The sequence below is a fragment of the Aptenodytes patagonicus genome, chromosome 1, assembly GCF_965638725.1.
Source record: "Aptenodytes patagonicus chromosome 1, bAptPat1.pri.cur, whole genome shotgun sequence".
Lineage (NCBI taxonomy): Eukaryota > Metazoa > Chordata > Aves > Sphenisciformes > Spheniscidae > Aptenodytes > Aptenodytes patagonicus.
In genome coordinates this window covers 65,709,078-65,960,274 of record NC_134949.1, presented here as the reverse complement: position 1 = coordinate 65,960,274, position 251,197 = coordinate 65,709,078, and the positions used below count along the sequence as shown (strand labels likewise).

The 251,197-nt window shown below is 41.9% G+C and overlaps 1 protein-coding gene across 4 annotated transcripts; it reads right to left on the bottom strand.

Annotated features, from left to right (window-relative positions):
• Window positions 1-15,499: 15,499 nt before the first annotated feature.
• On the bottom strand, window positions 15,500-245,620 carry DGKI (diacylglycerol kinase iota). 4 transcript variants are annotated; one of them, XM_076340326.1, is made up of 34 exons: window positions 245,211-245,620; window positions 167,322-167,430; window positions 156,178-156,273; window positions 151,954-152,028; window positions 148,975-149,031; window positions 147,661-147,726; window positions 141,233-141,304; window positions 140,561-140,677; window positions 134,261-134,356; window positions 133,886-133,960; window positions 132,570-132,665; window positions 130,636-130,718; window positions 129,102-129,162; window positions 125,467-125,580; window positions 124,754-124,891; window positions 123,508-123,586; window positions 119,682-119,737; window positions 118,747-118,809; window positions 118,454-118,527; window positions 116,829-116,940; window positions 113,463-113,662; window positions 96,913-97,013; window positions 85,883-85,962; window positions 83,996-84,040; window positions 78,723-78,792; window positions 77,170-77,210; window positions 75,481-75,608; window positions 74,780-74,905; window positions 56,048-56,073; window positions 39,986-40,023; window positions 37,771-37,891; window positions 30,100-30,136; window positions 28,119-28,218; window positions 15,500-26,704 (listed from the first exon to the last, which is right to left on the bottom strand). In XM_076340326.1, exons 1-34 carry the CDS (start codon window positions 245,618-245,620, stop codon window positions 26,588-26,590), a joined length of 3,279 nt encoding a protein of 1,092 aa, XP_076196441.1. In that variant the 3' UTR covers window positions 15,500-26,587. The 4 variants fall into 4 exon arrangements, with proteins under 4 accessions (XP_076196441.1, XP_076196458.1, XP_076196468.1 ...); XM_076340343.1 differs by lacking the exon at window positions 134,261-134,356 and having other exon boundaries at window positions 245,211-245,378; XM_076340353.1 differs by lacking the exon at window positions 156,178-156,273 and having other exon boundaries at window positions 245,211-245,378.
• Window positions 245,621-251,197: the final 5,577 nt, after the last annotated feature.

The window sequence follows — 251,197 nt, the reverse complement described above, 5'->3', positions numbered from 1 at the left end:
TTTTGTCATGGCGTTTCAACACTTCTGGTTGTAGTGGTTGCTGGAGTTATATCAAGGCTTTCATTTAGGAGCAGGCTTTTCCAAGTTTTAGGTTCATTACATCCATTGAGTAAGAGTGTTCCCCAATCCACAGCTTAATTTAAAACTAAGTGGACTTGTTCCAAACTCCAGGCAATTTCTGTGTAATTCCCGATCCCCAGAGCAAGTCTCTGCCTTGATTTGAAAGACTGAGCCCGTTGACTGCTTGGGTCTCAGCTGGGGTTGCAGCTTGCAGCTCCTGCTCCAGGTTTGCACAGAAATCCAGTTCAGATTCTTCTCCTGTTTCCAGAGGAATGAGCTAAAAAAGTAATTTGTCTGGCACCGTACACATTGCATCATCTAACACCTACCATCTGTGACAATGAAAAGCACTGTGCGGCTAGTCCCAGCGTGGGCAATTGCACCCACCTGGAGTCTTTCTCAGTAAAGTAAACTACTCCCTTCCATCCACACCTTGGCATCTTCTTTTCATCACACAGTTATGTGTTTAGTCCTGGCGTGGCTGTTCAGGATTTGCACCACCGGCAGATTTAATGACAGTGATGTAATTTAAAACAACAACTATGATTTGCAGTGTAAAGTGGTAGCTTGAGATGGAGAGAATATTCTTTCTGGCAGCTGGACGAGTGGAAATGAGCTCTCAATAGTAAACCTAGTCTTTGCGTTTCAGACTATGCAAAGTTGAACGGATCCTTGATAGCTAGCTTGCACCTTCCTAAGGGCTTCTCAGTGAAATCCTGGCATCACGGTGCTAAGCACCAGGAACATCTACAAAAAAGGCCCTTTCCATCAAAAAACACCTGGTAGTGGTCGACACTTTAAGCCCTCAGAGTTTCTCCACACAACCACAATAGTGCATTCCAGATGGTCAATCATGTCTGAGTAACAAAGAGAAAGTAGGAAAGAGGACAAAGGCTGATCTGTAAGTTCACCTTGATTGAAACCAAAACAGATTGCATCGAAGTGAGTCAAGAGATCCCTTCCTTTCCGTATGGAAATCTACGTCTTAGCTACAACGCTGAAAACTTAACATTTCCAGCTTTTCGGAAAACAATGGAAACTTTCTGCAGAAAGCAACTGCTTTTCACAAAGAGGTGCTTGACGTTAGAAGCCTCATTTGTCCACTAAATTTTAGAAGCAATGCCAATAGATGATTTTTGACCAAATTTGCTCACAGCTTTTCTCCATACCTAGTTTTCCATAGCTCAAAAATTAATTTCCTGAAACTGAGTTTACATGCACAAAAACTAGTTTTGTGTGATACGGTTTGGGTTTTGATTCAGAAAGTCCAAAATAAAACTGCAGACAAGGTTAACACAGCTGCTCAGAGGACAGATTATGGTCTGAAGCACCCATGACTGAAAAAGAAAGCATCTCAGTTTTCAATTCACAAAAAGTAAATGTGTATTAATATTATTTCTGTCTCAATGGCACCTTGAGGCTTGACTGAGGTTTCCATTGCAATAAGCACTGTACAAGTACAGAAAGATATTCTTTGCCCCAAATTGCCCTCTGTGTTTGATGCCTTTGATATTAATGGAGTATAACACTTGAATTTCTTGACTGAACCTTTGCTATTGAAATAGAACTTGTAAAGACGTAGAGGGAGGTGAGACAGTTGGTGAATACAGCAATCTTGGGAGGACCAATGTAACTTCTTTTGCCAAGAAAAAGTCATGAGCTATATGTTAATCACAGCCTCAAAGGTGCCTATTGTGCTGGTTCCCAGTGGGAAAGAACAGGACAGCATGGAGAAAAGGGGTTGATGGAAGATAAGCTATGACCATTTACTTGCCACAGGGCTATTTTCCTTATTAAAAAGAACTGTGAAGTGGGAGAGGCTTATTTCAAGAATTACTCTGCTGTTTTGCCTCTTCTGACTTTGTTTTCCAGCCAATGCTTTATTTCCTACATGATGTCTGGAACTACAGGCTAATCTACGTTTCTTGTGACATATAGACAAATCCATACTGAAAAAATAGTTTTTGACTCTTACTTTTCTAGTCTGAACACGCAGCTAACCTAGAAAGGAGAATTTGCTTGCAGATTGCCAGTGATACTTATCTTTAAAATCCTCGACATTTGTTTACAGCTGCTGGTTCCACTCCAATCAAAAAACAGAGGTGAGGAATGGACTGGCAGCTGTAGAAGTCCAGTTTCTACTTTTATGTATCCTCTTTGCTACCCAAACAAAAATTGGCAACCTAATGAAAGAGAGAGAGGGGGCTGAATTTTCTTTTAAAAAGGAAAACTGAGGGTTAGGGCTATAGGAAGTTATAAAGGACTTCTGATTGATGCCACATGCAAATGCTCTCATACACAATCCAAAAGTATTAGATCGCAATTAGAATCCTAATTCAATCAGTAAACGTTCAAGTCAATTTTGGGGAAAGAAGCTCCCAGCATTAGACGTGGTTTGTGCCAAATGTAGAAAGCCGCCCTTACTAAATTTCCTCTCACTGAGTTCTTTTTCCTTTGAAAAGAACCAAATTTTCCCCTTGAAGCTGGGTTTTTCAGTACTTTTAGGCAGTCATTTCACAAGCCACCTGAAGGAGATAGTTACTTGGATCTCACCAGCTTCTAACAGGAGTTTGCACTTTTTTCCAAAGATGCCCTTGAAAAATTCTGACTCTAAAGCTCAGACTACAAAGTTAGAGGACAGGGCTTTATGCAATTTGCTCCCAAGAAGCGCTTCACTGTTTTCGGTCCCACTGCTGAGTAGAATGAGGCTGTACTTTTCAAAAAGCAAACACCACCCCTTGCGCATGAGTTAAAAGGTCAGCTCGAGCTGAGCTTGCCTTGTTTGTGTCACATACACTGTAAATAGCAATTGCTTTCTCTCGCCCTCCCTAGCCATCAGCAGCAGCAGCTCCAGGAAGATGTAACGTGATTCCAGGAAAGCAAAGAAGAGAATTCGATAATAGTGTAAAGATTTTTTCACCTTTTGCTCCATTGTTGTTCCCAAGCTATTGAGCTGCCAAAACCTGGCAACTGAGTGCCCTGCATCCCCACCCCTGTGCTAAGATCAGATTTCCATTAGTGATACTGAATTATTTAGTGAATGCATCGAAGACTGAAATCAACTACTTCTGAGCTGTGTACCTTCTCACTCTATCTTTCATTTCAAGTCCGCACAATGGCAGGCGTATTGTCACAGAGGCCATCAATCCTATAATTAGAGTAGAAAAATCCATGGAGTTCAAAAATGATAATTCATACCTCACTCTCCAGTATTAAAGTAATCCAGTATATAAAAAAATCAGATTTCCCAGATGTATGCGGAAGAAGGCAAACAGAGCATGAACCCAGAAGAGTTACTCTTTCATGCACATATGCGAAAAACTTAAGATATTTGAAAACAAAGTCGGTGTCCCAGAACTTGGTCTTAAGCTTCAGTCACCAAACTGTGAATACATGTTGTAACTTTACACATTTGACTGATTCTATTTTCTACAAGGGGATTAAAGCTCTTGTGCTCAAAATTATTCATGTGCATACATCTGCATGTTGCAGTTTGAAATCCACAAATATAATGCGACACAGCAGGCCTTTCCAGATCCCCAGCATTTAAAAGACTGCTGTTCATATGTTGGCTTCTCTCGCTATTTTCTTCTTTTGTGCTGGCAATCCTGGGAATGGAAGTCCTCCATATCCAGGATTTGAAGTCTATTATATATAAAAAAAAAAATCTTAGCTATATGTTAAAAAAATTGCTGCTTTGAGTACACTATCGCTTTTTTTTCCTATTTAAATAAACACGTTCATTTCACTCCGGTTTTACAGTTTGGGGTGACGTATAAACCAAAACAAAATGGCATTCTATTTTGAAGGGCTGAGTAAAAGCTACCATTTTTGTTCTATTTTCTGGATTTTTGTCACTATGTATTTCTGGGTAAAAATCAAAGCAAAGTGCAGAAATAAAACATTCTTCCATTGAAACAGAACCAATAAAATTGACATTTTGATTTGGTTTCAAACCTCTGGCAGAAAATTACTGAACAAATAGAATGCAAATTTCCTTTTCAGTTTCTCTCAGGAGGAACTTGATTTGTTAATACCTGTTTTTTCTCAAATCACTATACCCACACGCCTAACTACGCTAGGAAAGGACTGGCTTTAGAAATAGAGAAGGTAATATTTATAATCCCACTGAATCAGTCCTTGATACTTCGTTAAGACAGTCAGCTAGTATCAGTCGCAGTACTAAATAGCTTTCACCTAGGCACTGAACTGAAACGGTCAATTTTATTCTCAGTGACAAGCCAGCAATAACAAATCTGAGGCGCTAACTACACAGCAGGCAAGTGACTGGAAAATGAAAAGTATTCTGATCATTTGCCTATGAGCTGAATCATAACACACAACCATTTTCCAGTTAAAAGGAAAACTATGGTAACCACATTTTGAAATACATAATCAGTACCTTTCATTCTAATGATGCTTATATAATTAAAGAAATAATTCTTAATATATTCCCTTAAGAATGAATTACTACTATTGTGGGGAGCGACCATTAGGACACTCTCTGCATCCACAGTATGATGCACCCAGCACAACTCTGAGCTGAATGTATGAACAAAGAAGAAATTCCACTTATCAAAATGTCCTCTTACCTTTTGAAATGATTTGTTTGTCAATTTGTAAAGGGTTCACCTGTGTAATTATAATGATGCTAAACTTCACATTTAAAGACAAATATAAGTGGTTTTGACAAGTTTTCCTTATGTGCAATCAAATGATGAGATGTTCTCCTTCAGTGCAAGTGCAGAACAGACAGCTAAATCCTTGATTATGAATTTTAGTCAAATCACAGCGCTAACAGGAACACTGAGACTATAACATTGACAAGTAATTATCAAACATGTTCAGAAATACCATTACCAAGACTTCTTTATAGCTGGCTCTTCCAAGACTTCAGTAGCTTAGCCTCAGTCCACAGTTGAGCTCATCAGCTCACTATTTCAATGGTTACAGTACAAGCTTGCATATACTAACAAAGGTTTTTTTCTTCACTTTAGCTAGTAGCACTCGCTGTAGTAAAGTCAAGCCTGCACTGAAACTGACAGTTGTTGAAGTAACAGCAACTCATCCATAAAGTAGGACATAATAAAATTCAGGCCCAAAAAATGGTCGCTCCCGAGGATGATAGGGTCGCAAAAATCTTCAGGTTCTAGCTTGCTAGCTAGATATTTTCACAAGAGAATAAAATTAAAAGTGAAATTGTATTTAAGTTAAGTAGTACCCTTTTCCTGCTACCATTTTTAGAAATAACTATGGCAAATGGGAAATTTAGGAGATATATAATGTATAGAGGTACACACACACATGCACAAAATGAGAAACCAACATAAAGGTCTGTTGTCAGAAGCATAGGAACTGGAAGACTAACAGCTATAACCTGCGCATGTGCAATGCCTCATTAGTTAATGTAATGGCCATGATTTTCCCCCCATAAGAACAAAATTAGGTACATCTGTTCTTAACTTCCTGGCAATTTCTTGCTTGAGATTTGAGCCAGTTGCATGGCCCTCATAAAGCACAATACATCTTTGATGGAAACTCCTGTGGGATGCTGTTGGCTTCAATGTCAGCTTGATCTAGGTTTTCACGCTCAGGAGTTTAACAAAACATGGCATCATCATTCACAGACCTAGACCTGGACTGGTTGTTATTAAAAAAAAATGAACACATTAAAACCCTTTAACATTCACATTAAAAATTTCATACTGGTGTTGAAGTATGGGGACTACTATGGGCAATGCTAGCACTTCTTGCTAAATGACTCGAGTTTTTCCCCAAAGACCTAGTTCCCAGCATTATGTGATTGCATTAGACACACAGTTTTCAATAGCAAAAAGTGAACAAGCAAACAATGGGGAGCAAGTCCTGATCCTTCCACTCCTGCTTTCTTACAGGAAAAGTACAGAATATAAGTGTTAAAAGGCTGTTAAAAAATCCAAAGTTAATAAAAACGTTCAGAATATGTGTTAAGATCTATAACATAAACTTATATATCGTAATACATAACACATATAACTGTTTAAAATTTGGAGCCTGTCTGATGAGGTCTTTTTTTCACATTTTTAACTCTTGGAACTGTCAATATAGTGAGAAAGACTTAAGAAAATAGCCATACTTACATGACATGTTGTTTTCTTTTGTTTTCTCCTCCAGCACATTCTTTACTTCAGTGGTTCCTTCTGCATATCAGGAATTTGAAGGGGGTAGGTATCTTCCCGTGCAGAATAAATTCTGATGTCACTCAAACAATCCTAATTTTAGGCTTATTTTGACAAAACCACTATAGCTATTGCTGGTAATCATTTTGCCTATACCATTCATTTTTAGAGTGAAATTATGGAGATTTTAAAAGGAGGTGGGTCTGATCAAACATACTTGGTTTTACTTTGAGCAGCAGGAACAATCAGGGTAACTGCACAATCTACAGCTCTTTTGGTCTTTGGGCTTATTATTTCTACTGACAAATGGATAGGAAGCAGGGTCTCATCCTCTGCCTTCTGAGATCCATCAGGAACTTTATGCCTTTTGAAGATCCCATGAACTTTTAGTATTATATATGCAATGTTTAGAACAAAGGAACACAATCTTAGCTAAGGTCTGTAGTCCCTTTTGTCCTAATTTTAGTATTAATGCTAATTACTGTATGCCATTATTGATGAAATGATATTAACGGGCTTGCAGAACCTGAGAGGATAGATGAACTTGTACCTCAGTAGCAATATTCTTGTTTTTGCAATTTGCTTTTCAACACTACAAGAGATTGCATATACTTTTACTTAAAGCTCTTCAGAATTGTTTTTGCCTCCCCAGGCTATTCTTTTTCCAATTATTTGGGCTAAACACTAAGATATTGCAAAGTAGACCTTTCCAAACAGTTAGATTGAGCTCCATCTCCCTCTCTGCATCTCCACCCTCTTCACCATTCTTCCCACCCTCTTTAAATAACCTGCGTCCTTCTCTTTGTCTAAATGATGCTAATGTAAGATCCTATTAGGACAGCGTAAATAATGCATATCTAGAAATTGCACCATCGTCAAGGAGTTGGAAGCAGCAACAACACAAGATTTGTGTTAGGAACCACTGTTGACTGCCTAAAGGCAGTATGATATTTAATGAAATGTTCACAGTATTATAACAAAATGCTTATGCTCCCGGTATAATTTGCCTATTTACGTTTCCCCCATCGTATTTTTTCAGGAGGTAGAAAACATGAGTCTTTAACAAGGAGTTTGTATGAGTCTATGACCCTGCATCACTGTTGTTGTCTGAACTCTTTCTTTAGTGACATGGTTTAGATTTTGATTAACTTTTTTTTTCTTTTTTTTTTTTCTTGTGACATCTGTTTTGTTTCAGCTGTCTGGGATAGGAAATGAGGAGCACTTTCATAGTTGGATTGCCTGTCTTTATGCTAGCATCTACAGGTACCATTCATTTTCCAGCTGAAATATTGTTTTGGAATGTTGTAAAATGATACTCCCTTTATGTCTCAAATTATTCCTACAGTGTTGGTCAAAAAACTGAGAAACACCTAATTTTGAAGCATAGTCATAGGACCAGATCACAAGTGTAATTCAATGCTCTTTATATAATGTTTTTCCCCTGGTTGTTCTGATGATGAAAGAAGTGCTGGGAATTTATGAACTTGCTTAGCAAGTGTGTTTTTTGTGGGTTTTTTTAATTCATGAAATTGAAAAGTGAAGATGGGAGAAGTCCCTGCAAACTTATATACTACCTGATCTGGCCAGGAAAAAGTCATCGTCATGGGGTCCTGGTTTGTTAACAGGGATAACATTTTTATTCAATCCTATATGAACCCTCACAGCTGGATTTTTCCCCACAGCCTGTCTGATACTCAGGTTCATCCTGTAAGGAATGCCCAGATCAGACTGTAGGCAGACATGCGTTCAAACGCTCCTCACTGTGGCACCTATTCTTACCTATGATTTTCCCCAGTAACATAACAAGCCAGCTGCGTGAGTGAGTCAGAAAAATTACCTAGCACTTTGCTAGAAGAATTTATCTAGGAAGGGGGTTTAAGGAAAATTTTGCTGAGTTTACTGTTATTAAAGAAAAACAGGTAAATCCACTGGAATTTGCACCTTCTCAGGCTGTGATAACAACATGTTCAGAAAACTTCAAGATCGCAGGTACTCAGATTCACTGAACACCAAGCTATTGCTCAAGATGTCACAAAACTATTATTGATTCAAACTCGCCTCTGATTACAACTTTTCAAAATTCAAATCTCACCCACTAAGATTATTGAACAGAATTTGAGAAAGGCCAACAATACCGTTTTAACATTCAGGTGCTTTGTTATTTGGGACAGTTGAGAAGAGGAAGAGTATTGAATCTGAAACCACTTCAGAATACAGACCACTGTTAAGCTCAGGCTGTCTAAAAAATGAAGACAAATTAAAGAAAATGGAAAGTGATTTCCTGTTCCCTGTGTGCAGAATTACTTGACCAACATTGTGAAAACTCTAACACTCATAACTGTAAAAGTCATTAACCAAATGTCCTCCAGCTTGAAGAAGTCTTGTTTCCTACATCTCATCAATACTTAAGATGTGGGACAAGACTGAATTGCTATTTTTGACCACCATTCTTATGCCAAATTTTGTGTTATGACGTCTGAAAAGCATTTGCTTAATTAACATATGAAGCAGACTAAATTAGTCACTTCTGCTTAAGGTTTGTTTCTTCATGGTGGAGAACAGTTTTTTGTGGTGGTTTTTTTTTTAATTAATACTTCAGAGCAACAGCTAAGAATGGGCATATTTATTTTGAGAAGATGAGTTTGAAAGGTTGAGGCAAATGGAGAAGGAAGGCTTCGAACCATAGCTCTACCTTAAGTATAATTAGTTTTATTCAATTGTTATTAATAACTGTAGCACATTTCATCTGAGAACTGAAAGCTTCAGCAATATTATTGCCTGCTGTATGCTGGTGGTAAAACTGATGGTTAGGAAAAGTTAAATCCAGCATTTACTTTTTTTTTTTAAATTAGTAAGTAAAATAAATGCTGAGTCTTAAGTTCAAGCCTCTGGATGCTAGCTTGCCTCTGTGTGTGTGTGTATGTGTAGGACACAAACTGGACACTCTCTGCCACCAGAGTTTCAGCCCATGCATTATGCCCGCTCCCATCCCATGACAAACAGCAGTAGGCACAGCTTGCTTTTTTGTCTTGTGGCTGCATCAGACCTCATTAGATTCCTTTATTTCATGGTTACGCAAGAAAATGATGACAAGAAAATGACTGAAAGACAGTGGTGGTTGAGGTCTGAGTCAGACTGCTGAACTGTATCTACGGCATGACACCTGCATAGGAACCTACACCTAATACCCTTGCGGCAGGAAAACAAAGAATTACTTACCTGCTTGCCTGGAAATTGCATTTGCTTCTTCCAGTCAAGCACACTGCTTCTCCATGGCCACATATAGGTAAGCATGAACACAGCTGTACCCTGGAGCAGATCATTTTTTAACTGTTACGCTTAGTTCACACTGAGATAAAACCATTTTGTTGTTGTTGTTGGCCAGTAAGCTGGTATTTGAACTGGTGGGGTAAGCAACTCTGTCTTATTCTATGGACTAACAGAGGACACAAGCCCTAGACCAGGCTCTGTAGTGCTTTTCAACTCTATGCTCACTTTAAAAGGGACAGAAGAAAAACAAAACAAAAGGGAAAACATTTCCATATCTATTGTTTTAGGGGCTCAGAATCAGACTTTTGCCTGGTGTCATGTGTATCAATGGAAAGAATGTGGCAGGGCTGCAGGCTGTCCCCTCCTTCTCCTCCCAGTTTCCATTTAAAGGCCCAACACGTTTGAGAAGAACAAATCTGTTTCCTATTTTCTGCACAATAGGGATGCAACTTTTAGCTTCAGGGGACAAAAAAACCCAACAACTCAAAGCAAAGTGCATAAGTTCATGAAACAACCCTCAGCACAAGAGAGACTGCAGAAACTAGAAAATTCAATAGGAGACACATAGTGCAATAAAATTTTCCAGATGTGAAGTTAATGTAGTGCGAGCCAGGGGACTTGAAGGTCTGTTCTTTTTTCTAGCAGTTATTTCCTGGGTGCCTTTGAGTAAGTGAAAGAAACCTCTCTCTAGCTGGCTGTGGTGTGTTCAGTCCCTGACTCTACAAGTCACACACCTTTCATGTTGCCTCAGATTACCAAAGTGGGGGCAATAACAGTCCTTTTGTTTATTCATGTACCCAGTTCCTTAGAGCAAGTACTTTTTTCTTTCTTTCTATTTTTATATAAACCCAAGGAAGGCCTTGGTAAGACCTAAATAATGGTCCTAAACACAAGGATCTGATCCTGATCACCCTGACCTAACGTAGAAGTTGACCCTGGTTTGAGTGTGGGGTTGGAGCAGATGTCCCCACCAACCTAAATTAACCTATGTTTATATTTCACAGCAATAGAAATTCAGTGTGTGTTTTAATAAGCAGATAGGTTTGTCATGAAAGTCTGCACATTGCCAAACTGCAGCTTTGGGATCCAGACAGCTTTCTACAGTTCCTAAAGCCTTCTTGTGGGAGGTTACTCCTGGTGACTCCCACATCCATCTTGGATTCCACAGGCTCATAGAGCTGTGTACAGTTGGTGAGCCATAACCCATCTCTCACATTAAACAGCAGGTGCAGTTAAGCCTATTTCTGATGTGAGATATCTAGGAACAGCAAAGACAATTTGTGAAGGCAATCAGTCACTCAGTGAGAGCTAGCCCCTTCCTTCCCTCCCCAGAAAACTGCGGGTAAAGTAGAGATTCTCTGACTTGGAAAGGCTTTGAGCAAGTCTCCCAGTGGTGGCAGACCTGGAAACCTTGAGCAAAAAACTTACCCCCTGCAATTAAGGAGCTCTGCTGTGTTTAGCTGAAGAGGATGTTGCATGCATTGCCTGTGAGCAAACAGCCACCAGAGAATATACTGAATTTGTAGCATCCATCTCCCCTCCCCATGAAACAATCCATCAAGTGTTGACTAAATGCTGTGGCTGCAGAACCTAAGTGAGCTTTCTTTCCACATGAGTAGAAACAACATCTCTTGCTGCGTGTCCGAAGGAAGCCTGTAGTCACCTGCTTTTGTTTGCTTGTGCTGTTTCTGTGATCTAGTGAGGATACATGGCAAAGAGTCGCAAAAAACTCTCATACTGGTTAGGAAAGAAGTCAAGCAGCAACAGGGAGGTTCAATATGTCTGGGTAAGACAAAAGTGGAGAACTGAGACAATTACAACTAAGCATCACAGTCTGGAAGCAGAAAGTTCATCGCTGACATCAAAAACTTCATCTCCCCAAGAGATAGGTAGCAAGAAAGAATCTAACGCAAAAAAACTACCTCTGGCCAATTGCAATGATGTTTCTGAATTATCCACCAATCCCAAGTCTTTCAATCCAAGGCCTTCACATGCATATAGTAATTTTTACAGATGTCTTTTTTTTGGATGACTGAATTGAGACAGTGAAAAAGGCTGTAATTTAGAAGGATCTGTGAATCTATATTCTGGAAAGATTAATATCAGTGTTTGCTAATTGGGGGGGGGGGGGAAAAGGATACTCCAGATACTGTATTGCTGGCTTTTCAAAATCAGAATACAGAAAATTATAGAAGCTTTAAAAAAAAAAAATCTTAAACATGAGAAGGTTGGAGGGTATTAATATTCCAAATCAAACAGTGCCTCATAATCCTAATTAGCCCTTATTCTTTCCCCCACATATGCACACAGGTGCTTAACTTCTGGCTACAGATCTGACCTCCTTCATTATTAAAGGGGGAAAAAATCCCAGATGATCTGCAGAGCACTGCAATACCCAACTAGGTCTCCCAGGAGGAGGTGACTTTTTAGAGATGGGCACTACAAGTACAATTCAGCTTGGCTGGAAATCCAGTGTAAGAATTTCAGGGTGACTTGTGGAGTCATGCACTCATGCAGCTACAGACATACTGCTCACATGGGTTTATATTAGGGGACATTTCAATCTACAAGCTTCAATCTGCAAGCTGTCCATTGGTTTACCATAACATTAATTCTGGTCACATCTGTGAATATTCAAATTTCAGGCCCTCACTGCAACATTAGGTGGTACATAACTGAAAATTAAAATGGAAAAGCTTAAGTGACTGAAAAGACTATGGAGAACTTCTAATAGCTGTGTTGCACTGAGAAACTGTTAGTTATCCAGTGACCCCTTATTCTGCAATCATCTCAGACACAACTGATTATATCTGCCCTTCCATCTTACATTTGGTAGAAGGCAGAAGGGAGAAACAAGGAAAAAGAATGAACAGCCAGAATAACGAACCCTTAAATTTATGAGGCGCCTTACATCCCAGTATTACCTACTGCAGGGATGATACTGAGACCCATTAGCAAAATGCAGCTACTCCTGGAGATAAATATATATTCATAAATGGAGTGAGAAAGATCAGAGCTTGTTAGAATATCATCAGTTCTGTCAGCAAAGAAATTTATGTGATACATACATGCATTAACAGAAGCAGGCAGGTAATCACACCCTATTTCTAGCAAATACAATCCTCAGCCTGCTGGCTAATTATGTCAGCAACAAACCCCCAAATTCTAGACACCAAACACTAGTCTTGAATCACATAACAGCATTTTTTGACGCATGGTGGTTCGGGCTGGATGAGGCTTTAGGATCCAAAATACCATTCAGAGCTACCTTTTTAATCTTACTGTTTCAGTTTTAGATCTCTTCTTCATTCTCCTATACCCTTAAAAAAAAAAACAAACAAGCAACAACAACAAAAAAACCCTCCAACTACTATGTGCCTTCCAGCTTTTGTCCAGCATAACAGAACATCCAGCTGAACTGACCTACACCCACCCTTTGGTGAGAAGCCTCCTGCTTTCCTCTAACTTCTCCAGAATGCTGCATCCCAAAGCCGAAACTTCTCAAATGAGAGTGAATCACCCTGTGCAGTTTCTTGCCAAGCCGTTAGGTGCTTTGGTGTCAAATGTTGAACAGGCTAGGCTACGGTCAAAAGTTCTTCTGACAGTCAGTGCTACTGATTTTTGTTAGCTCCCTGATTAGATAGCAAAATTATTACAGATATTAACCAGGCAGTGCTTCACCTGGCTTCCTATCACACTACAGATTGTCCATCTGAGTTTAAGTCCCAGCGGGTAGCTCCCATTTCATATCCATGGGACACAAAATCTTTATTTTTCTGGATCTTGGGATTCACAGCTCATCTTCCTACCTGTGGGATTGCTTGCCTTACTGAATGAAAGCAGCAGGATCCATGCAGTTGGCACACTCACTTTAACTCCACGTTCACAAAAAAAAAAGTTCCTAACAAACACACAGAGAAGACACACACTCACACATCCCTAGTGCCACTTAAAATTATGGACAGATGAGGCAAAGGAAGAGGGGGAGCAGTTCTGAAGGTTTCCTTGTCCTGTGGTATGCCTGCTGTGAACTAATATGGCTGCAAATATAATACTCATGTATCAATATCAACCCTTGAACGTGAAAATATGAGACCCAACACCTTGAAATTATGGGACCACTTCCAATATTTACCTATTTTTAAACTTAACAACCTTGGCAAAATCTCTTACAAGCATCACTACCTAGTTTAAAAGATCCCTTGTGAGAGAGAGTCACATATTAACTGCAGGGAAATACTGAAGTCACTTGGCTGCAGTGAAACTGCAGGGGTTTTGGGTGTGGGGTTTGTTTTTTTTTTTTTTAAGCAAATTATTCCTGTCAGGGTTCTTTTTTTTTTTCTCTCAAGAATGGATTTTTTTCATTGTAGTTACATTCCTACTATGAAAGGCTTAGCTTTTTAAAGAAACAGTTAAAAGTTATTACATTTCATATGTAAAGAAAGGTTGCATGAAAAAGGGAATTCCCCACTTAAGAAAGTACATTAGCCTATGATAAAGATATTTATATAATGTATGTGTATATATAGATACATATATGAATTTCACCAGCTTCATGAAAGATTTTTGTAGGGTAAGTTGGCTAGAAATCAGCCCTGAAGCAGCTAACAGCTGAAATGCTGAGGAACAAGGGCAAATTACAATGGATGAGCGAAGCAACAGTTGGACTCTCTTCAGAACTACATACATGTGCAAGGCCACACACATTCAAGAATTTGTGGTGCAAAACCGGTAGGATGTAAAGCTGTACTCTCATTTTTTTTTAAACGCACCACCGAGCAGCTCTGCCTGCAGGTGGTGGAACACCTCCAGATGTTGCTATGAGGGCAGCTCTGAGTACATCAGAAAGCATCTCTTCTCCATGGGCATTCCCAGAGAGCAGCTGGCAGCCATTTGGTGCAGCTTGTTACTGCGAAGGACCCCAGGGAAGTTAATGCTTTGTACCACAGGGCTTATGAACGCCAAAGCTGTGCTTGGTAGCGCTTTCTCGCTGTGCAGAAAGGCCCAGTGTGACTCACAACTGGACTACATCCTCATCCAGCTCCGGCCAGTCCTGCACAGGCAAAACAGTTAGTCTTTTTAGCACTATTATTATTAATAATAATACTCCTAGGCTGTCTGAGACAGCAGGAAAAGGGGGCTTAAGACATCCTTTAAAAGAGACAAGCACACAGCTGGCTGCTGGCAGCAGCGGTGAGCATCAAAGGGCTTGGGGTGGAGGGGGGAGCCAGAACCATGTGCGAGGGAGGTGTTTTTGTGGCAGGCACTGTCCCAGAGAGACAGGGCAAAGAAAACATCACAAAATGATTCAGAAATATGATTTCAGGATGGGAGAGCAGAGGCAAGGGAACTATTAGGAAATATCGACTTGTACGGGAAGAGGCCATGAAAACTTGGTGTCAGAAACAGCGCGGAAGCTCCTGAGTGGGGCAGGGAGGGCAGCTGCTGAAGACAAGAAAGCAAGCAATGGCCATGACAGAAATTTCTTCAATCACGCACAGCTGGGCAGAAACAAACAGAGCCATTATATGCTCATGGGTTAGTCTAAAACAGTGTTAAACTGAAAACTTAAGCTAAATTGGGGGGTGAATCAGAGAGCGGCTGGAGAAACGCTCCTGAGACGCATAGCTAAGACCCTGAGGTGACCTATATGCCTACGTTACAGTCCTGCTAACCTCTGCTGGATCTCTCCTGCACACACTGAATGCTGTGCTGACAATCTGAGCTTACTTGAGGGGCTGAGAAGATTTCCCTGGAAATATTAAGGGTATTGTTAACCTTTTTTTGTTACCATGAGCTTGAAGTTGGCTTATCCAAAGGCCTAACACTCCCTTCCCATCCACTCCCGGCCCCAAGACACACACACACAGAATTTTGACCCTTGCATCCCTTTCCTCCACTCCTCCTAACTCTTCACAGCTTTTGAGTCACACCAGTCTTATCACCCTGCCAGAAGCAGCAACCCAGCTCCACTGGCAAATAACACAAGGAAACTCAGCCCAGCCAAGGCATGCGCTTCTTCACTTTTATTCTGTACATTTCCACACAAGTCACAATACAGAAAAAGTGTCCAAAAGGAACAGTAACCAGCTCTTTCACTGTATACAGATTTCCTCCTTCCCCCAGTTTAAAATCTCCTTATTTAGCAACACAGTGATCAAGATACTTTGTATAAATAGGAAATGCAAGAAAATCAGGGAAGAAAATACTTTCTCACTTTGTTACAAAAAATCCCTTCCCCTTCCTGTATCCCCCTTTACTGCTGATTACCTGGACCCTGATTCCCTGTTAAACATATAGCTTCATTTCATGGGTGCTGCTGCATGCCTTGGGTTCCTTTTGCCAGCTGGCAGCCTCATGATGCACAGCTCCGGGGCATTATGCATGGGGTCAGGCAGCATAAAAGAGCCCTTTGTGATGTTATTACAACTCCTGGAACAGATGTGGGTTCAGATAATAGGATATGTACAAACACTGGAACTCTGGATGCCCATGAAATGTTGGCTGAATATGCGCATTTGTTATTTGACTTTACTGCTCTACTAAGGGGACTAAACACATTATGGAGCGGTCCAGATTCTGACCTCCGTCACACCTTGGTTCACCTGGAGTGAATTCAGTGCAGAGGAGATCAGGATCTGTCCTTTATCCTTCCTTCATCATCTCCAGTGGGCAGCAAGTGAATATCCACTACGTAGCCTGATGGAAACTCAGCCTTTCCATCATGAGCCCGTTCATCACCATCCCACGTGACGATGACTCCTTCTTAGCCTTGTTTCTTTTTGCAGGAGACACCTCCAGTTCCCTAACTCTTCACTAACTGTTGTCCTCATTTTTTACCAATATTCATCTCTCGTTTGCCAAGTGGCCAGAGGAGATGCTAGTGTGAAGGCCAGAGAGTCTGCTCCCTCAGATGTTTGGCTTCATTCCCCAGAAACCCCATCAACAAACTCAAGTGGTGACTTCTGGGCTGTTGGACAAGATACTGTGATACCTCAATGATAGGATAGAGGTGATAGAAAGAGGTATTTCTGAGATGGGCTCTCCCAAATGAAATACTCTGTGCACAATGAACTCAATGTGATGGAATACAACTGCTCTACAATTCAGCAAAAAAAATCCTCTGGAAGGAGGGCAACCACCTGAATGCTTTCATTGACTGGAAATGTCACCTGAGTTAAAATTTTTAATACAAGTGCAAACTAGCTCATTAGAAACTTGTCATCCTCCAGCACTCTTTACTATCTCAATTTAAGCCAGCTAAACTAAAAAGCATGGGACAGGGCTAATTCCACCATCCTTCAAAAAACGGTTCCAAAAGAACCAGGATACTATATGAAAGCAACATTACAAGGCACAACAAAAAAGTCATAAATGGTTAATATACAGCAGGTTTTGGCCTTGCAACACAAAGCAAGGCTCTTACCTGTGTGTGTAGGGGGAGGTGATATTATCCCCATTTTACAGATTAGGAAACTGAGGCACAGGAAGGTTAAATGACTTACCGAAACTGACTCAATGACAGTGGCAGGAATAAAACCTCAATGTCTTGATTTGCTACCTTCTGCTTTATCCCTTTGACCACAGCACCTCCAAAGAGACGTGCTGGTGAATTATAACACACAGCACGTGCTTTCCCTATTCTGTGACACAACCACGTGACACACAGTTAGACTTGTAAACTATCATAAGACAGAAGCATATCATTAAACATAGTGATCATTTTTTTGCATAACCTTTATGTTTCGCAATAAAACAACAGGTCAGTTCTTGCTCAGAATAAATCCCTACTGAGCTAGCTGTGACAGTCTCATAAACCAGGTTCAGTCCTTATGTACATTGCATTTCCATCAGCACACACTTGCAACTTGATGAGCATTTGTGTCCAAAGGAGAATCATGTTTCCCCACAATGCATCCTGTTTTTTCCCAGTGAAAGGCTGCAAAGCCATAGCTGTTCTAAAAGCTGTGCAGACGCAGAGTAGCAGTAACAGTGGCACAGAAGAAGGCCTGTAGTTTGTAGCAAAATGTTCTGCTCACTGACTCACAGAGGACACTGAAACCTCCATGGACTGCCAGAAGGTTTGTGTGGGAGGTGCAGAACACGAGTCCTCAGCTATATCATTGGCTAGACTTTCCAAAATCCTTCAAAAGCCTCCTGCTTCCAAAAAGCCGGCTGCATCCAAAATGACTGGAACAGGGTTTGCAGCACAAAATAATACGGGCAGAAGAAAAATAACCTTCATTTCCCACTGTGAAAGCACGTTTCACCTTGCGAAGATTTCTACAGAGAAACGCTGGTAGTCATATTCCATGTTCCCCTCCCCAATGCACTGCACCCTGACGGGCCAGCGGCCAAGGCTGGCAGCTCCCAGGTCCATTTGGAAAGGGATTTTAACCCTTGATTCTTTCATTGTCCAATAGAGTTTCAGGACATGGAGCATATGCAACCCATAGTGTGAGGGCAGCTAGACAGCACCCGTTACAAAGGGCAGTCCCACGCTGGCTGCTGTGAGAGGAAATGGGCAGGAATCTCCGCCACCGCTGGAGCTGCCCTGGCACCAGAAAGAGAAACACATTTGATAAAAAGAGCTTGGAAGAGCCCTTAAGAAAGGAAGGCAGCTCCTACAGGCTTACTGATATCCGTATGTATTTTACCCTCCGCCTGGCACATGGTGGGGTGTCTGGAATAGGTAGCTTCCAAAAAGATGTTACTTTTGCCAGTAAGGTGATAGTTGGATCTTTCTGCACAGAAGGCACCCCCCCTCCCCTTCCCTTTCCCCAAATCTGTGAGGTGCAGCAGTAAGCTAGAGAGAGACAAAGCTCCCAAGAGCTGTTGAGTGCTTTGAAGGCTCAGCCACTTATTTTCTTTTCTCCCAAAGCTGCTGCATGATCAAAGGAGGCAGATGGAGGAGAATCGCTCTGCAGTGGTGTGTAAATGGAACAAAAAACCTGATAAGCCTCTGCCATCTCCCTATGATTTTTCTGAGATACACGTTGAGCAGAAAACCATACAGTGGCAGGGCCAGCCATTTTGCATGAGAGACCAGCACACTCTCTCAACACGTTGGAAGCAGCTGCCACTTCTCGCAAGCATGTTACGGAGCAACACAATCACATTTGCCCAGGCAAAGATTATTTAACAGGAAAGTCGCAAAGGGAAGGAACATGAGAGTAGACCAAAAATAATAAAAAAAAAAAATTCCCTATTGATATTAAAACTAAGTCTGAAAAGGTTGAAATCAACCCCTCAGGTGTTAAATACCCAAGTCCATCATGCTTCCCATCTGCTTAATCTTGAGACATTACAGCTACCCTCAGAGGTGCCTTTAGTGCTGCACGTCCAACTCACCCCTAGTACAGCAAAATTTCAACATTCCCTACCCATGGCTGGGCATGGTCAGAGGAGATCCAACTGTCTGTGACTCTAGTCAAGCAGAAGTGTCCCAGAGGCAAGCACATGAACAGGATTTTGACCTTTCCAGTCAAAAATTAAGGTAGCATGAGCTAGGTGAAAAAAAGAGGTCATCGAAGAATAAAGACTTCAGTAAGGTAGGTCTGAAAAGGACAGAGCAAAAAAAAGGAGGGAAAAGCAAAGAGCATTCAAGATTATTTTAAATCAAATTTAAGTAAAATTATGTTCCATTTTCTTCCTGCCATTAGCTGCCAGCAAGCTCACTTTTTTCGTAGCTTTGACACGAATGTACTGCTCCCGCATGCCATGGAGATAAGGACACTATTACAAAAGCGGCCAGACCACAGGAGAAAACAACTCACAACTGCGCTCATCTCCTATTAAAACAAGCACATCAACGACAGTTTTCCCATTCAGATCAAGAAAAAAAAAACTGGTCCTGGGAAAAGGGCTGAAGCACGGGACAGGAGAGGGAAGACAGCTATTCGCTTTGTGGCCTATAGCAATCACTGCTTTTGACATGGCGTTGTTCCCATCCATTTGGAAGGAAAACCTCCGGTATGGCTAAGGAGCAGGGAGAGGTGTCATTGCATGACTTAGGGCTCACGTCTCACTTCGCGAAGCCTCAAGATTTGCAAATAGAAGGGTGTGCCCCACCAGCCTGGGCAGTGATCCCTGCAGGGGCAGGAACAGGATGCCCCCTGCAGATAGATGACAAATATTGGGAGCAGTGAGCGTGGAGAAGAAATGCACCCATCTCACTTTATCAAAAGTGGATACATCTAATTGTGGTACATAAATACTCATTACAGTGATATTCAGTAGCTAGCATTGCAACTCCCTGACCAGAAAATAGCAATGCTTATGGAAACTATTCTGTAGGGTCCCCATTCCCAGGGGCCAGCTTAGCTTTGCTTTTCTAATTTTGCCTTCGTTCATTTTTTGTGTCAATGTCATACAGGAAAAAAAAGCCCTAGAAAAGTGGGACTATCAGTTAGAGCCTAATTAGCCAAGTAGAAATCACTCATGTCTGCTGCATCAAGCTCAAGACCTTCTTGAGCTACTTCTCCATACCTACAAACCTAACTGGTTCCTGCAATTCCTAGACAGGACCTGGATTCCTGAATACGTGTAGGAACAGGGACTGCCTTCTCCCTCTGCTGGGCCACAGACTGAGGAAAAAGTGATTATTGAAGGTCATCAAGTTGGTTGGAACCAGAAGGCCATTTTTCTCATTAAAATAAAGTGTAACACTAAGAAATTAATTGCTACTGTAGTTCATGCATTAGTAGTCAGATAATTGCTGCAGCACTTGTAACGGAGCACTGGATTGCCACCATGCACACTTCACTGACTGGTAAGTTACACATCAAGCAGCCTCCTAGACAGGGACTAATTGAAGAGCCAGGTGTTACACTTTGCCAGCAAAAGGAGGCTGGCTCTAGATGAAGCAATTACATATGTAGTACTATATTGCTAAAAGAAGTAGTGCTTATTTCTTGCATGTCAAAATGCTACAGCTTCTACGTACTTTATATATGAATGCTGGAGCTGTTAACGTATTAGTGAACTCTGAAATAGCATTCCCAAATCAGGGTTCTGTTTCTGGTGGATAAGGGCAAAATAATACAGACAAATTTCTGAAGAAAGTATGTCTTTTGCTTTCTCGGATATTCACCTTCTTGTATGTGTGTGTCAAAAGAATCACTGCCTTCTTAGATTCACAAAATCTCCTCCATGTAGGGGATCCAGGAGCATAAGTTGACTGCTTTTAAGGGGCTAAGCATAAAATTATTTCCGGAATTATAGATGCGTTTATGTTGAAACAATTGCTTTTGTTGCAAGGCATTCTCCTGCTTAGACTTTCGAAGTCATCACGTGCTACATCAGAATGAAGAGTTTTTAAAACGAGCTGCCTGTCTTCCCCACTTTCTGGGTAACTAGATACATGTGTACTGCATAGGATAGATTGTATTTTCTTTTTTTTTTTTTTTTTTTTTTTAAAGCAGTCTGAGAAACAAGAAACTGCAGCTGAGACTGGAATGTGGCACCTTATAAATAAGGCAGGAGACAAGATGCACTCTGATGGCGGAATACAGTAAGGTTATTCAGCTCCAAGCCTGCCTAATCACTGAAGTCAAATGTAATGAATTTACTGGTGTGATCAAGGCCTGAGGGAGGGAATTTTTCCCTTTTGCAGGAACGGCACCATATGTGACCAGGAAATCCCTTGGCCAAGGCAGGGGCCATTGCTCCAGTGCACATGTACAGGGGATGAGAGAATGCCACTCTCTGTGGGCACCGGCGCTGGAAACATGCTGGGGAAGGAAAGGGAGGCCCCTGAGCTCTGGTACCTACAAGAGGATCTCAGGTAGGCAGTCCGGAGAAGCGTGGTGCCATGGCACAACTTGGAGTACACTTAGCCACGGTCACCGCTTTGACTGCTGGGTAGTCCATCCCTTATAAGCCAGCTTTGAAATGGAAGTGAGGAACTGCCCAAGTACTTGGCCTACTTCTGGGCAGCCCAAGCCAAGTGCCGAGCTGCTGCAGCCTGTCTGCACCGGTAACTCCTCAGCAAAGGCTGAGACATCCTGACCCCTCTATATATTCTGTTCACCCCAAGAGCTGGGTGCAGGGCTGGGCTATAGCTCCTCTTGAGGCGTTTCCACAGTGCAGCCATTATCTGCATCCTGCACTTCCAAAGGGAGTTAAAGCACTGAAGCTCAAAACACATACTCCACATAAAATTCTGGTCTTCATCAATATGCTAGCAAGTCACTTTTAGCACACTACTGAGTTGCCGTTGCAATCAACAGATTTTGGCAGGCGGCTCACGGGATTTTAAAGCTGTAGCTATCCTTTACTAAGAAAAATAGTTGCCTACATTGTTGTTAAGAAAGCCAAATGAAAAGATTACCACAGTGAACCCTGTAATACTGTGTCCTATAGCTTCACAGGTATCCAGAAAGGCACAGGTATATAATAAGCTGTTACCAGGACTGCTGAAATGACCTAAGATACTCACATTTGATGTTTTAGATTAATTAGGAAGCTAATAACTCAATGTCACTTTGGCTCAGATTCAGTGAGGAAAATAGAGGGGAAATAATGTCTGATGAATGGAAAAGAATAGCTATAATGGAGATGATAGAAATATTACTTTCAACAAGCTTAAACACCATTCTTATAAAATACTTCTCCATGGATGTTAGTCTGGTGCAAAAGCAGCAAAAAGGGAGGGAAAGAAAGTGATAGACCTCAAATGGATCAGCAAGAGGAACTGCTTCCTTCTTGGAGTACATGGAGTGCAAGGACAGAATTGTCCTTGGACTGTTTTCAAGGCATCCAAATTCCCAGCTTGTCCATACATTTCTTGAGTACCATTAAGCCCGCAGCAAGCTTAAAGCTACCAATGTACCTTGCCCATTTCATAGCTTTTGCCCAGAGTCAGATCATCTCAACAAGCTTTTGATATACTGGAAGGGTCAGCACATAAGCACACCCCACAGGAGGCATCTGGGATGGCTGAAAGGAAAATAGCCACCTTCTAGGTGAGGTTGTGTGTTAGTGACTTTCATGACCATGCATGTCACTGTCACGGCAAAGACAAAGACAAAAATGAGCAAAAGAGGCCATTAAATACTACTCAAACCAACCTCCCATGGCCACACCACCAGAAAAACTATCTGCCCCATCTATTCATCCACAACACCACCAGCTCTACAAATATAATTGGGAAGATCAATGGCAACAAAACATCAATTTTGTTCTATTTCATTTATGTCTTTGGCGCTTCTATATGACAGTCCTCATGTAGCAGGGGACATCTCATGTAGTCCGAATCCAGGCTACGGCACCACAAGCTGAGACTGAACAATTCTACTGCTTCTGGGGAAAAGCAAGGGTGACAGGTGTCAGTAAAAACATCTACAGACATCTGAAAGCGCTAAAACACAGACAAGCCATCACGTGAAATAGTGAAAGAGCCACTGGAGTCTGAGGGCCATTTTGTAACGGGCAAAATTTGCCTTGAACTCCTGTCTTACATGAGTCGCAGCCTCACACCTCACAATATTGAGCGATGCTATAATTAGTGAGAAATGTATGACATCGTCATACATAAAGATATCTCTAGCATTGAAACATGAAATAATAAGAGTAACTGATGCTATTAAAAACAAAAGTAAGTTTATTTTATCAACATTATAAATATTTTCTTTCCCTCCATTTAACTCCAAAATGAGACAGTAAATCCAGTACAATGGAACAATTCAGGAGCTCCTCAGTTCTACTGAAAAGGGTCCCCTTTAATAACAAATTAAAATGGAAAATGACATTTCGTCAGTCCAGCAACCCCAGTAGCTGAGCATCCCTAGGTACTTTGTCATTCAAATGGCACAGTTCTAAAAGTGTGCGCCCATATGTGTGTGTGAGTCTATATATATGCATACTGATATTTATAAATATACATATATATAGTAGTATACACACTTAATAGACACAGCCACAGAACAGACGCTTTTAGTAAATCAAAATGTTTTACATGTAATTTAAAGTTCCCAGCTGCACACTAGAATTTGGGCCCTGCACAGTGCAAACAAAATGATACTGTACTAAGCTAGAGCCCAAGTGCTCAAGAGTTTCAATACGTACGTGTCACCTTTAACTGCTGCAGAGTCTGCCTGCTTCTGGTGGCTGTCCAAAATCGAGAATCCCATGGCACTTGAAAAGGGGTAAGAAAGAATCCTGCAGCATCCTGGCCCCAAATTCCTTCCCTCAGTGAACCAACTTCTGATATTCGTGGCTGTGTGTGAGCCATTGCAGAAAACAATACACATGCTCTGTTATCTACAAATACAATACATCGTCAATATCTAATGCATCATGTGTGCAGTGCTTTGGGACACCTTGAATATTAAAGGCACTACGTACAGCCAGCTCCTGTCCTATCTCCAGTGCTGGGGTTTATTTTCATCCTACAGTAACTGCCTCCTACTGAGCACATAGCACGGGCAGCTTTCCAGAGGCACAACAGGCTCACCCTGATCATAGCATCGTACTCCAGCTGCTGGTCAAAAAGGCAAGCCAGACTCTCTCGTGTGCTCTAAGCTCCTTTGAGCAGTCTGAATGGCACAAAGGAGCTCAGGAAATCTGCCCATCCTGCCAAGCTGCTCCAGAGCCAGCCCCTGCTGCAGCCACCCCCCGGGCACGAGGAATGTTTCACCGAGGGGAGGACCGCTGGGGACAGAGAGGGACCAGACCCAGCTCCCTTATCATAATTCACATACGGCCTCTGGAAGCTACCTGTGATTAGAGCAAGCCTTTACTGCTCCACCTGCTTCATGGGACTAAAGGACCAGGGAGCTGCAACGGGCTGACTGACTGTCTTCTGCTCAGGCACCGGTCTGGCCTCAGCACAGGACAGAACCCAGCCCCTGCTGTCACTGAAGCTTCCTCCATTTCTCACTTCAGTAAAACAAAGCAAAAAGATAAAAGTGATACTAATATAATTCTTATTTTTCATCAAATATATAGAAATTTACAGCAATGTCTTTCCTCACAGCTGGGAAATGATACAAGGCCTACCATGAAACCACAGCGCAAGGATCTTCCTTGTGGAAATTTCACATACACCAAAATTATACTCTGATTTTTTTTATTTTAACAGTTGCCAAATTCTGTTCTAATATATACACATACTGACCCTCGCCACAAGCCCCTGGATGATTATCAAGGGAAGGAATTTGGCTTTCATATTTTATTTTTTAAACAAGAAAGGTAAAGACAGAAAATAAGACAAAATACATTTCATGTCGCCATTGATCTATAGATTACAAATATATAGTTTCCTTCCAGAGGAAGAAATACTAAAGAAATATTTTGCTCATATCAAATGAACTTTTGAAAACAGAAGAAAATAAAAAATATATTTTTCAGCTCCTCCCTCTCTGCCACAACAATCACTCTTGTTTAAAAAAAAAAAAAAAAAAATGAATCGCATTCATTTCATTTCCACAACTTTTATGAAGGAAGAAAAACTTATCTGAATAATGACCTGAGTTATTTTCATGGTTTCCAAACTGCACGTAATCCCGATGATCACCATCTACCAGAGACCTACACCTAGCAAGGCGCGTGAAAACACACACCGGTGGATCTTTCAAAACAAACAACAAAGCAAAATTCAAAAATCTATTGCAAGAATTATGCCAAAAGTGGTCTCTGAGCGTCTTCATGGGTCAGACAAAGTGGAAGTGGAAGCTCTGCTATTTCTGGCAGCTGAGTTGTCTGTAGTGATTGAAAACCTGAAGGTGAACATTTTGTGTATGCCTGTGTGTATGTGTTTTTGCTTTCTCTTCTTTTGTGGTTATAATCTTTGAGGTAAGACAGAGAACAGACGAGTACAGAAGACACAGCTGGCCTTTACAGCAGCTAAGCAACTTTACGTTTCCGAGCCTATAGTGGGTAACAAGGCAAAGAGCTGCCGCTTGTCCTTCTCCAGTGGGATAGCTTCTCTGAAACTTTGTTCCCTTGGGGAATCGGATAGTTTACAGGTTCAGCCAAAGAAGGTTTTCCTATCCCCAGTGTGACCGGGGCGGTGCTCATTTGTTTGTTGACGGCAGCAGGCCTAGGCTGACCGCTGGTGTTCTAGGTCTCCTTCCTACCTCTGGCTGTAATGCAAAGACGACTGGGTCCATAAGTCAGTCCATCAGAAACCCCTCCATCTTGCACAGATCTCTCCCCAGTGTAAAACCCATCTTTTCAAAAGTAAAAAATAGCTATCAGCTTTTAGGCAGGCCCGAAACCTGAGCAGAATCAGGTTGGTCATTATACATGCAATGGTGGTGTGAGAAACCTTACTGGTAACTTTCTGCTCTGCCATACAACGTGGTGTATCCCATATAACTCCTTTCCACACAAATGGCTGTCTCATGAGGATACTGTAACCATATACCCAGCAACAATGAGGAGGTTAGGTTTTGTTACTGCTGTAAATCTAACCATGTCCTGCGCCCTGGGAAACAAGGCAATAGGCAGAGTCCTCTCCAAAAGTGAGAAAACTCCCTGGTGATTGAGCACTGAGGACGCAGCTTCCGAGAGGACGGCAAGGGAGGTAATGCAGCTGGTAAAAACGTTGGGTTTTTCCTAAGGGCATCCAGAGCTCCTCAAATTTTTTGCTACTGCCTGACCATTTGTGAAAACTTAACACAGAGATAACAGGTACTATTTAACTGATGAGAAGTGAAGGGAATGGGAGAATAAAAGGAATGCAGAAAACTGTAGGGATGGAGGAGGTCCTGGCTGGGTGTTTTAATGTCCCAGTTAGTTTGGTTCCCCCACACCCTCTTTTCTCTTTCCTTTTTTTTTTTTTTTTTAAATAAATTGTACAGATGAACATGGGAGAAGTTCATGCTACTTGCTGGAAGCAATAAAGGTAAATTTCTGTGGCCCATGGATTCCACAGACCTTTGAGTGTCCCGCCTCATCCATCATGGGCTAACTTATGGAACCTAACCGTTCCGTGGCAAGACTCAGTAGCCCTTAGAAACTGGTGGCATGTCCTCAGGTATTTTCCACGAGAGTGAGAGACACATTGGTTCCATCAGCTTCTTCCTCACATGATGCCCAAGTGCCTCAGGTGCAGCCTTGCGATTTCCAAGGATCCTCTTCGACGTTTTCAGACATCAGACTGCTGTCTCCAGATCCTCATGGGAAACCATTTGGTAGTTTTGTCGACTCTCCAGGTAGGAGGCCAGATCTGGGTCACCAGCTTGCTGAGCCCTGTCACGAGGGGTCTTACCCTATAATAAAGAAACATGAAGAGAAAGTCTTGTGCTAACATATTTAGAAGAACAGATGAAAGCACGACCCAGAGAAATTACTACAAGAAGGATAGAAGCAAATTTGGAGAATTTACTTATTTGTTGTACAAGTTGGTGTTTTTCTATGATTAGAGTCACGATATTCTGAAGATTTTCAAAGTCCTTGTGTGGTTTAGGACAAATCATGCAGTTCTGCAAGGACATGCTATTTGATACATCACACAGAAGGGCTCACACGCTGGAAGGAACTGATTTTTCATTTTAGGGCTACAGTCCCTATGGGAATGAATATGACGCACAGTACTGTAGCTAACAATTGAAAAGTGCACTTCACAGACTACACACTTTGCTAAGGATGTGCAGAGAGACACCCAACATTTGAGATGAGTTCAATGTGTCTCATTCTATCTCAAGTACAAATCATTTTTCAGTGCATCAATTTGCTACTCCGCTATCTGAGCTACCTTAAGTTAAATTGGACCAAGTCTTAATCCTAAACTGTGAAAAAATATTGGAAACACGTTAATGTATCTCCACAAAAACACTCCTGATCCTTGGATTTCTGGGCAGATGAAGATTAACAAGTCAGAAGCCACTTGTCTGGATTTCAGCTGTTGCAGAAATTATCTTTTGCAATGTACAGTACTCTCACCTGAAAAAGATATGATCTCTCTCCCCCTTATAGGCTACCCCATGCAGCATTACACGGTAGGAAGTGTTTTTAATTGTCTTGCTGCAGTGAAGGTGCTTCTGACTCTGGAACCCAGAGATCCAACCACCTCTCAGCTGCTGACCACAGGATGCTTATGTTCAGAAATGCCAGAGGGGCAGCTTCTGGACCATGTTCCCAAGTGATCGGATTGTTGTATTGACAGAATATTCCTAGAGTTTAATTTTGCCCAGACTTCTTTCTCAGCCAAGCGTACACCGAGAGAGGGTTGTGGTTAGTGTCACATCAGTGAGCACAGGGGCAAGCGAGGGCAAAAGAAAATGGTTAGCCATCCTCACAAAGCAAATCAGCCACAATAATCAAGCCTCACAGATGCTATGCAATCACAAACCAAGGCTCCCCCAGGTGGTCCTTGCCCACAGGCCTCTCTTTTGACCACACAGGAGGAGGAGGATGCTGTGCCGTGGAGATGCCTCATTCACACCCAACACACCGAATAGTTTGAGGCCAGGCTCTCACTATGGTGAAGATGACCCATGTTGGGGACTGAAGTCTCTTGTACTTGTTTAAATCAATACAGTTTTCTAAATAAAAATAGCTTGTTTAAAAAGGGCTGCTCTTGGCACACACGAGGAAGCCTCAATCATGCACACAGCAGGGACGGATGCTGATCGGTCTCGCTTGGCGGCCGTATTTTATAACTGTTTGACAGGGCTGGGTTACCTTGGAGTCTGTCTTTCTCAGAGAGGCTCCCGCATCCACCAGGAGCTGGCAAACGGCACGATGGCGCTGGCAGGCTGCCTTATGTAACGCTGTCTCACCCCTAGACCAAAGTACAGAAACCAGCAGTGAGAGACATCACACCAATGTACATTTACGAAGTATGAGGTGCAGAGGACAGACAGAGAAGGATGCTGTATTTCTGCGAGGTTCCCTCTTGCTGGCAGAGGTAGACATGTGCACTCTCTCCCTTAGCATCTACATCCTTTGATTCAGTAGGAAAGCCTGCAATGCACAAATAGCAGATGAAGAACTTCTGAGGGGTGGGAAACAAACATGCACAGGTTTTATCCATTCAAAGGACTGAATGTCATGTTTCCATCCAACCACCAGTTCTGCTAACTGCTGCAAAGGCAAACTAGCCACCTTCTTATTTCACAGCAGGCAAAACAGCAACAGTGTTTGTTTCTTCCTGCAGTTTCTTTCCTCAACCTCATTCTTGGACACATCCTAGAAAAATCCTACCCATCAAAGTCACGACTGGTGCACTTGCTGCCCTGGTTCTGATACCTTGCTCTCTTGGATGTATGAGAGCAAGAGCTGTGTTTTTGTTTTCCACTGCCGGACTGGTGAGCTACTGGGGAAGCTTGAACACATGCTTTTCAAAAGTGAAGGCTGTGTAGTGGGAGCAGATTTATTGCAGAGTTCCTCACTCAGAATGGGGCTACATGTAACAGGATTCTGAGACTGACTGTAGTACCGAGGTTAAAGAAATCTATCTAGATTTGCCTAGGAAGAGGAGGAAAGTATGCTTTGAGGGGGTTGAAAAGGTGTCCTTAATACTAGTGTCCAATGAGTAGGGCCATTACATAACCTCCAAAATAACAAATGACAAGAAATACATGTAGTAGGACAAATCTTGCACCTACTTACCCAGAAAGTGAGAGAACATAAAGGAATTTCAGCCTCAGTCCATGACAGGGCAAGTTGAAATACTAATAGGCAACCTTGTAATGAATCTGTCTCTGCTGCATGAGAACTAGATTCAGAATGGGATACTATCTGATTTCCCCCTGAGGATCAAAAGACAAATTCATGCTGCCAGTTACAGCTCGAACCTCCCATTTTCAAGAGTTAGTGGTAGAGGGACCTTTGCAAAGGGAAGCCCTCATAGCCATGTTCACTTGCACTTTATTTCAGTGGCTGTGCTATGCTACTGCTTGAAGAGAAACAGGCAATCCATCCATACTCCATCACTCCTGGACTGCACACATGCACCTTGTGCAGAACCTTTCTGGTGTTCTCAGTTAGCAGAGGAGGGCACTGTGGGATGAGGAACGGTAGGTTTAACCACTATGAGAAAGGTTTCTTTTGCTTCCCATATATTCCATATACTTCCCAGGATTATTCATGCTTCCCTTATATACTATTTGTGACACCTTGATTATACAACAAGATGTAGAGCAGTTGGGAATTGGAAAGTAAAGTCTTTTTTTTCGTAATAACAGAGGCGATCGAGGTTCTAACTACTCGAGATAAATCTTCGACTGCACAGGTTGTGGCCACTTGGGACAGCTAAGGCAGAGCACTCTGGATGAATAAAGAAGGCACTGAAGAAAAGCCGTAGAGCAAGAAAAGTAATTTCCTGATTTCTGGAATTTACCCTTCAGGTTGCTTCCTCAGTAACTGGAGTCTGGAAACATCAAAGCACAATGCAGGACTTGTATTCTTCTAGAAAGATTAAGGAGGCATAGGAAGCAATAGAGAGGAAGTCCTTTTTGGAGTTCAAGAAACATTTGTTTTAGGCCAGAAAACCACAAATGAGGTAGTTGTTTGGGTTTGGGGGGACTTTTGTTTGCTTTTTTGTTTTTTAAAAGATGTGCCATTTTACAAGCTTTTTTATTTGAAAGTTTGCACTTGAAAAACAAGAGAAGTCTGCTAGGTTAATGCACATAATGGGAAGGGCAGGGTAGGTTGTACTTACGTTTCACTGTCTGTCATGTCCAGTAATTCAGATGGACCTGCAAAAGAGAGTCAGGTATGTCATATAACATTTGTCTGCATGACTGGAAGAGTATGACTACCAGGAGAAGATTCCCTGTGCAAATATGTAAAACAAGCCAACTGAAAGCCCAATTTGCACAAATATGCCAACCTTCAAGGTAATATTTGCTTGTGCAAGCCCTTGCACTAGCAAAATTCTGAACGCAGAGTCCCTGCTGGAGTGTCAGCACCCGGGAGTAGCAGCCTCTAAATTATACTGGGAATGAATATTCATGGAGTTTATTTTCTCTCTCTTCACCTTGCTCAATTAAGTGGTTCACATAAGTACAATGCATTGAAAATGCTGATACACTAGAAACCCTGATATATTGCAAGTTAAAATCTATTGTTAGTACTAGAGGGAAAATGTCATTAGGAAGTTGAAATTAGCCAAATTCCATTCTGAATGACATCCCTGTGCTACTCTATTTAATAGCGTTATGCAGAATGTAGATCGGGGTGGAATATTCCCAGCGGTCTTTATATTGATATGCAAATCCTGTACGCTACTGGTTAGCAATGATCAGGAAAGTAAGATTAAGAAAAACAGAAAAGATTTTTGTTAAGTGGGACAAAATAATGCATTTATGCTAATGTTCTTTTGTCCTTGATATTCATTACAGGAAGATGTTTATAGCAGCAAATTCCATCACTGAATTACAGTGATATGGAAAGGCTAGGATCTGGATAGCATTTGAAATGAGAAAAACTTTTCCCTTTGCAGTCTGGCTTATTATTCTTGTCTCCGCTGCTCTGGAGCATAGTGCCAGATGGTATGGGACAGTTAGCAAGGGGAACAGTGAAACTTTACAGGAATTTTCCTTCCTGTGCATGAATATTTCTCTCCAGCACACTTTGACTTTGAAATTCAAGAGTCCTCAAGAGCTTACAGCAAATCTCACCTGAAACTGAGGAATTTCACACTACTTGCTTACTAAGGCCTACACACAACCTCTCTACACTCCTTTCACTCTAAGTATGTGTCAAAATGGATCAGAGCAGCCTGGCTCTCCCTCACTCCTTTTACAACATACACATGCAGTATCATCGGGGCAGCCGGCTGCCTCAGCTTCAGGACCTGCAGGTAGCTCCTTCACTTCATCTTCTGTCATCATGAGAAAGGGGTGGTCAAAAAAGTATCATGCTTAGTCCCCAGTGCACAGGGCATTGCATACCTGTCACGGCAGTTCTCCAAACTCATTAGCCACTGTCAATTTTTAAAGCACAGCACCCTGACTCTACCGCCACACATCATCTCCTCACTTGGCAGTTATGTGTTCAATCCTCCCCATCAAAAAGAAGAATCACTCAAGACCTCTGAGCTCCCATAAGTATGAAGAAGGATACAGGGGGCTAAGCAGGGACCCTCATTGAGAGGAAAGAAAAATAATGCCTGAGAAACTAAAAAGAAAAAAAAAAAAAGAGGTGAACAAAAAGACTCCCTTACATCTCCCAGGAGAAAAGAAAATCATGTTATCTCAAAAACAGAGGCAATTCTCCATGGCTTGCTGCAATGCCACATCCCAGTGATAGGTAACCAGGAATGGCCTGCAGTGTGTTAGAAAAGACACTGCCAAGTAAACTATTATTTCTGTTCATGGATGGCACAAGAAAGGTTGTGATGCAAAGGTAGAACAGGGTGACTGGGCTGGCTGCATTGGGCATAGAGGTACTTGCCCTGGTAAGTGGAGGAGAACGGAAAAAGGTGTTAAAATATTAGGAGGAAGGATGGTGAGAAGTTAGAAGAATATGACCTGAGAGGGAGGAGAAGCTGGGGCAGAGGGGGTCTGGGGAGATGGGAAGCCAAGGGTGAAGGAAAACCAGTCTTAAGTAGGAAGAAACAGCAAGGCTAGGACAGAGGAGCTGAGTGCTGAGGACTGAGCAAGGCAGCCTGTGAGTACAGACCTGAGGAGGTGCCACGTACATCCTCCCTGTGTGCAAAGGGTGTTCTCCCAGATACTGTCCCAAATAAAGCATTTCATGGGAGTGCCCCAACTCCATCCTCATCATACGTAAGGGCCAGATATTGGGGTTAATCGATTAGCAGCACAACGTGGTACCAGGATTCATTCGTTTCATTCTTTCTGGCCTGTCTCTGAAGCTGGAATGTCCCAACTCACACACAGCCTGAGCTGTGCCCTTTACTTCTTTATTTTATTTTCACTTGTGCTTCTCTTAAACCATCTCACGCCCTCCTCCTAATTCCCTTTCCCCTCTTTTTTGGACCTCATTTTTACATCAGTCTCCCTGGCGCTGCCAACCGACCATTCCAAATCCCCCTCTGCCCTGGGACAAAAGCTGCACAGATGTGGGAAGGGCTGGCACTGGGAAAGCTAACGGCACTGTCATCCTGACCCAGCGGGGAGGCAGCTGTTTTACTCCAGGACAAGAGGCAGCGAAAGAAAAGGGGACCAAGGCGCAGAGAGAGAGAGGACAAAATAACCCAATAGAAATCCGGAAGGGAAATGCATGAGTGAGATTTCTATCAAGGAAAACAGCAGGGGGGGGGAATAAAAACAAAAGATAGAAATGTGTGGAGAGGTGGAGGGAGTAAAAAAAAGAGAGAGAAAGAGAGAGAACAACTCGGGGGCTAAAGAATGGCAGGATGGAGATGGGAGGGGGATGGGGGGGGATAAGTTCGCATGAAAGGAGCTGAAAAGCATGACGCACTGAGGGGAAGCCCAGCTGAGATCACTTTCTTTCCTTAACATCTCCGATAGACTGTCTGTGTAGAATTATTAACTTTTTTCCTTCTCTCCTTCTGCCCACTTTCACTCCACCAAAGCCCCTCTCCAGTTTCTCAGGAGGCAAAGCAGCCTGAGCTGGGGACGGGAGGAGGGAAGGGAAGGGAAGGAGATGCTCAAGAGCAGCTGCCCTTTAGCTGAGCTCACTACAACATAAAAGAGACACTAAATGACCATATTTCAGAGGCATTTCCAAAATATACAGCACCATGCAGTCCGAAAGGCCTCCAGGCCGGCAGCACACCCTGCCCTCTCCAATGGATGTGGTTACAGCTACCCACAGGAGACATACAGCTATTAACCCCTGCCAGTCCTTCACAGAACTGGGGAAGAAGGGTATTGCTTTAAGCAGTAACGTCAGACATTATCAGCGTTTCTGGGTGTTTATCTGTCTAAACTCTCTTTGTCTAATAACTTGACTGAGGTTGTTATGTGGGGGACAAAACTGGATTTGTTTCCTTACCTTCAAAGAGGAAATATTTTTAAAAGAATAGTATCTACTAAGACAGACCTATTTCAAGCCTTCCCCCAACTCCACACTCTTCATTTTTACCCAATGTGAAGATTAACAGTGTCTGGTTTTTACTGCTAGTATCTTTTAGCTCAGAATTTCCACTGTAACATAGAGGGTAGTCAGGTTATGGGAGCATGCCTTCCATCGTAACAGTCTCCCAGCCACGTTGACCTTAAGTTTGGTAAACTTGCAAATTAAAATAGACTATTTTATACCTTGTGTCTTCTACAAAAACTAAGCTGTTTTCTGCTTAGGCCCCTCACAAATGTCCACTACCCTAAAACATTCTGCAAATCTAGACATACTAGCATATGTCAGGCAAACTCACTCTCCTTCAGTGTTGCTTTCTGATGGCTATTCAAACTTTGTCCCTGACATACATCTCTCTCAAGGCAAAATTTGCTTTCCAAAAGCCTTCTTTGGAACTCCTAAATCTGGTCAGGATGCAAATCCAAACTCACTGATTGCTCTTCACTGTTGACTTTGCAGTGCTAAGAGTAATGAAACCATCACCTTTTTTACCAGAGGATGCTACATAATGGAGCAAGGACATCGAGGTTTGAGGTCACAGATATGTTCAGGATGGGATGCTCTACTGACTGACCATTCCATCAGAAGTTCCCACCACAAACTCCTAAGGCAACTGTAAACCTCTTTCCTCTCTTCTGTTTAAAATTAAAATACTCTAGATGAACTACAGAATTCTTGTTTGTCTTTTGAGCCTCTAGAGAAGAGGAGAAGACAAGGAGAAGGCAAACCTTGGAATGTCTTGTATACTGGTTAAAATTATAAATAGTTCAGAAATGCCAGATAAAGACTCCAACCCAAGTCTGATTCCAAATACAGCTGATGATTTAGGAGGTCCTTTTTCTAATGGAGCTTCTTAAGTCTTCCCTAATTCTGTTTGTGTTAAGCAAGTAAACAGTTAACTCTTCCCTAATATGTACGCATTAGGGTGTGAGACAGTTGCTGACTGAAGCAATAAACAGATGTGGTTCTGATACCTACTGAGTTTGGCCCTCAGTTTCAAGCTAAGTGTTCCTTAGCCCGGCTACAGACAGATCTTAAAAGGTGACCCTCCTACTACAAGCAAAAGACCCGTGATTTAGGAAGGCAGTCTTGAACAACATATAGGTCTGTGTATCTGCCCTTCCTGCACAGGGGATAGAGAGAAACTGTTTTGCAGGAACAGCAGCCAACACAACTGTTTCTGCAGCAGTAAGCAGCTGTTGTTCTGACACCTACTACATTGGTGCTTCAGCTGCTATTCCAGGCTTGTGCTAGTCCACTGCTAAGTATCTGGCAATACTGCACAGCAGTCTCCTTGTGTGACTCATCTCTGCTTTTTCTAATTTAATAAGGGTTATTTTCCTCCCCTTAACATCTGAAATCATTCTGATCAAGATCACAGAATAACCTCTTGCATTAATGTCCTCTGCATGTTTGCAGAAAGCATAAAGCCATCTCTATAAAGGACAGTCACAGCATCACTACACCATTTTCTCTCCTTCATAATCCCAGTGCTATGGGCAGGGGGGGATTCCCCAACTCCTGCATCATGTTCGATTCACCCCACTCGTTTCGCACTACGCAGTTAAAATTCCTGGTATGGTGGGTTTTGTTGTTGTTTTTTAAAGATATTCAGAAGATTTTCCCTGTGTGATTAATAACAGGTTTTCTGTGCTGTGTGCTGGAGGGTATTTTGCAGTGGAATTCTTGGAAATATTAACTATCTCCAGCCATGTATGGGAAGCAGACAAACTACAGAGGAAGTATGGCTGGGCAGAGGTAATTGCTAGAACAGGAGTAAGACCCATTTTTATCAAGGGTGGATATCAGCAGAAATGAGAAGCTAGATACAGGCAAAGCCTCAGATATTGGTAGCGTTGGATTGGGTCTTATACACTAATTAATGTTGAGAAGATGCCAGATGCCAGAGAACGCAACAGAAAAACAAGGACATTATGATGATGATGATTCAGCAAGAGAGCTCATTTGTGACTGAGAAGTGCCCAGGGTAGAAATGAGTTTCATTAATTGCTTGGTGGGAGAAGAGAGGAAGCCCCTATTAGAGCACTGTCCCATGCACTCTCTGATCCCCAGAGAATGTTAAACAAACAATGCATTTGGAGAAGCCCAGAGGACATATGTCTGGAAAGCTGCAAAAGCTTCCTGACATCCTTGGGGATAAAGGGGGGAGAGAGGAACTGAGCTGACATTTGCTCAACCTTCTGGTTTGTCTTTGTCTAACAGTCCGTAATCCCTCACATTTCTCTATTCACTTCAAAAATTCCCATGGATTCCCTGCTCACATCCTTACCAGCTTAAATGATCTCATTTTAAACCTTCACCAAAGGAAGTGTAACTGGCTCAGACTGTAAGTTAAGGTATATGTGCCTAAGAAAAATCCCGGAGAGGCAACCATGACAGTGAATTGGCACAGGTCATGTGCACTGTGAGAAGAGACCAGAGGCAGTAAGAAAAATAAGTGAAATTATGTCTGTCGACAGAATTCAGAGGCGTGTATATGCAATGTGACTAATGAGATAATCCAGAGAAGTTAAATAGGAGGTAGAGTTAGCACTGGTAAGACTTGTTACAATCGGGGAGAAAACTAGCCAATATTTGGATATAAGGCCAACTACACTTAGCTACCCACGTGAAGGTATCTCTACATAAAAGAGTACAGTAGCAATTCAGACCCCTTCAGTCAGGTATCTGGGGCACAGTTCAGTTGCCCACACACAGCTATTTTGTGCCATTCGATATGCCTACGGGCAGGTCTTGGGATGCATTTGGAATGACAGGGATGCTTGCTTGGTCTCCTGTATGTCCAGTATGGGCCAGTCCAGTATGGGTCTCCTACAGGCCTTATGTTATCTTGTAGACCCATGCAGGTGTCCTGGATATCTAAGGACAAATGACACTGGGTAGTTATGTTTAGCTAAATGAATGAAGCGCACAGGTAACTGTCAGCTGAATCGCTTGCTGGGCTGCAATGACTACTTTGATTAGGGTCTCCCTTGAGCTAGTCATGCTAGAAGTCTGCTGCTATTAAAGATGCCCTCCTCATTTCCATCTGCCACTGAAAGAGGACAGGTCTCCTCTAGTACCTCAGTCATACAGGAGCAAATTAATTGAGTCAGTTGAACAGTCTAAGTTCCTGTTGACAGTACAGGAACTTAGACCCATAGATTATATGACACCTATATGTAAACACCTAAATTTAGGAGTCAAGCTCGAGCTAAATCCCACCCCAATTAACACAAATGTTAACAGATGGATTATTGCCTCTTCCTTTCCTATGAGTTGTACTTTTTTCTTCTCTCCGTACAATTTCTGCAGTAACTTTCGAGCATTAGCTAACACTTATTCCAATTGCCAGAGGCAGTCTCTGTGTTTAGTGCTAACACTGCTGCTGAAATAATATAGTTGATTTTGACATCCAGAAGTCAAAATAGCCATTGATATTTTGAAGAGGGATCAGAGAAGAGTTACAAGAATGCTTAAAGGACTAGAAAACGTTTCCTACAGTGCAGGAGGCTGATCACTGGGACTTTAGCTCTGCGTGCAGAGCAGTGACGATATTACTGTACCACTCTCCAGCAACCCATGAACAAGATTACAGTAGTTCAACAGGCAGAAACTCCTAAATGTGACTGCCTCAAACGTATGTACACACACAAACTGCTGCATAGCCTGTGTAAGCATGCCTGCAGTCCTGTTACTGACAAAGATAAAGAGTTGAAAGGAAAAAAGGGAAATGGCATGATCACAGCCTATAAATTTAAACATAAAATGGAGATCATAAATTTTTGTTATCGTGTAGTCTTGAATCTAACAGAGACACAATATTGGAAGGTTGGAAGGGAAGCTAGGCAAATCCAGTCTAGAAATAAATGCACAGATTGCTAACCAGTGTGTTATTAAATACTGAAATAATACCAATGGTTGGATGGGCCCTCCATCGCTGTAAATGTTTTAATGGAGATCAGATGCTTTCTACAACATATGCTCTAATTGAAAAACAAATTAGTTTACAGGATTCCTGTGCCAGGGGTTCTAACTAGAGCATCACACTGCTTCTTCACAGCCCCCCAGCTGATGCAACTGTGAAAACATCCATCCTCCTCAAAAGCCATCTTTATTTTTGTTTCCACACTTTCCCTTTATCAGGAGCTATCACTGTCATTGCTACCACATTCCTAGCCTCCTGCTCACACATGCTGCAGGTGGACATTTTGCTGAGGGTGACGACAGATGAGTGAGGGCACTTCCAGCCGCACAGTGTGTTTTACCTGACTGACACTTGGCTGAAGTACAGCTCCCTGTGGCTTTGCCCACTGTGACTCACCATGCTCCAGGATGTATTTCACAATCTCGCCGTGCCCAGTCTTGGCAGCATGGTGCAACAAGGAGCAGTGATCAGGTCCTTGGATTAACAAATTGGCTCCTTTTTTACAGCATTCTATGAACTGGAAAAAAAACAAAACAAAACAAAACACACAGAGGGATAAGATGGTAGGAGCAGAAAAACAAATATGCAGGCAAATTATTTACTAATTTTCATAGGAGATCAGTACAAAAATGGAATAAAATGAAATAAAATATTACTTTAAAGCCAGCTTTGAGGCCCCAATGAAAAAATACCTGAAACTAGAAGTATTAACAATTATATGGGTTAAGAAAAGCAGTTTGTATTTCCTAAACAATGAGACATTGCTACTGTACCGGTGATGAATTGTTGCTTGCTAGCAATGCTTGCAAACCACTTCTGGTGAAGCTGTTGGGATATTTTAAAATATATGTATTTGATAGAAGATTCTGGCTTCTCTACTGAATATTCCAATTTTTCCTCAGCACAGGAAACAAACACTTTCTGACTAAACCAGAAAACTCCAACACAAAAATCTGCAGGGAGGTGGGGTTCAGCTGCCCCAGATCTCCCTTCTCACTCTCTGCCCCCTACCCAGGAGTGGCAGAGGGGGAAGCACTATGCGGGGTAAGAACGGGCAGGAAACAGCAACCGGCCAGGTCTCAGAAATGCTGCAAACTCTGGCGGGGGGGATTGCAGTGCAGATCACTGCAGAAAAGAGGGAGAGGATTGTGACAGTGGGGCATCTGTCCTGGTTTCGGCTGGGATAGAGTTAATTTTCTCCCTAGTAGCTGGAACAGTGCTGTGTTTTGGATTTAGGACGAGAACAAAGTTGATAACACACCGATGTTTTAGTTGTGGCTAAGCAGTGCTTACACTAGTCAAGGACTTTGCAGCTTCCCATGCTCTACCAACTGAGAAGGCTGGAGGTGCACAAGAAGCTGGGAGGGGGCACAGCCAAACTGGCCAAATGGACATTCCATACCATGTGATGTCACGCTCAGTACATAAACTGGGGAAAGCTGGCGGGGGGCTGCTGCTCGGGGACTGGCTGGGCATCGGTCAGCAGGTGGTGAGCAATTGCATTGTGCATCACTTGTTTCGTATATTCTTCTTCTTATTATTACTATTAGGATTTTATTTTATTTCAATTATTAAACTGTTTTTATCTCAACTCATAAGTTTTCTCACTTTTGCTCTTCAGATTCTCTCCCCCATCCCACTGGAGGCAAGGGGGAGTGAGTGAGCAGCTGTGTGGTGCTCAGTTGCCGACTGAGGTTAAACCACGACAGCATCATTTATGATGCAGTACATGTGAAGAAGGCAAGAAGTTTCCCTGTCAAAGCAAACTCAGGCAAAAAGTTTTCAAGAAGCTGAAAGGGGACAATATTTTTATGACTGCTGCTTGAAGGGCTGCTCCCTAGATGCTGCAGCCACAAGCACAGGGGTGGAGGTATAGAAGGGGCACATGCAGGCAAAGAGTTGGCCTAACAGTACTGCCATTTTTAAAATGGCTCCAAGCTTGGCTTCTCGCAGATAAAATTGCAATCATTAATCACAGTCCTCACCCAAATTCAAGGGCGTGTTTTCAAATCCTAACTTGGCTACTGAAAAACACAGCCTGAATAACTGTCAGACATGGAACTTCAGACTTTGGGCACAAAACATTGGTGCCTTTTCCTCCCAATAACTAACAATACCAAGACACTACATGTTTTGAGACATCCATCAGATGATAAAACAAGCTGAGGTTTGTTCTACCTGGTCTGGTGGTTGCCTAGGTAGAAGTTAAGAAGTCTTTAGCAACTCTAGGGGCTTGGCCACCAACCTCACTGCCATAAAATATCCTTTACTGTGTAAGGCTGTGTCAGAACTACCCTGCTGTTCAGTGTTGCATTTGCCAGTATAGTAATTTCCCTGTTAGTAACTGACACATTGCTCTGTGCAGCGCGCTATGAATCCTGGGCTGAAAGGTGCTGTCTAACACCAGATCCTATTCACTCGAATTTCACATCTCACCTGATTGATATGTTCCCCTAATATTCAGGGTTTCCTGGAAAGGCTGTAAAATGGCACTTGCCAGCAGTCCCTACAGCAGTCTATTTATGTTTTGAGCAGAGGTGTGATAAAATTTACAGAATATCAGACCTGCAAAAAGCTGTGAAAAAGTGGACACTCAGTGCTCTGTACTTACCTTCAGCAGATCACCAGCTATGACTGCCTGTAGAAGTGCTGGAAAAGACAAACAGAAAACTAATGTCAGGCAGAAAGCATTATGCATATAGCCTCACAGCTGAGAACATAGCTCACAGTATGTGCAAACTAAGACCAATGCCTCAATCCACTTGCATTCTCATATACTATCAAAACCAATGCAAACCCTGCACTGGCAGGCAAATGGAAGAGCGCCCATGTTGCACGAAAGCTGTAGGGACATCAAGCCAGTGTTTCCAATGCTGCCCTGGAACTGCATGCTTCTATCTGAATTTTTGCCTTGAGACACTTCAGGGACCTTTCAACAGCGTCCACAGGGTAGGCCCAAGTCTCTGGCACCTGAGCCTTCACTGAAGACCATCAGTGTCTGAGAGCCTGGAGAATGTCAATAGCCTGGAGAAAAGGAGGCTGAGGGGAGACCTCATCGTGCTCTACAACTACCTGAAAGGAGGTTGTAGCGAGGTGGGTGTCGGTCTCTTCTCCCAAGTAACTAGCGATAGGACAAGAGGAAATGGCCTCAAGTTGCGCCAGGGGAGGTTTAGATTGGACGTGAGGAAAAATTTCTTTACTGAAAGAGTGGTTAAACGTTGGAACAGGCTGCCCAGGGAAGTGGTTGAGTCACCATCCCTGGAAGTATTTAAAAGACATGTAGATGCGGTGCTTAGGGACATGGTTTAGTGGGCATGGTGGTGTTGGGTTGACGGTTGGACTCGATGATCTTAGAGGTCTTTTCCAACCTTAATGATTCTATGATTCTATGAATGTCAAACACAGAGAACCTGAAAGCATCCTCAGACCTCTCAGGCTTTATTCATACTGATGGTGGAGTGGTCAGTCAGTCTCAAATACACTGAGAATCTCAAGGTGCAGATGATTAGGTGGCAAAATAGAAGTTTCTTAATAATTTTTTTGTATTACAAAAACATTTTGACATGCCAGTGGGCAGCAAGTCCTCCAGGTTTGGCAGGCAGGATCAAACACAGAGCAGGAGCCAGTCCCCACCTTTTTAGCCTTTCTAATTTAAACAGACACAGAAGGAAAGAGAGACAAAGAGAGGCAAAGTGAACAAAGGCTCATAGCAAGGCAGGACATAGCTGTGCACAGAGCCAGGAGCTGCTCACTAGCCGCTACTGTCTGCCCCACGCCCGTTAAAAAGAAGGAGGAAGGCAAAAGCCTGGTACTCTGTACTGCCCTATGTATAAGGCTGCATTCAGCTAAAAACACCGTGGTGACAAGTAACCACAAACATGAGAAGCTGCTAGAAATCTACTGCTATGCGGCTATTTCCTCCTTTTTTCCTCCTTCTCCCTATCATGATATATATAGTAAAAAACAATTATGAATAATCTTTCTGAGAAAGCACTTACTTGGTTTGTATCTTAGAAAGCATTAAACATCTGCCTCAGTTCATACTTTTTCAAGAGTGCCTAAGCCCATTTCTATCTTCGAGTCTAGGCAGCGCAATCAAGTTAAGCATTTGCTCAAGTACCATCCTCGATGAAGATGCCAAAAACTCATGTAGGGAGGAACAAAGGGGAAAGAAAACCATAGTACAGCCTTGCCTCTGAAAAATAACACACAGGAACCTGCACAGTGTGAATTCCATGAGGAGCTTGTTACGGCTTAGAAACAACACATCCAGGCTAAACACTGCAGAAGAAGGGCGTGCAAAGACAACTCAAATGACCCTTTCCTTGAAAACACCTGGGGTTGTGCATGGCTTTCTGGTCTTGGCAATGCCTTACGCCCTGGCCATGCAGCAGTGGGAAAAGCAAAAACCCAGTCCAGCTAAGTTCTGACTCGGGAAAGCAGTAGCAGCAATTCTTGTAACATTGGATTTAGGGTAGTTTTGCAGTGACCATGAGTTAAACTAAGTCCTGCAAATCCCTCTGGCATCTGGCATCCAGATTTGAGGAATGGAAAAAGACAAATAGCAGCAGGTAAGAGCTAGAACTGGAAAAATACATGTACATATTTTCTTCAGATTTCAATTTCAGTGGTTTACATCCTTCTTTTTTTTCCCAATAATTCTAATACTGGCTCAGCCCAAATTAATAGCAGAGCAGAATTTAATCCTTGTGTCATTCATTTTATCTTTTTCCTCCTTTTTCAACAATCTGGTCTCACTGCCACATTTATTCTGTGGGCTACTGCAGTCTGGATTTGTATAAATATTTTGCTCTCCTCACACATGCGAAAATCAAACAAACTGGTGACACCAGCTTTTCATTGCCTTCTACATCCAGTATTTTAAGACATGGCTTCCCTGAAGTCACTTCCTAAGAGGCAGAGATACATTTTCTCATGCAAACCATGCTTAAGATTATAGTTCAGAAGAGCCAGGAGAGAGATCTAGAAAACTATGAAGTGAAAAGAAAAGCCTGGCAAGCTGTGAGAAATCTTCTGCGTTGAGTATCCATAACCAGAGGTTGGTCTGGTGATAAGGCTATTAGGATAAAGCAGCTCTAAAACACATTCAACATAATTAGACCAATCTTTTCCTCTCTTTCCTAAGCCTCCAATCCAGCAAAGCATTTAGGCAGGTGCTTAGCTTTGAGCTAATCACATTCTTTTCACCAAGTCTACCTGCACACTTAATTTTAAGTGCTTTGCTAGAGTAGAACCTATAACATAAAGGAATACATTACAGATCAACAAAACCAGCTGGCATAACAAGCAGATTAGACTACAGTAAAATAATTCAGTGCTATAAGCCAGGATGCTGGAAGACTTAGAAGCTATTGAACTAGAAATGGGGAAAGGTTCTTTAGAATAGGGAACACATTTACATAAACATATGAATATTGCTTAGCACACTAACCCCATAAACCCAAATGGGACTGCTGGGCATATTGAGGAGGAGGGTGAAGATGGCAAAAGTCACCTGGTTGTTAAAGAGGTGGTAAAACAAGCAAGCAGATGGCATTGACGAGAGAGAACAGACTGATAAATTGGACAAAAAAGCTGTTAACATGCAATGCCAGGCTAGCTTAAAATTAAAAACATTGAAGTGAGAATGGTTTTATTTCTTCTGAGCAACGCTGCACCACTGGTGTAATATATAACATGAATTATGCAATTGTTTTATCATATCATAAAATACCTTCAGGTCTTAAAGATGCCTCAAAAATTACTTGATTTAATAAATATTTAAATCAAGTCATTATTTTCTCAATTTCTCCTAAGACAAGCATTTGTCATGACTAATAAAAATGTTTTATTACCTTTTTCATTTATTTAGCAAGCAGACTTATGGCTGATGAAAGGTGACAGCTTGACAAGACTGGAGACTGAAGTGCTCTGTCCACATAACAAGGAAACACTCAGTCTGCCACAGTGGTAGACTCCCCAGGCTGCCTTCTCAGCGAAGCTCAACCCTCTCTACCGGTACACCCCTGCGGACAGCCCCTGCTCCATCCCTGCTCCATCCCTGACCTCTCTGTGGAAACTGTCAGCAAATGTGTCAATCACTGCCCAGGGTGATGGATCTTGACAGAAACAATTACCTGCTAGGATATTGACAGCCAGAAATGCAGACTATGTATGTAACAGCTGCTAGAGACTAGCAACTTTTAGTTTCCACTGCGTAAATTTTGAGACGAGGTTCTAACCACCCCTGCAGACCAACTTACAAAAGAAACCTCATTTTTAAAAAAACAAACAAAAACAAAAACCAAAAAACCCACTCCAACACAAACAAACCAAAAAACCCCCCACACTTGACTTATAAATTAAATATTGAACAGCTACAAGTGGATAATGCGCTAACAGAAAAAAAGCCATGTTAAAAAGGCTGCTCATTGAATTCTGGTAATGGTGCAAGCTAGTGTAGCTTGAAACACAGGAAAAACACCTGCTAGTACATCCACACATGCTGAAAACAATACCTTTCCTGTGGCATGTATCACTCGTTATTTCTATGTTAGTGCCCACTGTTTCTATTGGAAACACCTATTTTTATTTCATATTCTAAAAATATATGTTAGTGTCACTGAGTTACAATAAACATTTTTGTCTCCCAGCCATAAAACTAACCTACTAAATCACAATTGCTCTCTGGTTCTGCATGTGAAGTCAGCAGCATTAAAACAGCGCTGCAAAATCAGTCATTAAACACTGGGAAACAGATAAGGAAGGAATGAGGTATTTGTACCCAGTACCTTCAGAGGCTGCAAGATGCCTAGGAGGTCTCACAGGGCTGCCTGAATGGTCAGAAGAGAAAATAACCCTCCACAGAAAGCAACCTGGCATCCCTGCAATAGTTCCTGTTGCACATCTCCCTCCACGGACTACAGAAGTTCTAGGGAAAACGACCTCCAACTTGCAGTACCTAAATTAAGAGCCAAACTAAGACAGACAGGGGATCCTTCAGAATGGCATGATGCCAGGAGACATGTCTGATCACCTGCGAGAAGGACAACCAAATAAGGACAAAATGGGGGGTCCTCCTTTTAAGGGTTTCCAAGGTATGATACTCCTGGGACCAGGCAACGCTCATGGTCTCAGAAATTTTGGGAGGTCTTTGTATAACATACAGGTGCAGCATGAGAACACCTCATAAACGTAAGGGCTAACAAAGACAGACCCACAACTGCAACACGTCAAAAGAAAACAGCAGGAGAGGGGCAGAAAACATCGTTACCATCTCACTCACTTCAAAAGCAAGGAAAATTCTCAGAAGCATCACGAGTAAGGAAGACCTCAGCCAACAACTGCCCCTTCCCGTCTGCCCTGCAGGAAAATTCCCTCTTGATCACAAAGCCGCTGATCAGCTTAACACCAAGGACATAAGCAGGGCTCAGCACCAGGCTACCATCGTGCCAGAATTTTGCTGCTAAAACACTTTCAGAAGGAACATGGGGAAAAAAATTCTTATAAACCCTTGTAGGTAATATATCAGGATTACAAGGTTCTTTGTTTGAAGTAGGTTGACATGGAGGGTATTTAGTAAGTTAGTTAAATAATCATTAGTGAGTCAGTGAGAGGAGTTGGCTTTCACTGAAAAAGAAACTCAAAGAACAGTACAGTTCTGCAGTCTGCCACTGTCAGTGGTACAGGAGTAATGTGTCTTTTTAAGTGAGTAAAAGTTATTCATAAACCATAAACATCTTCCAGATTTTACCAGTCAGATTGCACACCTGACCTGACCCTTTCCACGCCATATTTGCACCCACTACCGCTATACAAACTAAGCCACAGAGAATGCTGATAAAAATGTGTGACTATTTTGAAGCTTTTGCCATCTCCAGGCGATTCTTTAGCAAGGGTCTAAGACCTGTCACTGGAGGGAGCAGAATTATTTAAAACTATGTTTTGAAGAATAAGTACCACACAAAGGATTTGTCACATCCATGATTAAAATGCAGCCACTTTGAGATCTATGAATGAAGTGCAGTGTGAGAACAAAGTATTATTTGCAATAATACATCTTACCATGGGTTAAAAAATACCAAGCTAACAATGCATCTGATCAGTGTATGACAACGTTTAAGCACATTGGAAATTATGGCAGAATTCAACTACCATAACTCCAACAAAATTAGGGATCATAACATCTTTAGCTCTTTCAAAAGACACAGTAAGACAGCTGATGATCTGAAGTGATCAGGACCTTGTAGAAACCTCATTTATCAGGCAGTGCCTGCAACTGTCCAAACCTTTCTAAGACACAGCTAACGCACCGATTCAGCACTTGCAATTGATATGCCATCTGCATTTCAGTGCTGGATGTTTCTTACTGGTTAGAGGCAGCTCATAAAAAATATGAGACATTAGAGCTTTGGTGTGGGGCCCCCAGAATTTGAGCCTCAGTGTCCACCACCATCTCCTGCTAGATTTGCTCAGGGGAACTCTTAAGGAACACCTCACGAAATACTGCCTCGCTCAAACCTTGCTGAGCTGATAATGAAGAAGAAGCTGCAGCAGAAGGTGACATAATGAAATTTCTTGAGAGTTATTAAACTTAACTTGGCCTATCATTAGCTTCCAGAATATTTCCAGCTCTTTACTGCTGTTGTAGACTTTGTGAAATTCAGTCAGAAATTTAGAGTAATTACTGTTTTACACGTTGAGAAGTTAAAAGCTGACCCTGACTAGAAGAGTGCTTTTACACAGCTGGACTCTTCTGAGCTGTAAAAGATCAGCATTACACAAATTATAAGAAAACCAGCCCTCGCTCTTAATTTCCCACTAGTTTTATAGAAATCAATAATAACTTCTACTTCAATCACTCAAAAAGCTACGCTCTCAAGTGAGTGTGGTCCATATAGATTATCATTCAGAAAAACATTCTTTTCTCTGTAAACAACAATTTGCTTGTAATAGCTTTGTACAATCTAGTAAAGATCAAATCTAATACGAAAAACTGACAGTAACATAACTTACCCAGAAATGTACAGAACTGACTTTTTTCTACTCTAGCCATGATCTTCAGCCTTGGCCTGCAGGTGAAAGGGGTGGAGGGCACCATGGGGAATTGGTTTGTGGACTACTTCCCTTCCAAGATGACTATGAAAAACAAGCATCTAAGATACAGAGCAGCGCATACACTTGACATTTCTGAAGGGTCTGCCAGTCCCATAGAAAAGTTTCAGGGATCCATGTGAAGAAAGGTTGCAAATCTCTGCATTTGAGCTTTTACAAACCCTTTACCTCTTCCCAATGTTTAACCTGCTTTTAAAGTTACAGGAAAAAAAAAAAAAAAACACTTTAAAATACATATGCCAAACTGTCTACGTAACTGAGAAATTAAATTACAAAATTAATAATACTTTGTTGGAATGACTGTGAGCTTGCAGGTCTTTGATCTACAGACAATCTCAAGTCCCACCAAAGCTGATGATGCTTAAACATTTCTCTTTGAAGCTAAGCTGAGTGGAAGGAGCAATTAAATGATTCTTCATGTATTTTATGCACCTGCAAGTACTGGAAGCAACCACTGAAGACCATGAAAAAAAGTAAACGGAAGTTAAGCCTTCTGGGTTGAGGGGTCCCCTAGATGCTGGGAAAAAAATGAGAAATAAATGGTTAAAGTTTTGTGTGGGTATAGGAGAGGCAAAAGGCTAGCAAAAATAAAAGCAACAAAAGCAAAACGTCTGCTATGAAGACTTGCTTGAACTTCTCCACAAGAAAAATCACTTCTTCTGTGTCCACTGAAAAAGGACTTTACATCAAACAGCTGTCTGACTCTCACAACCAAATTTTCCTCCCGATAGAATGGGGCAAAGGTCCCTGACTATAGGCTCACTGGTTGGGCCAAAAAAGCTGCACCAAGCCCCTATAAGGGAGACACACACACTTTGGAGTCTGTTATTATAATGGTGCACAACTTACGCCAAGATAAGGACACAAACATTTGGTCCTATCATAACCATCAGGACTGAATTTTTCCTTACAACTGTCCACAGGAAAAGCTGTGTTCAGGCAAAAATGTCCATTTTCATGAGAAAACCCTGTAAAAACAGCCCAAAGTACTGCTGGGGAATCTGCCTGAACATAAAGCTTAATAGTGCTATTTGATAGTAAGACTCTTGGGTACATGTGTGTCAGGTGTTAACCTCCATCTTGTTTTCTTTTTATGCTGATTTTTACCTCCACATTGAACTAAAGCTGCCATATAGTAAAAGAAAAAAATTCTTGCACGAAACAGAAGAGTATTTTTGCACAATTTTTAAACTTTGGTGCTGGGCAATCAAAATGGAACATCTTCAGCAAAAAGATGGCTAAGAGACCAAGAGAACCAGTTTCACATTTCAATGCTCAAGAAAGAGGCTGCATTATAACTAGACAAGGGACATTTTGATGGGGAACTTGATTGCCTGTAAGCCTGAAGAGACATCAACTTATAAACGCCAGTTATAGCTTAAAGAAAAAAAGTCTCTCACTAGCCATTTTATAAAGTCTAGCCCTATATGTCAGCAACATCTTTTTCTAATCTAACATCAGCCATGAGAAAGAAGATGCTGGCGGTCTACATCTGAAGGAACTGTCTGGCATGGGAATGGGGAAAGGTTCCTGGACTTGCTAGAGGAGTTCTGCCTCAGCCTGAAAACTGTATACAAACCACGATGGAAACACGACAGCAAAAATACATGCAGTTTAGAGGCTTCCTGCCTAAAACATAGTATCTCTTGTGCTGGCTAAAGTAATTGATTTTTAAGATTTTTCCAAAATGTATTTGTTCGCTGCCACTACCCGCTATCCTAAAGAAACAGATGGTAAACAAGATTTCCCCACAGGATTTCAGCTTTGGGAACGGCTTAGGCTTCTTAGGGAATCCGAGAGCAATGGCACCAGCCTAGGTAGCTCACGACAGCAGTGCTGTGAGGCACCACTTCCATGAAAGAAAACCAAATAAAGAGCCTGAGAGCTCAAAATGCTCCCAAGAGACCAAGAAAACCAACAGTGCGGCAACCTGCTGCAACCAAAAGCTCGAAAGCACATCAGCTGAACAGCAGCCAGACACAGTCTGATGACTATCCAGCAAGGGGAATATTACGAAGGCCTTCACACAGCATCTTGAGCTAATCCATCTGTACAGGAAAACATGTGCATAAGCACACATTCTCCTGTGCCTTGAGAGACACTTTTGAAGCATGCTGGCCCTCTGAATAAGTCATACCTCAATAACATCTATTTCTAGGATTGCACAAAGAGGTAGAAAACCCTTCTAAACATTTGTGGCTTGTCCTTTAGTTACAAAAGCACTGCATCCTGTGCAGATTCAAAGGACAGAATTGACACAGTTTTGACTGCACCTGTTTGCCTAACTTGGGAATAAGACAAAAATTTTAACATGCAAAAAATCATCTGTTACTCAGGTGGTTATAAATATGCATTACAAACCTTTTCCTTTTAAGAATTTTAGATTCAAACAACACACAGCATCAAACCACTGTTTAGAGAGGAAAAAAAAAAGTAAAAATAACCACACAGGCTTGCTGGAGGAAAAGAAAGGCTAAATTGTCACTTACACAGAAGTCCCTTCATACAACTCTGGAAGGATAAAGAGGCTTTCAAGCAGATGTAAATTACACTCAAGCTGCCTTTAAGGCTCCATTTGCACTGTCAGACTAGTTTAAAGGTACTTTGATGCCAATTAGAGTCCACCCTGAATTGTTTATGTGGCACTGGTGCTGAGCTGAGAGTGCAGTTGATAGTTAGGAGTGGAAGTATTCAGACCCTAATGCCAAACTTTTCCTACAAGACCGTTTAACTCAGATTTACAAAAGGAAGGGATGACCATAAAGAAGAAGGACTTCCTTTGTAAATAGTCCAAAAACCCAAAGGACAGTTGCAGATAAACTAAGTACCATCTGGCAGACATCGTCACTTTTTTCCTTTCCTTTTCCCTTCCACCATTTGTGTTTTTAAGCCAAGACAGGAACGATTAATGTCATTTTCAGGAGCAATGGGGTGGAGGAAAATGTCTCTGATCAAGTGAGAACACAAGGCAGGGAAGACTTTGGCTGACTAATGCAGCCACTTTATCAATAGAGTGGCATTACTTTGGCAGGAAGCGAATTCTAGGTAAAATAATTAAGCAATGATTTATATTTTCTTTAAAAATAAAAAGGAGAGCAAAAAAAGGAACATTGTGGGCCACACTGTTCCTCCCCCTTCCCTGACGTGGTGGACCATTACTATCACAGGCACTCCTACCACACTCCCTTCAGTTTTTTGCCACTGCAAGGCTGGCTGCAGTGCCTTTGCCTGGCAATATCTAAGTAACTTCCTCAATAAGCTAGGGCTTCACAGTAGGACTAAATAATCTGAAAGTCAGTTCAAGCATTTATTTGCTGGCCAGATTCTTCGGTGGGTGGAGCAAATTGTTTTCTTGTTTTACTTTAACAAGTTGCCACTCTTCTCTGACCATGAGCAGCCTCCATCAGGAACAAAAACAGGAGCAAAGTAGGTTGCAAGGTTACTCTGCTTGAAAACAGGTGCCCTGATTCAGACAACACACTCCTACTTCCTCCTGAGGGAAAAGGGATAATGGCAGTGGCCATCTGGAAAGAAACGTTTCCCAGTTTTCCTCTATTACTCATTCAGATGCCCACATCTGCCAGACCTCTTCCTCCCAGCTGCCTACTGACCCCTCAGCCTGCTTAGATGTGATGAGAGGTAGGGTGTAGGCACCTTTTAAAGGTTTTGGGCAGAGAGGATCCCCCTCAGCCCTAGAGAAGTGCTTTGACAGAATGCTTTCTCTTCCTACAGGTACCACAGCTCTGCATCGACACCAGCCTCAGCTGAGCTGAGAAGTAAATGAACAAACTCAGAGCAGATCCCCAGGCAACTGTTGGCTCAGCTGGCCACAGACATACTTTCAAAACGCTATCCAGGAGGGCTTTCTTCCCAAAGTGGCTAATTAATCAAAATAAATACCTGCAGTCAGGAGCCCCCCCACTGTACTGTCTTTGATTTGTTCAAAGAAAGCATTCCAAGACATCTCAATTTGTTGCTAGGTAAATGGCTGCAACATCACCCTGAAGAATATAGCTTCTCAGCTGGAGCTGCACGAAACCATCACTCTGTCTTTTGAAGGAATCTGGTGTACAAAACAGAGGTGCATTTTTTTTTTTTAAATTCTACCAGCACTGAGACATTTGGGTTCACCTGTAATTCCCTGCTCGTCCTTTTATTCAGAATGGCAGGATGCTTAAAAAACTCTCGAGGAGAACATCCCTTTGCAGACTACGACTAGCAAGACTAGTGGGCAGTGGCTTCAGAAGGAAGAAAGGAGGTTGAGAGAGTGAAGTCCACGTTCCCACAGGCCACCAGGGACAACAGGAAATCCCATGTATTGGAGGTCCCAGGAAGTGTTCTCAGCTCTTGTGCTCTTTTCTGGGGCTCCTACAGCCATCTTCCTCCTTGCACGGTTCAGACCTCCTCTCTTTAACGGAGCAGACAGCACTGGAGCAAATACCGTAAGGCACAGCACATTCTGCCTCCAAGGCAGGAGCAGATACTGTATAGCAAAGCATTTTGCTGTATAGGATGGAGCTGCCACTGCCTTCCATGCACACACTTGATCACTCCCTTCCTTATAATTCATACAGCAGCTCTCTCCATCCAGAGGGATATCTAGAGACAGAATTACACCTCCCACCCCAAGCTTCCAGTTTGAACCTGGGCCAAGCAATCCCTGTGGAAAACATCTAATAGAGACTAATTTGAAGGTCATCATTTAAACACACTTCACTTCTAATGCACTCCTGGCTCTGCACAAGTCCCTCCTAAGGATGGGATATCCAGACTGCATTACTTTAAGTATCATCATGGAACCACCACCTGCCAGAATCTGAAAGATCTTTGAGTGTTGCCATTCATCTTTCCAAGCAGAAATATCAATCCTTCATCTTCACCCTTTGTACCATATTATGATGATGTAATAACCAACTGTCTCCAGAACTTCTCTTTTGAATATATTTGCCTCTTAATTTCTCAGTTGTCCCCTATTCCCTCATGAATTTGGAACCTATTGCAGGAAAAAAAAGAATGCAAACAACAACTGAGCTTAATCCCAGCAAAGCTTGCTAGAAATTATGTTGATGCAGCAAAAAAGCATGCCTGCTAGAAGCAAACAAGGCAAAAAAAAACAGTTTCATGAGTTAATAGAGAAGCAAGAAGAGCAAGAGACCAGAGACATAAATATTTGGAACCTCCTGTCTCCAGATTAGAATGCAACTCAGATGCATAAGGACTGAGCATTGAGGTTGACTGCTACTTGAGATGCATTAGTACAGCTGTTTAAAACTTTGAGTAGTTCCATCAAAGGCAAGGTTCCTCTCTTTGAAGTTAGGCAAACAAATATTGAGCTGCATCAGCTCCAAGTTGCCATTAGAAAAATAATATGCCAATGTCCACACACCACTAGAGTTTGCTGGTATTTTTTTTTCAGAAGACTGAAATGGAAATGGAATTCATTCTACTCTTTTTAAGAGCATTTTCCTCAGTTGCTCAGGTGATGATGAAGAACAGCCAACTCAGTTACACAGGGTAACCAAAGAATGGTAAAGATAACCCAGATGAAGCTAGACCAAAGGTAATGTAAAATATAAGAATATTATTCAATGCATTAGCATTGGAATATTTGTAGACAGATTTCTGCAGGCCGGCTGTGAATAAGAGTGGGCAGGGCATGATCTAGCATACATACAGTGTACAGTGCAGTACTGAAAGGTGTTGGATGAAGGAAGGGTTTGGTAAACCTCAACCATTCACCCAACGATAATCAGGGAATGACTGTGTACTGGCCAGGCAACGCATTAGAAGTCTGCATTCCCATCACAGTACCATACCTGATCTAGAAACAATGGTTATGGTTTCTTTCAATAACCTCCAACAGCTTCAGGCCTCCTGAGCATAGGACCAGGATTTTTATAGAGTGAAAATACAGCAGGTGGTACCATTCACTAACAGGGGAGCTGCCTGTCCCCTCCCTCATGACATCCACCAGGTCTTCTGTGGCCCTGCCACTTGCCCATTGTTGATTTTCAGCTAGTCCCAACACCCAAAGAAAGACCATTGTCCTCCAAGGCTGCAGGGCATGTAACTGCACCAGGGCCCACCTGACTGAACAGGTAGCCCTTCCATTTCATTCTTCACAGCCATCACCCTAATCCCCTGTCTAAACTACTATGCTTTGGTATTTACTTAGCTTGTTCCACTTTGTCAGTCAGTTAGGGAATTTGGGGGTTAGGAGTTTTGTCTGCTCTTTTTGTGGTTTGGGGTTTTTTTAATTTAAAAAAAAAAAGGAAAAGGAAAGATGATGATGGATTTCACTCTTTAGTTATGTATTTCCTAACTACCTGTACCAAGAACAAAGACACAAACCTTCTAAAATCTTTAAGAGGTTTGTTTTTTTTTCTTTTGAAGTTTGGGATTTTCTAGCAGTACTGTTTCCCTTTCTATGCCAATTAAAATGTCTCTGTTTTGTATCTGATAAAGGTGCCTTTAACACGTGTGCACAACAAGGAGCATTGTGTGCTGTTACAATTGTTCAGTAGATGCCCAATCGCAGACAGATGGTGCTTTATCCTCACCCTCTCTTCAAGACAGCATAATGCATTGTCCTGTCAGGGACTAATGGAAGTGCCACTCACATTAGATGCTAATTCTGGTAGCAACTCTGTTGCTACACTACAGATGCTACAGCTACTGCTTGCAACTAATGCTTGAAGTGGGCAGTCCATGCTGAGGAGAGGCAGGACATTCAGAAGCCAAAGTGAGGAGCACAATGCAAGAACCTATGCAGAATGCAACCTCATGGTCAAGGGGAAAGAGACATTTGAAAAGGGAGACAAGAATGATGGAAAGAAACAAACACAGAGAAACAGTAGAAGAAAAAATGAGGACTGAAGATCAAAGAAGAGAAAACAAAGATCAGGAACCAAATGGGAAGTTAAAGCAAAAGATCCAACACAAATGAGAAAAGCACCTTTTCTCAGTAATGGCCAACACATCATGTCATCAGAAAATCAGCACTAGAAAAGTGCCCCACAATAGGGAAGAGCAGCTGAAACACAGGACATAGAGTGATGCCAGTGAGGGTAGGTTATTCTACAGTTGGATCTTGCCCCATTGTGCACCCCAAAGCATTATTGCCTTATAAAACTACGTATGAATGTTTAACATCTTGAATAGGCACACAGTTGAGTACTGATTATTAGTGAAAATGAGAGTCTCAAAACTGACTCCTGGATACCTACTCCAAGAAAAAGAAATATACCAGGAGAGGTCTGCATAAACACCATAAAAGACAGGAAACTCAGAGATAAGTTTTCAGCTCTGTCCTGGACCCTCCCTTTTTTGTTTAGATAAGAGATTTCAGACCCAAGACTAATTTTACACGCTTCCACGCATGCATAAAGTGGGCCGAGAAGGACCTAGGCTCAAAACAGCTTGTGCTACAGCACTTCTGTCATGTTTTCCTTCTAGTACTGTGGTTGTTTACCATGGTCTGTATGTGGCATAGTGGGAGAGAGGAAATCCAAGTATTGGACCTCTCTTTCTGAAAAGTCACTGGGGCATGTGAAATCTTTTGTGTTTGAGAGAAGCTCCTACATATTTACATTGATGACAAATCTAGTTAGATACTCCACGCAAAACTTCTAATAACTAGCACTATCACGTCACTAATTGGTCCAGGGAACATAGGCCCTTCAATTTGCATTTGAGAGGAGGTTTCTTATGGGAGAAAGGGAAGAAAGGGAAGGAAGGGGCTATTCAGAGATGTTTATCAAACCTGAAAAGCCAGACCCTGGCAGCAGATGGTAGACGGCAAGCAGGAAGATTTTGTGAAGAACTAGAACAGTATAAAAACAGTGGAAAGAAGGAAAGTATTATGACAGCAGGAAACACTAAAGTGTAAAGATATACAAGGAAATACATTTACACTGTCTGTTGCTCCATTAATAGATAAAAATGGAGCAATAGAATAAATGCAAGTGAAATGAAAAAGCAAGAGTAGTCTATCACTAACAAGCTTATGTACCAACAAGCAGCTTGAGTCCAGGTCTTGAAATAGTATATTAGAGGAAATGTTTTCAATTTTTTTCTGAGGGTTGGACAAATGGGGTATACTGTTAACTTCTTACAAGTCTCCAGTACTTTATATTAAGAAGCTGTGGTCATGGTAAAAAGTAGATGTGCTATTAAACAAGAAAACTGCCGCTGGTTCACAAAGTCAATGAGCTGTAAATCACGGGAAGTTGATAGGGTACATCAGGAAATACAAACTGTATACTTCTGCCATTCTCATGCCCTTATTTGTCAGGGGATCCACTGCTATCAGACACTAGGAATGGACTAGATGGGCTAAACATATCTTTGGTCTGACATGTTTGTCCATTTTTATGACTTTCTTTATAACTTTCTTTACTAAGAAATGACACGTCAAGGAGATAGAAGAGAATTTATTAATGACGGTATGTTTGACAGCCACTATACTGGACTAAAAAGATCTTGACTGGAGTCAAGGACAATGTAGGTAGGTATCTAACTCGTCACTCCACACTCCAAGTACACATACTTCAGCGACATACTTCCAGGCTCAGACCTCCTTACAACTCCATTTGCAATAGTCCTAACTATTCCCCATCTGGATCTTTCTTGAATAATACTTATTGTATTGTCCAGAAATTTTGCTGATTGTGTAAGTGCATACAAATTGAATGCCAGAAGAAAATAGGTATTTTTTTCTTTTGCGGTCCAAAATAATTTTCCAGATTCAGAGCTACATGATGAACTTTCCCCTCTCAGTCACAATTTTTTTTTTTCCATTCCTTGTGCAACTCTGCCTGTGCAATTACCACCTCACTTGCAGTACGCCTTTAGATTTCAGTACCAATGCAACCATACTTTAATGTACTCTAGAGGGATATTTATACCACCTAGCTCTAAGCACCTAAGTTGGTCATAGTTATTAACCAGCTAGTTACTGCAAACTCTCTCTTTAGTCCACAGGGAAAGATCAGATCCTTCAGTCTCCTTCAGAGCAAGTATATTACCATAACCTGCAACTCTTGCTACTCAAGCCATGAGATTTTTATATGTAAAAGCTCCTAGCGGCACTAAATTCCACACCATCCTACCAAACTGATTTTAGTGTTAACCCAAGATAACTTGGGTTCAAGCCTTTAAACACAATCCACTCTCCTCTGCTACAAAGGTGCTGTCCTATAAGAGTCATAAGAGATCAGCTCCTCTTCATGAAAACCATATATCGCCCTTCAAGCCCACACAAAATTTTTCATAGGTGGAGCCCTACACAGTTGTGTGAATAAATTGCAAACACTTGCAATAGTTCAGTTTGCTTGAGCAAGATTCATTTTACAAATAACTCAACACAGGCTTAACTTCTGCCAGCCCCAACTAAATGAACAAGCACTTGATGTCTAGGGGTGAACAAAGTTTGGACAACATCAAAGTTTCATTTTTTTAAAACCATTTTTCTCCACCACAACTGTGTTAAAACACCGCTTACAGCTAGTCTTTAGTCTCATTTTTAATATGCTATTAGTATCTATAAAACACATCTTACCTTGATCTTCTGAAGAGACCGGTGACCTGGAATAAAACAACAAAGTCCAGTCAATCTTTGGTATGGAAAGGCCACAAATAAGATTCAATGTCACTGTGGGGAATAGAATATAGAGGAATTGGAAGGTTTTATTCTTGGGCTAACTTAGAAGGGAGGGCTGGAAGGCATCTGACAAGAAAAGAGCAGAAAAGGGCAGAGACAGAGAGCAGGTTCTGCAGACCAGAGTGGCTCTATGGAGTCATGTCCATAAGACAGCTGGCAGCTGCACTGTTAAGCACTCATGCCAAGGGTTTCTGTAGGTACTTGGCAAAGAACTTATCTACTACTGTTACTGTTGGAAATAGCTGACATTACTGTTCAGAAAGTCCTGATCCTTCAGAGATTATTGAAAGGACCACAATTAAGCGTGGGCCAGGAGGAAACCTCACAGCAAAGGATGGTTGAGTATATTATAGCTTCAGAGGAACTTGCAGTCATTAAGGTGGACATTTTTCTTACCACGAGTCAATGTGGTGGAGAGCATAAAACCCTAGTCGTAATTAATACCAGTTCATGCCATCTTCACAAAAGCAACATAAACAGACAAAAAAAAGTCTGGACAGATATAAGTACAGTAAAAAGCAACATAACAGCAGCAACACAAGAGTTACAGGATACCCTAACCACTGGCTTAAGCCTCTGATAATACTCCAAGAGAGTGAGGGGTTATAAAACGTGAGGGACCTCTCAGTGCCCCTGCTGATGAACAGAAGGGCCCCACTGAATTCCAGAGATTTGTGTCACAGCTCCCATCACTCACGATCGCACTCCTCATCCTTTTGGTCAGCACCCACAACAAAGGAACATAAAGAGGTGTAAAGTTTGGGCCCTCCATTTTTCTCTTTGCTGCAGTAGCTTGGCTTAGCAAAACTGAGGCTAACTGTACAGCCAAATCTGGGATGTGCCTTGGTTATTTAGACTAGATTGACAGCACAGAGTGGATTGGACCATTGCCTCAGCACTTCCCCAACAAAGATTTTCGACTGCATATATAGCCTTCCCACCCAGGTAACAAGGAGTTTGTTCCAGCAGTGAATGGGACAACTCATGCTTCCTTTCCAAGATATATTTAATTTTGCACCAAGGTACAAAAAACAACAAATTACTAAAGATTTAAAAACGTTAGTGTTGCCAGCAAACAGATCAAAGCTGACATAAGAAAAGCAGCCACAGAGGGGTGAAGGGAAAAGAAGGAACAAAGAGGAAAAGAGCACATGTATATTTAACTGAGTCAGCAGGAGCTAGGGGTTGGAGGGGGGGGCGGAAAGGAGGGTTAGAAACCCTGGATTTAGAGGAATAAAGGAGCTGAGGAAGGAGTCATGATCTCATTCCATAACAGGGGACTGAAAATGAAGGTTGAGGGATTATAGGACATCAGAAGCAGATATGCAAATATGTAGAGGCAAACAGGAAAGATGGAAAGAAAAGAAGGAAACTTTCCTAATGAAGTATGCAAATTTTTATTTTTAAAAAAGAGAGAGATTTGCAAAGAAAGAGAGGAAAGAGTTACAGCACAGCTGGAGCAATGGTCACTGTGAAAGGAAAAAATGTGATTGCCTAATTAAGATTCTGACTGTGCAAGAAGCCAATGTGTCTGTATGGATCAGAATTAATTAATCCTCTACTCCCATTAAATCCTCTGATTGCTGCTGAACATCCTAGGCATGTATCCTGCTCCGCTGCTAACGGGGCCAGCTCTGCCCTTGCACTTCAGCCATGTCTGTGGAAATACAGTAGGAATGCAGGTAACCCAGAAGATTAGCAGGCATCACTAGGACTCTGTCCCACTGCTTTGACCAGTTAGTTACAGGCTTTCCTCCACAACCCCCAGCAGAAACTCTTCTGAAGGTCAAAACAACACAGTGTTTCCTGCAAGGTTAAACAGTGCAGAATGGGCCATATCAAGAGGTCCAAATTTTTCAGTACTTAAAAATATTTTTACATGCAGGAGTCATGCCAGGTTCCTTAGCTGACGTATGCTGACTCTCCACCCGTTGCTAATGCAGTATCCCACAGCATCAGTAGAATTTATTCCTTTGTTTTGTTTCTTAATTGCACAGTTTCATCACCTTTCAGATCTTTATGTGAAACAATAAAATAAACAGCACAGATTATCCTATAATTTGGCTCTTCTTTATGCCTGGTAAAACAGATGTCATTAGTTCCTTAAAGCATCAACAACAGGAGAGACACTATTACAATACCACCACCTTCTCGATTAAAACATTGACGGGAGGGATGAAAAATGTTTGTGCATATTTAGTGTGCCCAAAATTAGTATGTATTTTACAAAATACTACCGCCATGTGCCTTTGTTGCATGCCTTGAACAGTGGTTTAACAGTAAGAAATGTAACAGGTACTACTGTTGCACCTAGCAGTGTTTTAATTTGAAAGGCTTCATCAAGCATCTTTTGGAACTGTGTAGCCTGGTATCCTGAGAAAACAAGGGTTATATAAATCACAGCATCTTGATGTGTACGTATGCACCTCTCTGCCTCACCCTAATAAAGTTTGAGCTTGTTGACTTATTTCACCCACCATTAACAGAGGGGTTGGAGAGCCAATTCCTGCTTTTAAAAGGAAACGCAATAACATAAGCTCAAACTTTCTGACGTAGCTGTGAAGCCACAAAGAGAGGTTTTGAATATCTCAGCCACAGGAAAGCCTCAACGAGAGCTTCCACCATTGGAGATACCAAAGGTTCAACCACAATAAACTAGGCGTCCTTTGTTCCACTACTGACATAAAGTATTTTGGCAAAGAGTGGACAGGACTTACAACATTCTCCTACAATTTCAGGCCATACATTTTAGCAGGGGGGAGGTTTTCCAAACCGTTCAAGTACTGGCCTAAATACACCAAGCGGAGTCTTGCTTGTAACTAAAACGTAAGGAAGTGATGCTGCTGGAAAGTCCACACTAATAGTGTTGGGCATTTTATGCACTGTCTGGTCTACCCCATGCTTATGATAGGCTCTAAGGGAGGAAAGAAAGAAAGTCTAATGACCTGCTCTAAACCACATACACTCACTCCTCAGCCACAGGGGGCTTTCCTGACAGCAAAAAAATCCAGTGGATGCTCATATTTCCGGTCACACATCTTTCTCTCAGGTCTGCCAGAAGTGTGAGGGATATACTGTGGCAGCACTGGTCACCAGACGGGTGTCCTGAGAAGGGAAGATTCTCAGCTGCTGCTAACATCCACACAGTAACCATCTATCTAGCAGCCTGTCAGCTGCCCTCAGAGTGTGATTCTAGCTGTGTGTTTGTCAAAGAAGCAAGTTATCATTCCCACAACCTCTATGCCTTAAAAAAAAGAGACAAGTCAGAGATACTTCAGAAGAACTAATATACCATCAAGATCTGTGGTCCCACCTTGGTCAAAACACTTTGCCAAATGAAATCTTGAAGAGATTTTAATTTGCTTAAACAAAACAAAACAAACACCCAAAACCTTCAGAAAAAGGTTCAGGCACTGCAATATCCTGTTCTTGGCCATTTCAGAATGGAATCACTTATTTTTCATATTAACTGTTACTTGTTTCTGGTTTTATCTTGGTGTAAAATTGTAGAAAGAAAGGCTCATCACCCACCCCCCCTGCTCCCAAGAGAGTAAAGACAGGCCAGATTGTCTATGAATGGCTACATTTCCAGAATCATGAGATTAAATTAGCTCTTCCACCAACAATGCTCTTTTCCCATGCATAAGTGTGAAAGGGAAGCCCAATTTAAAATATTTTCACCAAAGGCATTAATCTGACTTTTCCCCTGCCCTGATTTGATGGATGCTTTATGAAGAGCTATTGCTGTAGTGACTAGTTAAAGGCAAGAGAAATACTACTATGACGATAGGGAAGGGGATCAGAAGGGAGGAGGAGGGAAAGTATGTTATCACCTCCATTTGCTTTCCATGCTGTTCATACCCCTCCTTTCGCTACAGGTCCTGTAGTAGTGTTCTCCTCCTGTTGCAGAGTGGCAAGCTCTACTCAGAAGAGGTAACAGCACTTGCAAGCCTCAGTCTGCAAGGGAAAGCTGCACGTTGCCTGTTCTACCATTCCTTATGCAAGCAAAGCAGTACCTTTTGTGCCTAACACCAAATGCACAAGGATCTCCCAAGAAATGAGGAACACACATTTAGAAATGCATAAAATAGCCTGAATAATAATGTAAAAAAACCCTACTCATACATTCACTAGGTGCTTCCAGCAAATTGGAAGACTTATGATACTGAAGGCATGAGACATGCCCACCTAAAACAGCACTGTGCCTCAGAGTTAATGGTCTGATCCAAAGCTCACTGGAATTTTTCCACTCACTCTTACAGGCTTTGGATCAATTGCTGGCAAAAATCTAATCCCCAGTATAGCCACAACAGCCTTCAGTATCATACAAGCCTTCCCCAAAGAGCCAAACACTCACAGCTGTTTCCAAGTGCACTCTCCAATGTGCAAGCACTAGATTTATTCAGCACTGGAAGGGTGGAAGAGGGAATATTCATTTCTAAGGAGGGAAGGGCAGGGACTGTCACAATTTCGAGCATAGTCAACTGAGGCTTAGGAACCTAAAGAAATACAGCCAGCCTCCAGCAGATGAATTCTAACAAAATTTCAGCAAATGGGTACATTATTCATGAAGACAAAAGCCTCTGGAGAAACAAACCCGGAGCTGATGTAAAGCAGCTATTTTAATCAATAAACCTGTAGCAGAAACCATCTGCACCAGGCCTATTTAAAACCAGCCATTTACAATTTAAAGGCCAAATAACAATCTGTGTGCAGCAATTCTGCTGGTTTTTATGACCGTTCCCCTTTTTCCCTGCTTAAGCAATGTATTTCTGCAAACTTTCTAATTCAGTCTGACAATAGCTGCCTGTGACCAGGGAAGGGAAAGAGCTTTCAGATTAAACCCATTCCTTCTCATTTTGTGTGTACATCTCTTCAGGACCGAAAGTGGCATCTCTATTGGGATTTATTCCTATATTCTCTGATTGTAATAGAAGAAAATTTTTAGCACATGAAGTATTTTTAAAAGAAAGGTGAGGAACCCCTGTCATTCAGCATTCTGCATCAATACCTCTGGGACTGGCGAGTCCCCTGCAGCCCCAGCTGCAGACAGTGCCTCGTATCTTACTGGCAGAAAGGCAGAACTGCTTTTTTCCCTGAGCTCTCAGCATCTCCTACTCGGAGGCGCCCAATAAGAGTTAAAGATAATGCTCAGCCTGGGCATCACCATTTTCTGCCACAGCACTTGATGAAAAATAAAAGCCTAAGAATTACCGAGAGCTCCCACACACTTCCACTTTGACCCTACACATGCCCAATTCAGAGTGACCTTGACAGGCTGGAGAAGTGGGCTAGCAGCAACCTAGCAAGTTCAATAAAGGCAAATGCAAAGTCCTGCATCTCAGGAGGAATAAACCCATGCAACAAGACAGGCTGGGGGCCTACCACCTGGAAAACAGCTTTGCAGAAAAGGATGCAGGGTGTTAGCAGAGCACAAGTTGAACGTCAGTCAGCAGAGTTCCCTGTGACAGTGAAGGCCAATGGCATACTGGGCTGTGTTTGCAAGAGCACAGCCATAAGGTAGATGGAAGTGATTTTTACCCTCTACTCAGCACTTGTGAGACTTGAGAACAAGACAGACGTTGACAAACTGGACTGAGATCCGCAAAGAGCCACAGAAATGGTGAGGGCATATGAGGAGAGACATATGAGGAGAGGCTGAGGGAGCTGGGTTCATTTAGTAAGAAGAGAAGGCTCAGGGAAAATCTTATTGCTGCCTTCAGCTATCTAATGGGAAGGTATAAAGAAGACCGAACCAGAGTCTGCTTGAAAAAAGAGGAGGAGGAAAAGCAACAGTCACAAGTTAGGACATGAGAAATTCATATTGGATATTAGGAAAAACTTTTTCACTATGTGGATGACCAAACAGGGGAACAGGTTGTACAGAGAGTTTATTGAATCTCCAGCTTTGCAGATATTCAAAACTCATCCAGACAAGGCTCTGAACAACTTCATCTAACTGGACCTATTTTGAACGGGGGTTTGGATTAGATGATCTTCAGAGGTCCTTCCCAACCTAAATTTTTCTGCAATTCTATGAGTCTCTGCAAAGCTTTCTGCTTTTACTATCCCAGCTTTCCTGTCATTCTTTCTTCTCAAATATTTCTCATAGACAATGGCCATACTGTCTCACACACGTGGGAAAATGCTGACCAGCAATGCTCCCTGAATCTAAAAAATTCCATTCAAGTTACTTATTATTTTGCAGAAATCTGTTTGGACATGTCCTGTTAATCTGTAACAACAAGCTGGAGAGCCTAATTTTTTCTAATTCTGCTAAAGGCAAAGATCAGTACTTTTTTTAGCATCTCTGTAACTTCCTTCTGCAGCCTCAGTCTCTACCTGCACGTAAACCATTGCCTCAGGCTGTTCACAAGCAGTCCAACATACAGGAACGTACCTTGGAGCTTCTTAGGAAAACAAGGGCAGCTTAGATGTATTCCTTGCTGTGTCTCAGGCATGTCTGTGTCCCTTATATTGTTCCATATCTTTTCTCATTACTGTCTAACTTTTTCTCTCTTACCATTTCTCTGTCCACTGTAGAATGCTTTAAGTGAAGGCTTGGAACACCACAATGCAGCTATACCTGAAGTTGTACTGACACCCAGAGGAGTTGCCTGGGAATTGCCGCTTAACACAGGAATAAAAGATTTTATTGCAAAATCAGATGTAAACCCAAACATGCTTAACCTTGATTTAAAAACGAAGAAAAAGAAGAGGAGAGAGAGATGTTCTAACATGTTCATCTTGAAACAGGTAGTTCTACCTTGGAATCAAGGTCAAAACATGACCTAAGAAAGCTGGCTTGTTATTTTCTTGAAAAAGAAGGTATTTCCAAATGACCAGCAGGATCACTGTAGGGTGATCGTGGGTTGTTTGTTGGGGTTTTTTTTTAATACTTGGCCTGTCTCTTATCACCACATGACACCAAAGTATCTCAGGGGAATGTAAGACATTCATTTTGAAGAGGGCCTGATACAAGCTTCTTTGAAATGCTATTCTTCCATTTCCAGATCTGAATTAAATCTTCAAAATCCTCACTGACCTACCTGTCAATTGCTTGATGAATTTGGGGGTAAAAGGCAAAGGAAAGGCAGTAGCTGATGTGGCTCTAACCCAAAAAGAAATAAAGCGAGATCTAGCCACACCATGTAATACTTTGGCGAAACAACAGACTGGACGTCAAAGGACTGGATGCTGTTTGAAACAGCTCTTTATTAAAAAGACCTGGGACAGGCACTAAAGGGGCTGAGTGTACATACTGCCTTAACATCCTACATGAAAAGCAAAAAAAGATGTTAGGCGCAATCAGGTAACAAAACATCTGACCTCTTTCCTCAACAACAGATCTGTGTACTTTTACTTTTTCCAGAAAAAGATTAACCCAGAGATCATTTTGCTATGACTAACTTTTTATTTAACCCAGAGAAAGGAATTATTTTGGTAACGACAAAGCCATGACAGCAAGCACACCAGGTATACTCTGATTCAGAAGTCACATCCCCACTTGGCCCTCGGGCTAGATGGAGATGGAGCACATCAGCTGCTTGGTATCTCAAGACACCACCCAAATAGTCTTAGGCCAGTTTGGGTTTCTAAACAATCTAGAAGCTACTCTAAGTGGCATGTTTGTTATCACAAAGCAAACCAGTGACTCCTGATAAATAGCCTTTAGTGGTTTTGGGAGAAGAGAGACTGAAACACAGGAATCCCTCAGAAACAGGTTCTTGCAATTATGTTCATAAATATGTGGCCTGATTTTCACAAGTGCTAAGCACTAAGCAACCCTCGCTTGCTTGCCATCTTTAAAAAAAAAAAAATCACCTCAGCTAATATGCATAACACACAGGTCCTAGGGCAGAGCAGAATTTCTGAGCCATTTACACTCCAGGTATAGAGTAATTAATGGAGAATAAAACTTGTAATGTGAGTTTCAGATACGGTTTTGTGCTGCATTTTTAGGTGCCTGGCACAGAAACAAGAACCTAGGAGTCAGGGTTACACTGGCTCCAAGCCACCTCTGGCTCTCTGATTTCAGCTCTTGGCATAATTTAGCCAGGTCCATCTGTCCATGCTTGCCCGTGGGCGGCAAACACTGCCAGAAACCTCAGCAAGGCTATGTGTTACGGCCCTGCTCCTCATGTACTTCCCTCCCATGCACACGCCTCTGTGCCAGAACTGCTAAACGCAGCTACCAAGACAAAGCTGTGGGTTTTAGTGTTCCTTTCCCAGCGCAGAGGAGCAGCAGGCAAGCAGGGACAACTTTTCTCCCTCCACATTTGAATGCTTTTAAGCTTTCAGAAGATTTTCCTCTTACCTGAGAAATCCTTTGGCAGGCATTTTAAGAAGACACAGCACCTTCTACACCCTGACATATAAGTCCACAGCCAGGGGACTAGGACAGGCACCCTAGACATGGAAGGGCAAGGGCAGCTCCCTGCAGAGCAGCCATGCCAAGACACACAGCTTGGGGAACGTGCTCCCTGTCCCTCAGCAGTTCCCAGGTGAACCGGAGAATTTCTCCCCAGCCAAGCACACTAAATCCAGCCCACATTCACAGGTCCTTTCTGTTTCAAGCAACATTTTCCAGAAGAAATAAACCTCTTTCATGCACGTCTCCACCAAGCAAAAACAGCTCACCAATATACTTTTCAAGCAGCCCTAGTGAAAAACCTCACTTTTCATTCAAGGAGTCAGGTGAAGGCTCATGTCAAGATATTGCTCCCAGACTCATCCAAACACGCTGAACTTTGTGGGTCTAAAATACTAAATTGCAAACCTCAAAAGATGACCTATTTTCACATGACTATGCTTTGTCTCTAGCTTTTTGTTGCATGGTATTTTGTCACTTTCCAGTTTCCAGCCAGAGCTGAAAGCTGAACATGCAGATACCTGAAGAATTAGAGAAAGTTAGCAAAGGTTTGACTTTTTGGAGTTTAACATTGTCAACTCAGGCAAAGTAGTACTTCTGTGTGATAGTCCAGAGCAGTTATTTTACCAAACTACATTTCTATTCTCTTTGCAAGTCTGTTAAACCAGAATTTAGGAATATGAACGGGGTATCCATAAATACAGTCTGAATGCATATTATGAGATGTCCTAGTGTGAAAGCTTGGACACACTATGTATTCTAATGTGTGTGTTACACATGTACAGGACTGTGTTTCGTACCTGTCCCCTGAAGCTTATTAGTTATGGCTTTGATAAGACAGCTTGGTACTGAGTGAGAGCACATTAAGAACCAGTCTCCTCTCCGAGCAGATGGCAGCTCCTTATGGCAGGGACAGAGCACATGGACACAGGCTTGCTATTCCTGTGCAATGCTTAGAAAACTAGGACCAGGATGGGTTTTTTTTTTGTCTTACTTCAACTTTTACAAATAAGTAACAAGTACACACGAATACAGACACATACTACCTAAAACTACAAGCTTCACTTCTTTTCCAGCTTTTATTGGACTGGAAGCCTGCTGTGCTAGAGGATATTCACCCTATATTTATAACAGTGCTTAAAGCAAGCCCAGAAGAATACAGGCTGCCAATCATCCTATATCACACTGATAAACCTAGCTAGCCCCTCTTCCCATGCCTTTAATGCCACTGGGGGCCATGGGTCTGCTATTTCCACTCCATAAAGCTGAAGAGAGGAATATTTACATTCTACAGTGGCATCGTCAGCTCTACTCTCTCATCTACCTTTTTCTTGCCAGGTGCAGTTACCACGTGCCTGATGCTTGCAGGAAAGCAGTAGGCCCTAAAGATCAAATGATCAGATGTCATTTTCTTTTGCCCAGCCAAATGAAAAACAATGGTACAAGAAGTAACTGTCTTGATATGTTCCCCTGCCTTCTTTGCTGCAGAGCTGCTTTACTTTTCAGTGCAGATTCTGCTTCTCAATCCAGGGGCTGATGTAAGCAAGGCAAGGATGGAAGCAAAGGGAAAAAAAGGGGAAAAGAAAGACTTGTAACAAGAGAAAAGGAAAAATGAAAGGACTCTATTACTTCTGCCTTGGCTATCAGCCAGAGAGTGGAAAGCAGATTTATAGCTGTTACGGTAAACAACTGAAAGAAAACCAAGGCACTCAGCTACCTATACTCTGTCAACATCAATTTCATCCCTTAAACACACTCCAACAAAAAAACCTTACATTCCACTTGGAAAACTCTTTGTCATCCCCTTATCTACTGGAATTATTCAGAAAGCATTTTCAAGCTAGGTGGTAGTTGACTTTTTCAACATCCGGGTAGGTAGGTCCCTTTGTCAAGCACGTGTGTATTCTGTTGCTTGAAATCACCCCAAGGAGAAGAGGAGAGCTAGACTGCTTGCATTTCTTTTTTGGAAAGTGGGATGCCAGTCAAGAAGCAAGATCTCTCTAAAAAAGCCAATCTGTAGTCTCATGGTGTGTGGGAGTGTTTTGTATGTCACTGTCTGCCAAAATAATTTGTCAGCAGGGTGAATTTCCTCAGCTGTTCATCAGGTGTTGAGATGCTACAAAAGTCATTAAGATCCCTCATTTTGAGGGCTTGGGGGCAGGCGGGTGGGAAAAGAGGAAGCTAAAATCCCACCCAGTCCACTCTGGGGAGCTACATTCTGAATAATAAAATTATTTGGTAATAAGTACTGATGAGAAAAAAAAACATCCTATGGGATGCAGTACAGGATGTACTCTATTTCTGCCACATATTGAAGGGGCAGAAACACAAACCCACCTCATCAGATGTGCCTACTGTTGTTAAAACCCCTTAGCAATTCAGCACCTCAATAGCAAAGGCTGGAGACTTAATTCTGGAAGAAAACAAGCACTATTTGCATTGCATTCACATACACAAGTAAGGCCGTACACATGCAAATCTAAACCAAATTCTGATTTCTTCCTTTTCCCATTACGGTTAACAAAAGCAGAAGTAAAAGACGATGTCTTAAAGCTCAGTACTACTGGGAAAGGGGTTGCCAGAAGGATGTGAAAGTACCAAATACTAATGACTGTTGCAGAAATTTTAATAAGTAAAAACCATGATTTTTCTACACCCCAGTTCTCTGTAGATAAGGCCAGACTTTGGCAGTAGTGACATAAAAATTCTACTAATTAACAGGGGAAGAGGTGATTAAATAAGGCTTTCCATGTATTCAATCACTTAAAGGCAACACCAGAAGTTGCTGAAAGTTTATTTTAAACAGTTTCCAGAACCATCTGATTCTCACTGTTTGCAAAGATCCCTAAGGTCTGGTGGGTGCAATCACTGTAGAGCCACGGCTCATCCCCTGACATAGCAGGGACTGTATGTGATAACACTTTCCCTAGTCCTGCTTCTGTATCTTCGGACATCAGAGCAAAATGCCAGGATCTTCCCATGCCCAGAACCATGCCTGAGACGGTACCAACATGGCTGAAGTATCACAAAGCCTCTTGAATCCTGAGTTGAGAACGTCTGTTCTCATGTTTACCTCACCTACACAGTCTGTAGGTGATACACTCAGGGTATACCAAAACCATCTCATGCGGGCCAGTCTTTGAAAAGATATTTTGGTGCAAACATTCCTCTCCATCCCCTGTGATTTTAGCATTGTTTTCCTCTCTAAACTGTGTTCCTTTTTTCTGCAGTTGAGTCAAGGTGTATCTACTAATCAGACATGTCCAGGAGTCCCTTCTCCTGGCTATGACAGGGATGAACATCACTACAACTAGAGACATTGCTTGGGAAAAGTGGACATGGATTAAGTGACAATGTGGGGGAGGCTCAAAACTAACTTTAATGTTTATCCAGGTAAAAGTCTTATTTCAAGTTTCATGACAAGTCATTTGACAAATTCATATATATTCTGTATCTACAGCCTTACTTGAGGTTGCTGTATAAGCAGCTCCAGAAGGAAAAAGAAAACAACTTCTAGAAAAATTGTAAAAGCTGGACACTCAAACTAGCTTCCAAATAGTAACAGATACCAGCAGCAGTAGCTGTCCTTAAAGAAACTTTTGAAATCCCACAGGCTGCAAAGCAGCACTGGGCACTAAACAAGATTTTTCTTTGCTGTCAATCTGGAAAGAGTATGAATTTCACTGGGAAGTATTTCTGTCTGCAGTGCTACAGTCTCCAGATTGTTCTTGTATTCAATGATTGTACCACAAAATAAAAATAAATCCTGTTTTTGAGTAGCTCTGTACTGAACTGACTATACAGAGAAAAAAAGAGATTTAAACTATTTCTGGAAGGGTTTGATTTTAAAAACATAAGAGATCTCACAGAGAAATCACGCTCCTTTTTGTCAGCCAAATCCCACCGTTTTTAAGAGCCTTCCTATTGTTTGTCAGGCTGAAATTTTTTTCTGGATGGCGAGAAATGAAGCTTCAAGACAAATTATTCAAGCAATGCCAAAATTCCACTAGATTTTCATTGTTACATTGTAAGTTTTTAAGGGAATAAGAAAGGGCAGAAATACATCTTTTCAAAACCACAGACACGTATATTCAAGGTAGAATTCCAAAGGAAACCAATAGTTATTCCTTTTTTCCCCACTGAAAATCTCCAAAAACAATGAAGGCGGCTAAAATCTTGAAGTATATGGAGAGCATTAAAATTCACAACAGGAACATCAAGTACATGAAATTCATTATTTACCACATCTGGGCACTAGAGTGTAAAAAAAATTAACAGGTGCCTTCTTTGTCAAGAAAGTCTCCAGAAATGGGGGTAGGGGAAGACTTACAGCAGCAACTGAAGATTCCCTAATGGTGGATAAATTGTAGCTTCTATCTGGAATGCGCACAAGATTTTAAGTATTGTGACTGCATCACGCTGACAATAGTGAGAGCTTTCAAAACACAGGACCAGACCCCACACTGAGATACATCACTTTTTCCCACTCAGTCTCACTCAGGGAACTTGCTTTCCCTCAAAACAATTTCTTATCCATTTGCTACATTCTTACTTTTTTTTTTTTTTTTTGCTTTCTTCAAAGTACTTTCCCTATTTAACCCATGTTTACCTTTCCCTGAATCATTCGCATTTCTCTTTACATCACTTTTCCTCTTCTTTGAGTCCACCCACATCTTTCCTTTCACTAACGCCCCTCCTTTTTAATATCACTTTCCTAGCGAGAGGTGGAAAACTGCTTTAGGCAAACCTTTCTCATGCTCCCCTTTAAGGTAGTAAGAGTGATGCCTTACAAGCTATTTGTAAAAGCATCTAAGATAACAGAAGAGAAAGAAAAGGGAGAGTCAAGCATAAACAGACACTGCGTTTTGTTATGCTCTAATTCTATTATAAGGACTACATAGGAGTGTACAGTGAAGGCGAGATGGTGATTTATGCCTTCACTCAAATAAGATTTGGTTGAAAGCAATCAGTACTCATGGAGCCTCATCTGGGATTTTAAACAATGGAAAGTAATTTGTACAAGTGTACAAATAGCTGGTTAAACCATACGCACTTCACTCTTGTGGCTTAATCTTATAAATGCAGCTTGAACTAACCTGAACCAGAAAACTAATTCAGATTTTGCTATCAAAACACACCAAGGTAGACTACTCTGCCTATTTAAGAGCTGATGCTGAGTTTTCCAATGCAAGAGTTTGGGGGGAACGCTTGAATTTTTCAAGTATTCACCAACCTTCGAAATTTTAAAGGTTCACTATCACTAGGGAGCTCCTGCCTAGCATGTTCAAATCTTAAGAGTGACCTCTCTATATTTTCTTATCTTTCACGAGATGAACATTCCCTCTTTCTACATGCAAACTTGCATCCCTGATGCTCTTCTCACCTTGTACCACAAAAAGATTTCTCTTAAAAAAAAAAACCAAAACCCAAACCACCTTGTAACATCTGTACTGTCGCACTGATTTCCTGGGCAATGATCTGATTCTTGTGGCTGAGTTAAAACACTTGGCATTCAACCTTTTTCTTCCTCCCTCTCAGGAACTAGGTTATTATTGCCTCATAAAGCAGTGCCTGGATGGTATTACTAGCTAATTAATGTCTATTTAGTGTAAGGGGCTGCAGCCATCTTCCAGCCCCTACAGGCATTTTTTCTTCTTCTCCCTGACAGGACCAGATGGCATTCTGGCCAACCTTCACCCACCCTTCAGGAGCCATACACTCGATTCAGACAATGCATCTACCAGCTTTAGAAACACATTACCATCACAGCTGGACAGATGCTAGAAGAGTGGTTGTTATTGCCCCAAACAATGGGAAAATGAATTACTTCAATTAAAAGATGTAGATTAAACCTCTACCAAGGTAAATACCAAAAATACCTTTTCATTTTCGTATGCTGCTGTGGTTTTTATTTTATTTAATTTTCCAGCTCTCATCACGTAGCAGGGTGAGAAACACATAACTAGGAAGAGAAATACATGGCCAACAATGAATGCTTACAGCAGGCTATGAGGGAATGGTCGTCCCCATTTCACTGCACCATTTGATCATAGGATAAATCAGGATGATGAACCCACTCATGTTCAAAGGAAGAGTCCAATTACATGTTTCAGTGGAGTCAGCCCAGAACACTTAGCTTTTTTCAAGATCAAGCACCAGCAGTCCAAGTAATTGTCTTCCCGTTGTTTTCTGTATGCACCGTTCACACTAATTTGATGTTCCTATTAAGCTACGATCTGCTCCAGCTCCTGGTTACTGCATCAAGATGCTGTTTCATGTCCTGCCCACTCCACACATCAGTCACACATCAAAGAGCCATCAGAAAGGGAGCAAAACACAAAATACCATCAATCAAAAGCCACCTGAAAATTAACTAACATGAAGCTCACTAATTAAAAACAAAAGCGTAAATAATTTTCTCTCAGAAAGACCTTGTCTCAAAGCCATTACATTCAAATTACTCTTTACCCCAACAGCTTGTGATCAAAAGCAACACCAAGCATAATTAATTTTAGATCACATATTCTCTTCTCTACTTTCATTGACTGAAGTAATTTAAGGGATCTCTCTATTTGCACACTTTGTCTTTTTAGCCACACTCCTCACGTCTCAGAAATAATTACTTCATCTTAAAGAGATTATATATATATATAGGTATACACACACATATATATATGTATATATAGTGATGCCAGAGACACTCTAAGCAGCCTGCAGCCATACTATGACCAGCTGGTCTGATCTGCTCCTAACATCTGAGGAGGGTCACTCCCAACTCCTGTTTGGGAGAAAAATGACCATTGAGAAAACAGCCTCAGTGGGTCAACTGATGACACTTTCTCTCACAGCAAGTCCCCTGTCACTTGCCCTAGTGCAAGTGACAAATATTGCACTTTGAGCTGGAAGTGCTGTACAGTATTTTGGACTAGATGTAAAACACTGGACACTGATGACTCTTAAAAGATCCACAAGAACTCCATGTACAGGAGGAATTGTCTCCTCTATGCTCTGCCATATTCCTTTTTGGGAATTTTGCTAAAATCCTTTCCACAAGTTTTATTTGAAAAATAATTTCCGAAGGGACAAACCTCTGTAAAGAACCTATGAGCTACTTCAGCTGCCAAAATATAATAGTGCTTTCTAAGTTTTTCTTTAAAGTGCCAGGTTAGAAAGATTTTTTAGGTTGCAAAGTCAAGCACCCAGAAGCTTGTAAATGCCAGAGCTTATGTCATCTGAGCATCATATTCCAGCCCTGCTGCACTCAAGCATTTTGACAACCTTTAATGACACTGCCACCTGCTACTTTCTTCTACTGGACTCTTGCCTCAGTGTTTAAGTAGAGACCTGCTTGATATCCTTTTGTATTTTGTATATGCAGTGCACAGCCTCAAGATTTATTTATTCCACGCTACCAAAACTGTGCACAGAATGTAAAATGGTTAATTTTCTCCTAAGCATCTCTGACAGAGTCTCCCCATTGTATCCAAGTTTCTTGTGACCATGAAATTTACCCTCACTGTGCTCCTCTAAGGTGAAGTTGCACTATTATCTGTATTCTGCAGCTGGGCAAATGAGAGTCAGAAGGAAGGCAGGCACAAACTTTCCATTAATTTTAGTAATACAACCTGAGGCACACAGAAAGCCCATTTCTCAGTTTCCAGCCCTTCACTCTCTTTCAAAGTCTCCTTGTAATGGCCTCCCAGGAGCCCATCCTACTTCACAGTGGACATGCACGGAATGAGGAGCCCGTTGTTACTGACCATTTGTGAAAAGTTTGTTGTAAATCTGCATCATTCAGAAATTCCGTCAGGGAAACTGAGGGGAGAAGACAGTCCTCCAGAGCAGCATTCAGTTGCCTTAACTGTAATAATACCTTGCTCTCTCCACTGCAATCCCCCGCCTCATTTACTATAGACCTTCCAGCTTGGCAGCAAATGAGGCAGTGCCTAAACATACTTCAGAGCTTGCCCACCGGTATAATGAATAATCTGCATCAGCCCAGAACTCCAGATTCTGGAGAGAAACAGCCACAGACCCTTTCCCCCATGCCCCTAACCTCTCTCACTCACCTCTTACCTATCTGCACCCCATGTCCTCCTTTTCATTATTCCCATTCTGATTTCCCAGACATCTGTATGTCCCCTGTGCTCCTAATTACCAGCTCCCATCCCATAACCCTGCTCCCCAACTTCCTGCACACACTCCCTTTTTGCTGATACTCCTTTGGCTCTTGCAACCTCTTTTCCCTGTTCCTCCATACACCTTTTCCTGACCCATCTCCATTTGACCACGACTGCCGCTTCCCTTTTCTCCTTGCTACTGGAGATCAGCTGGTGAGCAGTGCAGGCCCCCTTCCCTCAGCCCGGTGGGCAGGCCTGCAACCAGGATTAAGCACAGAGGGGCATAACTCCTCCATGAGCATGTGCAGACAGAAACTTTTGAAAGCAACACTCTTGAATCTGAGGTGTCTCCAAAGTGCATGGAGCAACCTCATCAGCAGGGCAAACGCAGGGGTACTTTTCTCAAGACAGCAAAAGGCATCTCCCTGGTATTATGGTGACACTTTATTAAATGTCAAGCCTCCAAAACTTAATTCCAATGAAGTTCATTCCACTACCAGCACCAAAACATCTCAGGAAACAACTGCTGGATTTATTTATTTTAAAGAAGGTAATTTAGAGCAGCACATTTCCCAGAAATCTTGTCTTTAGAAACAACTGACTTTTTTGTTAAAGTTTTAACTAAAAGAAAAAGAGAAAGAATCAGTCAAAGACTAATTCTTACCATGAAAAATTTCAGCCAAAACAATTAAAGTGTAGAGAAGCTATAAAGAAAACAATTCCTTATAGTAGGCAGTGACAGGTACATTTTACTCTGGCAGTGCTACTGACTTTGCTTGTAATTAATAAATCTACCAAACATAATTGTTCCAGCTAAGCAAACATTTCCAGTCACGCTGATGTAAACAAAATCATTCCTCTTATCAATTAGAAGTTAGTCCACATGTTGTCACCATCTCTCCACACTGCCTAAAGGTGTCTAAGCATCATTTTTCTCCCAGCTTTGCCAGCTCCAAATTTCAGGCCCTGCCATTCCAGTCTGTGGAAAACTGAACCTGAATTCACCATCCTTCACATTGCAAAGAGCATAAAAACAAGAACTGATCCAGAATCCCTCAGGGTAATGGGAGAAGACCAGGTGAGTGTCTCCTGGCAGTGCTACCCAGGTCACCCTTTCTTACTATGACAACTCCTTCTCCTGCCAGCAGTTTCCATTTTGCTGGAAAGTTTCCAGTTTGTAGCCACATGGCTATGCAGCCTCCTGTCCACACTGCATCCGCCCTGGAGCTGTACTCAGCAGGCACCTTGCAGCTGCCTTCCACACACATCCAAGACAGAAAGACAAACTGAAACTAGGACCACATGGTCACTGTTTCTAATTTTTCTATACTAAGTTTTAAAACCCGTTCATAGGGATCCAGATACAGTAGAACCAGAAATGTAAAGCAGAAGTGATGTACACAACTAGACATTACATACTTGGGGGGCAAAAACAACCCCCAAACACTAGAATTTTTCAAAGCCAGTAACACAGTTCAGACAGGTGCTTCCCGTCTAAACTTCAGTAGCAATTATGAATCTACTGCTGGTTTTGAAAATCTAAAGTGAAAGGACCAAAAAGCTGAGAATCACTTCTGAAATAGGCAAGAAGAATAAGAGATGCTCTTACACAAATCTGAACATGGCAAACAGGATTGCGGTGGTAGAAATCTCTTACATGGGGGAATTATCAGCAACAAAACCACTGTTTAGTCATCCTACACCGACAATGGTATCTCTGGTTCAAGTTTATATGAAAACTATTGCCTACATCTTTGAAAGTAAGCAGCAATTGTAGAAGTTTCTGCTTTGTCACATTGCATCAGAGCTACCTTAAGGGTGAGTGCTTCAGTCTTTCTCATAACCAGTTGCCATTCCTTAGCTGGAACTTCAGGCATCCAAAATAATGTATTTACTTTTGGAAACTTGGATCTAGGTTTAAGAGTGCAGGGTGCCACAGAGGAAAAAAACAAAGGCAAGAACATATAATAATGGAGAAAGAGGAAGAAACAGAAGGGAGGAGCAAAAGAGAAGAAGCAAAAGGACTTCTGTAATTTCAGCACGTCAGCACAATTCGTTAAGCTTAAAGGAGCCACTGGGAGTTGTCTGTGGTGATGGTGACAGTGCATCATCAAGCAGAGAAATGCAGAGGGCTCTTACTGCAGCATGTGTGTCTGGCTGGCGTCCTTTTGTTTGTCAGGTACCTCGTAGTGTGGGGAAATCTTGCCGAGGCCACTGTCACTCAGCATCCTCTTTCGAACCGCAGGGTTCCACCGATCTGATATTCTAGGGAGGGAAGAAGGAAGAGAAAGGCATTCACCCCTCAAAAAGTACCTCGTGTGCTCTACTTTGAAGCTGTCTTATGCTTACTGGTTCCCAGCATTTTTCAGCCCATAGCAAGTTAAAATAACTTAATTCACTATGAAGACGAGACTGTTCCTAAAGATGAATAGAAGCATTTCTGGTCTGCCCAGAGGATGAGAAGAAACAGAGACACTTCACCACCATTCTTAGGCACAAAGGGCTTCAGGGCCTTATACAGTGGTATCAGAGCCCTGACCATACAGAGAAGGGGTTTGTAACTTGATTGATACAGCTTTATGGTGGGGCAGATACAGTCGGGGGTGTGAGGAGGTTGAAAGGTGCCAAAGTCCATTAGCCCTGCTGTGTGCTCCAGGATGCCTAGCGGAGTAGACGTTATTCCACCGTCCTGTCATTACCATGGCTGCATCTGATCCTGTCCCCAGCTCCCCACCTAAGATCTGCTTTCCCACATCTCCCAATCCTTCAGAAAAGGGGACCAGAAAAGAGATGCCCAACTCTAATACAGCTGTTGAAAGCCAGATCCCAGCACCACTCACCCAGAGGCCTGCTCCACTACCAGATCAGGCATTCCTGGTGGCGTCCCCACCTGCTGTGACATTACCAGCTCTGGGTCCAGAATAAAAATCTCGTCCTGCGAAATTTCCGTCACAAAGTGCAAATGTTCCTGTTGGAGTGATACAAGGAACAAATAATGAACCTGCAGCATCACTGGTCTCTCAGAGCACCCAGCTGGCTATAGGAAAGCTGGGTGCACATCAGGGTCTCTGAAGAGCATTCATGGGACTCTGTCTGTGTATTTAAGTGCACACACATACACACTAAAACCAATGCCACTGAAGTCACCTATAAATACTTCATCGAGTTCAAGCCAAACAAGATTCCCAATCAGCGAGCTTCACACTCACAGCAACACTTAAAAGGCTGCTACTCAGTGACTCTGTGTCATTCAGCTGAAAAGTGGAGGTCTACCCAAAAAGCCGAGGTTTGCATTTCAAAATGAGGATCAATACCTGCCCTCTGATGATGGCTGACAGAAATTTTCATTGTTTGAGGGTACTCTCCCAGACCTCCATTGCTTGTACATTCTGGTTTCACATCTCCGTTACCAAAGCTCTCCTTCTCAGTCCCTCTTTTTTGTTATTGACACTGAAGGCTCACTGTCCTTCAAAAAACACCAAGTATGAGTAGGCCTGTCTATGTAGGCAAATGAGCAGGAAACTTCCCACCGTTTGTGCGCTGGGACGATCACTCAGGGCAAAGGAGTAGGAGGGAAAGATTACCATTTGTACAGAGTCAAGTATTAAAGAAATGCAGAATAAGCCAAACAGAGTCACATTGCCCAGTTAAACCTGTAGCAGCATCTTCTTCACCCTTGCTTTCCAAATGTTAAGGTACAACTTCATCAAAGCATTTATATGGCTGTGTGCAAGGAAGTCCCATGGTGGCTACATGCAGACACTGAACCTGGGACCTCTGAACTAAAGCCACAGCTCCTTCTGCTTGAACTAAACCACCAGCTGTTTTTGCTAGGAAGCAGTCATATGTTCATGTGATTCAGAAACAGCTTACGCAGTTCTCAGGGGGACCAGATACAAATGACCACTGTGTGAAATCAACAGTTTGCACTTAATGCTGAGCCACTAATTGGCCTGTTCTGGCTACAAATCAGAAACACCAAAAGCTCTGTAAAATTTTCAAAGTGTCTTTTAGAAAATATATTCAGATTGTCAAATCTATACCACAGGTTTGAATCCAATGGAGCTACACACTGTGTTGGGGTTCCTGGGGAATATTTGATACAGCTCTGTTCATAATTCTCAACTTGTAACACCACCTTAATTTCCATAGCTATTCCATGTCACACACACAGGATCAAGACTTCTGGTGACTAAAAGCATCAGTGAAAAGATAAACTCAAATACTCTGGTGGCACACACATGCCCTTAGCAAGACTTGACAAGGATGACAAATGTAGAAAATTCTGATCTGTACATCAGATTGGTAGTAAACAGAAAGGCAGATGGTCAGCAGATATAAAACTTCAGTGAAACAACGTGAATTACATCAACTAAAAAATGGCCCAGAATTTTTTCTCTGCTTTTCATTGGATGTGAGTAGCATTTTAGTATACACAGGAGGAATGGCAGATAATTCATTTTAAGCTGCATTTGACATAGCTTTAAAAAAAAAAAATCTGTAGAAATGGTAACTGAATAAAGATTTACCTGAGATCTGTCAATGCGGTAAAAACGATCAGCAGAAGTTGCTGCAAGACAGAGAAACAACAGAGCCGCAGTGAAGAAAACGGTCTGAGCAGAACTGCATGGACTGAGCTAACATCACTACCACGTAAGACCACCTCTGTGTCAGTGAAGTCACAGTGGTTTCACAAGAAAATAATCTGATTCATTCATTATGTCCATACTCCTATCCCATTAAATGGTGAATTTAAAGGTGAGGCTTAACAAAACACTATTCACTGATATTATTAACTTCAAATAAATATTAAAAAAACATATAAAATGGATTTCAGGCTTATAAGAAGAATTGATTACATCAAAATAGTGACAGAAAAAGTTTCATTGTTCCAATGAGAGTATAGCAAGCATATAATGAAATTGATGGGTCTAACAGGATTAATTCAAATTTTGAATCTAAAGAACAATAACATGCTTGGGAGCTCTTTGTAAATCAAATGCATGGCCACAGATATTCACCCTGAATTACCAATACGCTCAAGGAAAATTTATGCTACTCATGAAAAACACATGAAAATAGGGGAGATTCACTCAATAAAGCACCTAATATGAATCTTGTCACCCCCAAATAATTTATATTACTAAACCCAGAAGTATTTTATCACATGCAATGTGCTTCATCAGATGCGATTTTTTTGTTTCTGCTTTGCATTTAGTTTGGCCAGTGAAATCAGATTCATTCATTCTGGAGTTTTGACACAAGAGCACAGTGATGTAGCATTGTAGGTTTTGGCACTGCAAGGGAATATCAAATCCCTGAAGACAAAAACTGAATGCATCTACCCACCCAGCTTTCTCCAAAAACCAAACAGATTCTCAAAAAGTTTTTTATCAATTTCTCTCAGGAGAGACAAGAAAGAGTGATTATAAATTGCCAAGGAGAAATTGTTTTTGTTTAGAATAAAAATTTCAGTCTCCCCATGCCGAAGCTTTTGCAAAAGCAGATGCCATCCATTTTAGCTGCTAATTCCAGTGCTCTGGAGCCTGATGTAAAGCCCAGATAAGCCGTCTGCATTGACAAAGACTGGGTCAAATACAAGCGCGGCTCTCCAGGGAGCTACATGAAGTGCAGTCTTACAGGGAAACGGAGGTACATTTCCATCACCTAAACACTATAGTACCTAAATGCTATAGTACTTAAAGAGAAACCAGAGTGAAGAACGCAGCCTTACCAGCAGCAGCGCGTTGCCACAACCAGCTGTATTCTGAGTCCAGGCAATGCCATGCAGTAAGTGCTGCTCATCACATCAGAGACAGTAACAAACCAAACCTCTAACCACTCTTAGAAGAACATGTCTCCTTGGGGTGACAAAGCTACAGCAGACATTTTGATTGCTAGATGAAAGGCCTGTTTCATTTTTCAGAGGGGAAAGGGGGGCACTCAGCTCCTTTTTTACCTGCTCAGCGTAACAAGAAGGAACCGTTACCCCTCCATAGTAATACTCTCAGATGCGCTATCCTTCACATGCACACCAGAAGCAAGCAGCATGCTAGGCACAAGAGATGGGAGATGCACTTACCATCTAGGAAGCACCATCTAGGAGAGAGCCTCTGAACAGAAAGTACTCTGGGGAAAGAGCTTTCCTGGTCCTGGATAGGGCAGGGAAATGACATAAAAAATAACACTTTTTTCTCTAAAAAGGACTATTTTCTAGTCTCTGCTTTTTTCATTTTGCTCTACTGACATTGCCCAATGTGCAAAACCTACATAACCCAAACCCACTGGATTTGCTTCTCACTAACATCAGGGTTTGACTGTAATACAGAAAAGAGTAAACTGATACGGTTAGCTTCAGCCACATCCTCAGCTATCACCTTCCCTTCAGTTCAGCAATACCAAAAAGCTTTGCATCAAAAACAGCTTTCTCAGCTGTCTACAGACCCCTTTATTTGTGGGGACACAGGAACAGAGAGAGGTGAAAGAGGTCAAAGATACACATCAGTATGAAACAACAGCTATGAACTCTAACTACTATTTTTGTTTCTTGTGTGCCTGTCACCTTCCTTTACACTAGCTCAGCATTTTCACACTCTTTCCCTCCTCTACCGATCTGCCACTCAAAGCAATTGCCCACTTTGCCTGTCTCTGGTGTGTCCCAAGTGCACATCAGGGTAAAAAAAGCGTTATCCTCTGCACCCAGAATGCAGAGAGTGCAGACCTGGGGACCACTGCCAGCCAAGCAAACAGACATCCTACATCAAACATGTTCCCGTTCGAGCTAAAAAGCCCTGCTCCTTGAGAGCCAACCGGCGTTATTTCAGGAACCAAACCAAATGACTGCGGAGGAATGAAGACCTTCTTCCTGACCTGTACTCACCAAGGAGTCAAACAGGTTGCTCCTTGCTTTTTCAGCTCTCATTGAGCTGGAGAGGCAAAAGGGATCTCAGAAAGCAGAGGGTGGTCATGGCTCTGCTCCATGCTGCCAGTGGATGGCCAGCCAACTTCCTAAAGCCACTGGGACACAACATTTAAACACAAATAGATTTGCACAGCACAAAACACAACAGCATGGATCTCAGGCACACACCCCAAACTTGTATAGAGCCAGATTCTATCCTTGTTTACATCTTAAGCAGTAAAATCAGCACATCTGCAAATGATGTAAATTCAGGCACATACTAGCTCAAGATTAAACTTTACTCCTCCTTCAGACAACAGACTACAGAGTGGTATACCAAATCACAAGGCAAGAAAAGAAAAAGTAGAAGCAATGGGGAGGAAAGGTACCTTTGAGAAAAGTATTGCTCTGCACGGAAAGCACAGAATATGAGTAATGTATATATACATATATTCATAACATGGGCATAGATTGGTGAAAATAGACCAGGATACAATGATATCTCATTGGGACTTCTCAGAATATCACACAGGAGCCCAGCACCTTTCCTAACAGCAGGATGCAGGACAAACTATTTTCATATTGGGAATTGTACAGCTGTATCAGGTCAGTAGTTGTTTGAAGGTCCAACACCAGAAAGTAAAGGCTGGCTGAAAGATCGAGTTCCGAAAAGAGATTTCAAACAATCACGGGTTTTCAGCCAGAAGAGACAACAGGGCTATGAACACTTAACCCCTAGCATAACACAGAAATCCACCACTCCAGCCTGAGCTACAGCAGACCTTTTAGAAAGGCACCCAGGCTAAGTGAGAGACTCCAAGTGACACAAACCCCAACATTCCCTCAGGCAGCTGGCACCATGTGAATAGTTTGAAGGAGTATAGGAAGCAGCTTCACTTTCCAAGAAGAGGAAAAGTGCAGAAACACCAACACGGAGTTAAAATGAAAGTTTACGGCGTATCAAATGTGTCCAACACATCTGGAACATTCACAGAGATTCTCAAAGGTTCGCAGTTTCCTATATATTTTCCTCTGCTTTTACTGCCTAGTCCTTATATCATTAAGAAAACCTAAAAGTAATAGTCGTTTCTCAGCAATTTATCTTACTGTTTTGCAAATCCGACATATTTCTAAAATACTTCTTACCTAAGTAGCCACATGTCAGAAGAAATTAAGAAAAAAAATAAAGAATATATTGACAGAAAAATGGGAGTTTCATCAGTTCAATTTCCCAGGCTGCCCAGACATGTGTCAGTAAGACCACGGGGAAGAAGCAGTTTGCTTTCTTCAACCTGAGGAAAATCTCAAAGAATGCTGAAGTTGTCATTTCAGTCTGACTGGGCAAAACAATTTCCAGATTGATCACAGAGCAAATAACGCCCTCATAAGTTAAGAGGCAGATGTTGCACTCTTATTTATATAAAGGTATCTGACACTTTTTCAGCCACCTGAGAAAAAATGAGGTCACAATGATGTTGTACAGATACGCACAAGTTCTTAGCTTCCCCAGCCTCTCGGTCAGCAGGGTGCCTGCATGCATTATATGTTGTATTCAAGCAGCTCTGATGATGATTAACATTTTGCATTTTGATGGACACTCATTTCTCAGCCAGGTGAATGCATATCAGTGCCTGGCATGATGCTGATACAAATTGTTATCAATTTCATTTGGCATCTTGACAGCTTTTGCAAGATTCATCTTATTAGCTTCTGCCTCTGGGATTGACCGGAACCGTCTATTATTGCCTTTCTTTTCTGGTTATCCAGGCCAGAAAAACAAAGACATTCCAGACTCATCTGTTGTCTCCTCAGTGCCCTAGAGTTTGGCTATAGTCCTGGCAACAGATCTTGCCTGAAATGTTACTGCAGAAACTTACAGATTTTGCTTGACTAAAAAAAAAAAAATATATATATATACACATATATATCTTCTGATGCATGATACCTGCATCTATAGCCACCCTGATAAAACAGCCTCAATTCTTTCCCATATTTAGACTCAGGGATTTTATTTGATCCCATAAACCTTGCTTTCCTATACAGGTTTTGTCTCCAACCTCTGTGCATTACAGGAGAGATGAAGGCGACAACAACATAACATTCCATAAAGTGAACTATTTCAGCACATGGGGACCAGATGACATATCTCAGTGGTTTAAGCATCAGTTTTAAAATACACCTAGGTCTTTCTCTAATGTGGGCTTATGGAGTTGTGGGATGCTTAGGTTTGCCTGTATCGCATCTGAGGTGTATGTGGGAGAGTCAAGGGCTTTCTGAAATCCACTACGTTTGCTAATGTCTACGTATATACATGCACAAAGCTTTATGTATCTTAATATTTAGCCCACTATTTGCGGAAAGGTGAGGATTGGGATACAAAGGACAAAAGGAAGAAAACATCCAAAGACAATAGTGCATACTAAAAATGTAGATGATACAAAGAGGAGACATGAGTAAAAATTCACAGACCTAGCAGAGTACATAATGCTGGGAAAACGAAGACAGGGATAATGCTGATAAATGTAAATTCAAGTCACAAATTGCATATTGTGATAGGCTCTTTCCAAGACTTAATTATAGTTCAACTGCAGAACTAGCTTAGGAAGTCTCAGGCCCATAAGAATGATGTTTTATAAGCATTAAACTCATTAGAGAAACAAAACAGAATGAAAAACCACCCTAGCATCATTTTTCTCATTTGCACCTGGGCTTGCTGATGTTGTTTCTGCTGACTCCCCATGTTTTGAGCTGCAGAGGAATCACGCAAGAGAACTGCATCTATGAGACCTAAAAGTACCTGTAACACCTTATTAAGACGACAGTTCCATCAACTCAAGCACCTTATTCATGCCCTTTATCCCCTGCTTTTTCCCCTTTCTGTAATATGTAAAGGGATACCAACAAACATGGAACAAACCTCAAATTAACCTAACAAGACAGCTTGTAGAAATGACCCACTGAGAATAAACCAATATTTGAAGAATCCAGGATAAACAAGTACTGAAGACAAAACACAGAGGTGGGGGTGCATTCAAAATGTAGCATCATAAAAAACTGATAGCATGTTAGGGGTTTCACACTGATGTGCACCAGAGGAGATGGCTAGGCAATTAATTTATATACTGCTATAACTGCAGAGGTTAGAGCCAAATATGGGGCTGATTTCTGACATTTCATACTCTCTTTTGGCACTCTCCATACACGCAGATTTAGTTCTTCATTTTACCTCAGGCAGTTTCCTATGCATGGAGCAGTCAGCAGTCACTTAGGTTAATTTATAATGAGTGGAGCAGAATAATACATGCTGTTTTATTAGCCAATTCACTAGACACTAACACGGCTCTAAAACTCAGTTCCAGGGCAATGACTGATACAAATGTCAAAAATATGAGGTTAAAATTGGACAGGGAAACGCAGAAACAAACCATGAACTGGTATGAAGAAGGTAACTCCAGGAAAACATGCCAAATTGCATTTTCTCATGGTGTCTTCCTGCATTCAACGCATTTACAGGCATTCTGGCCAAACTGGAATTCTGTGTCACCCAGGTGATCATGAAGCCCCAAGAAATTATCTGCAATTTCACCACAATGGGTTCCCGTCAGCTGGATCTCTGCATGTTTTCTCAGTGAACTCATTCCTGCTGATCCCAACAAGACTTGCATTGTTAAATCTAGGAAAAGGCTATCAACACCATGCAAACTTGTCTTGTGATCTTAAGCGCTGTGTCATCGGACCATGGTTTGTGTCAAATCTCTGCACTAATGTCAGATCAGCTCAGGAGTCAGTAGAGTTAGTCTACTCCCAATTTAAGCACTGTGCTTATTTTAGTGGGAGAAATATGCATTCTTGAACAATACTTCCAAATGTAAAGCCAAGTTCTGTAATGCATAAATTGTACAATAAAGTTGTAAAATGCACAAAAGAGACCAATTTTAAAAACTAGCCACCTAAAACTAGAACCTGATTGTCACGTGCAAAAGACACATTTGTGCCCAGGATGGATTAAAAAACTACTCTGGAGATTATGTTAAACTAGAGGTAGATGACTGTGGTGACACCTTTTTTCTCAGTGACAGACTTTAGTACTACAGCTATGCAATATAACACGTTATTGTTCAGTTTCTCAGACAGAGAAACAATTTTACTTTTGTCATTTGTCCTACAGGACACATTCTCTCATTCACTTCAATATGCAAGGCACTGCTATTGCAATACCACTCGCATCATCATGCTGTGCTAATTTTAAAGATGATTCCATAAGGTTTGCAAGGAAAAGGACTGTCCAAGGGAAAGCAGAATGAACCTCCAACATTTGAGGGTAAATGATAATCAGAAATTCATCTAACATACGAGTGTCTAACAAAAAGAAAACCTGGGTTCAAATGCAAAGAGTGCAGTCCACATTATTAAGCCTCTTTTTGTTCTGATACTAAAAGGAAAGCTTATCTTACCTGGTAATGAACTCTCTGTGTAGTAGAAGTTACCGACTGTAGATCCTAGTAAGAGGATGAAAGACATGCCGATGATGAAAAAAAATAAAGCAACAAGAGCTGTTTGCAGTTCTACTATCCGAAGTAGTTGGGCAAACACAAATAACTTTGGAAGTATTTCTCACTGGTTTTAAGTATATTAAATAAACACCACAGAATAGTCATGGAAAGCTCAGTTTAAATTTGCATGCATTTGGTGAAAAAAATGGTTTTTAAAAATAGAGAGATTATGTTAATGGATCTTCACCATATCACAGACCTATTTGTTCCATGAAAACTATCTAAATTTAGAACATCAGCAATAAAATGAAAGAAAAGATACAAAAATCCAGAAATCTTTTTTGCAAATATTTCTGAGTAATTAATGCACTGGCATTAAAACCACTGGCAGCTCTCCCTATTCTAAGACAACCTAACGTCAGGGAGGTCATATCAGAATGACCCTAGTATTTAGCAGGGTTCAGGAATCAAATTTATTTTAACAGAGATTTTGTCAAATAGTTTTAGCTCATGACATAGCCTACCAAAAAGCCTGGCCTACAGGCCACAGCTCCCCAGTTGGCATGCAAATTGGCAGAGTGCAGAAAGCCTTGGCACCTCCATTCCCAGCAAATGGGTCTGAGCCAAATCACGCAAAAATAAGTAGTACAAACCCTGCAAAAGGTTGGAGAAACACAGATCCTCCACAACCGCTATGGGTAATTCAACCAGAACATCTAGCTGTGCTTCCTTCAGGGCTGTACAACTACTCTCCACCCAATACTGGCCATATTAAGTTGCCTGAGCTCAGTCTGAGATCACATTAGTAACCTGCTGAGAACATCATCCCTATTATTTCAATGTAATTTTCCATCACCGGATACCTCAAATATGCATCACCTTACAATATGGTTTTATGTCTGTAAATAATAGCCACACCTCAGGTCTGAATGTTCAGAAATGCATTTGATGAAGGGAATCCTGGCTGAAATGGAAAAAAGTGAAAGCCTGTAGTCAGATACTAAGTCCCATATTCAGGCTGCAAGTGCAGAGTTTCAAAACCGCAGGGAAGCCAGTGGCTCCCAAAGAGTTCAGTGGGAGGGATGAGGTTCATAGCTCCTATGAAGATTGGACCACCTATTTAGAAACCTACCTAATGTCCTCATGCTTGCACATGTTGTTGAAAGATAACAGTTAAAGATTAAAAACAGTCAGAGACAGTATATTAATGAAAATCCATTTGTTTTATCACTAAATGCATACACACTTAAAATTATTCAGGTAATGGGGCATTTGGAGTCTCCATTTCCCAGACTGTATGGTAGAATGAACTCTCATGAGGCAAGGTGTTCAAGACAATAAGAGCAACATCATTATTAGCTGCATAAGCATATATTTCTGTGTATTTGGAAATATCTAGTTGATATTTGTAGTGTTTATTGGTGTCTCAGATTACTCCATGACAGTATTAGAGAATGACATTTGCATAATTAGACCCACTCGAATACCACGATGTTTATCCTTACATAACACACTTTCTAATCAATAATTTGTGTAATTTCAGCAATGCATGTGGAGAGTCCTGGTATTTCATTCCAATTCAAGGAGAAGTAAACACACCCATCCACATCAATTCTGTTATCATTTTAAAGGAGTCAGTATGACTTTTCATTTCCTGTTTAGAAAATATTTTTCAGTGCTAGTCTTGCTTTTATTATCATATCATAACTCTAAAGTTTTGTTTTCAGTGGTAGGCAAACCGCAGTACTCTTAATATATGGTTGTTGCAACTATTAGACCTCTGAACTCAGAACTGAAAGAAGCATAACATAGATTAACATATGACACCTGAATTCACAAAAACCTCACCTCTTGTAGACGGTCAATGTACATACGACAAGTCTCCAAGTCACAATCTCCTCGTACCACTATAATTCCTAGGGGAATGGCTGGAAAATCAAAAACAAAGAACAACCTCTTTAACTGAAGTCTCTCGAACTTTAAAAGATTTGCAATATGCTGCTTTTTTTTTTTTTTTTTAATAATGTCCTCACAAAAGCTTTCTGCTATCTAAATCTTAACAGTCATTTAAAAGCAGGAACATATTATTCATCAGTAGTTTCACTCATTTATAATTATCAAAGATTCTGGTTTTCAACTGTCTTTCATACCAAAGAAGCTGAAACAGATTCAGTTAAATTGTGTACTTCATCGTCTGACGTCAACATCATTTATTAACCGCAAAGAAAGGAACATACCCCATAACAAGAGTTTAGGGAGGTGCTCTTATACACTGAAATAAGAGAGTGATATTTCATTTTCAGAACACTTAAAAGTCTACAAAAATTATTTAAAGTAATGAAAGTCACAGCCTGAAGTCACAGCCTGATTTCAGAGAAAACTGTCCAGCACCATGTTATTTTGATGTAAGGCTGCTTTCAAATCAAAACAGACATTATTCCATCTACATACAAAATTGACACAACTTCTCCATATTTTCTCAGGGAAAAAAAAAGAGAACTTGTAAAAATACTGCAAATAATTCCCCTCAGCTGAGAGCAGCATTTTTAATAACAGGGGATTTAGGTTTCCCCAACCATTCTGTTCTTGCAAACCCAAAACAAACCCACAAAAAGAACAAAAGAGAAAAAAGTATACGTGAGTCCACAAGGAAGGTACCGAGAGCTACCTACTAAGATCTCAATAAATAAAAAGGAAATAAGTGAAAACTCGAGTCCCTGATTTTCTAAAACTGAATTACTGAATGAAGTTCTTTTTTCTCCCTGGAGGGTCTTTAATCAAACAATGGCTCCAAAAAGTAGGGGAGCAGCAGGAAAGAGATTTATATCCTCATATGAAGTATCCCAGAAGGAGAGCAGAGTATCAACTCATAAATAATTTTGGTAACTGGATAACAAGAAGTAACATAAAGTCACTGACAGTTCTGAGATAAACAGAAAAAACAACTGTGCTGCAGCCCCTCCTGCCATTCAAAAGAAGTTGATTAAGAGGGAGAGATATTTTTCTACTGAGAAGTTTTTCATTCTGGTAAGAGAATAAGACAGTCCTAAAAGACAATGGGGAACGTGGCTTATATTTTTGTGGCCCACTGAGGCTAGAAGCACAAAGAGAAGCTCAGTGGTCTCGGGGAGAAGAGTAGGGGAGCACCTATGGCAGTCAAGGTCATTATGGGCCTCAGAGGCCAGTGCAGGGCTCTGGGGACACATCAACATTGCTGCCAGCATTGTATTTGGAAAGCAATTTGAACAGCAGAAGAGCTATGAACCCGGGAAAACTGGAAGCAGGGGGGAAAAAAAGCCGGAGAGAGAAACAAGAAATTAAAGAAGGGATAGGCAGGAAGACCAGGGAAGAAGGGAAGAGCCCGCACTTCTGAAGCAATGCTGATATCCAATAGTGATGCCCATCTTCCTGCTCATTTTCAGAAAGGCCAGAAGGGAACAGTGCTCATTGCAACCTCTCAGAGTTTTTCATTACAGAACAGAGACTGAGAGACAAGCAAGTGGAATGAGGGTCAATCGCAAGGTTTGCTTTACACGCTTCGATGCTCTGGGTTACAGACTGATTCTCTTTGCTTAGTGTTTATTATTGCTTAACCTGTGCTGACAGGAGAACCTTAAGCTCTTAGAGTACTTAATGGCTATTTAGTTTCAATTCAGCAGATCCCTCTGCAGACCTTGTTGAAAGAAGCATTTGTTAAATTCATTTATAGCACTAAAAAGTGAATTGCAGCAGACACGACTGCACCTCCAACAGCTACAGAGTACTAGGGAGCTACACCACTGGCTCATAAACTGTCACCCGTGATTTTGTCTCTTTTCTATTTAATTCCTTCCTTCATGGAGGAGTATATGCACTTAATGGGGACCAGAGTTTTGACCTGCTGAAACAATGCAGCTAACGCAGAACTGAAATCCATAATGATCACCATCCCTGACAGCCCAAAGGAGAAGGACCTTACGAACATTTGGAATTCTAAAGAAATCCACCAAAATGTCTGAAAAGAAAATACTAATATGCAATAGATAGTTTAGCAGTGACATTTATGTGCCTCATCTACACAAGTGAAGAAGAAAGTCATGATTCACAGGTTTAATTAAATTGTGTCCCATCTATTCTTGGTGGTCATAGAATGATTCTGGAATTCTGGGCTGGGTGACTTTGTTCTTAAAAAGAGATGTGTGACTTTTGCTGCCTAGAAATCCAGAATTAGCAGGACCTATGGCTTTATGGGTTAATGGCTAGCTAAGGGATAAGGTGCATGAGGTGGGTCTCAGATGGTTCCATTCCATATAGTTCATGCTCATTTGAAAAACCTTTTAAGTCATTACTGGGTAACACTACAGTATATGCTAAAATATTGCTTGCCAAAGGTTTTTTTGTTTGGGGTTTTTTTTGTTTGGTTTTTTGCAAGACCCATTTGGCTTTCAGCAAGGAAAATATTCCCAGTCCTCATTTTTATCATAAACCACAGTAAGTACGCACAATGCACCATGCAGCCAAGATTTTCAAAGTGCTTCACAATGGCTGCTGTTCGAAAACAAAAGCAAATCCTTAATGATTGAAATGATGGGATTGTTGCTCATTCTAAATATAGGGCAATGCTGTGCAACAGGGGCAAAATGAGGTAAGTTATGATATATCAGTTAAAGGCGTAAAGTTAACATGCATGGCATTCAATGTCATTGTGGACACTGCCATTCAGGAATAAATGAACTTCTACCTTTTCTGAATAGTGCTGTGTGGATGAGGATGTGGACAGTACAGGACAGTGCTGTAGGACACAGTGATTACTAGATATCCTCCCATCTCTCACCTGGCATAAAGTCTTACATTAAGAGCACAGGCACTGCAGAGCAACTTTCCCGTACCCCCATACACTGTCCACTCCTGTGAATACATGGATATATCCAGACATGGGAATATGCCAAAAATAAGGGATAGTCTCAGATCATGAGCCAAGCCACAGCTTTCAAGTGCCAGATATTTTTCTCCCGAGGCGCCTGCTCTTCTGGCCCCTTGCATCCAGCTCCCAGTTTCTTTGTTCTTCCTGAATGGTGGAAAGGACTTTGTCCAGGGAGCTGTGCATAGAGACTCTAACACTGCAGTGACGAGCAGCAGTGCAAGAACCCCAGGAGATGAGGCAGGCAGACAGTTGCTTCATATTCTGAACCAGTACTGTGGAAAGCTTTTTGTTCCCAGCTACACTAACCAAAATCGAGTATCAGCAGGAAGAGGGTGAGGTAGGTGCAGCAGTATGGCTAGCATTGTGCTCTAATTGACTGCAAGATTAGTAGTGATTTCCTAAGTCCTCATGAAATTAGCTATGGAATTTATAAACAAAGAAGAAATCTTCCACCTATTAACTGCCCATTATGCTGCATACTTAAAGCTAGTGAACTCTTTAGCAGTACTGAGAACAGAAATGGAAGAAGCCTGAATATACTGCTTATGACACCATGAAGAAAAAATAAAACTCAATTAACTTCCCCATTTATTGTTATGAAAGGATTCAATTTGTGATCTAAACACCATGATTAACCCACTCAAATCCCAAACAAAACAGCCTCAAGACAGATCATTAAGGTAGATGTGAATGCCAGGAAAACACATTCTGAGTCTGACACACCTCAGGGGACTGGAGAGATTAAACATTTACAACCCAATGTCTAATGTAGCAAATAAAGGATCCTCACTACTGAAGATGTTATAAGAATGTCATTTTCCTGAGGGGTTTCCACTGACATTAGAAATGTGAAGGACCAAGTAAATTCTTGGGAGAGAATTCTAAAATATTCAGACATTTTACATTAAGAGCTTTGGCTTTCCCAGTATGTTTTTAATACAACTGAGTTTGTACAAAAGGATTTTCTTACCACACAAATCTAAGCCATGTGTCTCTTCAGATCTCTTTTATTATACTGACAAAAACTAAGCCTCCTTAGGTTCATTGGTTGCTAGTTTTCTTGGCAGTAGTGGTCCAATTTTAGTGTCTTCACATGTCAGGAGGTAAAACACAATGGAAGTTATCAGACTAAACCAGACCACATTTGAGAAGGCGGTCATCCCCTGCAGGCTCTCAGTGACTTCTCCAATACCCTGCCATGAAAAGGAAGAAGCTGCCCAAGTCAAATGAAGAGAGAACTTGTCCCAAACACCACACAAAAGGAAACAAGTTATAGAAAGAAAACTATGAAGAGCTGGGAATCAAAACTGACAGGGAATGGATACCAGGACTAAGAGATGAAAGAAGAGGTCTGCCTGAACAATGAGTAAGGGTTTAGGATTAAGAAAAGGAACAGGAACCTGAGCTGTAAGATCTGCAGAAACAGACTAAGACAGGCAGGAAGGATGTGTGTGGGATGGGATAGCCAAAGAGGACAAACAAGACTGAAAAGGTAAGAGGAAATCAAATCAGAAAAGCAATAGGAAAGAAAACAGTAGAAGTAGAATATGCACAGAAAAATCTCACAGAAAAGTCTATACCAGAAAGACAAACTATAGCATGATTTCCTGGAAAGTCTGAAATGGAACTTAATATTCTTGTGTCTCCCCACTCCTCTAGGGTAAATATATATTTACATCTATTTGGAATACTGTACATCTCTTCTAGTTTAAAGGAGATGGCAAACTTACAGGTGACAGTTTCCCCACTAGCTCAAAAGGCAGAGGACTGTTGAATGTAAATATGCCCCATGTGGAGTCAAGAGAAGGTAGATTTAGGTTAGATATAAGAAAGAAATTCTTCACAATGAGGGTGGTGAGGCACTGGAACAGGTTGCCCAGAGAAGTTGTGGCTGCCCCATCCCTGCAAGTGTTCAGGGGCTTTGAGCAACCTGGTCTAGTGGAAGGTGTCCCTGCCCATGGCAGGGGGGTTGGAACTAGATTATCTTTAAGGTCCCTTCCAACACAAGCCATTCTATGATTCTGTAACTCAATGATATGAGATAACATTTCAATGTTTTGGATTTACTCCTTCCTCCCAACCCAGGCAATGATATACCATGTTAAATAAATGATACTATGACTACAAGATCAAGAGCTCAAAGTTAGAAAAAGCCAAGATTGAAGTTGCCTTTTTCAGCACCTGTATGTATATTCATTGTGCTGCTCCCTTTAATTATCCGATCACATCCTACTTTTTCTTCTGTTGTACTCCTGTGTCCTTCTAATCCTTGAATGTGTGTGTGTGTGTATGCGGGTCAAAGCGAGAAGTGTAATTCACTGTGCTGTCTGGACAAAGCCCACAAGGTTTCATCCATCAAAAGGCAAAAAGAGATACTTCCTTTGACACAAGCAATGCCTTTGGCAACTTCCTCTTTGTTTTTGTCATTTCTGTTTCAGTTACAAACATTTATCAGTGGTTTGCATCTGTATACACCAGCATGAGAATCTGGGAGCTCAGTGGCAGCAGAGTTGCCAATATTTAACTCACTGCTGGCTTCTAACCCTCTTGGTTTCATCTTGCTGGGTGACTTTAAGCAACCCATCCAACCCTCTCAGTTTCAGATCTTACTAAATCGCTGTGACAGAGAAATGCAGAAATTAGCTAATGTCTACACTATACAGGTTGAGAAAACAAAGCTGTTAGAGCAAGGCAGTGGCTTTTAAACAGAGTGAAATTTAGTAGACAGTCTGTAGGTAATGCTGCCTTTTACAGAGCTTCTACAGATAAGCCACCATGTCCCCTAAGAGACCTCCTGACAAATACGTGACCGTTGGTGCTTCCTTTACAGGACGGAATAGGAGGTTTGTAGCTACGCAACCCATCTCACCTAAACCCATCCAGATTAAAGTTGCTTCCCAACATGGGCACATTTCCTTCAGTGGCTAATCTCCCCTGTCCTGACTCCATCTGCTAATTCAGGTTTCCCTCATCATAGTAGTCACCTAGCAGGAGGTCCTCTGCTCCCCTATGCCCTTTACATTATGGATATTCAGGATGTAAATACAAAGTCCTCAATGTTGACCTTTTCTTATTTAGCTAGTTGCTCAAAGTCACATGGAATAGTCTCCAAATTAACCTCACCTGCCATATACCTGAGCTTTAAAGTATCAGAATGCATTTCATAGATCAGTGATTCCCAAACTGTGGTAAGTATATTGCTGGTATGAGGAAGCTACAGTATCTCTGTACATGTACACATCCCAAATGACTCACAAGCTTGTCACTCCATGTATCTCTGTGTACCTAGGATAAGGACTCCTACGATGACCCCAAAACCCTCAGATAACCCACAGAAATTAAAGGCAGAAACATATGCAATATAGACATCTGGCTAGATATAATCAGAGAGAGAAGAATTCAAGGTTAACATCATGTCACGTTACACCACGCCGCACTCCCACATACACACAAAGCAAGGAGGCTGCAGAGAAAATAATTGTTAGATTGCAGATAGTTCAATTGTTATACACATGGAACTAAGTTTTCTTCAAAAATTGCTTTTTAATCTAGTGTGCCATTTTATTCAAGAGGAGGGTTCTTTCCTTATTATTCAATTCCTTATTTCCTGATAAGGAACAGCTGCCTCTGTGTAAAAAGACAGCGTGGGAGACCCGAAGCTGTTCAAGAGCTGAGAGATATTTCTGATACTGCCACCACTGCAGTCAGGTATGATTCCTCCTTAATCTTAGTGGTATTGAACAAACTAAGATTGGTTCTCCATGGCTAGAGCATACAAAAAAACAAGTTAAGGGCAGTAAGAACCAACATATTCTATTTAAAAAAAAACCACCCGTGCAGCTACTGCTGATGGAGAGCTATTTCACAGCCCCATCTTCATGGTGCAAATCTACAGTAGTGTTGGCAGGAAGGACTAAGAAGGGTTGAAGGCTACTTGGTCACTACCTAGTCTATGGTTGGTTTGTTTGTTGATTTTTTTTTTTTTTAATATAATTAATTTCTGCATATACTTTCATTGTCAGGAATTTCTTAGTAACATTGGAAAGGGGAAAATAGGGTGTCACAAACAGAAAGATTTTGCTATTTTAGAAATAACTCAATTGTTCCCCCACAGTGCTGCTTTGGATCACACTTTCCTGCAATAACAGGAAATCAGAGAGAGTGCACAGAAGATATACAGGCAAGACAGACAGAATTAAGTTCTGTCCATCTAGAAACATCAATCCAACTCACTTTTTGAATACAATAGCCTTGGTTATGGTCATGTAATGTACAACTATCATATTGGGCAGAAGGTGGTGAAGCTGGTGACTAGGGTGACAAGTGCTTGGGGCATGTATAGGGAGGTGTTAGAGAAGACAACTACATTTGCAGCAAAGAACATTACAACATCACTAAAATGCCAACATATATCCCCTTCTTAAAAAAAGTGCATGGAAGCATTCACCCCGCCTTGCTGAAGGATCAATAAGCATCCTCTGTACCATCATCAATCATCCCACAGACAATACTGAGATGTTGACAGAAGAAAGAATGAAGGGGAAAAGAAGGAGCATGGGGAAGGAAGAAAGGGACAATTCAGAAACAGCATCTTGGTTAAATGCCAGCTGCAGTGACGAGAAAAGTAGAAAGCAACAGAAGGAGAATGGGCTAAGAACAGTCGTGCCCTTCAGAGGACAAAATGACATTCTTTAATTGCTCAGGAGGTTTTCAAAATGAGGTGTCTACCTCCAGCAGAGTGAAGATTAATCTTCATGGAACAGTTTTGTATGACAAGTTGTTATATGTCAGGAAGTGCAATTTTAGGTGAAGTAGTTGATAGAATCAAATCAGTATTTCAAGCAAACAAGGGGAACGAAATGTATTTACTGTGAGTTAAAATGATCCAGATTATTACACTGATGTCAGAGCTTTCAAAACTCTATTATGGAGACATGTAACAGGAAAAAACCCATAATAGCTTCTTTGCTGTTTTTCCTTCAGGGATAACAGCATGACTCGTTATTAACTGGCTTTCTTTTCCTGTTCAGATTGCTGTGAGATTCTGGTTTGGTTTTCAAATGATTTAGGGAGGTAAAAGCGCTTTTAATCCTTGTGGGCAGGGAATGCATAGTAAGTATAGTATTCTGGAACTAAGTTGTAGGTATTCTGCCAAAGCCTGGACAGATATGTAAACTGAGTCTCTTGCTAGCATCTAGTGAGACATACATGCGCCTGAGAGCTACAGTCATGCTGAAGGAAGCTGACCTCACTGACAGTGACAGGCCTCGTAGAAACACTATTGTAGAAACAGGGCCCAATACAAGTGCTCTTGTATTTTGCTAGTGCACAAGTATTATCTGCATTTAAGTTTTTCATTCAGACTGACAAAATTTCAGTTATTCACCTGCCATGGAAATTTATTTATTTCCACTCTCCTCCCCCCATAATCATTTTCTTTGGTAATGAAGGAGAGTCACTTCTCCTCCCTCAGCAATCCCCTCCTCCCCCTTTAGCCAACTAACTTTTAATGACAATGCTCCATGAGGTGATTTGCTGGATGAGCACGTAGTCAGCACGCTTATTTCACATAAGTATTTAGCATACGATAGAGACAGGCAGGCAGCAATCCATAGACCTGCCACCAGAAAACCATTTAAAATGTATACAATTAGCTATGTCAGAAATGCAATTAAAATGTCTATCTGCTCTTCTTAAAAGGAAGATTTATGTGATTTTTCAGCTTCCTTCCTCATAAAAACTTAAGTTATGTAGTCCTCTAATGTAACAATGCAGCTTGATGACTGGCTATGCCTCAGTCTCCAGAAGAGATGAAAGCATCTTGCAGAAAGCCACAGGAAAACTGGGACGTTAGGTCTGTGCTCAGTATTTTCCCAGGTATTTTCCATTTTTTACTTCATGGAATTCAAGGAGCTGGCTAGAACATTTAAAACAGTTTGGTTTCTGACTGTTTAGAGAGCACTTCTCTTCCCATATATAATTTCCTTCAGTCGTAATTAGTATCACCCAGAAGTCCTCAAATCAAGATCAGCCTCCTGAAAACTAGAGGTTGGACAATTCTGACAGGAGACACTTAAGCTATATGTCCAGAGAAGTAGGCTGATGACCATCAGTGTATGCTGTAAGTTACATGTTCTTACACGGGACACTCCTAATAACTGCAAAGGGTAAGGTGAGGTATCTTTTCTGATTTATTTTAGGTTGATGGGGATATTATTTGCTTTCTCATATTTTAATGTAAAACAGTAAGGCACAAGCATTACTGAGACAGCTAAAAGAGGACAGATAGAAAAAACAACTTCATGAAAAATGTCTGGGGAGAATACTCCAGTCCACCTATGTTATATTATCAAGCTGGCCATGCAGCAACTTAAAAGAGAGACAAAAGGGTCTTACTGCAAATGGCCTGCCAATGCCTGAAAGCAATCATTTTAACTCTTGATGGACAAATGTCTACTTTTTGAATGAAAACCTCTTAAGCACACATCCAGCAAGTGATCAAATGCATGTGTAATCTAAAACCAAATCTCAGAGGTTCTAGATCACTCTCTGGCATTTTTTATAAAGTTATCAGTATGGTTTTTTTCAGGTGACAACATAAATACTCACAACTGCAGTGACAACAATGTAAAAAGTTGTATATTTTGTGTCAGAACATGTAAATGGCTCTTAAGGACTACATAATATATACTAAATACACACACATAAAATTTATGTCCATAGTGAGGATGGATGAGGATAGTTCTCCTCAGATGGGAACCCATAGGACGAACCATCAAATGAACCAGATTGTTTCTGACAGGGTTGGATAAATGTGGGTTCAATATGGCCTGAAGTCTACTCAAAGTCAAACTCTCAATTTAAACTAGAAGCAAATTCCTCTCCAGTAAGCCATGATCCTCATCCTGTTAAAATTCTTCTCAGTCCAAGGATGAAGACTTTGATTGCTTTAATTATGACCAAAATCCACTAACAAACTTCAAAAAAGGCTGTCAGGACATATAGTAAAATTTAAGCCATTTCAGTTCTTCTGTTGGAAGGAGACCTGATGAACTGGGAGAATAAGGAGTGGTGGGACTAGAGGAGTGAAAGTGAAACAGTTTAACTATCTTTCAACAGTAAGATAAGCAAACCAGTTGAAAGGATTGTCATCCTGTAATTACCAGAGAGCTCTGTACTACAGAGGGAGCTGAAGCTTTGTTGCACAACAAACAGTCATGCTTGCAATTGAATATGAATAATGAGCCAGATGCATGAACAAGCAGCCATGTCCCTCATTGATTAATGATTCCATGTGTCACCAAGGAAAGGAACTCCATTTTTAAGTATGCATCGTCATCATCAATGTTGCCAAAGCAACTGGCTGTCTGCTTTTGACTTACCCCTGAATATGGCAATTAAACCATTATATGGGGAAACAAAACAGTGATTATTCTCTTATGTGGAAAACTGAAGGCTGTTAAAGAATAAGGGGCTGGGGAAGCCAGAATTGTTTCCCAAGATAAATGCACCTGTGCAAGAACCATGTTCAACGTCGGAGCACATTCTCAGTATGAAATTAATCATGGTCCCCCCACACTCAGTTTCAAATGTAACGCTAATCATAAAATCCTGAATAGTTTCATACACTAGTACAAACCCAGCAGAACCAACAGAAAGACATGAATTAAAAAAACAGGTGTGAAAAACACATTTTACAGTAAACAAAATCAACTAGCAGAAGGCAGTTAAGTAAGAAAACAGATGAATTCTCTATATATGCTTTTTATAGAGAGAATATTTATATAGAGAGAATATGTATGTGCATATACACAGATAGATATCCACTCTACGTGACTCATCCAAAAATGTATGCTTGACCCTGTGTTTGTTTTTTTTTTTGTTGTTGTTGTTGATTTGGGGTTTTTTTGCTAATGTAAGATTTATACAGAATGTTCTACCAAAAGCAGCTACAACCTGGCTTCTTCCAACTTACAAGCTTCCCGGAGTTTTTCCTTGTCGTAATGTAGCCCCTCATATTCTTGTAAATTAATCCTGTTCACTCTGATCCGCAGGCGATCTGGGATGGAATGAGGACTGCAAGAAAAGAAGAAAGCTTCTTAGACGAAGTGTTCCATGGAAGAGCAAAATGAAAATAGGATATGAAGTGATTTTAATCTTCTCTGAAAGAAGAAAAAGAGCAAGACTCTTCAAAACTGGGCCAACTCCTCACAGGCCCATCACTGCGTTTAGAATTATGACTACCCACCGCACAACAACATAGACATTAGACCGTAAATGACAAGCAAGGCCAAGAAGCCCATTTGCTGGCTGTGTGGTCTGGAATTAGGGAGCGTTTTCCGAGTTCTCTAATCTCTATATAGCTACCCCTCCCCTCTGCAGTTTGCCTTTTTGTACATCCCTAGGGCCCTACCACAGCCAGTAGATCTGCCAAGCTGTGTTTCAGGACACAGATGCTTTCTTGGGAAGTCTCTCAGGACAACCATTCCTCTGCCCATGCCACCCTTGTATCCCTGGAGGATCCTCATTCAGCATCTCTGTTCTGGGAAGCAGGCAACGGAAATGTGACTAAGAAACGGATTTCCACAGTAGTACAAAGAAAGATAAATAACCTGTATATTATAATGCATCTATCAAATATCTGTCCTGTAAGAACTGGCCCCTGGCTCAGTTAAAAGTAGATTCTTCATCCTGTGCTTCTACTGAAAGACTATTTTCTCTGTTTTAATCTAGTTAGTAACAGAACTCTGCCAGTGGTATGACCACCAAATACACACACTGCCTTTTAAAAGTTGAAATACTGTGCGCTGTCATAAATATACAGGCTTACTTTTTTCTTTGTGTCAATTTTAAGATATTTGACCCACAGCATTTGCACTGCTAGTTTAAACACCAATCAGGACAAGCCACATCTCAAAAATGTAAAGTTGTTCTTTCTTTTTAAACAAGCGAGCAATTTTCTTTTTGACCTGAAAATACTACAGACCTGACAAAACACATGGTTTGTGGCCATCTCTTGGTAGAGCCACTGGGATGGCAATTTGCAATTATTTCAGCATTAGCTTATTGCATGCTTTCTCTCTGTTGGTATAAACAGGTCTGTCACATCTGAACAGACAAAAATAAAGATTGAAAATCAAGTCCCAGTTAAAAAAAGCTCTATTGGCACAAGTATTTGCTGCCTAAAAAGTAACAAAAGATAATGAATTGAGGGTGCCTCCAAAACTGGAGTGTAAGATAACACACTAGAAGGAGCTGCACTGAAGAAATTCACATTCGGAACAGGAGTTTCTGTATTAATGATGAAAATAAACCTAAGATACATGGAGAATAGCTTAGAAGAAATCATAAATGCTTAACAGTGGCAGCAAGAGTGACACACTTACAAACATAAAGGCTGCCCAGTGTTTCTCCTGTGCTGATTGACAGGGACTATTGCATCAAAGTGCCCCAAGATATCAGCAAACCACCCATATTTAAGATAAGCTTTTGCAGTTTGATAACAGACACCTGGGATGGTAACTTCCAGCACAGCTTCAGGGGGCAGCTTTCTAACTCAGGTGCCCTTATGTCATCCTACAGAACAGCACTTTCCACCTGCAGGCTCTACAGCTGGCTCAGCAACCCGGAAAAGATAAGCGCATGGCAAATGGAAGGGAAAGGTGCATAGATGGAACAAGAACATAATATCACTGAGTCTGACACTTTTTTCTTTCTTGTCTTTTTAAGACAAGTTTAAATGTCACCCTGCTGGCTGAGAAATGAACACAGTCTGAGGAACTATGTTCTGTTCCAAATTCTAGAGAATGCAAATTTAAAAACTAAAATCATAGAAGATTTTAGTTTTAGCCACGAAAAGATAAGAAAATGTTTAAGTCAGAAAACATAGAAATTTAACTGCATAGTCTTTGTCTTAGGGGAGAAAAGAAATAATTCACTGCATGTAGTAGGGTTCTTGAAAATGACAGACTGACAGCTCTGAAAAGTGAAGTCTTTTATGCACTGGTGCAATACGGGAAGAAGCTACATTGTTTTTCCTATAATGTTCTGCCACCACGCGTTATGATGAAAGTAGCTCAGTCTTCCAGCCGATCGGTTCACAACCTGGTTGTTGGTGGGTGTGCTTGCGAATTACCTCTACTTCTTTGAACTCAGCTGGGAGGAAAAGGGGTGGGGAGACAGGAGAACACAGCAACTTCTTATTTCTGTTATAAGACTCGACCATGCTACAAAGACAGCCATCCTTGCTATGTGCTGAATTAAGCCAAGTGTAAACCCAACCCAAAAAACTGTCTCAAACCATTGTTTCTCCTGAAACCAGAACCAAATCTGTACTGTTGTGTTGAAATCTTTGAGCAACCCAAGCTGGAACTCTATAAAAAATATGCTTTCCAATCCCCGGTTCAAAATAACCACTTGACCAAAAGCTGCTACTCCTGCGCAGGAATTACTCAGCCCAGCACAAGGGATGTTTGCCCTCCAAACCAGAACCACACCATAGCCGCCCCCTACTTGCTCTTTTCCATTTCTTCCTTGCTACAGAGCTCATCCGCGTATGATGCTCAGACCCTCTCTTCCACTCTGCAACCCTGTGCTGCAGTGTCCAGTGCTGCTCTCCATACTAGAGGGGAAACAGTTTAGTACAGGAACTTTGCGTCTTCCCGAAGTAAACTGTAATTTTAATTCCTAATGGAAGATCACTGACTCCTTTTTCTCCTTGATTTGTCCTTTTAGATCTTCCATAGCAGATATCTGAGTGATACTTGTCTTTCAACCATCCATTGCATCCCATCAGCCTGGATTCCCCAGCAACTTACTGGTGTCCTTCACTGTTAAGAGATGAATTTGTTTATGTACTTTTGTACCTCTGCACTGTCTGTGCAGAATTTACTACAGCTATGAGATCCTTAATACTTCCCACTCACAATGTCACTTCCTCTCCTTCCACGCACTGGCCTTTCTCATGTTCCTCAGTGCATGGCAGGACAGGGTATAGGTAACCAGAGACAAGCCATGCTCTATTGTGGGAAATACTGGGGACAGGGCAGGTGATCCTCTCCCCAGCTTCCGTGTCTCCCTGTGAGCTTGTCTCAGTCATGCAATTGTTTCCATTTCCAGATGCTGAGGTGAAACAACTCAAGCAAGCTTGGGGTCACTAAAAAATAAAAACTGTAAATGAAATTTTTTGTCTGATCCAGAACAATCATCACTGAATCAGAAGTGATTTTAAAAGTTGCTGTTTCAAGATTTCTGTTTGGTACTTATATGTAACTATCATGTTTGAGCTTTCAGAAATGACAATTTTTTCTATGGTCCCTGGTTTACATAAAGAGGAAGGGGAAAAAAAAAAAAAAAAGAGGAGTGATGTAGCCAAGTTCACACACCTAATCTTTGACAGAGGCAAGAATTCAACAGAACTCTTCAGCCCAAAATTCAATCCCTTATTCCCAAGGCCATCTACCCATTCTTCCCCAAGGCTACCTTCATTAGGGTAAAAGTTAGGTTTTAAATAACAGTACAGTGGTCTCTTGTGTTGCTTTTTTTGCCGCAGAGTCCCACCAAGATTTTTTTACTTGTAGCTGAAAATGGAATGCCTGAAAATATTTGGATGATTGTCTGAATAGTTATTATTACAAATAATTCTAATAACTGTCTGTATTCTTTACTAAGATGTTCTTTAATTATCATCCAGACACAAGACTTTTTAGTTCTCTGGGAAGATAATGTAAGAAAAATCAGCAGAACTATCTTCCTTTTATAGTGCTTTGCTTGTAACAACTCATTTGGCATACTAGGAAAGCTGCGTAAAAGCAGTTATGGTAGTGCTTTTTGCTTCTCAGTGTCTAAGCACTAGTTCAAACGTGAACTTTCTTGGCAGCCATTATCAATGAATTAGTGGTAGACTTATGTCCTACCACACAACTGGTCTTATTTCAAACACATCATCGCAATGGATAATCTGGATATCTCATGAAAGGGGAAGAAGAAACGAAGACATGGAAACAGAACAGCTTCTCCAAGTGTATGTTTGGAGCCTTTATGTCAAGGTGAAGGGATGGTCATGTTGATCCTATATTCAGTGCTCAAGACCACCTGCAAAAAGGGGAGGGGGGAATGTTAAGCCTCATGCCAACATCTGCCAATCCTTAGTTAATTACCAAGTCTCCCTGCAACCTCCCCGTGAGGACAGCGTAGTGTTTGGACACCAAGGGGAGAGAAAGATAACACTGACTTCTGTAGCTATGCTGACTCACTACCTAATGCCATGCAAGAAAGAAAAATGTGCACTTTCTCTTCACAAATATTATTTCCTGGCTTGAAACCAGTGGCAACCTATTGCATCTCCGGCATCACCTTCTTGAGTCAAATTAGTCCTTTCATCTGAATAGGAGAAGTGAGCAAGCCCTTTTTATTTGCTTGGAACTGGAGGAGGAAAAAGGTCTAAAATCAACAGCAAATCTAAAATAATTCTGTTGCTCCAGGAGCCACACACACTCTCCAAAAGCATCTTTTAACTAGAAAATATCTAAGAGGATACTTCCCATGCTTTTGTAAAAAGTGTAACTTTTTGGTACATCAGTGCACTGTATATCTCTGAATTTGCTTCTATGGAAAAAAACAAGCACACCATCTTAAATGTAAGGTATTACGTGAGGAGAAATAGTTCCTTTCCAGGTCAAGTGTGGGAGGGTAATCAGCTGGCAAGTGTCAGAGTTTCCTGTTCTCCTGTTTCTCCTCCTGTTCACCCCATTTTTATAAAGACATGGAGCTACTACTACATAAGCAAGCTGTGTGTGCTAAAATATACAACTGGAGAGAAACAGGACTTGCCATTTTGCCCATTTGAAAAGTTTAGCTATCTTAGTCATAAAAATGTATCCTTGGAAACAGCACTTTCTATAGAAAATAAATTATTATCAGAAATATGAATGCTAAGAGGTCCTTTCTACAGTGTAGAGATTTTATATACTTAGCTAAGTCCAGTCACAGGTAATACATTCATAACTCACATACATATACATATGTATGTGCATACATACACCTATAAATATGTATATATACACACACACACAAAAAAACATTTATTCAGTGAGTGAAATCCGATGGTTTTGTTCATGATTTATTTGCAAATACTCTTTGCTCTGTCAGAATACAGTTGTTGGCTGACATTATATTAATGTCTCGCTAAATTTTATTACTTATTCAATATAGCTTTGGCTCTACAGCTCACTATGTGAATATTCATCTTTGTGCTATCAGAGATTGGCAGTTGACACCAGGGAATATTGTCCTCATCATCCAACTAATTAACTCATTCACTCACAGAACTCATGAGCTCCATACAGAGCTCTATCTAATGCAGCTGAGGAAAACACTTCCACCATCAATACTTCTGTAGTCTTCACAGATACTGATAATAATCCATATTATTATATGAATTGCACAATTTATCTTGTTCAGACAAGCTCAGCGTATTCAGAAACCACAAAGCTTAAGTACATAAGCATGTCCATGTAAAAGCTAATAATAGGGTGATGAATGTCACTGAAAGCAAACATTAGTACAGTATTAATAGAAACAGATGTTTCTAAACAGTGTATAAAACAACTTGCTCAACTGTAAGGAGAGGAAGAAAAGCTTTCCAGATACAGCAGTAGACAATGTATGAATTTGGGGGATTGCTGCGCTGCAATTCAACCTAAAATATTTAAATTTCTTACACCTATTATTCTTCAAAATGGTGTACTACATGGTCAATGAAAAGTAATTTAAAGTACAGATGAATGAATTCCATTACCTCCTAAAGAATCTAATTAAGAACCTCATTCCCAAACAGACCAATCCACAGAATTACATCTTAAAGGTCATATGCCCCATGGGACCATAAATACAGATTCAGGTCAACTGAAACATTCTGTTCATTCATGTTGATTAGCTATAATGGTTTCATTTAAACTCAAACCTAAATATCAATCTTCTCAAATCAGGAGCATAGATCGGCTAGTTTACCATATTGAATTTTATCTGATGGACTTTTGATTAGCATGGAGCAAAGTGCACATTCGGGGCATTATTAAATAACAATCCAAATGAGCCTTGTAGAAAAGCTATGCACATTATTTAGTTGGAACAAACTATGAAAGATTCTACAGAGATGTTATGAGGTCCTCTCAAAATTATTCCATTCGCATCAAAACAATATGTAATTTCAGTAATAGAGAACTCTTTTCTTTCCTTTTTTAGCTGCAAAATGGCTGAACAGTACAAGCAAATTGTATTACTTTCAGACAAAGCATTTGACTTTTCCACAAGAATACACAAGATATTGATATAGATATCGAATAATGCCTATTATAAAGAAAAGGGCATGCTTTCCGGAAATTCTTAAAACTTGTAGACATCCATTAACATAAAAAACCATAAAAATTAAATTAACTAAAGCCTACCCTTCTGTGAGAAGATATCCATCCCATGGTACACCAGGTTACACATCAGGATCAGAACCACTCTTTTTACAGGGATAGGTCTTAGAAAGCCAACATCATGCTAGTGAACTGTTTATAAGGTGAAGTCATTTTTAACACCACCCACCCCACTGCTGGAAGTTGCTTACCAAAGAGTATGCATTTGTTTCCCTCCTATGCCTGACCTATAGCATTTTTGGGATTCTAGAAATGTTACCATCACCACCGCCGCCTCCCCCTGAAAAAAAAAAAAACAAACCAAAAAAACAACACACCACAAAACCTAAAAACACAGAGGTTTGACAGGAAAGAATGAGAAGGGCTTATTTTTTTAAAATCCCTTTTATTTTCACCACTTGTTCAAACCCACAGAAGCAAAGCCACACGTACCTACTCTGAGACTACCAGCAGAACCTGATCTACTTCCATTCACCAAGAAAACACACTCAGCTTTTGATGAAGCCATGACTTTCTCCTCTCACCCCTATTAATCATCCAGCAACAGGCAAGAGGATGCCAGCCAACTCACTTGGAGCACAGCTGGTTTTCCTAAGAAATGTGCTCCTGCCTCCAGTCACTCAGGAAAGAGGACAGGCAGAGCGAGCTTGGATCCTGCCCTTGGCACTCCTGCACAGCAACCTGGTAACACTTCTGCCATGCCACAAGGTTGATTCAACTGAGAAGACAGACTTTTAAATTATATATGCCCTAACCCCTATATCAATTATTTATGAACCCTGTGAACCATTTCTTATGCTTTGTGTCTGCATAGAGAAAGGAAATAATAATAATAATAAACAGTCCAACAACTCTACAGAATCCAGCAACAAATTTCTGATAGATCTTCCAGAATACAGCCCACACCAGCCTACACATATATGGATTTTAATGTGATTCAGTAAACAGAAAAGGAAAAGGAAATCTTCTACTGCCCCTCCCTTGCAAAAAATAAACTTTAGGGAAAAAAAAAAACCACACTCTTCTGGGGCGTGTTTGCAGTGACAGATTAATGAATTACCTATCTCCTAGAGAAGAAATAAACATGCGAAATTAATTAAATGTTCCAGTGTTTAGAACAATTGGGAAAAGGAAAGCAGCAACCAGAGGAGAAAAAGAATTAATCTTACTTTTGAGATCTCATTGTCAGAGCTTGGAAATGATACATTAAAAATAAGTGTGTTTTTCACAGCATTTATCTACTTAAAACTTAAGAACTGCCACAGAGCAGAATCATCCAGCCTCTTCTGATGGACAAATTTCAGTGCTTCACAAAAGTCCGCTGCTATTTTAAGGCAAAGCTCTTGCTAAGCTCTTTACCTAAAAAAAATACCCTAAAAAATATAAGCTCCACCACATATTTTTCTTCTTCTGTTTGATGAGTGTTATCCCAGATAAGCCAGATTAACCCAACTGTACTAAACCCTTTTGCACTTTCGTACCTCACACTTGCTTCAGCAAGCGCTTGAGCGTTTTGCGGTATAAAGGCTAGACCCACACATACACTTAAACACGAGCCGAAGTGCCAGGTAGAATCCTGGTCTTTGTTTTCTTTCTCCTTCACCACGCTAGCTGTAGTTCTCTCGCACTTTACACTTCCAAGAACAGGGGATTCTCCGATAGTAAAGATCCCACTAAACAGAAGCCCACATGCTAAACAGGGAAAACTGACAAAGAAGAGATGAGACTCAATTCCCTATAATCATGTAATGGAGAAAAGGAAGAAGATACATATAAGCACTTTCATCCTTAAACTATGCATTTGGAGAATAGCTCACTCTAACACTTTCTCCCTTACACCTTGTCTCATACTATTCTTTACTAGACTCTCCTCCTACAGACAACACCCATATTCAGCCTAACCCACAAAGCTGATGGTGTTTAGCATTTGGATCTCTAAAAGCAAAAAATTATTTCCTATTACTCCTTTGCTATTCATACAGGTTTTATATGCATACCTTGCTGTAATCATTACTCTGTAAACTCTATAAAAGAGTATAAACTATTTACCAATAAGGTGATACTTGTATTTTCATTTATGGAGATTTTTGTAAAGAAATTAAAAAAAAAAAAAATCACAGCATATCCACAGTGCTTATTTCACTTGTAAAAGGACAGTAAGAGCTATGTAAGTCAATTACATTTTATTTTTCAAATGGTAATTTTTTTTCAGAACTCCTTTGCATCAACCACACAACGCAAATGTACTCTCACATGTGCATCCTTCTCAACTGAACATCCAGCTGGAAAATGCAAGTCTTTACCCTCCTTTTAAAAGAGCCTCAATTAAAAATTACAACACCTGTATTTACTTATGCACTGTGTATAAACATTTGAAATGGATCATGCTACAGTTCTATTGTTTCTGCAACAAAGACCGTATGTACCTAATAATTTTGGCTGCCGCAAATTCCCATGCATATCCTGCTGCAGAAAACCTGAAATTTATCTAAGACAAGCTGTATCCATCACCAGGTCTCGGCAGAATCTGCCCTGCTGTTCAGCACTAACTGGAAGTCAGGCTCTTTCTGTGTTGTTCAACAAAAAAAAGGAACATTTGCATCTCAAAGCCATCACAATCCAAATCAAATTTCCCTAATACCTCATGGGTTCTTATTGTAATTTGCCAGACACATTAATTGGCAGCCACAATGCAGCAGCATGTTTAATCTATTTTTACAGATTTTAAGATACAGAACATCTTTGACTTACAAATTAGTTTGGGGCTCATGAGCATCTCTCTCCCTGCCTTATCCTGACAGCTGATATCAAATGAGACGTTCAAATGAACTATCAAAACTTGGAGGTCATTTTCCAAGGGAAACTCAACTTGGAAACAATACCCATTCTCACAGACCCACAGCTTACTTAATGTTCTCTGTAAGCAATAAGGCTTATCTCAACTTTCTTCTAGAGACTTGCTTAGATACTGAATCAGTGAGACAAGTTATTTGTATTACTTTCAGTTCCTCAGCAAAGTACAGAAAATATGATCCAGGAATAAGGCACACTGAATTGGAAATCTTTCCTTGTTTGCAAAATAACAATGAGGAACTGCAGCTTTCTGAAATTTCACAGAATCACAGAATGGTTGAGGTTGGAAGAGACCTCTGGAGGTCATCTGGTCCAACCCCCTGCTCAGACAGGGACCACCTAGAGCAGGCTGCCCAGGACCACGTTCAGGCAGCTTTTGATTATCTCCAAGGATGGAGACTCCACAACCTCTCTGGGCAACCTGTGTCAGTGCTCAGTCATCCTTACAGTAAAAACATTTTTTCTGACATTCAGAGAGAACCTCCTGTTTCAGTTTGTGCCCATTGCCTCTTGTCCTGTCACTGGGCACCACTAAAAAGAGCCTGGGTCAGTCTTCTGTAGACCCTCCCTTGAGATACCTATAGACATTGATGAAATCACACTTGAGCCTTCTCTTCCCCAGGCTAAACAGACCCAGCTTTCTCAGCCTTTACTCATAGAAGGAATGCTCCTTAGTAATCTTCATCACCCTTCACTGGACTCTTTCCAGTAGCTCCATCTCTCTCTTGTACTGGGAAGGCCAGAAATGCACACAGCACTCCAGGTGTGGCCTCACCAGTGCTTAGTAGAGAGTAAGGATCACCTCCCTTTGACCTGCTGGCAACACTCCTAATGCAGCCCATTAGCCGCTTTTGCCACAAGTGCACGTTGCTGGCTCATGGTCAAAGGACCCCCAGGTCCTTTTCTACAAAACTGAAATTTGCTCTTAAAATTATTCCCAAATAACTCTGTTGAATATTTTATACGCCATCTATTGCACGTGCTCAGTCTTTAGAACAGAGGAGTGTTGGTGGGGTTTCTTTTAGCGTATACCATTGACTTTCTTCTATGACAGAATAAGAATCATTCTTGGAATCAAGTTTCTGCTCTGAATACCTGGATTTATAGATCTGAAATTTGTAATTTTCCAACATGTATTTCAAATTCATTTCTTTGATAATCCTAACCTGTTTGGAAAGATATCCATCATGAGAGTGGCAAAACAAGACGACAAAAGGGATGTCAATACAAAGCAAAACATGTCTTTTTTGACTGAATAGTAAAAAAGCATTTCTGAAGACAAACTACAGTGCCTGAGTTGACATGTTACATTAAGCTGGGTTTTGGTTTTTTTGCTTAGGTTGAGGGGGCGGTGGGGGCATGTTGGTCACACCACTCCTCTGGGGGCCTAGTTTCCTGTTTTGATCAGCTCTATCTGGAGATGCGGCTTATGGCTGAGTTTGCTTACAGTATGTGAACAAACAGTATGTGAACAAGGATTAAAACCGAAGGATGGAAAGCTCTCATATCAACTGTTTCCAGGGATGGTGCCTGGTGCTTAACTTCAGACCTGCCTGTTGCTATGAATTTGTCCGGTGAGCTGGACTCTTGGCTGAACCTGGTGACCATCACCAGACATGCCCTGCTCACCTTACTCGGGTACTGTGGAACTGTGCCTTTGCTGGTGAGGCCACTGCCCTATGCCTGCCATGCTGTCACCCGAGCTCCCGCTTCCCATTTGTCACTGGATTTTACTGCCCCATCTCCCGGTTGAATGACACACAGGGTAACAGCAAAAAACTATGGAACTTTGAAAGTAGAAAAAAGCCAGATACTCACACAGTGAAGGAATCGGGGGGAGCCGAGACTCTCCTCAGGTCAGCAGACTGCACTTTATGGATACTACAGGCAGCAGGAAATGAGTGGCCAGGAGAAAGGCAGCACACAGTGTGGACAGACAAGGAAAAAGGCAGGGGAGAGAGAGAGAAAGAGTGGAAGAGAAGAAAGAAAGAGAAAGACATACAACATTTAAACAGAAACAAAAGGAATGTGTCACACAAAAGTTGAATGAAGAGACATGCAGAGCTCCAAGTTCACACTAGGAAGCCAAGAGCAAGAGAAGACATGCAAATGGAGAAAATCACTGCTACGTGGCACACAGGAGCTTTCTAAAGACATGAGTGAGGAGGACCAATGGCAAGCTAGGCATACTGCTTATACAAGGAAGACAAGGAGCCCCAGGATTTGTTCCACAGGCACTGAAAAATTTCAAGGCAGCAGACTTTGGAAGCAGGTCCAGAAATGCAAACAAACATCAAAGCCAAGATCTGAATGGATGGAATTGTCTCCAAAGGTTTGCCAACTTTCGCTAATGTTTAAGAAAAAAAAATACCCTTACTGGAGATTTTGTATCCACAATGACAAATTGCTGTCTCCATTCTTCTTTCATGTACCTTAGGGAAACATGCATTTTATATATATAGTGACTCCCAAAAGACTGACTCTCTTTTAGTGTTTATACTCAGATGGTCCCTTTGTTTCTCTAAGGTATATGGAATATGTTTTTTATATAAGCTTTTCCCTCTTCTTTCTCTTCCATCATGCAGGACATTCTTCCTCAACCCAAACTAAAAGCCAGTGAAAGCAAAATACCATCTTTTGAGGTTCAGAAAGTGATCATTAATTGAAACTTACTGAGCAGCATACTAAACTGTAGTTTCTAATCAGAAAATGACTCCTGGAAAATTGAATCACAGCTTCTCTTGTTATTCCACACACATTTTGCTTATAGCTCACAAGAACCACATTCTTGGCTTGATCACAGAAAACCAAGCTATATGTTGTCTTTTTCACATGTTACCATGATCAACAGTGGAGAATAGGAATGAGAACTTAGCCAGCAAGTCTTTTAAGGGAAGGAGAATAAGAACATAATTCACTTTTGCAGAAAAACTGAGTCTGCTGCTCTGGCTGTAGCAAAAGTTTGCTTTTGCTGGTACAAATGGAAAAGACACATGAGAAGAAACCCACCTTTTTTCCCCACAACCCCACTATCTGCCTTGTTTCAATCCATAACCAAGCGTGAACAGCATCACCTTATCCTGTATATGCCTTGCACCTAAAAGGTTGCTTCTGGCTTGAAACACTTTATTGGATTGTTCCTTATGTCCATTGTAGAGCAATGCATTGTAGGATGAGGAAGAGATTATGCCTGCCTTTTACATTTGGACAGCCTCCATTAGAAACAAATTAGAAGCACTGTAACTGTATTCACCAAGTAACGACTTTCCTCCACTATGCTTCAACTCAAAATTTTAAAGCTATCAGAAGAGTACAAACCATAAACAGGTCATCCTCACCTATTCAAGAGTACTCATATAATCTGTATGTCACATCAAAACAGCTTAACTTTCCAAAAGGGAATATTAAAGAAATGAATGCTTGATGAACAGTAAGAAGAAAGATCACTAGCTGCAGCAACTAGTCCATGAATAGTTCAGGACAATTAATATACTGAGAAATTTGTTTGTAGGCAATTCAGCAGTGAAAGATGAAATAACTGAATAAAATACTAATTGCCAGTAATTCACCCAGCTATGACAAAATGCAGCACATATTTACTTGTTCCCTAATAGCTTGGAAGAAGCTTTTCGCGCTGCTGCTATGAACAGGGAAGGGAGGCTCCTTCAGTTTAAGGAGCCCCACAGAAACACTAGATTTTTATTCCTTAATTTGATTCCATGGCCCACCTTTTTTTTTTTTAAAGGCTAGAAAAGAATAGGAACTTTTAAACTGTCAAAAGTGCTGCTGAATTTTTCCCCACACCTTGAAAAACGCAAATTATTCAGTAACAAATAAAGCAAGGACTCTCAACATATAAGAGTTTCAACCTTGAAGGTCTGTGTAGAACCACATGAGGCAGTTTCTGTGCAATTAGAAGATGCTGGAAGCACAATAGTGGGAAAATGGAGGGAAAACCAGGTCAAACAAGGTCAGATCCCTTTTTTTCATATACAAGTGTCCTCTCAGAGCGTCTACAGGTTTTGAAGGAGAACAGCTGCAATCAGGAAGATGGGCAACTCTTACAGTCAGAAGAGAATCATGTGTGCCCCTGTACTCAGCACTGGTGAGGCCGCACCTCAAATACTGTGTTCAGTTTTGGGCCCCTCACTACAAGAAGGACGTTGAGGTGCTGGAGCGTGTCCAGAGAAGGGCAACGAAGCTGGTGAAGGGTCTGGAGAACAAGTCTTATGAGGAGCGGCTGAGGGAACTGGGGTTGTTTAGCCTGGAGAAGAGGAGGCTGAGGGGAGACCTCATTACTCTCTACAACTACCTGAAAGGAGGTTGTAGCGAGGTGGGTGTCGGTCTCTTCTCCCAAGTAACTAGTGATAGGACGAGAGGAAATGGCCTCAAGTTGCGCCAGGGGAGGTTTAGATTGGACGTGAGGAAAAATTTCTTTACTGAAAGAGTGGTGAAACATTGGAACAGGCTGCCCAGGGAAGTGGTTGAGTCACCATCCCTGGAGGTATTTAAAAGACGTGTAGATGAGGCGCTTAGGGACATGGTTTAGTGGGCATGGTGGTGTTGGGTCAACGGTTGGACTCGATGGTCTTAGAGGTCTTTTCCAACCTTAATGATTCTATGATTCTATTCTAAAGCCCTCCTGCTCCCAAGTGAGAGAAGCATGAAATCTCTGTTCTTCTCACTCAGCTACATTACATATGGGCTCTTCAATTTTAAAATACTATTATTCCCTGGAAACTCAAGTGCATCCACAAGGCAAACAACAAACTCACTATCCTCTCTAAACCCCCTCTCCTTAAAACCTCCAGAACAAAGGAGAACAGAGTAAGAAAACAGAAACACAGTGTAAGACTTCTTCAAATTAAGTCTTTTTCTACTTATGACACCGGACTAGCTAAAACTCCGAAGAGCATCCCTACAGCTCTCCTTATCTAGCAATAATATCAAAGCTGACAATAATAGCAACTCTGTGTTACTGTGATGTGAGATAGTTTTTTTAATCATTTCCCTGGGAAGGAGCTCGAGAGCAGCTGTCTAACAATTAGTGGGATAGCTCCAGACCCACTTACTTATCTCACACATCTAACATTCAGATGACAGTCGTAAGAGAACAATCTATCGTGTTCAATCAAATATAAGGCTTTCTGGGAGATTTCAATGGAATAGGGAGATATATTCCAGGTATCAAGTTAAGAAATGTAGATAAACATATTTAATTGAAGATTTTTTCTTGTGAAATACTGCAAATCAGCATCATGTTGAATGAACCTCTTACAATACTAAATGCTTCCTAGAGTTTAACCTTTAACATGCCGTTTACTTTTTATCACGCCAGGAGATTCAACTCCACTCTCTCTCATTCCCCTTCAACATTTGAGAGCAAAGTACATACACGCACAGATATATAGGTATAGATGTAGATATAAATATACGCACACACCATTTCTGATACGTGAGCCTAAGACTAGAGTCCCTGACAGATCATTTGTATTTTCCCAAGACATAGGTCTGCAACAAATATCTCAGCCAAATCAAAGGACTGACAGCAACGTAGTCTAGCATAGCACATTGAAATTAAACTAAACCACAAACAAGATCCTCTTGACAACTGGCATATATTATGAATCTGTATTTCCCTACCACAGTTTAAATTCAGATCTCAAAATTCAAGCCTAACCATGCTAATTTTCAGACGGAAATACCAGGAATTTTCATTTTACATTTGCATTAGCCTCCCTCAGTGTAGAAAAAGATGCCCCAGGATTGCTCTCTGCTCGATTCTAGCTTTCGCAAATGATTGAGTTGTGGTTGGATGAAATCAGGCATCGCTGCCCACAGGCAAGAGTCTGTTGTTCTTCACTGCTCAAGAGAGATGAGCATACCTTATATATTTTCCAGGCAAATAGGAATTGTACATTACATATATGGGCTTCTACTGAGGCTTAAAGCATTAGTCTCAGTAAGAGAACACAGAGTGCTAAATTGAACAGGAAGATGTTGGAAGTCACCAGGGAGACTTTGATTACATGAACAGATTGACAACCAGCGGATGACAAAAAGCTCTAAAGGGCTGGAGTCAAAGTTTGAAGTGAAGCAATATCTTCCACTAGATGATACACTTGAAAGTCACAGACAACCTTTAAGATACCTGAAGAGAAAAGGTGTGTCTGAGACCTTGTCTGTTTTTTCCAGTTATATGAGTTAGTCTAATGAAAGATATCACATCTCTTCATAAACCTTACCTCACCATTACAGCTGCAACAGCAAAATTCCCCACCCACCTGTCCAGAAAAATGAAATCCTCAGTGCATGGATGTTTGAATGAAATGTGGATCCCTGATAACTTTAGGCCTTTGGTTCGGTATCTTTGTAGAAGGGACAGACTCTTTTGCTTCACTTTAATATATAAAATCATCACTTGATGAAAAACAGCACAGGCACTTACTACGTCACTCATTTTCGCAGTGATGAAGTCCTATATGAGAAGTACAATAATCAGCTCTACAAAAGAATCTGAATTATTTTATTGGACAGGCATTTTCACAGGTCAAAATTTGAATTTTTTTGGTGTTAAAATATCTCTACAGTGCTTACAAATAAAGTTTAATTATGAAAAGGAATGTTAGTCCTGTCTTTTCTTCTTCGCATGTTCCTGGTTTCCAGTTATCTTAGCTTTTCTCTATTCATCTTTAGACTACTCATTTCTCATTTGCGTTTTTATACTAGAGCAGGATTCCCTACAAAGTGCAAACAGCCCTTTCTGGACCTCCAGGTCCTTCTCCATAAACAGTCCCAGGCAGCATGCTTCCACAACAGAGACTACAAGTTGTCCTGAGTAATTCTTGATTATGGCAATTTGTTACAGGATCTCCAATGGAGCTTAAAAAGCAGATCAATAAAGTTGAGAAAATGAATCAAAAGAATGTCAAAGACAAATGGCATACATATGCAGAACTGTCAGAAGCAAAGAGGCATACTGCTGAGCCTGCACAAACCTCTCTAAATAACTGAAAGATACACCACCTTTCTAAAAGCAAGACAGAGGGTAACCCAGGAGATAAAAGAATAAAAGAAAATCAGGTAAGTATTTACAATACAGTGGAAAGGGAGTTCAGAAGGTGTGAATTTTTTTTTTCTTTTTTTTTTTTGTAAATGCGCTGCAAGTCCAGTACATGCAAAATCCGTGACTGAATATGCTGCCCCAAATGGTCCTCCTGCCATTAGGACATGCACATATCCAACTCACTCATTCAGCAAAGGCATAGATGTTCTCCTCTTGCTCTTCTGCACCATGTTGGCTTGGTTCCTTAAGGAGATTCGAATGAGTGAGGGAGCCAATCGACAAGGTTCTCCATCCACTTGCATGGGAATAGACTTGTATGTTAAAAGTGTCACCTCACGGCACTGATGCAACCTCTCTCCGTGACCACCCACCTGGAGAGCAGCCTGGAAAAAAAAACCCAAACACAAGCAAAAAAAACCCCAAAACAAAACAAACAGGAAAGACAAAGAAAAGACACCTCAGAACAGATAGTTGAGGCAGTTAAATCTAAAATGCAGTTTTACTGACAGCATCCATTACACAGCATTCCATGTGTAAGGCATTCTAACGAGTCACAATGAATGTATTTTCACTCCAAAATTGCAAAGCAGAACTTAAAATTTCACAAGGAGAAGTGGTGGGCAACAAGCAGATATCTAACCATACGCATTGCATGTCTCATCACCTTGGTATGTGTCAAGCATATTACACACATGTGCATGCACAAATGAATACCTGTGTTTATTCTTAAAAAGTTTTCAATTTGTTTTGTTTGGTTTGTTTTTACACTAACAGTAATGCTACTAATTATTTGCTCTGTGAGAAAGAAAAATTATTTCCCCTTCGAAATCGAGTGCACCCTCAGTAAGTTTGCAGACGACACCAAGTTGGGCGGGAGTGTTGATCTGCTCGAGGGTAGGAAGGCTCTGCAGAGGGACCTGGACAGGCTGGATCGATGGGCCGAGGCCAACTGAGATTCAACAAGGCCAAGTGCCAGGTCCTGCACTTGGGTCACAACAGCCCCATGCAGCGCTACAGGCTTGGGGAAGAGTGGCTGGAAAGCTGCCCAGCAGCAAAGAACCTGGGGGTGCTGGTCGACAGCCGGCTGAACATGAGCCAGCAGTGTGCCCAGGTGGCCAAGAAGGCCAATAGCATCCTGGCCTGTATCAGAAACAGTGCGGCCAGCAGGAGTAGGGATGTGATCGTGCCCCTGTACTCGGCACTGGTGAGGCCACACCTCGAATCCTGTGTTCAGTTTTGGGCCCCTCACTACAAGAAGGACGTTGAGGTGCTGGAGCGTGTCCAGAGAAGGGCAACGAAGCTGGTGAAGGGTCTGGAGAACAAGTCTTATGAGGAGCGGCTGAGGGAACTGGGGTTCTTTAGCCTGGAGAAAAGGAGGCTGAGGGGAGACCTCATCGCTCTCTACAACTACCTGAAAGGAGGCTGTAGCAAGGTGGGTGTCGGTCTCTTCTCCCAAGTAACTAGTGATAAGACAAGAGGAAATGGCCTCAAGTTGCGCCAGGGGAGGTTTAGATTGGATATCAGGAAACACTTCTTCACCGAAAGGGTTGTCAAGCATTGGAACAGGCTGCCCAGGGAAGTGGTTGAGTCACCATCCCTGGAGGTATTTAAAAGACGTGCAGATGAGGCGCTTAGGGACATGGTTTAGTGGGCATGGTGGTGTTGGGTCAACGGTTGGACTCGATGATCTTAGAGGTCTTTTCCAACCTTAATGATTCTATGCTTGGGCAGAAATGTATTTTTTTAATTTGTAGTGTGACTATTAGCTCTCATCTATCAGATGCAGAAAAAACACACCTATATTAATGCACTACTAACAGAAAGCAGCCTAAACACAAGTCAAGACCTTAATCCTGCTCTGTGCGCTTAATATTATGGATCAACTGATAATATGGTCAATAATATTCATAATAACACTTCTTATAAAGTACTTCTCTTCCCTGGTCTCACAGACCTTCTTGGGTATGACCAAGCGCATCTGGGAGATGTATAGAGCAAGTTAGGATTATATCAACACAGTCTAGGGTTACAACAGTTCCTCAGCATCACAATCAATGTAGACTTGTAGACCCTCAGTTCTGAACTAGGCTTCCTTTGAAGAGAAACAGCAGCTCAAAGGGCCCTACTACTTAAATTCAGTCCCAGCTGAAATTGTTGATAGCTTTGAGATCACTCTAGCTACTGCGAGTGGCTAGAGACACATTAGTGGCAAACCCAAAAAAGATTCCAGCTGAAAATTGCCAGTTGGTACATGCTAAATAGACTTTTGACAGTGTTTTCAGAAACATACCCTAAAATCTGCAGGGGTGAAGTAACAAATGTTCATGCCACAAGATCTACTAGGCTAACAAACAGAATTCTACTTACTTGTAGGTTATTTCCCTAATCCACTAGATCCATCAAAGAAATGAGAGACCAAAAAAGAATCCTTAACCCAGACTTCTAAAGAAATGATTGCTGATCAAGGCAACCTTTTACTTTTGCTTACTTTGAAGATTAGATTTGTCTGAATTTCTCTTTGAGAAAGCAAACTCCATTATCACGGGTATTCACTGAATGCGATATGCACTGAGGGAAGGTCACACAACAAATAAACGTGAGTTCAGTGAAAACAGGCTTATCCATGTTAGCTTTAACCTAGTCCACACAAGACATAGCAGCAACAAAGGCCTAAGAGTATGGACTTAAGCATGACGTAAACAAACCTGCCAAGAAGCCCCGATATGTGCCTTCTGTTGGCCACACTAAGTTCAAGCTGCAGTGCCTTAGGTAGATTAACACCAGCACGGGGGTAACTGGCAACTCTCTCACTGCATGTAATCATCCTCTGAAGAGACTATCACTGTGTTTAACCACTGTGATAGTAGGACACTAGGGTATTTACAGTGAGATTGCTTTTATAGTAACTCAGCTTTAGTTCACTTTAAGGACAGCATTGAAAGAAAGCGCACTGCCAAATTAAAATTGTTGGTTGAATTTTCTTTCCCTAGCAGAATAAAGAGAGAGATAACATTTGTGCCAGAAATATTACTAAGTTTTCCACAGCTATTACTAAATTTTCACATTTTTAGTGGGCATATGGAAACTGTATGGGCATATAATTTTATACAATATTTCATTTGTTTCCAGTAGCCAGTTTTACAAAAAAATTTGAACTTTTATGCCATAGATTGAAATATACAAAAGCTAAAAAGAAACAGCATTAATTATTTGACCATAGAACATTCCCACAGTAAAAACGTGCATGCATGCTGTTTTTACTGTAATAATGCTGTTTAACTTCGGAGCACTGCACATGCAAATTAGCCATATTTTGCAAAGAGTACATTTTTATTATTAAATAACGCCTCTTTTATTAGAAAACTACAATTTGTCCCTCTCATTTAAAATCTAATAGCAGAGTATGTTCTGGCCTTAGCTGACTGAATATGTGGAATCACGGTGGTTCTTCAGTAACGAGGACAACTTTGCACTCTGTAATGCCACCCACAGAATTCACCAAGTCTGGGAGCACCTGCAGGAAGGGTAGCACCTGCTATATACACTCACCAGTGAGGCCATGGTGAACCCAATGACTTCAATGTAGCCATCATCATGGCGCTGAGGCTCAAAGTCTCTGTGATCTCCAGGGTTTCCCCAGGGCATTGTGCCAGCACAATACCTACAGAAAGAGGTTTGGAAAGGAAGCTTTAAGAAAGCAGTTTGCCCTGATGGGTCCTGACTAGTAGCCTGACTATAGCCTGTTCTGCTGTCCTCCAGAAATATCCAGATATCCATTCCAGGACTCAGTTCAGGGAGAACTAAAAGCTGTGCTGGCAAGGACTAGACAAAAGGGAAAAATCTCTTTTTTCCAAGCTGGTATACCATCCATAAATGTATCCATCATAATCTTTAGCAGGTTCCTTTGTGAGATGAAAATGGGGAAACACCAGGAAATAGATAACAGAGCAGCAGCGCTTTGTTCTCCCCACTTGCTTTGCCTTCTGCAGATGAGCTGTTGAGCCAGAAAGCTGCTTTGCCCCTCTGCTAAGCAGGCATGGGGCTGCAGCAGCAACTCCAGCCTTGGAGCTCCATTTCCTCTCTCCCTGCTGGCCCAGAAGCTATAACTGCATAAGGAATGCAAAACGTTTCATAGCTTGAGGAGGTAGGGAGAAACAAGAAGCAGGAACAGATGTAGCTGTGGCATCTCTCTTTCCTACCATTAAAGAATGGATGTAAAAGTGATCTAAGAGTGATAGAAGGGGAAACTTTAGAGAGGTGACACCAAGTAGAAGCTTGCAGTGAGGGCAGTGCAGGACTCAAAAGATCAAGTGCTTGGGACTGCATGTGGAGCAAAGTGGTAGGCTGCCTAAAGCAGTGGTCTCCAAAGTGTGGTGCATGCACCACAGGGAGTGTGCAAGAAAAATCCACAACTGACAAGACAATTAGGGTATGTGAAGAAAATACTGTTTGTACTTTTAATAAGTAAGAAAAAAAAACATTAAAATAGTGTTTGTTTCATCTTTATCACGTCCTTTCTTAATTTCTATTTTTGTGTATGTTTTATAATGTATGTAATATATTAGGACGGTAGTACATGTATATAATTTATAAATAAATATACATATATGGGGTGGTGCTCAAAAATTTTTTACTGATAGGGATGTACAATCAAAAAAGTTTGGAGACTACTGCTCTAGAGAGCAGGAGATAGACAACTTTTAAGAATACAGCTATATTTCTATTTGGGACACCATCTAACATTAAAAAAACAGCACTTTTTTCAACGGTTTGGTGTTCCTTTACTGGAAAAATATTGATCTTTGTCTCCCCCGCCCCCCACTTTCCCTCCCCCCTCTTTTTTCATAGTCTGCTTCTAATGAAGCAAAAGACCAGGCATCTGTGTCTTTACTATCTTCTTTGCAGGTTAGGTGCACAACTTTTGAAAGCGTGTTTGTTAATCATTTCTACTATATCTGTAACAGGATATTCAACTTTTTAAAGGATAGTTTAGCTGCACCCTGAACTCAGATCCCATTCCGTATTGCTAATTAACAGTATTATAAGCACCTAGCTCTCAAGAAGGCAGCACAGTGGCAATACTCTTCCTGCACATCCACCCAGTCTAGGACAACTTGTAGGTTTTGTTGGTTTTTTTTTTCTTTTATAACTCCAAACATCTGTCTTGAGCTTACCTGGGTATGTTTAAAAACACTATACACTGGAACTTCAGCTCCTGGATCTTTGGAGTCAGGTCTGTACCATCACACTACAAAGCCAAAGTGACAGAGCACAGAGAAATTGCTGAATGGAGCCACAGACAAGAGAAGTGTTGCTGCTTTGTAACAACTTTCCCAAGACTTTCCTTGGAATGTGTTGCAAATGTCATGCTCAAAACTGAAAAGTAACAGAGCCATTAAACTCTCACCTCGGTCTCTCTCCATTCCCCCCTCTCCCACAATACTATGACACAATTTCTTATACTTACCACAACTTTAACATGCTTGGATAAATCTCTTGAGCTTCTTTGCAGAAAGTCTGTAAAGGCTGCCTGCAACAGAAATAAGTGCAGGAATTGTCATCAGTGCGTCCCCTCTTCTCTTTTCTCATTTTCTCATTTCTTATCACACCACATTTAATTACCAAAATGCCATCCTTTTGTCAAACCTATTCTTTCTTGCTCTCAGGAGATATGATTTTTTTTTTTTTTTTTTTAAATCATGACACAACTCCTTTTGAGAGGTTAACCAAAGAAGGTCCTTCGGCACCCAAGGATTTAAATGCAAACTCTTGCTCACACATTTGTTTCCATGTTTAAGGCACATGGGTATGGTGGGAATCATCATCCAGAAAGACATCATATGTCATGCATTATCAAATTAGTATTTCTTCTCTTAATAACTGCATTTTAGAACAAAGCATTGTCCATGTATCTCCTGAATGCAGAGGTGGGTAATTTTATTTGCATATTCACATATGAAAATGAATCACTCCAAATAGCTGACCTCTGTCCTCCACTTCCCATGGCCCTACATCCAAGACTACTCCTCAAAGCTACAAAGATACAGGCTAACACTTGGGGAATTTCTCTAGGAAAGTCAATACAATGTGCTTCCCAAACCCTGAAAGAAGCAGAGCAGTTTCTTGAGAAGCTTATGAGCCAGAAGCAGGGGGAGCAAGACTTGACCAGTACTCACCTGCTAAGCACAGTAAAACAACAGTGCTTCAGGCACTTTCCAACAGACACGTGTGTGTTGGACATTGTGTGTGGCATTGCCAGAAACAGTATATGCACACTTTAAATTGCAACAGGCAAAATGAACTGGCATGAGCTCCTGATATGAGAAAGTGAGGGGGAAGGTACTTAAGAAAACATTAAAACAACTAAGTTGGCATTATTCTGTAAGATGAATTACAACTCACCCCTGCATAAAACATTTTATTTCTAAATCGGCTGTTGAATTTCTCTGGATTTGCTTCTGTGAAAGGATAAAAAGGAAAAATATGAACACCCTAATAAAACAAGTAGACTCCATTGTACCTTCACATTCCCTGCTAGCACTATAGTGCTTTTAGCACACATCATTCCATGAAAATATTAACATATAGTTTTCCTGTGCGAGAATCCCCCATCTGTGCCATTATCTGCTACCAGATTTCAAACACTGATATTGAATTCTTCCCCTTTCCTGTAGAGTGAAAATAGATGGAAACATGAGCAAAGAGATAACAAAAATACAATCAGTTAATTTAGCACCTCTCAGACTATCCATCTATGATCCCTCAGTACCATTTGTGAGACTTCTATTTATACCAACACAGAACAGACCTCTAAGAATTATTAGAAATCCATGAAACACTAACCCATACTTTGAAGCAGGAGTAAAGCACTAGTAAATTATAGGATGAAACAGACACTTAAATTCTGATGTGTTACAAAGAGGTACCAAGGAATAGGCATCTCTACCCAAATATTCCTGCAGTGAAAAAATAAGTGGTTACTCTAAAACCTGTTTAGAGAGCTGTTTCATTTTGACTAGACTCTAAGTGATGGAGAATTTTAATAGTCCAGTAGTAATGCACGTCTAATGGTTAATTATTCTCACTGTTAAAATAAATGTGGGTTTGTTTGGTTTTTTTCCTCTCTTGAACTTTTCAGACTTCAACTGCCAACTGCTAAATCTTATACTCCTCTGTCAGAGTAAAGAGCCCCCAACTATCAGATATCTTCTCCTTGAGTAAATACTTATAGGCAGTGATTAAATCACCTCTTAACCTTCTTTCCAATAAGCTAAATGGAGCTCCTTTAATCTCCCAGTATAAGGCACGCTTCCCAGAATACAGGTCATTCTTGTGCCTCCCTGGGAACTGCTTTCCTAGCCTGCAGCACCCAGAGATTTCAGAAGCAGCCCTTCTGACACTGTATTCAGTGGTAATACCAGCCACCTATCTTGCTCAGTAATTCTCTAGTGAAGACATCCAAGTATCAAGATAGCCCTTCTGGCTAAAGCATCATACTGGTGTGAACACTTCCAAATTACTTCTTCTCAGATGACCACTTGAAACAATGTTTCTAGTTCTCTTCAAAGTCACTATATCTCACAATATAAGGCTCCATTTTGTAAGAATTAACTACTAACTCTGAGTTTCTTGTTTGATTGTTTGCCCAGCTCCTGTTACCATCCATTTATTGTGTTGCGGGTGAGCCTGGAAGGCAGTCAGGGCCACCTCTTCTTAAAACGCTTAATTTAACTGCATAAGTAAATCTCATCTCACTTACTGAGCTCACAGCTCTTTACAGAAAGTCTCAACGTCCCATGCTAAGAAGTGAGAGGCTCCTCAAGTCTCAGTGCCCATGCTGCACGTTCTCTGACATGGTTATCACCAATGGCTCCGGGCAGCAGCCACCAGGGCTCTGGCTCTTACACGCATCTTACAACAAATACTGACCGGAACCAAAGCCCCAGTTTGGAACTGGCTAATCAGAGAAGGAGACTTTCTGAGGTCAGGGACCTTCAACATACTGAACTGTTCCTACCTCTGACACAGCAGATGAGCATGGGTAGGGAGGGAGGACTGCGGTGTAGAATAGAGCCTAAAGTTGATTAGAGTGCAATTTCAATTGTAGAAGTAAATCACTGACTGCATATCCAAGGCTCACTCCATCCTCACCCTTCTCAAGCCATCAAGGAAGTAGCAAAAGGAAAGTGTTACTCTGTGTGTGTGTGTGTGTGCACGTGTGTGAGTCGGGGGGAGGTGTCCTGTAAATGAACAGTCCTGGAGAGCTGAGGGAGCAAACAGCATGTCAACAGGGATAAAGTAAATTGCATCTCCCCTGATCCACCAAAGCATAAGGATAACAAGGGAGGAAACTGTGATTCTGGAAAGAGTCGCTACCCAGAACACTTCCTGAAGAAGCAGAGCTAAATACGTTAGGCTTGGAGCCAACCCTCAAGGTTCAATCTGATTAGTCACAAGCAAAGCGTAGAGGTTGCCATGGAAGAGGCCACATTCATGTACAGGTTCCTCTGAGACACTGCAATCACTGCTTATTCTAAATATAACAGTTGACCAATCTCTATTGCATAAAATGCCCTGATAGGCTGAGAGTTCAAATCAAACCTAATTTATTTTGGTTTGGAGGGGGAGGAGGCGTGGGGCATGGTATTTGTTTTAATACTATATATGTGGTTACAATAGCTCCACATAAGCAAGCGCATACGACCACTTATCTTAGTGGACCAAGTGCAGCCACCATGAAAGTGCTTTAAGTTTTGCTAAAGTTTTGCTAAGAGTTTATCTGGGTTGTCATCAGTTGTAAGTGAGATGCGAATCTGTTTTGCACTGCTTAATTGCACATGAAACACAATAAAACCCACACACCAGCAACACCTCCAAGCCTACAAGCTTTTATCTCCTAAAACACATAGAACTCATTTGTATATTTTAGCATTTGAGAGGGTAAGGAAGACACCAGCAGTAACGACTTGTAAGAGCAGACACTCATGCTATGAAAAGCTCTCCTGGCCACACATACCCGCTTACAGACACACAGCTTGCTCTGCCAAGTATTTTTTCACCCATGTAATTTTTTAGAACACTGGAATCTCTGGAACAACATCCATTCTTTATAAGGGTTCATTACTTAATAATGAAGTAATGCCTCCATTAAGTGAGAAAGTAGCCATGCATTTCATCTATACAATATATTCAGTCACATTAGCAATGCATAGTGATATGCATTCATTAAAAAATGCATACAGCTGTCATCGTTTCATTCCTTTTGTGCCCTTTTGTGGCCCCTCATTATTATTCCTAAAGCTTGAAGCAGTCTTAAACATTATTAAATATGCATTAGCTCATTCCATCATGTATCCTGCTCTTTATTTAGCATGGCATTAGAGTGCTATCTTTTCATCTTGAAATGACACTCTGATAGTATGAAAGTGAAGGGAGCTGCCATTCAGAAAAAATACCCGCTTATGAAGCTGAAATGACCAAAAGCTGAACACAGATAATTGAACAAGGTTTGTTTATACAAGCGTGCTTGCCTATACCATATAAATAGAGCAGTTCACATCAGTCCAAAGCCCACCTTTTAAGCCACATTTGGATCTGTATGGGGTGGTATAACTGTCATCAGCAAGGGGACAAACAAGATTCTACAGCAGCTCAAATTCCTGACAGTTTTGTGGACTTCATTAAAACCTTCCACTTGCATAGAGGCGCTCTGGGTCTGTACCAAGTCCAATGATATTATGCTGTACTCATCCATAGGTAACAGCCATTCAGTCTGAGAATACAATTATCCTCCTGCTACCCTGCTAATTCCACAGCCTCACAGCTTTTGTCCTCCCTCCACCTCCACACTGGAGGGAAAACTGGCACCTGACTTACATTTGTTTTTCTTTCTGCTCTTATTCTGACACTTCTGCATCAGCATAAACTTCCTTTATATCTGTACCTGGTATCTCCTTTAGAAGATCAAAAACTTTGAAAAGCTGCCCTTTTAGCCCTTTTCCTCCAGTGAATGCCCTTTTTTCCTTGTACTTTTTTCGTTTTTAAATCATGAAGTCCCTTGGAAACTCATGATACAATCACTTCCTTCCTACTTGTGTCTGTATCTTGGGTTTTTATGTTCCAGCTTTCCTTCTGAATTATAAGAACAGGATGTTAAATCCAACTCCATTTGTAATTCATAAAATAACTGCCCATTCCCAAGGCTAAGGAAATAAAAGGTTCCTATTACCTCTAGATTCATGGAACTCCAGTGTAACATGTGCATCAAATCCAAGACTGAAGTAATTATTGAAGACACTGAGTGGAAGCTGTAATTGCATAATAAAAAGATACGTAAAAATAACATGAATGAAACGTTCCATGACACACCAGGAATTAACTACTTTAAATCTGGCATCTCATGAAAACCTAATAAGAAGAAAGTGGAACATATTAGGAAAATGTATGCAGAAGGTTGCTCTGAAGGTTAGTAATAGCTTGTGGATCAGGTACAAAAGCCTAAAGAACACAAACACATCTACAGTGCTTTATGATCATATATGTATCTTTGTAAACACATCAAAGGGTTCCTTATGTAGTCATTGAGATTTCCCATAATGTTGCTCCACTTAACATGTCAATACAAAGGCTTTCCTAATTGCTGGCACATCAAGCTCAGCATCGCGAATGAAACTCAAGCTGTGTTCTTCCTGCTTCATGTATAACCAGGAGCAATGCAAGTCCCAGACAAGAAGCCCTAATTCTATTGAGGACACATGAGGCAGGGAAGCACATATCTGGCCTCTTCTTCCTTACACACGCCCAGCAGGGCTGTGGAGAGAGAACAGTAACATCCGATAGATAAGCTGGAAATTATAACTGAGAAGAGGAAAATGGTTCACAATAATTTTTTTTTTTTATGATTGCAACACTTTCACCATCTCCAGTCCAAATGACATATTACTATAAATGTGATCTCCTCACAAAGATTTTCCCACTCTTCAACTATCAAGATCATATGGAGACCCACACACAAAGAAGTTAAATACAAAAATACACTACTCCTTGCTGTAAAGTAGGAAACAATTGGTATCCATTAGCAAAATCCAAAGGAATAAAATTCTACATCCTGGTTTTAGATTTATATCACTAATTTAGGAATGGATGGTGGTCACAAGGTTGCTTCTCCTGCCACCCCAGGTTAACTAGAGAAAAAAAAACAACGCCCTTTCAGATAAGATGCCAGGGATTTTTGCCAGGACGTAGTTCTTGAGATAAATGCTCAATGTCTGAGACTTACAAACAACAAATAAATGGCTGATATGTATTACGTTTCGCACATCTCTGGAAGCACTGACACATGAAAAGAGCAAAAGGAAGAGATGCAACTAGAGAATTAAAAAGTTTTAGAGCTTCCCCAGTCGTGCATCTTATGGTGTAACCCAAAGACGCTCTTAAGCATCCTATAGTCTCCCTGGGAAAAAGAAGGCTCTAACCTTACGTGCCCCATCCTCCAGCTCATCCTGTGGCAAATCAGGGTTGCGCTCAACCTGGAGATTCCAGCGGTCCAGCTGGACAATGGTCCCATCTTCTACATGGCACAGGATCTTGGACACTGGCTCATCTGTGTAACCCTGACAGCAGAGGGAGCGTCACCAGAGTATCAGCCATGGATAGTGAAAGCAAAGCAAGTCACTCGCCAATTACCTGGCAGACTTCCTTCCTTTCATAGAGGTCAGATCAAATGTTCCTAAGAACACCTCAAAATATTGCTAAATTTTGATATATCAACCATTTTAACAAGCTATTGCTGAAGTACACAAGTCTCGGGCAGGCAAAGTAAGGCCATAAGGAGAGGAACTCAAAGTGTATTTGCCTTGCCTGGAGTAACTCCAGTGGTGTAGTCAAGGATAAATACAGAGAAATAAAGTTTAAACTATGCTTAAATTAGGAGCCTGCATATCCTCCTCATTACTTGGCCTGAAATACCAGATAGATACATCTATGTACACTTTTATTTCAACTACATCATTAGTAATTCAAGATCCCAGACTGGAAATTGAACCAAACCATTGTGCCTAACTGAAGTAGACCTTGGACACAGCCCTGCCTGCTATTTTAGCCAAAATGAAGTTTCACCCTACTACACAACTAAATCAGACCAGCAAGTTGAGAGCCCGCACACAAGGGTACCCTAGTCAGTGCTTACCCCACCCCAGTTGAGGGTGCGGGCAAGGTCATTCCCAGTGCCAAGCGGAAGGACAGCCACAGGAGGTGGGGGGCTGAGCTGCAGCTCATCGAGGATGGAGAGGATCCAGCCCACCTATAAAACGGGAAATGCAGACAACTGTTAGTCAGGAAGATTGAGAGGGATGGAAAAAAGGAAAAAGACATTTTTATTGTATCCCCTTTACAGAGAAGATCAAGTAAAACAAAAGGGAGAAGGAAAAATGAGGATATCTGAAATTTAACTCTACAGCTGTCCCATCTGAGGTTTCACCTTTCGGAGAACAGGTACAGCAGTTTTCATGAAGCTCCTGTGCAAGCAGAAGCAGTGGGATGCAAACACTGGCTATCTTTAACAGCACACAGAGTTACTGAGGAAAGGGAGCATATAAGTTGCTGTTCTTTAAGCAGGAAATGAAAACACATAGAATTACACCTGGCTAAGGCTGCCTAACTATTGCTCTGAAAAATACTGTATGTAAAAATGAGTGAAGAATAATATGGACAATTCAAGATAAATTCTTTGAAGTGCCCTTATGGTAAAAGAAGCTAAACCTTTGACAATTGTCATGAAAGAAGATGCAAGAGACACATTAAAACAGCATGGTATCTCAGAGCATATCCTGGAACTGGAACAGAGGGTCCAGATCAAGTCAAGCGCGGACTTGCCCACAAGTCTCCCATTCCCCAGACAAGAGACCTTAGTGCTGAATTATTTCACTCAGTGAAAAGCATAAAATATATATATTCTAGTCGTACACACACATACATATAAAAAATATAGAAGACTAAAAGTCTAGAATAAAAGACAAACTCTAATGCTCAGGGTTGAAGACTGTGGGTTGGAACAATGAATCTGGCTCTTTTGTATCGTAAACGATTGGTTATTTTAGAGAGCTGTTTCTCTCTCCTGTCTCTATTCTGGACTACATAAAACTTTTAAATAGCAATCTAGCCAGAAGGAACAAATTACGGTAAAACATTTTGTTTTCATTAGATGGTAATTTCCAAGGGGGTAAAGAAGAGTTGCTGAAAATGTTCTGAAACTTTTTATGACTGAAATTCTTGCTACAAGAAAATAGGACTATTTCTTAAACTATTTCTCACCTTTACCAAAAAAAAAAAAAAATTAAAATCTGTGAAAGAACCTGTGCTGCATTTTTAAATAAAGAATTAAGAAAAAAATAAACATAAGATAAAATTTGATCTATTTTTTTTCCTAACGCCAATGTTCAAAGATGCAGTCTCTACTGGAAATGTGAGCTTTTAAATAAGACAAACTGAAATCCTGACTGCAGCTGGACAGGATTTTTCCTCCCCCAGCTATGAGGGGAGGAAAAATCTCCAACTCCCCATTACTATGATTTCAGATAGATTCTTACCCCAAACTGGGATGAAAATGGAGCTTCCCAAAAGGTACCCAGCATAACATGGGCATTGGGAACCACAGATGTAATCTGAAGGACTGGAGCGGGGGTGGCCTGATAGATATAGCAACCACCACCCTATTTGGTATTCTAGGGTATGTCTTTCTCCAAGTCTTTTGAAGAAATTTAATTGAGTATAAATAGCATTTATCAGACAGTTATTTATCGTAACCAATTGTACAATTATTAAAGCATTCAACTGGGATGTGAACCCACATTAGAGCTCATTGTCTGACAACAGTCATCTGAATCACTGACAACTCTCATGAACTTGGATGTCAAAGGTACTTAGGTCTATCATAGGCACCATGGTAGGACTAAGTACAGTCCTTAAGAGATTTTCAGAGATAAGTAATCTTCTACCTTTCAAAAATCTATCCTTCAGTATTAATAACAGGAGACAGAATAAAGAGTCCCAGCAACTTCATCGAGGCCAGGACTTCTTAAAGAGTCTTTTGTCATTAGCTCTTTGCCATTGCCACTGACTTAATCCACACATCTGTACCTCAGCTACTGGTGCAGGTAGCATTACAATACCTACCACTTTTGTACATGCTTTTAACTGATAAACAGAAACTTCAAATTACTAATTTATAAATACAACATTGCTATTTAACTTGAGGTCATTTCTAAACCTTGCACATTAGTTTTACAATCAAGGATGATAAAGATTATCATTTCCCTGTAAACAGAAATCTCCTGACTGCTTTGAAAGCAAAGCTTTCCACTTATGCCCTGGAAAGGAACAGCAAGCAGCGATGATAGAAAAGTTACAGTAAGTTCTGGTTCACCTCAATAATGCAAGGTAACATCTGATCTCATTGAATATTCACTAAGTCCATTTGAGCCAGATTTTTCATTTCTAGATGTAATAGCTTTGGGAATAACCAGATATTAATTTGCTTCAAACTGAGCAGCAGCAAAGGTAATAGCGGAGTGCTGCTCATACTAATGAGAAGGTGCTGCCACCTGTCGCTTGCACTGCTCAAAGGGAAATCAAAAGATGGTCAGGTTCAAATGTAGTTGCGTTCATTTCTATTTTAATATTTTCATGATGAAGATTTTTTCCCTATTAAAATATTGGCATCCTCAGATGGAAGCTACAAAGACTTTCAGAAACAGATTGAAACTCTTTTTTGCAGCTATGTCTCCTGCTAAAGCAACGCCTTGCAGGTTTCTCAAGGAACATTCACAATTCAGTAGTATCTTATTGTCCCAGGTACCAGCAAGACAGTAGTCAAATCACGTATTTTCTTTACCTCCGCAGAGGAAGTGGTGGTATTAATAACCCCTACAGCTGGCTTTTTAAACGAACCCACAGAAGCTGAACAGAAAGTTCTCCCAGAAATTCAAGCAGAGACGGGTGGAGGGTTGGTTCAGCTCACTACAAAAAAAAAAAAAGCCTCCCCATGCCCTAAATATCTACATATATCTACCCTGGCCAGCCATTGCACCTTGCAACCAGTAAGGCATTTTCCTTACCCTACTTACGGTTACAACTATTATCAAGTGCATGTTTGGGGAACTGATCTTCCCAGAGATTAAAGGTCAGTTTTTCAACTGTATTTAAGCACTCAGTGGCACAGACTGGGATTTATAATATTCCTAAGTACTGGAAAGAGTAATGCGTTGTAATGCCTCCATTACCACGCTTGGCCTCCAGGCCCTGAACCACAGAGCCTGTCTCCAACTGAAGGTGCCTAATCTGACCCTGCATCTGCCAGATCCCAAGCTAGTAGTATGACCAATGCAATATCCTTCCTTACAGATGCTTTGTAAAGAAAGTGGGGAAACTCACTTTCTTTAGGCACAGAGGAGACCCTATTTGACTGCACTCAGACATCATGGAGATGATAGCAGGAAGGAGCAGACATTAAGATACAATGGCACTGACTTAACCTACTAGACCCTCAGATCTGTGTAATTAGCGAGAGGAGGCCAGCAAAGTTAGTCTTTATTTTTTTTAAGCTCTACCAAGTCTTTATGCATAAAGCAAATAGGACCTTGGACATTAGGATCCGGCCCCATCACTACACAGGCCAGGCCACACAGAAAATTTAAAAAAAGTAGATTTCACAAGTGTAAGGTACATTATCTGGCTCTGCAGGCATTGCGAGGTGGGAAACCCACAACTGCAAGGAATTTAATCTCTTGGCGATGACCACGGGGCTGCCAGGCGCCAGCCACCTACCGTCCCATCCCCGCCGCAGGCCAGGATCCGCAGGTTTGGCACTTTTCTGTACAGCTCCAGCCTGGCCAGGGGAGGGAAAGGGAAAAAAGGGAAAGAAAAAAAAAAAAGTCAGAACAATGATGCAGGCACTTTTTATGCATTTTGCTGTGTGACAGTTTAACTGCCACTTATTGCATTTTCAAATATTCATTACTAAGTGTGTGGCTGGAGGCAGAAAAATAAAAAAAAAACCTCAGTGTTACCGAAAGCCTCGGCAGTGAGGAGGCATCAGCCCTGGCAGCCACAGGCAGCATCGGCCCCAACCCAACCTGAGCCCTGTGGCTCACTTCACACACACAGCCACACAAAAAACCACTAGGATGTGAAATGGGGCCTTCCTCAATGGTTAGGCAGCACCTCCTGAGAAGTATTTGATCAGTTTTGCATGTTTCCATGCTAAATCTGAAAGGCCAGATTCTCATGTTCCCTCTGGAGATGACAAAAATCTTCCATTTTTCTCTTATCCTAAAGCAAACAAATATAAACATTGAGGTTTTTAAACAAAATATAATGTTCCTCATTGGGATTTGCTGAGCTACCATTTCTGAGGCATGTAGAACATGACAGCTCCTTCAGCTGATAACTGTATTTCTTTAACACCACAGAAGGCAATAACATCTAACAGAGCTCTTTCTCTGGATATCTGATCTAAGATACCAACAGAAGAGCCAAAAAAAGCTCCCGTTAAAGACTTGTTCCTTCAGTTGTATGAAAGAGAGGCATAATGAAATATCTCCCAATGGAGGGGGTACATTCACACACAGAGAGCTGAGTGACCAGAGAACTTAATCCTCTAACTCGATTACAGAGCTCTGAAAACTGTACATATACTTTAAAGCTTCTATACATCATGAGGGAAGCAGCAGTGGAGGCGTTTCAGCAGGAAAAAAGGCTTGGGTGCTCTAGAAGTATGAATAGCAAATACTTGGGCCATCCTTATACAGGTAAGTATTTGATTTTACATGATTACTATATTTTTGTGCTGCCTAACTTGTGAAATGAGCTGAACAGATGGTTGACTAAAGCAAATATCTCTATCTCAAATACCATAGAATGATGGTCTCTTAACCCTTAGCAGTGAGAATCATCCCTGTAAAGACAGGTCCTCCACCCCCTGGAAGAGGCTCACAACTATTGCCCAGAGAAGCTGAGTTAGTTACTCAGCAAGCAGAGCTACTTGCATGCTGCTGTCATGTATGGAAACCTGGAGGCAGCCTCAGCCCATTGCAATGCTCAGCCACTAGGGAATGGTCAGGCACTGTGGGATCTGCAGCGGGTCTGTCTGGGAGCCGTCTGGAACTGGCTCTCTGACATGGGGGCAGCTCCTGACCTCTTCTCACAGAAGCCACCACTGCAGCCCACCCCACCACCACTACCAAAACCTGGACACATAAACCAAATAAGCAATTTACCAATCTATCCAAGCTAGACCTTCAACTGCTTTCCTGATAAGAGAAGAATTATGGTCTGCAGCACTGAAGGCTCAAGAACTTACGCATCTCTTGGCCCTTCCTGAGAGAGATCAAAGACTTGGCGTGGATTCAAATACCACATAAACATTTGGAGAACCTTGGTGCCCTGGGAAAAGAGAAAAATCAAAGGAAGGGAAATTATGAATAACTTTATGATTATTAGAAGTAAGTGTTCAATATTCACTATATCTGGACTGCTTTTCTTTCTTCTGTGCTTTACAAAGAAAACATACACCAAGAAAAAGACAAACTAGAAAGTGGCATAGCAGATGACTGCTCTATAGAATAGCGACCCACCAATCTGGGCAGGGTGCATATGTATATACATAGACTAAATTTAACAACACAGATCATTAATGGTTCATAAGAACAGGCGTTCAGGGTCAGACAAAAGGTTCAGCTCCCACAGCAACCTGTTCTTCTACCTCTCACCACCTGCAACAAGAAATCTCTTGTTATCCCACACCACCCTCAGCCATCCATGACAACAAGAAGTTGAACAAGCTTGTGGGCAAAGTCACCATCACATTGAACAGTGTCCTGCACAACATTCAAGCAATGACACTGCTTTGACCTCCACCATCACCACCATGAACACTCATAACTGTAGCCCTCTACCATCTAACGAAGCAGGAGCCAAGGACTCTGAGCTACAGCTGCCCCACTGCTCCCTCACTCAGTGCAGCATAGCCAGCCCATCGCCTAAAGATATAATTTCTGCCTTCTCAAACTCTTGGGTTCATATTCCAGACACTCAATTCCCTTTCTTCATGTTCTGCTGAGACACAAAGTGGCAGGATGTCTTACTAGCAGAAGAGGCCTAAGAAGCCCATGGGGCCAGCTTGTACTTCAAAGTAGTTCAAGAATGCATTTCAGACATAGCCTAGGGGGTGCAAGTCAGGAATTTTTGTTAGCTCCCTCTTCTGAGACATGGCTCTTCTGTCTGACACCCCCTAAGTGGAAAACCAAGAACAGCAGTCAAAGCGTCTAGGAAAAGGTATAAGAACAGAGAAAATAAATGTGATGTTTGCTGTAGGTATTCTCCCAGCCGCAGCTATTTGCAGTTCATAGAACTCTTGAGCCAGAGGGGGTTCCAGGACTTTAGTAACCTTCACGGTTTCCTCTTCCAAATCTCTCCTTCAGCCCACGTAAATTTTTTAGCATCCACAACATCCTATGGCAAGGAGTTTTACAGCTGAACTACACACTGTGAGAAGGCCCAACTTTTTTCTTCGTTGTGAATCAGAGTCTTAGCAGTTTCATTCGATATCCTCCCTAATTCTTCTAACAGAGGAGAAAGTGAGCAGCAGCTATGCTATTCTCCATGCACTATAGGCCTCTGTTATATCTTACATCAATCTTTTCTTTTCAGCTAGAAGGCCTTGTTTATCAAAAGGCACTCAGATTATTTGATATTCAAAAAGTGGCAGAACTAATCTGCAAAAACTTTCACATGGATAAGTTTTAATTCCAAGAACCCTAAGAAAGAAGTCTGCTGCATGATGATGTTAGTCACTGAAACTTGGTTCTCTATGGTACAGTACAAGACCAGTAATGATTTTTTTAAATGCCATAGGAATGTGTCATTTCACATGAACTAATTTCACTAGGCTTTCCTAGTAAAATTAAATCACTTTTTGGATAATAGTCTGAGACTTCATTGGCAATCAACTTTCTGTGGAAAGACTAAGTCTTCTGAAAACCTCCAAACTACCATTTTAGATTCCTTTCAAGAATCTGAAGATAGGAATACAATTGCTCAAATACTTAAGTATCCATTCCACCCATCCAATTCTATTGAAGTGGAAAGGGCATTCAACAGCAAGGACCTCTTCTAAGGACCGCAATTCAGTTGCATAGAGTTCTTCCTATCTGACTCACCAAAAATTGTTCTCATTTGCAGAAACACTGTTGTTAAACTAAAACTTTGTGACCTGGATCCAGATGATGTTCTTACCTGATTCCCTCCACTTTTTGGATTGACAAAAACCAGCAGTGGCTTCATGAGTGGAGAGGAGATAGGCTTTATCACAAATGGCCGACCTTTGTTATCCTGAGAAACAGAAGCAAGAAACAGCTTTAGTACAAGCTATGTATGTTTCCCTGGCATAACATGTGCAGGAGACCCAGCCTAGCTCTGACAAAACTACTTCAGGTACTGGAAAGAGTACAGCCATGTTAATGGGGTTCTCAGCTGGGACCAATTTATCCAGCTGAGACAACTGAGTAAGAAGGTAAGAGAGGAAAAAAAATCACTTCAGGCCAGCACAAAACTATTTTAAAATTTTACTCAATGTTATTTCCAAAAAAAAATTATTCACACAGCGCTAATAATGTGTCACATAAAGTGCTATTTCTAATATGAACAATTTTCCAATGGAAAATAGAATGAGATAAACTACTTATTTCATGAATTCCATCTAACAGACAAGTTGTATCAGCACTTAGATGTAGATGATCTGCTCTTGAATTCTTGGCCTTGCCAGCCCTCCCACCTTTGAACAAATGTCACAGGTCAAACATGACATGTCAATGAGGAAGCTATTTGCCTCCCTACTCCTTACCCCTGCAGGACACCAGAGAGCCCACTAGTGAGGGCACTCTCCTGGGCTGTGGCAGACACAGATTCAAGTTTCAGGACTGCAGACCAAAGTGAGGACCTTAACCAGAGAGCTCTGGCTATGCAGAGGCGAGTCTCCCTCCATCTCTCTCCATGAGGCTGTTGTTCATTTATATAACTAAACCGCTAAGCAGGGTCTGGAAACAAGGTCTTCTATAAGCTACGTGGTAAATCAAACCATCAGATCATTCACCTGTTTCTCCCCCTCTCTCTGTGGCCCAATGTCAATTTTCACACAGACAGAATATTTCCAATATGGGATCTCCCGACGGAGACACCTTCAAACTGGACCAGACCCTTGCATCAGTGCACTCACCATGGATTTCACAACCCCAGTTTCTCACCCCTGCTCTGCCTAGTGGAAACCAAGGGTCTGAGCTCAGTCTCTTACATCCCAAGGGAACGCTGTTTCATTAGGCTGCTGGTCCTTCTGAAGTCTCGTATGTTGTTTCTTGAAAAAAATCAACTCAGCAAATAAAACTTCTCATACGAGTTTTATCAAAACTGATCTCTTCTCACAACAAATTCAATAGCGTGGAATTTTCCAGTGGAAAAAATATATTAAACACTGCAGTAAAAAAATTAAACTTTAAAGTCTGCATTTAGACATTTGAACAAAAGGAGCCTGATTACCAAAGCACTTGAATACCTACTTCATTGCCTCTTTTGCTGGCTTTTCTTTTAAAAGACGTTCTCTTCTTTCGCCGTGTTGAAGTCTTTAATGAATTCTGCATCAATAGAAAAAAGAATACATGAAAAGCAAAACAAAATTTAGAAGACAGGCCCAGACAGAGCCCCTTTACGAAGCTCTTCCATGCATGTCCACTTGGAGAATGATAAGATTATCTGGCACATGCTTGAGATTTAAATTACATGCGCTGCATGCTTTACACTTCCACACCACCGTTTATGGAGAAAGCCACACACGGAGACCAGACTGGTGCTTTGGAACTGGAAACTTTCCCACGCTGTGAGGGGGGAAAAAGATCAGATGCTCCCATAGACTCACATAACACCACATGTTGTACCTGCCAACCCTCCCAATAGGGGTAGGAGACGCCCGTTTCCCCTTCGGGGCTCCAGTCTCCTGCCCAATCAGGCTCGTCTCCTGGTATGGAGACCACCTGCATAAAGATGTAATAAAAAACATGATAAATGAGATATTTTTCATGTTTTTTTTAGGAAAGAAAACAACAAGTTTTAGCTCTGGCAACCATTATGACTCAACGTAACGTAGGCCACCATGGCGTATGATGCTGGCACTGTGTAGTCAGTTCCAGCCTATCAAGAAACTTGTGTAATCATCTGCTAAGGAACAAACTGAATTGTTAACATTTAAGGATTTGGGTGAGCGGGGTGTTTGTGGGGTTTTATTTGCTTTGTTTTTAAATAACAATATCACTTAACTTCACGGAAAAAAAACCAACCATAAAACTGTTTGTATTTTTGCAGAACCTATTAAAATAGAACTTGCATCAAAGCTATTCTCCAGGCTGGCGATAGCCTGCTCAGCAATACTGAACCAAAAGGTGTTCTGGTGTGATAAGAACATTCCAAAAAGGGGAATTTTATTTTATTTTTAAATTATTTTAATTCAGTAACTGAAGTCATACCTGCAGGAAACCCTAATCCTTTCCATATGATTGAAATTTTGTGTTATAGGAAATACTGTAAATATTTTCTCAGTATTTCAACTTCTAGTCTAGCCATCACCCGGAAATAAAGTAACACAGGGAATTTGAAGAAAAATTATTGATTTTTTTCTGGCTTCAAGAGGGGAAGCAAGATCCATTCAACTCATCCAAAACTTCATTTCTGTCCTGACCTTATTCAAAAATGTGCCACTAATGAAAAAAGTCAATGACCAGAGATCATCAAATGTGTAAGAAGTGACGTCTGTCCTTAATCCTGCTTGCTAACCAACAAGAATAGCTACTAGATTCTCTTTAATACCTAACAACCACTTCCAGAATTTCAAGACTTCAGTACGACACACCAGATACAGAAGTTAATGTTTCCACATCTCTCAGAAGTTAAGAAAAACTAACAGCTATCTAACTCAAATACCTAAAGACACTGTCCTTTTTCACCCAGACCAAGAGAAGGCTGCTGTAGAGCACAAGGTCCCGAGCTTTTTGTCACCTCTCAACATTCCTTGTGGACCAGGATATAGTCATGCCTTGTTGTTTACTGAAAATACTGAAAAGACAGCTCTGCGGAGCAATTACAGGATATTTGTCCTTTTAGACCATATTTTGAGAGACCATCTAAAGAAGTGTTCGTACTCTTCCCTACTCTGATACAAAGTGATCTTGAAAGCATTATAAACCACAAAGATGGTACTGACTATGGAAGTGCATTGGCAATATCATCTCCATGGTCTTTCATTGCCCTACCTCAGTAGTCAGACTGACTGTAGACAGAAGTCTTTATGTCAATATAAAGGTACAGGACATTACTCTCAAAGCTGCCTCCCATGGGGGCCTTAGCCTAGTTCTCAGACATTCTCTTCTGAAGGATTCTCCCTGGAGTGGGGCAAAACACATGACACAGAGAGGACATCTAGTCTATCTGCAGTCTTGCCAGTGGTCTGCTGAAAGGTCACAGGCATATCAAGCCTTTTCCCTGTGCTTCAGTCTCTCCAGGTGTAAAATTCAAAACACTTGTCCTATTGATAAAGTGCAGTGAATTCTGCTGGCAAATCATAGTCTGTAACTCAAGTAGGTATTATACTAGGCAAGTACTTAACTGTACCTCTGGAAGAAGGACTGTACTTGTTTTTCTGCCTCCACAATGGATGGACCTAAGCCCAGTGAAATCCTTCCAGAAAGGGCAAAGACAGTTAGTAAAGTCCTGACAAATTTAAAAAAAAAATTATAAGTTAAAGAAGGTTTAAATGTAGTTGTCATTAAAACCCATTATAACATATCTCTTTTCTTGCCTATGGGTGAGGTGGGAAGAAGCATACAACTATATTATGAGTTTCAGTTCAAGCCTCCGTTCATTATTATAACATTTTTCGTTATAATCGAAAGCTTTGCTACGATGATTGCAACTGCATGTCCATAGCAGATGAAAGGCAAAAAAGCTGCTTAAACATATGTAGGTTCTCTTTGCAAACATGCAGAAGAGTAACAGCCAATAGTAATCAGCAGTCTTTGCACATTAAACTGAAGAAACGGATGCATACTACCTTGTCCACATAACAAGGCGATGAGTATTTTATAAGTGTATAGTGTTATTCAGTAAAGTACCTGATAGCAAAGCATACCTTTAAATGGGCACCATATGCAAATCCTAACTTGCCTCTAGAGAGGAAACCTCTCCTTTGTGGATGTCAGTTTGGCCATCTTAAAGAGAGATTTTTGGTATTATTGCATGGTCACTATAGTTCTAAGCAAGCTTAGCTAGATGAACAGAAGAATTGGAGTCCTTTTTGTATGATGTTGGGTGGTGTGAGGGCCACAGACTATCTCAAGCAAATCCAATGGACCCTTTCAACCTTTTCATTTACATTTCAGCCTTCATTTTTAAAGGCTTTTAGCATGCTGGGCTTCAAATGACTTAAATAATGAACAGCCTCTGGGAAGGCCAATCTTGACCATCTTCTGTTTGTTCACAATCCACAATCAGACAAGCCAGCTGCATTCAGCAATTGAGGAAATAAACCCAGAAGTGTAAGTATTCACTAGCACTTTTTCAAGGTCCTCAAAGGAGAAGAAGAAAACACCATGTTTACTCACCTTGAACAGAAAAAAGCCTGGAATTTTACAGTTACTGCCTTTGCCTTCCCAAACAGAAGACAGACTGAATCAGCCAGATCCTCCTTATTATCTACTTTTCTCCCACAACATAAGCATAGCAAGTCCATTCCTAGAGCTAACACCACTTGGGCTACCAAACCTCACCTATAACAAAATACCACCAGCCAACAGGGGTGACCTGCTTTCACAAACTAGGAGATGGAATTGATTTGAACCCCAGGAAATCAGAGCTGGTATCAAAGTGCTGCTAACGCAGTACAGAAACACTGGAAATCAGTAAAGAAGTTACAGAAGTGGCTCACATTATGAATAACATGGAATAGATACTGGGAGTTTTCCATTCACGTAAACGGGTCATTACATACAGGGCTACCACCGATCCCAAAGCTATTTGAACCATTCTGAATATTCTTCATCTTGCAATCAATTGCTTGCAAGAAGCAAAAGTTCCCCATTTAGAATGTAGGTTGTCAGCAGAGATGCGTCTTTAACCAAGTGCACCATAATGTTTCATTACCACAACACTGTTGGTAATCACAGGGGGAGTGTTCCCTTTATTCAAGCGCAATATTGAAGGGTGGTGACCCACATTGTACAAACTAAGCATGGAAAACCATTTTTTGTAGCAATAAAGAGAGAAATAAAAATTCAAAATCAGGGCAAGGTTTTGCTACAAAAACCCATCTTATTTGCTTAAAAGAAACAACCAGCAAACAGGATGAAGGCACCACTAAAATCAATTTCATCTGAGTAGGGAATTCAGTTCAGGAGTTGTCTGTGACCAATGTGAGTAGTTAGAGCTGAGGAAATAATTTATAACAAGGCTTCTAGCCAAATTTATTCTGATTGTGGAAAATGTGAAAAACAGATTGCTGGCTACATATTTATTTACTATCTGAATTAACAAAAAATTCTGAATATTTTGTTTGTATTCTGTGGATTGAATGCAGTCAATATTTGATAGTGTTTACCAAACGTGAATATAGGGTGAAGAGGGTCATAATACACAGAAGTAGAGCTGGCCAGAAACAGCAGGAGGGGAGAAAATACTTCCTAAAAAAATAAGAAAACAAGACTTCTGCCAAAAATCTGAAAACACATCTGAAAGATGCACCAGTATTTTCTACAGCAATAAGGATGCATTCCCCAGAACTAACACTGCAATGGGTGCTGTTAAGAAGTTTCATGGAAATATGCCCATTGTCTGTGCTAAATATCACTTCGACCTACCTAATGCTTCAATGCTACTGACCTCAAATTTCTCGAGACATGATGGAGAGGGAATACTGGATTGAAGTATTTCCTCTCCACTCATGACTCAGGCACACAAAGCTAACATTTTCTTAAAGTGCAACATTTTAGATGTTTATTTAAAGGCATTTTTCCTATGAATTATAATTAACTAGATCAGATTTATTTTTTTATTTGAACTTTTCTGAAAAATTAATGGACAAGAAAGAAAATTCTCTAAAAATGTTATAAGGAAGGTACCCTGCTTTTACCAAATGCCAAATCAAAAGAAAATTACAAGTGTCAATTTCTTTTTTTTTTTTTTTTTTACTAAAAATTAAATAAGAATTAAAAAGATCAAAGAAAGGCTTCTTTTAGTAAGGTCAGACATGGATATGTCTATATTTATTAATGTATTTTCTTTTTATTAGAATTAGTATTTTTGGTTTTAATATTCCTTTCCTAGTTTTGGTTAAGAGAATGGTGACTGCAGTGTGTTGCCAGCTCACAAAGAGGGGTTTTAGTAAGCCATAAAATGATATAACAAATTCAATAATCTTTCTTTTTTTGTAAGAAAATACACTCAAAAGCATATGAAAGGGTTTTTGGTTGTTTGTTTGTTTTTTAAATTGTCATTTAAAACAATTTGAATGATAAATAAATTGGAAATGTGCTGGGTGAAAAAAGATTTCATTTCCTTAACAGACCTAGGAAGAGGGTAGCACCTCTGGCCACAGGAAGCTGGTTCTCAGATCAGTTATCTCCCTTCTCCCATGTGTATCGGGCTAGCTGTAGTTAAATGGTTAGGGTACAAGGTGCCCAAAGACCCTGGCAGTACCCAGTTTCCAGGTCTGGACTGCAACAGTTAGGAAGTCCTTCCTAGTGGTTCCCAGCCCAAGGATCTCTACCTCATGGATCCACCTCCAGACCACGAACCCTTAAAGTTACGAATTCTGTGGCTAATGCCCAAAGCAGAGCTTCCAGGCAGTCTGCTGAGAAGCCCAGGGACCAAAAGACTTAAGACTAATGGGCCATACGGTCTCTTTAAGGACACAGAAAAGGAGCCAGCCTCATTTTTGTGCCAAATACCACACAGGTGCTGAAAATTAGCCAAGAAGATTAAGTCCCTGCCAAGGACTCTTCAACAAGAGAGGAAAAAAAAAGATTTCTCTGAAGGAGGCTGGAGTAAAACTAACAGCAAAACAAGCGTGTGGGAAAACATACAAATGCCAAAGAAACCTTTTTTCTCAGAGGAGAGGTGGCTAGGGATCTTGCCTATTCTGGACCTAAAGGAGAAACAGTGGTCTCTTCGGTCGACTTTTTGATTACTCTATACTTTCCCCCTGCCTTGTCTTTAATATCCAGCTTGTTAGAAGTGCTACTCCCACACAAATCTGACAGTCATATCCCTAGACTGTAACTAAACACTGACCAGTGTCCCAGCTCAGACCTTTTTCCAGTTCCATGGGACTATTTGTGTCTTAGTGTGTTGCCTACAGCCTGAACTTCTCTGCTTCTTGTTGCCAACCAGGACACAGAGCCAGAAAGCCCGGGGTCACTTCCCAAGAATGGACACACTAGTGTAAGAACTGCACATCACTGCTTGATAAAACCAGCATTCCTCTCAACGGAGGAAAACAACAAGAAAACGTGAATGGGAAGTTTCAGTGTCCCAGACACTATTCATTTAAAAAAAAAAAAACCACCAAACTTGTTTCAGTGCTTCTGAAATAAAACTTTTACCAGTATTTCTGGCTCCCTGATATGTTCAGCACGTGTTTGTCTGTTTCTTTCAATTCAACCTGGAGTGAAAACAGACTTTCAAAGAACAAAAATACTTCTTGCATGATGAGAATCCCCTTTTAATTTTTGGCCAGCTCTCTTTTGGATACCTTCTCTCCATATTGTGTTCACCACAAGTATCCTGTCTAAAACATATTATATCCATCACAAAAGCTTCAAGTGAATGTTTGTGAACAGTTTTTCCCTGTATTTGCTCAGCTCTATTTAATGAAACATGCTTGACTGCCTTCAACACAGGGGATTTCTTGCAGTATACTCGCTGAAGTCACAGTTAGAGGAACAAACCTGAGCTGGATTTGCTCAGAACAAAAGTCACATTTGTTGCTAATCGTCCCAAACAGGGAAACCTACTGAAGGGCTGGATGGAGGGGCGGGAGGATACAGGTTCATAATCACCATGGATGTATGCTGGGTTTCAAGGATAGAGACAGGTTGAACAAGCATGCCTTAGTGAAGGAGTACCGAGCGGCGAAGCCAGGCTGGCCCTGCACAGCCATACAGCTTCAGAAACAGACATCAGCATGCAGTTACCTGAGGTTTCTTCACCTTAATGATCCAGGTGGGAGGCACAATGACAGCAGCATGAGCCCCCAGGGAACATGGCTCCTCAATGTGATGTAGCATGAAACAGGTGACTTTATTATGAAACTGGAAGAGAGGAAAAGAGTAGAGTTAATAAGAAGGCCAAGACAGACAAAGACAAAGGGGAAGCATGGAGAGGAAGAAGGTGATGGTACAAAAACTGGAGCAGTGTTCCCAACTCCACCATCTTCAAGTCCTTCAAACCATGGAGTTTTAGGAACGTATAACTAAAGATCATCTTCTCTAGCCATGCCTTCTTACAAAAAAACCACCAAATCCAAAAAAAAATTATCACCCCTACTTAAACACAGATCACAGACTGAAGACCACACCTAGTTTGATGCAGCTGTGTGTATTAAAAGCCCTTTGGCCTCTGAGCTAGCAGCAGCACGGCATTAATGGGAGGTAGCCAGCAACTACATTGTGCAGCAAGACTCTCCTCCTAGAGGACTCATGTCAGCCAGGTGAAGTTACGGTGTCTTTGAGCAAAAGGAATAGAAATGGCAAAACTAGGGGTGATTCACAGAGAGGGAACCCTGAGAGCCAGGAGAAATGAAATTGCTTGCAGTGCAGTCAACTCAGTAATGCTGCTACTGGTCTCCCCGAGTATTGCCCACTTACCGCCAGCTTGCACCAGGAACAACTGATGGCCACAATCTCTTTACTATGGAAGGAGAATTTCTGCTGAAAGCCCTAGAATAAGCAGGAAAAAAGGATTAAATTCCTCCTGACTACCAAAAAATTTACACCTTTAACTCTTGCCAGGTGACTGTGCTAGGCTAAATCAGTTCATTGCAGTCAGATACTTGGTTCAGCCTCAAAGCTCTTCGATACCAAACATTTTGGGGGGGATAAAATAATGACAGGATTTAGAGAAGGTTCTTCAACAAGGGTGTTTTCACACACACATTTTAAAGACACTTCTGCAAAATTTTATGCTTTTTCTTAATTTCTGTAGTTAAAAAGAAAAGGGAGAAGAAGCAGAGAAGGAATGCCTATTTCAATGGATTTCTACAGACCTGAGTAAGATTCAGATTTTTCGGTTGAACAGAACATTCTCTCATTGCAGTCTTTTTTGCTCTAAATATGAACAAGAATTTGAATTTTCCTTTTTTTTTTTTTTTTAAATACAGAGTGGAATCAGCTACAACGTCTGCATGGAAATGTTCTGATTGGGAAACTGTTTATTGTTTTATTGAGCTGACTCAGATCAAAATCTTTTTAGTAAGTTCCAAAACCCAAGATCGTCTGATTCAAATCGAACAGATATAAAAGAAAATATTTCTTTATAGTTGTAAAGAGAAAAAAAACACTATTACCAGCAAATATGAGAATTTATTCTCCCACAGAAGAGTCTCATTTTTGTAGAATGCAATTTCAGCAGACATATCACTTTCCTCTAAGTTCTAAGGCTGGAAAAGACCATTGGGTCATATACATCCTTCTTGCATATAACAGGCAACAATGCTAATTGGAGTTACAGCCTAAAAATTTGTGTTCAGTTAAAGCTTATTTTAGCTGGATTAAAAATTGATTTGGGTTAATGGCTGCAGAGATGGAAAAGTCCAGAACTCTGTTGAACAGTTTATCAGTCACCTTCACTGCTTAGATTTATTTCAGATTTGCAGCTGTCTAGATCCTTTATTCATTGGCTTCTATCAAGCCTCTCTACTACGTTAAGGAGCCCATCACCACCCAGAGTTTTCTAATTTAAAGTCTCTCTACCAAGTTGTGAATTTGTGAGCCAGTTTTCTTTTCAACAAGCTGAGTTTTACCTAAATCTCCTACATGGTGGGCAATGCCCAAGACCCACTGCAAAGAGTTATGATAATCTGATTTAGTAACATCTAACAGGACATTTCCTCAAAGCTTCTATAATTAAGGTCCTTCTTATCCTAGTTGCTGTGGAAATGAACACAAGATGGACACCTGCAGGAAAAATGAGCCTATTAGTGCTCAGTGCAATGGCAATGTCAAGCATACCAAGAAGGAGAATTAAATGAACAACCAAAAACCCATCCAGAGATGCACTGGTCTTGTTCAAGTGAGGGATTGAGCTACAATCTGTCCGTATGTGGTAGTCAAGGACAACTCCATCAATAGTCTGAAGGGGAGGCAGCTCTCCCTGTCTGCCCACCATGCAGAAGTGCACATTGCAGCTACTTCTTCAGGTGTCCCCAGCATGTATTCAAACCAGCTTACCAGATGGACCACACCACCAACTAAGGCCTACTCCTAAAGAGGCTTGTGTCACCTCTGCCTAGTTTGTTGGGTTTTTTTTAATCCTTCCCCTAATGCCTCAGGTTTTACATTCAGAGAAATTCAAAGAGTAGATTCTTCATAATGATGGTGATCTGGCATATTCAGGTTTAATAATGGAGCATGGTCAAACGGCTTCACAAAGACAAGCTGGCCAGCTGCTTCTGGCTGGGCAGATCTAGTCTGCCATTCAGTGTGGGCACAAGAACGGAGTGACAGTGTGATGATACGAGTGCTGGAATGGAGGTCTGACACTGGATGAAACGCTCTATTCTCATTCACTTAAACTAGTGCTTCTTAATGTTTCTTACAAATCTCACTCTTTCTTGTCCCAAAATGTATTAAAAAAATTATTTCAGCCCCTCACAGACATGAAATGTTTTGGTTTGTTCGGCTTTGTAACAAGCAGGGGAGAAATTCTTCTCTCCCAAAACTTCCACTGATAAAATCTAAAATTCAGCACGTTAATTCCACAGCCCATCAAGTGGTGTATTTTAAACATATGGACTGAGCAGCTTGTCTGGTCCTGGATAGACCGTTTTTCATTTATTCAGTAAGCCATTTGGCTTTTAGGGAGTCATTAAAGAAAGTGATACAGCAATAAAAACATATTAATGACAAGTAGCAATGAAACACCACTTTTCTTCCTCAGTTTGCTTTACAAATGTGAGCTACTTCTTCCTAAGGATACATGTTTGAGGCAAGATAGCAATTATTTGAAAGCTAGCTTTACAAATAAAGGAACTGATGAAATAAAGCAATGCACTGCAGGTCACAGTGAGATTTGATGGGGACTGTCAGCCTCCACAACTGGAGTCCCCCATATTCCACCAGAAATCATCACTTCTGCCTTCTCTCAGTGAGAAGGAAAACTAAAATTCAGCTATCTTGTTCCTGGGTCATGCAAGGAGGTCTTCTGCACAAATTTAGAAAATTTGGGATAGAAAATTCATTTCACCTTTGTGAGAATATCGGCCTAACAGTACCTGATTAGCCCTGATTCACTGGCACCCAGTTCCCGTACAACACATGAAATCCCATGCTGTGAGCTGCTCCTGCAAAAATAAGCAGTTGTGTATACCAGAGGAAATATATTTGGAGGAAAAAGCACCTGAATCCCCAGCTTGTGTCGGTGATTACAATCTGCCTAAATAATTCAGATCAAAGTCCACATTAATATAGACACCCATGCACACAAACAGAGCACATAGGGATTATTAGGTCCGACATGTTTTGGTTATATTCTCAAATGTACTTAAAAAGTATTTTCACACCAGTGTTAGGGCTACTAATAATTTATTTTTGCATGTATTTTCCTATGATATTTATTCCCTTTTTAATGCTCTCAGAGACATTCCAATGCAAAATTACTGTAGGAGAGGCAGGTATTATTGCAACTCGAATACAGACAGCAACAGAAGCACTTGGATGGTGATTTCTGCTAAAATAGCAAAGAATTAGAATTGCCTTTCAACAACTAGAAGTTTCAATCCTGCCATTATATGCAGGGAAAACATACAGCTTTGCATCTATCCACTGGCCTTTAAAGGCACCAGTAACAGAAAGAGGTAGACACTGTAGCTGCACACTGCACGTGTATAGCGGACACACTGCTTTGGACACCACAGAAAGTAGAAAGAAATAAAGTGTCTGTTTAGCATGATGGTCCAGATGCATTCTTAGCCTCGGAAAATATCTAAGCCACTGGTAACTGGAAGTATATGAAGATCACGGTCTCTTCTCCCAAGTAACTAGTGATAGGACGAGAGGAAATGGCCTCAAGTTGCGCCAGGGGAGGTTTAGATTGGATGTGAGGAAAAATTTCTTTACTGAAAGACTGGTTAAACATTGGAACAGGCTGCCCAGGGAAGTGGTTGAGTCACCATCCCTGGAGGTATTTAAAAGACAAGTAGATGAGGCACTTAGGGACGTGGTTTAGTGGGTGGTGGTGTTGGGTCGACGGTTGGACTCGATCTTAGAGGTCTTTTCCAACCTCAATGATTCTATGATCACTCTGCATTCATCCTTAAGCTTCTATTACTGCACACAGTCATGGACTGGGTGCTGGGCCACACGGTCTGAACATCCTTGTGTTGTATTACGTAAAGAAAAAAAATCCCAATTTCTCTGATGATCCCAGGTAAAAAACCAGCTAACAGCAGCTAAAAACTACAAAACTATCTTTTTTTCCCCACCTGCAAGAGAAAGAAATCAGTTCTTAAACATCATCAATGGCGCAGAGAATGCGGTTTGGGAGCTTTTATTTACCATCACTTCCAACACAAGAGCTATGGAGCATTAGAAAAAACTAGTAAATGACAGGTTTGAAACAATCAAAATGTGGTTCTTCTCACAGCATGTAGTTAAGTTTGAGAATTCCTTGCTAAAGGATGTTAGGGTACAATTTACAGGAACTCAAGGAGAGACTAGACAAGATCACAGGAGAGAAAGTATTCATAGGCTGTTAAATATAAAGGCACCATTCCTGGAAATTCATGAGACAAATTCTTGGAGGCCAGGAGACTGTTTTGGGGATGCATCACTAAACACCTGCCTCTACTTATGCTTTTCCATAGTAAGCCGCTGTTGAATACAGGGCTCAACAGTACTTAGTCTTAAGAGATACAGTCATCCTTCTATTATAGTCTCCAGTTGCAAAAAAAGGGGAATCATCCCAGCAAGTAGACAGAAACGGATCATTTGGTTCCACTGCACTCAGTAAGATTTTGAACAAGGCTTTCCAGCCCCCCTTCCCTGGCACTGATTTCTACGTGTGGTACTGTTGCAGTACAGCAGTGAAATCACCCCTGGGAGGGAGAAGAGGAAAAATGAAGTCTGGATGAGACCATATAAGCTGTATTTGGACCATATAAGCTGTATTTGTGCTAGCAAGTGACATGTAACAGTGGGAGCATAAGCTCTGTTCGTACCGAGGACACTATACACAAGGATTTTCAGATAATTTTATTTTTGACTAGCTATAGTCTGGTCCTGTGGACTGAATGCCCATTAGTAGCTGCAGAGTTAACTTTCAATTAAGTTTAATCTAAAAGGAATTCAGTTCATTTGCTGCAAGACTGCTCCATGTGTGAACCATGGTAAGTGATGACAATCAGGAAAATTTCTTCCAAACTGCACTTCTGATCTGAGGGGAAACACTGACAGAGACACCTCTGTTCTCCGGCTCTCAGGAAGCGTCAACCGTGGCACAGAAGGCACACAAAATATAAAACCACAAAGCCATGCTAAGGACGTTGGGGAGCATTAACTCCTTTCCACTGGATTTTGACTTGAAGCATGAGATGGGCATATCCTAAATGTTCATTTCTACTTTCTTTACTCAAACTATTATTAATGATCATTAAAATATTTAACCACCCAATTCCAGATATGGGATAGGACTAGTATTACACAACAATGAGATCTACCAGAATCATTAGGTATTCCATGAATAATACTTTCTTTTATTGCTTTAAATCTACTGCCATTCCATTTCAATGACAGTTCCCTTCTTGCATGACAAGAGAATATAAAAGATGGCTCTCACTTGGAGGTATAAGAAATGTAACAGCAGAGCACGAGACAGACAAGTATTTTGCTATTAATAGGAGACTGCTTGGCCAATAAATATAATGGGATTTTTTTTCTTGTTATCATTTTCCCTAATCCTTTCTGTTTCTTGACAAACAACAACTCTACTACAATACACCCATGTTAGTCTTAACTGAATATTTCTTATTTAAGAGGAAAACTGATTTCCTCTGAACTTCTCCGTATCAGTCAAGGCTGATAGGAATTTTAGGATGGACTGGTCATGTTGCCCACATGAACGTACCCAGCACAGGTTTTGATATGATAGGCAGTAAGTACTCCCATTGCAAAATCAACTCCTAATACCTCGAGGAGAGATCCAGGCCAAAATGGCAGAGGAGGAAGGCAGTATCACTGCAAAGTCATACCATAAGAATGCTGTATGCAAAGTGCCTTGCTGCAGTGTTCGCATGCTACTTGCTATAAAAGGGTATCACATTTTTATTGCATGCTTTGTTGCAGCTGGTAATCTACGTCAGTATCCAGATACAAATCTGATTTTCCTCTGAAAGTGCTGTGCCATGGAGACGAGATACAGTCTTTCTTACTAGTTGATGTTAAGGGGGAGGCAAAAGTACAATACAGTGCTAAAGAAAGGAAATTAAACCCCTTTGTTAATTTAAATTTTAAATATCTCTCAACAGATTTCAGGGGTATATAATATTTCAGAAGAAAGGTCTTCAGTAGCTAAGGTACTTCTTACCCCTTTTTATAGCTTTTTAAAAATAAACTTTTACAACCTATGCAGCAGAGGAAATGTGAAACAGTCTCACAAATCTTAGATTCCGCCAGGGCAGAAAGAAAGCAACAGCCTTTCTTTTTCCAGAAGCCTGAAAAAATAGGCCATCACGATTTTGGCAGAGGACAGCACTCTGAGAACGCCATATTAGCACAGGGTTAGCTTAACAAAGAAAGAAGCTCACGGAGCCACAGCCTTCCTCCTCCTCCTCATTTTCACCAGCCAGTGCAGCGCAGTGCCCCAGGACACGTGATGCACTCATTCCTGCAGATACAGCTGCTTTTTCTCTTCCCACGTGGGAATGAGGGCTGCTACTACTCAACATATCAGGCTTGTCATTTTCTGCTTAAGAGAGGCCAAGTGTTTAGGATAGAAAAATTTCAGTGACTGGAAGGACCTACTGGCTATCCTGAATTCATAAGTGTCCAGTGCTGTGCTTGTCCTGGACTGGAAATCTTACCTTTCCACACTGCTTACATTTCCCTTCCTGCCTCCGCCTGTGCACCCAGTGGTGTCGGACAAAGTTCTGCAAAAGAAGGACAAAAAAATACATTATAGGAAGCAATGACAGCTTGCACTCAAAGGTACCATCTGTGTGAAACTGGTTTACAGACACCAAAGGAAAGGTCCCTTCAGCCAATGCAATCATTTCTGGAGCAGATGAAGCATTCCCCACAGGAAACCCCAGACACAACCAAAACCGCAGAAGGAATAAGGACAAGATGGTATTCTTTATCCATGTTGAAACATGGCCAGAACTACTCTTTCAGTACTCTTCCACAAAAAGAAGAAAAGTTCATTACATGATGCGGAGATAATCATCACCTAAATACAGAGTACAGAAGTGCCCAAACACTGCTGTGTCCAGCCACAGTGCAGGGCGCCGCTCTGTTCTGCTTGGAAATACAGCTTTATAATGCAAAAAATAACAAGTCAACGCAGAGGAAGGGAAGGAGGGGAGGAAGGAGCAGTCAACGAAGCAGTCTTTTATCCTTGTTTCCACTACTTACCATCCTGGATGGCAGCAAGCGGTGGGCAAGAGACAGGAGGGTGAGCAGGACTGCTGCCCCTCTTTCTGTGCAGGCAAGGGGGTTAAAAGGGGTCTGCCCGCACCATGCTGTTATGCCAGCCAGCGCTGAAGTGCCGATGTGGCAGGGAATTGAGCTACCTCTGCTAAGAGCAAGCTGGCCACCAAATCAAAGTTGAGGTGTTTTTGAAACACTGGCTCCTAACTATGTAAGACAGATATATAAATATATCAATAATAACTATAAATACCCAGCACCTTCAAAGGAGCTGAATTCATACCATAGCTGGAGACAAACCGTAAGGTTTTTGAATGTTTGATTTTTTTTTTAGTAAAATATCTTAGGACACTAGAGATACTTCTAGCAAAAAAAAAAAAAAAAATCCAACACCACACACCATGAAAGGAAAGCAAGTGGAAGGAGAGGGAAATAGAGAAAAATAAAAAATACTAGTTCAAAGGTCAGGAAGAAAAAAAAGAAATGCTAACCAAAATAAAGAAAAAAGACAGAATAGCTGAATGAATGGGAGAAGAGACAACGGAAAGATGAAACGGTTTCTGTCAGTTTAAGTAATGAAGTGCTTCATCGAGAATTCATTTTACATTTATTCTGGGGAGAAGAACATGTCCCACTGGGAACCAATACTCTAAGATTCCTCTGAATCTAAAAGCACTCCTGCAGCTCCACACCAGGTGGATCAGCACACAAATCAAATGAAAAGCAATCGTCATTTGTCCATTACTTACTTCTCTTGGAGATCTGGAGCCTCCTTCTCGGAAAGTCGGTTTGCAGCGAAAATTAATCTGGCATTAAAATAAAGCTGTTAGAACTGAAAGTGAGCTGAGACAGAATTTATTCCAGTATGTTGATCTAGGCCAGACTTCCAAAATATCTATTATCTATTAAAATATTAGCTTCACTAGCTGAACAAAGTAACTTACCTGGATGCCAGAAAACCTCTTTTCATATGCCATAATAATTCTCCTTGCTAGATCTCTAACGCAGCCCTCATCTTCACTAACGTTACTGCTGCTTGCTCAGTTCAACTATTTAAACTGTCTCCCCCTTGCCTAGAAGGAAACAGTTTCATCTGTTCTTTTCTGAAGATCATCTAAAACCAAAGAGGATTTAAGCTGAGGTCTCAAAAGTTAATAGCTGGAAATCTAACTCTGTAAGACCTTTTTGCACGTCCCAGCTTTATGTCTTCATAAACGAAATCTGTGGAGAAATCTTCATTCACATGAAGAACTGTGCAAATTACCCAAAATTTCTACCTTTTGCTTAGATCAGGCTGCTTTCATCCACCTCCCCAGCCACAAACCATTTGGGGAGCATTGTACTGCCTCATGCAGTGGTGTTGCCTCCTTCAGATGGGAGAAGAAAGACAGAAAGAGGACAACAGGAGCTTCCGTGAACAGAAAACATTTTTAGGAAGATGAAGAGGAAAAGCATTTAACAAACAACAAGGGAGTCCTATGAGGAAAAAAACCAAAATCTTTTGAGGAAAGAAAATCAAGAGAAATAAGAGCAGGGGGGATGTAGAGAGAAAAAAAATACACTGAAGAAGAGAGAGGCATGGGAAAAGGCCAAAGGATATGTGAGTGTTTAACCTCAGTCGGCAACTGAGTGCCACACAGCCACTTGTTCACTCTCCCCCCGTGGTGGGATGGGGGAGAGAATCTGAAGAGCAAAAGTGAGAAAACTCGTGGGTTGAGATAAAAACAGTTTAATAATTGAAATAAAATAAAATCATCATAATAATAATAGTAATGATAAGAAGAAGAATATACAAAGCAAGTGATGCACAATGCAATTGCTCACCACCTGCCAACCGATGCCCAGCCAGTCCCCGAGCAGCGGCCCCCCCCAGCCAGCTTTCCCCAGTTTAGGTACTGAGCATGACGTCACATGGTATGGAATGTCCCTTTGGCCAGTTTGGCTGTGCCCCCTCCCAGCTTCTCATGCACCTGCAGCCTTCTCAGTCAGTAGAGCATGGGAAGCTGAAAAGTCCTTGACTAGTGTAAGCACTACTTAGCAACAACTAAAACATCGGTGTGTTATAGACATTATTCTCATCCTAAATCCAAAACACAGCACTGTTCCAGCTACTAGGGAGAAAATTAACTCCATCCCAGCTGAAACCAGGACAGTGAGGTAAGGATGCACTACATGAAATGTATTCAAGCTTAAGTTGACTATCCTTCAAAGAATAAAATGCTTAAGGATACTACATAGCTATTTAAATACAACCCTTCCTATATAAATACGTTCTTCCCTCATTTAATAACGACCTTCAAAATAATAGCTCAAGGAAGGGGGAGAGAGGAGAAAAAAAGAAAGAGAAAAATGTAAACAAAATACTTATTACTTAAGAAGAAATAAAAGCCATAGCAATATTAGTCTTCCTCCATTGCTCTTCACCTGGAATTGCAATTCGTTGTTTCACTGCTGAGTCATGGCAGGCTGGAAAGACCCCCAGCTTATATTTATTTTACTTACAACTTACACCTTTGCAGTGAGGGCCAAGCAGAAGACTTATGTACCAGTTTTAAACTCCACAGGGTTTAAGAGGCATGCAGGCATCTACCAAGAGGTGAATTTCATGGTCTCCAGAATGGCATAAGCAAGCTCAACAGAATGGGTTTTATCTAAGTGCTCATTTGCTCCGGCTGGCAATGCCACCAGCTTGCTGGGCTACGGAGAGTCAGCACTGCTGCTAATGAAGGAAGTCATGAAAAATTCACTGGTAACGTTTTGTGCTGAAAGCATGTGCTAATGCTAATTTCACTGTGGGTAAAAGCATTGGGGGTGGAAATGGTACCTCTCCAACTTGGTATTATGGCAATCACTGTGACATTTGTCAACACAAGTCCAAATACTTGGAAAGGAAAAACTCTTTCCAAAGGGTTGCTGCTATAAAATTGTTATGCATCAACTTCTTTTATGGAGAACAACATTGCAAAACATAGTGAAAATGAAGCTCTAGTGAAATCAATGGAGAAATTTCCACTCATATTTCTTTATACATATCCCACCAAGAAAGAAAAACAGTGGGGGGAAATTTCTTTAACACATTAACAGTTCGGCATAATGAAGAAGAATCAGTGATGGGAAGAGAACTCAGTGATAGATATTCTATAGGCACTTGGGGGTAAGGAAGGCTCCTTGAAGGAACAGAATCAGGACAGATGCTCACAGAAATAATGGTACTATAAAGGAAAGGTTTTATGTTTTCCATCTTAAAAGCAAGAACTTAATTTCTGAGGCTTTGAGGACAAAACAGTCTAGTGTAGTAAAGAGTGAAACATGTTCATAGTAGCATCTTATGCTGCATTGCTCATAATAAATATAGCTGTCATAAGATGAATTATGCTGGGTTTAGTTGAGGAATTTTGAAAGGCCAATTTTGTGCATGAAAGGATGCTGCATTTTCTAGCTTCTATTTTCAATCTAGAAGTAGAGGAAGATTTTTTTTTTAATCATAAAAATTGTGAAAGCATTCCATGGCTTTTTGTTGTTGGGGGGTTTTTTTAATGGTTCACAGGGTTTGAAGAAATCTATTTTAAAAAATAAGCTGGAATTTTAAGTCAACTTTTTAACAAATATATTGTCAAAATAGCTATGAAAACCTGCTTTGGCATATGGTGCTTTCCAGATTGAAACCTCAGTAGAAGAATTAAATGAGTGTTATCTGCATCAGGCTCCAGAAGATGGCAATGTCTTACCTTCTCTAACTGCTCCATGCAGGCATTGTGGACCACAATCTTGCAGGCAGCACACTTCCTCCGCAAAGCAGATTTCTGCAAGAGGAAAGGGAGATGTGTGTGCATGGAGCTGCGCTATTCCCAGGAGGAAAAGAGTTAGCTGTGAAAGAGGAGATGTTTCTCTCCTTATGCAACTTTTTTTTTTCTCTCTCTCTTCATGCTCTCAAGTGTTCTGTATTTTGAAAAAAGGTCTGAAGCTCTTCCAGTTAAGCATTGGACTTTGTGAAAGACAGAGCCACAGTACTGCAGCTTGTGAACTAGAAGTAAAAGGCTCTCTTTTAGGTAGCAGATAAGGCTGTTAACAGTGCAGATCATCGCTCTAAAAGGGAGCAGCCTACGAAGAGGATGAGCAGAGACAGTGAAAAGAAGAGGAAAACCATACATGCAAATCAGAGAACTCAGACCAGTATGGAAGAGTATGTCATTAAATATTATATGATAATCATGAAATTTGATGGGCCTGACCATTGCCTTGCAGAAAAATAGTTGGGTCATTTAGCAGAGAATGATAACCTTCTCACAGAATGTTGTTAAATGCTTAGGAAATGTTACAGCAGGGATAAAATTCTCAGCCTAATTATGCTGGTTAGTTTTATTAATTTCAGTAGGGCTTTTAAAATAATTTCCATTGAATCCCCTTGGCCAAAGCATATCAAAGGCAAGAGAATGCATCCAGGAGAGAGAGAGAATATATTTACTTTTTTTCTTGCATATACTCAATTTAATAATGGAATTAATTTTCATAGAATTTTAACTTCTAGACCTGTGCTTGAGGGACAGAAAATTTATAAACACACGGTAAATTGAGATTGCTTTGCCTCAGATTTTTACTTTCAATTTATTCATGTTAATTTAAATCTCTAATAAATTATTTCATTAGAATTTTCAATATATTGTAAATAAACTCAAGAAGAAACAGGGAACACTTGTGAGCTTCAGCTCACATTATAGAAGAATTATAATTTTACTGAGTCTCATAATTATGAGTCTCATAATTATCTAGATACACCCTAACTGTGCACGTTCACATGTATGCGGAGTGTTGTTCTAATGCTTCACCTGAAGAATCATGGCATTGTATAACAGACTAAGCTTTCATGTGTTTTGTGACTTGTTAACTTTTTGTCTCTGTTTACCAAGAAAAGTGAGACAACATAAAGGAATCGATCCCTAAGATGAAAAACTGCAAAAAGCAAACAAAGGTAACGCCTTATGAGCAGCTGTTTTGTTTGTTTTGTTTTTTTTTTTTTAATATCTTGCTTTTTAAGTCATTCTCATGATTTTTGAATGCCGGTGGCATTGCAAGTAGTTACAACCATTTATAGTGAGAGGCTAGTAAAAATTCAGACTTTTCCATTACTTCTAACTTCTTTGATTCATCATGAAATGTCAGCTCCATATTCCAGAGATTACAAGTTCATGTTCTGTATAGGCTAACATTTTATGCCAAGTCTGTGCAGCTACAGCTTAATTATTTCTCACCACTTCTCCATTGAAAACATTTGGTCTTAAATAGTCTACATGTAAAAGAGCTAAGTCAAAGACAGACCAGGACAGACATAGAAAGATGCAGTGTCTTCAAAAGATTCAAACTGGAAAAGCATTAGCCTTTTGACAGATCAGGTTAAACTAACCACAACTAAAGTTAACTGGATTTCCATTTCCATCTCTAGTTCTTAAGCTAATGAAAGCCTCATATGCTGTAAGATGTTATAAACACAGATACCGCTTTCCCCAAAAAGGGAAACAATACACTAGTACCTAAAAGTACTCAGTCAGGTCAAGCAAAGGCCAGGCAACTAAGAATTGAACAACTTTAAACTCTGCTGCTTCCTAAATATGACTCAACATCTCCAGGCCTATTGGCTGGAAAAGCTTGTCACCGTGGAAGATGTCTCCCAACTTTCCCAGATAAGTGTAAGTCAGTGGGTCTAATTCACCAGCTACTGCAAACAGGCCTTCCAACTCCTAGAGAGATACACCTCTAAAGCTAAGATACAGCCTTGCAAATTGTATGCACCATATTATTAAATTTCCATGCTACTTTCAATGAGCTAAATCATGATAAAGTATTCACCCAGTTTTAGAAAGGCAAACTTCTATTAAGAACATAAGAACAGTCATGCTGGGTCAGACCAAAGGTCCACTCAGCCAAACAAATCATCCCTAGCTTTTGCCAAAACCCTGTGCCTCAGGACCAGTATAAGTGCAGGGCAAACACACAATGACAATTCCCTTGAATATGACCCTATGATCAGCAGTCTGTTACTGTTGGGACTTCACTTCAGTACTCTTTGTAAGCAGGCACAGATTTCCCAGGCTTGGCCTTAACGTTATATGCCATAAAGTAACCAATCTGCTTGAGAAGTTATGGGGGGTGGATAGGAAATTGGAGCTATGGAAAGCACTAGTATTTTGGATCAAAGAGCCTCCAAAACTGGAGGTGATTAGCAAATCAAAATGCTTTGATTTGGATCAAATGATCTGAGGGGGTTTTTTTAAATAAAAGCAAAAAGATGGTATTGCAAAGAGTCATAGGCACTATCCACAAACACCACAGACAAGACAGACTCTCCTTACACTTTGCAGTCCAAAGGCCAGGATGCCCCCTTGAGCATTGATTCAAAGCAAGGGCTTGAACACAGGATCCCCACTCTCTCACCATGTTTCCTAAATACCAAGATAAGAGGTTTGGTGTTTTTTTTTTTTCTTCTGCTGAAGCAGTTTAACTGAAATACTAGGTGAAGAGTTGCTGAAGCAGACTGGAAGTATTAACAGTGACTCCCCAGTCAAAGAAGAGACATACACGGGTTAGAGATCAATCCAATGAAATTTTTTCCATACACAATAGAAAAGCTTCAATAGGAGAAGGCAAACCTCAAATATTCTCAAATAGGAGAAGGCAAACACTTGAATATGAGTGCACTCATTGCTGGTGAGTGCATTCAAGAGTTTGGAAAATTCAGTTCAAATCCTTGCAGTGATTAAAATCAAAAAAATTTGATTAGACCCTACTTTCAGAGACCCCAGCAAGTGATATAGAATCATTGAATCATTTAGGTTGGAAAGGACCTTTTAGATCATCAAGTCCAACCATTAACCTATCACTGCCAAGTCCATCACTAAACCATGTCCCTAAGCGCCTCATCTACACGTCTTTTAAATACCTCCAGGGATGGGGACTCAACCACTTCCCTGGGCAGCCTGTTCCAATGCTTGACAACCCTTTCGGTGAAGAAATTCTTCCTCACGTCCAATCTAAACCTCCCCTGGCACAACTTGAGGCCATTTCCTCTTATCCTATCACTAGTTACTTGGGAGAAGAGACCGACACCCACCTCGATACAGCCTCCTTTCACGTAGTTGTAGAGAGCGATGAGGTCTCCCCTGAGCCTCCTTTTCTCCAGGCTAAACAACCCCAGTTCCCTCAGCCGCTCCTCATAAGACTTGTTCTCCAGACCCTTCACCAGCTTCGTTGCCCTTCTCTGGACACGCTCTAACACCTCAATGTCTTTCCTGTAGTGAGGGGCCCAAAACTGAGTGCAGTATTCGAGGTGCAGCCTCACCAGTGCCAAGTACAGGGGCACGATCATTTCCCTACTCCTGCTGGCCACACTATTTCTGATACAGGCCAGGATGCCATTGGCCTTCTTGGCCACCTGGGCACACTGCTGGCTCATGTTCAGCCGGCTGTCGACCAACACCCCCAGGTCCTTTTCCACTGGGCAGCTTTCCAGCCACTCTTCCCCAAGCCTGTAGTGTTGCATGGGGCTGTTGTGGCTGAAGTGCAGGACCCGGCACTTGGCCTTGTTGAATCTCATACATCTCTTGGCCTTAGCCCATCAATCCAACCTATATATTTGTGTATATAAATAAAATAGGCTACTTTCTTCAAACATTTCTGAAATATCTCAATATTCTAACCTTTTTTCCCTTACCATGTTAATAAAGCTACTCATTACATCCATTCTCACTGTGTAAATAATCTGCGTCACTCAAAATTGTTTGGGGCTTTTTTCCCAAGCAATAAGGTATTTAACCAGCAGCCTTTTGCATTCCTCCTCCTGGAACACAAGCATCAACAACAACAGCAAACAATTCAAGCTCCCAAGTGTCTGAGCACTGTATCAGTCTGAAATCAGGCTTATTACCTCAAAGAGAGAAGGAAATCTGAAAATAACTCACTGAGAATTTGACTTGGCAGCTTTCCTCCCCCAGGTAGCAGAGGTCCCCAGAAACATTTGTCTCCAGCCACAGATGCTCTCCGTTCACAGCATTTTCCTGAGAAAACATGATTGTTAGTCTGGTTTGTGAAATTCAGCCACGTGAGCATAGAGAGGAAAAAAAAAGATCTGATTTTCACCACTAACTTAGAAAAAGAAAAAAAAAAAACAAAACAGAAACCAACAACCACACGACCACGTGTTGTTTGGTTTTTCTACAACACAAAGCCATAACAGTATTACCCTGGCTGACCACCCCTGCTTAAAGGATGCCGATGATACAATGAACGATGTGTCACCAATCAGAACCAAAGTATTTTTGTGTACAGTTCAATGAAACTTTGCCCATGTTCTTCCCACATGCTGCATAGTTTAACTGGGACTCTAGATTTCATAAGCATGAGATGTACACAGAATTTTAAAGAAACAGAAAATCAAGAGAGATGAAACAAAAACACGACTACTGAACTTTCAATTGGAGAAGCCTAAAAATTTGAGAACTGGGCCCAGAAGTGTAAAATAACATACCAACTATAGCTTTAGGATGATGGGATAGTTTAGACAAGGAAAAATGCTTTCTTTAAAATGGCTGGATCAACACTGTACGTTTATGAAAACATCAACAAAACATTAAAGTCTGGTCTCTCCTGACCACTTAATTTTATACTTGAAAGAACAATACATTCAACTGAGAACACTTAAAAAAAAAAATCTAACTAGCACACTGACAATTAGTAGTGATTAACAGGGTAACATCTGATTTTTCTTTGACAGCCTCATTTGACCAAATCTGTACCTTAATTCTATAAAAATTCTTGTTCTGAGGAAATTTGGTTGTAGAAAGACTACAGTTTTCACTTGACTGTAATCCTGGCTCGACTAAAAATTCTAAGAAGTCTACTGTACACAAAGTGAATAAACAGGATTTCTGTTCAGCCAGAATTAGAGCATGATGGAAAACGCTTTGACAGTCTCTGACATTTGGTTCCCACACTGCAGAAGTCACAAATGATGACGCTTACCAAACAGATGGCGTCCGACAGCAGGATGCTCTGAAATAGCCATCTTGGTTAAAATAATTTATTTAAAATACCACTGACAGTTTCAAAGCGATGAAATGAGAAAGCTTCTCTTGCCATGCAGATTTCTTAGGTAATGCAGAGAAGCAGAAGTAGCAAAATCGTTTGCCTTCTGGAGTACAAGTGCATCCACAATAGCCAAGACCTATGCAAGTCTGCATGTGGTGCCTACCACAACTATGGTGCTCACTTCAAATAAGCCAAGAGGACAAGAACAACTGGGTTTTTTTTTTCTGGTGAGAGGTCTACTTGTCCACAGGTCTTTTAACTTCACCAGAAATGTTCCCATTGATGTCAGACTCAGTGTTATCCCTCAACACAAGGGGTTGGATGAAAGCGAGACTTGGATTCCAGTCTACTGCCATTGCACCCTGATTAATCTTCATTTAGTGGCACGCTGTTCTATACCTCCATTTCTTCTCATCCTTTTGCCTGCCTGTCCACCTGAACTGTAGACTCCCTGGGACAGAGATTTTCCTAAACTGTATAGTTCAGTGCGTGATAGTTTAGGTGAAGCTTTTCAGCACTTTTATAATGCAAAATAGCTTTAAGGACTTGAACTAGCTTAAGAAATTTTTCAAGCCTTACTCAGATGGTAAATTATTCAGATTGTAAACTCCTTCCCTTCAAGTTTATCCTTACATTAAAGCAATTTTCTCTGGCAAGAACTATATCAGTTTTACAGCACTTCATGGAAGCCTAGTCACATCATACTAATAAAATTACTATGCCCACAGTATTGCCCAACATATTAACTGCCTGTCTAGTTTATGAGGAGCCAGACAAGAGGACCAAAGCAGGAGGATATGAGCTCATCAAAGAGTGTTTGACCTGAGCACATTCTCTGCTGACGAAACAGTGCAAACTCAACATTATAACACAGAGCTAAATTTTATAGATTATAAAAGGTGTTTAGGAAGGATCAACTATGAAAGCTAAGTAAGAAAGCACACAGCTCCTGGGACATAATTTTTAATGAGGAATCAAAATTCCATTAAAAAACAGATTAAATGCCCCTTCATTCAGACCATGTCCACATAACTTGCCATCCAGGTTTTCTAAAGATAAAGTGGCCTATTTCCATAACCTAGTTTAGACTGATCATTCCAGACTGTATCATAGATTCACATGTCTGACCTTACATCACAGTGTAAATAAAATCAGTAAGTAGTCTACAAGGATGACCTTTGTAGTTCATGCTATGATAGATTTCTGACAAGACTAGATAATAAAAATGTAAATAACCTGATCTAGTATAAGTGGCACACTTCCAGATACCTACTGCCGCAAACAATTTCACAGTACTGTGTGTGAAAACTCACAATTTCAATTCCAGCCAACTGACATTTGAAAAATCTTCTTTCATCCTGAATCAGAGCAAAGAGCTGAGATTTCCCAAGATGAAATGCCCTCCCTCAAAAAGCTTTGCCTGTCGATTACTTCATCTCAATAAGATCAAAGGGAATTATTTGAACTTCACTGTTTTAAATTTTACAGAGCACTGTCATTTATACGATGAGACATTCTGTTGCCGCTTATGAAAAATCAAGATATAGTTAAAGGAAAATGCTTTGACCTTTTCCAAGCCCAATTTTTCATTCAATTCTAACAGGAAATTTTGACAAAAAAAATCACACATTTCTATGAAGAACTTTTACTCCAGCAAATTGGTATTTTCTACTCCAAAATTTACAGGCAGTATTCCACAATGTGCTGGACAAAAGGGTACTCCATCTACCAACACATAAGCTGACAGAGGTCACTGGGACCACCTCTTACTAGTATGAGCTCCTGTTTAACACAAACCTAAAGCACAGCAAAGGCTACATCATCACTTGCGTATTTTGACACAGATATTTTTCCACAGGAGTTTTGAGTTCAGCAACCTTTTCATAAATAATTTGGCAGTTTGGTTTATTTTGCACTTGATGTCTTTATGCTGGCTTTAGGAGTAAATGGCTACTAAAGAGGCAGTCGTCCTCTTTCTGTCCCTGACCCCTTAGAACCCAGTCTCATACTTTTGTCATTTTCCTGATGCTGGATCTAGTGGCTGTGAAGCTACGCATGAATCAGTTCAACTGATGGAAAAAAATAGATAACTTTTATCTACCAAATGAGCTACACAAAATGACTCACCCTGTGACCACATAACTGCTGGATCTGACACAAGGAATGGTGGGTTAAAGGTGGGTTCAGTGGGACCTATGCTTTTGGTACTAACTCAGTGTTAGAGCAGCTTAGCTGATCTGTCAAAGCATGCTTTTAGGCTGATGTGCTTTGCTTTGACTTGCTATGTTGAGAAAGGATACTGTCCATCATCATGGATAAAACAGCAATGACTGCAGCCTAATACTCTGCAGTTAAAAAGAGAATTGGCAACTCCGTTTCCTTGCCTGGCTTCCCCGCCCTTGCAAGTGTGTGTACTCAGTGTCCCGTGAAGAGAAAGAGCCCCTGCTCACTGAAGCAGAGGCAGCAGTGCTTTCCTGGCAGATGCAGCCTGCCTCACAGGGGACACACGAACTCAATATGCTCTCCCAGATGGAGACCTCCCATTTGATTTGCTCCTGATCTGTTACCGCCTTAATAGCAAACAAAAATAATTTCAGTATAGCAAATATTCCTTGCACATGAAACAAAAACCACACACAACCCCCCTCGAAGTGAAAGAGAAATAGGAATTCAAGGACTAGGAGTTTGGGAATGATGTAATTACATGTACGTGATCATAACTTGCTGTGCACATTTCACTAATTCAACTCAGTTTCTTCTCTTAAGTGGCCCAGCGTGGTTAAGTGACAGAGCAAGTGTTACCATTTTTCTAAAGCCCTTAAGTATCTCCATACCTCACTGCTCTTCAAGCTGCAGTCAGCATGGTTTCAAAAGCAATGCAGATAAACCTGGGTAATTTAATTTGCCGTGTCAAGCAGCCATAGATACTCAGCCAAACAAATACACCAGTCAGCCCAACTTTCTAGTTCAAAGGAGTTGTAACTCCAATTGTAACATGAGGAATGGAGCTCTCCTCCACTCCTGCCATGACTGGCGTTCTGCAAAAAATTATGTAAGACAGATTTCTAAGATAAGCCATTAAGAATTTTTTCCCTTTGTTACCACTCCAGTGAGAGAGACAAATCTTCTTACAAATATACATTTGGGTGATAAACTTATGATTAGTGTAAAATTAGTGCTCAATCTAAATTTAAACATATTCATAAGCAAAAATCATTAGCTTTAGCCCTTTTCTTTATGAAGTCACTATCGAGCAGAAACAAGTTTGTTTGGATGTCTTTTTCCCAAATGTCTCTCTCATGTTTGGCTTGTGTTTTACCCTTAATGCTGAAATTCCAGAGTTTGTAATGTTCATGGTGCAAACAATAGCAATGTCTCAAATGTTTTTCTGTTGATATATATTCTCAATTTTAACTTTTTTAGCACATTTTAATTTGGGAATATTCTTCATGTAGAAGTCACCTTTTCTTTAATTATTACAAATGTAATAAGTGGACATAAAACATCATGGACACATGGTACTACATCATTACTTCAAAAAACTTGAAGATATGTAGGCTCCAACTTTCGGAACTATTTTTGGGTGTTCAACTTTTAGGTCGAGGTTCACCACATTCTCTAGCTTTTGCTGCCATTCTGCTTTCCCCTATCATGCTTTCCAACATCCCTGCATCAGTTGCCCACTCCTGTATTCTCCACTGAGCTTCTGAGATTGTTGTTACCATCATCTGAATGATCATCTATATGCAGAAGCAGAATAACAATGTTTGCCTTCATGGAGGAGCAATGATACTATCAACTGAGATGATGATTCCCTACATTCTCATGAACCATTATTTTGGCTGACAACAGCTTAACTTCAGTCCTTTTGGCAGCAGTGGGGAAAAAGTACCTATTTTCAAGAAGGGCACCTTCTGTAACATCACTGCATCCTCTATACCACTAAAAAAAAAAAATAGAGATGGCCACCATTTTGAAATATGACAGACCTCTTTTTTCTCTTTAGATCTCTCTGGAAAGAGCAGTTATCAAACCTTGATGAAAAAGAAACAGCAAAGTAGGACTACTTATCCTAAACACATTGCTTCAAGTGTCATCTGCACACAAAATTTCAGCAATTGTTAAGTATGCATGGAGCTTACACTCATCACTACTTAAGTGGAACTAAAGCTCCCAGCGCCTCTACATGTTTTTATGTGACTAATGGGATACCCATAACCCAGGGTTCTCCTTTCTCATGTGAGCATCTGATAACGTACATCTCTTTTCAAATGAATACTCAGTTCCCAATTACAAAACAGTCTGGCAGACACTCTAATGGAAGGGAAATATCCTTCAGTGTAAAAATTAGTACAGCTTTTAGGAAATTATGATACAGAAGCCAAACCATTCACATGGAAAAGAAATACATTTATCTAGATGGAAAATATTTCATCATATGTAGAACATGTATTAGTGTATTAACATGCATGTTAATTATCTAAAGTATAGTGTATCACTAGGCACTTATAAACACTTACTACCCATGAAAGTGGACAGCACTACTGACTAATGCCAAAAAGACACAGAATATAATGCAACAGATACACTGCAAAGTCACATTCACTGATTATGAACACCTCTCATAGGCCACCTCACTGTTTGTTTATCTAGCCCACAGTCCATCAGTTTGTCTACAAGGATGTTATGGAAGATAGTGTCGAAAGCCTTGCAAAAGTCAACATAACAGCCATTGCTCTCCCCTCATCTACCAAGCAAGTCATCTCATTATAGAAGGCTGTCAGGTTGGTCAGGCATGATCTCCCCTCCATAAATCCATGCTGACTACTCTCAATCACTTTGTTATCCTTAATATTTTTGGAAATAGCTTCCAAAAGGATTTGCTCCATCACCTTCCCAGGAATCAAGGTGAGGCTGATCACTGAGTAGTTCCCTGGATCCTCCTCCTTGCCCTTCTTGAAGACAGGATTGACATTTGCTTTGTTGCCAGTCCTCAGGAACCTCCTCTGATCACCATGACCTTTCAGAGACAACAGACTGGCCTTGCAAGGATATCAGCATGCACCTCATCACATCCCATGGACTGCTATATGTTCAGTCTGTTTAAATGTTCCCTAACCTGATCATCCTCTACAAAAGGTAAGTCTTCCTTGCTTCAGCCACTGGTGTCAGGGGCCTGGGATTCCTGAAGGCAGGTCTTACCAGTAAAGATGGAGGTAAAAAAGGTATTGGGCACATTGATTTTTCCATGTCCTTTGTCACCAAGTTCCCTGCCCCATTCAGCGGTCACCTAACATTTTCCCTAGTGTTCCTACTGCTGCTGATATGCCTACAGAAACCATTCTTGTTGCCCTTCATGTTCCTGTCAGATTCAACTCCAGATTGGCTCTGGCTTTCTTTATGCCATCCCTGTGAAATTGTGTAGTGCCTTCTACAATCCTCCTGGCTGGCCTGACCCTTCTTCCACCTATTGTATTGGGAGGTGGTGGGATGTGTTTAGTTGTTTTTTGGTTTGGGGTTGGTTTGTTGGTTTTTTTTTTTTGGGGGGGGGGGGGAGAGGGGGGTGTTGGGTGAGGTTTGTTTGTTTGTTTTTAATATTTGAGTTTTGTCTGGAGCTCCTTATGCATCCATGCAGGCCTCCTGATGCTTTTGCTTGACTTACTGCATGTGAGGATGGACTGTTCTCGGGCATTGAGGTGGTGATCTTTGAACATCAACTAGTTTTCCTGGAGCCCTTTTCTTTTCAGAATCATATCACATGTTACTCTTCCAAACAGTTCCTTGAACAGGTCAAAGTTTGCTCTCTTGAAGTCCAGGACTATGATCCTGCTGTTTGCTTTGTTCCCTCTTTTCAGGATCCTGAACTCCACCATCTCATCATTACTGCAGGCAAAACTGCCCTGACCTTCACGTTCCCCACCAGTTCTTCCTTGTTTTAAGTACGAGATCCAGCAGAGCACCTCCTCTCATCAGCTCCTCAATCACTTGTGTCAGGAAGTTCTCATTAATGTATTCCAGAAACCTCCTGGATTGCTTGTGCCCTGTTGTTCCTCCAGCAGATATCAGGATGGCTCATGTTGTCTACAAGAGTACCAGGGCCTGCAAACATGAGGCTGCTTCCAGTTGTCTGAAGAAGGCTTCATCTTCTACCTTTTCCTGAACAAGGCATCTGTAGCAGATACCCACAACAACGTTGCCTATGTTGGTTTGCCCTCCAATCTTGATCCATAAGCTCTTCACAGGCTCATCATCCATTCCACAGCAGAGCTTCAAGCATTCCTGCTTCTCTCACATATGAAGGACAACTCCCCTCATCGCCATCCTGGCCTTGTCCTTCCTAAAAAGTCCATATCTATGCATTGTGCCACTCCAGTGATGTGTGATGTTGTACTACGTCTCTGTGATCCCAGTGAGATCACAGCCCTGCAATCTTCTGATATTTAGTAGAAAGTATGAAGAACAACTTTTTCCTGCATGTTAAAATATCCTATGCAACTGAATAGACCCTCTCAACCAACTAATTTTATAGAAGCAGGTAAAAGTAAAACCTACAACACTGGTATCACGTATTGCCAAATGCCAGTTTTCAACTTCTACTCAAACACATAGTTTTCTATTCTTGTTAAGATCTATAAGATTTTTTGTGTCTTTAATACATATAATTTATGGTATAAGGTTATAATATTTCTCCTCTGAAGAATATTCATCTTGTACCCAGAGAACTCTGTGCATTCACAGAACACAACGCACAGATCAGTCTCAAGTTTTTTCACTGAACTCCAAGAATGGAAGCTGCGTGTCTTCAAATGCCTCTTAATGGACATAACTAGAGTTCTAAGGCTTGTAGTCATGGCCCATAAATGCCTACTAATGAGAAGGGAAGAAACTGGCGTCAACAGACAAATGCATGATGGACAAATAAAATGAGACAATTTTGGCCAGTGGGAAGCTCAACACACTAATATCCTAAGTCAAGATTTTTGTAGGCACCAAAGGAAACAAGAGCTAGAAGGCAGTACTTAAAAGGAAATTACAGGATGACTTTGCACAAAAGCTTATGGTTATTTTCCTTGGGAGCAAATGGCAGTACGAAAATATACAAAGACCTAGATCTGCAATGGTACACAGTCACTGTATGAGGTGGCTCAGTCTGTACTTAATTGAGAATCTGGGCTAGAATTGCTTACTTTATCATTTAACTTGTGGGAATGATGCCTAAAATGGGGGAGGGTGGGAGAAGAGGCTATGCATAAACATAACACAGGGACAGGCAGTTAAGGTGGTTCCTTTTTGGTAAGGCATATTCTGCACTGTCCTCTGGCTATAACATACCTACTCCAGAGAATGTATTCTGTATGGCCCTGCTGTGAAAAGATAGCATTAAATTAGACAACAAAGCTACAAGTTAACCTGAATTAGGTGTAGCAAATGTGATGAAACTGGGCATTTGTAAGTATGTGAGAGAAAAGAAACCTCAGGGATGATAGACAGTAACAACAACAATAATAAAGCAATACTGTTTCTTATGTAAAAGGTCTTAAGAGACATCAGAATCATCAGCTCCATTTTACAGCTAAAGAGGCTAATGTATTGAGTGGCAAAACAATTCATCTGAGCTCACTCACAAGGTAAGTAGCAGAGCAGGGAATGAAAATCCCACTCCCTGAATCAGCGTCCTGTTCACAAGATCATCTGATAATGGCAAGTCACCTACAAGGAGTTGTCAAAAATGGAGACTATAGCCAGGGAATTCTCTCCAGATATTACTGTGAAGATAACAAGGAGCAAACATTTTCTACTGCAAAGTCAAGTGACAACTTGTGTTCATGTCACTTAGACTTTGGAAAGATCTCCCATCATGAGTCCATGGAGAATCATCCTCAGAAATACTAAAGAGCAGGATGATATAGATGGGGATGCAACATGCACTGACTAATGCTGCCTTCCAGCGATTAAATACAAAGACTCCCTGTCTGGCTCCAATACATCTTAATCCAAATATCTTTTCACTCTACCAAATACACCTCTGGAATTAAACATCAGTATTTAAAACTTAACTTTTTTTTTTTACTGACATTCACATAAATGTTGGTCCATTTCAGCTTCTTCACACCTCCAAATCACCTCCCTATTGTCTCTTTTACTTATACTGTGCCTCAGATTTGAGAAATGCCTTTCTCCCCCACATTCACCAGTTACTACAGCTGGTCAGTTCAGGCTCCTCCCAGCCACAGATGTCTTCCACTCACTATCCTGCCCCTTTCCCCACATGCCACAGGGTTGCCTCCCTTCTCCAATCAAAGTGTGAAGTAAAGCAGCAACACCAATCTGAGAGGCTGGAACAGCTGAGAAATTGAACTGATCAAAAAACTCTAAACCATAAGCCAGGAAGTAAAGTGCAAAAACACCCTACACACACACACACAATTAAAACCCACAATATTTAATCAATATTCACCAACCTATATCAAGTCCTGCAGTATTTATGTATTGGGATCACATGAGGAAGCACCTGGTAAAATGAGTAGCAGACAATCGACTTTGAAGAAAGGTGGATTGTGGTTGCTGGGTTTGGGGTTTAGGTTTTTTGTTTTAGGGTTTTGTTGCTGCTGTTGTTTTCTAAGTACAATTTTGAAAGGTGTTTAATTTTGCCTGTGCCTAACCCTTCACCTATGTGACTGATCCTTCAGATTTCTACTAAACAGCATTGATAACTCAAAGCAGGCATGTGTTTTAATACCTTGCTGAATCAGGACCTGAGTTTTCCTGGAGGTAAAGATCAAGGTATTCTCCAAGGCTCTTCCAAGAGGATTCTGTGTAAGCTTTCAAACTCATTTTAACACTCTGTGTTAAAGTACAGTACTGTGGAAGATCATAGTGAATCTAATCCAGCTTCCTGCAGCACAGCCTGTAAAATTTCATCCCCTTAAACTTTAAATGCAACAGCTGGGCTTGAAACAGAGCACACCATCCAGAAAGCCATTCAGTCTTGCTATAGGGAACAGAGATAAACATAAGCCATATTCATCAAAACATAAGTTATCTTCACCTAAAAGCCACTTAGGTGGCTGGTGCCTTGATACTGCAATGTATGAGTTCTTTACCAATAGCCGAGTAAGATCTACTGTATGCTTTGCTTTAAATGGGACATTTGTGTGACCTGCTGGCTTAAGGCTCGCCTTCTTCGCACATACCAGTGCATAACCACATGGAAGGTGCATGGGAATGGTTCAAAGCTGTGTCAGGGGAGGTTCAGGCTTGACATTAGGAAACATTTCTATAGAGAGAGGGTGGTCAAACACTGGAACAGGCTTCCTAGAGAGGTGGTCGATGCCGCAAGCCTGTCAGTGTTTAAGGGGCATTTGGACAATGCCCTTAACAACATGCTTTAACTTTTGGTCAGCCCTGAAGTTGTCAGGCAGTTGGTCTGGATGATCATTGTAGGTCCCTTCCAACTTCCCAATATTTCCAATAGAAATATTCTACCCTAGACAGTCCTAAACTGACCCCTTCCGAACTAGCCCAGAAACATAAAAGAAGCAAGATGAGAGGGATGGAAACATATGTCCTCTGTGTCTACAAGCCAGCTTGGGCCCAGAAGAAATCTAGCCATACCTACAAAGCATCGTGACCAAAGATTTCTACTACTTACTCTACAGACCTAGCCAACTCGACATGTGTCTTCAGCCTTAAATTTTAGCCCATCAAGCAGAGGTACAAAACCCTGCTGTGCTAAAATCAGATCACCTTTGGATGGCAGACCTTGTCAAGAAGGTAGTGAGCAAATGTAGCCAGACAGTTCCCAAGCTGGAAAATCTGAACAGCAACTGTCCTGTGCTGCTCAAGTCTCTGCAAGTTTTCATGTCTCCGCCTTGTGCTTCTTTTCATAATAGAAGCATGTTCCTAATGACCAGCACTAACTCTGATAGCAACGCAATGTCTTATGTCGATTTAAGGATGGAGAGAGCACTAGCCAGAGATATTGCTCAAATTAACTGCCAAAAAACCAAACACCTACAGTCCACTCTAAGGCCGCCCTTGGTTCTTTCACAGGTCCATTGGAGACTGCAATGTTGAGGGAATGCACAGGAGCCAAGTGCTGGAGGCCTGACCTGGAGATTGCTTTCCTGCAAATTGAAAAGAAAAAAAACAAATAAATGGAGTGTATATCCAATATAATTACCCAATATAATCATCCATCCCACCCTTCTCCAGAAATCAGAAGAGGCAGTACAGCACCTAATTTCAGCTTGGGTGAAATAGTGCTTGAATGCCATCTCCTGCAGTTTAGGAAAAGAATAAAGTAATCTGATCACTGAAAATTACTGTTTAATGAAGATCAGTTACTCATCTGGCACTAAGCTGAAATACCAAATCCAGTGGACTACATATGGTTCTGTTTGCCACTTTCAGTGGAGTCCTCATTCATTATGCCTATTCCTTACATACCAGCTGAACCTGCTGAACCAATTTATGCATAATTCCAAATAGCCTTTATTGGAGGAATGAAATATGAGTTTATACAAAAAGCACAACATCTGTTGCTTTTACTTAGTTTATAGGCTGGGAAAAGTCATCCATTCAGCATCCAACTATGTAAAACAAGACATGGGGACACCACTTAGTCAGGAAGGGGAGTCATACACTACTACCTTTTTTGATTGTATCAGCATCCCTCAAGGTATTACAGCTTCTTTCCACTTACATTTCAATTCTATCTTTTTGGTCGAAAGTCATTCTTACAGCTCTTGAGGCATAGATATGGCCTCCTTCAAAAGCCACAGATGGTGACCAGAAACCCTCCTGGAGCTCCACAAGAACTGCCTGTTTCCCCAGCGGCACTCAGCCCTGACAGATCAGCCCCGAATAGTGAGCCATCAGGTGGAAGGAAGCACAGTACGCTGCTGATAAAAAGCTCAGCTGCACTTGGACAGTAGGTTTCCTAAAACTTCATAACATTATTACATTGTATATTTTAGCAGCTGATGGTGGTGGCCAAAACAATCTTACAGGTTCAGCTGCAATGATTCAGAAGAGGACAAAAACATCTCAAGGAGAGATATCCTTTTGTAAGCCAAACACACTCATCCCCACAAAGTGAAATGACAGTCTGTGTAAAGTGCGTTTTTGTGATACCACTCCCACAGTGCAACAGCTATTTATAGCATCTCCTAATCTTACCACTGTCCCAAGACAATAAAGGTCAGTTGAGTCAGTGATAACAATCCAGGTCAGCCATACGCTAAATAAATCTTTTCATGATCCTGAAAATATACAGTGCAATATATTTCCACAGTAAAGGAGCTGGGAAGCCTCACTGCTTACAGTGCACGTCCAGAAAAATCGAGGGGTCTGAATCAGAATCTCTTAAATTCTCTTTCCTGTGGGTAGCATGAACAACTCAGCACATTAACATCAGCCTCTGATCATACACTGCCCCCTTTCCACTTAACAACGTGGGCAAGACATTGCAATTAAGGGTTTTTTCAAAAATATTTTGCATTTGACTAAAACCCATTAGAGGGAAGGAGCCCAAGGAAGAGACTTTCACTACCTGGCAATATATCAGGAGAGAACAATTTAGCTAGAAAGATTTTATGCCATATATGTCCGTACAACATAAGCTACACGTCTTCTCAATGACCGGATTAAGACCTTAAAGAAATAAACCACAAGAGACTACAAAATTATTTTTTTTAAAATATATTTTTCCAGAAAACAGTGTCCAATATTTGGCAGTCTCCTTCCATGCTGTTTTGGGTATCAGTTTAGTTATTAGTGCTTCCTAAACACAAGAGTACATTCTTGTGTCTATTCATGGTTTATAACATGGCAATTTGTTCTGGTGGAAATGGGGCAGTATCACATTTTCCACCCTGCATCACTGACAGTGATAAAGCAAACCAGTGGCTACTTAGTCCTGCCCTCATAACAGAGGAAGGTAGCAGCCACTTTGTGCAACATACTTAAGCAAAGGTGGCTGAATAATAAAAGCATTAGCTATTAATTATTATTTGATGAAAAATGCCAACATTTTCAGCCAACTCAGCTTACAGCCTATTACTTGTCAAGCAATACAGACTGTAAAGTTGCATGCATCCACTAAGCAAATTTACTAAAGCAAATACCGCGATGAACAATCCTAGGAACAAATTTATCTGACCAGCCTGAGGACAAGGCTTCCAGCTGGAAGGTAAATTCAGTAGAGACTTAAAAGGTAAATACGCCTGATGAACAGCCACAGACAGCCCAGCGTCAAGCCTTGGATACTGTTTCAAGCCAGAATTAGAGATGTGCAAGCCTCCTGCAGCAGAACCTGAGACTTGGCCCACGTTCCTTTAAAAGTGAGCCGAGACTGACGAGCCTTTTGGGGGAGACTTGGCACAGTTTTGTGCCAGCAGCCTGCCCTTCCTCCGCATGCCAAGCTGGATTTATGGCTTTGTCTGGAAAGCACATAAAACACAGGCATGACAATAATGCCCTTTTTTTTTCAGGTTTGCTTTAACATAAAAGCCTTAAAATGATCTCAGGGATTGCAAATTTGCACAAACCAGCCAGAAGTGACCCTTAGGCCTGGGGGCAAGCTAAAAAATGCCTACTTTTACACAGCTTCTTATCAGAACTTTGTCTCAGAACAAAGAGAGACACAGAGTGTCAAAACACTGCATGCACTGCAGAAGCCTTTCCCACAAAAAAAAAAAAAAGGGGAAGTCAGGCTAAAGACCAAACACATGGCCTTCTAATAAACGTAAGGCAGACGAGAGACGGGAAAATGCAGGGAAAGGGAAGGTAGCACAAATCCGATAACGGAGCAGATGCTGAGTATCCAGGTGATCATATCTCCTATTACTTTAACTAGCAGATTACACCATCTGGCACTTTTCCAATAGTAAGTTAACACGAGTGGCTTTTAGTTATCTTTCCCAGCGATTTCATCTCCACTGTGCTGAATGCATGAATGAAAATACAGGCTCGACAGGCAGCCTTTACCATAGGAGCGAAAGTAATCACTGTTCCCCTGATAAGAGACAGCCAGAAAAAGTGAATCTGTGCTTTCATGATATATTCCATACTTCAGACTATGAAGTCCACAACTTTGTTAAAATGGGTACACCAGCCAGCTTGCTGACATAGCAACCAACAGCAAGGAAATGTCACATCGTAAGTAATGAGCTGTATTTTGGTAATTACTTTTTCATATCCAGTAATCAGTGATTTGTAGTAGATGTTATTATCAACTTAGCTAACACACCACCATTGTGAACAAGCATGGGTGCACATACACATGTATGTCATTAAATATACAACAAACAAAAATATCTAATACTAATTCCATAGTTGATACATTAAGGAAATTCTTTAACAGAGCAGTTGACTGTCTTGGAAACCAAAAGCAATCAGACATTCAAGCTATTCAAGTATAAGAACTGATTTTTTTTTTCTTTGAAGCATTACATTTTCTTTCTCATTTTGCTGAAAAGTCAGGCGAGACTCAACCTACTTATTAGATCAAAGGATACATATTTGATTGGGGGGATTTGAGTTTATATCCAAGGCTTTGGCTTTACTGAGCCTTTTTCTCCACCTAAGGCACATAAAAATCCTCCAGTGAGTTGTTTAGATGGAATAGTTATGCCTGAATCCTCAAAGACCACAAAAGACAATTAGTCAATAGTATGCAGCTCATTTAAGTGTTAGAAAATTCTATTTGGAAAAGAAAGAGTAAGTTAATGCTGCACGTGGTTAACAGATTTGAGTGTCATTTTAGCTGTCACTGGTGTTGGAGTTGCTGCCTTTCCAGGCCAGGGTTATTATCCTCCTTTTCATAGGGGCATAAGTTACCATTGGGGTAGTCTGTCAGCTGCAAGGTTGAGAGATCATAAAAATGCCAAGACTGGCTTCCACAGATCCTATGGCTAGGACATCTGCCAGGAGAAAGATTTTTGGGAGTCTTTTCTCAAAAGTAATAATCTAAGTAATAAAAGTAAATAATCTAGATATTTACTGAGAAAAGGACAGTCATTTGTATAACAACGATTAAGCTACAATAGCTCTGCTTTTCTTTGAATATTCAATGTAGATAAACCCCATGCCTGCCAGCTCTCAGCTTTGCCAACCTCAACTTGAAAATCCCTGTACGAGGCCAGACAGTACCTGCATGCCGTACGAACAATTTATATGCACCCAAGTTTGTTTGGAGGTGGTTTTCATTCCTGCAACTTGGTGCTAATGAAAGTCATGAACAAAATGTACAGGCTAAACTCTGTGGCATTATTTAAGTTTTCCCCATGCACCTCTGCTGACTGCACAGCGCTCCTGCAACCTGCTGTTCCGGGCATGTAATGTTCTCCTTTCCAGCTGACCACGGGGCAACGACTATTTCACTGCAACATCAAGATTCCCAAATTTTTTGCATTCGATATAAAAGGAGCCAACGTCAGTCAAACCAAGTAATCTGTCTGGTCCAGTATCCCGTTTCTGACAACGGCCAGTAGCAGGTGTTTAGAGAAGCACTGGCACGAATTGGGTGATCCTTCCCCTGACATACTCCAGTCCCAGCTTCCAGTAATCAGTAGTTTAAGGACTTCCTGAGCTGGAGGCTGCTTCCAGACCTTTGTGCTTAATAGCCTGTAATGGCTCTTTTCTCTAGGAATGCGTCGGTCCTTCCCTGAACCCATTTATACTCTTGGTCTCCGTAGCAGCCTATGTAATGAGCTCCACAATTTAATTACGGGCAGTGTAAAGTATTTCCTTCTGTCCGTTTTAAAAATTCTGCTTGATAATTCAATTGGTGCATCATATTGTGAGGAACAGCAAGTAATCATTTGCCTCTTTACACCTTCTGTGATTTTATGAATCTCTATTCATATACCCCTTCATTCACCCTTCCCCCTACGAAGTAGAAGTGCCCTAGATGGCTTAGGCTTCTGCTGATACTGAAGCTGTTCTATCTTTGTCAACGTTTTCTAGCCGATTATATCTTTTTGAGGTAGGATTGCCAGAACTAGAACAAATATTCAAGATCTGGCTGCACCAGAGGTTTATCAGTGGTGGCACGGTACTTTCTGCATTGTCTCTTTTTTCCCTCCCTCATTCTGAGCCCTTTACTTGCCTTTTTATCACTGTGAGCACTGAATTAATCATTTCATAGGAGTACTTGCAATTATCTGAAGTTCCCTTTCCTGAGTGCTAAATGCTAATATAAAGTCCAAACTTCACTGTTTTTTTCCCCCTATATGCATTATTTTGCCTTCATCAATCTCACATTTCAACTGCAATTTGCTGCAGAGTCATTCAGCATCATAAGATCCTTCTGCAAATTTTTCACAATCAGCCTGTGCCCACTCCGACTAATTGTGCACAGCAACAGCAAGCTTCACCTCCTCACACTTTGCTCCCTGTGAGCAGCACTGCTCCCCATCACAGATCCCCAGTGGTCCCCATCAGAAAACTCCTAGGTAAAAGAAACTCTGAAAACCACCCACCGATTGCTAACCATTGCTTACTACATTTAAACTGTTTTTTAACCATGTGAAGATCATCCCTTTTATCCCTAGTTTCTGTAGCAAAAGCTTTTTTCCTACCTCACTGGAAGCTTTCTGGAAGCCCGCGTGCGCTCCCACGACCAAACCACTCTGGTTCATGGGCCTCGTGCCTCTGCCAGCAATTTCTGTGAGACTCACAAGTCCTGGCTTCCTGAGGAAAAGCTGTGCTGGCTCTCCTCCAGCACATCACATTCAGCTGTGCATTTACTAACCCTGCATCTTCTCAGCAGCTCCACCAGTTTCTCTGATTAAAACTTGCTGCTGGGTTACCCCATCAGCACTCTGTGAGCCCCTATGTGACCACACCACTCCTTTAGGGCTGGAGCTGGATTAAGGGAGCTATTATAAAGCCCTCTCAGCAATTTCTTAATTGAATTCCATCAGAATACTTAGCAAAATCAAATCCTAGTGATTAGTTATTAGCCCTTTTGTCAATGTGGTCTTTAGCCTCTTACATTAACCTTCCCATTTTCCTCAGGTTCATCCACACAAATAGCAGCTCAGCCTAGGACACTGTCAGGCACCCTCAGCAGTGAACGCTGATGCAAGAAATTCAATTAGCGCTAAAAGAAATAGACCTTTCAAAATTCCTCGTGAAATACTTGCTTATGCATCTGTCATTGCCTGCTTCCCAGGGAACCAGGGTATGGAAAAGCAAAGATTTGCATAGCTTCCCAGCCACCCTACATCAACATCTCCAAGACCCCAACAGACCTTTCCTCCCTCTCTCTCAACCCCTCACCACAGACCAGTTTGATAAAAGCTACGTGGAAACTGGTACATCTCCATGAAACACTGCAGCTCTATGTAGCTCTGACCAGCTTTGCTTTTAGCCTCAAGCCCAGCCCTCCTGCACCTAATAGGCAGCTCAGAGACCAACCTGAAGAAAATGAAACAAATTTCAACTAACAGTCTTACCAAGTACTTCAAACAGCAACCCCAGAGCTGAGAAGCAACTACAGTGCATCAACTCCCTGAGTAAGTTCTGGTAGGAGCATTCGGATCTATCACATCAAATACCATATTCAGCTTGTATTGATCAGGTGCAAGACCAAAACAGAGCCACCTAGCCTTTCTCTGACCATCTCCTTGAGTAAAGTAACAAATCCGGTAGAGACACAAGTAATACACAGGAATCCTACAAAAGGAAATAAGAGGCAAAGCAAGAGGAGCATAAGACCTGCAGAAAGTTTGATCAGGATAGCAGAGGAAGAGCCTCTACCACACAATGTTGTCTTTTCTGAGTCAAAGAAAAAGTCAAAGTCATGTGGAGTTCTCTCTGAGCTCCTATCAGAGCTCAGATTTATACATATCACTGGGTATCACCCATTTCTTGATCTTCCCTCTGCTCACTTGAGGGTTTTTTTTTTCCTTTACTCTTAATTTATACTCTAGCTTTCTTTCCAAATAGGAAACATCAAGGGGTACTTATGGTAGATGGTAACTAAATTTTAGGACCAACAGGGTCCCTCTCAATCTTTTCTTTAAATGTGCTATTTCTGAAAAGATATGTACAAATGTGCTGATTACTCTTACCACAAGAAGTGACAGACCTTGGAGGATTCCTTGCAGTAACAGAAATGTCAGCGTTAATTTGTGTGAGGAGGAAAGGAAAAAAAGTGATACAGTTGGTGATGCAATAAAGAGGAAGAGTATCCTTTATCCCTGTAATTGACCAAGAAAGAGACTAACAAAGGAGCCTAGGAAAGCAGGGAAAAAAAAAATACAAATGCTTTCTTGAACTGAATTATTTTGCTTTATTTTTGCTGCAGTCAAAAATAATCTGTTTTAGGACAGGGTTTGGGTTTGGGGTTTTTTTGCCTTTAGCTTTCAAAGCTATGAATGCCAGGTCTGGAAGAGACCTTCTAGGTCATGAAATCTAGTCTTCTCTGTTTCAGGCAAACTTATAATATGTTTGAATTCATAAAGTTATCAAGAGCCATCTCAAATCTAGCCTGGTTGTTCCCTCTTTCTCGTTCCTACTGAGAAGCTATGCCAGATCTCCACTCTTCTCATCATTAAAATCTTTTTTGTAGTTTCCATCCGATATGCATCCCCCTGCACAATCTTCCTTAAGTTCCTATTATTAGGATTTTCACATTTCATCCAAAGAGTTACAGTTGAGCCTACAATCTATGATTTTTATATGATCCTTCTACAGAACAGAAGGCACCTGAAAGCCTTGATCCAGAAATCTTTAAACCCTTGGGTCAAAACCCTTTGACTGAGGTTATGTTAGGACAGAGATGTGCATAGGGAGTTAGAAGCTCACATTTCAAAGATTCTGGAATCAATCAAGTAACTGGGATGATAAAATTTAATCACTGTCTTCCCAAGTAAACAATGAGAAATGCTCTAGGGAACTCTGAGCATAAATGATTTCCAGCTGCATCATAGACTGGACATCAGCATTACAGAAGATGGATGTGTTTTTACTATTTCAGAAAGCAAAGGAAGTCTGAATGTGAAATATTTTCATGACAATACATTTGATCCAGACAAAATCATAGGACATGCAGAACCTGTGTTCTGTAGTTCAAGTGTAGACAAAAAATGAGGACAGCAAATTGGACAGACATGAATACAGTATGATCATGCTATTTATTTTTTTATCATATGCTAAAATAATATCTACTGATTTTCAAAAGGGGTGCAGGTAGTCTATGTTATCACTCTGCCAACCAGAGGAAAATAGGAGAAGATTGAGGTCTTTTTCAGGGTACTTCTTGGTGGCACCAAATAACCTTCATTTGATCTGGAAGATAAAGAAAGGGAAAATAAAACAATACAAGACACGGAGGGAGGAGGACTAAATCCTCAGCAGTTTAGAACAGCAAAGAAAAAAGTAAGAGTTATTTTTATTTTTTAATGTTAGTCTTGGAAATGTTTTCTTGCCTCTCAGATGCTAGCACATTGCTTTCAAAAATAACCTAATTTAAGGTAATTTCTCTATCAGACTAGGATCCTCCATTGGTATAAGCTGTTTACACAAGCTGAAATGTCATTATGACTCAGGAGCTATATGGCCTCACACAAACTATATAATGGAGTATTCTGACTTTCTTCTTTTCTACAAATCAAATACATGCTTTGCACTGTAAGCTTCAGAGAGTTGTTTCAAATGTGGATTTTTGGAACCTATTTCCATGCCCCTGAATTGTTAAGTGTCTTGTCTTCATCTGTGTAGTCTCTCCTCCTTGAAAATGGAAACAGTCAGAAATTCTCACCATCCACCTCCACATCTTTTTCCCCATTATAAGCTTCCATTTAGCAAATGAGGGTCTCACAGAGGTTAAAAATAAGTCTTCCATTTCTGAGTGTACAAAAAAAATTGAAAAAGGTAATGAAGATCCATACTCACCAGTCAAGTGAAAAATACTTCAAGAGGTTTTTCTAGACAAAAAAAAAAAGGAATATTTTATACCAGAAGAATTTTGTTACCAAGTATTGATACAAGAATCAAATTCTCTTCTTCCAAGATGCACAAATACTCAGGACTCAAGGAATGACGCAGAACAAAAGCAAGCTTTAAAACAATCCAAAATAACAATTTTTTCTAACAAAAGATTTCGAAAGCACACAGGACAGAAAAATTCTCTCTTCTGAAAAGCAAGTTAGACTTTCAAATTCTGAAGACAATTTTTACAGAAAGAAGAAAGGCTAGATAACAGAGCAGGGAAGGGAGTTCAGGCTTTGCCTGCATAGTTCTTGGGCCAAAAAAAAAAAAAGAAAAAAGCCTACCTTTACTTTTCATTAGAGTGACACTTGAGAAAGGCAGATAAAGTAAAACTACCATTCAATAACCAAATAAATTCTATTTTCTCTCTAAGGAAGGAAGCCCAGCAACTGAGATAAGACAAAGTTTTTGTCCCCCACCTTCCCTCCCCAGGACTGTACGAGATACAAAAACAGACAAAAAAATGCAACAAGTGCCTTTTTCTTCCCATTCCTCACCACAAAGACTATACAGTTCAATGGTGTACACTGCTGTGCTTGGAAAAATCTTGTTTTGAGCACCTGGAACAACAGGCCCCTAGTTCCTAGCAGGGCTGGCACTGCTAGGCTGGACAAGCACCACCATGCTCCAACCGCCTGCACCTTTGTCCCCCCCATACCATTGCTGACTTTCTTCCATTTCTTCTGGCATGGTTTGTATGCACCAGACCAAGTCCCAAGGGGGCAGGTGCATGTCCACCGCTCCAATTCCTCTGTTTGAAACAAACTGGAAGAGTTCAGCAGAGGGTGGAGAAAGAGGACGTATTGCAGTCAGTGAATAGCAGATGAAGAAAACAAAGCAAGTGACAATTCCCCAGCAAGTCTGTGTAGCAACCTGTTCCTGCAGGACCCCATCCAAAGCTCAAACTCAGTCAAAAGGGATTGATTACTTTTAACAAGTTTTAGGATCAAAGACTGGAGGCTTAGGGATAAATTTTCAGATCTTTACACAAGCCAAAAAACTAAACAAGGATTGAGGGATCTGGGTAGAAAATATAAATCATAATAAGTCACCACCTACCCCTCTCCCCATCACCAACAACTGTCTGGCAATTCAGAAACGAGGAAAAAAGTACACCTGGTGTGACAATATTCCCTCTTCCTTTAATGCACTGAAAGCAGAAAACTTAAGAAACAGCTTAAAATAAGCTTCCAGAACCGGAGGAGAAACAAAGCAGAGCTTGAGTCAGAGGCGCTAACCTCAGAACACCCAGTGTGTTTATAAAACATGAATTCATACTCATTTAGCCCTGAATAAAACATAAGTTGTCTACCAAAAATACTTATGCTCAAAACTTATTCTTGATAATCAACTTTGGAGTTACGCATAACCATTCAAAAAATCAGTCTCTCTGTACTGAACCTTAACATTTCTGCCTGGAGGAGTGTTTCACATCAGATTAAGACGACATCACCACCTGTGTCACACAACATTACAAATCTCACTGGAATCACGTTGAGGGCCCGCTGCCTTCAGCACGCAGCAGCCACTGAAATGGTGCTGCAGGGAGGGTCCAAGGCACTCTCAGTCAGGAGGGAGATTATCGCACTCCCTCCTGACCCTAAGGGACAGCTATCACAGGGTCGTGCCTAGGTCTGAGTCTTGGAATAGGAAAGCTTTCAGGGGGACACCGAGGCAGAAAAGTGCAGGTGGTACATCAGCTAGAGCACTGATCTTCATGGCTGAGAAGAAAGTGGAGATCTTCAGCACTCATTAGCAGCTCTGCTGGATCTAATTAAAAGAGATGCTGTAACTGGAGTCTTTTTGTTTTTTCTTTTGGAACTAATTTCAAAAATGCTCATTTTTCTCATGATCTGCCCTTTAAATAGTTTCTCTTTTTTTCATCTAAACTCTGTTAAAATATACATATGGGGGTTTTCTTCCTCCCTGTTGACTCACCAGTTGTATACAAGCAGGCTAAAAAAAACCACAATACAAAGCACTGTCAAATGCACATAATAAGCAAACAGCAGGGAGGAAGAATTATTTTTCCTCTAATTTCTTTTTGGCTACAGTAATACTGGGTGCTGCTGCTTCTGTAGTGCCTATACAGCTTCAGGAAAAGACACAGTAAATTGCTGGTGCTCCTTCAGGGTCAGACAAATCCTCAGACACCATGACCTGACAGCACCTTCCCACTTCAGCCCACCTAGAGCTGGAAGAGATCTGGACATTAACCTCACGACAGGACATGTCACACTACTTGGACATTATTTTAATCTGAAAGAGATTTTGAGAGTACAAAAGGGACTTGTAATGCCATGCTCTTAGCTCTTGTGTTGGTGTATTATTTATTTGTTGGAGTCATTTGGAGAGAAATACTAATCTGAAATGAAGTCACTGAACAAGACCACCATGGGATCGAAGGAAAATATTATTTGTTTATGCACTGTTTTTATTATGCAAGAATAAGACCAGCTTCTGAGGCTTCTTTCTGTCAGTGAGCATTAAGATGTGAAGATAACTGACAGCATGGGAGATTAAAATCCTTTACCACAAAATTACCAGAGCAAAAGGTATCAACTGCAGAAGCATCCTGCCCACTTTTACCCTGGAGCATCTCACCCTCTGCCCAGAAGTAACACTTGTAGCGGTGAGAAAGTAGGTCAATCGCCAAATTCAATCCAACCTTGACCTCATCTTTTCTTGGGGCTTTCAACAAGGGAGCCAAGTGTCTTTTTCTTCCTGCACACAATAAAAATACATGTCCCTTAAGATTTGACCTGTGTGGGAATGCTGCCTCATTTTACAGTGACACACAACTAAATAGTCATTAAATCATGGTGTTTTCAGTTAGAATTAACTCTTGCTGGATTAAAACCAGTGAGAGAAAGTGGACTGCTCATCACACTTTGAACTGTCACTCTCTCCAGATAACAGCATTATTAAAAGAAAAAAATCCAACTCCTCTGAATTAAAACTAAGTAGCACTTGTCTTGAAAACTTGTTTCATTACATCAGCCTCACCAAAAGCACAGAAAGGTACAGAAATAAGCTTACTGTATTTTTCTCTCCACTTATTTTAATGTTGCATCACCTATTCAGAAAGACACACTCACAGAGAAACCATTTATTTAGATAGTAACCATCTGATGGATGAAATCACACCTTGACAACAAAATGACCATTGCTATAACAAACAGGAGCAAAAATATCCCAAGTGCTTTTTGCTGCTGACGGATACAGAAGATGCCAGGCCAGTCTACCCTCTGCGAGCTTATTGCACGTGTATAACTCAGGAGATATAAAACCTGACCTTTTCTTAGCATGGAAATCCAAACTACTTTAGAACATCTGATCCGATGAGATCATAACATGTATGTGAAACATCCAAGCGCAGGACGACTAGGTTACTTGTTATGTCACTTTCCCAGCACTCAAAAATGCACTGAATCACTAGGTGTTACGCTGATTTTGGTACTACATCTACTTTAAAAAGAGAAAGAAATTCTCTCCCCAGACTCCATCCTGTATATCCCTTGAATAAATAAAGCCTTCACAAAATACTAATGGACAGTGATGAGAGGTGGGAGAAGAAATATTTTGAATAGGGCGCTACCGAAACAGTACCGTTGCCCTCCTTCTAGCGGTATTCCTCAGCAGAGGTAACAGCACAGCTCGACCAAACCAACCTGCGTGCCTGGGGACCTGACCCACAGCGTATGAGTCACCGAGGAGGAGGAGGAGGAGGATGTGGAGAAGGCTACACGCACACCCCCCGCAGCATGCTACTGCATTGAGCCATTCCATCTTCGTTCTTGTAGCTGCCTTTACCAGAGCAGAAGTGAACACGGTGAAGAAGATGAGAGAACACGAACAAATGCCACATAGCAAAAGACAGATAACTCATGAAATGTTAAGGGGAGCGTGCCCAATTTCTGCTCTAGCTAGGATTAAAATGTACTTGTTAGTATTGATTTTTGCTGCCCTCAAGGTGAACATAGTCAGTCACTGCTGGTGATCGGGGAGGTACCCACAGAGGAACCGCACTGCTAGTACGGACTGGGGAACTGCAGACCAGAACCTTTAACAGCAGGAGTGCGATGCTGTGTGTATAGCTGGCAAAGAGTTCACATACCGACAAGTGTACATCAGCAACGGGGAAAGAAAGAGGCAATCCAGTGCTTCTAAATTTTGCAAAAAGTACCTAACTGGCAAAGTTAATGCAACCACAAGACCCATCCTTGCCGGCTGCCCTCACAGCAGGTTGTTACAACAACTCCGCACGCGATGCTACTTCCCAACAGCCGTGTTCAGGCTTTCGAGCCATGAAGTGATACTGAAAGGTTAAGAAAAGTTCCTACAGAGAAAAATACACCGGGGAGGCAACTGCAACCACCCAGTAGGATCCTCGCAATTACAGGCTGGTAACCTCTGTAAAGCAAATACCATGCTAAAGCTCTTCCACACGTAAAGTGCTGGGCAGCAAAAGAGAAAAAAAGATCTCTTATGTGGGAAAGCAAAACAATCAGACAGAAATGAAAAAATAAAGTGAAATACTATTGCCGTCCTTTCACCCCGGATTTTCTTCAGTACTTTCTCTGTTCCCTGAAATGAAGGGGGATGCCCACTCCTCCCTAACACTTGGAGACGAGCGGCAGCCTTGCCAGGAACAAGAGACCAGATCTTCAACTGGCGAATACCGTGTAACTCTGGACTTCAGTGAAGCAATACCACTTTGTATCACTTGAGGCATTATCCACGAATTAGTTGTTCTTAACTGACTAACAGTAACACCACTAACTCAATTATTTAAAAGTAATACCAAGCAAGGGCTGAGTAAAAAAAAAAAAAAAAAAAAAATTCAAACACTTTCAGGGAAAATTAAAAAGAACAAGAAACCTCTCCAATTCCCATTGCTGTTGGGAAGCACAGAAATAGATAACTTCTATATACAGTGAGAGCTAATGAAACATTATAACCCAAACCAAAATAAAAGCACAGAACACAAAGACACACACTTTGTTTACCTGAGAAAATTGCACTACTTCCACTTCAATAAATTTTTAAACTACTTTAGTCTTACTAGTGCAAATCAGAATGTAGAAAATACTTCTTCTTAATAACGCCTTATTGTGATTGAGGTCAAATCTGTGACCCTGGGACTTAACTACGGAAGTTGTAGGTGCTCTGAAGCCATTCAGTTCACACCGATATGCGAATCAAGCGTAAACTTCCCACTTAATAAAGCTCTAAGAAAAATGTAACAGTAAATTGTGTACAATAATAAAAATCACACAATCTACCGTGCAATGAATACTAAATCAGATTCTCACAGGTCCTCCAGAACCTCCATCTATTTTGTTATTCTGATTGCTTTGGTTTTTAAGGCATCTGGTTGCAAAGAACAACACTGAAGCCACAGCCCATCCATAATGCAGCAACGCCTGCCTGAATTTGCAGAGAAACTGATGCAGTAATTTTGGTTATAAAAGGGTCATGATTCAAATGCCAATGACATTACTTCAACACTGTTGACAATGCACTCCTAATTAAAGCGTACAAGAGAGATGAGGATGAATACCTACGCAGCCTATTTGAGTGACTGCTCATTTTGGGTAGGCTTTTAAAACACCATTGCTGGTAGCAGCAATACTGTAAGCTTCATTTTCTTGACAGGTCAGGATTCAACTTTCCAAAGTTGAGAAATGCTGCATTAACTGATGAAGACTGTAATTCCACCTGGGGGAACACAATAAACGTGAGCTTTGTTCTTGTGGTCTAGCATGTCACCAGAAACCTTTGCTGGGGTTACAGAAGTACTACATGCAGATGAGAGTGCATTACCTGATCAGTAAAATGTTTCAGGAGTTTTTCCAGAAGCAGCAGCAAAAAAAAAACAAAGAGCAATTGAACCTTGAGAGAAACTATTTGTTCTACATTATGAGTTAATTTATAATGCCAGAATATACTATTAACTAAAGTAACAGTTTGTTTGTAACTTCATTTTAAGCTCATCAGTAACAAAAACATCTTTACAGCACTATAAATTTTGAAATTTCATTTCTATAGAGTTGTTCATATTGTAGATTTTAAAATGCATTATAAAGCAGGGAGTAAGCCAGCACTATGTAGATATGAACCAAAAGAGACCTCTTCCTCAGCCATAATTTGTTCCCATAGAGCTCCGGATTTCAGAATCAGCTTTGGTCAGAGCAGCTAATATTTTCATCAGATGCTGAGGATTAAGATTTTTTTTTTTCTTTTAAAACCGAAATGAAAGGAATTTGTCATCATATCTCATCCGAATGATTGCATCCTAAATTTGGAGCAGTATCTTAACCTAATCTATACAAGACCTTGTTCTGGGATCGTATTCACACTTTAGTGTGTCCATCTTCACTGGCTTGAAAGTCAAATGAGAAGGCAATGCACTAACAATAGTTTTCTGATAAATACTTCTAGGGAATATCTATGGGGAGAAGGAAGGATATTTTTATTCAACACTATCATACACATGATCTGCCTCACTAACATTACCTTCTTCCAAAAGCCACCTGAAAATGCACTTACTATTGAGCTAATCACCCCTAATTGTAGAGCTCACTAACCTCATCTCTCCCCATAATTTCACCTGACAGAGACACTCTCAAGAAAATGAGGCCAGAGTCTCTACAGAGGGAACCAGACTAACCAGAAACTTGCAGAAAAAGTAGGTTGCCCAGAAGTAAGAGCTCTGTCACAGGTGCCCTGAGCCTCTCCCTGCAATCCCCACATTTAGGAAATTCCTCTGTCACACTGAAGATCAAGTGGCAAGTCTGGTGCTAGTCCCACCAGATGGAATATTTCCCCCCGGACACCTACACAACCCTATCTTCTCATAATTTTTAAGAGCTGCCTGACACTGAAGTAAATGCAAATATGCTTGCCATCTTTGGTTCAGCTCCATATGTGATGTCCTACATTCAGGGAGCTCAAAGTGAAATTATGTTACCTCCCTTCACCAGCAAGGTTCAGAGAGGCAAAATGTGACTTTGTCAAGGTTGCAGTATAAGAGGAGGAATCAGCTGGAAACAAAATTAAAGCCACTGCTGAATCCAAAGCCACCTTTGTGTTCTCATTTTACTATTTATAGGTGATATATCATGCAGGTATCTTGTCACATTTTAGGTTTAATTATCTGCGCTGCTCCTTTGACACTCTGGCAAGGGACATTTATATACGTAGTTCTCATTATTCCAAACAGGTTTTAATATTTGCAATTGGAGAGTTTTCTGAAGGTTGTGACAGAAATGAACAAAGTTCAAATGCAGAATAAACAGGAACAGCTTCTATTCAAGTGGAGAGAGAAAAAGAGGACTTTTTTTTAAATCAGAACAGGGATTTGACTCAGATGTGGAAACGATTTGATGATTTATAAGAGGAAGCAAGGGGATGCATAATGTTAAAAACACCTTTGGTTGAACCAGGTGTCACCTAAGACAATAGGAACATTACCATTGACATTGATTGGATCAGTATTTTATCCCTCAACTTCAGTAACTGTGTTAAAAACTGTAGTTTCCTGTGCCACTAGTTAAGCCTTTTTAACCATATTCTTTACTTTGCCTTTTGTGCATTCCATCTTTCCATGCACTGTCCATGGCACCAAGTATTTTATTAGTCTTTTGCAGTAAATATACTGTAAATACTTAAAATATAAAATATATATCAAGCCTGAGCATTCACAGTATTAGAATTATATTTAAATATTCATTTATGATATCATGTGTCTCATACTAAATGGCTACCAATATTGACCTACAGAAAAAAATGTCTGCACAGTTACTGGCTTCCTTTGACACTAAACAATGCAAAAAAAAAATTAAGTCATTTAGACATAAATAAATCTTGTATCAGGAAATCCATGAGCGTAATAATGAATTAGAAAAATGTTTTAGATTACCTTGTTCATCTAGCAGCTGAAGTAGAACTAATACTTCCAATACCTGTTCAGGGATTTATCTTGTCTAGCTATGACTTTCAAGTGATGAGTCTCCCATCACTTCCCTTGGGAATCTAACCCACGGACTACCAGACCTCTGGGACAAATTCCTGGCTGTTGTAAACAGGTCTAGTTCCATTGGCTTCAGGGTAACTAGGCTGATTTTTCACCAGCTGATATATTGTTACAGGATTACAGAGCAAAGTTAAATGTCATTTTTATAACTGTCCACCTCATTTAACACAATATCTCTTAAAAGTTTTCAGCACTGTAGGCTTCTTTGTTTTAAATGTTTAAACAGGAGAGAAAATGCTACCCAATAAATAAAGGACCTTTAAGATTCCAAAGCCATTTCCCCGTGTTTCCATGGAAATGGGGACCTTGCTCCTTAACCAAGATGACATTAATGATCAGATGCCTGGAGTCACACAAAAGAGAGAAAGAGGACAGTAATTACCAGCTACTCAACAGTGTGTCAATCTGGAGCACAACCTCCCTCCCCAGTTAGGGGTAGGACTTGATACCCCTTTTGCAGTTGCAAAGCTCCAGCAGAAACAGCTCTCTCAGTGCTAGAACAGAGGAGGGTTGCTGCTTTATTTTTAATCTGGCTTGCTAAGTTTGCTAACTATAGAAGTAAAACAAATAAAACAATGTCATCATCATCTGAGGGAGGAAGAGGAGGAGGAGGAGAAAGAAAGGGCAGCTTTAATAAAAGCAACGCTATAAATGTGTTGCCGCGCTCCAGCCCCCTCGCAATGTGTCTGTATCTCAGTTTTATCTAGCCCTGCCACCCATGGCTAAATGCCAGGGACTGGAAAGGATCGCTCTAGATTGCTATGCTTGAGATTATCACCATTACAGCACGAGTTGAAACCAAAAATCAAGGCTTTACTGAGCTAGGAAAGTATACCGTAAGTGAAAGACCCTGCTGTTAAGAGCTATTGGTCTAACAGCGAGCGGAAAGGAAGCAGAGGTGCGAAATGACTTGTCCAGGTTCAATCTTTGCCATGGCCAAGACAAGAGAAGCCAGGTTTCTCCGAGACCCTCATCACACCCCTCAGCCACTGGATAGCGCTGCCTCTGTGCTGAGAAGACTTTCAACCTGGCAGATCTGAACTGCAGATGACTGAAGTCATATCCCTTTCTTCATACATTTGTGTCAAAGTGTCCTGAGGCTCCGTTTGTCCTAACTGCAGTATCATCATTTTTACTGAGCAGAGCTAGAGCTTCTAAAAGGATTCAAAGAACGTGCAAGATCAGTTTGCACAGTGCCCGCCAAAAGGAGAGGACCTGGGCAAAGAAACATCACCCACCACACAGGTGCTGAAGTGTCAAGGAAACAATCCCCCATACTTCGACCAGAGAAATCCTTCAGTGTGCCTTGAGATCCAAGAGAGGAAAAAAGCATTTTATTTTTCCCTACGTGTCACACACACAGCTGTACATTTGGCAGAGAAAATATCTGCCAAATTACTATTTTTCAGGACATCAAAAAAGGATACCAAAACCCGGTATTTTCTGATTATTCCTACATAAGTATTTCTACTTCGGATCCTCCTGTTCAATGCTGCTCAGAACATGGATCTCCTGAGGTGTCACTGGGACCAACCTCTTGGGAACTGCTCCTGAACTTTGTGATTTTTAACAGAATTAATACCAATAAAGTGAAATTAAGATTGGATCTGTAAGCGAGCTTGCCAAACAGAAGTCACATTGTGGAAATGAAAATCAGACCTAACTTACTAGTATGCTCTTCTAGGCATACAAAGCCATAGAGAAACTGTATAAAGAAAAAAATGTTCCCTTTCTCCTCCCAAATTTAGATCCATAAAAGAGAGTGGCTCCAAGTTAGTCTACAAAGCAGACCAGCCTGGGGTCCTTTGCACCATGACAACCCATGAAGTCAAACACTGAAGGTCTGGGGCAGTAGATCTAGATGTCTTGAAATTTTTTTATCAATTCTGTACAAAAAAGTGTGGCTCTTGCCTCAGATGAGCTCAGGGCACCACAGGGTAGAAGAAATGCCAAAGGTGATTCTTTTGCATAGATTAGAATAAAAGACTAGCAAACATTCCAAAGTTTTTAGGTTTGTTTGAACATGAAACTCTCAGTAGATTTCACTGTGAACCAGAAACAGAAAACATATGCAAAGAAATATCTTATATACAGAATTTCCCAAATGCTGCAGTGATTCTACACAATTATCATTTTTCAGAATACATATATTTACAGCATGTTGTATGAAGAGCTAGAATTCAGAGAACAAGAATAATTTTCAGAGCAATATGCGTTATATATGCATACAGTACTACCTGCAACAAAAACGTTCTGGCAAAAAAGTAAAATTTGGGTGACTCGTTTTACAGTTGTGGTGTTTTCCTTCTTTTTATTTGAAATATGGTCAAGTCAAAAACCTCCACAGAGGTCCAACCACCAATCCGATTCTGGATCGACCACCATGCAAGTCATCAGCTTGAAGCCTAGTCACAATGACAGTAAACCAACTATATGACATTGAAATAAGACTCTGAAGACACTTTGATGAAGTGGAATACCTAATGCAGAGGAAAAGAGCAGTTGATTTGTTTTGGTTTAGACCATACTAATCAAAAGCAGCAGTGCTTTGCCAACTCGGACTCCAAAACTCAGCTTTACATAAAGACCAGGAATAGAAATAACTTCATGTTTTGGGTAAACTCAGTGAAGATACAAAATGTAAACACTAAACACAATCTGTGATATTGATTACAGTAAATGTATGAATCATGGTGCTGTATCTACATGTCAATATATTTTACACTGGGATTGCCTTGGAAGCTAATATACCTGTAAATCAATTACAATCTAACCAGCTGAGTATAACAACAAACAATTTATTTGGCTTTTGCCGCATTTAGTATTTCAGCATCCTCCGGCATTTATTGATTTTTCTAATAGTGCCACCATGCTAGAGAAACAATAATATTTTTGCTTTCAGAAATTAAAATGGAAACAAGATTACACCGGTGGCTTGTTCAACTCCCTACAAGAACTCAAGAGCACTGAAAGAAATCAAAGCTAGACTCTCAGACCACTACCTGAAGCCACACGTTCTTTTCCACATCTATTACTGCTTGTTGGTAACAGAGCACTGTGCTAACCTACCAACTTAAAGAAAGCTGATGGATGGTGTTTGCATCTTCTCAAAGCACTACTTAAAGGGAACAAATGGAGAAATTTCACTGAAGCAGGCAAGACCAAGCATAATGTGAAAAGACATGGAGAGTGGGTATAGAAACAACTGCCTTTCCTGTTCTTTAATTTTTCTCTCCCCTGTGGTTCTCTAAGCATTAATTTTAGTAGAGGCTCGGGGCTCTATTCCGGTACAGGATATCTCCAGAGAGGATTTTAAAACCACATACAGGTAATGAAACAAAAAAATTACCATATCAATTTACTTTAAAAAACAAGTAAAAGCAAAATGAGCATTAGTCTAGAATAGCGTACAGTCTTTGGGGTAAAAATTAGAAACACACAGTCCATTATGGTAATCAAGATAGCACAGTTATGAATGTTGAGGGGTAAGGTAATAAAAAAGACCAAGCTACTAATGATATTCTTGCCAATTGTGTTTGGAAGACAGGATTTGAGGTACCAGAGCAAGAGTCCAAATAGCAAAGCAGTAACGACATTTTTCAAAAGAAATTACTCTTCTTTGCATCCAAACTTAGTTTAGCTAACTGTTTTTGAAAGCCACTGGACGAACACCTCTCAAGAATTCAGTTTAAGTCAACGCTGCAGCATGCTGTTCCCTATCGAGATGCCAGCGCTTGCTCTGGCACTGGAGGATGTACAGACGTGTTAGCACGACGCTCTGGCTGGCATCACCCACCCTGCCAAGAAGCCCAGAGTTGCTCTGTGGTAACACAGGTGTGCTGCACCCTGTACCAGCTGCTCATGCCTCTGCATCGCACCGTGCCCCGTGGCATACACACACCACTCATGTTGCATCTAGCCACTGAGTAATTTCAGCACAGCCAGCAGAAATGAGCATTCCATTTAGTGCCCTATTCCCCAAAGAGACGAATCCTTGCTGTGAAGGCAGCTCTCTTGAAAGGGTGCAGAAAGCACCTCCCTCCCTGCCCAAGCTCACTCAAGTGCATCTAGTGGGAGAGCAGGGGTGGTAACGAGGAACAGAAATAGGATGCTACAGCATCGGGCAGACCAAAAATGACCTCTTCTCGTTGCTGCTATCTGTGCCACCGTTATAAAATGGCTGAAAAAAAAAATTGCAAAATATTTCATTTCAATGACACTACTGTAATGTAAAAAAGATAAAATCAAATCAGGACCCATCAAACAGCCATACTGAGAAAGACTACAGTGTTTACTATATCAAACTCAACTGTTCATAGGCCAGACAAAAATTCCCAGTCTAAGACCCTGGGGTTTTTTGCATATGGGCTGCACTATCCTTTAAACACACAGGCTGAATTTTCCCATGACAGGTTGCTGCCTCAGGATGATGAGGGTTTTTTCAATTTTACCAAAAATACTTATGCTGTAACCCAAAACAAAACCAGAAGAAAACATAATTGTTTATTCAGTGTTTAAAACATTCAGGAACCTTTCCTTCGATCTATTTTTTTCAGCACTAACTTAAATTTGGCAGAGGACAGGGGACTCTGTGAGAGACAAGCACCTTTTGTTGTCCTTATGAAAATCCACTTGAACTTGCCCAAGGGGTAAGCCTTTGAAATTTCATCTCTCATGCCTTCTAGAATTTGCTCTGAATTAAAGAGCTGAGCTGCCCAAAGACCTGCACAGATGTTGAACAGGCTTTTCCTTACAGTTGCCAGTCTGGGCTGCTAAATCCAGATCCAGATGAAATTAAATTAAGGAGACTGTCTCTGCTCTGCTGCCCGTAATCCTAGCCACATCCAAATAGCATGAAAGACAAAGACCTTTTATGAAGACATGATGAGATACCAGCTCACATGGGAGAATCAACTTGGGCATAACAAGAACTAAAGCCAGGCAGGAGGGGAGGAAAAACCTAGGACTGGGATTTAAAGTGGGAAACTGGGAGTGAGGATTACAGGTTGCCCAGAGAGGTGGTGGCTGCCCCATCCCTGGAAACATTCAAGGTCAGGTTGGAGGGGGCTCTGAGCAACCTGATCTAGTTGAAGATGTCCCTGCCCACAGCAGGGGGGTTGGACTAGATGACCTTTAAAGGTCCCTTCTAACCCAAACTATTCTATGATTCTATGATTATAGCTAATGGAGATTAGGAAATCAAACACTTGGTAAGGCTGCTTGTCCAAGGCAGACACTCAATGTTATGTATTCCCAGTTCATGAATGGGGCCAGCACAGCATCCAGGATCAGACAGGGCCACTTCAAAGAGTGTTCATGGAACAATGGCCACTTATGCTGTGGTGAAGACGAGCAAGAAAACAAAACAATGAGGCCACCAGTAATTCCTCCTTCATTGCACAGCCTGAATAATGTCGTGAGAAACAATAAGGAGAAAACAAAATATTGAGTAGCTTCTCATTCAAACAGCAGTGGGCATCCTGTGCACAGAGGGAAGCAGGAATTCTGTGGAAAAGAGTGTGCAACTGTGTAATTAAAGACTGAATCATAATGCATATGCACAAGCAGGTGGGAAAATTAACGACCTGGCATTTCCTAACTTTTGCATGTTTGATTTTGCAGTCCTGATAGCACTCTTTTTCCATAGGGCATGAATGCGTGTCCAGTATGTAAACAAACACTTGAGGCTGTAATTCAGCATTGTGCTCCCCAAATCGGACCGTTGCACCCTGCTGAACCACTTCCTTGCAGGTGCAGCCATCAGCTGGTGCACTTGCATCACAGCAAGGACAGCAGTCACCTGGAGTACTGCTACTGGAGAGAGTGCCCAAACCCAAACCAGTTTTATCCTCACTCTATAGAAATACCCTGAAACAAAATTATAAGAACAGGCCCATTTCTACAAGTGAAGGATTGACTAGAAAGGTAATAAATACAGGGCAAACAGTAGGTGTTGCAAAAATAGCCTTTAAAAGAAGATTGTAGCTAGTGCGAAGACTAGTGCTCAGTTACTCACAGTAACTCAGAAGAAGGGAACCCAGAGGAGAAATCAGTCGCTAAGGGAATAGGTTCCAACATCAAGCTGTCAAAGGGTTGCTGCAGCATCAGTGAGGGGGTGGAGGAAGAAAAAAGGAAAAATCTCAACAGTGTCTCCTTTTAAGGGACTTAAATTGGCTGCAGTCACCTAACCCAGCTCACAGGCCACACTCCAGTTCAGGCAAGTTCTCCACCTTTCTCCCATAACTCCTGCCTGCCAATAAAACATGTCATAATGAATAATTGGATTCTGATAGTCTGGTTTTTGCCACTTGAAGCACTACGTGGGCAGTTCAGAGGCTGTTGATATGCATTGTTTCCTCCTCTTGCAGAGATATGCTTTTGGTTTAAATTATTCCACCTCAAAGCCAACGCAGTGACTTGAAGACTCCAGGGGCTGACTGTACTGTATTTGCTTCCAGAAGAAAGGAGGAAGGTCACATTTTACATTTGGATTACCTATAGAAAAGCTTGCAATTCTTCCAGTCATTTGATATTAAGCGTTATTTAATAACAAGTGAACAATGATTTTATTATATAGCAAGTTTTGTAATTTTTACCTCTCTGCCTGTGCACTGAATGCGTGCGGAGGAGCAGGGGGAATAGAAAATAGGTATCGAGAAATGGAACACCAGCACATCCTAGGAATAGCTGCATTTCTGCCTCCACACCTGGCTTCTCATCTCTCTGACCAGTCTTCCTCAGGTAGCATGTCTCATACCCATCTCTCTCAATGACATCCCATCCTCAAACCACGTCTTGGGGTACAGCACATCACTCAACCACCCCTATCTTGCCAATTCAACTGGGATTAGCTAGCAGTCTCTCCTTTGGGGAAACTGAGCTGTGGACCACATCAAAACAGAGCATCGGTTAAGATCAGTCCTAGGAACAAAGCAGAGCAGAGCACGAAGTACTGGGAGAGGGGAAGGGAAATGACAAAACAAGATGTCTTGCTAGCGTGATCTCTTTACATTGTCATAGGTGGATGCGCTTTAGTATCTAGGTAATATGGGTGTCTGTCTGTTCTCCCTCCACCCTGTACTTTAAAGCCTGTCTTAAATCCACTCATAATACTACCAAAACCACCCTGCGAAATTCAGCAGAAGGTCAAACCAGATCACCAAAATAGATGCACCTCTAGGGCATCTCAGGTGTACCATGGATTCATTTCCTCCTTCCAACGTGCACTTTATTACAATCATATTATTACCTTAACAGAGACACACAACAATATGTGCAATAGCCCAGCCAAGACTCCATTTTAATAGATTGCAGTCTGTTCTAAATCAATTAATTACACATATTTTGCTCAGAACATTCCCAACTAGTTTTTCCGTATCTCACAGTATGCAGTATGAAGCTAAGAGTTTGCAGCTTTGTTGCCAAAGCTAATCAACCCTCCATACTATAATAACAAATGCAATGAGCAACAGACTAAGGAATAACAAAATATGTTCAGCAAGAATAAGAGTGTCTCTGTGCTGCAAGTCAATTTTGTCTGAGATTATCTAAGAAAAATGTATTTCTTCCTTTGCTGCAGGAGCTATCATTTCATCAATTCTGATGCAGCAGTTTGGCTGGGTCTCCCCAGAAACATGCCTCCATTGCTGGTCCATGTAGACTGCTTCAGAGGAAACAAAAGAGCAGCAATAGTGGATCTGATTCTTTGGAACAGCTCTGTTACAGGTAGAAAAATCCTAGCACAACTAGAAAATTCCCATCCCAGTTCCATCCGCTAGCCAACGGAAGTCCTCATTGCTGAGATTTCCTTTCCTTCAGCATTAATTCAGCCTGCTGCAGTTAACTGCGTTTGGGCTAGTGCCCTCAGTTATATTTATTTATACAACTGCTGCATACCGTTAACAATTCATGCTAACAGTTGAAGTCAATATACAAGTGAATCTGGCTGTCAATGTTACAAAATACTTTCCAGCAATACCTAATCTACTACCAGTTGTTTCAGTGAGGGAAGTGTGGTTCTACTAGAGTAGAGCCCTGGTGAACAATTTGGTTAATTTTAAAATAAAAGGCACTATTTTGAAAGATGTGTACAGTACAGTTTTCAAAAATGCCTAATGACTTGAAAACCTAAAAATAGCCTTCAGAATTTAGTGCAATCACCATGATTTGGCAGTCAAGCCTAGAGTTAGACCTTCAGATTGAGGGCAGAGGCAAGAGACGAGTCAAAGAGGGCACAAATCAAGACAAAGGGAGTCAACAAGGACACACAGTGTGGGAGAGGAGGACAGGCTATGCCACAGGCTCGAGCCCGGCAGTGACTAGACAGCAGTCTGACCTCACAGCCACTATATGTCCATGTCCTGGAGATCCCGCTCTGGGGACAACCCAGGACAGTTCCTAACAGCTCCCAGCACCTCCACGAACTGCTGGGAGTGTGCTAGGGAGATGCCAGCTCCTCAACCATGCCAAGACAGTGCATGGGGAGATCAGGTTTTAACAAATAAAGTGAGACCTCGTAAGTCACCTAGGGGTTTTGGGTTTTTGGTGGGGTTTTTTGTTTTGGGGGGTTTTTTGTTTGTTTGGGTTTTTTTTTTTTTTTTTTAAGCTGTTACCTGTGTCCACCCGGGAAAGCTCCAGTCATCTAAAAGGGACAGGAGAACGCACCTCCTGTGTGAAGCCCTGGCTTTGGATTTAAAGTGTTTCGTTTAAGCCTGACCCTGATCAGCTAAAGCTACACTAAGAAAAGTAATGAAAAGTAATGTCAGTAGAAATATTAGCATCCAGATTAATACTGTGAGTTTAAATTTCTCAGAAGTGCTACAACCTCCCCTCTCAGCATGACCTTACTTTGCCAAACAATTTGTCTCCCTAATCATCTCTACTTCCCTTTTTCTTTGGAGCTTCCAGAAAAAAACAAACAAACCTCAAAAACTCCCTAATATAAAGCATCTTCTACCGCATTTAGAAAAGAAGAGCAAAGAACACAAGTATTTGCAATGGTAATATGAATGAGAGAGAAATTACAAGAGCTACTTTGACATGTAAGATCTGTTGGAGTCCTAGCTGGTCCCTTTGGGCTGTTTCAGGTAAACAAAGTTAATTCCATACAGGTTCAGTAGGAGAAGGGGGAGGATATTCTCACTGAAGAGACCTGGGATAAAAAGAAAGTCTTGATTTTCCACTTGGGCACTTTGCGCTCTAATTAATTTTTCACACACAAAAGAGTACCAAATACCACATAAGAGGTATAAAATGCCTTTTCACCCCCCAAAAAAGGTTTCTCATCTTTAATAGAGACACATATGGAATATCCAGCCTGTCAAGTAGATTTAAATTGAAATTAAATGCATTATTGACAATAGAGTCTTTCTTGTATGTGATGTGTTCTTCCATGTCAAAAGTGCTTTATAAAGCATGATTTAGTTTTCTTATAGGCCTCTTTACCAGTGCTCTCTCCAAAAACATGAGCGATTTGAATATTCCCCTTCTTTTCATTATTTCACTCTCCTTGTTATCCACCACAGAGATTAGATTCTGTATCCCCTTAGTTTACTTCCTGCGCCAGTTTAAATCATTATCCTCTTCCCTTTTAAATCCCCTCTGAAGACCTACTTCTCCTGCGTTACTTAGAGAAAAGTAGGTAAGCGTAGCTTTTGTTCTCTTTATCTAATTATCATGTGGGCCAAGAGTCAAAGCAGGGGAAACAGGGAGCTGAAGTATAAACAGTGTTAGAAAAAGGGGAACTCAGCACTTTAACAAGAATAAATCAAAACAAGGCAATAGCTACCAAACCACATGCCTATCACTTGCAGCCATCACTAACAAACCACACTGCTTGTACCACCTTTCATACCCCCCAGACCTTTCAAATTCAAAACAATGATTATATTTCCCACTTTTGCTGGTATAGAGTTAGCAATAAATTGCTTTTGTGGGGAAATATTTTTTTTAAATACCTAACCAAAAAGATTGGAAGCAAGAAGGTATGTTGCTTTTTTAAGTGCAGAACTTTCTGTCAAAGTATCTATTTTCTCTCAGTTTGACCGTTACCTTATGATACATAAGGTGGTGGGAGGCTGCTTTATGCACTGGGTACACCTCAGAAGGCATCTGAAAATGAGCAGCCAGAAGGGCAGGTCCTTGTGTGAACTTACAGACTTTAAACAGAAAAGAGGGGAACCCCATGTAATCAACCTTTCATGTGATTTTTCCAGGTTGTTCATTTCAGGCAAATCAGAATATGCTTATTACTTGTATTACACTAATGACTAACAAATCCCACTCAACCGGCACCCCCACCGTGAAGAAAAGAATTAAACTCCCCCAAAACTTTATTTTCCTATGTCTTAGATGAGAGTGATATTTAACAAGACCTACAGCTTTTCTTTTTCTAGGCTGAGGTAGCTGGGAGGAAAACACCTCTCCAGCCAGCTAAAGCAATAAGCCACTCATTCTCCAAGCCCTTGCTGCTAGAGCAGAGAGGCGAGAGGTGCCAAACAGATGTACGAGATACACGAGAGCAGGCAAAGGACACCGGCTGCTCCTTCAGCTGATAGCTGCAATACGAATGTGTCAAGACCTGTTAGACTACGCGGGTGCCACCCACACCGTTCCTCAGCTGCTCACAGAACAGGACAGAGAGCTCGTGTAGCTGTAGCACCAGTCTCCGCTGACCCAATGCTCCTATTGCCATACCACACCTCACTCGCACCTCTAGAGGCCCGTATTGAGCAGGAGTCACCAAGCTAAGGGGGGACGTTCCAAGTCAAAACAATCCTGGTCTGCGCAGACAGTGAGAAACCACTTGTTCCAGGTTAGAAAGGTCAGCCCTGGACCCCACAGGGAGTGGGGACAGCAGTCTTCTCCCAAAATTCCAGTGCCAGGAAAGGTTGGTTCCCATGGCCAAAGATAACCCTCAAAAGCCCAGCACAAGAGCGCAGAAGACCTCCTTGAAATGAACAATGAATCAGAGACAATATAATCCCATCCCATGCACCTTAGTTTTGGTACTTTATACACAGCTAAGAATGAATTCTGTTCTTCAGATATCTTGTTTTCTTCTCTCTCCCACATTTCTTCTTGTACAACCCGTTGTCCCTACATTTTTGGGTTTTGGGGTTGGTGGTTTGTTTTGGTTTTGTGGGTTTTTTTTTGTTTTGGGATGGGTTGGGGGAGGAGGTGTTTAGGTTTTGCCCCTCCCCACAAAGTGCTTTGCATGGGCAAAGCAAAACATTGTTTCTTTCTAGTTTGCAAGACAATGAGATCCTTAAGATCAGAGGTAGATAGACTAAGGTACCTGAAAAATCACTTGACCCTCTCAAAATTTTTGTTTTCCTCATGGGAGCCATATACATCTTGTCGTAGGGCTGAGGGGACCACCTTGACTTCTCCTTCAACCCCAGCTACAACCAGTCAGGGAAGATGCTCAAAAAGAAAAACAAATTTTAAAAAGGAAGGAAAAAACCAAGAGAATTCTGAACTGGAAACTGTAGCAAAGAGATGAGGTTTACAACAAGCCAATGTTTTCTTTCTTTAAACCACATTACTCTTCCTTAATGTAACAGCCAAACCTCAGAGGACTGGTGGAGGGCACTGTGTACACACATAGAGGAACTGGAAAGTACTTCTCATTGTTTTTCCTGGAAACTATGTGCCAGCTTCTGTAGGGAATCTCTTTTTGGCATGAATCTCTACAATGCCACATGCTGAAGGACAAGTAGATATAAACTGAGCTCAGTGAAGTCAATGACACTGCCTTGCAAAAAGCCTTCACTACAGCTTTAACCAAAAAGCAACTGCTGAACTCCTCACAGATGAGGTTTTCAGGTGGTATAAACTGCAACGGCACAACAGAGAAACATCAGTGTGCGGTGGCCTGCATCTTTCTGTGCAGCTCTGCAATGAGGACTAGAGCATCAGGAAAGTGGGGGGAAAAAAAAACCACCACAGCTTCCATTCCTGTTCTCGCTTTGCAAACACAGAGATCTAACAGATGTAACCATTTCTGTGCCCAGCAGCTCAGCAAAATTCCTTCTTTCGAACTGATCTTTATGAAGTTTGAGGGATTTTCTGAGCATGGGCTACATGCCTTCAATAGCAAAACTAGAAGCATGTGGGTAACATGGATTATTTCAAGCTTAGTGAACTTCCTTCTGCAGTTCCTAACTGGTTTTAGACATTTAAACCATGCACAGGCACAGCTAAAATTTCAGCTTTCAGCACAAATTGAAACACTGAAACATAGCAGGAACCATCCATAAAAAAAAAGCTCCAGAACAAAAGCTCAAGGCAGAAGCGGATTCATGTGTTTTGATGCAGTTTTGTAATGCATATATATTTTTAGATAACTGACCCCACATTAAGAAATATAGGCTCCCTACATAATATTTCATGGAGAGGAAGAGAATTAGGTTCTTCCAAGTAACATATCAACTAAGCTGGCTAGTAGGGAAACGTTAAGAGAGCGTGGCAAGGGCGGTCTCCATCTCAGCTCAAAAATCACACACAGTCCTGATGCCTCTCCAACAGCAAGCACCTCCATGTCTGTACCACCTTGTGTGGATGGATGTCAGCCCACTCAGCACGCTGAGCCACTCTGAGCCAGCAGAATCCAGTAATCCTGCTAGTAGGGTTTTTTGGATCAGTCTCAATATCATGTCAACGTGGCGAGCTGGTTTTCAGGCTCAAGCTCACAGCCTATACAAGCTCAGGGCAAAGAGTACAATAAGCTAACCTCTGACTACTGTAGACAGACCCTAAGACTAAAAGAACAATCTTACTGAGACAGACCAAATGTTTAAGCCAGCAGCTTCAGCTCCCACTTCATGCTCACCAATGGATTTTTACAGCGTTCATTTATTTGGTCTTTCAATACAGGTATGTTTGTCTCCATGACATTGTGTGGCAATGAGATCCACCACATAATATTGAATTGCGAGCAAAAATAATTCCCATTCTTTTAAGCCGGTTTGACAAGTTTATTTGATGCTTTCTGGCTCCTACATCATAGGAAAGAATAAACAGCCTTCCCTACCTGCCTTCTGCTTGCTCCTCGTGCCATTCAAGATGGTAAAACTTTTTCTATTGAGTCTTTTCTCATCCATAAACTGTTCCGTTTCACTGATCAAATTACTATTGCTCTATTTGCCTTCTCTGACTTCTATTTGCTTCTCTGAGCAGTAAGCAGAAATATTCATAGAATTATCTACAGTGACTACTAAATCTCTTTCCAAATGGGTAACAAGTAATGCACAGTCCATCCTTGCCTGAGTTAACTGCAAAGTAATGCAGATGGAGAAAAGCAGCCCTATCAACACAGAATTGCAACCTCCATTTTATAGTCCATTCATTCACTACAAGTGATCCTTTTGCAACTGTGCAATTAATTCTCATTTTAAATAGCCTAGAGACAAGTTTCATCACCCCATAGTTTATTTCCCGTTTCCAAACAATTTCCAAGAGCACATTTAGCAACAACCATCCTAGATCCACAAGAATCCCTGATAACATCCCTCTAGACCAAAAAACTGATCACTTGCCTCTAGTCTTACTCTTTAATCAGTTATTAGACCAAGAATCTTCACGCCACAGACCAATGCAATTTAGTTTCCTCTAGACTAAGAAGAATGCTGTTCAGGAAAAAAAGCAAATGCAGATACATTATGCCAATCAGATCATAAAATAAACAGCTTTGGCAGAGGAACCAGAAGTAGTGTGACTAAATACTGCCACTTCAGCCCATCTCCAGCCTTGAGCAGTTTTACAGTCAGGCTTAGGGATTTGTCTGCATATCAATATTAAATCCAAATCCCTAGAGGATTCACAGTTATCTCAAAGCTCACATGTATTGGAAATAAAGCACTAGCTGCTCACCCCTAAAGCTGTAACATACCACAGCTCCTGCTCACGGGTTAGTTATTGGTGGGCCAAAGAAGGTGGCTGTAAGAGGACAGTAGTTTTGATAATTCCTGGAGCATTTCTGGCAGTTGAGGTGCGAGGGAATGACATGCCTTAGCTACATGCAAAATAAATATCTCCCTTTCTTACAGATACAACTCAAATACTGTATAAAAACACAGAGGTAGCAGGCATTGCTCAAAGTTTTCTCTGCATATATTTAGATTAAATAGATTTAAATATACTTAGATTAAATGCAGTCAAAGTGTGCCTCAATAGCTGCTTCCACCCGACTGCTCAGACACTTACGTTGCCTTTCAGCTTCCAGTTAACTCTGACACAATAACTACCCTGCACCACTTCGCCAGCGAGGCCAACGTGTCCCAGGCGTCTGCAGGAAACTGGGAATGGCTGCACAAATGAGAAAAGTGAAGGTGCTCACAGCCTCTACGGCATGAAACTGGGTTGCTAAGGGGGATGCGCCAGAGACTTAAATTATTGTAGCCCACTAGTAGGGCTCCATGAGAAACACTCACAATGAAGAAAAAAGTCTGGGAGCTCTGCTGGATATATTTTCTTATCCCTGCAATTCTCCGCAGTTCACTGGGCTGTGCAGACAATCATTTTCTATACAGCCCAATAGCTCCATTTGTTGTCTCTGACTTCTTCCAATTTCAAGCCCTGTAGACTTCAGTTCTGCATTGCTTTAAGAGAAGCATTGTAAATCTATTTAAATTCACACACATCTCTAAATTAAAGGCACTTCTGAAGCCTTTCTCACCTTCTCCCCTTAAAAGCATCAGCATCCCTGATCTAAGAGTACAACTACTGTTCTTCTGTGTCAATGATTTTGATCACAGAAAGGACAATACAGACTGAAATTTGGATTCCACAGAAATGTATTTAAACAGCAAGGGAAAATTGTTATAAAAAGAAAAAGAAAGAGGTCCCTCTCCTATGGATGAAAGGTAAAAATTGTTCCTAGCACTGTTTTTCTAATGCAAGCAGCACAGACATTAAATTTTTCCTGGAAATTGTAAATAGGACATGACTGCAACAAAAGAGACCACTGTGCTAAATAAAACAGCTATAACCTGGGTACACCTCATGGAACAGAAAGTACCACGGTTAACCGCGCTTGAACCCTACCCCCTTGCAGGGTTGAGGTAAAATTGAAAGAAGTTCAAACACAAGCCAATTAATTTATAAGAGAACTGAGCCTCATATTGACCAGGACCAAGAAATGCCAGGCTACAACTGAATCCCAGAACATTTGGATTTGTTCTGTGTTCAGGAACACCAAAGTTGATATCAGCAGAAGCATTTTCAGAAAACTATCTCCTTCCCACATAGGGAATGGCAGAGGAGGATGTAACCCAGAAAAATGTCAGTATAGACCAATTCAAGGGTTTATTGATTCTGTAATGACAACAGTTTTATATTTTCCCATAGAATGTAATCCTAAAGTGCTCAAGGTCCCATTTGGTTTGGGTAAGACCCTTTCTGCACTATAGAGGAAATAACCACATATTTACAAGTTCACCAAAATATGAATTGACCCCTAACGTCGATGAGCTTTTAAGCAGTAAACAGAGAACCCATTTTGTTCTGCAACTAACTTGAGGCACATCTTTCATGGAAGTCACATACCAATGCAAGGTCTGCTGGCACAGGGTGATTTATATGAAGACCCAAGGAAAAAAAAAACAACTCTTCAATACCACTATGCTAACAATTTTACATGCTAATTTTCTCACCTAAAACATCCTGCAGAGTGCATAGTCCGTATTTATTAGGTAAAGCAGCTATGCAGAAAGGTCATCTGTCTACTTTGCTTTGAAGCAGATGAGATCCACCCGGATACACAGAGTGTATAGGAAAGTGAACTGAAATATGTCAGGCAGCGCATAAATACCGCACTGAGATGGCCTCTTGGTCTGTCAAGAGAAGAGAAACTCCAGGGGCTGCAGTTACATGCCTAGACCCAACGGTCTTTCTGAGACAGACCGGTGAATTGCCAATATTGCTGGTGAGACAGCAAACCCAGCCCTTTGAATAACAAGAGCTTCTACAGCTTCTCACATTGCTCACCTCCCTGCCTTAACTCACCCCAGCTCACCCAGCCCACCAGAGTTAGTTCCCAGCCTCACCTCTGGGGAAGCGAGGCAGACACTGCTCCTACATAGCATTTTTTCCCTTTGGGCAGAGATTTTTGCCATCAGGAACTGCTGAGTGCTTTTAGTACTAATTTGTACTAGTCACACTCATTTTGACACCACCTGCTGAATACAACAACATGAGACATATTCCTGTTGTAAGCAAAATCTCAGACCGTACAGTCATGGGGAGACACTAAGTCGTGCATCGTCTGCTCTGCCTCTGTATCACAGTCCTTCCAAAATATCCAGATGCCTGGCTATTTCTTTCCTGTGAAGGGGCACATATCCCAACCTAGAACTCAGTAAAGGGTTAAATATACCAATCCCTATACCTTCTCCATGCCCCCACACCTCCAATGCTTTTGCTAAGGGCACAATCTTCAGTTTTAAAATAATCTTTTCAAACCTGATTTAAAATTGCAGTTTCCCACTCAAACACAGGGCCACGTGAGCTGCTCTCAGTTCCTCACAATTGCATACATATTCACCAGAAAAGAGAGCAGAAAAGTGGCAAGAGAAAGCATTTCAGATGCTTTCTTTAAATCAAGATAACAAATAAAGACCTTTGGCAGTAGAGCACTGCGCTCCTTGTAGGAGCTCGTCTCCAGCCAAAGGACTCCAGTGATTCATTCACAATTCAGAATGATTAGACAAACATTTTCTACCCTTCAGCTGAGGCAAAACCTTGAGTTAAGGGAATTTCAGTAAACATGGGAACACCTGATGAGTTTCATTCGAGATCTGTGCAGGCAAGGCAAGAGTAGGAGTTAGGCAAAGGTTTCCTACCTCGGTGTTGCTTTTGATTAATTACAGTGGAAGTACACTCTTTCATTGACTATTTTAAAGTAGAATAAAATTATTACAGGAGAGACTGATCCCTGAAAAATTACAGAAGACATGGATGAACCCAGATAACCACTTAAACACAAATTTCTAGTTTACCTCCTCTGTGCTCCCCAGAAATCTCTTCCTCTTCTCTCTCCCCTCTCCCCCCCCCCTTTTTTTTTTTTCAACTGCAGTAACACTGTTTAGATATCCTCACCAAAATATCCACAGTGACTTTTATTCCTTGGAGAACCCCACAGCTTCAGAGCACATCACTATACATGAATTTAGACCATTTTTGCCAGCACACGTTACTTGACATTTAGAGAATGTTGCCGTGATACATAGTCCCTGCTGCACTTGGAAATTTTTGTCGTCCTTTACAGTCTCTACCAAACACTTTCTCCTCTCCCTTTTTTCAACTATGAATTTACTGCAGATGAAAACTGCCCTGCTGACAGGCCTATGAAATGCTCTGCTTCTCCAAAGAACACAAAGGCTGGCAAACATGGAAATCTTTACATTCAGCTTCATCTCTGTATGTTGAAACCATCATGCAAAGTGATCAACCCCTAAAGGAAGGGGGTGCTCAGGGTCTAAAGCCCATGGAGTTCTTCATCTCCTTTGTTCAGTTGGATTGCCATTTAACATCAGTGCTGAGAGCAGGGGGCTGCAGTGGCATCCAAGAGTTGCGAACTACGCAGCGGCTCCCAGACTCCTTTAAATGAAGCCACAGCGCTCTGCGTATGCATGCTTCCGTGTGCTTGCAGCATTCTGCATGGGCACAAATACTCATCTGGAGTTTTAAGTGAACACGTCCTGGCTGCGCTTGTCTTTGAGGATTTGGTTGCACTGGGGTTTTTTGAGACTATTCAAGTGTTAGGAACATTTGATGAAGCAGCCCACTGCACGCAGATCTCCTAGAAATCAAAGAATAAGGATACCCTGATGAGCTATGTTCATCCACCTCTAGGGTGAGATACAAAACATATGTACTGCTTCAGACCAAAACAAACAGGAATCTAAGAACCTACTACCTAAATTGAGCATTTAATTGGCAGGACAGAGATGAGAGCTGGAAGAAATTATACTCACTTTCTAATTGTTATTGTCACCATTTCATGATATGTATTCCAAGTCCTGACACGTAACTTACTCAAAGAAAGTCTTCTGAAAAACCTAGTAACTCAAGTCTACTACACTACGCAGTCCTTATTCTGTGTTCATGTGTAATCACACGTCTGTGTAGCTTCATTCTTACAGAGTCTAACAGGTGTAAGATTCCTCCTTTCAAATGAAATGGTAATTTGACCCTGGCCTTAAGCCCAGCCAGCCACTGCACTATGCTATCCCGAGATTCTCATTCAGTCCCCCTGCAGCGACAAGGCAGCTTGCCCATCTCCTGATTTCCGGGACCTTGCTGCTCCATTTTGGAGGTAGATCCCACACTGGTGCTTTGTCAATTGTCACGAACAGCTGCTGATTTTTCAGGACGTATCACATGTCCTCATCAGTGCCTCTGCTATTTCACACTTTATTCCCTGCGGTAACCCGAGCTGAGTATCATCCGGTCTAGGTGATCTGCCATCCCTCGGGTTCTCAAGTTGCTTTATATAAACCCGGCACACGCAGATCAAAACCCAGAGTATTAAGAGTAAGTAATACGGGGTAATGTTTTGTTCCTGATGTAAAAATCTCAAGTTTGCTTGCAACAAATATTTCCATATGAGGTTAACAACTTGATTTTAAAATTTAATCGTACTGGAAAACTGAAGTTTGCCTCGAGATCGCCACAAATGCACGCAAATTGGAGCTTGCTATCCTGAATCTGACTGCAAATTGCTGCTGTCTGAAAACTTTGAATATTGCCATTGCAGTTGTTAATTTGACCTGTGTTATTACCTTTGTTTAGAGGAGACTAAACTCGTTAAAAATATTCAGCCTAAAAAATAATTTATGAAATGTTGACCATAATTAACATATATATGCATTTTACAGATAAGGAAACAAGCAAACATACACTATATCCACTGTTTCCAAAATAAGGGAAATGAAAATGTCACTTCCTATTACTTACATTTTCAAAGTTTGCTTGAAGTAAAGAGTTCAGCAAATAAACAGACTTGAAAGGGACACCATTTTCAAAAATGACTACGCACCCAGGCTCAGCAAATTAGCTTATTGGTCTCAACATGGGTATCCAACATTATTGTCTTTTTTTTTAAAAAAAAAAAAGAAATATACTCAATTTTTAAAACTTTATGCACATTTAGAAATTACATTATTTTCACTAATAAAGTCAATAGCAGCAGTGAAGCATTTATCTCCACAGAGGACAGCACACCTAGCTGTAGTCATCCAAACAGGTGATGCAGGTAACACAGCCAGAATTATTCTGAACTGCCAGAACCAGGAGCATGTTCAGCATCCCCTGTCGCCCCTTTTCTCCAGCAGTTACTCCCAACGTTGCAAGAAGAGAGGGAGTCTCAGCTCTCTTTTTTTTGTTTGCTTGGGCTTTTGTTTTTTCTTAGGGTTTCAGCTTATCAATAGTGCTGGATAAGCTTGACTGCAATAAGCCGACTAAAGAGCCTTCTGAAAGCATGCATTCAGACAACATTGCTCTGCTTACATGCGTGAAATCTTTCTGGAAACTGAACCCCAAAATGTCTGGATTTGGTTCTAACATTCATGCTTTTCCAGGAATTTATTTGGAATTTTCCAAGCTTTCGACTGCAAGATCAGTCTGCACCTCCCATGAGGACCAGCTTTCCTCCTGGGCTCCTTGCTGCTTGGCTAGAGGCACAAAGGGAATACCTATGCCTAAGGGAATTCCTCATCCCTCCCTGCGTAGGTCTGTCAAAACCTCAAGGGAAGGTTGGCAAAGGTCTACGCTCATGAGATAGTCCCCGTGCTGAGACAGAACGCTAGAGACACAGCAGCAGAGAGTTAAAACTGGAAAACAACAAATCACTAAGCTTTCTAGCACTGAAGGGAGTGCTTTCTAATTCCCTAGAGATGCTTTGGCAGTGAAAGGAGTTTTATCTTAGATGACCAATATATCAGTATTAATTAGTAGTCATTAAAAGATATTTTCTACTAGAAAACAAACGTACTAGGAAAGGGAAGACTTTCTAAAATACTATGAATTCAAAATGAGGCACAATTCTCACACACATAACACTTATTACCAGTTTTTCCACTGCCTTGTAGATATGCATTTCACTGAAAAATGACTGAATGTTCAAACAAAAAACGTGACTTCAGAAGTCCAGTTCCTCCATGTGCACACTATTTTCCCTACACGGACAAGTGCAAAATGTGAAGAACAACATCCTCCAAATGAAACCACAGCATCACACTGTTCTGCCAGTTCAAATATTACTTTGTTCTGGAGAACCCGTTTTCAAAAATAACCTGAAGCTTTTAAGTGTCTTGTTGCGAACAGGCTGTGATACTACACAAGAGCTGAAACTAGGGTTGAAAGATAAGTTTAATCAATTGTCTGAAATATTCTGTCTTCATCAGATCAATCTTAAATTGCTAGCTGAGGGTGGAGAATTATTCCCCTGCCTCCTTTAGAAGTGACAAATGAGAGCAATTTTCTGCAGTGGGAAAGGGAGAGGTTTTCAGGTTTCATCAATACATGTCAATATGGTATTAATATAAACCTCTCTTTGAATACCTCCACAAGTAATCTCAAAGAGTCAAAAAGTCTTTTTTCTGTTACAAGAAGAATAAAAAGCACTTAGCAAAGATTGCTGATTAACTAGTTTTTGTACAGAAATCTATCTCCAATTAACATGATGAAGTTCCTTTGCTTTCCTAATTAATGAGCATTATTCAGTATGAAACTTTGTTTTTTTTATTTTGTTTTAAGTGTGATTGATGAAACCAAGTGCAACTGAACAGCAGGATTCCTCTGGTCCGTACTCAGTATGATGCAGAAATTGTTGTGAAGGTCACACGGGCAAATAACTTCCTGCCATTAGTGTGTGCCTGGAAAATGAGGGAGAGGGTCTACAAAGGCAGAGGGAAGAAATGAAAAATCCAACCACAAAGCAAAGCAGAACGTCACAGGAACCAGTGAGAGCTCTAACTGAGCCTGATCTAAAGCCCCCTGCAGATGATGGCAGTCTTTCCAGATCCGTCACAAAGCTCTGTGTCAAACCCTCTGCGTTACACGGAAGACCTCTGCTCGGCTTTAGAGCCTGCAACGAGCACACAACTTGAATTCCTGGTCCCTTGTTTGGCAGAGGCAGGGATGTCTTTCCAAAGACACTGTTAACTTTTGAAGGGAATCTTATTCCTTCCTTCTCAGCCAGGAAAGACCCCCATTTTTTGCAACGGACACCCTTTCAAATAGGGAGGAAAGGGTTATCACACTCAGGTATGACAGCCACCCAGCAGTAGAGAGCACTACTGTTTTCCAGAAGCCAATTCAAACATTCATTACCATAGCCCAGAAAAATGGCATAACTGATGACTACAAGCAAAACAGCTGGCATTTCTGAATGCATACTGTGCCATCCCTCCATCCTTCCCAAAGCCCCTCTTCTCTCCCCATCTCAATTCTCACGCCATTTTCCACAGCACTGTGCGTGCACAGTACTGAATGCCATGAGCAAACATGATCCAGCACAATCAGTGAACTGTGTTGAATATGGTGCATCTAAAAACATCAGCAGATACAGCATCACGTGTGATAACTGTCATTCTTCATGTATTATTAGAGGAAGGAGATACAGAAAGCTTGAAACACATTCAGTGCTTGCAGACAGCAGTCAAACATGACTGGCCATTATGTCACTGACAAGCTTAAAATTCAACAGTTCCTGCAAGAGCCCACTTACCAGCTATCCAAGGAGCCTGGCACAGACAATTTACACCTGTTCTGTTTCCTGCTGCTTTTGCAAAAGAAATCCATGCATCCCACACTCATAACTTCCAGGAAAAGTAAAAAAAAAAAATCTGAAAGTCCAGCACCTCAGAGAGCCAGGCTAGGTAGGAAAACCGGTGTTCAATTTTTGAGGAAATCTTCTCCAGTTTCAACTCATAAGCCCCTGCCCCTGCCTCCCACCACAGTATGCCAAACCAAATCAGGGAAATCTAAAGCAGGAGGAAGAAAAGAAGTATCAAAGGCCAATTCTTGTAAGAGAAATGTTGCGAGCTGGTCAGCATGAGTCTGCTGAAATGATGTATGGCTAAGTGGGGAGGGTATATGTGCACACACATGCACACAGACGTCAGACCCTTCCTTGGAAGTGGATTAGGTGGCAGATGGTGTCAGAACCTGAGCTGCTGTCAAGAACAGAGTTCACGCTGTCCTGCTCCCCTGCGCTTAGAGAGGAAAGCAGCAAAGACAAGCCATCAAAATAAAAAAAAAAAAAGGGCTGATAAATAGCTGACAATCAGCTTTGTCATTGGCAACGAGTGGAACGACACCTCTTTGTTTGCTCCCTTCTTCCCCCAGAGTCCTTACAGGCAAAATCCTCTCTGAAATGGAGACAAAAGAGGAAACAAATGTAGACGTGCAACCTCCAAGCATGAGAAATACCAGAGGCTGTTTTTCACAGGGAAACTAGAACCTGCTATTACCAACCCAAATAACAGAACCCGGGACAGAAAGGGGGGAGGAGAACACCCAGCTTAAGGTCTATTAAAAGCCAAGGGGGGGGGGGAACCCACTGCCTTTGATTGCCAACACAATGAAAATAAATGAGGGAAATAACACTTGGGAGGGATGTACCAGCTGAAAGCAGTCACAATGACTTTGTGCAGGCACCCCTGTTATTAATAATTATTACAGATAATAAGGGTTTTCAGGCTAAGCAAAAGGATCTTTTTCAGTTCCTAAAACCTCATCTCTCCCTGTCCTGTCACCTACCTCCCCTTTTTCTCTCTCCTCTGAGCACCTGCTTTACATAGCTTTCCTTGTATTATCATTAGCTTCATGGATAATTGATAGCTGAGCTTGTCCAGCTGATGCTAAGAAAAGAACAACAAGGTGGTTAGACACACGCCTACTATAAATAGACACACAACATGGCCAGCATTTGCCAACATCTGATGATGCCTTCCCTCCTGGGTCCTAAAGTTAGCTAGTTTCTGAAAGTCAGGGAAGCAAAAGGAGAGCAAGGTAAAATGCTTTCAATTAATTTTGCAGAGACTGAAGGGATAAAAATAAGAGTGGGGCTTTATATTTTTATGACATGCTAAAATTACCCACTTTATGAAACCTTTGGCATAGTTTGCAAAGCACGGTTTAAAAGCCTTTACTTTTTTTTTAGCAGCAACTGTGAACCTCAAAATATTTAGCTGGTGGTGGGGTCTTCACCGGTAGGGCTGAGAAGGGTCACAAGAAGATCTCTTTGCTGAGCACAGCGTGTGGGAGCTAGACAGAGAATAGAGCAAAACTCAACAGTTGCGCTAAGTCCCAAGGTATCTCTGCAAAGCGTAAGTGCTCATGCTCAGGAGCTCAGAGGGAGAAGGCTGTCAGTCGGTGAGTGCAAGGGAATCACAGCTGCCTCTGCACAGCTGGCAGGAGGCAGAGGCTGCCTCGGGCACTGAGTCAGCAGCAAAACCTCCAGCCTCATCACCAGTTGGTTCTGGACACTTCTGGGACAACCTCCTGACCTGTCCTTGATTGGATATGCCAGAGGTAGGCTTCCAGCTGGAAAATCCTTAGTCTTGCTTGGCTCATACACCAAAGGCTGGGGGAGGTATGCTATTCCACCATGCAGTTGCCTTTTGCCTCCACATTCTTGCTGATGACCCTCCCCACCGGCCCTTCCAGTCCTGCAGTATAGAAATGACCTTCGCCAGATTCGCCCAGACTCTCCGGCACGCTCACCACACAGCTCACCTCTCAACTCAGTCTGCAGAGCACACAAAGAACAACCTGCCTTTCAGGAGCCGGATGGTATTTTCTGCCTTTGATCAGGGGAGAAGTGCTGTTCAAAAGGATCCCTGGAGCATTTCTACCTCTGGCTGTGGAAGTCGAGCACAAGCACACACCACTCTCAGCACATTTTGTCTTCCTTTTACAAAAAGCTACCCCAAGACCGCGTAGGCTCCAGAATTACTTGCTCCTGGATTAGGGCAACTGTTATCTCTTTTTGTCTTAGTCATTGTGTCCAGTTGCACTTCGCAGATCATACTGATTTTTTTTTCCCCCTAATGTAAAATGCTTATTTCTGGAAATTCTTAGTGCCTTCCCTCTACAAACACTAACATAGGCTGTTTCTATTTGACAGGTCTCACTCACCGACAGCCAACTAAGCTTCATCAGTACAAATAAGGCAAGCAGCAGTTTAAAATTCATCCTGCTTAAGGAAAGCAGCTGCAGTTAAGTATTAGCCCCAGCATGTGCTGAGGTATCGGTGCTGGTTTTGCCCTTGCAGTAGCTACCTCCCTTTTCAGAGCTGATGAACTCGCACATGCACACAGGTCTTTCTCATTTTCTTTCTTGGTGATATTCACAGTCTGAAAGCCATTTTAGACTGCAGGAGTACAGCTGCGTGAAAATAAACAACAATTTGTCCTAATTCTCAATCGAATATTGAGGTGGAGAAAATCTGGCACTTCCAATAGGAGAAACCATTTGTGTCTCACAGTTGACGACGGCAGAGCTATCATTACACACAGACAGTGCCCAGTCACGACAAGAGCAGTATCTCAGACAACAGGGAAGGGGAAAAAGAAGAGAACCTAAGCCAAGCCTCCGTGCAGCTCTGTGACAGGCAGCAGGCACACAGCAGGAACGGTGGTGCAAAGCCATACCAGTTTGAGGAGTGGGAGGAGGACTTTTTCTTAAAAAAGCTCCAGAGATCTGCATAAGGTGGAGGTTTCATCTTAAGAAACTTGTAGCTCAAAGCTACCAAGAAAAGCTGTGTCAGGAGCAAAAGAAAAAACCTCCCTTTTATAAAATTGCTTACCTAGCCAGTACTGGAGGGCAAGCACACTACGGGGGGGGGGGGGGGGGGGGGGGGGGGGGGGCGGAAAACAAAGAAGAAAAGCATTAAAACAGTTTTTCCTCTCACCAGCCAAAAAACACACACCAAAATGGAAGCTTTAAATATTTAATGTCCAAAACAAACAAGAGAATTTCCCAAAACAAGACTGCTGGTTCAACACAAACCAGCAGCACTCACAATTAAGACAGAGGTTTTACATGCAGCCACACTAATACCAGTTGAGGACAGGTAAAACCCATTTAGAGACGAAAAGACGCAGGTTCACTTTACAGTAGCAGAGAGCCAGGGATCAGGCGGAGAACGGCTGACCTTCCCAGTCTTTGTTGTGCTTGCACAAAGCGGTTAATGCCACCAAAAGAGTGGGAGGCAGTTTAGCAGGGATCAGTGCTAGGAGTCTCAATAGATTATGCTATTATTTTAAGATTCTGTAGGAGAACAAATTAACCTTCTTTATAACTCTTGGCTTACTTTAATAGATTTAATGGATGTCATAGGCTGGAAATACCGTCTTACAATCCTTTAATTTCTGTACTGATTGTCCTCCTTACAATGAAAATACACCATTTGAGACTTGGGGGGGGGGGCAGGGAACGCTGGCGCTGTTAACTACATGGTCAAACCCTCAGCTGCTTGGCTGGTGTCTTGCTCATACACCCATGACTGAAGCAATCACCACCCTGGGATCAGGAACGCCTTTCCCACAAGCTCAGACCAGCAGAAGTCATTGGGATTTTTCCACCTTTCCTTATAGCATTGTGCATTTCCCCAAGATCATCTGGGTGTTTTCACCTCCAGATTCCCATTCCTGCAGGGACCCAGGAGGCTGGCAACATTTAACATCATCTGTGCCAGAAGGAGCCATCAAGAGAGAGTTTTTCAAATGTTGTGCTAAAGGGCTGAATCTTGCTACAGGGATACAAGAGTTCCTTAGAATTTGTGATACAAGAAAACCTGCTCCTGATGGTAACAATTGCAGAAGGAAATCTTCTGATTGGAGATCAGAAGAGGCAAGGCGAGAAATCAGGTAGGCTGAAACTAAGCCTGAGAAAGGGAAGCCTTGCTTAGAAATACAGTCCTGCCAGTATTAGACTCCACACAAACAGTTCAGTCTGCCAGACTCTGTCTGGTTGAAGACCACCAAGGCCTCCACCACTTATTATGTTGACTCAGTCTTTGACTACAAATGCTATAAATGGGAAATTTATAAAAGGTCTGGTAGGCAGAAGGGTTGAATGGCTGTAACCCCCTCTAGAAGAATTCCTTCACAGTGCTTACAAACCAGAGCATGTGTTTGGCACTTCATTCTCTCTGACAGAGTTTAGCCACAAGTGAGTGCCTAGGGTAGGTATCACAGCTTTCCTTAATATGCTGTTTTGCAGGCAGACCAGAACAAGGGAGAAATAATATGCTGCAGGCTGTACTCATGAATTCATTCAGAGTGCAATATGCAGTGAGGTCTGGCGTAAATGGTGGCATTTCTAGGCACATCACTGTTGCTGCAAGAACTCTTATGGATTTGCAGGAGAATCCCATACACCCTCCTGTTTTTTGCCATTACTGGCTGGGCAGCTCTGGCTAACGGGCATTTCCCTATAGCTCTGTCTGCCACAACTTGTCATGGCTGCCCCGGAGCAGCCAAGACAAGCAAAAGAGAATGACAACAGGCTCCCTCCCAAGATAGTTTGGGCATTGGTCACAGGACAAATTTTGAGCGTTACGGGGTCAGGTACTGTATGGTTCAGTCTGTCAGCCACTCAAGATACACAGATCACATCTGCTTCTTGAGGACAGCATTAGCTCCTACCACCAAATTCAAGTCTTTAAAGTCAGGCCTTTGCACAAATTACTCAAAAACATTTATGCTACCCAGTCCTATGTACAGTAAGGGTATTCTCTGAACAGCAGGACGGCATTAGAAACTGGAATTAAAGTGTGCCCTGACCCTAAATTTATGTAGCAAATGTATGGGCAGAGGCAGTATGGAGGGCATTTTTCTTAGCTTGTCAAGACAGGCCTACCCTGTAGCTGTGGAGATTTCATTTTCTTTGGGAAAGGCATTTGTGCCCTGGCTGCCTACTTCCATGGAGATGGGGCTTTCTACAGGTTATGAGGGAATACAAAGATAAGCTTATATGGGAGCTCATAGGAACACGTCTATCTGAGGAGCTCCTGATGGCACAGTGTCTGCAAAGTAACACACTGTCACCCTTGACTTTTGTTTCTTTTTTCCCCCAGTTCTCTCTTTATTTTCCCACTTTTTTTTTTCTTTTATAGCTCTATTCTTTTTTTCTGAGGTTTCTGATGTCCACAGCTCTCTTCAATTAGCCTTGGCTCCCACACACACACTTTAAAATGAATGCTATGTCTCTCAAAACCTTTGCTTTCCCTAGGTAATAGGACATTTTCTCCTCCTTTCCCTGTTCCCACCTTTTGGTATCCTCCCCCCACACCTCTATAATTCAGTATTCTCATTACACTTATTTTCTTTGCCTACCTTCCTTCTTCCACCTTCTCCATTAAACCTCCTCCCTCCCATTGCCTTACAAATCTCTCCCTTTCTTACCCAGTTCATTTTCTTCACTAACCATTCCTCCCTTCCCCTTTTATCCTGTTCAGTTCCTACTCACCCATTTCATTCCTACCCACACAGTATGCATTGTGCCTTTCTCCCCCCGCCCCAGTTTCAGACCTCCTCATTATATTTCAGTTTCCTGAATTCTATTCAGGTTCTTGTATCAGCATTCTCTAGGCTCAAATGCTCCCTTCATCATGTTACTGCATAGTTCCCGTCTCCTACCCTTTTCCCTTCCCCGTTCATTCCCCATCCACCCTCTCCACTTTTAACTATAGTAGGATAAGTCCTATCCTACTTATCAGAATTTTGGACAGAAGTTTTTCTGATCAGGAATAAAGCCCCTGCATCCTCCTGTGCTATTTACATGTCTATAAGCTCCACACATGCCTCAGTCCTGCTACATGCAGTCTTCTCCTGTCACTCATCCTCCATGTGCTTTCCTAACCTGGAATGAACCATATAGTTTAACCTTGAATAGCCAATGCTTATGAAACCAGGCACACATTATATCACACAACTCAAACACAACAGCTCTTTCTGGCAGGACGAGCTCACAACTCGCTAGTTACCCCATGAATACCAAAATCAGCCCAATTTCAGATTTCACTAGCAGATTGATTGACAGACTCTCTCTCACACCCTTGCCAGCACGAGCTGGTGCGTGTCTGGGTGTGCATACCCCAAGGATGAGCAGGGAACGCTGCCCTGTGTCCACTGCTCAGCAGTAACGTGAGCTCTAATGAAAGCTATGCCAATCACCAGATGCCAAAGGACAAATACAATTCTTTCTCAGCGTGAGGTGTGTTTTTTTCCAGTAGACAGAAGGGCATGATTATAATGAGTTATTAAAAAAAAAGTCAAGAAAGTGAGATCAACAAACAAAATCCAATTAAGGAAATCACTCAATCAACCTCCCAGGGCTGGGGTTGATCAGGGAGCCATTCAGTAGGACCTCCAATACAGAGCCTTGAGGCTGTACAAAGATGGTTATTTTCCATGCTGTGCTGATCTAAACAAAAGCTATACTTAACCTCCTTCAACCTCCTCTCACTCCCAGAATCAAATGACTACATGCTTTGGCATTTTAACTTCAAATGGAAAAACCACAATACCGGGTGAGAGATGTTGTTCTCAGCAGGAGGGCTGGCGTCGAGCAGAGAACAAACACAAGCACCGAGCACCCAGGCTCTTGGAGCTACTACAGCACTGTAGCCAAAAAAAACCCAACCAAACAAAATTGACGTTTTAAGTTTTCTGCTGAAAGAGCAAGCTTGCACATACACTTATCCCCTCTGATTTTGAGATGGGATGGTCTAAAGGCCAGAGAAGAAAGCTGCTCTCCAGGCTTCATGAGATCTGGGAGAAGGAGCGGTGGCTCCTAGGACCTCCCAGAGTAGGGGTGACAACTAGACATCATATCCACAAGCCTTAACTGATGTCCCTTCTGCACTTGCCACTCAGCTTCTAACATCCTTCCATCTCCTACTCCTCTCCTTCAAACCACACAGAGTGGGAACATAACTCAGGACAGCCTGTAAAATACTCTGCCTCATGACTTTAAGGCCTAGCTAAACTGACATGGAGAATTCATCTTCTGCCTTTGATGCCGGTTACACGAAAATGTCGTTCTTCAGCAAAGGAGCTGCTGCTGCTGCTGCAGCTGGGAAGAGGTCTTTTTAATCCAAAATGTTGGGGCCTTGTGCTAAACCATTTCATCATCCCTCCCTCCTCCCCAAATCCTTGAGGTGCTTCTGCTGGTAGCCAGTTGCCATAGGAACCCTAATCTTTATCTGTTTTGCTTGTTAAATAAGCTGGCATCAGTACTCTCCTTTATGGGCTGCTCAGTCCCTCTCCTCCCTTTAACCCTCCCTCAAAAAGAGATTAAAAAAAAGAGGATGTTTGACAACCCTCCTTTCCTCCCCTCTCCCCTTCTCCACAGCTCCTATAAGCTTTTCAAGTTCAAAAACTAGAATTGGGCAGAAGCAGCCACCATGATTCAGAGGGGTACGTTAGGCCTGTGTGTTCTCTGGATTCAGCAGATAGGAGAGGAAGCAGAGCCAAGACAGAGCAACAGGTAGGATAACACAGCTTGAGCGCCAAACGCTACAATGACAGAGACATCTAATCCCAATTATTTTAGATGAAAGCTTTCCAACACTTCCCATGACATGTCCCACCTCCTGCAGTCCCCAACATCAGCCTTGTCCTACCTCACTACACTTGAGCAGTGCAATTTTGACACCATTAGTGAGGGGACAGCCCTAAAAAGATGTTTCAGAGCTGTAAGCTGAAAATGGAAAGCAAAGAAAGCTAAACATACAAGAAACACCAAAAAGACAAGGTCTCTGCAGTGGCCTAGAGCTTTTTAACATGAAGCAGGTTTTTTTCCCCTTCTATGGACCAGAGATTTAGGCCAGAATTATATAGGTTGCAAGCAAACCTTGTTTCAGCTGGTCTTAAGCCAATTCTTAGAAGGTGATAACTCCCACTCAGAGACACCTCCCCCCCCCCATGTATTTGCTTGAAAGAGAGACAAAGAACTGAAACGGCAAGGGATGCTGGGTGAAGGAATAAAGCCGTCTGGCTTTGTGTGCACATGCAATAGTCTAACCATGCCTTCCATCTCAGCAGGTGTATACATACGCTAAATGCAGAGATTCTGAAGTTGTTCTTCCCCTCATAATGCTTTCTAGTGCAATAAATATCATCCAGAGAAAGAGTGATCCTATCTCGTTCATTTGCATGGAAGAAGAGACATAGAAAATTAATAGTGTCAAGATGGGAAAGAACAGGCAGAAGAGGAACCTCAAGAGGCTGAATTCCCACCACATGCAACACTGAAGTAGGCTAGCAAACCAGGGTCCTATTTACCTGAAACTGAAATAACTAGGTAATCCTTCGTTCACACCACAACAAAAAAAAACCCCTCACACCATAGCAGAGGCATCAGTTTCAGGATCATTTGGGCATACCCAGGGATCTTCAGCAGCTGTTCACTGGCATATGAATCATGATCCTCATGGAAGACTTTGCAATGCTCAGCCTGCCTCCAGAGGATAAGGGCACAACTCAAAGCAGCTGGACTGCTGATTTCTAGCTAAATCGAGATTTGGGCTGGCCTGCATTTAGCTGAAATATCCAGCAGCTCTGGCAAGTCAGCGCCAGAGAAGCAGCTGCTGTTACAGCGTGTTTTACAATTACTTGTCCTATTGCTGCTCTTTGCACATAGGTCCCCTGCTTGTCCAGCACGCATGGATGGTTTTACATCTCTGTTTAGCAGGACTGCAGCTAGGCTTCCCCCTGCTCTTTTAGAAATATACCTTCTTAAATTAGCAGCCCTTTAATTTAAGTTCAGAGTTCAGGCATAATTCAGGTGAAGACTCAAATATCCAACTCTACTAATGCAAACTTTACCCACACTGGTCCATACTCTGCCAAACTGTAATTTCTTAGGATCTGGACCCTCTTGACGTTCCTGCTACTTCTCACTCCCAGGAGGGTTGGAAACAGCAATCAAGCATCCCTCTCTGGGGATATTTATGCATGTGTGGTCAGGCCTACAAATAGCAAGAAGAGACAAGTGAATAAAATAACATGAAGTTCAGCTAAGGTTCATTCATATTCTGGATGAAGATGTTGCAAATTCCTACTTTAAATGAATCTGTCCTCTGTCAGAAGTCTCTTTTCCTTGATAAACATGGTCGTTGCTCTTCAGGAAAGCAATTTTTAAATTCAACCTGTTTCCTCTCCCCATTTCTCTGCGAGGGCTGCTTTTTCAAAGAGGTGCACGCAGGAATCCCAAGTGGCTTTGCTAGCCCCTTTTTATAATGTATATTCCAGGCTAACAGAGTGTACAAACATTGTGGGGGTTATTTCTTCTGCTTCAATCCCTATGAGCCTCCCACCTCCAGTTTTGCTCAGAGATTCATAGCTGAACAACCTTAAAAGAAACTCAGTTAAAACAATCTAACTTCCTCTGAGTTTGTATCTGAACTAGAAAGAGATGGCCAGGGACCAAGGGGAAAAAACCATGCAAGATTTATCCAGTAAGCATTAATCATTTGCTGTTTATTTGAAATTAGACTTCCAGTGACTTCCAGTCACTCAGAAGGTTTGCATGCTCTATTTTCACAAACTGCATGAGGCAAGCACCGTAATGAAATAAGTAGGCACTGCAAAGAGCTTGAGGGCTTCTTCACGAGAGCTTGGCACAGCAGTTTTCATTGCTTTCCCCTCCCAGCTCAGCCCATGCAAAATTTTCACAGGGTCCTCCTCAGTTTATGAATCCCTGCTGTGCTAAGACTTCTCTGCCACCACCTCCACTCCCTCACTGACTCAGACTTATTAAGATAACTTCTCTTTTTCTAGTTCCTCACCTCCAACACACTCAATGCGTTAAGCCACACACTCCTGCACATACGTAAAATCCTGCACATGTGTAAAATCCTCCCCGAACCACCCTCTCTCATCCAACTTTCCTCCTACAGTTCTTGCACTCCCCCATCCTAGGATGACAGAGCCAGTCAAAACCCACCCAAATGAGCTCAACCTTTACTCGTGCTCCTGACTTCTCTCAGGCATCTCGTTGTGAGCTGGTGCTTGTAGACACCAGGACAAACAGGTCTGGGGTAGGAGTATAGATCTCTTCTTTCCCCAGCACAGCTTTCACCAAAGTCGAGGCTTGTCACATACAGAAGACCAGCCATGACCAGGCACATGGTGGGGAAAGGCCACAGCACTGCAGCTAGGTGTATGTGCTACATAGGAGGTCTGAGTCTGACCTGTAGGCTGTGTGCAAACCACGGTCATGGTGTGCTATGGACTGGTTTTGGAACCTACCAGCTCCTTAGCAGGGCAAAGCTGTGTCCCATGCAAGAAGAAGGATTTGTATATCACTGTTTACCCCTGCTTTAAGAGGTTTCGGGCAACAAAAGCTTCTCATCAGGTCTTAGGACCAGCAGGTGCCCTAATTTCTCCCCAGACTACGAATGCTGTGTAGGCAGTGGTGCTTGGCTGGTCACCATAGGTAACGGGAGGCTGAGGCAAGACAAGAGTCCTTCCAGCCCCTGGGTCCCGTTGTCTGCGCTGGCAATGGAAGGACCATGAGATGCAAAGAAACACTGGCACTGAAGGGGAAAACTGGCTTTTGCCAAAGCCAGGGATTTGCTCAGATTAACATCTCTGCTGCTGTACAGGGCTCTGTGCACATGCTTGTGCTTGCTTCTGTTTCTGCTCTTCTGTGACCAGCAACAGGTGGGGAGGAGTGGGATGTGCGTGAGGAAGGAGGACAGGGTGGGAGCGGAGAACATGTTCCTGACATTCAGGGATACATGTAGGGAGAGTTGTCTGCCTGGATCAGAAAGGGCCTCGGGACTGGGGAGGCAGAGGGCTTGCTGAGCCGTGGGTCACCCCGCCCCGTCACCAGGAAGGAACAGGGGACAGACTTCTAATTCTGGCAGCGTCAGGTGGGAGTAGGGAAAACGGCTGAGGAGAAGGTTGAAGCAGAATGAGTGCACAGATCAGATTTAAAGAGGGAATCTGCATCCTTTGTACCAAATGTAGTTGCTCTTAAAATCATCTTCTGTCACACTTTTGTACTGATTAAGAGATAGTGTTCACTTCTGAAGCATACTTCTGTGGATCTTCATTTCATAACCACTGGCAAACTGCTGGAAACACCTGGAGTAAGGCAAACAGCTTCACTTTGTGTGCAAACGGTTTTGCCGTTTCCCTGATCTGTACAGGTGTATTTGACATGCACCACTTCTACTCCAACATTAAGGTCTTTCTTGAGCAAAGGCTTCTGGGTCTAACCGATTTGTGATGTGCATAAGCAAGTGACCCTGCTGGAGACCTAGGAGAGAATTTGAACTGTGGCCATCTCAAGTGAAAGATCCTTCATTAACTGCACTGCAGCCCTTCCAACCACCTTCTCCAGTTGAATGGGTTTCTGATTTGCCCTGCGCTAGTCTGCTTTCTGGAAAGCAAACTAGTTCCTCACTCAGAGGCAGACACACAGCACATACCTTCTTCTCAGTGTCCAAATGTGCAGCTAAGCCTCGCACATAAAATACCAGAGGGAAACATAGCTAGGGAGAAGAGACATAGGAGAAAGAGAAAGGCTGACCTCTTCACTTCAGTTTTTTTGTTGGGTTACGTATTTCACACTCTGGAAAGTTGCTGGATTACTTTGCTCAAAGTGATGTTTAATCACTATAATTATGGGTCCTGATAACTGGACAGAAGAACTGCACGTTCACTATTCAGAGAGCAGTTAAGACATCAGCAGTAACAGAGAGGCAGCAGCTAAGACAAGACACCTCATCTTTGAACCTGAAGATATCATTCCTGCAAGAGAAGGAGATACCGACATCTGGACGGTCGGTACTAACCTAGGCCTCTGTCTGTGATGAGCTGCCAATAAGTGCTTCAGCTCCCGTTAATTATGGTGGCGTTTCTACAATGATGAGATGACTTCTCTGTGGAAAAGAGCTCTCATCAGGAAATTGGTTCTATTGCAATTAACATCTTTGAATATCCAAATTTAACATCCTCCTTGAGCCTTCTCCCTTATTTCAGGAAGTTTGTGATCAATCAAGTCCTGAAATAGAGCTGGAGATCTGGGATTCAGAGAGTGGGGAGGAGTTGTATATTTGGGGGCAGGAGGGTTAAGTACACAACAGCTTCAAAATCAGCTAGTTGCTGTTCTAGCAGCATTTCAACCTCCCATCCCCATACGCATCATTTCCGAGAAAGCGACTATCATCAACATCACCACTACTTAAAGTCAGAATAGGCGACACATCCATTCCCTTGCCTCAGTCCTGTCTTCAGGTTCAGCTATAGAGCAGGATCTGAGACACAGACAGCCAAAAAACCCACAAACATCACCTCCCAGAACAATTAATACAGCATGCCATACAACACACCTTTCCTCTTCCCCCCTGCCAAAACACAAACTCATCAGTTTTCACTTTCTATGGCTCTCTGTCACGCTGTCAGTCCCCACCTACTGCAGCTCCTCATAGAGCCGAGGGGAGCACAAGCAGATGCCAAAGGGGAAAACAAAACCAGCAACACATCTTGCTGGTCTTGCTCTGGACCACATTGCATCCGAAACATCCAGTACTTCCAGCAGCAGCCCTGCCATAACCTAACTCACAGGAAGAGGACAAATAAGTATTTCCAATATACATACTTTCTGGGATGAAGGAAAACAGGTTTTCTGTCCCAGGCACACTTGAAGAAAAGCATATAGACCTAGCCAACAAAATTTTCCTCATCTTGTACCACAACAAGAAATCTGAACACTAGATGCACTTATTTTATATCACTATCAACAACTGGGGGAAAAGCAGCCATACACAGAAAGGATCTAGCAAAAACTTCACTGCTAGCTAGCTATTGAATTTTAAAAATAAAATTCACAGCCAATGCCATCAGAAGGCTAAATTTTATGGCTCTTAGGTCATAACCATGAAATGGGATTTTTTTTTTTAATAGTATGAGAAAGACCCAAAACTATTTTTGCTGTATTATATTCAGTTATATAAAATTTTATTTCCTGCTAGATGGTATTAGACCTTCCCCAATTTTAAATACCCAAACACTGAGCGCTTACATACTTAGCTAGGCAAATCACTTTAACTTAGAGAAAAGCTACATTTGCTGAAATTAAAATAAAACATAATACCACTTTAGGTTCTACGCTGCCATTTCTTGTCATAAATGTCCAAAAAAAGCAAAGAAATTTCAGTGAAACTTGAAAAATAAGAGGCACATGAGTAAGGTGCAGTCTTTGGGACCACAGATACAGCTGCTCATACAGCCATCTATACCTATTTAAAAAAAAAAAAAAAAAAAAAAAATCAAGAAAATATGCTTCAAAAATCACAGTTGGGCAGTAGAGCCCAGTGCAGTGACAGCAGGAATCACTGGGAGCCTGTTCTAATGGGTACCAAATCAAACACGATATGAGCGCAAAACTGAATAAATCAGTCCTATAGGCTTTGATACTGAGTGAATCTTTGTTTTCAATGGGGGATGCTGCTGAGACAGAGACGGGAAAAGACTTGGATAAAGGCCTGTTCAAAGAAACCTAAGAGGTAGAATAAGAGAAGTGGGAACTAGTGAGCTGATGGGTTAAAAAACCACTGCACAGCATGGGGGCTTAATAGCCGAGAACACAGGGCAGAGGGGGCTTGTGACATTCATGCCTGCCTGTGAGTGGGCCCTCAGGCAACAGAAGAGCAGCGTCAAACCTTCTGCAGGGCTGCATCTTTCAACTGAGCAGGTGACAGAAGACAATGAAGTTACCAACTAAATAACATTTGTGAAGAGCTACACCCAATATTATGACTCATTAGTGAAAGTTAGGAACTAATAATTGGGGTTCCCTTGTCCAAAATTATTCTGTATTTAATACCCTCTATGCAGTGGCTGTTGCAAACTCGTCACCCTGTCTTCCAAATCACTGCGATTTCTCTGCATTCACAGTGAAAGACATCTTGACCGTGAAGAGTTACAAATAAAATTGAGGGGTTCTGAAACTACTATTTTGGGGGCTCTCAAAACCAGGTTCATTTCAATAAAAGGAGGATAACAGGAAAGCCAGCTCTAGGGAACCCCAGAAGAATTCCACCCACTGGTGGAAACCAAATGGGAAATAACCAGACACGAGCGCTCGATCTATCCACTCAGGTAGCCAAAGGGGCAGGCATAGAGGAAAGGTTGCCTCAGTGCGCCGGCAGTCTGAAGGCAGCCCAGCTTTCTATGCCTGCTGCCAGTGGGTCAGCAGCAGAGAGCACCTGCCACGTTCAGAACATCACACCCTAACTGCAGGGGGAATGAGAACTGCAGAGGTCACAAGCATTAAGCAGACTTCATGCTCAGGGCAGGTCAAATTTGGGTCCTCTCACCCGTGATAAAACCCCTCTAAAATTTTTGCACTTCAAGGCATAAATTCACAAGAAGTTATTAGAAGTGTAACATTATTCAGAGTCTGTGAAGTCCTCTGTCACACCCCAGCACTTCTAGTGTTCCACACCATCTATCTAAAGCCACTTAGTCCTTGGTGACATTTAAAGAGAAAACTCCCCTTTAGCTCCTCACTCAAATTGCCATGACAGAAACCAACAGGGTGAACCCTTTAACCTTAAACAGCATCTTTCTCTACCTAAGCTCTGTTGTTGCATACATACGGACAACATGCTGACACACACATCACGACAACATGGACCATGTAGGTGGTCCACATAGATATATACACGACAACTTGGACCACAGATATATACACGCAAGCATATATAAAAGTTTCCAACCTCCGTGTATTCCAAGGATGCTTGTCTTTCCACCGGTCCCACATCCCTGAGAAGTTCTGCCGGCTCCCGCACCTCCTGCCCCCGGCACGCAGTGCTCGTCTTTCTTGCCAACTGCATGAGCCGCCCGGCACGATGGCAGGAAAGCAGTAGGCACAGGGAGGCTTGAGGAGTGCCCTGCAACTGCCCCAGTCTACTTGAGTGGGGAAGAAGATGGAGGGGGGGGAAAGAGGTGGTTCCTGAGGCGTCACTGGAACCACTGTCATATCAGTAGGCTCCACTTCCCTTCTCATTTTTTATATTTAGGTCAAAACATGAGAAGTTACTTATAAAAGGAAAAAAAAACCACAAACCTCCTTGGCTTACTTTTTCCATGGAGAACCTGACAATGCTTGAACATCAGGACACCAAGTAAAAACAGAGCAAGCAAAGCCCATAAAATTTACAGATCCCCCTGAAATCTTACTTTAAATCCAGGGACCATGAACATCAAGAGTTAGAGTAGGAAATAAAGAAACCCTTGCCTTTGCCTCAAACGGATAACAACCACTGTGGCTTTGCTAAAAGCTCTAAGTGTTGTAGCCTTTCATAATGAGTAACAATGTCAGGCAAAGCACATAACAACACTTACCTTTGTAACACAGTATAATAATAATAATACACTACCATAGTTTGCTGGTACATCTTTACATGAGTAGGAAGAAGCTACTATATTCATCTTAGAAACATGAGGAGCTTTGCTTACAGCCACACAAAAAGGCAGAGTGGATTCAGGAATAAATTTACTTAATTTACAGTGCACAGCAATAGTCCATCCCATGCTAATGGCAACTCTTCTGCTTTTTGTCAATATGTTCTTTCTATTGGGAATTTGGATGGCTGTTTAGCTGGTTCATTTGCTATTTTGTGTCACACATCATCAGCTCTTCTCTGCTGATGTTTTCCAGCTTTACAACTGAGGATTATCCCTTTGGGCTGATCATCCTTTTCCCAAAAAGGTAATGCTGTGAAATATGGGAAGCAGGTATAACAAATCTGGAGAGGAAAAACCTTTTGTAGATGTCTTCCAACTCTTTAATCTTTCCATTCCCTAAATGCACGCTTCCCCTTAACACCTACTAACCTCCTACCAAAACGGTTGAGCTTCAGTGCACAAAAGAGACAAAAGAAGTCTCCTCTGACCACCATAAGGTGGTCACAGCATTCCACGTTCTGCAGCTCACCCAGGCTTCGCTGCCCAAAGGGCAACACCAAGCCCCCACGGTCTCGACTCTCAAGCCCAGCTCCAAAGGCCGCTAAGCCAGCTCAGCCAGGTAGCAGTTTAGCCTCTCTCCTTCCCAGGAAATCCCATCAGCCACATTTTTCTGGCACCTCTGCTTAGTAAATCAAGGGACTCACTGGCCTGGGCTCGCATCACTGACCTTCACCTTGAGTAACTTCACCTTGAATAAGTGCTGCTTCTGCTATAAATGACCAGCCCAGGACACTGGGCATGATACTCTCAAAGAAGCACCTTCAATTCAGAGTGATCTCATCATTACTACTACTTTTAACACTTGCTATCATTTCTGCATGGAGATAAATAAATCCCCATCTTCTCTCAGAGACTAAGAGACTCTTCTGAAATATTTCCATTCAGCATTTTTTCCAAACAGCTTCTTTAAAATGTCTTTTTTTAAAACCAAAGCTGACTCACACCCTAATGAAGGATAGTCTGACTCACATTTAACACTTTGATCTCCACAGCTCATTTTGGTCAGCAACTGGCTTAGCCATATCCTGTACTACATGTAAGGGGAAAGAAAGGACAAAGCAAAACGTACTTTAAACATCCATTCAGTTCCAGACCATTGAGAAATGCTCAGGATAAATCTGCAGAGAAAGGAAAATTGTTTCAGCACCCAGAGACCTATTACAAATTAGAACAGAAATGAAATTTTTCAGCAAGAGACAGATTTGCACTTTCATGTTCCCAGATTCAGATGAAAAGGGGGCTCCGTACAAGATATATTTTGCTAGAGGGGTTTCTTTTTCTCATTTAGCTTCATCAAAATCCTCATGATAAAACTGAACAGCACCACTTCAGAAATGAAATAACAATCCAGAAATAATTTCCCATTTACACATAACTTGTAGTGGAATTTATTACTTAATACTGCTAAAGTATCTAAAAAGGGGAGCCCTAAAAAGTGAGGCCCAAATTTAGGTCAGATATAAACTGCTACCGTTTCACCCATGGGAAGTCCCCAGTTCAAACAGCAAGGGCAGCATCAACATCCCTGTTAGAGCCACACAACCCTGACCCAGGGAAGGCTCCTGTGAGGTGGATCCAGTTAAACCATCTGCAGCCATTTTCTAGAGGAATTCAAGAAGCTGGGGAGCAGATCTTATTGACATTAATGGGATCCAGGAGATTGCTTGCCTTTAGCTTTCTTTGAAAGATCTCTAGGTTAGCCTCAGAGCCTGGCCTTCACCTTGCTGTGGAGATCAGTATATAAAAACAAGGTCTTTGCCTGCTTGGCAGCAAACCAGTATCTCCTACACACAGGCTTCTGGGTAACTTACAAGTGGTAATAGACTTCAGTCCCAACTAAAGTGAAACAAATATAAACTCTCAATCTAGAATTTAAGAAGTCGTTTACTAGGTTTGGGTGGGGTTTTTTAATCATCTTCTGATTAAATAGGATGAAAAGGAGGTAAGAGACTGGGGGAGAAGAGGAGAGAGATTTTGACATAGCAACTGGAAATTGATTTTAAGTGACAGAAGGCAAAACAGGCTTGGCTTATGGCCATGTTTTGGCAAGCAGGGTGCGGGGACCTTGAGACACCCATATGAACACAAATAATGAAGCATTCTTGCTCATGATTCTTACCTAGATATCAGACAGAAAAATTCCCCTTGCTTCATGTACTTCCTCTCCGCTCTGGCAGATGTTAGCACCCAGACTCGCTGCACCCACATGTTTGAGTTCAGTTTGTGTTTAACATCTTGTGAGAGCACAAAGACCAGCACTTTCAGCGGACACTTTTGCAGGCCAAGCAGGCAGAACCGGTCTCTAGAAAACCCTCTGCCTGGAGGCAGAAAGCACTGCCAGTGTCCCTCCCTGCAGTATCTGAGCTCTGCATGGGCAAGGTGACTTTGCGAGCAGTTGTGCTAACCTGCAAACGTATTTCACACCCCGTTGGAAAGGAGCAACAGCCTTATCCTGTTCCTCAACCACAGTGGAGGCACGTCATAAGCTCTCCTGTCACGAGGGGCACCTTCATCACCAGCCTCAGCAGCACAGCAAGTGCTCGGTGGAGAGCCAGGCTCAGCTTTTCTCCGGTATGAGGTAGCCAAAGGTCCGATTTATCATATGCCTCCACAGTTTGTCAGCTGCGTGTGATCACTCGTGAATAATGTTCTCCTGCCCAGCTCAGAGGCACGTACCCATGCCCTCCCACTGACCGCATGTCAGACGCAGACAGGCACACATCTCCAAGCCGCAACCAAGACACACTTATCCAGCGCTTTACACGCACAGCAGTTACAGTTAATGTATACAAAGCGATACATATCAGACCAGGCAACCCTCTTTTTATCTCAGGAATACTAACGCACTGTCTCCTTAACCCACATCATCAGGAAGAATCTGCGTAAGACATCTGCCAGGTGACAAAGAAGCAAACCCAGGCGAGAGCCCTGCCACCAGGGTAACGTACTGTCCATCCCCTCCTGCTCTCACCGGGACACTTTTCCGTCCAGCTGCACACCTCGCCTTTGCTGTAAACAAAAAGGGAGGAATGTGCTGCAGCCTGTTGAAAACAAACAAAATCCCTCTGATTTCACAGGGGCAAGGTCTCTAAAAACACATAGGATTTAAGGGGAAAAACTGCATCTGAGAGGAAGGCAGGGCAGAGCTTGCTCCCAGATGCACCCACTGAGCTCCCAGCAGGTCCCCATGAGCAGACATCGCTGCAAAGGCAGGACCAGGTCCCCAGCACAAACCTTGGGGAAGCCTGGCACTGAGCTGAGGTGTTCCTCAGGGCAGCCACAGCCCCATACCTCCATATGGGTAGGGAAGATCTTGCAGGCCTCTGGACAAGCACAGATGGGGGCGGGGGGGGGGGAGAGTAGTTCCTTGGGCATCACAGTTTCCAATTAACTGAAGTTGCATACCCAACTGCGGGCACACCTCCTCAATCTGGAGGAGCTGATAAAATTGTTAGTGCCCTCCTAGCTATTCTCCAAGGAATTACTATTGTGATCTGGTGAGAACCTCAACTAGATCATCTATTTCTGAAGAGAACCACCCAGGTCTAAGCAGCAGAGGGTTTTAGCTCCCTGACGAAGCCCAGGTTGTAGCAATCTGTACTGGCACCAGCCATCTGCCCTGCTCTGGGCTTGTCATGCTACCCTGCCCTCCACTTACTGCTCTGGGACTTGGGAACACAGAGCTCCCCAACCTGCCCGCACAGCTCAGAGCAACAGCGTTCCTACTTTGTAAAATACCTGCCTTAGTGGGTAGGACTAGCCAGAGCACTGCTCATGGCATTTATAAGCTGCTCTTCTCAAAGCACCGCACAACAGCAGGGTAGGATCCTTGGCAAGCAGATCCTTTGCCTGGGGGCACAAGGGCAGATGGAGGCTAAACGCTGTGTATCGGGCTGCTTCAGCTGGAAGGAATGAAGGTCAAGGGCTTTGGGAGAGAAAAGACAGCTGAAAAACTGTCTAGGAAGGCAGCAGTCAGTAAAAGAGCATCCAAACCTACCTGCACTACACCCACTGAAATCCTCTATAACACTGGAAAGATCCTCAGCCTGGCTAAAAATCAGAGAAAGTCTTAATTGCCCCAAGCTCATGTGTCCCCAAGCAGGTACTCAAAAGAGCTATTTACACCTCTAGCAAACTTTTGGAAAATTCATAGTTTAGCCTTTATTCCTGAATTTCATCTCCTGCAGTAAAAGGAGAACAGCTTGTCCTCTGCCATCCCAGTGGTGCTACAGGGATTGACTTATTTCTGTACAGGGTTTTGAAAGCCACTTTAGAAGTCCCCAGAATTTGTCATTCTTCCCAGAAAACGCTTCAGAGAGGCTTGTGCTCAGCACGCTGGGGCCAAAAGCAGAGCCGGGGCCACAAAGACCCAGTCTCAGCTGCCGCCAGTGCCCCGAGGCAGAGGTGACCCCAGCACAGCATCACAGGGATACCTGGTGTACAGGTCACTGTCTGCAAGCCAGCGCGCTCTAATAACGATTCCCACACACTGTGACAGTGGGTGCAAGAGTGGCTATGCTTGAACACTCAGCAGCAATAATCAGATGGTGCTATTCTCACTCCTCTTCGAAAGCCACAGCAAGGACCAACATTGCGGCGATGAGCAAGACAGTTGGATCCCCCAAAAAATAACAGGAGCCCTGTGTTTATGCTCCCATGGGGGCAGAAACACACATTCCTCTCCGGCCCATAAAAGAAGCACCAAGAAGCACAAGGAGAGAGACAGAGTTAAGCGAGTGTCACAAAAGCAAGAGACAAAACAAAAGCAGACACCCACACACAAGCCCTCAGGCAGTTTCTTGCCAGCAAGTCCATCCCCAGAGCTACCCTCAGCTATTCACACTACTTTCCATCCCCTGTTATGTATTAATAATTCTTGTCGATGGCCCTTCTGCTAATACATTACTGCTTTGGTTCGGGTCAGAGCAGTAAACAGCAGCAAGAAAAACCGAGCAGAGCCTGCCTGGCTCTGAGGGAACAGGCAAGAGCACCCGAGAGGGCAAAGCAGCCAGCACAGATATTAACGCTGCAGAAGTAACTCAGCATTTTTCAAAATTTTGCTTTACAAACTGCATACAGTCAGCAGCATGGAAAAATTGTATGAACTGACCATTTAATACAGTAGTTCAGATCCCATCAGCTTGAGCACAAGAATTCTGTTTGCCTGATTTAATTTACTCCCTGTTAAGTAGCCCTCCTAGCCTTTATAGCACAGGCAAAAGCTAAAGCATCAGATGACCTATCCTGAAATATTCTAGCTCCAGGAATCCTGATTTTCCTGACACAACCAATTCCAAACAGACAAGCCACTAAAATTTGAAGCACCCTCACAAAAGGAATCAGCTAAGTTGCTCCAAAATTAATCTTTTACATATCACTACCATCACGTTTCCCATATTTATTTTTTAAACCAGCTACAGTGGAATGTTAACCCCAATTGCACATAGTTTTCCATGTTTAAAAACACAATAAAAAAGATTCATGGAAGGAAAAAAGCGTGGATTCACACCTGGAAAAGTCCACGTGAGACAGGAGATCTGTTGCTCATTCTAGCGTCTCTCTACATAAATGAGATTTCCTTTACACCACAGCATCCTGATAGACCCCAGAAGCTTGGAGCAATATCCTTTTGGATGCACAACTGTTCCTTCAGTGCGTATTTACTGACTTTCTTCCAGCCCACCATTCTTTATTTGGAGCTATATTTTTATGCACAGAACAGTAGCTTTCAGAGGAGGCAGGAGTTATTAAAAAGTTCATCTGTTCCAGCTGCTTATTCCTCACTTAAACTCATAATTAATCCTCTTTTTATGACACCATAATTGTCCCTATGGCAACCAATTATGATGTCACAAACAAGATTAGAATTTTAGATAGGGGAACAGAATTAGCTTCTTCGCTATTTGTTTAGGTCCCTAGCGGCTGTCACGCCTGATCAAATCAGTGGCCTGTGAGTTCAAGAACTCTTTTCAATATCCCACCAATACCTGTTTATTTTAAGGGAAGGCAGCCAGAAACACAAGCAGCGGCGTATGCCCAGCGAAGGAGGGAAAGTTGCCTTGCACGGGGAGAATCCCTTTCCAGCCCCTGCAGGCCATTCTCTCACCCCCTGAAGTAAGAAAGCATTGGTAACTCTGGTGACATTGTGGGTACTCAGTAGTCAGACTTGCTACAAATATGATTCATTTTCATGTAAAAGCCTAATCCTTCTTTGGCTCGTACTAAATATTTCCCTTCAATGATTTGCTGCAGCAGTGAATTCCCTATTAAATACACAGAAAACAATCACGTATGGCAAGTAAAGGAAAAGCCCCTGAGCTCACTTATTTCCATCATATTTTCTTCTACTCAAACTAAGTAACTGCAGTCTATCATCCCTCTTCCTGCAGAATAATCACAAATACACTTGAATGCCTGAACTGATTTACATTACTCTTCTTTGGTCTTTTTTCATTTCATCTGTACTTTTTCAAGCTCCCAACAAATCAAAAAAAGAAAAAAAGAACAAAGAGGTCAAATATCAGCCACCCTGGTACCATTCAGCACATCATCAACAACTGGAGGTGTCGCATATTCAAGATAAAGATGATTTGTCTCCATTCCTCCCCTGCAGGTTTGGTTTGTGCCATTCTGGTGAGGTGAATGAGTTAGGGTAGCAGCAATAGTTAAGCTAAGAGCAAAACTCACCAAGAAAGAGGACTAGCCCATGGGAATAACACCAGGACCTGCACAGAGGCACCAGCCCCCCCACCTCTAGTACACACTCCTTTCACCAGCCAGGTCTGGCTTTGAACCATTAAGGAACAATCCTCAGAGAACAGCGTAGTCATGGGCAGTCCATGCATTTTACTTTCCAGGGAATTTATTGTAGTTCATGGAAAACATGACAAATGTGCCCAGATTCCATAGAAAAAGAGATAGAGGGGGCAAGAGATTTACTTTCATGTCCTGCATTGGGACTGAATCACAAAACAACTGCCTCCCAGCTGCCCTTGCAGCTGGCAAAGGCGTTCCTTTTAAAGATGCAGTTCACAGCAGGCAAAATGGCAACATCGCCATTTGGCTGTAGAGCTACTGCAGCACTTTTTAAAATTGACATACTTGCCATTATCCTCTAAAAGAAGTCACTACCTCCACTTCAAAACAGATTTGTCTCTTGCCAAAAAAAAAAAAAAATCCCAAAAAGCCTCCCCCTGAAAAAAAAACACATGCTTTTTAGAGAAAGAGTTCCCATGTTTTGCCTGTTTGTTTTTTTTTTTTAATTTGGAAACATTTGTCAAACACTAACAAGCACATACATCTGTTCATCCCATTTGTAGGAGGGGTCCACATAGAACTAATTTTAGCTTTGTAAGACTGCTCTCCACAGACTGACTGCAGTCGATAGAGATGGGCTCTTCCAGGGACAATTTGGAGCCAGAGCCCAAATTAGGCTGGCAAAACGGTCCTCTGGAGAAGAATCTCTCACTTGCTAATGACTGTTGAGGACATCAAGGGAAGGTAGCCTCCCCAGCCCGAAATTATCCTTCAGGAATAATTCCTCCCCCCCTCATATTGACTTCTTCACACATACCAGTACTCGCAATTTTTCCAGAGCCAGTAAGAAGTGACACCCACCATCAAGGCATGCACGCGGGGACTGATTCATCACAGCAGAGCCATTAGAAGGAAATGCATTAGTCTTAATGGCAAGAACTGCGCACTCACATGGTCTCTTCCCAAGAAAGTTCTTTAATCCTGTGGGAGTCGGATGTCGGGAACAGCAAAACCAGTACAAGCAGACACTTCGACTGACAAGTCAGCAATCCATTGCCCAGACATAATTTATTATAATAAACACTGCCTCACTATTTTGCCTATCATTTACATTCCTTTTTGGACTGTAGTTACCAACACCCTTCAGCCTTGAACAGAAGACAGTCATCAACCCTCCACATGTAGCCATTAAAAATATGCTGGCTCCCTCTATTCTCCACTGCCCAGATTAGTTGGATGGGAGCTCCTCAGTCCTGAGCGCCAAATCTCATGGAAATTTGACTTCTACAAAACTCTCGCCCTGTTGACCCAAGCACACTGTGGCACAAACCCAGTGACCAGAACATGGGTGAGAAAGATCACCATCCAGCCAAGATCCACCACCTTGGTACCCCTCCCGAGAGGGTGTAAATGCTGATCTGACTGCTCCACGGTCAGAGGGAGAAAGGAGCAGGAGAAATGGCTAAAGAACAGGTCAACACTTCCTGAGGGCAGAAGCTTTTTCAGCCCTAACATCAGAGATCACTTTCATTCTCTGTGTAAGACAAGAGTTAGTGTCCAATAAGTAACTACCTGGGGTTTTATTAACCAGGTGCGTTCTGCCAGTAGCTGCAGAGGCAGACTCTCAGGCACCAAATAGTCTCAGAAAGAGCAGGAAAGGAAAAGGAAAAAAAAAAAGCCAAACAAACAAAAAAACCTAATGTTAACCATGCACCTGACATACATTCAGCTTTCAGACATCCCTGGAGAATGACCTCCCTGTTCAGCTATAAAAATGTGGATGGCCATCCACTACCCAGTATTACCCTGATAATATACTTCAATCATGGTATCAAGCGGCTCCTGCTAGCAGTCAGAAGACAATTCATCTTCCGTGTTCATTCAGTCTCTGGTCCTGCAGAAGAGGCTAAGTATCATAGGGCTGATTAACCCTGAAATGTGGTTATTACAACACATTTCTATCATGTAAAGTTAGTCATGACCAAGACAGTTTCACAGATGCTACCGAAAAAAAACTTTGGCTTGCCAGAACTCAGCATTTCCATTCTTTGGGAAATTCTGTTATTTCAAATCAAAACAAAATAACTTCTCTCTTCTGAATCAGAGTGAAAAAAATAACTCAGCATGAAGAAATTCCAAGGAATTATAATATAAACTATTCTATATTTCAGATATTAAGATGAATATATTAATGTGTTTTCAAAAAAAACAGATGACCAACAAAATCAGCATCTTCCCCAGCAGATTCCAGTTGGAAGATATGTCAAAATTTAAAAAAAAAAAAAAAGGTTCCACTGGAAATTTTTCAGCCACCCTTCTCCATTATAGAAGAACGGAATTAGAAGTGAATGCGTATATTGTGGAACCTTCACATGTATTACCTCATGCCCTTAATTCAGAATGAGTGAGAGGTCATTTTATTTTAAGGAATAATCATGTGTTTTCCCATTGCTTCTCTGTTTGAGCAGATCCTTTGCAGAATATCTTTGAAGCTTTCCTCGTGTTTTTACATGTACCCACAGCTCAGCCTTGTCAGGCACGAGTCCTCCAGGCGTACCTGCTTGTTCCCACCACCACCTTGTTTGTATACCTGTGTCACTCAAGTCAGATGCTGACGTGCACTGTTGTGCCTGTGACCGCCTAACGCTAAGATGTTCTCACTGTTTTGCATTTATCCTCCTATTATTTGTGTTTTCACACATCATAGAAGTCGCTTTGTCTGCCTGCGTAGTAAATTTGCCTCATTGTCTTACAACCTTGCTGCAAAAAGCTGTTAGGATTGATTCACAATAGGGCCAACATTTCCATCAAGCAAATATCACTCTCGGCACCTGACAAATTGTGACACCGTTTGCAGAGCGTCTGAATCAGAAACAAAAAGCTCCCGCTGGATGCTCGGGTGGGGGTGGCTGGGGAAGGGGCTACCATGCAGGGAGTGGAGGCAACTGCCCAGGCAGGGCTCAGCCGCAGCAAGACCCGGAGAGCCCCACGTTTTCTGGCCGCGATCCCCACATTGCCAGTGGGAGTGGGCAGGAGAGCCGACTTGCCAGGGAACAGCCTTTTGAGACAGCAGGCTGCTTCTCCAACTGGAGGGGAATTCACATCTTCCCTTTTTCAGCCTTTGGATCGAAGTGGGGGAAAGTTGGGTTACGATTTTCCATCCCAGCTTATTTCCTCCTCCTCCTTTTCTTTCTCTCTCTGTTTCACATCCCTAAGGGCCTCTTTCAAGCTTGGAAAAATTAGTTATAAAGCATTACCTAGTGCACCCTAAGCACAACTTCCCACCCTGCCTCCCTTTCCCCATCTCATCTTATAATAGCTTGTGACCCACTGGAAATGCCTGGTCAGCTGAAGGGTCCAAAAATCTGACTGGGGCCAAAATGAGCAAAACTTCTTTTTATGACCTACAGCTCCATCAAACACAAGCAGATGGGAGAAGCAGGCACGTGCCAGAGCTCCCAGACCCAGCTGCAGGCCCACATCCACATCCTCCAGGAGACAGTCAGCTGCAGCTTTCATTTAGTAAGATGCACAGCTGCAGAGGATAGCAAAATAAGGTCATTGGTGGCAGAAAGGCAAGGCCATCTGGTATCTTGGCACTTCACGTGTGAAAGAGGATGATCTCCGATTTTCAGGAAGCAAAAGACATGAGTAATCTCAGGATAAAGGCCAAACACTGACAAGAAAGTGAATTACCTTCTTTTTCTGCTAAGTCAGGAGAGAGGCATAATCAGCATGTGATGAAAGCTTTCCCTGCCGGTGCCTGTGCTGCAACTCTCCCTGAACAAACAATGATCCTTAGTGATTAGGAAGCGAGGAGGAATGAACCTGGCACTTTGACAACCACAGGTCAGCTCCCCTCTTCATTCCATCTCCCTCCCAAAATCAGTCTTCGTATCTTCTGCTCCCGCAGAGAGTCAGCAGGAGCTCCTCTCTTTTCACAAAGACAGGAGCCCCCACATCAGGGTTCAGCAGCTGTGGCTTACTCTTCTTCTGTATTCCCTTTGTATGCTTGTTTTACTTGAATTCAGTACAAGACCAGGTACTAATACGAACACCAAACTCAGTCTTTCTTCGAAAAGAGGGAATTGGAAATGTAAGCAGCTATTGCATGGCCAGGTTGAGGATATTTTCACAGTCCCATCAGAGCTGATGGCAGAACTACATTTGGTTGCTCTCCTTTCGGCACTAAGGAGGTAGGGGTAAGGAGAGAAGAGTGTATCGTGCAATCCATGGATTAGGGAGAAAAGACCACATTGCCCAACCAAGGGATTAGAGGAAGCTTTTCTTTTAAATTCCCTGTTATCCGATCTCTCACATTTTCACCAGATGCAAGGTGAAAATTGGGAACAATGCATTACTTGATCTAGAATAGGCGACTCTGGGTTACTACATATGAGGAAATAAAAAATATTTGTGTCATACTAAAGACCTCTTCCAGTTACCAGTACTAGCCAGAGATAGCTTAGCTTTGTGTCTTTCATAAAAAAAAAAAAAAAAGGAGCGGAATTTACTCCATTCAAAAAAAAAAAAGAAAAAGAAATCATCACGTATGAGGCTCTTCTGAAACACATTCACTAAGGGGAGAGCTTACACACAAGCTCTCTGGGTCCATCCTGCCCTGGAGAGCATTTCTCAGAGTCCTTCCAGCTTGAAACTGCCCACGGGCTTGAATGAACATGCGCAATGCTTGGCTTATGTTGTTGATGGCCATCACATCCCCAAGAGGTGTCTGGACTTGCTGTGGGCTGGGAGAGCCCAGGCTGTTCCCAGAGGAAAAGACATGCAGTATCCTCTCTGGAAAGCAGAAAAGCTGTGCTCCAGCCAGCCCTCCCTTTGGAGGGCACCAAAGTCTTCCAGGCCAGACTGTCCACAGCCATCCCTGCTAAAGGTTATGGTTTTTCTCCCTTTCAAATGGATTAAGGTTTAACAGATAAGGGGATGTTTTGGAAAAGACCCCAGGTCACTTGTCCGAATGCCATCAGGTTAGCAGTTTCTAAACACCACATATAAGCTTCGTGAGGGGACATCTTAACTGCTATATTGGTCTCAGTCCAGTTCAGAACTGCCGCAGCATCACAGCCAACATTAGTCATCCCTCCCACTATCTGCTGAAAGAAGAGAAACGAAGAGCTGACAAGACAGAGACCAAATAACCCAGCACTCAGTAATTTTGCTGTTCACCCTGGATCATAGCGCATTTGTCAATCGATGATATTGGCCCACATCAGACTCAAAGAAATGAAAAACATTGTTTTCCCATTTGCTATCCAGTTTGAATCAAGATTTGCAAGGCCAAAAGAGTCCACACAAGCATCACAACGCTACCCTGTATCCAAGCCACTGTGACTCTACTCCAGCACTGTTTGTTATGCACCAGCAGGGCTTGCTGCGCGCTTTTCAGCATTCCTTCAACACCTGAAAAAGCTGGAAAAAAGAAAAGCTGAAGGCAACTGGTGCCTTCTCCTTTTTGCCATAGGTTTGCATTACATTGATAGGGAGAAGTTCAAAAACAGTCTCTATCTTTATACCCAATTGCACATAAAACATGCACATGACCACTTTGCAACCACTGCAACATAGTCTACCACCACAGGGTTTGAAGACCTCCAGTACTGCAAATCTAACAGGGAAAGGAAGCAGCTTATTGTGAGCATCTTGATAGTAAAGAATCAGAGATGCAGCACTGGACTATAAAGCTCACACTAGCCTTGGAAGCAGGAAAAAACTGTTGGAGCGAGCTCAATAATTTAAATCTAACTTTGTAGAACATGAAGCCCAGTGTTTATGGAGTTGTGTGATCTTCGCTCATTGCACTGTGCATTGCGCAGCCCCAGGTACATAAACCCACGCAGAGCACCGGTGTCTTGGCAGGAATCAGCAAAAAGACAGAAGTACGCTGCAAGACTGAAGATAGAGTGACAAAGGCAAATTACAGAATGAAAAGGGAGAGGGCGCAACTCAAAAATAAAGAAATCCAGAAATTCTATCACAGTAAAAACTGGCCAGGGACAACACAAAGGAACTACCTGCTCCAAAGCCAAATACACTGCCCTGCAAGAGAAGTGACAGTGGCAACTGTTGGCTACCTGCAGAGACAAAAATGAAAAATAAAGAATAGCTTAAGTTTTTCCACTAATGGAAAGCTACCCACAACCAAACATGCCAGCTGCATTGGTACTGCTGCTAATTCCTTCTTCAATGTCATTTTAAATCAGGCTAAAACCTGGAGGTGACTATAGTGCCAGCAGCAAAGGATCCTACGAGCACAAGCAGCTGGCAAGACACTGGTACTAGATATCCCTTAAGGCAATAGCATCAAAGGCACTTTTCTTTCGTTTCCTAACTACATGGGTTTTTAACATGCGAATTCTCTCAGTGTCTCAACTTACAACTAACCTCAAAACTCATAATGAAACTTTATTCACATCTTTGGCATTTCACTTACTTTCACAGGAGAGTCCATTGCCCTCTAGGGCATCATCTCAAAACCATAAATGAGGCTAACATCAGCAATTAATAACCAAGGACCTGGCCTAGCGTGCACCTACACATGGCATTTCATTGCCTTCAGAGAACCTACAGGATGCAGCGCTCGAGTTGGAACGAAACTCGCTGTGTTTTCACAACAAAAGGATGTACTCCTGGGATCATTCACTAATTGGATAAAAGCATAAGAACTACCCCATTACCATCCCTAGAGGAAACTCATTAGCAACCTAATGAAATAAAGTGATGACAGGAAGGTATTTTCTCATCATCTTTTAATGCTAACAGGCTTCAAAGCCATTTCGCTTCCTCACCCTCTCCTATGGTGCCCAGAAACCTCATGGCACCTCTCCGAGCATCACAGGCAGTCCCCCCTCCTGCATATTACACAGCATCAGGGAGCAGTTTCAGAGCACAGAGGGATTCTAAGATGTTCAACTCATCATCTTTGATGAATCTGTGCAATTGAAGCTTAATCCCTGCCCCACTTGGAAAACGTTCCCCAGTGGGTCAAGCTTCCTGATGAGTCATACAATTTAGAAGACATATAATCCAGCTATTAGGGGCTTTGCTGTTTGTTTTTATGAAAAGCCAAACTCAGGAACATTTGAAAGAAATTAGAAATATTGAAAAAAATTTTACAATTTTGAAATATTGTGAAGTTAGTGACATTACAAATATTGAAGTGAGTACCACATAAGCATAGTGCTTCTTATAATTATGTCTATATTAAAAATGAGATTTTCTTTTTCTCCGCCTGTAAAAAGTGTCAGGTCATACCCCCAAACACTCATGTATCATATAGCCCTAATCAGACATACTTTAGATGTACATATTAAACACACATTCCTTAGTAACAGCGAGGGAGGAATGGATAATTTTGAATCCATCTGAAGAGGATAATACAAAGCAAGACAAGGTATTCACGCACCACATTCCCACTACCCGCACCTACACCTCTCACCACTAAACACCTTCCTCCAAGTCCCTGGACGTTCAAAAAGAGCCCACATCTCTCCACCAAGAACTTTTACATACAGTCAGCCAGCCAAAGACATCAATATTATTTATCTCTGCAGTGCACCTATAGCCTAGCTGAGGCTATAGGGCAGCCAGCAGCACCATTCCCCAATGCCAATAAGTAAACTCATTGCTGATGGCATATACCTTATCGGCAGCCTGAGAGGGTAGCATCCTGCATCTTCTCAGATCTCACGTTTATCCACAAAGGTACACAAGAGGAGCAATGATGCGTTAAGTTAGTATTCTTCAAACCTAAGTACAATTAGACGCCTCCATTCTCTCTGACTACATGGCCATTTGTCTTCGACAATGGGGATTAGTGTTAGGTAGTCTGTAGGGCCAGTGAGCTGGAAAACTTCCTAGGCAGAATTTGAAGCCATAACCCCTCAAAAAAAGGGTAGATGAACCAGATGATAAAATAGCAGTTTCCCATTATGAACTGTAAATTTTGAAGTTAGCTGAGCTTTCAAACAGCTGTTAAATGGAAGGGAATTCTGGCAGTGCCATTCAGAGCTGCGTTTGAAGAGAAATTCAGGGCTGAAAGGTTCAGGACCTCATTACCAAGCCTTTTTCTAGCATAAGTGTTTCAAACCGCCAAGCTTCCTCAAAAATGCAGTATAGAAAGTATCGGGGAAATGCCAGGCTCAATCCCAGAGTACAGACAGGCTCAGCCCTGCACCAGCTTACTTTGCCAAGAGTGCAGTAGTTAGTGACCATTAGTTCCTCAGAACCAGCTAATAAATCTTTCCCTTCCCCCTCAATCCCTTACCTACCTTTATGCTGAGCCATTTCAGGAAGGTCGTTGGAGGTGCTGAGACATTCAGAAGAACCACTTAGTGCCCTGTGGCAGCCTCAGGTTACCATAGCTCTTTAAAAACGAACCTGCTCGTTTGCTCAAAGCACAAATAATTCAGAGGCAAAACTTGGGTATATTGTACTCTAACAAGATCAAATTACAATATTTATGCACAGCTGTCCTCTGTCTCTCCCCCAACTTTCAGGTTTTCTCTGAAAGTTGCAGTTTCGGTTCACTTCTGTTCCCCTCTCCTTTGAACCTGGATGAGAGGCCTTGCTCTTAAAGCTAGGGTTGTGGATCCGTTCCCACTTTGTCACACAGACTCCATCTGCCATAAGTCACTTTATCTTCCTTTGTCTCTGTTTTTCAAAGAGGATTTACAAAGAATCAGGTCCTACTCTGCCTGTATTAGGTAGATATCACTTACAGATTACAGCCTTACAGGTGGAAAAAGCCAAGACAAAGTATAATGGACAAGTATTAGACTTTTTTGTTTCATGTTAAAAAACAAACAGCCCCTTCCTTGAAACTACACTGTCTCCTACTCCATTTGTGGGTCTCCTCTGCAGACCAAGATAGGGGGCTGAGGTCTTTTGTAACTGAGAAACAATTCTCGTGAAATTTAAGGTGAAAAAACCCATTTTTCTTCCTAACCACAGTCACCCCAAGCCCAGTGTCACCTTCAGAGAAGGGTTCAGGCACAGTCTGGACAGGGAAGGCTGTGCAGGATCACAGCCAACCTGTGGCACATGGCAGCCAGCACACAGTAGACAAGGTGGTGCTTGTGTGAAGGCCACATGCATCTTAATTGTCACCAACGAAATCCTCCCTGAATTCATTTATAGGCAAATGCAAAAGACAAGTTTCCAGAGAGGCAAAAAAAAGCCTTTATGAGCTGGCTGAGATGCTATCAACTTCCCTGTTGGCAGCATAAAGTGGGTTGCACATGCATCAGCGACGGCCTTACCAGAAGCTCAGCACCCTGAGAGACAGGGTTATGGGAGAATTCAGGAGCTGGCACAACATGGGAAGCAGTTATACCCACAGGCTAGCACATCCATACCGACAGCAGCAGGACAAGAGAAATAAAAAGAAGTGCAGTATAGACAGAAATGAGAAATGAAACCAGAGAGAGCTGGTGGCTTTGGATGGGCCCGCAAACCTTGGACTCAGCTCTTGGCACAGCACTTTCCATCAGACCTAAGGCCTCCACCATGAGCAAACACATTAACATTTTATATGCATAAATATGTATTACCTCAGAAGAAAGGACAGTTAAGTAAAGGGAGAAAACCCACACACTATACACTGGAATTAGCAACATAATGACATCCCTTCGTCTTACATTCGTGGGCATTTATACAGAGCATGCACCAAGGCTCCCGAACACAGCCCACCCCGGTACACTTTCCTCAGCCCACACAAGGTCCAGCAGTTACTTAGTAGAAAGTAGAGATGGTTTTCCCACATAGCTGCAACCTGCAAAACACACAGCAGAGTCCTTCATGCCCATGTCCTGTCATACACCTTCCTTCACCCTGAAGTCATTCACCGTGACGTCACCTTACCCATACACAGCTATCAAATATCCAGCACTAATCCCCATGGAGGCTCCTATAGACTCTGTAGACACACATACGCACATACACGGTCTTATCTTAATGTACTCTTACACATTTTTTCACATACACCCAGTCCCACAGAGCTTTTCTCTGTTAAGAGCGACAAATGGTCAAATCATTCAACCACAAGAGGGGAAAAACACCCCAACATTGGGACATGTGAACAGTATAATTGAGTTAACGCATCACTCCCACATACAAAGAGTTTAAAAAAAAAAAACCCAAACAACTTGTAGAGTGAGACACAAAAAGGAGGCCCAACTTTCCACATCTATTTTATTCCAAAGCAAAGTTCCTCGTCGTCAGTTCTGTAAGTAGAAGAGGTTTCCACAAAGCTACAAGCTTCCCATGTCTGATTATTTTCTTATTCTTCTTTCCTCCTCCTTCTTTTTCTTCATATCTAGGAAACCCTTTGGCTGATTGTCAGTGTCTCATGCCCAGGCTGTGCTGGATTTACCGATAAAGAAGCAGGAAGAGCACAGAAGACTGTTGCATAGATGCATCACCTTCCCAACATCTCAGCCAAGTTGCCAAGTTTGCCAAATAAAAAATCCCCTGTCAAAAGCCTGGTGAAGTTTCAAGCAAATCATTTCATCAGCCCCATGACTGACCCGGGCGAGAAGAACCGACTACCTGCTCATTTATTCCAAAGGGCTAGCCAGAACTAAAGTGTTTTTCCACCCCGTCAAAGTTACACGGCATCTGATTCAGCATTTATTACCTGATGAAATTTTCCACCTGCGACACTCCCAGGGCTATCTGAGGCTACAGGTCTGTGTCTGTGATACACAACTTCATTATGCGCTTGTAGAGGCTCCCGCTTTCAAATTAGTGATGCATTTACCTCATTCTGAGTATGTACGTAATTCCATTGCAGCTCTCGTGTAGCTTTACCCAGTTACCATTCACAATGTGTCTTTTGTAAAGTACTGCTAACCTCCGATATAAAAGGGAGAACATAAGACATGCTGTAAATTCAAAGACAGTCCTTTTACTTTGTGTGACCTAGAGACATTGATGGCCAGACTTGCAGCCACATCTTGAAGTCAGGAGGGAACTTTAAACGTCAATCTGGTTTTCCCGTGGTATTATTCTTGTTTCTACACTATCCTAGCCTTTTTCTGCTTTTTGTTTCAACACAGAACTTCCACCTCAAAGCTTTATAAGTGAAAGAGCTTCATGAAGGCCCCTTCAGGTACCAAAAACGTCCAGTGATATGCTTTGGGAGAAAATGATAAAATGGTGATGGATGTTTTGGGTGACAAAGTAACTTGAGTCACTGTTATGCGAGTGGGTGGTAACAACTCTGTACAGTACATACCCGAAACTCTTAACAAAGACAGTTCTAAGCAAATCTTACGAGATTAGGCCGGAGAGCGAGAATCATTTTCTTGACATTTGGTAGAAGATAAAAATTCATCCATCATTTTCATGCAGAACAACCTCACTCATTTGTAGAAATAGGATGTATTAAGATTCAAGGAAACTTAAGTAAAAGAAATCAACACAAAAGATCAAAGGCTTGTGTTGGGTGTTTTATTTTTACAAATGTCATTCAGCTTTAATTATTTATAGTGCTTCACAGTACACTAGTAAATGCTGTCATATGTCATAAAATAATTAGTAATAGGAGACACCTCTACCATCCTGCCTCTATTTAATATTTACTGAGAAGTGATGCGCGTTTTATGATCATTATCATGTCCGTAAATAAATGAAGCAAAAAAATGAGGATGTTCACTATCCTTAAATGTCTGTTTTGGTTTAAGGCCCCATCTGTAGTCCCAGGTACTCACATGCTCATCAACAGTGACGAGGCTTGTGTAATCAGGGATTTCCCAGGATTTCTCTGCTGTAACTTTTTCCCCTTCAAATGCAGTAACAAAACCCACTCTAATTATAACTCCAGCTACTTTTTGCCACAACAGACAAGCAGTCTGCTGATGGTGTCCTCCTGCCGAGGGTGCAGGAGGAGGGGCCAGCTTGATTCTTGGCTTCTGCTTGCAGAGGAAGGGTCAGGAAAGCACACAAGGCACATCCCAAACAGATTCATTTGGCAAGTCGGAGAGAAACATCAGCCAAGGAAACTCAAACCACCTATTTTAGACAGCGACATTTCTGAGTGGAACTGGACGGCCAATGGACACGGTGAGTTAAGAAAACCAGCGCCTCCAGCCACTTCCATTACTAAAAGTGAAACGCACGGTTTCCTGCTCAGGCAAGCCACCTTAGCCAAAGACAAAGCACGATAACCAAACCGCCAACGCGCTGCCTGTTGACAGCATGGGACTCTCAGATGGTTCGTTATGGCCCCGCTTCTGGAAATCCCTGAGCCATGTACAAGCAAGAATCCTAAAGCCTGCCACCCACTGCATCAGGCAGGATTTCTCCACTTGGTCGAAATGAAATGACATTTCTCTAGAAAAGCTACTCCCTAGTGACAAGCGTTTGCCAAACGCCACTTGAGCTCTCACAAGAGGGCCATTAAAACTTACAACTATTTCTATTTCCAATGCCACTAATCAAGATTCCCTGGATTTCTAAAGAATAATTAAAAAGAAATTAAAAACCATTTGCATTATTGATGGTTTTGGTTGGTTTGCTTTTTGGCGTGTGTTGGCTGTTTTAGGGGTTTGGGGTTTGTTTTGTTTTTTTTATTTTGGGGGGATTGTTTGTTTGGGTTTTTTACCTTTTACTATATCTCTAAGCTTAAAGAATTAAATGACAAGACTGCATTTCAGATAAGTTTTTAGAGCTGCAAACAGCTGCAGGAAACCTGCCGGATAGAGTTTTATTTCCAAGGTTTTCTCTAGCCATAGCTTTTTATTGTGGAAATATTCTCTTTGGTATAATCTGAATTTCTCTTTATTTCAAGAATTACTTTGGGAAAGCTACCTTAATCTCTACTTTAGCTAAAAGAGACCATGAGGTTCCTCACAGAACTTTGCAGTGACAAAATAATAAAAAAATAACAGGAAAGAAAAATTTACCCACTAGCTTTGTGTCACAATGTCTTGTAAATATTCTGCCAGGTCTAGAAATGTAGGGGGTAAATACCACTCCAAGAATCAATCTGTAGAGAGCATTTCTCTCTGGCAGGCATACATATTTAATTCACTTTCTTTTTTTCCATTTGCCCATTTCTTCACAGTGGGGTGGGAAACTGAACTTTTGGTTCTATCAGTTTATAAAAAAGTTTTTCATTTTGTGAGCCCATAGTTCAGATTTTAAGCAGAAAAGCCAAAACATCTTTAAGTTACTTAATTCCATATTTGTAGGGTAAAAAATTAGCCCTAAAATTACTGCTTAGCTGTTAGCATCCAACTATTAAGTCAGTTGGCCTCATTTAAGTGCACGAGGCTGAAAAGGAAGACCATTTCTCTGACCTTTCGTTCAGTCTGTACAGGGACCAGCTCTGCAAGACACCCCTCATCGTGGGGGATCGACGCTTCTGATTGCAGACCACCCCTTCCCTCCCTCACCAGCTCTGCACCGCCGGCGGGACCAGCAGTACCCACCGGCTGAGCTCCGGTGGCAGCACCCCCTATTACATCAGGCAGGGCAGGCACCCCATCCGAATTAAGAGCCACTTTAAGGGATGTGTGTTGGCAGCACACACACACAGAAACAGACACGCTTTAAATCCATTAGCTCACGCACAAGCACAGGTAAGTGGCACATCCCCACTGTGTATGTATACATAATTACAGCATATTACTAGAAAGAAAACAGCAAGCAAACATCTACTCTTAACGGAATGATGAGCTTTCGGTGCAGACAACGAGCTTCCTGAATGTCAGGTGCAAGGTGGGTATGGCTGGGAACGCAGCAAGGTCAAGGGAGTTTTTGAGCTCCCTGTGAGGCACACCTGTGTTATTTAAGGCAAGTTTTTCCTCCTGATGGTTCAATATGGGGGACAAACATGCCTACATTGGTATTTACTACACAAAATCTTAACATGTTTAATACAGCAGTTTCTGCATTGTAAGCCACTGGCTGCATCGGTACAAAACATTGTTACTCATGGTTTTGGTACAGTTCTAGAGAAACTAACAAGTTATTTGTATGCAACAGCTATGTCATTAGCTAAATAGATCTGCATGATAATGAAGGCAGTTGCTGTTTAGCAACAAAAAAAAAAAGGGGGGGGGAAATGATGATACTTTATGCCAGACTCAGGTAAACCATAGTTTCATAATAGGAAGTTATTAATGTAAATTTGGTACAGGAAATTTTTTCTTCTTCCTTTTTTCCCCTTGTGACAATACCTTGACCTCTCTTTCAGCCACCTGTTTCATTCCTTCAATTGCCAAAATTTTTTTACATGCATTTTCATGAATCTTTATTACTTTAAGCAGGTTCCAACTGTTGCTTTTTTTTCTGCACGTATAAATACAGATATATGGGTGTATGTCAATGTAATGCACCTGCACAGAGAATCCTAAATGAGCTGTTTGAAAGTCTGTATGAAGCCTTGAATAATTTCTATTGTACCAGTGGATAAGGGAGTCCAAGTGCCAACATAAATAGATTTTCCTGTATATAATATAGTCATTTACATTTATGAATGTATTTCAGCACCATAATTTACCGAGAGAAATGGTAGCAATTTAAGGAGCCTGGGGATGCAGGGTGTGGAGAGCTCGGAGGTCCTTTGTGGAAGTTTTCTACTCTTCTATCTACTCAGATTGTTCCCGTTACGGATAAATGAGAGAGTGCACACTATTCATAGGAAACCAGCTCCAAATGAAGAAAAGGTGTGGAAATCCAAGGATGCAAAGAAAATGTGCTTTCTCACACATATCCTAACTCAAGTAGAATGAGTAATACGCATCAAGAGATGCTTAGGAAAAGGCTTTTATATCTGAAGGTTCAGGACTTGTACATTTGCCTAGATGGAGGAGAGGAGAGGCAGGAGAAAGAGAAAAAAACCCCTACATTTCCTCCTACGAGTGTTTATTATGAAACCCTTACAAATATCAACCATGCAGAAAACTTCAAGAATACCCATGTCTTTAACACACTTCTAGATAATCTAGAGAACAGAACATTATGAACAGGTTTTAATGTCGCCCCCCCCCCCAAAAAAAAAAAAAAAGGGAGAAGATGCCAAAATTAATGAAATAAAAAAGAAAACGTAGAGCCTGAATAGAGCACCTCCAAGATCTATTGCAAGCCCCATGCCTTCTGTGCCAAGAGCAGACACGCTAGCAAACGGGTCTCATTAGCAGCTACTTCAACAGCCCACCTCCAGAATCTGCCTTTACCTGCAATAGACAACTTGCCCCTAAATGGCACGCACTAGGAAAACTGTCAAGGTAGAGATGCAAAAGTACTGAGAGATGACTGATGTAATGCTCTTTAGGTGTCCAGCAAGTTTTCCTTTCCACACCACTCACCTTATTGAGTCTAGTATGAATCATCCCAAACTTCACACTCACCAGTGAGACCATCAGCCCTTACGGGGAAGTCTCTCTGCATACATGAAGTATTATATAAAACTTCAGCTATGAAGAGCATTTAATTACATCATTTTTAAGCCCTACCACACGCAGAGATCCAAACCATTACTAAGCTATCTCAGATGTAAATTGACAGCACATTAAAAAGAAGTATCTCCGTGTTAGGGGAGATTCTTCAGGTAATTTACCTAGAGCTAGAGGCACTCTTCCCTTGCAGAGACAAAATAAGCAGCAGCTCTGTGCTTTCTATCCTCCCAGTTAAGAGGGCTCATCCCTAAGCACACTAGAATACTAGTCACTGACGGTGTGCTGCCAGAAAGCAGCCAGAATTCGAGAACTTTTTGGCACGAAGCTTCTCAGACAGCAATCACTTTCAGCAGCTGCTGACCATTAACAGATCCTAGGCGGTAACAGAAAAGCAGACGAGCCCCACCGACAGCCCCCTCATGCAGGTGTATTTACAGAAGGAAGAAACCCATTTATTTGATAGCAGAGATACGGGATAAACGCGGGGCCATAAAAATACAAGACCCCGGTTATGAAAGTAACAGCCTGCGTTGGCTATGGCATGTCATGTGGCACCCCGGTGGCTGCCCGCTCTCGGCCCGCAGCCACGCGTGGGGGTGCTGGGCTCAGCAGCCCACCGATCTTGTCAACCGCTGGGGCTTACGCAACGGCTGCCGGCACGGGTGGGGAGCGGGCAGGGAGGGGAGACCTGCAGTCCCTGAGACTTCCCGCAGAGGAAACCCCTCTCGGGAGCAGCGATGCCACCAAGAAAGGTTTTTCCGATCCCTTTTGCGAGCGTTTGGAGGCGCCGGGAACACGGGCGGCCGCGGTTTTATTGAGAAGGGCAAAGCGTAGAGACAGACCTATTCCCCTGGCAGCCGGGCAAGATCCCCGACTCTCTCTCCGACTAACTCCGAAGTTCACCGACGTACACCGTCCCCCTCCCCATCTCCCCCGGCGCTGCCGCGCCGGAGGAGCGCCGCGAACCTGACGGCAGCGGCGGGGCTGGGGACGGGTCGCTGGCTTAACGGAACGCCGGTCTGGAGGTGGGGGAGGCTCTTTTAGGCTTCGGGATGAAGAAAAAGCCCCCTCAGGCTCCAGGATGCTGCCCCCACGCCGCCGCCCGGCCGCACCGCCGCCGGACCCCGCCTGCCGTCTCCCCGCCGGCGGGTGCCTCGTGCCCGAGAGGGGCACCGAGGGCGCCCGGCACCCACCTGTAGGACACCTGCTTCCTGAAGGTGAGGCTCCGCAGCTTCTCCTCCAGCGACTCCTCCGCCGCGGATAGCCCCGGCTCCTCCGGGACCCCGGCGGCACCCGCCGCTTCCCCACCACCCTCGGCCCCCCGGCAGCCGCCGCCACCCGCCGCCCCCGTCTCCTCCCCGCCGGTTGCGGCGGGGGGGTTCATCGCGGCGGGGCAGAGGGGCCGAGAAGGCGGAGGGGGCGGAGGGGGCAGGCGGGGGGCGGCCGGCGGCTGCAGGCGCTGGGGGGCGGCGGTGGCCGGGGGGGCGGCGGTGGCCGGGGGCCCGCTGCTCCCGGGGCCGCGGGGCGCGCTGCGAGCCGCGGCGGCTGCAAATGGCAGCGCGACCGCGCAGCATCCATCGGCGGCCGCACTGCAGCGGGGCATTGTGGGAAACTCCCGGCCGCCCCCGCCCTCCGCCACGCCCCGCCGCCCGCCCGCCAATCGCCGCCCCGCTCCTGCCGCCACGCCCCCCCCCCGCCGCCACGCCCGGCCGCGCCACGCCCCAGCCCACGCGCCGAGGGGACCGCCGGGCCGCAGGGAGCCGGGGCTGCCGGGTCAGGAGGTGGCTTCGGCCGTGCCCCGTTCCCTCCTGGCGTCGCGCTGAAAATACCTTTGAGAGCGAGCTCGAGCGGCCCGGAGCGCCCAGCGGTGCCCTGATCCTCCCGTACCCCGTGCTTGTTTGCGTATTAATCTCTCCTAAATTTTTGCCAGGCAATCTCAATTTAGTACGCTCAGAATCAAAGCACCCAGCTCCAAAGAGAGATCTTTTGATGCAAACATCACCATGCCTCTTAGTAAAATAAACTGCCTTCCCACCTCGCTCCCCGCTTCTCCCTTCTGTTCATTGGGGGGGGGACGACTAAGGAAAACTTTCCAGGGAGGCACCGGTGTGGGGCTATTTAAGCACATGAGCTGACCGTGACAATGAGATTAAAAAGTACAGAAAAGGTCAAGGTCTGGGACTATGCAGAAATTATAGCAGGAATTATGCTCAGCCAGTGCTTTATTTTCTGCATCCAAAACTTCTCCAAGGCAGTGCAATCCACGATAGAAAGACATAAGAAAAAAAGAGGAGAAACACGAACAATGACACTCTGCAGAGAAGGCAAACCCTACAGGAACAGATTTCAGAACCACCCCTTCTCCACAGGTGACTTTTCCCTGGGTGGCCTTGCCCCTTCTTTATGGTCCCTGTGCCACCGCACAGCCAGCGGCGTGATCGAAAGCCAAACAGGTAACAGCATTTACCTGCTGCCCGTATGCACCAGAGCACAAGCGTTGCAAAACCTTGGGCATGAATCAGACTCAGGACAGCCAGCAGGTTCTTTACACCTGAATCCGGCTCCTTCTCCAACCCTATTTAAAGATTCGGCTTCTCCATACTTAGCACATACCGTGTGTACGTGATTTTGACTTCAGCAAAGACAGGCTCTCCAAGCCAGCCAATTAACGTTTCCCCCTCCCTTGTTGGCAGTAGAGAAGCATGATGAAAAGTGGATTTTTTTTAACTATAGTTCAAGCATTCAAAAATCTAACCAACTTTCAAAATTGTGTTACATCCATACGCATAAATGATGCACATATTATCTATATGCACATACGCTTCCCCCAATATGTACATAAATTTTCTCCCCAAAACCTCAGAGTATTTTTAGTTACTAATGAAGCACATAGAAGAAAGCATAATTAACCAATGTAATACAGGGGTTATCAGAGGCAAAACTGCAGCTCTTATGCAGAACTCTAAAAAGAAGGTCTAGATCCTGCTCCGAGCTGCGTGCAGAGAGCTCTGCAAACCAGCATGGAGCTCTACTGAAACCACCGACGCCTTTTCCATGCGGAGCTGGGACCTCAGGAACTTCCAGGGAAATTAGCAGCCAGCATCGCTAGTGAAAGCGTCCAATTAAAGAACACGTGACAACTCGTTTCGCAGAAGGAAACTAAGACATTTGGAGGTGGAACTGTCACAGACCAGTTCAGACCTCGCCCAACAGCCAGCTCCAAGGATGAGGAGCAGTGCCACAAGCCCCTCTCTCATCAACGGTGTCGTCAAGGTTTTGTCATTAGTGAAAACCGTATGTTCTGTCGCTATGAGAAATGCCAATGGCATGTGCAAAAAATACTTTAATTGCAATTAAATTAATTTAATCTAATTTTGCACTCGGAGAGCAGAACAGTATACGTCATCTCACAGCTTTACTCTTTTAGCCTTTGGTGCGCATGAGAACAGCTCTGTGGCCTGCGCCCCAGCAAATCGCTCCACCTCCCCCAGAGCATCTGGAGCAAAGCCTAACAACGAATAAGAATTTCCTCCCCCCTCCCCAGCGAACATCCACGCCACTGAGCCACGTCCTCCTTCTCCAGCATAAACCCTGCCGTAGCTCCTGCTTGTCAATAACCATTTTGCCCACATGACCACATTTACACTGTGCTCCGGGATTACCTGTTTTTCCTCCGACTGCTGCAATTTGCATGACTCATTTGCAACATGAAGTGCTAAATCGACTTCCTATGCCTTTTTTCTGAATATGAGCAATTATGAGAGAATGTGAGGCTCGTGGAGGAAAGCCCTGCTTGCACAATTACACCTGTGGCATAGCTGTCAATTCCTGTGGTTTGAGAAAGGCAGCAACAGCAGAAACTTCCTTAGAGCGTCACGTTTGCCCCAAGACGTGGTGGCAGACATACCGCTGGATCAGGGGGGAAAGGATGAGCACAAAAATATATTTTTAGCAGGGTTTGCCGGTATCTGGGGTCGTCGTGCTGGCAAAAGCCTGAATTCCCACGGCCGGGATCTCATTTCTTAAGCTGGCAAGTCTGCCGGGAGCTCAGTGGTTGGGTTAAGAGGAGCACCTCGCATCACTCTGCAGTGACTCCCCTGCTCATCTGGGAGAGCTGACAAGCTTCAGCAGGTGGGAAGCTCTTTTTCCTGGGTGGAAACTTCTCGCCACACTGCATGCCTTCAACAGCAGGGTGGATGGTGGGAATGAAAGAGGAAATGCGGAGAGAGGAGGGAATTCAGCCTTTGGAGTAAAACCAAGGGAAGGAGGTTTATTCCATTACTCACATAGCCTGTTAAATCCCCATCCGAACACTCCAGTGTGCACAGGCTGTGCGCGCTGCGGTAAGTTTTATTCAGAGTGGGAGGGACTGAAAATCCTATTCCTAATGGAAAAGAGGTGGATATAGGAAAAAAGGGGAGTGGGGAAGAAAGGGGTGAGGGAACCCTACTCGTTCGGTGTGCCAAGCTAGCCAGTGAGATGTCAGCCTATCTTGAATGGTCCATATTCCTTGAGGTCATACAAAATTCACCCTCGGGATAACCCTCAAAATTCACCCTCCAGGAAAACATACAAAAATACATATATTTCTACATACTCACACACGTGTGTGTATGTATGTATTTGCATCCCCCTCTTTTTGTGTTGGTTTTTTTTTTTTAAACATGACTGAACCAGCAGCCAGCTTCCCTTCCCAGATCCAACACCGATAGATATGCCCACAAAAACATTCACTTTTGGTCAGCATTTGAAGTTCAAGTAGAGCACCGCTTATCCATCAGGTAACTGAGGGATGCTGAGGCTTAACATGGAGCGACCTGCCCTCACCTCAGCAGATCGCCCTGTTGGGCAGAGCCACTTCACCCTGCAGCTCTGCCAGCGCTGGCTCCGATTAGCTCTCTGGCAAGTTACTGCTTTCTGCTACATTCTTTTTTCTTTTTTTAACCATTTTCCAGCTATTTCGCAGCACTGCTCCCCTTTCTGCGCGTAGGCTGCCATAGCTAGAAATATGCCGATTCCTGTTGCCAAGGTGTTCGGTGGAGGTGACAACAGGGACCTGATCCTGGCTGGGAAGTGCCTGGGTGCTGCCCCTTCACAAATACCACGGATCAAACCCAGGTTTTTACCAAATAGGTTTATAAAAAAAGGGCTAACCAGAACCTAAGCATTTCTTTAGACAGTGGAAGTGAGACAACCCAACAGACGTGGACTTACTCTGCAACGGTTATTTTTCTTCGGTTGTATCACAGCAAAGATAAGGGCCAGAACTTGTAATTTCCTCCTTACTGGAGATCCACAAAAAAGTAATTTTATAGCAACATATCGAACTTGTGTAAATACAATTTAAGCTTAATTCAATTATAAGAAGTTAAACAAGTTGTTCCTGGCTTCTGTGGGGACCATTTGAAGCCTACAGGAGGCAGCACCAAGAAATGAGCAACCAAGTCAGTCACTTTTTGAAGCACAAACTGGAGGGAGACAAGACACACAAGCGTTACTCATTCAACACAAAGTGAAACATGCTTTTGTTTCTAATTACTACCTCCTTGGGATCACCTTGTTTTGGTTAATGGTGGCATCCTTTATAAAGAGGAGGAAGCCACCGCTGGCCCCATTTCGCAGACCAGGAATCTGAAGCATGGAGAAGGGTCAGCCAGATTCACCAGCACGCCATGAGCAGGACTAGACCCAGAAGCTCATTTCCGTGGTCCCCACCCAGTGCTCTCTCTCTACAGGACATGGCTCCTGCAGAATAATTTTATTTATGGCAAAGGTACAAGCTTTTGCTCGCTGCTTCTAAACTCCAAGCTAATAAGGTCCATATTTCTAAAGAAACCCAAAGCAAACAAACCAGGAAAGGAAGCACCAGTGATGAATCTGCCATGAAATACCTGCAGGGGTGGTGAAGTCTATGCTATTGTAAAATGGGTACAAGCGATAGCTAACAGCAAAGGGTGAAGACTTACTACCCACGCCGCGCCATGAGAGGCATTGCAAGCTGCATTCGGACACCCTTCCTCCCGCCCTGCAATGGGAATCAGCCGGAGAAAGAGTATAAAAATTCAGCCTTGAATTCAAACAGTAACATGCTTTTCAAAGAACAGCATGTACTGGAGGGTGATAGGTAGCGAGGCTGACAGCTCGTCACCCAGCATTTCTCCATTGTATGTGGGTTTCTTTTTTAATCACAGACTCCCTGCAGCATCGCCTGCTGTACGATGCTTTAAGGGTAATGCTGAGACCCGAGGAGATTCTTAACCAATCGTTTATCACCAGTCGGTGTTTCGTATGCTTGGAGGAACTGAGCTCAGCTAAAACTAAGCCAAGGGTAACTTCCCCAATCAGTCACGGTCTAATGATTTTCCTCTAAAAATGTTATGTATGGCTTGATGCTGCTAACAAGTGCCCTGGATCAATAGTTCTGGGAAGTGAAATTGCCTGTTCAGAAAGCAAGGGGCACCCAGCAGCAGCAGCAGCAGCAGAAAGACAGCGGCTGCAATAACCTCTGAAACGATGAGAGCAAAGGAGTGGGATGCAGAACTTCAAGGACAAAGTAAGGCCCTTCTCCCCCCACTTTCTGAGAGAAAGCACCACAGACCTTCTTCATTCAAGTACAGAAATTGAATTTTGTGAAAAAGAGCTGCTTTGTCATCTGCTGTGACCAAGGGGGGATTAGGTAGTACGTTCTGGCGCTGGAAGCGGGCTCCGCCTGGGAGAGCTGCTCTGTTACAGCACTGCACAGAGGCTGTGTGTGCGATGGGACAGACAAAAAGACAGGACAGGGAAAAAATAAACCTCTCATGCCAATTTCCTTTTCTTGTGATAGTGAATGGTGGTGGGCAGCAAAGGCAATCCTTGGGTTAAAAGCAAAAAGCACCAGGGTAGAGCTTAGGAGAGAAGAGCTGGGGTTTTTTTCTTCCCCTTCACTGCCAATTTCTTTTGCTACTTTAACCTCTTTAGCCCAAAACCAAAGCATTTCTGAAAATCCGCATCAGCCACAAATTTCAGGGTGTTCTGATTTTCATGGTACGCTTCCTTTCCCAACCCCTAAAACAGCCTTCTTTAAGAGGCCTTGAAAAGGAGGCACCAAAGCCATCTGTCATGCTCCCATTTTCAGTTCAGCAGAGCTGGAACTATTACTTCCATCGCTAGCATTTCCTGCAGAGGATAAGCTCTTGGT

What these genes read in the sequence shown, in the direction of transcription:
- DGKI (XM_076340326.1), bottom strand. Translation starts at nt 245,620, where the DNA reads ATGCCCCGCTGCAGTGCGGCCGCCGATGGATGCTGCGCGGTCGCGCTG. An exon ending in AATGTAAGCAGTGTGGAAAG is followed by an intron (nt 141,305 to 147,660) that starts GTAAGATTTCCA and finishes TGCTTATTCTAG; the next exon opens with GGCTTTCAGCAGAAATTCTC. An exon ending in GTTCCTGGTGCAAGCTGGCG is followed by an intron (nt 140,678 to 141,232) that starts GTAAGTGGGCAA and finishes CCTCTCTTCCAG; the next exon opens with TTTCATAATAAAGTCACCTG.